This window comes from Podarcis gaigeae, assembly GCF_964106915.1.
Source record: "Podarcis gaigeae genome assembly, chromosome: 3".
Taxonomy (NCBI): domain Eukaryota; kingdom Metazoa; phylum Chordata; class Lepidosauria; order Squamata; family Lacertidae; genus Podarcis; species Podarcis gaigeae.
Genome location: NC_139680.1, coordinates 17,014,725 through 17,303,082, shown reverse-complemented (window position 1 = coordinate 17,303,082; position 288,358 = coordinate 17,014,725). Strand labels below are relative to the sequence as shown.

General features: G+C 43.5%; 3 protein-coding genes across 3 annotated transcripts; 1 reads left to right on the top strand and 2 right to left on the bottom strand.

Moving 5' to 3' along the window:
- Positions 1-19,721: 19,721 nt before the first annotated feature.
- LOC310840525 (prokineticin receptor 2-like) lies at positions 19,722-33,181 on the bottom strand. The gene is made up of 3 exons (XM_083730670.1): positions 32,790-33,181; positions 28,512-29,154; positions 19,722-20,617 (listed from the first exon to the last, which is right to left on the bottom strand). The coding sequence occupies exons 2-3, from the start codon at positions 29,003-29,005 to the stop codon at positions 19,924-19,926; spliced, it is 1,188 nt and encodes a 395-aa protein (XP_083586796.1). The 5' UTR covers positions 29,006-29,154; positions 32,790-33,181; the 3' UTR covers positions 19,722-19,923.
- A 59,914-nt stretch (positions 33,182-93,095) lies between these two features.
- Positions 93,096-117,453, top strand: BFSP1 (beaded filament structural protein 1). The gene is made up of 8 exons (XM_083730322.1): positions 93,096-93,615; positions 95,707-95,767; positions 104,989-105,084; positions 105,645-105,737; positions 107,908-108,015; positions 111,724-111,944; positions 113,386-113,471; positions 115,354-117,453. Exons 1-8 carry the CDS (start codon positions 93,245-93,247, stop codon positions 116,313-116,315), a joined length of 1,998 nt encoding a protein of 665 aa, XP_083586448.1. The 5' UTR covers positions 93,096-93,244; the 3' UTR covers positions 116,316-117,453.
- Positions 117,454-129,540: 12,087 nt separating this feature from the next.
- On the bottom strand, positions 129,541-249,278 carry PCSK2 (proprotein convertase subtilisin/kexin type 2). The gene is made up of 12 exons (XM_083730340.1): positions 248,794-249,278; positions 218,730-218,834; positions 180,001-180,114; positions 178,920-179,028; positions 176,554-176,591; positions 159,026-159,102; positions 154,309-154,397; positions 150,685-150,860; positions 138,841-139,056; positions 136,688-136,788; positions 134,548-134,775; positions 129,541-130,218 (listed from the first exon to the last, which is right to left on the bottom strand). The coding sequence occupies exons 1-12, from the start codon at positions 248,974-248,976 to the stop codon at positions 129,732-129,734; spliced, it is 1,923 nt and encodes a 640-aa protein (XP_083586466.1). The 5' UTR covers positions 248,977-249,278; the 3' UTR covers positions 129,541-129,731.
- Between the last annotated feature and the right edge of the window lie 39,080 nt (positions 249,279-288,358).

The window sequence follows — 288,358 nt, the reverse complement described above, 5'->3', positions numbered from 1 at the left end:
AATAAGATTGTTCAAAAATTCTTGATTTCCCCAAAAAGAAAGTTTTGAGAATTTACAAGGTAGATCAAAATTGATGAATTAAAATTAGGCACACTGAGAAGGGGATTGTAAGAAAAACACTGGGGCCTAATTTGAATAGTAGAGTGCTTGGTATCTGGTGGGCGGAGCTTGTGTGCTTGGTTCCGCAATCAGCCCCTCCCTTCAGTGTGTGTTTAGTTAAGAATGTGAGTTAAGAGGGAACCAACTCTCTCATTTTGTTTCTTGCCTCAGGCTTGCCTCCTATTGCTGTATTTAGTTTCTCTTGTTATGTCCTTTTGTTCAAGTGCAACCTGTGTTCATCTGTGGCACCAAAGGCTTGGCTGCAGAGGCTTCAGGATTAGAGCAAACCTGCCAAAGAAAGGTTTGGTGAGAGGAATGGAAATGAAACCTTGTAAAGTGGTAAAGTGACTTTTACAGAAGTGGAAATAGCCCAGATAGGGCTCACAAGCTTGTGAAGTAGGCGTGTGATGCCTCAGTTGGAATAGGCTCAGGTGAGGGTCATATGCCTCGTGAAGCCCAGAGAATATAACAGGAAGACCGTCCTGGCCAGGCCTGCACGTCCTGGCCTACAGTAAAATGTGGGGTTTGCACTGCCAAATGTTGCAGAGGACAATTTGTAGGTGTTTGGCATCGTTTCTGAGTGAATTGGATGACGCCAAGTTTTTGGCAAAACCATGACCTTGCGGGTTAGGGTGACGAGGGCTCTTTTAATGGCCTGTTCTGAAATGTGGTTGTGACACCACCAAACATTGTAGGGGGCCATTTCCAGGCTTTTGGCGCCGCTTTCAAGTGATGGCCCCCTGCAACATTTGGCAGTGAAAATAATAATAATAATAATAATAATAATAATAATAATAATAATAATTTATTATTTGTACCCAGCCACTCTGGACATCTTCCAACAAAGATTAAAAATACATTAAAATGTTACACATTAAAAACTTCCCTGAACAGAGCTGCCTTCAGATGTCTTCTAAAAGTCTGGTAGTTGTTGTTCTCTTTGACATCTGGTGGGAGGGCGTTCCACAGGGTGGGCGCCACTACCAAGAAGACCCTCTGCCTGGTTCCCTGTAGCTTTGCTTCTTGCAGTGAGGGAACCGCCACAAGGCCCTCAGTGCTGGACCTCAGCGTCCGGGCAGAATGATGGGGGTGTTTCGGTGCATTCCACAACATGAGCCGTGGGTCATGATTTTGCTGAAAACCAGATGTTATCCTGTTCACTTCAAAGCAGTGTCAAACACTGGCAAAACCACCCCTGCAACGTTTGGCAGTGAAAACCCCACGTTTCACAGTGCCCGTCAAAATGTGGCCTCGGCACCCTAACCCACCGTCATGGTTTTGCCTGCAAACTCTGGCAAAAGGCCGTCTGGAATGTGTGTCTCAGGAAAGGATGAATGAAGAGATAACCAATACAATGAACAGGCTTCAAAAGGAAGTTGACATAATCAAGACATAGATTACACCAGCAATTTTCAAAATAAATATGCCTAATAAAATTACGTGTCTGGGTAAGGTAAAGGTAAAGGGACCCCTGACTGTTAGGTCCAGTTGCAGACGACTCTGGGGTTGCGGCACTCATCTCGGTTTATTGGCTGAGGGAGCCGGCGTACAGCTTCTGGGTCATGTGGCCAGCATGACTAAGCCGCTTATGGTGAACCAGAGTAGCGCACGGAAACACCGTTTACCTATTTATCTACTTGCACTTTGACGTGCTTTCAAACTGCTAGGTTGGCAGGAGCAGGGACCAAGCAACGGGAGCTCACCCCGTTGCAGTGATTCAAACCACCGACCTTCTGATTGGCTTAACCCACAGTGCCACCCGCATCTGGTGGGTAGGCATGTCTGGATAGGCATAGCTAAACAAAAATATTATTAGCAGGTATTGAAAGCAGAAATTGTTACAGGGCTAGAGAGAATCTTTGCATAGGAAGAACCACGAAAGGCAATACAAAATAGCTTGTACCAACTGGTTCCTTAAAGCACCTAGCGTGCAAATTTTAAGGGCTTAGGCCAAGAGTTTTCAAACTTTGTGGCAGTGAGCCTCCTTAGCTCAAGGCTGATGTTGCCACTCATAGCAGCAGCCTCAAGGAGGCAGCAAAGTACTTCTTTGCTTGTTACTTTCCTCTGTTACTCAGATGGCGAAGCTCACAACAAGGAAAGTACAGTAAGGGATTGCAGCTGTATCCCAAGGCTGGTTGGTTCCTTCACCTTTCTCTCTCTCTCTCTCTCTCTCTCTCTCTCTCTCTCTCTCTCTCTCACACACACACACACACACACACGGTGCCAAGCTTCACTTTCCATTACTGAGTACATGACAAATACTTGCAGTCTCATCATAAACTCCTTTACAGCAGAACATGGTTGGCAGCTGTTGCAATATGCGACCTTACTCGAACGCAGCATAACTTATCCGAGGGGATAGGCAGTGACCTTGCGGAGAACCAACTTGGCCCAGTTAATCTGATGAGGCTAAATAGATTAATTTCCCCCTTCTCTATGGTCTGGTTCTGTGCACCCCACCCCACCCTCAGGTTAATGGGAAAGGAAAATACAGGTTTGGTGAAGCATTTTTGCTTTTAATAGAGATGACTAGAGCAAGTAAAATTGAGAGTGCAAACAATCTTTTAATAAATTCGCCAAAATGCCTTCTGTACTGCTGCCCTGGTTTTTGCATCTAATCCGGCAAGGGATGATATGAACAGATTATTAGGATTTCTGCTGACCTTTTGGGCACCCTGCGCCATGTATAGGCTGTAAACGGAGGAAGAGTTGATGTGCTTAGAGAGCAGATCTGTCTTTGTATAGAAGTATTGAGAAGGTATAGAAGTATTGAGAAGGAGGCACTCCAAAGTGTACCAAGAAAGTGCTGAGCAGGGCCTGAGGTGGCTGCTTCGGGCATCATATCTGAGGGGGGCAGAGTGCACAGAGCTATGTATGTTATGTGGCCTGGCCTGGACCTAGCCTCAGAAAGCATGCCAGTGCAAGTAGATAAATACAGGTGAAACTCGGAAAATTAGAATATCGTGGAAAAGTTCATTTATTTCAGTAATTCAACTTCAAAGGTGAAACTAATATATGAGATAGACTCATGACATGCAAAGCGAGATATGTCAAGCCTTTATTTGTTATAATTGTGAATGATCATGGCGTACAGCTGATGAAAACCCCAAATGATATATAATGAGTTGAAAAAGATGTTTAAATATACATTTGTAAAGAAACCAGAAGCTTTTTTGTTAGGAATTACAGGAAGAGAAATTAACAGAAGTGATTACAAACTTTTTCAATATGCAGTGACTGCGGCAAGAATTTTAATGGCCCAAAAATGGAAACAAGAGGAACTACCGACAGTGGAAGAGTGGAGAATGAAACTTATGGATTTTGCAGAATTAGATAAAATGACTGAGAAAATTAGATACCAGAAAGATCACAAGTTCAATGAGGACTGGAGAAAGTTTACGATTTATCTGGAAAATATCTGTGATGAACAGACAACGCTAGTCGGTTTTAAAGAAGGCTCTGTGATGAGAAAGGGTATTGTAAAAGAAAATGAGATGAAAGGATATTATTAACTGGCAATATATTATAAAGGAAATGCGTAATAAATATAAAACATGAGGATTGTGGGAGGAGCTGGTGGAAGTCAAAAATTTGTAAATTGGTGAATATGGTTATGTTTGAATAATTTGTAAAAGAGAAATTTGTAAAAAATCTAATAAAAAAAAAAGAAAACCCCAAATTATCAATCTCAGAAAACTAGAATATTAAATGAAATCAGAAAAACAAGGATTGCAAATAGAGCAATACTGGACCTCAGAAGCATGCATATGTACTCAGTACTTGGTTTGGGCCCCTTTTGCATCAATTACTGCCTCAATGCGGCGTGGCATGGATGCTATCAGCCTGTGGCACTGCTGAGGTGTTATGGAAGACCAGGATGCTTCAGTAGCAGCCTTCAGCTCTTCTGCATTGCTCGGTCTCTAGTCTCTCATCTTTCTCTTGGCAATGCCCCATAGATTCTTTATGGGGTTCAGGTCAGGCGAGTTTGCTGGCCAATCAAGCACAGTAATCCCATGGGCATTGAACCAGGTTTTGGTACTTTGGACAGTGTGGGCAGGTGCCAAAGTCCTGCTGGAAAATGAAGTCAGCATCCCCATAAAGCTTGTCTGCGGAAGGAAGCATGAAGTGCTCCAAAATCTCCTGGTAAACGGCTGCGTTGACCCTTGACTTAATGAAGCACAGTGGACCAACACCAGCTGATGACATGGTTCCCCAAATCTCTTTTCTGATGAGAGCAGCTGTTGCATCTCATTTGGAAACCAAGGACCTAGAGTCTGAGGACGAATGGGGAGGCACACAGTGCCAGATGCTTGAAGTCCAGTGTGAAGTTTCCACAGTCTGTGTTGATTTGCGGAGCCATGTCATCAGATGGATCCAATATCATCATTTGAACGAAGTATTTAAGGAAGATAGGATACAAGGGTTTGGGGAACAAACATCATGACTGGAGAGAGACCTGTTGGAATGTAAAGTAAAAATGTTGTTTAAAATGTAGAAGATATTATTGGAATGGGAGACAAAGGATGAACAAGTAAAATCCTCAATGATACATTGGGCAATAGATATTGGTCATAATATGGATATGGAAGCATGAGAATGATAGTGGAATATTGCCCAGAGATGGAAAGAAGATAAAGTCCCTACCAGAGAAGAATGGCAGATCAAGTTGATGGATTATGCCCAAATTGGCAAAAATGATCAGAGGAATCAGAAATCAGGAAGACCAAAATTTTAAAAAGGAATGGGGGAAATTCATAACCTCTCTTAAAAACTATTGTAAACAGTTAAAATTGTTAGTAGGATGGGAATATCACTTGTAACTTAATGGTGAATTTTGGACGCAATGGAGAAGTAAAAGATTTGGATTATCATAAAAGATGCAGGAGGAAATGATTAACAATAGGACCCACAAATGGGAGGAGGGAAGTCCAAGAGATTCATTGGAATCTTGTTTTTATGATTTATGCTAGACATGTGACTGTAAAATTTTAATCTGAAAAACCACACACATGCACAATTGTGTCCCCTGCAAGACCATCTTTAACTTTCATTTCTCTGAGATTGCACTCCACGACAAACACTTTTGGACAGGCTAATGTAGCAGATCTCAAGTTCAGGCTGTTAATCGACCATCACAATAACCCTGGAGCAAGCAGGCCTTTCTGAATTGCTCTTATGGCTTTTCATCCTACCTGGAGCTCTTAATTTAATTCTCCAGACACCTCTCTAAGGAAATCAATTAAGCTTGCAGAGTTGCCGTTTCGCTCTTGGCTCACAAAGGGCTGGAGCTGCCATCCTGATGCTTGTGTGCAACTTCCATGAACGACAAAACATAGTGGGCTTTCAGAGACCTTTGTTCCCTGTAAAGCCTTCACTTGGACACATGAAGGCATAAGTCACGCAGGGGGTGCGCTTGAATGTTCTTAGGAGATTTCTTGTGTTCAGGAATCCCGACAGCTCAAGGTTCCAAACAGCAGGGAGACGTGTTTAGTTTGTTAAGTTGAGCACTGAATTTGAAGCCTCCTTCAGACATTTCCACTCAATGTGGGAAGATTGTGGGTGGGGTGGATGGTTTGTGTCTTCTGTATAGATTGATTTTGGAGTTGCATACTAAGGATGCGTTAAATAGGTCATGATATATTGGGCGAGGGATTTGGGGCATAATATCTAACGTTCATCTTGGGAAAGGTTAAGGAAAACTGATTTGATATTTTCGGCATGCTGTACGTTGAAAGAATATATGAAAATGATGTAACGTTGGTATCTGACTCCTAGTAAGTTAGCAAAAATGTTTAAGATAGGTACAAATATCTGCTGGAAATGTAAAGAAAAAGAAGGCACCTTTTATCATATGTGGTGGTCTTGCAAGGTAATAAAAGCAAAAAAAATATATATGGGAAATTATATATAATGAATTAAAAAAGATGTTTAAAATAACTTTTATTTTTTAAAAAAACGAGAGGCTTTTTATTAGGAATTGTTGGTGCTGATATTTCATGGATGCAGGAAAGACTTTTTATGTATGTGACGATAGCTGCTCGGATGCTGTTGGCCCAGAGATGGAAAGAAGATAAAGTCCCTATCAGAGAAGAATGGCAAATTAAACTGATGGACGATGCTGAAATGGCAAAACTGACCGGAAAGCTCAGGAACCAAGAAGATAAGGAATGGAAAAATTTTACAATATATCTTGGAGACCACTGTAAACAGATGAAAACATTAGCAGGATTGCAATAACACTTGAATTGCAATGAGAACCATGGAGACAATAGAGTTATAAAAAATATGGATTACCGAAAAAGTTGCAGTGGAAAAGGTTTAATAATGGAACCCACGGAGGGGAAGGTGGGAAGTCCGGAGATTTGGAGGAATATTTTAATTGTGAATGTGTGTTGTGGCACTTCTGGTGCAACGGAACACCATGACGAAAGCCAGAGCGCACAGAAACACCGTTTACCTTCCCGCCATAGCAGTACCTATTTATCTACTTGCACTGGCATGTTTTCGAACTGCTAGGTTGGCAGGAGCTGGGACAGAGCAATGGGTGCTCACCCTGTTGCAGGGATTCGAACCGCTGACCTGTCAGGATTTAGTCTCCCTTTCACACCAAGAGACGGCAGGCTGACGGTTTTATGGCTTTTCAGATTTATTGCATTTACACAGAAGCTCAGTCGGAGCACACAATCCAATCGTCATCATTCAAACTTGCAGCTGAGCCAACTAAAGCGCGGGCCTTACGTAGGCAGGAAACATGCCGTAGACTCCTCCTCTTATAGTGGGCATCAGACCACTCCTGCAATCTGCTCAATCTGCACGAGCGAGGTGACACCAACACAGATTGTCCAGCCACTCCCTCTCCCTCTGAGATTGTGTCTGAGAGCTGTGCCTGTTCTTCCTGCCTTCTGTATCCCTGTGAATTAATGACAAGCATTCTAGGAGAGGAGGGGCTCAATTCCCCCTCTGCCTGCACAGAAAGCAAGCCTCCATCCCTTTCTGCCTCCCTCCTCCTAGAATCATAGAATCATAGAGTTGGAAGAGACCACAAGGGCCATCGAGTCCCAACCCCCTGCTCCTATCTCCTCGTCTTCTCCGCTTTCACTCTGGGAAGGAACATTCCTGACATGACCTTCTGATCAGCCAGCGCAAGAGGCTCAGTGGTTTAGACCACAGTGCCACCCACGTCCCATGCTAGCAGCAGTAGCAACATGTGGAGAACCCAAGTTTTCCCACACTTGTCTTAGAATTAAGTGGAAGCCATAGAGCCAGGTGTGATGGCCTGGGACTCGGGCTCGGACTCGGAACCGGAGGAGTCTCAGTCTGCACTGGATCCTTTGCCTCTTCTGAACCAAGTCTGGGGCCTGATCCTGAAGAGTTCCAGTCTGCACAGGTTCCCCTGCAACAAACACCAGCTGGGCTGAGTCAGGGGCCTGAGCCTGCCGTGGCTCCAGACGCGGGGATGACCTCGTTGCCTTCAGCTGGGCAATCACTTACAGCTGCTCCTCTACCGGTTTGGTCAGGGGAGGCTGAGGCGGCGCCTGGGTCTAGCAACCCACCAACGTCTCCCGAGCTGCAGAGACTAAGGTCTGAGAGAAGGAGAGACCTGAATACTCGCAGAAGGAGTGCTTGCCTTCAGGCAAAACAGGAAGGTGAGTCACCGGAGGATCAGGACCGGCCGCTACCCCGACAAATATAAAAGGCTGTCGGACCCCGGCCCAGGTTGCGGGAGCAACACTGCTATATGATAGATCCTGTACCTGTCCTTGCCTGGTTTCCTGCCTCATGTCCTGCCTTGGCCCTGTCGGACTGACTCCCAGTGGAACCTCTGGATCCTTGTCTGGTCCTGGACAGCGTTTCACAGGTTACTCCTGGGCCCAGCACACCAGGGTTGGCCCTGATAGATGGTCTGTCTATGATGGCACATTGTAGAATGCCACATTCGGTACTTGGCATTAGAACTCACACCTCTCAACACAAACAGCACCAACCAACGTGAAGGTAAGTGAGCCCAGTGAACCTCATACAACCTGGTCGGCAGAAGGTAGGCTGGGATCTGCTGGAAGATTTGATTTGAAGAGGATCAACTGGGGTTTCTGGCTTGCTGTTGTTTAGCAATGTGAGCAACAACAACAAAAGAGATGACACCACCAACAATATACTACTGAAAAAGAGAAAGCAGGAGGTCATCAGGTGTGCACTTTTGTACGGAAGAACTCAGTTTAGTTCTGGTTTTCATACACAAATTCCTGGGCTCAGAATGCTTTAATGCTAACGTCTATTGCATCCTGGCTTGTACACACACTCATGCACACACACTTCTAATGTGTATTAAATGATTTTGCATGCACCATGAGAATAACTATTTGGAGTGGAGCAGTAGTAGGCAAGGGCAGGGTTGTGTTTTTACTTCCTCCTGCCCCCTCTACATTCCCTGGAGCTCACTGAAGAATTTCTCCTGATCTAAATCAGAAGTACTTTTTTTTTGGGGGGGGGGAACAGGGGGCAGACGGGTGTGGGGTATTCCCTGGTCCTTAATGGGGTAACTGTGCCCCTGAAGGACTAGTTACGCAGCCTGCGAGTCATTTTGGACTCACAGCTGTCCATGGAGTCGCAGGTCAATTCTGTGTCCAGGGCAGCTGTCTACCAGCTCCATCTGGTATGTAGGCTGAGACCCTACCTGCCTGTGCACTGTTTTGCCAGAGTGGTACATGCTCTGGTTATCTCCCGCTTGGACTACTGCAATGCACCCTACATGGAGCTACCTTTGAAGGTGACCTGGAAACTACAACTAATCCAGAATGTGGCAGCTAGACTGGTGACTGGGAGGAGCCACCGAGAGCACATAACACCGGTCCTGAAAGACCTAGATCAGCTTCCGGTACTTTTCCAAGCACAATTCAAAGTGTTGGTGCTGACCTTTAAAGCCCTAAACGGTCTCGGCCCAGTATACCTGAAGGAGCGTCTCCACCCCCATTATTCAGCCCGGACACTGAGGTCCAGCTCTGAGGACCTTGTGGCAGTTCCCTCACTGTGAGAAATGAAGCTACAGGGAACCAGGAAGAGGACCTTCTCGGTAGTGGCGCCCTCCCTGTGGAACGCCCTCCCATCAGATGTCAAGGAAATAAGCAACTATCTGACTTTTAGAAGACATCTGAAGGCAGCTCTGTTTAGGGAAGTTTTTAAAGTTTGATGTTTGATCGTGTTTTTAATATTCTGTTGGGAGCTGCACGGAGTGGCTGGGGAGACCCAGCCAGATGGACAGGGTATAAATAATAAAATTATTATTATTATTATTATTATTATTAGGCAAGGGCAGGGTTGTGCTCTTATTGCTCCTGCCCCCTCTATATTCCCTGGAGCCCACTGAAGAGTTTCTCCTGATCTAAATTGGCCACTGAGATAGTGACCCAAGCGTTGATGTACAACATGGGATTTTGGCTTAACGTGAACAGAGAAGCAAGTGAGAGAGGCAAGTCACTTTGCCCCGTGTTCCTTGGAGAAGACAATGTTTCGTGCGTACTGTATGCCATGAGTAGGCAACCTAAGGCCCAGGGGCCAGATGTAGCCCAATCGCCTTCTCAATCCGGCCCATGGAGGATCCGGGAATCAGTGTGTTTTTATGAGTAGAATGTGTCCTTTTGTTTAAAACGCATCTCTGGGTTATTTGTGGGACATAGGAATTCGTTCACACACCCCCCCCCCAAAAAAATATAGTCTGCCTCCCCATATGGTCTGAGGGACATTGGACCGGCCTCCTGCTGAAAAAGTTTGCTGATTCCTGCTGTATGCTTTGCAGATACCTAGACATCTGGAGGAACCAAGGTCATATTTAGGACTCCTGTCTATATTCTGAGAAATTTAGCTGCAGGCAAAAACAGCACTGGCAGTTCTTTTCTCTGCAGCTGCCTCTTGTGAACCATTTCTTAGTGCAGAGCTCTAATTAAGGATCCACAAATGCCATCATGATATCTAACCAATTGGGTACTTATCAGATCCCATTTAACACAATTCCTGTTTTTTATTAAACAAAACAATCGCATAATGATGTATAATAGGGATGCGCTTCAGACTCAGGTGAATTTCAAATCCCAAGTCAAGGCAGGGAGCCTCAGAGGGATGGGAGCTTGCCAGAGGCAAATCAGAATCAGTGCAAGACAGCTTTCTCCCCCAAAATGAAAGTTATAGATTCCTTAAAACAAACAAAAACTACCAACCACCCAGCTTTAAAGGTGCCCAACAAAAAAAGCTTTTAAACCCATTTGCCTGTACTCTTTGGGCTGGCATTCTTCAGAGACGCTAGAAAGCCTGAAAGTATTGTCCACATCTGTCAAAATGGCTGGAAAGCTATAGTCATTTTTAACTGTCCGAATGCAGGGGAATGAAATGAGACAAACTCAGATTGACGCTGAGTCAAATTGGGTAGCCCACAAAGCACCTTGGGCTGAAGTGGGCTGTTTTCTGAAGTGCTTAATCAGGGTGAGAGAGAGAGAGAGAGAGAGAGAGAGAGAGAGAGAGAGAGAGAGAAATTTACTAAATTTTCTGTTTTACATTTAAAAATATTCATTTAAACAGCCTTAAAATATCAAGGACTTCCCTTCTTCTCTTTCCATGGTTCATTTTGCATAACATAAATCCCAGCATATTTTACATGAACTAAACCATTCAGTATTCCATTATTACATCTGTCAAAACTTATTTACACTGTTGAATTCATAATGAATGGGGGGGGAAGGATTTCATTACTTTTCAAAAAAACAACAACCCAGGTTTCTTTTTGCTGGGGATAATTCAGAAGGAAATTCCCAGGTATCAGAAAAGGTTATTTATGTATGCCACTACTGCAGCCCGTGTTTTGTTAGCCCCCAAATGGAAAATGATTGAGGTCCCAACTAAAGAAGAATGGCAACTTAAATTGATGGAATATGCGCAACTTGCGGACCTAACATATAGAATAAGAGAACAAGAAGAACGTATGTTTAAAGAAGATTGGAAAATGTTTGTTGAATATGTGGGGTGAAATTGTGTACACTTGAAAACATGGGCAGCATTAAGATGACTTCAACTGAATCAGGCTTCTTAACCAGGGCTGGAGTTTTTTGTTGTTTTTTTCAACAGTGCAATATGTATCTGGCATTATATGTAAACTGCCCCAAGCTCATCTCTGGTTACTTTCCAGCAGGTGGAAAAGCAAAGAGAGAAACATTATGTATTACAGAAAAATAAAGGGGAGAGGGAAAGAAAGCCCCAAGCTTTTAACTCTGAAATCCAATTTCTGAGCAATTTCCTTTCCTTACACATTGGGGTGCTCAAAAGATGCAGGCTTGCTCAGCCTTACCTCTTAAGCCCTTAGTATAGAGATGATAAATGATGATAAATGGCTTTTCATTCACTAAACACCAGTGATAGAAGATGCTACTCCCAATGATAGCACAGTGGTTTATCACGAAATCTCCCACAAACTTCGGATTGAACCTATGCAACTGAAAGAAGAAACTTGTCTTTCTGCCCCCACATGACACAGTCCTAGATGGGATTCCGAAATCACGCTGTCTCTAACAGAACTACAGTATAATTCTCCAGCAGAGACGGAAACCTATGCAGAGATAATTGTGCACGTAGCGACTTGGAGCAGGCGGGTATGATGCATTTGTGACTCACGATAATCCTAAGTATGGTCAAGAGACAAAACAAAAAGACCATGGAGTTTTTATTCGTCTTTATTAAATTTGTATACTGCCCTGTCCCTGCAGGTATTATTATGTCAAGAGACACAACTAGCATACTATCTGCGCTAACAGTATCATGAAAGCGACACAAATTATTTTGGGGGAGTGGATCCAGCCTCCAAGGAATGCATGGCCCGCTGCTGTGGTGGCGGTACTGCCGTGGCATGCTCCTTAGAGGCCAGATCTGCTGCCTCTATAGCAGCCTAAAGGAGACATGGAGGTTTCATTATATATCAGGCTTCCTCAACCTCAGCCCTCCAGATGTTTTTGGCCTACAACTCCCATGATCCCTAGCTAGGAGGACCAGTGGTCAGGCATGATGGGAATTGTAGTCTCAAAACATCTGGAGGGCCAAGGTTGAGGAAGCCTGTTATATATCATTTCCCAGAACGCTTTTGTTACTTTACACATCCACCACATATGATAAAAGGTGCCTTCTTTTATTTGTACCTGTCTTCTACATTTTTACTAGCTTACTAGGAATTAAATACCAATGGTACATCATTTTCACATAATTCTCTTTCAGCCTACAGCACTTGTTTCCTTCCACCCATAGGTGGGAAATGTCACCATGCCTTTACAGAACAATATGATTGATTGATTGATTGATTGATTGATTGATGCTGCCACATTGGGAATACTGGGTAGAGTGTAGGGTGGCGCTGTGGTCTAAACCACTGAGCCTCTTGGGCTTGTCAATCAGAAGGTTGGCGGTTCGAATCCATGCAATGGGGTTCGCTCCCGTTCTTCTGTCCCAGCTCCTGCCAACCTAGCAGTTTGAAAGCACGCCAGTGCAAGTAGATAAATAGGTACTGCTGTGGTGGGAAGGTAAATGATGTTTCTGTGCGCTCTGGTTTCCATCATGGTGTTCCGTTGCGCCACAAGTGGTTTAGTCATGCTGGCCACATGACCCGGAAATCTGTCTGTGGATAAACGCCGACTCCCTCGGCCTGAAAGCAAGATGAGCGCTGCAACCCCATAGTCACCTTTGACTGGACTTAACCATCCAGGGTCCTTTACTTTTACCTTACCTATATGGCTTCCACTTAATTCTAAGACAAGTGTGGGAAAACATGGGCTCTCCAGATGTTGCTGCTGCTACTATTCCTATTATCCCCAGGAAGCATGGCCAATGGGAACAATTCTTTTCACTGGTGCTAGAAATAAAAGGAAGTACCTGTTTTCCCCCACACTTCTAAACCAACCCCTAATATATTTTCCTCAGACAGATGGACCATCTAAATAACTAAGTTAAATTACATAGTTCTGACTGTTCAAAAGGGATGTTATTGGAGCTAAATACACACCTGCAATGAATTTTGTTTAAACCTGTCAAATCCCTCTCCGAATTTCATTGACACACCTAACATCTGAAGGAGGTGCTTCATCCTCTTCTGTAGTGTGATTGAATATTCATGATATGGCTTTGCGAAGAAGCAAGTCAAAAGTATTTCATGATGAATGACTGCTACAGTGTCCTGATTTCATTCAGCTGAAATTGACCATGAACTGCCCAATTCCATGCTGCCCATGTGCATTTCAGGCTGTGTCTGATGTGCGGGCAGCAACTAGGTGAGATGCCCACAATCAGGTGCCGAGGGAGTGTGGGTGACTCCTCTGAAAAGCCTTTTATGGGCCAGTCACACGGACTGAGTGTTACAATCCTTATTGCGTTGCTTTTGTTTGATACTATGTTACCGTATTGACCCGAATATAAGCCGTACCCAAATATAAGCTGCAGCTTTAAAATTGGAGGGGGAGGGAGAGAGAAAAAGAAAAAATACCCCCATACCAGCTGCTTCCTTCCTTGCTGCTCCTTGCTGCATACTGGGGGGGGGGGGGGAGCCACGCTGCCTTACCGGCAGCCTTTTCCCTTCCTCGCCCTCTGTCCCTTCCCATCCTTGGGGAAGAGAACGGGGAACTATGCGTGCAGCAGGCACAGTTTGCCCCGCGCTCCTGGCTGCAGCCGGTAAGGTGGCGAATATAAGCCGCATTTTAACTTTTCATTATCAGAATTTGGGGGGAAAGTGTGGTTTATATCCGGGCCAATACGGTATGTATTTTTGTGTTCTTATATTGTGAACCACCCAGTGAAGTGCGGTTTAGACATTATTATTATTATTATTATTATTATTATTATTATTATTACTACTACTACTACTACTATTACTATTATAGTGGTACCTCGGGTTATAGACGCTTCAGGTTACAGACTCCACCAACCCAGAAATAGTACCTTGGGTTAAGAAGCTTTACCTCAGGATGAGAACAGAAATCATGCGGCGGCAGTGCAGCAGCAGCGGGAGACCCCATTAGCTAAAGTGGTACCTCAGGTTATTAACAGTTTCAGGTTAAGAACGGACCAGCAGAACAAATTAAGTTCTTAACCCGAGGTACCACTGTATTATTATTATTATTATTATTATTATTATTATTATTATTATTATTGACAATGAGCAGCAATCTCTGAATCCTTACCTGTAGAAGTGCCTGCTGAGACCGACACTGCAAAATCTAGAACAAATTCAGAGGTAGGCAAAAGCTTCCTCCAGGTTTCCTGTTCACCAGTTCTGAGATGGGGAGAGTGTGGCAAGTATGTCCCATTGAGTCAAATTACTCTCAAATGACCCCCTACAAATGCTCCCACTCACAAATAATTCCTTTAAAATTGCCTGCTGCTTCTGCCAGCTTGTTATGTCACATCATTTTATTGAGCAATAAGAGCTTTCTCTCCCGCACAGATTCAGGAATAGACAAAACCATGTACAAAAGTTCCACTGACTTCAAAAGTAGATACTGTCACACATTTTACAAAAGGACAAATGTAGCAGTACAGTACAAAAGTCTTACCTTGTAACAAACAGAGCAAAACAATCCTGTTTAGGTTAATGTACTTTGTCGATCCGATATAGCTGTGTTAATTCATTTAAAAGCTGGTCATAGAGGAATATAATAATTGTAATGACAACAGACTTCCAGAAGGTTGTGCAGAGTTAATCAGACTCAGATTACTCAAACCTGTTATGGTCTGAACCTAAACTAAAACAGACAATTAACAATGCAATAATATGCATGTCTGCTAGGAAGTAAGCCCTAATGAGTGTGATAGGACTTTCTTCCAAGTGTGAATAGTCTGAAACTACACAGTCTGAATCCAAGTCCTAATAGATTCTGTGGCATCGTTCTGGGTAAACTTACACAGACGCCACAGCAAATGTTCAGAGATGATGGAAATCCAACAGCATCTTCCCCATCCTTGTCTTAGGAGCTCAAGGTCCAAATATGGCCCTATCTTTAAGCCACCTTGGAAAGTTAGACTAAACAGGGATCAAACCCAGATCTCTTCTGCCCCAGTGCGGAAACCCCTCTTTGGGTTGCTTGTGCATAATGCACATTAAAACATGCATCTTATAAAGCACAGCTTTAAAGGAAGTTTGAAGAACACAGTAAAGTAATGCCTACGTAGCCAGGGAAACATTTCGATCTGCCATATCATGAATTTCCTATTAAAAGAGTTACTTTAGATGTATGGATTTGAGTCTAAAATGTGAAGGCTCAGTGCAGCCACATTCTCATATAAATTCAGACCTCTGGATAAATCAATTTCACCAGCCCAAGGATTATTCTTACTAAAAGGAAAGCACTTTTCAACTGCAAGAAAGCACTATGTTTTCAGCAATTTTAGTTCAGAGAGATGCTGCAAAACCGAGCAAAAGGCAAAAGCTCGTTCAGAGCAAGGTCATTGTCCTCACTTTGCTATGTCAAGACATCTTGACATAATAAAAATATGATGGATTTATCACGACTTTGTGAAATCACATTCACTGCATAGTCCCTGATTTGTTAGACCACTTTTTCAAGAAGATGCAACGAAGCATTTGCCAATTGGCTAGCAAACAGCCCTCAAATCACATGGACAATGTTGGGGGGAATTATTTTTACTGCCTCTGAAAGCACTCTTTGTGGTTGTACATTTGCATAGCCCTGATCCTTTGAACGAAAACCAAAAATAATTATCTCTCTAGAGGTCCTCTGAAGATTAGATATTTTTTCTTTTAAGGATTGGGTACTGGCCAATACAAAGTACCACTATCATAGCTACGGTATTTTATACAAGAAGGTTTAGTTCTGGATCTCTGTCTTTCTTATTACAGTAGCCATTGGTCCTTGCAATCCTGTTGGATCTTAAGTTCCTAGGACAAGCTCCTGGCTGGCACCCTTGGTCCAGATTGAAAAAGTTAATGATAGGGGGTTTCAGACAACCTCCCCACCATACGTTAAAAGACCACATGAGAGGGGGTGTAAGCAGGAGCCACACAGCCCCACCATACACAGCAACCACATTGTCCGTGCCTTCTCGGTAGTGGCGTCCGCCCTGTGGAACACCCTCCCATCAGATGTCAAAGAGATAAACAACTGCCTGACATTAAGAAGACATCTGAAGGCAGCCCTATTCAGGGAAGTTTTTAATGTGTGGCATTTTAATGTATTCTTAATCTTTGTCGGAAGCCGCCCAGAAACCCAGCCAGATGGGTGGGGTACAAATAAATTATTATTATTATTATTATTATTATTATTATTATTATTAGACTGGCATTTGGGAGCTCCTTGTTAGTATATAGTTCTGTTCCACCGTTTACATCCTCCCCCTTTCCGTGTAACCTGTAGTACCTGTGGTTCAACCCAATTGCAACTTCTGTACATAAACCTTAAGTTGTTCTCTGTTAACAACCTTAGAGAACAACTTAAGGTTTATGTACAGAGGTTGCAATTGTGTTGAACCACAGCTACTACAGGTTACACGGAAAGGGGGAGGATATTAGAATATAGTTCTGTTCCACCTTAAACAGTGGAAGCAATCAGTCATGTTTTTCCTTTGTTCTGAACTACATTGAATAAAATGGTGGAACGGAACTATTTCCTAACACTCCTTTATGGGGTGTGTGTCTCCCCCCCCCCATAAAGAAGCTCTCCACAAATAGATCAAAGTGTGCATGAAGCCCCTTCACACACCAGCCAAATAAGTGAACGGCAAGGTGTTTATCCACTGCCTTCATAGGGAATAGGGCTAGCCCACAGTCCTAGTCACTCCATCAATCCTTCACTCCCCATGTATGTGTGGCATTGTGTAACCCCCCCACCTCCAACATCTGGTCCATTGCTGAATATTTGAAGCTGCCATATACCTTGGTTCTCAAACGGCTTAGTTGTCGAACAACTAAGTGTTCCGGTTTGTGAACGTTTTTCAGAAGCCAAATGTCAAACATGGCTTCCGCTTGAGGGCAGGAAGCCAATCAGAAGGTTTTCGAATAGTTTCAGGAGTCGAACAGACTCCCGGAATGGATTAAGTTTGAGAACCAAGGTACCACTGTACTGAGTCAGATCAGTGATACATCTTTTTCACTGTAGTCCATTTTGACTCGCAGTGTCTCCCCAAGCTATTAGCTCCCCAAGCTATTAGCTGAAGGTGTTAAGGGTTGAATCTTCTGAATGCAAGCATGACCTTTTTACACCACTGAACTCTGGCCCTCCCCTGTTCAGGAATAATTTTTTACACCCAGAACAATATGTGTGTGTGTATGCCTATTCTCCCCATGCCCAGGTCTGTGTACCCACAAGAATCACCCAGGGCTTGAAATATTGGCACGGTGTGTTTGTGTGTTGGTCAGAGGTAGAGATGGACAAACCTGTCCATTTGGGTTTCTCATTTTCCCCATCTTGAGTCCCGTTCTTCACAGTTCTGTGTCGGTGTGTGATGGCTTAGTGCTCATTTTCTCCTAAATTGAATGTTTTCATATGCAATGTTGCCTACAACATACATTTTTGCAAGCAATTTCCCCTAATATGCATTTCAACATGTTGCTTTCACTAATAAATGCACTTTTTGGTACTCTTACTTCCCCATCCCCAATTTGAGCACCACCTCAGCTAACTCTAAAACATCTTACCTAGTGCTTAAAAATAAATAAATAAATAGGGATACTCTCATTTTCCTACTCATATTGAAATAACTGCCTTTCAAGGAGGTCAAACCTAGATTCACAAAATGTTTAGGGGTATGCGTACCCCTGCGTACCCCCAAAGTCCATAACTCCCTAGTAAGAGCAGATGCACTGCAAGTTGGATCCTCCTAACAGAGGGTCCATGTTGTGCATGGCCCTGGAACTCTTCCCCAATCAGCTTGTGGGCAGGGCTTGCCCTGCTCCAGCAAGTGGTGCCCCAATTATGCCACTGGCCTTTAGCCAATCATCAATGTGGCAAGGTTGGGGGTTGGGCATATTTATTCAGCAGCGCGACGTGGGAACCCTCTCTTGCTTCGTGCTGCCGAACACCCACCCATCATCCGTTAGTTAGGTTGTGTCTGGCCTTGCTTTGGACTTCGGTTGGTCGCCTGTTTTGGAACAGGGGCCGAGTAGGATTTTTGTCCAATGTGGTAGATTGGCTGTGGCTACTTGGTTTTTGCCTACCTCTTAGCAATCGTCACAACTTTGTAAGGTTTGGCGGTTAGGCATTGGTTTAGGGGAGGGGAGGTGTGGCCATCACCTGGCCCTCCAATTAATAGGGTATTCTGTTAAAGGAATCCGGGAGTCTGGATCTCGTCCGAAGCCAAGGGAGGGGCTAGGGCAATGCCAGAACCCTCGGGAACCCCAGGGGTGAACACCAGTCAATATATATTGATGGCGCTCCCCCTGCTGGCTGTTTACCCTTCCAGGCTTCCTGCAGGGTGGGCAGGAGCCAGTTATAGTTTTGATACCAATGCCTAAGCCAATACCAGTCACACTTGTGTATTCAATAAAGCTGTGGCCAAAATTTGCCCTTTAACCTTTAAACTAAATTCTGTCTCCACTGTGTCTTTATTTCCATGGGGGACGGGATTGGGGGCTCAGAGCACAAATATAAGGTCCCAGGTGCCGTCTCCATCGAAAGGACGTAAGTTCATGTGAACCTGTTTCTGCTTAGATATCCTGTAATAACATAAGCCAAGCAGCCTGAAACAGCAGACAGACCCCACCGATTAAGTAATGACCACAAGCATGAAATAATACCACGGTACTGAAAACTTTTGAACATGTGATTTACAGATGTAGGGATCTAACTTCCCCCTCATTTGCACAGGTAAGTTAGCATTATATCCATCACTAAAAATCCGAAGAACTCAAGCAACATGTCACTGCTCCATTTATCAAGAACATGAAGATACAAGAAAAAATAGCATTCCACCCATGAGTCCGAACTGGGCCAAAGTACTGCAAAAAAATAAAAATAAAATAGTATTATTTTTTGTAATAAAAGAACATTACTCAAGTGGGGAACACTATTGCAGAAGAGATTATTTTTTGACAGAAAGCGAGCTTGGTTCCAGAAATGCTAGTGTCCATCAGGAAGAAACATATGAAGTTGCTTGGGCATGTTCAGAAAATACAGGAAGCATATGTGAAGCATAAATATTTGATCCATAAAGCATCTTGCTGATCTTAGACATTCGCCTGCCTTCTGTTTGTCTTAGATAAACCATGAGTTTTCTTGCAGTTATCCTAAGAAAAAACCAAAATCAGGAAATTCTGGCAAAAGTCAAGATGGAATCCTGTGTTTGCAAGAATAACATTTTATTTTATTAAGGACTTGGGGAGGGGGAGCTTTTAGAGTGCCAAGTGTAAATAGTATAGTCTCATAAAAGAGAAACTGGGATGTTGCAAAATCGGGTGGTTTGGGTGGCTACACAATTTCATTTCCCAGTGGTCTGTCCAAAGTCTGTTTTGGGGGCCTAATCTGGTCTGCCGGTTGGTTTAATCCAGCCCCTGTGGCAGTTCATTTCCTGGGGTAAAATCCTAAAAATACCTCAACTTCAATCCTAAAAGAAGCTCAACAACTCCAACCCTAAAAAAAGCTCAACAACAACTTTGGTTGGCCCTTTGGTTGGCCTCCATGGCCCTTCACTTCATCAAATCTGGCCCCCTTTGAAAAAAGCTTGAACACCACTAACCTAAGAGAACATGGAAAGTTCTTCTGCCCATGTGAAGAAAGAAAAGAAAGTCAGATGAAATCATGAGGCCACACACCAAAAAGGAATCTTTGCTGTGAGGTGATTTCTGCCCAAATTTCACTTTAGCCTAATGCAATCCACCTCTGTCACAGGCATGGTGCTAGTTCTGATGTCGGTATCTACGCTAGACTTGGCTCCATGGTAGGTGGACCTCCATCTGAGCAACATGATCTTCTTGAAGTACTTCATGGTGTTGTTCTTTACTGTTACGAAGCACATGGTGTTTATCATGCTGTTGCTCATGGCTATGCATTCCACTATGTAAAAGGCGGTAAGGTAATGCTTCTCTTTCACAAACACGGTGGGGAAAAAATCACGGACGATTGTGAATCCATAGAAAGGTGCCCAGCAGAGGACGTAGGCCGTCAGGATACACATCAGAACCAGCACCGTTTTCCTCCGGCAACGGAGCCTCTTCCGGATCTGTTCCGTCTGAAAACCCGGGACCGTTTTGAACCAAAGTTCCCGTGAGATCCTGGCATAGCAGAGGGTCATGGTGAGAACGGGTCCGACAAACTCGATGCCAAAGATGAAGAGGAAATAGGATTTGTAATACATCTGCTGGTCGACAGGCCAAATCTGGCCACAGAAAATTTTCTTTTGGTTTTTGATCATGAATAATACGGTTTCCGTCGCAAAATATGCGGATGGGATGGCAATGATTAGAGAGACGATCCAGACAACGGCAATCAGAAAGGTTGCTGTTTGGTAGTTCATCCTGGGTTTCAGTGGGTGAACGATGGCGAGGTACCTGCAAAAGACAGATGTTTCCAAATTCTTGTTAGGAAAGGCTTGCAATTAAATTATATTAAATTATATTTACTTGTGATTGGGTAGAAATAGCAAGTCTTTTTCTTAACTCCCACCACCACTATAATCAATATTGAGGAAATACCTTGGGCTGACAGGCAAAGGTAAAGATAAAGGACCCCTGGATGGTTAAGTCCAGTCAAAGGCAACTATGGGGTTGTGGCACTCATTTCGCTTTTAGGCCGAGGGAGCCGACATTTGCCCACAGACAGTTTTCCGAGTCATGTGGCCAGCATGACTAAATCGCTTCTGGCGCAACAGGACAGTGTGACAGAAACCAGAGCGCATAGAAATGCTGTTTACCTTCCCGCTGCAGTGGTACCTATTTATCTACATGCATTGGTGTGCTTTCGAACTGCTAGGTTGACAGGAGCTGGGACTAAGCAACGGGAGCTCACCCTGTCACAGGGATTTGAATTGCCGACCTTCCAATCGGCACAGCTCAAGTGGCTCAGTGGTTTGGACCACAGCATCACCCACATCCCTTCTTGGGCTGGCATAATATTGATGGTGGTGCATAGCCCTGCAATCGAAACCCAAACCTCTGATCCTGAGAGTGTCTCTGCTGATGGTGCAAAAGCAGCATATCAGACTGTAAGTCTTAAAGTATAATGACATGAGGTTTTAGAATTATTATTATTATTATTATTATTATTATTATTATTATTATTATTAAAAATCTAGATTGCTTCTGGGTGATTTTTTTAGCAATGATTTTATTTACTGCTGTTATTTTAATGTTACTTAATGTTGTCTGTAATCTTATCGTATTGTTGCTTTACTGATTACTTGAGAGGGTAAGCACCCTAAAAGGTAAAATAATATATATATTATAAATACAAACTATGTTTTTAAAAAATACAGGCCCTGTGACATCAGGAAAGTGACACGGTTATAGGGCTTACTCAGCCAATGCCCTGATTTTCTCTTGTATTAATCAGTGGGTCCCAAGGTCACCTGGGGCCGTCTCTTTAGATTTCAGAGTAGTGTTACAGTTGTGGCTCATGTTTTCCATACCATTTCTTTCAGCAACAAATGGCTGCAAAATACTTTCCTGCACTGAAAAAGGTTGTAGGCAAACTGCTAATTATACCTGATGCTTTCCTGCAACATGAATTGTTTTCAGCACTTCTTATGTGTAGCTGCCCAGCTACTCAGATGGGAAGTTGAAACACATCCTGTCTGCACGTATTGACAGTTTGTTCTTATTCAAGATTAATGTTTTTAATCAACCGAGAATGCAGTGTGTTCATATTTCCACATGAAGGCAAACGCAAGAGGTTTGCATTGATTCCTAACAGCATCTGTGAATTAAGGGCCTGATAGGAATGCGAGAATTCCTCTGAAAGAAAGATACTGGGAATTAAGATTGCATGCCCAGCTTTCCATAAGCACCAGTGCTTTGGTTGACAAGAGTGAAAGCTATTTTGCTTCTCTTATTCTCAGAGCCAGTGGGAGTGAGCATGAAACTTCCCCTCTTTTGATAACAGCTGGTGCAAGCCCAAGATAAATAAGCATTCGCCCTGATCTAGACAGGGAAATCTGTAGGAAGGAGTAACAGTATATCAGGATTCATGTTCCCAAAGTGGACCTCTATTGAAGTGGCTGGATGTGGCTTTAAATCAAGAGGGGCTAACCTGTGGCCTGCAGGCTGCGTACGGTCCCTTAAATGTTTTAATGTGGCCCCAAGGATCCACCCTCCAAATGTGCTTCTATTTTTTAAGCCTATTTGATGCTTGCTCTTCACACACACAACCCTTCCTAGATGTTTTGCGTATCCAGATCGGGAGCCACTTTTTACCTTTAAAGGGGGACTTGGGTGGCGCTGTGGGTTAAACCACAGAGCCTAGGGCTTGCCTATCAGAAGGTTGGCAGTTCAAATCCCCGCAACGGGGTGAGCTCCCATTGCTTGGTCCCTGCTCCTGCCAACCTAGCAGTTTGAAAGCACATCAAAGTGCAAGTAGATAAATAGGTACTGCTCTGGCGGGAAGGTAAACGGCATTTCCGTGTGCTGCTCTGGTTCGCCAGAAGCGGCTTAGTCATGCTGGCCACATGACCTGGAAGCTGTACACCGGCTCCCTCGGCTAATAAAGCGAGATGAGCGCCGCAACCCCAGAGTCATCTGCAACTGGACCTAACAGTAAGGGGTCACTTTACCTTTACCTTTTCCCGTCTTTGGGGCAGCACCATTGTAAGAAGGTCTTATAGCTGAAGAACCAAGAAGGAGAGATCATTCAAGACCATCTTGCAATGGCTCTTCCAGAGGTCATTTCATAGAATCATAGAATCATAGAGTTGGAAGAGACCACAAGGGCCATCGAGTCCAACCCCCTGCCAAGCAGGAAACACCATCAGAGGACTCCTGACATATGGTTGTCAAGCCTCTGCTTAAAGACCTCCAAAGAAGGAGACTCCACCACACTCCTTGGCAGCAAATTCCACTGTCGAACAGCTCTTACTGTCAGGAAGTTCTTCCTAATGTTTAGGTGGAATCTTTTTTCTTGTAGTTTGGAACCATTGCTCCGTGTCCGCTTCTCTGGAGCAGCAGAAAACAACCTTTCTCCCTCCTCTGTGACATCCTTTTATATATTTGAACATGGCTATCATATCACCCCTTAACCTCCTCTTCTCCAGGCTAAACATGCCCAGCTCCCTTAGCCGTTCTTCATAAGGCATCGTTTCCAGGCCTTTGACCATTTTGGTTGCCCTCCTCTGCCCTCCTTTGTTAAGGTAAAAAGAGGGCTTCGCTCCCCCTTGTTTCCTACCTCATTCAAGTGCAGCAGAATCTCTCCCTGCTCCTCAGCTGATTGGTAGAAGAGCAGGGATTGGGGCTGTGAAGTATATGTATGTTTCACTGTATCATTAGTAGTATCATTACTAATATTATTCATTTCCTTCCATATCTATATCTATATATTGTATTAAATGCCATCCCAATCTCCATGCAGTGATTCCAGGGGTTCCAGGTACCTACCTAGGGTTTGTGTTTCCTTCTGGAAATGAGGATCTGCAGAGACTATGGTGTCTTTGTGATATATGGTTTATTAAAAGGTTAAAAGGTAAAGAACCCCTGGATGGTTAAGTCCAATCAAAGGCGACTATGTGGTGAGGTGCTCATCTCATTTTTTCAGGCCGAGGGAGCTGGTGTTTGTCCACAGACAGCTTTCCGGGTCATGTGACCAGCATGACTAAACTGCTTCTGGCACAATGGAACACCGTGACGGAAGCCAGAGTGCACGGAAACACCGTTTACCTTCCCACCACGGCACTACCTATTTATCTACTTGCACTGGTATGCTTTCAAACTGCTGGGACAGAGCAATGGGAGATCACCCCGTCGCGAGGATTCGAACTGCCGACCTTCCAATCGGCAAGCACAAGAGAGCGTGTCCCATTCCCTTTGCCTTATTTACACATATATACAACCTGAGTCTAGATAGAGGAGCTCCCAGCATTACACTCTAAGGTGATCTCTTGCTTCTCCCATAGGCACAGCATGAGAAATCAGCCATGCTCTGTGTCTCTTTCTACAGCCCCCACTCATGCTTGTCACCTCTAACAGACTAAAATGATTCCTCTCTGTACACAAGGGATTGGATCACAGGTGTTGGACCATATGGGACTGCACAGTGCTTCATGTATTTGTTTATAGCTCAGTCAGAAAAGCATGAGACTCTTAATCTCAGGGTCATAAGTTTGAGCCCCACGTTGGGCAAAAGATTCCTACATTGCAGGGGGTTGGACTAGATGACCCTCGTGGTCTCTTCCAACTCTATGATGCTATGATTAACCTTTTTATATGCAATTTTCACTAACGCACACATTTTTGCAAGCAAAATTTCCCCTAACATAATGCATTTTTGTATGCTATTTTCTAGTATACACACTTTCCTCTAACGTTTTCTAAACATTGTTGGGTTGGAGAATTGCATTGCAAAATTCTGATGCGTCCAAATTTTGAAGGCTAGCTGTGCTCTGTTCTCATATTGTTTCAGAAAGTGCAAATTCGATAGCACAAATTTGGCTTTAAAGGAGTACCAAATTGAATTTCTCTTCCACCAGGACTCGAGTATTCACAGGTGTTGTTGAAGACAGAAGCTGAGTTTGGGTAACTGGAGAAGAGGGGAAGAGGGAGGAAGTTGGGGGGGGGGATAAAATCCACCGGTATAAGAAAATAGCATATTTTTAAACTTAAAAAAAATCAAGATGGAAAAATGCTTAAGATGGAATATTTCAACTTCATTGACTTTAGTTTCTTAAAAATTGCTCTGCAGGTGAACTGGTAATAGACAACAAGCGCTGCATGGAAGTGACAATGAGGATGGTGACAGTTTCATCAATGCTTGCAATCGACTTCTACTAGCTCTTGAAGGAGTATCAGAATGCACTGTGATCTTTAATTCCCTTTCTAGGTTACCATGGGCCTCTTATCAGAGAAGAGAATGCTACATAAAACCAATTTCAAAGCTACATTGGTGTTTTACAAAGCCAGACTGCCTGTTATGCTACCAGGTTTCCCCCTTCAACTTTCACTTCTACTGAATTCTCTTCCCGAAGCCTAATACAGTGGTACCTCGGGTTACAGACACTTCAGGTTACATACGCTTCAGGTTACAGACTCCGCTAACCCAGAAATATTACCTCTAGTTAAGAACTTTGCTTCAGGATGAGAACAGAAATCGTGCTCCGGCGGTGCAGCGGCAGCGGGAGGCCCCATTAGCTAAAGTGGTGCTTCAGGTTAAGAACAGTTTCAGGTTAAGAACGGACCTCCGGAACAAATTAAGTACTTAACCCGAGGTACCACTGTGCATTCTACTAGTCTCACTATTTGAGAAGCATGTTGTTACTCTTTATTTCTGCTTCCGAATTAAAATCTTGGACATTTCTCAGTGTAGTTCTTTTCCCCCCCTGATATGTGGCTGTATACTAAACACATTTCTTATATATTAATGTGTCCTATTACAATGGAGGAACATTAGCTGTAGATTTTCCATTGCTGTTACAAGCCCACATTTTTAAATAAAACATTCAGAAAATAAATTTCCTTGGCACAAAACATAATTGCAAAAATAATACTGGTCTCTCCAGAGCTGAGTCAGACTAAGAGAGAGAGAGAGAAGATTGCCGCTCTTCCAGATTATGATCCCATATTGCAAAGATACGGACATTATATGATCACTAAACAATAATAGTCTGTAGAAATGGATTCGTCAAAGGTCATTTATGTTTGTGTGCCAACAAGTCTGCTGTATTATTGGTAATTTCAAAAGACGCCGAAAACCCCGAAGATGCCGTTCTGACATGTCAAAATTAGGTTGTTATGCAAAGAGGAGGCAAAGTTTATTTGGCTTTGGGGCACTTTCAGACTGTTGAGTGGGATTCGACCACATGCCAGGAAATTCAGATTGCACAACCACAGTTGATTAGGAGGTCCTGTACAACAAATCTGCTTTCACTGCTTTGCACTGGAAAAAGTGCTTTGAGGCAACATTGTCTAGCCTACCCCCCCAAAAAATCAGGATAGATGCTCAATAAGCAAATTGTTTGGAAGTACTCTTCAGTACAAATACTAGTTATGTGACCCTCAAGCTCAGGATGTTTTAATGTTTGCCATTTTAAAAATGTTTTTATATGTGCTGGAAGCTGTCCAGAGTGGCTGGGGAAACCCAGCCAGATGGGCGACGTATAAATAATAAAATGATTATTGTTATTCTGGTTCTGCTTGGCAATTTTGTATACTAATGGCATACACTATCCCCACCAGCTACTTAATAATAATTATTGCTAGTTCCCAAGGTGTCTCTTTCAAATCATGCTCAGGTTTCGCCCTCAGAGAGGATATTGTTTTAAAACTTCAAGATGACTAGAAACTGGATAAGCCACATGCAGCAAAAGCTAGCTTTGATTGCAGACGTTTGACCCCAGGACTGAAATCCTTTGCAGTGATTATGAAGCAGTGCTTCAACCTAAATTTTCTCATAAATTGAAAAAGAAATATTTTTTGCTTCTGCTGAATCATGCTTTGAATTGGAAACAAAAGATAATCCACTGTAATGCATCCTTGCCTGCTCACAAGTTAACCTGCAGAGCGATTTTTAATATTAAATAGAAATGAAATGAAATCAATCCTAGGCATTTATTTATCTGGATTTTTGTTTAAATAAAAGATTAAGAGATGAGGTATTTCTTTCATGGCTTTTAAGCCTGCTTTTGGTACCCCTTCTCTCTCTTTCCCAACAACTGATGGCTAAAACAGCCTGGAAAGAGAGCACAGGGACCTGGAAGGTTAATTTGTGTCCAGATCAGAGGTGCAAAACAATGGGCTGTCTGAGAAGGTGTGCAAGGAAAAGGAAATCCTTCTATTGTATTACAGTATTGCAAGCCCCAGGGTTGAAACAGGTTGCCCTTCTGCCACAAGAATGCTGAAGGCCAAATGGTGGAAGGGAGATACAATACCAACTAAAATGGAGTGGCAAGCGAAATTATTTGATCATGCAGAATTGGCAAAAATGACAGGAAAAATTAGGAACCATACAAACCAAAAGTTCAGCGCTTTTTTTCTTTAAAAAATGTTTAGAGGTACTCTCTTTTTCCTACTCATATTGAAATATTGCCCCACAATGAGGCCAAACTTAGATTCACAAAATGTTAAGAGGTATACGTCCCCCCAGAAAAAAAGGTTTAATAAAGAATGGGATATATACCAATTATATTTAAAATAACATTGTCCATATATGAAATCTTTGACATGCTTTGATTAACTTCTGCAATGTTATATGGTAATTTATAGGTAATTTATGATAAGTTAAAGGTCACAATATGCAGACAACAAGGAAACAAAGCACCCATACTGAGGAAGACAGAAGTCTTAACATATGGAATGATTTTATTTTATATGTAACGTTTTCTTTGTATTTGATGGGCTTTGTTTTTTCTTTTGTTCTTTTTGTGGTGAATGGACTTAATATGTAAAATCAATAAAGATTAAACTGCAAATAAAATGAAAAAGAAGAATCAGATTGCCCTTTGCTGGGAAAACAGTCTGCACCATCCACTCTGCTAAGCCAAAATGTCACAAAGTCCTTTCACCTCAAGCCTCTGAAATGCTGTGAAGTGTGTACACTGTGAAGTGTGTTGCATTTTGGAGCACGATGTACACAGATTCTGAAGCGGAGAGAAGACTTGAGTACCTAATTAACTGTTCAGTATTTAAATTGCTAATGTGTATTTAAAGGGAAAATCTGTTTGGATAATGATGATCTTAAGCAGGAATATAGAATTCTTGGTCACTGGTAGGGATGAGGGAGAGACTGAATTCCATTCACATTTAACGGTGAATCTATCTTCACTTTCTGAAACAACCTAGAACCATAATGAGCATGCCGTAGAAGCTCACACAATTTTGCGATGCAGTTCTCCATTAGGGAACAGAGTGCATGAAATATATTCTAAAATATATTCTACAATATAGAACCAAAATACACATCCCTTAGAAGTTCACGCAATTTTGCGATATGGTTCTCCAAGGAATTGTTGTTGATAAAAATGCATATATTAGGGAATGGTGCACATAGAAATCAATACATTAGTGAAAATAACATCCAAGATTGCATTCTCTTAGGGAAATTTGCTTGCACAAATGTATACATCCGTCAAAATTGCATATAAAAATGAGTTTATTAGGAGGAATTTGCACCAAAATGCTGAGCCTTTTGAAGAAGAAAACCAAAACAAAAATTGGGTGGATAACTGAATTTAAGACGTGGGAAATGAGAAACTGGCAGATCCCACCCTCTCTAGCTACAGGCAAACCCAATTCCAATTACCCTCCTTACCTGTCCACAGCAATCGCCAAGAGCGCATTGGTGGAGACGTAGAGTGAGACAGTGCGCAAGTAGTTGACCGAGGCGCAGAGCACATGGCCATGCTCCCACGACAGCTGCCGGACCACATAGTAGTCCATCTCAAAAGGGCAGCAGACAATGGCCACAATGAAGTCAGAGATAGCCAAGTTTGCAATGAGAAGGTTGGTGAGATTGCGCAGCTTCTTATATCGGGCCAGAGCGGCGATGAAGACAAAGTTGCCAATGCCACAGACCAGCATGATACCAACCAGCGCCACACCGATGACGATCTTGGCGGCGAAGAAAGTGCGGGTCTTGGTCACGTCATCGCCGTCGTCCAGGGGTAGATCATAGTCGTTGTAGCTGAAGTTGAAGGGGAAAGTATAGTTTGGGTGGAAGGAAAAGTCTGTGCTGAAGTGGCTGTATATCGCAGCAAAGTTGGTGCTCGCGAGCGTGTCGTTGGTAGGCTGCCATTCATGCCTCATGATGTTGCTCTGGTCAGTCTCTTCTTATCTCACGAGGAAGCTGTTGTGAGCTTTTGCCTTCTCAGTACCTCCCAGGAAGGTCCAGCCAGGAAAGAGAGCTTACACTTCTGCAAATTGGGATCTTTGACAGCGACCCAGCCATTCCTCACCTTTTAAAATCAGAATAGAAAAGAGAATCAGAGGGAGCAGCAAATGTTTGGGAAGGCAGAGGCATTCCTGTGCTAAAGACTTCTGCTTGAGAGCCATAGATCGGGAAATGAATAAAGCTTTGGCACTCATGCATAAATATTTCCAACTGCTCTGCATTTATATCACTCGTATTGAATATTTGAGATGCAGTGCTTTACTGAACAGTAGCATTTTGAAATAACGTATCAGGCTAGGTGAGAGAGGTAAAAACAAATATTTTCCAGGTTAGGTTATGCTCCTTCTATTCTATCTATTTGTGTAGCAATTATATAGAGCTGGGTGAAGCTACCAGATCTTTGTGTTGTCACCAATACTGCCTTGTTAATGGCTGCCAACACAGTAACAAATTTACTCAGTTGCCTTTCTGGAAATTGCCACTAGACTGTGTCATCTCACTTCAGAGCACATGTCAAGGACTTTTCCTTCAATTCTTTTACAGTCTGCTAAGGGCTCAGAGAGAAAATACATCTTGTGCACTTTGGAGTGTTATAAGTAATTAAACTGAGTGGAAGCAATCTCACGCCAACAAGGCTTTTTATTATTATTTTGGAAATGGTTAAACAGATACACAGTGCCAGATTTCTAAACTGTGCAATGCCATAAGTTTTGGTTTGGGTCAATCAGCAGAACTGATTTGCAGCATGCATCTGAGGATAGGCTCAGGGATGCTAGGAAGTCTAGCTTGCAAGGGAGCGGAACAACAAATCTGAAACCACAAACCGCAGGGGATTGTTTGTTTTTTTGCAGGTTCACATTTGTGTGTTGAGGACCCCCAAGACACCCCCGAATAAAAACACAGTTCACACATAATTTTGGTTTTGGTTTTTGGCATAATTTTGGCCACAACTTTATTGAATTACTGTATGTGAGTGGTTGCTTAGGCATTGGTTAGTGACTACCTTTTCCCACTTGGAGGTAGGAACAGAACAAACAACCACACCCGTGCGGAAGTCAGTAAGGGTAAACCATTTTGGGGAGAGAATAAAGCTGGGCGCCAGGCTCTGACCTCTCCCCAAATGCTCCCTGGGGCTCTTGCGTGGCCCTAGCCCTTTGCCAGGGATTCGGACAAAGGCATGGCGAGCCCCTGGTTTCCTTTACTGGAATACCCTTCCAGCAGCAGCATTGGAGGGGCAAGCACAGCCAATCCATCCCCCCTCCACCAACCAAAAATTAACCAATGCCTAACCGCAACCTTGGGACGTGGGTGGCGCTGTGGGTTAAACCACAGAGCCTAGAACTTGCTGATCAGAAGTAGATAAATAGGTACCTCTCCGGTGGGATGGTAAATGGCGTTTCCGTGCGCTGCTCTGGTTCGCCAGAAGCGGCTTAGTCTTGCTGACCACATGACCCGGAAGCTGAACGCCGGCTCCCTTGGCCAATAAAGCGAGATGAGCACTGCAACCCCAGAGTTGGCCACGACTGGACCTAATGGTCCGGGGTCCCTTTACCTAACCGCAACCTTACATGTTGTGTCGATTTGCTATGACAAAACCCAAATGGCACCAGTCAATTAGTCAAATGGTAAAAATTCCTACCAGGCCCCTGCCCCAAAGCAGACAACCCCATGACAAGCATAGCGAGGTCAGCGCGAACAAACCCTAAATAAAGGGAGGGGGGTAATCCGATGTAGGCAGCGCAAAGAGGAAGCTCAACGCTGCACACAGGGAACATATATAGCACCCCCATCAATCAAATAAAATTGCAACAATAAATTTCCCCCAGCAACAACTGAAGGTGTCCAATCAAATTCATGGCCATCCAAACTAACCCGCCCAGCAACAGGGGATGTCATGGTTGCTCCCACCGCAACATGTGCTCTCCATGAGGGAGAACCCACTTTGGGAGGTAAAGGAGTTGTATCCATGTCTGCATATGTCGATGGGCTGTGGCTCAGCGATAGAGCATCTGGTTTGCATGCAGAAGGTTCCAGGTTCAATTCCCAGCCTCTCCAGGTGGGGCTGTGAGAGGCCCGTCTCTGAAACCCTGGAGAGCTGTTGCCGGTTGGTGCAGACAATATTGAGTTAGATGAACCTGTGGCCTGACAGTGTAAAGAAGCTTCCTACATTCCTCAATAAAATATAAATGCTCCAAAGTTTTGTGTATGGCTCTGATTCATTCACCGAGCCCTGCCTAGGGGAAGGTTTCCCCATTCCCAACAGTGATGATGGACATCTGCAGCACTGGATGGGCTCATAAATCCTGGAGCAGTTATTTGGCAGCAGTTGTGTGGATGCGCAATGCACAGAACTGACTGACTTGTGCAATTCAGGCTTTGTTTATAACCTGTGCGTTGCTAATTCACATGGTATGTATCATTTACTTCTGCGGATAGGTCAGAAATTTTTCTTGCATTCGCAAACGTATGAGATGCAAACTTCTGAGTCTGGTTTGGTCACATTGAAAGCAACACAATAAAGGGCCACTTTATTGACGATGCAGACTGGCAAAGTGCTGCCTTTTGTCAGCTTCTCCTGGTTGGAGACCATGCCAGCTTCACCAGGAAAAGGGGAAAAGGACAGAGGGGCATTTAAATGAGATTTATCTGCTTAATGATTGGAGGGTAAAGTATAATTAGAAATAATAATCATCAAGAGATCCCTTTCCTCTGGTTGCAAGGGTTATTTATTTACATGTAGCAAGCAACACAATTTCTTTTGGTCTCCGTACCCGCTTTGCCTCGAAGCACACCATCATACTTTCAAAGACTCTGAACCCATCTCTGGAAATGGACCTGCTTCTGGGTTCATAATATTAGGATGCCAAGCTGTGCACACAAAAATGCCAAAGAGCAACTGAGAAAAGCAGCTGTTGGCAGTAGCTGCGTAACAATGTCCACTAAACAGCATGACTTTTTTTTTAGACAGCAAAGGAAAGCCTGCACAACAGGGGAGATCAGCTCCCGCTTGCAACCATCGAACAGTGTTTTTGAAGAAGCACATCAGTGTTCACAAGGCAGCTGTGCTGATGGATTTTTTTTCCCCTTCCAGAGGAAACTTCTTCTGGCAAAGTTCAATTCTTTATCATGTTTCAGAGGAACAAATGCACGCTTACCATTTATGTTAGCAAACCTCACCAAAATCAGCCTGAAGATGCTAACAACGGTGATGATTGATGATAACGCAGGATAGAATCTTTGAGGATTTTTGGTGGTTCACGGAGACATCGGTTTTTGTGGGCAGCCCAATAAACTGATGTCTCTGAGGTCCCACAATGCTTATTGCCTTTTTGTTGCTGGAGACTAGCATAAATCTTGTAATTGAAAAGTCTTCAGAATGCTGGCTGAAGCAGCTTTATCTGGAAGTAAGTTTCACAAAAAACAATGAAACCTTCGCCATCCCCGCCAAGGAAATGTGTTAGGGTCAGGGTGTAAATCATTTCTAGAAATCAATCCAGGACAATGTTTAGGGAGGTGTGTGTGCCAAATTGCTGCAGAAGAACAGCAGAAAACGTCCAAGCTCAAAATCAGTGGATAGGTACAGCTATTTATTTATTTTAAAAAAGCAAATTAGGAGTTTATACATTTTCCAAATCAGCTTCCTGTACCTTGCAAAATAATTAACGCAGCATTATTTAAAAAGTACAAATCAGACTTTACCTGTTCCAAGGCTATGCTTCGTCTCTTTGATGCCGTGCAGAGATGCTGAGTTCTTAGTATGCTACACTCCACAGAATGCTTGCAGTCCTGTTGGAAGCACAGCACTGAAGGTTATCTAGTGATGCTGTGCAGGACTAAAGACGGAATCGCACATCTGCCTTGTAGCTGAGAGAAATCGGAAGCCTGCCTCCCTCTGTGGCTGCATCTAAATCCTTTTCTCTGTGGGAGGCATCTCTACGCTTCCTGTGCAGATCTAATTTTAAAGAGCCAGTCCGCAATAAGTCACACACCCCTTCCCTATGTGTGTCTGGGTATGTGCGTAGACATGCATAAGATTCTGTTTCTATATTCAGAATGATCTTCCAGAACACAAGCAGAGCTCTTTATCTCTGAATTCATTATACTAAAGCATATTGCAAAACCTGATCACCCGTGGGCTGCATAGATCATTTCATCGGACAAATACAAATGGACTGGATCACTAGGCTCAATGTTGTCAGCTGTGATACCCTTCTCCCTTCCCCCCCCCCCAAAAAAAAATTACCCTTCTCACAGCAGCTTTGACTGTGATATGATTTCCTCAACCACAATTCTCAGCGACTGAAACCATTTTAGAGAAGCACTGAGATTTCTAGGGTTTCTGTATGTTGGTAGTCACTTGGAATATGGGGTGACTGGGCATCCAGCATAAACTGTATTCTTGACCTGAAGCACCTAAATAAATAAATATTAGGGCACAGAATATGTATGTGAACTATGGGCACAATCCAGCTGAAAACAAGCATTTTAGAAAAACAAACAAACCTTGAGAGTTATGCATATTGGCCTCCACAGTCACTTATGGACCTACTGTTAAGACTATGTTCATCGAAGACAATCTTTCTCTCTTTTTTAATTCAATCTTTATTGATTTAAAATCAACATAGACACACACAAAAAACTTAGGGGAAAAAACAGAACAAAAAACACACACCACATCTCTTACAAATAAAAATAAAGAAGAAAATAGAATAGTACATCGTGAATACACAAAAGTATTTCAGCCATCAACTTCTGACTTTCTTGATATGGGTTCTTTGTTTCCTTAATTACTTGCCTCTATTTTTTAAATAAGGGATGCGGGTGGTGCTGTGGGTAAAACCTCAGCACCTAGGACTTGCCGATCGTATGGTCGGCGGTTTGAATCCCCGCGGCGGGATGAGCTCCCGTCGTTCGGTCCCAGCTCCTGCCCACCTAGCAGTTCGAAAGCACTCTTAAGTGCAAGTAGATAAATAGGTACCGCTTTATAGCGGGAAGGTAAACGGCGTTTCCGTGTGCTGCTCTGGTGCAGGCTTGCCAGAGCAGCTTCGGCACGCTGGCCACATGACCCGGAAGTGTCTGCGGACAGCGCTGGCCCCCGGCCTCTTAAGCGAGATGGGCGCACAACCCCAGAGTCGGACATGACTGGCCAGTACGGGCAGGGGTACCTTTACCTTTACCTTTATTTTTTAAATAAACTTAGTCTTTATTAAATCTTATTTGTGTTCTTTATACCTTATTCAATTCCAAGCATTCTAAAGTTTTAATATGGGGACACTGTTCTTTAAAATACTGTCTATAGATTTCCCATTCCCTTTTAAACTTTTGGGTTGATCGATCTCTGGTCTTTTCCGTCATATATGCTAGTTCCATACATTCAATCAGTTTTGCTTGCCACTCCTCTTTTTTATTTTTATTTTTATTTATGTTTAGAGGGGATTCTGATTTAGTCATAATCCAGTCATAATCCCACAAATGGTAGCTTCACCCCATTGGCTCCTCAGCCAAGCACATACACCAAAGGTCTGAACCTGCAGTTCCTCTCATACTCAGCAGGATTTTGATTGCAACAACACATCACCAGTAGGGTAAAACTAACCTGTCTCATGAAGGTCTAACTGCCACTCTTCTTTTGATGGAATTTTATCTCCTTTCCACAATCTTTCCACAATCTTACTCGGCTACGAGTTACAGTGGTAACCTTCACCTTACATACGATTCAGGTTACAGACTCAGCTAACACAGAAATAGTACCTTGGGTTAAGAACTTTGCTTCAGGATGAGAACAGAAATCATGCGGCAGTGGCACGGCAGCAGCGGGAGGCCTCATTAGCTAAAGTGGTGCTTCAGGTTAAGAACAGTTTCAGGTTAAGAATGGACCTCCAGAACGAATTAAGTACTTAACCCGAGGTACCACTGTATTGCCAAAGTAGAAGAAGAAATTGCAAATAACACAGAGGAAAGAGAGAAGCGTCAGTCACTTGAAAGGGCCATCCCTGTTTGGATGCATCAAGCAGTTTGGAGCAGTGTCCATGGGGGTAGGGAAATGGGGATGGTGCAATTGCCATTAGTTGCTAGGAAGCCAGTCTCAGTGACTTTATCTACAACAGCCTGTGCCAAATTGCTGTCCTCCAGATGTTTTGGACTCCCAGACTGGGGAAAGCTAATCTTCGGCAAAGCTGTTATTGCGAGCTCCATTCAAGAACAGAAATGAACAGCATCGTCCCAGTGGCTGAATGGGATTATGCTATAAAACACCTGCTGTGAATATTAGGAAAACAGTACATTTCCCCCTGGTTGTGTGTGTGTATGTGTGTGGGGGGGTGCTTTTAAAAAATACAGTCATACCTCAGGTTGAATGTGCTTCAGGTTGAGCATTTTCAAGTTACGCTCCGCAGCAACCCAGAAGTAACGGATGGCATTACTTCCGGGTTCCGCCACTTGCACATGCGCAGACACTCAAAATGATGTCACACACATGCGCAGAAGCGGCAAAATGCAGCACGCGCAGACACGCAGACGCATCCTACGTTATATTCAGGATGCGAACGGGGCTCGGGAAGGGACCCATTCGCATCCAGAGGTACCACTGTATTTGAAATTCCATCGACCTGCTATTTCATACCCATGGCTAGCTCAGTTCGTATGGAAAAGGGAGGAAGGTGCCTCTGATGACAGATACTGGACAGTGTTGATGAGCTACAGAGCCGTTGGTCTTTTCTGTGCTTTGTCCTGCCACCTCTCAGGCTTCAGGGAATCTGATTCCTCCCATGGTGGCAGCCAATAAGCAGATAAACAAGAGTTCTTACCAAGTAATTTATCTCACAATTTACATAGAGAGAAAATAACAACAACAACAACAACAATAACAACAATTTATTATTTGTACCCCGCCCATCTGGCTGGGTTTCCCCAGCCACTCTGGGCGGCTTCCAACAAAGATTAAAAATACATTAAAATGTCACACATTAAAAACTTCCCTGAACAGGACTGCCTTCAGATGTCTTCTAAATGTCAGGTAGTTGTTTATCTCTTTGACATCTGATGGGAGGGTGTTCCACAGGGCGGGCACCACTACTGAGTAGGCCCTCTGCCTGGTTCCCTGTAGCTTTGCTTCTCGCAGCAAGGGAACTGCCAGAAGGCCCTTGGCGCTGGACCTCAGCGTCCGGGCAGAACGATTGGGGTGGAGATGCTCCTTCAGGTATACTGCGCTGAGGCCATTTAGGGCTTTAAAGGTCAACACCAACACTTTGAAGAAATGCTGCCTCCCTAAGATAATGGCATTGCTCCGAGTAAAGTCCAGCCCCCTCCATCTCTCCTATTCTATGTCACTCTTGCATCGGCTAATCTGAGCCTTCTGCCTCTGAGCTTTCTGCTCTACTAACCTCAATGCCTGCCTAGTCCAAGGACACTGAGTCTGTCAGCTGTCTCTCCTCTGGTGTTTCTTCTTCCTGCTGTTCTTTGTGGGAATGTTAAGGATGGTAGGAAAGGATATATTGGATAAGTATTATCCTTCCTTCGCTCACGCTAGTAAATGATGTAGCAGAACAGATTCCCCTTCAATATAACTGGAAGCTAGTTTGTGGATTCGTTTGAATCTCTTACTAAATATTATTTCCTGGTGTCCCCTTTAATCCCCCTTAAAAAAATAAAGACACAAGAGTCTTTCTTAGTAAAGTAACAAAAAGTTTACTCACATTTCAGTTCACGATTTGATCCCTGAAAGGCAGACTTTTACTTGGCAGTTACACAATAAACTGTGAGTTCATCTCATATGGAGACTGAACTCATGTGCTGCTGGCTGAGAGCCAGCAGATGGCAAAATTACATTAAGACAACAAAACGGCTGCAAAAGAGCAGCATGGCAGCAAAAGAGCAACAAGAAAGTCAAAACAGACTGAGAAAATGGCTCGGGTGTTTTATAGCATAATCCCATTCAGCCATTGGGACGATGCTATTCATTCCTGTTCTTGAATGACTCGGCTCTTTTATGGAGTCAGCCAGGGCCACACCCATCTCCCAGATCACATGCAGGGGGAGGAAGCTCCAGACCAATGGAACAGGAAGTTACACTGACTGGATGTCCCCCTGCCTGTGCCCACTCTAGGGAAACAAGGAATGTTGCATTTGACTGCACCAATGGATTACATCCCACATTCCTCTCCCAATATTTTCCAGCTTCTCCCCTCTGCAGCCTCTGAACTATGACCTTCTGCAAACCACTGTTCTAAATCTATACTGTCTTCCTGTTCTCAGGAAGGTGGCCCCCACCATTCCTCCTCAGTCCAGCCCCTGACACCACCACTGTTTAAACAATAATCAACTTGCAGACCCTCCAGCTTGTGTGCACAGCACAGGAAGGGGCAATACTGTGTTCTTTTTTCTCGTTTGCCAATGTTTTGGGCCAGCACAAATCAGAGCCCCGGTGGCCCATCTAGTCCAACACACTGTTCTCATAGTGGCCAGTGTGATGACCGTGGGAGGCCTGCAGGCCAGAACTGTGCACAACAGCCTTCTCCCTTCCTGTGGTTTCCAACAACTGGTATCAAAAGCACATTGTTTTCATCAGCGAAGGTTAGGGGTGGGTATTGCAGTCATGCATCTGTTCATTTCCCCCCTCACTTAACGGTACTAATTGAGCTACACAATTAGAATCATTAAAAGCATTAAGATCTCCCTCCTTCCCTTCCACGATCACAGCAGGAGACAGGATTAGATACAAAACATTGAATGGCAATGGCTGCTGTCCTCACCTCAATTAAATGGAGTTCAAGGGAATGCACTTTCAGCAACACAACTGCACAGTTATAATTGGTCGGCTTTGATAAGTTGCCACTTGCTTCATTGTTTTTTCATAATGAAATAAATTTGTACGAGTAAACATTGCTTAGCACGTGCATGAAAGCTGATTGGCTCGCAGAGCTCCTGAACAACCATGAGTGGGGCTCCACACAATGACTGCAAAAATTTTCACCATCTCTAGTGGAGGTAGAACGTAGCTATCAGTTAGGAAAGCTGTCATGACAAAGGGACATGGGTGGCACTGTGCTCTAAACCACTGAGCCTCTTGGGCTTGCCAATTGGAAGGTCGGCGGTTCGAATCCATGTGATGGAGTGAGCTCCCATTGCTCTGTCTCAGCTGCTGCCAGCCTAGCAGTTCAAAAGCATGCCAGTGCAAGTAGATAAATAGATACCGCTGTGGCGAGAAGGTAGACAGTGTATCTGTGCGCTCTTGCTTCTGTCACAGTGTTCGGTGTCACCAGAAGTGGTTTAGTCATGCTGGCCACATGACCTGGAAAGCTGTCTGCGGACAAATGCCAGCTCCCTTGGCCTGAAAGTGAGATGAGCACCAAAGTCGCCTTGGATTTAACCATCCAGGGGTCCTTTACCTTAACCTTTTACCATGACAAAGGGGAAAGGGAGGCAATTGAATGAACCTGCTTCCTGCTTCCCCAAGGGGAAGCAGGCCGTTGGATTTTTTTAAATGTTCAATATGTGCAACCCCAGTTGTGTGACTGGAGAAGGGAGCCGAGCAGAGGGAGAGAAGGAGACAGGAAGACAGATGGATTGATGGAGGAGGAGAGAAGGCAGAGCAGAACAAACTTGACTCCAATGGCTGTGGAGGAAGAACCTGGTGGAGCACAAAAGGCAATGAAAAGCAAACTTTTTGAATTTCTGGTCCATGGTCTCTCCTGGTTTCGGAGTCACTGGTACATCTCCTTACCAAGGGTGCAAGGGAGCCATTGCCCAGACTGTCCCCCATCCTGCTAGGTATACACATGAGGAATAAAGAAGAAGAAGAGTTTGGATTTGATATCCCGCTTTATCACTACCCTAAGGAGTCTCAAAGCAGCTAACAATCTCCTTTCCCCCTTCCTCTCCCACAACAAACACTCTGTGAGGTGAGTGAGGCTGAGAGACTTCAGAGAAGTGTGACTAGCCCAAGGTCACCCAGCAGCTGTATGTGGAGCAGTAGGGAATCGAACCCAGTTCACCAGATTACGAGTCCACCACTCTTAAACACTACACCACACTGGCTCTCTGAGTTTACTCTCTCTATGAGTTTAGCCTCATATTATCAAGCATTTGTTGAATCTTCTCTCCATCAGAAAGAGCATTCATACTGTAAACATCAGTCCATTACAGCTGGATGCCCTTTGATATTAAAAATAGTAGGCTGAATAGATCTCTGTGTACTCACTTGAAAGGTCAATCTTTTAATTATTTTTCATGGTGCAACAATTTTTGACAGCTCATATGAATAAACAAGAAAATGGTTGATGGGACTGGGATTGAGGAGCTGTCAGAATCTAAAAAGAACTGTTTATTTCTTCTGCCACTGGGGATTCTAATATTATGTTACCTTAAGATGAATTCTTTAGCACACTGACGTCAGTGACAAAGGCTTCGTTCCTGCTCTCCCTGCCCTCTTTTCCCTTTAGACCAGCTCTGAGTTTGCCATGTTCAATAATTCCTGGTGACCAGTGAGATTGGATAGCTGTTTTCTGAAGGCTTAGCTGGAGATGTTTTGCAAAGGTTTGTAAAGGCAGCCCTCCAGGCAATTTTGGGCAGGTACCAAGATAACTTAGTGTTCTCCAAGTGAACTCTTGCATATTTGGACCATAGGTGTGCAAGGCACTGTGCCAACTAAAAAACACAGAGACTTTCCTCAGATGGCTTAGAACACTGATGGTCCCCCAGATATCATTGAACTCCTATTCCTGGCAGCCTGAGCCAGGAATAATGGGAGTTGTGTTCCAATAACATGGAGAAGGGACAAAAGTTGTGCATCCCTGGCTTAGATCAACCTTCTACCACTTGGTGCCCTCCAAGCTGTTGTTGAACTACAACCTCCATCAGCTCCAGCCAGCCTGCCCATTGAGAAGGGAAGGTGGGAGTTGTAGTCCAGCAACAGGAGCCGGTTGGCCCTGAAGGTACAAGTAATGATAATGGTAAGGCTAGTGTTATGATAGCTAGGAAGTGGAAGGGGCAAGCAGAATATAAAATGGAAGAATGGTATAAAGAGGTGTGGGATATACTGTAGCTATTAATGATAAATTGACATGTGCCATTAAGGTACTTATTATTGAGGGGAAGTGCGTGGAACAGGTCTCGGTGTTTCGATTTCTGGGAATGGAGTTGAGAGATGACCTAACTTGGGGAAAACAGCAAAGACCTGGTGAAGAGAGCACAGCAGAGGTTATATTTTCTGAGAATCCTCCAGAAAACCAATTTCTCAAAGGACCTGCTGATGGCATTTTACCATTGCACTGTGGAGAGTGTCTAACTTATGGTCTGTGTGTGTGGTTTGGGAGCTGCACGGCCAGGGAAAAAACAATGCTGTCCAGGGTTGTAAAGACTGCAGAGAGAATAATTGGGTGCACTCTTCCCACCTTAGATCAAATCTATGCTGTCAGGTGCCATAAGAAAGCGGCAGAGATAGCGCAGGATAGTACACACCCCGGAAATGATCTCTTTCAGTTTCTGCCATCTGGAAGAAGGTATAGGGTTATAAAGGCGAGGACTAGCCGCCTGAGAAACAGTTTCTATGAAAATACAATTGTGGTTCTAAATGAAGCATAAGAATAGTATATTGTATTTTAAAATGCGGTTTCAGAGTTTTTAGGGGTTTTTGAATGTTTTATGTAGTTTTTCAATTTCATTGTTCTGTATGGGACAATGACAATATCGTATATCGTTAAGACAGGGAATATGCAGGAGAAATGATTTTGAGGAGAGGTAGAGAGTGCTTGTAGAATTTGTACTGTTAAAATGGAAAGGTGTCAACCCATCACAAGAGGTGTTGAAATTTTGGGAGGTTGGATAGTTACAATGGAATGGTCTTGGTGGTAGGGTGCACATTTTTATTCTTATTTATTTATGATTATTACTTTGTCATTTTTTTAAAAAAAAGAATGTATAGAATGTAAATAAATGTATAGAATATAAATAAAAGAATGAACTTTTAAAAAATAAAAATATATGAATAACAACCAAGAAAATAATGCTAATAACAAAGATTTTTTTAAATTCATACCATCTCAAAATCCAATGATTTTTAATGAAATCCATCATGTATATCTGTGATTAGGGACCTGATTGGAGGGTATGGCTTCTAGGCAGACCTAGAATTATCGAATGGTAGAGTTGGAAAGGATTCTAAAGCTCATCTAATCCAACATCCCATAATGCAGGAATATGCAGGTGGCCCATAAGGAGATTGAACCTGTGATCTTGGTGTTATCAGCACCATGCTCTAACCAATGGAGCTAAACCCGAGCACCTCTTTCTTTAGAATTACCCCACAGTTTCTGACCCATTTGTTCATGCTAAATTAACTCTACAGCGTAACCCAGATTAAAAGAAAGAGGGACAGTCCATTCTTGTGGAAGAAATGGGTTGGTAATGGGGTTTAAATGTATATTAATTCAATTGACAGGATCAGATAGAGAATTTGTGTCATTTTCTATGTTGTGGGTTAGATTCCACCTAACTGTCAGTACTGTTTGACCATTACAGCACCTTTGGGTGTCTGTTTATGGATCATTAGATTTGAGTGCTTCAGTGTCTTTATGGAAAAGCAAACCCCTAAATGTTTATACAGGGGTACCTTTGTTCTCAGACTTAGTCCATTCTGGAAGTCCGTTCCAAAACCAAAGTGTTCCAAAACCAAGAGTGCTCCACACAGTCCAGTCAAAAGAAAGTTGCTTTAGAATCTATATGTGATGTTTCTTTATAGTTTAAACTGCAGCTGAACATCAATGAAAATTGATGTTTTGAGTGCATTGGGCTCCACCGTGTCCAATAGGAAGGAATTGGTCAGTACAGATAGATGCTGGCAATGTCATGCTGATGACACCTAACTGTATGTCCTGTGGTGTCTCCCTTTTGTTCAGGAACTGCAGCTTTGGAAAAATGTTCGATGGATGACAAAAGTGGGTCATTTGCTTCAACATGAGCCCTGATAGCTGCAAAGTAAGGCGAACAAACATCCCCCTCCCCACTACTCAGTGATCTCAAGGCTGTGTGTGTGTGTGTGTGTGTCCTCAGTTGGGGTCTTCAATGTGACTGAGAATCATGCAAGATCATTAGCAGACAGGATAGTAAATTGTTTTTATATGCAATAACACCAGCAAGAGTACTATTGGCACAGAAATGGAAACAAGAAAAATAACCGACGAAAGAAGAATGGCTAACGAAATTAATGGACTATGCAGAATTAGGTAAGATGACAGGAAGGATTCAAAACCTGCGGGACCAGAGATTCTCAGAGGACAAGGAATAAATATGTGAATTATTTGAAAAGCAATTGTAATAAACAGATTATGCTAGTAGGATTGCAAGAAATTTTGTAAGGAGGACTATGCGAAATATTGCAGAGAAGATTATGAAGAGAATTGTTAGTTATGGATAATTAAAAGCAACAAGGAAATTAAGAAATGTAGATTAAGTGATAAAGACTGAAAAAACTTCAGATGTGGTTGATGGACGTCCAAAACATTGTATAAGATAAGAAATTATGTTATATGATTGTTGGGAATGATATGCAAATAATAATAATAATAATAATAATAATAATAATAATAATAATAGAGAATCATGCAAGATCGGGGTTCCTGATCCCAGGGAGGACCTTGTTCAGATGAATGTGTTTCCAATGTGCATGATGTTTGCTGCTCCTCCAAAGATAAAGGCTGCATCTGCACCATAAACATAAGGCCCATTTGAAACACACCCACCCAGTAATCTTAGGAACTGTATCTTATTCCTGACAGAGCTACAATTTCAAGCACACTTAACAAAGAATCCCAGGACTCTTTGGCGGAAGTCATGTGCTCTAAATTACTTTAAACGTACGGTGTTTATGCAGCCACTGAGTAGGGTTATTGATATGACTGCATCTATCAGTGTATTTTAAAGAAACTGAGGTTTATTTAAAATGGCAGGCATACAAAGAAATGGCAAACGCAAACACAAATTCTTAGCTAACTGTTTTCAGGAAACAGAATGGATTATGCTTATTGAATGTTCTGTGAATTGCTGCATGTTTAGGGATAGCAAATTTTCTAACTAAATAACACCAGGCAATCTAGGGAAACTGTTGATCCTTTAAATTTCTCGAAGACCTGGAAGTGGTTGACCATCTTATTATCATGAAGAAATGACAAATCCCAGTGCACGCTAGTAATTGATATAAAATACAATTGCCATCATTTCAGTGGCATTGTTCTGAATTCTTAACATTTCAAAGCACAGGGAAGAATGCTGGTACAATATGCTGAATGCTCAATACAGGAGTGAATAAAATATATTGATTGTTCAGCAAATGTGAGGCAGTCAGGGAAATTAATGTGCAGCTGCATTATTTTGTGCTTATCCCATCAACCATAAATATCAAGTTGTCTTTCCTCCTGGTTTATTGTTCATCCACAATTCTTTCTTCTTTGTTTTTAATCCTCCTTTGTTATGCAAGAGTGAAGTGCTGGTGACTTTAAAGAATTCCATCAAGCACAACTCTGTAAACGAAATGAGATTATATTGTACACCAGGCATAGGCAAACTTGGCCCTCCAAATGTTTTGGGACTACAACTCCCATCATCCCTAGCTAACAGGACCAGTGGTTAGGGATGATGAGAGTTGTAGTCCCAAAAACATCTGGAGGGCCGAGTTTGCCTATGCCTGGTGTACACTAAATATCTCAAGGCAACACGTACTATGACTTTCCCATTTGCCACTGTTTCCTGCTGAATAGTTTGTTTGTTTTTTAAGAAGAAATACTGTACCTCCCTCCCATTCACCAACCCTTCCACCTACCTGATGCTTTGCCTTAAATGCCTCACTGGGGTTATGAGTTCAACATGCATGGCTTTCTGCCACACACACACCCCACCCCAGCCCCAAATGGACTTACTGCCTTTTGAGAGGAGAGGTGATAGCCCAGTTGGAAAACCCATGACTTACATGGTGACTCTAGGTGCAATCCCTAGCATCTCATGTTAAAAGCAATCTTTGAGCACAGAGAGAAAGATGCCTTTTGCTTCAGAACCTTGGACAGCTACTGCCAGTCATAGTAGAGAAGAGCTTCTCAAACAGCGAGCCAGGTCTACTTTCTGGTGTGCCTCATCAGTACAGCTTGCCCAGGAGCTCCTCACTCGCTTGCTTGCTCACTCACTCACTCCCTAGCCATGTGGTAGACTTTTTGTTGGACCATCAGTATGCGGATGATACCCAGCTCTACCTCTCTTTTAAATCAGAACCAATGAAAGCGGTGAAGATCCTGTGTGAGTGTCTGGAGGATGGATGGTGGCTAACAGATTGAGGCTGAATCCTGACAAGACAGAAGTGCTGTTTTGGGGAGACAAGGAGCGGGCAGCTGTAGAGGACTCCCTGTTCCTGAATGGGGTAACTGTGCCCCTGAAGGACCAGGTGTGCAGCTTGGAAGTCATTTTGGACTCACAGCTGTCCATGGAGGCGCAGGTTAATTCTGTGTCCAGGGCAGCTGTCTACCAGCTCCATCTAGTACACAGGCTGAGACCCTACCTGCCCACATATGGTCTCGCCAGAGTGGCGCATGCTCTGGTTATCTCCCGCTTGGACTACTGCAATGCACTCTACGTGGGGCTATCTTTGAAGGTGACCTGGAAACTACAACTTATCCAGAATGCGGCAGCTAGACTGGTGACTGGGAGTGGCTGCCAAGACCATATAACACTGGTCCTGAAAGATCTTCATTGTCTCCCAGTATGTTTCTGATCACAATTCAAAGTGTTGGTGCTGACCTTTAAAGCCCTAAACATCCTTGGCCCAGAGTCCCTGAAGGAGTGTCGCCACCCCCATCATTCAGCCTGGACACTGAGGTCCAGCTCTGAGGGCTTTCTGGCGGTTTCCTCCCTGCGAAAAGTGAGGTTACAGAGAACCAGGCAGAGGGCCTTCTTGGTAGTGGTGCCCGCCCTGCGGAACGCCCTCAAATCAGATGTCAAGGAAATAAGCAACTATCTGACTTTTAGAAGACATCTGAAGGCAGCCCTGTTTAGGGAAGTTTTTAATGTTTGATGTTTGATTGTGTTTTTAATATTCTGTTGGGAGCCACCCAGAGTGGCTGGGAAGCCTGGCCAGATGGGTGGGGTATAAGTAAACAATTATTATTATTATTATTATTATTATTATTATTATTATTATTAGACACAAGTAAAGTTGGCCTGGAAATAGAGAGGTTCACAGGTGGAGTTGGGGGGAGGGAGGGGAAGAAGGTCTCCCTTCTCTGAGGGGGAAGGGCCAGAGGAGATGAGAAAAAGAGATCCAATGTTAGTATTTATTATTATTATTATTAATAGTAAACAAAGTGGGAATAGGAAAAAAGGGATAAAGTGTGGAAAGCTGTCAGAGGAACAAAAAGTGGCTGTAAAAGGACTAGGGAGGGAGGATGAAAGAAATTGGCCTTTTGGGGTAGGCTAACAAACAAGGGATGTGGTTGGCACTGTGGTCTAAACCACTGAGCCTCTTGGGCTTGCAGATCAGAAGGTCAATGGTTTGAATCCCTGCAATGGAGTGAGCTCCCATTGCTCTGTCCCAGCTCTCACCAATCTAGCAGTTTGAAAGCATGCCAGTTCAAGTACATAAATAGGTATTGCTGCAGTGGGAAGGTAAACAGTGTTTCCGGGCACTCTGCCTTCCGTCACAGTGTCCCGTTGCACCAGAAATGGTTTAGTCATGCTGACCACATGCCCCGGAAAGCATTTATGGATTTGTCCTCATTCCACCCATTTTGTGCATATTTTATCTTGCAATAAGCAAAAGCTTTGAAGAAGAAGAGGAAGCAAATGGGACATTCTTGCATTTCATGTCACAAACATATCTACTGTTTGCCCTAGTTTTCAGAGATGGTAAGCATTTGCTGTTTATGCACGAATGAATCAAAGTGTAGCCTTCATTTTGGCCTCTGGATAAATGTTCAGAAGAAAAGTATCTGGAAGCAAATGTGCTTTCTCCAAACAGAGCCATAGATTTTATTAGTGGAAAAGTACCGCACTGCTCACTGTGAGCCCAAGTTCCCTTTTAACAAAGTCAAAGCTGTTGACACTTGTTTTTGTTTAGCTCTATTCCAATGCACAACTCTGGACCAGGTGGTTGACAAAGAATCCATTTACAACAAACAAGGACTCACACAATTGCTCCAAGTGGAATTCAAAGCCACACTATTACAAATGTAATATCTGTATATATCAACTTGATCCCCGCTCCCTCTGTGCACTCTTCTGGGGGATCCCCCGTCACCGCCAATTTCAGGAAAGGGACAAGGCAAGAGAAAAGTTCTCTTTTGCACAGCTTCAACTGATGGAGGTCCCTGCTCCTGCCAACCTAGCAGTTTGAAAGCACACCAGTGCAAGTAGATAAATAGGTACCGCTGCGGCAGGAAGGTAAATGGTCTTTCTGTGAGCTCTGGTTTCTGTCATGGTGTTCCATTTCACCAGAAGTGGTTTAGTCATGCTGGCTACATGACCCAGATAGTTGTCTGTGGACCAACGCTGGCTCCTTCAGCCTGAAAGCGAGATGAGAGCCGCAACCCCATAGTCACCTTGGACTGGACTTAACCATCCAAGGGTCCTTTACCTTTTTACCACCCACTGTATCATTTGTCATCTTTTAAAATATTTGTACCCTGAATCTCCTTCTGAAAGGAAGCCAGAAAACTACAAAATAAACTTTAAAAACTTGGGACACCCAGAATTTTTGCTGCCACACTTGCCAGCCTTTGCATCTTCTGAAAGCAAGCATAAATGCTTTCCTGGCAGAAGCGGTGCTGTAAGGAGCTGTGAATCAAGTTGTCACTTGGCTTCAACCTGTACCTAGCGGCTGCCATATTTTTTTCTCCCACAGCAAGATGCCCTCTCCCATTCCACAGAAAAATGTTGACCAGAACAATGGGAAATTAACTCCACCCAAGGTATGATGGGTTAAACCACAGAGCCTAGAACTTGCCAATCAGAAGGTCGGTGGTTCGAATCCCCACGATGGGGTGAGCTCCCGTTGCTCAGTCCCTGCTCCTGCCAACCTAGCAGTTCAAAAGCACATCAAAGTGCAAGTATATAAATAGGTACCGCTCCGGCTGGAAGGTAAATGGCTTTTCCGTGCGCTGCGCTGGTTTGCCAGAAGCGGCTTAGTCATTCTGGCCACATGACCCGGAAGCTGTAGGCTGGCTCCCTCGGCCAATAAAGTGAGATGAGCACCGCAACCCCAGAGTCGGCCACGACTGGACCTAATGGTCAGGGGTCCCTTTACCTTTGAGGTATGATGGAGAACAGCAACAAGTGGGAAAAGATACAAGGACAGGAAGAAACATCACGGGCAGAATAATTGCCACACACAGGAAGAACAAGGATATAGTTTGAGTTCCTCACTTGTAGTTTTACAAATTAAAAGGTGTCATAATGACACATTAAATGGTGTCATTATGTTTTTTTTAAATGATATTTTATTAAGTTTTACAAAAGAGAAACATTACACACAAAAAACAAAACATCAAAACACAAAAATACAAACCATCAACATACAATGAAAAAAGAAATCCAAAAATTAACAAACAAAAAGGAAAAAAAGACCCTCTTTTCAAATTATTAACATTCATGAACTTATTTTCCTGACTTCCTCACACCTCCCTTTCTTGTATTCCAATTTAAAATTGGTTAGCAAATTCATTCTTATTTAGTTTCATCCTTAATTACTTTCTCCTCATATAGTTTATTTCTCAAAATTTTCGTTTAGTATCTAACCCTTCTTTTATACTCTTATTTTGCTAAATGGTGTCATTATGAATGGAAGTCATTAATATTACAGTTGTTGTATAAGGGATTGTTATTTTGACTGGAGTGTAACTGAAATTAATCAGATTTTAAAAGATGACAAATGACACAACTACCTGGTTGCACTTTTATAAATCATTCTTTCTCTTTACATTTCCAGCAGGTATTTGCACTTGTTCTATACATTTTTGCTAACTTACTAGGAGTCAGATACCACCTGTACATCATTTTCATATAATTTTCATTCAGCGTACAACATGCTGTAAATTTCAAATCCATTTTCCATAACTTTTCCCAATCTGCAATGTTGTGCCCCAGATCCTTTGCCCAGTGAGAAACAGGGTTTTAATACATCTGTCTTGCTGGTGTGCAGAACAAATGAATTTACTCAGCTCAATTTAAATTTTATTGGAATATTTCAGTTGATTACAGATGGTTATCAGTTTGTTTTTAATTGTTTTTCCATAGACTCCCCTGCTCCAGATAGACACATAGCAGTGGAGATGTGTTTTCCGCTTCCAGCGCTCTCTGTCAGTTCTGGTGAGCTACAGCCTCTTCTTTGGACTCCAATTGTGCATTGACTGAGGGCAGCGAATGTCCCTGGGTATCATGTCCCAACAGTTTCAATATGACCCTGAGGTAGCGTCAAGAAACGTGTAGTGAACTTTTATGCAGAAAGCAAGTTTGCAGTAGCCGTTCTCGTGGGGATGGGGGGAAAGGAACTTGGCCTTATTTAGAAGAAATCTGCCCTCTTTTAAATAAGTTGAAAATTGCTAGGTTTTTTGTTTTGTTTTTTTAACAGAAGACCCTGTTTGATTTGTCAAAGACACATCTCTTATACAGACATTACGGGAGAATATATATCTGACTGCAGATAGATTTGTCCCCTCCCCCGCCTCTTGCTTCCTTGCCTTTATAAATAGGAACCCCAGACATTTGGTGGCCTGAAGAAGAGTCCTCTTGCTAGGGAAACTTCTCAAAAGTCCCACCAAACCATTTGGTTCCAGCCTGCCCCCTCAGTTCTGCCACCTGAAGCTAATACACAGCAGTGCCAACTTGAATAAAATATTGTGGGGGGACTAAATAAGCCCTGCCCTGCAAAATTGATCACATGTCACAGTACACACACACACCATTTTTTTAAAAAAAATATTTATGTTTTCCAATTTTATACATAATTTTGCAACCATTTTAACATTTCGAAACTCAACTTCTCCCCCCCTCGCATTTCCTTAAATTTATTTATTTTTATATTTTCTACCTATTCCAAATTAACTGTGCACACGCACCATTTGAAGAAGAACGAACGCCTATCAACTTTGTGGGGGCAAAAGCCCCCTCAAATATATATTTTGTAAATATATAATTTTAATTAATTTTTATGTTTTACAATTTAAAGTACTCATTTATACATCCTGGAGATATCAGTGACCTCCCTTCTTCTCTTTCCATGATTCAATTTACATATCATAAATCCCTGCATATTTTACAGAAACTATACCAGTCAGTATTCCATTATTACATCAATCATAATTTATTTACACTTTTGAGTTTATCTGAATGCTGCCAGTGTTTTCAGCTGTACACAGTTATTTCCCATATACTCAATAAACGCTTTCCCATCTTCTTTATACATATGCTCTTCTTGTTCTCTTATTCTATATGTTAAATCTGAGAGTTGTGCCTATTCCATCAAAATGGGACCTCACTCGTTTTCCATTTTGGGGCTAACTAAACATGGGCCAAAGTGACATGGGTGGCGCTGTGGGTTAAACCACAGAGCCTAGGACTTGCCGATCAGGAGGCCGGCGGTTAGAATCCCTGCGACGGGGTGAGCTCCCATTGCTCAGTCCCTGCTCCTGCCAACCTAGCAGTTCGAAAGCACGTCAAGGTGCAAGTAGATAAATAGGTACCGCTGCGGCGGGAAGGTAAACGGTGTTTCCGTGCACTGCTCTGGTTTGCCAGAAGTGGCTTAGTCATGCTGGCCACATGACCCGGAAGCTGTATGCCGGCTCCCTCGGCCAATAAAGTGAGGTGAGCACTGCAACCCCAGAGTCAGTCACAACTGGACCTAATGGTCAGGGGTCCCGGTCCCTTTACCTTTACCTAAACATGGTCCGCAGTTGATGTATACATAAATAACCCTTTTTGACACCTGGGAATCTCAGTCTGAATTATCCGCAACAGAAAAGACACTGGTTTTTTTTGGAAAGGTACTTTTAAACATCCCCCCCCCCCAATTCATTATGGATACTTTCCCAATACTCTTTTACCCTTTTACAAGTCCACTACATAGGAAATATTTTATTGGGGGGGGCAAAGCCCCCACAACCCCTAGGAGTTAACACCTATGGACTAAGCATTCTCATTGGGTGTGGAATATTTTCTGGCTGTGGAGAACGGAGTAGTAGAGGACAGAAAACCAGTGGGAAAGTGAAATGTCATGGCTGCAATCCTGAATTAAACCACTCTGTACTGGAACATTTTGTTGCAAGACCTACTGGCACTTCATACTTGCTTTTTTTGGCCATGACCTTGTTTATTTGCTAATCCATTTCCACAAGGCTAGTAACTGGTGACCCTGTTAAAAGTTTAATCTGTCATTTCTGTTGGCATAACTCACACCCTCCTGTGTATCTGCATATACGAGAATTACTGCTGAGCTCTAAAAACCTTTCTGGGATGGCATTTAACATATTGAGCTTTACAAAAAAAATCATAAATCCTTAAAAATGCTGTGTTTTGATAGATGTAATGTGTGGCTTAATTCAGGAATGTCTAATTCACTGAAATAGCACAGATGGGCTATTTTTGAATAGGCTTATTGAATTGTTGTTATTAGTATTATTGTTGTTGTTGTTGTTTTTATATTTATTTATACCCTGCCTTTCTCACCCACACAAATTAAAACAACAAAGATAAAATACAAAGAGCTAAAGACACATAAAAGACAACAGTTAAAAAGGTAATTTAACTCTAACAGAGTGAAAACAATGGAAAAACAAATGGATTAAACTACAGAGAATAAAAACAGTGCAGCACAGTTAAGAGCCCTTTCCTTTAAAAAAAAGTCAGTTCTCAAATGCTTTTCAGGATAAAACATGTTAAGTCTGCAGCATATTCTGTCAACTTAAGTTGCCACTCTTCTTTCGCCTGTTTTCCATTTTGGGGCTAACTAAACATAAAAAGGTAAAGGTACCCCTGCCCGTATGGGCCAGTTGTGTCCGACTCTAGGGTTGTGCGCCCATCTCACTTAAGAGGCCGGGGGCCAGTGCTGTCCGGAGACACTTCCGGGTCACATGGCCAGCGTGACAAGCTGCATCTGGCGAGCCAGCGCAGCACACGGAAACGCCGTTTACCTTCCCGCTAGTAAGAGGTCCCTATTTATCTACTTGCACCCGGGGGTGCTTTTGAACTGCTAGGTTGGCAGGCGCTGGGACCGAGCAACGGGAGCACACCCCGCCGCGGGGATTCGAACCGCCAACCATGCGATCGGCAACTCCTAGGCGCTGAGGTTTTACCCACAGCGCCACCCATATCCCATAACTAAACATAGCATACATAAATATTTTTTATTTTTTTTTTTACACCTGGGAATTTCAGTCTGAATTATCCCCAACAGAAAGGACTCTGGGTTTTGGGGGAAATTACTTTTAAACATTTTTTCCAATTCATTATGGATCATTTCCCAGTACTCTTTTACCCTTTTACAGGTCCACCACATATGAAAGAATGTTTCCTCAACCTCTGTGCATCTCCAGCACTTCTCTGATTCAATCTTATACATCCTAACACATGGGTACGCAAACTAAGGCCCATGAGTTGGATGTGGCCCAATTACCTTCCCGCAGATGGTCTGGGAATCAGCGTGTTTTTACATGAGTAGAATGTGCCCTTTTATTTAAAATGCACCTCTGGGTTATTTGTGGGGCCTGCCTGGTGTTTTTACATAAGTAGAATGTGGGCTTTTATTTAAAATGCATCTTTGGGTTATTTGTGGGGCATAGGAATTTGTTCATTACCGTATTTTTCACTCCATAGGGCGCACCGGACCATAGGGTGCACCTAGTTTTTAGGGGTGGGAATAAAGAAAAAAAAATTATTCCCCCACCCCCCGCCCCAAAGAGCAAAGAAGCCAAGACAGCGAGCGGGATCCATCCCACTGGCTGTCTTGGCTTCCTCTTTAGCCGCACATAAACCCTCCAGCCAGGAGAGGATGGATCCTGCTAGCTGTCTTGGCTTCGTTTTTAGCCGCGGGGCTGGGGCAGGGGAAGCCCGAGCTTCCCCCAACCCCAGCCCCCAGAATGGGTCCGGGAGTGGCAGTGAGGTTGTGCGCAACCTCGCCTTAGCTCCCGGAGCTTGCTGCTATCTGCAAGCCTTCAGAGCCCGGTGGGAACTCCCGCGGGCTCCGAAGGCTTGTGGATAGCTGCCTGAAGCCCGGGGTGTGCTGCGGGAGTTGGCACTGCGCTCCCCGGGCTTCAGGCTTCAGGCTGCTATCCTCAAGCCTTCGGAGCCCGGTGGCAACTCCTGCCGCGCTCCGAAGGCTTGCGGATAGCTGCCTGAAGCCTGGAGAGCAAGATGGTCGGTGAAAGCCTGCATTCGCTCCATAGGATGCACACACATTTCCCCTTCATTTTTGCAGGGGGAAAAGTGTGTCCTATAGAGCGAAAAATACGGTATTTTTTTCAAAATATAGTCTGGCTATATAACAAACTTTTTATAAAAGAATGGAAATGGTTTATTGAATATTTACAAATAAACTGTAAAGTTTTTAAAAACTTTAAGTAAGTTTTTAAGAGTATGTATTAAAAGTAGATGAATAAATGAGCAAATTAAGTTAATTTGGATATGCAAAAAATATTAAAAATAAATTAAAGGCACTGCAGAAAGATGGGAAAGGAAGTCAACTTTTGAAAAGGATTGTAAAAATACTGAAATGTAGAAAAATGAAAATCATAAATATAATAATAAAAAAGAATAAAACTGTCCGAATGAAAAATGTGCAAACATTTTTAATATTATAGACTACATCTTTAAAGTTATGTAAAGAAGGGATAGTCTGTTGTATTGCATTGTGGTACCATAAGTATGTATATGATTGCAACAGAGGAAAATATTTTTAAAAATCACAATAAAAGGGACTGCATGGTGGCATTATTTATAAAAAGTTTGTGCCAAGCATTGGTATATGCTGAGGAAACAGAAAATATCTCCTTTGAGTTGCCTTTTGCTGCTTTTTCTTGGCTATGAAAAGCTCTGCTGTATCTCAAAGACATTCTGCAAGATTACTGAATGGGTTACTCAGAGCAGAGATTTAGCATTTCTGTTCCAGATGTTTGCAGCAAGGGGGGGAGATCCCAGAGGGTCACTGAATGTGCTCAGCTTGAATAAGCTTGCCTCTAAGTGATTCCCCCCCCCCCCCCATTGATGAGCAAACAGCTCTCATGTGTCAGCATTTATTTTGCATTTGTTAGAGCCTTCGGGAACCAGAACAGGGCACTGACTTCCAGAAAACGGCCCCAGAAACTGTGTGTTCCTCTATGGCTGAAGAACCATGGGACAGAGGTTTTAGGTAGTGCAAATCAGGTTTTTCTTTTAGGTTTTCAATGGACTTAAAGCGACTTACAGTGACACAGCCCTGAAACCTTGGGTGAATGCCATGCACGCTGCTTACAGGCTAATTGCATTTCAAATGTAATGTTCAGGCAAATAAAACTGCCTGCCCTTTGACTGCTAATTTTAGCTCAAGGCCAGCTCTAAGGTCAAGTGCTGTGAAATATTGGCCGCCTCGTTGCTACATGCATTAGCGCCAGTGTGAAAAGGCACAATTTGGCCTCGTGCTACTGCCATTATCTGGGTCCCGGTTCTCCAAACTGGGGCAGTAAAACAGCGACTGGACTGCAGACGATGGTTGGAATCAGAATACTCCTCCTTACAATATACAGTGGTACCTTGGGTTACATACGCTTCAGGTTACAGACTCCACTAACCCGGAAATATTACCTCGGGTTAAGAACTTTGCTTCAGCATGAGAACAGAAATCGTGCTCCGGCGGCGCGGCGGCAGCTAAAGTGGTGCTTCAGGTTAAGAACAGTTTCAGGTTAAGAACAGACCTCCGGAACGAATTAAGTACTTAACCTGAGGTACCACTGTATAGGTAGAATCTGTGACTTTCCAAAAGCTAAAACTGCAAGGTTTTTTAGCGGGGGCAATTAGAATAAGATCTATTATTTGTTGATGTAAACCTCCAAAAAGTATTTTGTATAGTTTCTATCTTTAGTACATTTCATTTTATTGCCATGGCTAATGGCTGATGCAAATAAAGATTCTTCTGATTTTGTTTGTTTGTAAATTTATTTATTTGGTTTTTCAGATAAAATTTTTACAATCGCGTCTCATCATACAATATAAAAACAAGATTCCACAGAATCTCCTGGACTTCCCTCCTCCATTTTGTGGTTCCTATTATTAGTCCTATCCTCTTGCATCTATTATAATAATCCAAATCTTTTGCATCTTCATTATATCCAAAATTCACCATTAACACCACAAGTAATATTCCAATCCCACTAACAATTTTAGCTGCTTGCAATGGTTTTTAAGATAGATTCTAGATTTCCTCTGTTCCTTATTAAAATTTTGATCTTCCTGATCTCTAATTCTTCTGGTCATTTTTGCCATTTAAAGATTCTTCTTCTGATCCGATCTTTAATTTGTGTTTTCTCACAAAACATTATTCAAATGTATGTCATCTCTCAAGATACATATTTAATTTGTGCATGAATGCACGAATTTAAACGTGCATATTTTCTCAGGACCTGTATTTAAATGTGTGCTTTCTCTCGTATTTAAACATGCTTTCTAATATGTGCTGAGAATGGCATCAGAACATTTGGGGAAGGGCTAATCCTGTAGATACTTAAGTTCTTAAGCCTACATATTAGTCTGAGGCACAGGCCAGTTCATATAAGTCTTTGCGAAGACTAAGCTCCTCTGGCTTCTCTAGGTTCAAGATGATCAGAGTCTAAACCAGAGTTTTAAATAGAGGAGACAGAGAGGAATTGGATGTACTTGGGGACAGGGGGAGAGATCTGGCAGCATGTCTCCGCATTTTTATTTTTATTTTAAATGAAACTTATTCAAATGTGAAAGATAAGGCAGCCAATTCTTAACTGGTGATGAATCTCATTTTTATTTTTTGCCCTGATCCGCTGCAGATTTCAGGGTAGATATTTGTTTCTGCTTTCCCACATCTGAGTGACCTGATGCTAATCTTTTTATTGCTTCTGCTGCTTCCTTTTAAGGTGCTATTCTGCACTGGCTATTTTTTCCTTTTAAACTTTTGCAATGTGCTCTACGTGGGGCTACCTTTGAAGGTGACCTGGAAACTACAACTAATCCAGAATGCGGCAGCTAGACTGGTGACTGGGAGCAGTTGCCAAGACCACATAACACAGGTCTTGAAAGACCTACATTGGCTCCTAGTACATTTCCAAGCACAATTCAAAGTGTTGGTGCTGACCTTTAAAGCCCTAAATGGCCTCAGTCCAGTATATCTGAAAGAGCATCTCCACCCCCATCGTTCTACCCAGACACTGAGGTCCAGCTCCGAGGGCCTTCTGTCGGTTCTCTTGCTGTGAGAAGCCAAGTTACAGGGAACCAGGCAGAGGGCCTTCTCGGTAGTGGCACCCACCCTGTGGAACACCCTCCCATCAGATGTCAAGGAAATGAACAACTATCTGACTTTTGGAAGACATCTGAAGGCAGCCCTGTTTAGGGAAGCTTTTAATGTTTGATGCATTGCTGTGTTTTAATATTTTGTTGGAAGCCACCCAGAGTGGCTGGGGAAACCCAGCCAGATGGGTGAGGTATAAATAATAAATAAATGATGATGATGATGCTACACTTGCCAGAAATTATACAAACTTTAAAACCGTTCATGTATGAAAGTAATTTTTTTCATTGCTTTCTATGTTTTTGTGTGTCATTGCTCCAGAAGCAGCTTTGTCATGTTGGCCACATGACCCGGAAAGCTGTCTATAGACCAGTGTTTCCCAACCTTTTTTGGGCAAAGGCACACTTGTTTCATGAAAAAAATCTCGAGGCACACCACCATTAGAAAATGTTTAAAAAATTAACTCTGTGCCTATATTGACTATATATAAAGTAACTCTCTTTAATAGGAATCAAATAAACACAAAGAAAGTATTTTATAATTACTTTATTATGAAATAGTAAGTAAAGAGAAATATGAAAAATTATAAAATACTTTATTCAGTGCGCAACCTGGGCCTGTTTGGCTGAACACAAAGCTGATATTCTGGCTGGAATCGAAGAAAGACACACACGTAGCTCTTCGTCAACAGCTCTCAGTCTCTCTCTGTATTTAGTTTTTATAGCAATCATGCTTGAAAAGCTCAACTCACAGAGATATGTAGTGAAAAATGGGAGCAATGTCAAAATAGCTTTGTTTGCCAGAAGGGGGAACTCCTTGGCAGTTTCCAACCAAAAACTGTCCAAAGGTAGATCAGCAAATCTTAGCTTGAAACCACGATTTTGTCTCAGTTCAGTTAGTTCCTCCTGCTCCTGTAAAGTCATGTCCTTTCCACCAACTGATGCTGAGCTATAAGGGTCCCTAACCCAGTCAAGGCATTCAGTGGAGACTGAAGAGAAATAAAATGACAACTTCCCCTCGAGAGTTTTTAAATGTTTACCTATTATCTCGCTAGTCCTCATGGTGACAGGGTGGAAATTATTTAAAAGCAGAACCACCTTGAGGAAGGTGGAGCCATATCACATCCCGGCAGGAGGCCTAAATTGGTGGAACGCTCAGGCCCCGCCTATTCAAAGAGGACTATTAATTTGGAGAGCTGCTATCTTCCAAACTGTGAGACGACGAGGCAAAAGGGGAGCCCTGAATGGAACTTTGCGTTTTTGTCTCAACGCCGGTCTTGTGCTGCCGCTTCCCGCGCTCTCAAGGACCCGGGAGGAGGAAGGCGTGAAGGGAATCCCGAAGGCGCGAAAACCTCGCGCATGCGCAGGCCTTCCGCCTGCGACAGCCCAGTAGGCCGGCCGAAGCGAGCGGCGATGGGATGTGGGAGGGAGCTCGCTCGCCGCCCCGTGTGTGCTCGCCGCCGCCGCCCCGCCTCTCGCCGCCCGACTCGCCCGCCTCCCTCCCACGGCACACCAGGCAACGTCTCGCGGCACACTAGTGTGCTGCGGAACACCGGTTGGGAAACACTGCTATAGACAAACGCTGGCTCCATCGGCCTGAAAGGCGAGATGAGCACTGCAACCCCTTTGACTGGACTTAATCGTCTGGGGGGGGGGGTCCTTTACCTTTTTTTACCTTTATATGTTTAAAGCACTATTAAGCCACTTTAGCAGCAACAGAGAATTCTGGGAGCAGTAGTTTATTAATGAAATTGTTGTTTGCACTCTTGACAAACTGCAACTCCCAGCATTGGGGTTTAAGTGGTATAGTTGTGGTTTTCATGCATGGTGTGGATGTGACCTCAGATAATTCTGCCAGATAATTACTGACTTGTACTGGAATTATGAGGCATCAAACATTTCACCATTTGTAACGTCTCCTGAATGAACCATTTTTGCCTCATGATATACACTACACGAGACTGTCATTTGACGTGGTGTGCTGCTTCGTTGTTCTTCTGAAGAGGCCTGTGACGTTTCTATGTATAGATTAATGGCAAGTTTCATGTTCCACAGCAGTCTCCTCAGCTCTTTGCATGTCATTGCAACCTAGCAATTTTGTATGCCTGTCAGGCAAGGACTGTGCACTTCCTTAGACAGCCCTATCGAAGCTTCTCATGAAATCAACTTACATTATACAACCTTTCCTTTCCCAATCAGTTCTCTGAAATACTTCTTTGTACAAGAAGTAACAACCCACCTTTAAAAAATACCAGCAGACAAAGAATGCCCGAAAAGAGCAGGGCAATTTGCAGCCATCTTCAAGCAATCAGCCAACCGATTAATTACAACCTTTCATTTATTTCTAGCCAAACGCTCCATAGAACCGTAGATAATGTTTTCTTAGGTATGGTTTCCTGTGTGCGCACATAGCTAGTGGTTCCCACTAAACAATGATGAGGGAGTGTATCATGTTTAGGGCATACATAACTAAGATTCCAGCCACATTTTTTTTATTCAACCCCCCCCCCCCTATTTTTAATTCAATTTTCTGTTTTACATTTTAGAATTTTCATTTAAAATGTCAATGACTTCCCTTCTTCTCCTTCCCTGGTTCATTTTGCATAACATAAATCCCTGCATATTTTACATAAACTAAACCATTCAGTATTCCATTATGACATCCATCAAAACTTATTTACAGTGTTGAATTTATCTTAATGCTGCCAATGTTTTCAAGTGTAAACAATTTCCACCATATATTCAATTAATATTTTCCAATCTTCTTTAGACCTATGTTCTTCCTGTTCTCTTATTCTATGTTAGGTCCACAAGCTGCACATATTCCAATGATTCAGAACTTGGTAATGTAATAATTCCCCCTCCTCTCCTGACAAAATGGGAGTTGCTGGCCATTGGATGCTCCTACAGCCGAGATGTGGCCCCAGCGATGCTCCAAATGTTATTGGACTCCAACTCCCATCAGCCTCAGATGGCTTGGCCAATGAATGAGTATGATGGGAGTTGTGGTCCAACAACATCAGAGGACCACAGGTTGCCCATTAAACACAGGAAAAAATTAAATAAGCCTGCTGGATCAGACTAACAACAACAACAATTTATTTATACCCCACCCATCTGGCTGAGTTTCCCCAGCCACTCTGGGCAGCTCCCAACAGAATATTAAAAACACAATAAAACATCAAACATTAAAAACTTCCCTGAACAGGGCTGCCTTCAAATTTCTTCTAAACGTCAGTTAGTTGTTTATTTCCTTGACATCTGATGCAGGGCGGGGGGCATTCCACAGGGCAGGCTCCACTACCGAGAAGGCCCTCTGCCTGGTTCTCGCAGTGAGGGAACCAACAGAAGGCCCTCAGAGCTGGACCTCAGTGTCCCGGCTGAACAATGAAGGTGGAGATGCTCCTTCAGGTATACTGGGCGAGGCCGTTCAGGGCTTTAAAGGTCAGCACCAACACTTTGAATTGTGCTTGGAAACGTACCAAGAGCCGATGTAGGTATCTAGTTCAGCTTCCTCTTCTGACCAAGCAGAGGCTCATGGAAAACTTGCAAGTGGGACCCAAGCACAAGAGCCCTTTCGTCTCCTATGGTTTTAGCAACTAGTATTCAGAAGCATTGCTGTGGAGACAGAGCATAGCCTCATGGCTAGCAGCCATGGATAGCCTTATCCCCTGTGAAGAGAACATCCATTAGAATTAATCCATCTGAAAAGTAATCACTGGACTGGTTGCAAACCAAGCTTGAAAGAGCTTTTCTCTGTGAGCAAACATACCAGTTGCCATTGTAGCTACAATTTTAGTATTGATGAGGGGGCTGCTGAGGGAGGGGCATGCCCACACAATTCTGTCGTCCCCTTTTGCTTTTTTTCATTATATTAGTTTTGGCATTTTGGTTTTTGTCACACATCCGCGGCAGCCATTCTGCAATCGGCAACTTATTCACACTGTAAACATTCCAGATGCTGGCCACTTGGCCCTTTGCAGACCCAAGAACCTCACTAGGGAACGGTGGAGTCCAGAGACTTCTGCATCCCTCCTTCCAGAACACCCCCCCCCCCCGCAGCCTTTTGAAGCATGGAGGTACAGGATCCGCAGAGAGTACGCAGAGGCCTTGAGGATCCCAACACATGTCATCTTGCCAACTATCTAAACGCCCCCAGACCGATCTCTATCATTTGACAGTATCTAATGCAGTCCTTTCCAAACAATGGTGGGACGCAGGTGGCGCTGTGGGTTAAAGCCTCAGCGCCTAGGACTTGCCGATCGAAAGGTCGGCGGTTCGAATCTTGCGGCGGGGTGCACTCCCGCTGCTCAGTCCCAGCGCCTGCCAACCTAGCAGTTCGAAAGCACCTCCGGGTGCAAGTAGATAAATAGGGACCGCTTACCAGCGGGAAGGTAAACGGCGTTTCCGTGTGCAGCTCTGGCTCGCCAGAGCAGTTTCGTCAAGTTGGCTACGTGACCCGGAAGTGTCTCCGGACAGCACTGGCCCCTGGCCTCTTAAGTGAGATGGGTGCACAACCCCAGAGTCTGTCAAGACTGGCCCGTATGGGCAGGGGTACCTTTACCTTTACCTTTTCCAAACAATTCACAGTGCCATCACAGCAGTAGGGAACCTGGTGATGTGACTGAACAAAAGACGAACCCTGGCTTACTTGGCATGAAAAGCAAGATGGGCGTCACAACCCCATAGTCGCCTTTGACTGGACTTAATCATCCAGGGGTCCTTTACCTTTTTTACCTTGAGACCCACTGGCCTACCACCTGGTTTAGCTGGTCAGTCGAAATTGTTCCCGGGGTGTGGCCACTATTGCATGCTGACAGAGCATGTTCTCCTTCATGGAGAGCACGTGTTGCGGTGGGGTCTAACAAGACATCCCACTGTTGCTGGGCAGGTAAAGGTAGTTGGTCACCATTGCGATTGGGTTCCCTTTGTCTTTGGGGAGAATTTGATGTCCCCCAGGCCACCCCAATAACTCACACTTCACACATCAATTTTTGTTTAAGGTTTTTGGCATGATTTGGCCACAACTTTATTTAAATACACACACGTGAGTGGTTGCTTAGGCATTGGTTACGACTATCTGTCCTTGCCCCAGGGACAGAACTGACTTCCGGATTCCAGCGGAAGCCAGTCAGGGAAAACAATATTGGGGAGAAATGAAGCTGGACATCAGTCCCCCATCTCTCACCCTCATGCCCTCTGGGGCTTGCATGGCCCAAGTCCGATGCCAGGGACTAGGACAAAAGGGATGGCAAGCCCCTGGATTCCTTTAACGTAATTCCCTTTCAGCACCACCATTGGAGGGGTAGGCACTTACCCCTCCACCAGCCAATTTTAACCAATGCCTAACCGCCAACCTTACAAGTTGTGACAATTTGCTACGCAGTAGGCAAAAACCAAATGGCAACAGCCAATCAGCCAAATGGACAAAATTCCTACCAGGCCCCTGCCCCAACGGCAGACGACCCCATGACCCGCCCACCCTCCCTATATTTAGGGTTGTTCACATTGACCTTGCTATGCCTGTCATGGGGTCGTCTGCTTTTGGGGGAGGGGCCTGCTAGGAATTTTGTCCATTTGGCTGATTGGCTGGTGCCATTTGGTTTTTGCCTGCTGCACAGCAAATCGTCACAACTTGTAAGGTTGTGGTTAGGCATTGGTTTTATGAATTGGTTGGTGGAGGGGCATGGATTGGCTGTGCCTGCCCCTCCAATGCTGCTGCTGCAAGGGTATTCCGTTAAAGGAATCCAGGGGCTCGCCATTCTTTTGTCCAAACCTCTGTCAAGGGGTTAGGGCCATGCAAGAGCCCCTGGGAGCATTTGGGGAGAGGTGAGGCATGGTACCCAGCTCCATCTTTCTCTCCAAAATGTTTTCCCTTTTTGACTTTCGTGGACATGCGAATGCCAGTCTGTCCCTGGGCGGGGTCAGATAGTCGCAACCAATGCCTAAGCAACCACTCACATTTTTGTATTTTAATAAAGTTGTGGCCAAAATTATGCCAAAAACCTTAAACAAAAATTCTGTGTGAATTGTGTTTTATTGGGGTGGCTTGGGGACCTCGACACACAACTTCTAGGAGCCACAGAGGAGAGCGGACTCATGCAGGGGTGGGCAGCCAAGTTCACTTGCTCCAAGCCTTGGAGGACCTGCCAGACTTACGCTTGACATGTCAAGAATGCCCTCTGCCTCCCAGCCACACTGGGTCTCAGACAAGCTATGCACAGGCTTGGGTGAGAGCTTAGGGCAGGGTGGAAACAAAGGGTGAACAAACGACCCCAGAAGGAGCACGACATGTCCCCTTGAAGTATTTCTACATTTGACATTATGTTTATCTCCATGGATTTAATCATAGCTATTGAATCTCTAACCCTTCGAAAGCAATTGTTCAGATGAACGTTCACAACGAATCTGCAAGGCACACAGATCAACACAACGTGACATTGTAATAAAACCACTTCTGCAGGGATGAAGGGCAGAGGAAGACGTGCAATTAATTCAATAGGGAAACTTGAAGGGGACGTAATGGAAACAAAAGAAACCAGCTCTTAGGAAGGCAGACAAAATGTTTCAGTTCACAAAGCAGAAAAGTTGAGAGAGTTCATTCACCGTTACACTGCTTTTTCGGCCATGAAAAAAACATACTTTGGACTGAAATCCTGTAACACTTCCTTGGGAGTCAGGTCCATTGAACTTGGTGGGACTTACCTCTGAAAAGAAATGCATAGGGAGCTGTAACTAACCTGTGGTCCTCAATTTGTTGCTGGACTACATGTCTCATCATCCCTGATCTTTCCTCATTCTGACTATGGCAGTGTTTTCATGCTTTGCTGAACAAACCATGCTTTAAACATCCCATGCGTTGAGATACAGATATACCAAAGGAGCAAAGACGATTATTTATGTATGCAACAACAGCAGCGCGGATACTACTGGCCCAGAGATGGAAAGGAGATAAAGTCCCAACCAGAGACGAATGGATGATGAAGATGTTGGACTATGCCAAAATGGCAAAATTGACCGGGAAAATCAGAAAGAGAAGAATTTTAAGAAGGAATGGGAAAATGTTACAATGTATCTGAAAGAACACTGTAAACAACTAAAAACTTTGGCAGGATCTGAGTAACCCTTATAATGTACTAAAAATTAAGGTAAAAATTAAAGAAAAATAAAGAAAATAGGTGAAGCGGTTAAAATAAGATGGACAATGAGATCACACTAGACAAGAGTTTCAAAAAGCATGGGGGAAATGCAGAGAATACTTTACAAAACAGTGCCCTAAAATACATACCTGGACTTGTTTCAATTAATGTCTGCAGGAGACTTTGTGGATATTTAAGTTATAATTAGAAAAATCTTAATAATAAAGGAAACAGTTTATAAGAAGTAAATAAGGAGGCCAGATACAGGATAAAGGAAGTCTTTTATTTGGTTGTTTGTATTGTTGTATGTTATGCTCACTGTATGTTATGTTCAAGTTTAAGAAGGGTGGATTTGTGTTTTTTTGGGGGGGTTGTGATATGTTGTAAATAAAATTCCAATAAAAAGAAAGAAAGAAAGAAGATGGACAATAGTAACCATGGAAGGGCAGAGGGAATTTAGGGAATCCTAAATGAGGATGTTAGTGTTTAATGTTTGCATTTAAATTTGTAACGTAAAACTTAATAAAAAAGATTTAAAAATAAATAAACATCCCATGCATTGAGCATAGGTTTGGTTATTGATGGTGGTGGCAGAGAGCATGGCCTGCTGCTAAAGCCTTCAGCTATACAAGGATGCACAGATACAAACTCCAACTTACACTGCAGGGATTCAAGCATATCTCTGGTTTGTGGCAATCATAATTTAAATGGGGATAGATTTCTTATGATGTCGGCTGCTCATTTCCATCTGTAGAAATTCTTAATGTTTGGAAGCAATTTTTCGTGCAAGGCACGTACCCTGTGGAACAAAACACAATGATGCAAATGAATAAAGCTGTCTCAGATGCTCAGAGTGGCAAGAGAGAGAAGAGCCCAAAAAAACTACAAGTCAATATGAATCTTATAACTAGAGAAGCTTGTAACTCAAGAGGAAAGCCAGGCCGAGAATGTGCTAGTGGTTTATACTGGGAACGGTCAGAGAGTCCATATGACAGGAAGGAGACGAGAAAGGGAAAGAGACTCAAATGACATGTTTTATCACCAGTACAGTGGTATCTTGGTTCTCAAACTTAATCCGTTCCAGAAGTCCATTCCAAAGAGTTCCAAAACCAAGGCACGCTTTCCCATAGAAAGTAACGCAAACAGACTTTTAAAAACAACCCCTAAAACACCAATTTAATATGAATTTTGCTATCTAACAAGACCATTGATCCATAAAATGAAAGCAATAATCAATGTACTGTACTATAAAATAAATAAGACAGTATTGTAGATGATAAAAATGAAAATTATCTTTTTTTCTTACCTGCTCTGATGATAGTCACTGTTTGGATGGGGGGCTTTTATCCATTTCCGCAGTCACACAATCAATCAATCAGTAGCTGATCTGGGTTCCAAACAGTCACAAAAACAAATTAACCGAAAAAGCCTCAAAAACAAAAATGCAAAATAAATAGCAAAAACAAAAGCGCCAAACTTAATCCATTTCGGAAGTCCATTTGACTTCCAAAATTTTCAAAAACCAAGGCGCAGCTTCTGATTGGTGCAGGGTGCCCTGGAAACAATAGCCAACAGCCACATTGGACGTTCAGCTTCCAAAAAACGTTTGAAAACTGGAGCACTTACTTCAGGGTTTTCGGCATTTGAGAACCAAGGCACCACTGTATTCTTTTTCACTCACCAATGCATTACATGCCATTAAAACATTTTCTGGGAAGTGTATTGAAAGCATTGTTTTATACACCTTACATTCAACTTATGCATTTCTCCCCCCCCCCCCCTGTTATTATGAGCATCTGTATCTTCTTCTCTGCAGGGAGAAAATCATTTAGGGGAGAAAATCATTTGAGTGGGAAAAGTTTGAACATTAAAAATCTGCACTATTTGCATTCTATTTGTGTCCAATCTCATTGCTTTACGACTCATCCGCCCTTACAGTTATGTGTACATATATCCACAAATATTGCATAATATTTCATGCATCTGATAAAGTGGAGCCTAATCTGCAAAATTTATGACAAAATACATTTATTAGTCTTTTGTGCTACTAGACTCTTTGTTCTCTTTCCATAATTCACTGGAATTCAGAATGAAAAAGTATCAGTTTCAGAATAAGACATTATTATTATTAACTTTTCATTGCTATTCTTGAATCATTGATGGATGTTACAATAATGAGTTTCCTGGCATTTTAATCTACACTCTAATGCTCAGCTTGCTTCATTCTGTAATTAGGTTTAAATGATGCACAGCATTTCAATGTCTGTTTCCTATTCTGGCCTTTCTCATTAGCTTCAGGATAGAACTGACTACAGTTTTCTAAATCTGTCAGATGAAAACCTATCTGCATATCTCTACAACACTGGAAAGGGCAAAATGGGGCTAATTCAATTGGGTGTTTGTTGAAAATGAGCTTGTTGTTTTGTTATTATTCTCTTTTATTTATAACTCACCTTTTATCATGGAAACATGTGGTTTTCAGGCAGTTAATTACCTTTCCAGACACTGACCTAAATAGGTTTTACCAATATGGTGGCTTTTGACTTTCATGAGTCATAAATGCTCATGTTATGACTGCAGAATTCTTGGTCAATTCTGTGTCCAGGGCAGCTGTCTACCAGCTCCATCTGGTATGCTACCTGAGACCCTACCTGCCCGCAGACTCTCACCAGAGTGGTGCATGCTCTGCTTATTTCCCACGTGGACTACTGCAGTTCGCTTTACATGGGGCTACCTTTGAAGGTGACCTGGAAACTACAACTAATCCAAAATGTGGCCGCTGGACTAGTGACTGGGAGTGGCCAGAGAGACCATACAACACTTGTCCTGAAAGACCTACATTGGCTCCCAGTATGTTTCCGAGTACAATTAAAAAAGTGGTGCCCGCCCTGTGGAACGCCCTCCCATCAGATGTCAAGGAAATAAACAATGATCAGACTTCTAGAAGACAATTGAGGGCAGCTCTGTTTAGGGCAGTTTTCTATGTCTGATGCTTTATCATATTTTTAATATTTTGTTGGAAGCCGCCCAGAGTGGCTAGGGAAACCCAGCCAGATGGGCGGGGTATAAATAATAAATTATTATTATTATTATTAATATTATTGACTTGTGCTAATTTTGCTTGGGGTGATGGGTGGTTTTCAGGCACAGTCCCCTTGGAACTCATTACTGACACTACTTATGGGTATACAAAGAAAGATAAATTGTCCTATTAACGCAGAGTACAGTGGTACCTTGGTTTACAAACTTAATCCATTCCAGAAGTCCATTCTTAAACCAAAGAGTTCTTAAACCAAGATGTGCTTTCCCATAGCTGCGGGGGACTCAATTTACAAATGAAACACACTCAACAGGAAGCGAAACATGTTCTGCTTCCAAGGCAAAGTTCACAAACAAAAACACCTACTTCCGGGTTTGAAGCATTCTTAATCCAAGTTGTTCATAAACTAAGCTGGTCTTAAACCAAGGTACCACTGTACCTAAATATGCAGGTGTTGTGCCACACACACACACACACACACACACACCTGAACCACCTCCTCACTCTAAACAAGATGTACATTTCTGAGCTGGTGTTTTGATGGGTACTTCAACGATACCCCTTTGTCCCTGCTGCCACCACAGATAATATTTGTCTGAATACCTCACCCCTAGCATTGCTAAATAATAGGCATCTGGTATAATACAACTATTGCATTAAACGGAAACAACAAAGAAGTGGTTTATGATTACAGTGTACATAAGCGTAGGGTTTCAGTCTTTGTCGTTTTTGTTACTCTATTACCTATGCAACAATGGCTTCTATAATAATGCTCCTATGTATATTTAACTGAGACAAAGCCCACTGAAGGTGTGTGTGTGTTACTTTTGGCCTATGAGAGAATTGCTTCACGCATTGGTGACACGTGAACAAAACAAATAGAATGTCCCTGCAGATAGCTCCTCTCTCAAATTAAATGGTCCACCACCGTGCTTCTTTCAAGCAAAGTCTGTGGGTTGTGTTTATACTTTTTCAGCCAAACGCTCAGAGCAATTAGGAATGCAGGAAATGAGAGAAACACAACAAGAGTGCACCTAATGCTTTATCTCTCTTGTTTATCACCCTTATTATTCTGCACTTGTTATGAAACAGCAGCATGCATTTCTGGCTTCTGCAAGGGCTATGTAAACATTAGGTGCTCCGGCAAACACCCATTAACGGGACACCTTTGCTCTACTGCATTTCGATGACTCCTAATGTTATGCTCCCCATTTCTTATGTGCTAGCTTCACCCAGTAGCCTCATCGTAGTGCAGAGAGAATGAAGACTCGCAATGTTCTAAAAATATCCCAAAGAAGTCAATTAAGCCTCAAATCCAGGATCCAGGATGACATGTGAAACTGCTTTGTATCACCAAGTTTCTGACTGTTTTATTTAATCCTGCTACCTAGTGCAAAACCAACAATTTCCAGTTTGGTAAGCTGCTTAAGGAGCCGTTATGTGCTGCATGCATCATGGAAAACCCTGCGCAACAGTCTATATAAATGATTTTTTAAAATTAAGAGTTTAATATCCTCAGCCTTTTCTCCTTCTGTCACTTGAAGTCAAACTATTATTTTCACTCACAAATGCTTGAGCAAGTGACATTTTACTTCAATGATAATAATGATGATAATGATTATTATTATTATTTGTTATTTATACCCCACGCATCTGACTGGGTTTTCCCAGCTACTCTGGGTGGCTCCCAACAAATATTAAAAGTACGATAAGACATCAAACATTAAAAACTTCCCTAAACAGGACGGTCTTTACATGCTTTTATTTCTATGCTATTTCTGTGCATTTTTCTATGCATTTCTATGCATTTTTATTCTATGCTTTTATTTCGTAAATATATACTGGTTTCTCCACTCCCACACCCGAAAATTTTCATAGAAGCTTATATTTGGGTCTCAGATTCCCATCTCTAAAACCCTCCAACATTTCTCTGATGGAAATAGGGATGTTAGTAGTAGTGTAGCATCCTGCTTGTGGTTAACACTTAGCTGGAATGAAATATTCAAGACAGCAATAGAGAAATTAAAATAATAATTTATTTGTCAGACAAATAAATGATAGGCACAGTGGTATATGGTTACCAAAGCTCTGCCTGCTCTCCAGCCCTGATGGCCAGCACTTATATTTCCTCAACCCAGCCCCTCCTTTGGCTGCCTCTGTCCAATCAGCCTGGTTGAAATTCCTATTGGCTGTTTGCTAGAACCAATAATAAAAGATACACCCATTTCCTATTACCTTTTATGGGAGACAAAGAGCTATATTTCCTTCTATCCATAAATGGCAGACAAGTACCCATATATCTTACATTTGCCTCAACAAGGCACCTTAATTACCAGATCACCTTTTGCCCTGTTTCCCCTACATTCCAAAACAAATGGCTAAAACAGATGGCTCGTGGTATTAAGTTCTATCTAAACAGAGATCTTACTATTTACCAACTCTTAATTAGTGTTTTTGGAGCTTGATTATATTCTGTAATATGTAGGGTCAGTGTAACCTTTGCTCCCAGCCTGTATTTCCCTTTTACAACCTTGAGAAACCTGTCTCCTGCTACTACTATAAATCAGGGGGGCCTTGTCCAGGAGGATAAACAGCTGCCAAAGTCCTTAAAGGTAAAGGTAAAGGTACCCCTGCCCGTACGGGCCAGTCTTGCCAGACTCTGGGGTTGTGCGCCCATCTCACTCAAGAGGCCAGGGGCCAGCGCTGTCCGAAGACACTTCCGGGTCACGTGGCCAGCGTGACATCGCTGCTCTGGTGAGCCAGAGCTGCACACGGAAACGCCGTTTACCTTCCCGCTAGAAAGCAGTCCCTATTTATCTACTTGCACCCGAGGGTGCTTTCGAACTGCTAGGTTGGCAGGCGCTGGGACCGAGCAACGGGAGCGCACCCCGCCGCGGGGATTCGAACCGCCGACCTTTCGATCGGCAAGCCCTAGGCGCTGTGGCTTTTACCCACAGCGCCACCCGCGTCCCTTTTTGCCAAAGTCCTTAGCCAGCTGGTTTTCTGCCTGGCATGAAACATTTGCAAATATTTAAGCTCATTTTAAAATACAGGCCTTGATCAGATGCCTCAGTAGTTGTAATACCCTGCCAATCTGATTGCGTTGCCCCAGCCACTCTGGGTGGCTTCACACATATAAAAACATAATAACACATTAAACTTTTTTAAAAAACAAAACAACCCTCCACAGGGCTGTCTTCAAATGTCTTCTAAAGGTTATATAGTTACTTATCTCCTTGGCTTGGGGGTCACTTAAATCCAAACCCTCCAGCATTTCTCCATTGAAAATAAGGACATCCTAACATAGCCTTAACTTAACCAAGAACAAACCAGACTGGATTGCTTAATGAAAGGATTGTCACGAATCCTCAACTTGCTTCCAACAGGTTGCAAAGAGAATGTGATCTGCTGTTTACTCACTAGCATGAGTGAGGAGGGATAATATCAAAATAATATATCTTCTCCTACCTTCCTTAACATTTCCGCAAGGGCATTAGTTAGACAGTATTAGGCCCTAAAAATGTAGAAAATATATGTATACACAAAAACACACCCCTTTCATCCCCCTTCAAAATATTTGCCCTGTGAGGGTCAGAAACACATATTTGCTCTTCAGCATCTCCCATTAATTTCACCGAAGCTTCAGGGGAAGATGTTTGCAATCAGCTGTGCTCAGTATCACATTTGAGTAATATATTTTCTGGATAAATATATTTTCTACATAAAATGCCTGGCATTAAAAACCAGATGCTATATTATCAGCCACTCCATGGGGGGTGGGGGTGGAGAAAAAGAATGCTGCCTCCTTGTAACTGGAATTTAACTAGAGGAGCAATATATTTAATCCACAGGTGTTTTTCCCCCAACCACAAATGCAAATTTCTGTTATGGAATGAAGCCTTCCTCAGCTTCTAGTGGCTTTGCATCAGCAAAGGGAGCTAGTGTATAATCGGAATATTCAGGACTGGAACTGATCGGTATGATAACATTTTAGGGGATTGCTGCAAAAGAAAAAAAAAGATTCACTTAGTTTGTAGTTCTGAAATCAGGGTTTTTGTCTTGAGTTGCTTGGCTGAAGGCTGGTTTGCCTCTTGCTGCCACTGCGGGGTGTTAAAGAGGGAAGGTAAGAGCCAACCATTACAACATGGTGGGGGACACAGGTGTTCAGCACGGTCAGCTTGGGGCTCCCCCAGCCCCCTCAAATATTTTGGGGGGTCCAAAGGGGTCTGGACCGGCTGGGAGGGTTCCTCTGCCTGAAGCCCTGGAGAGCCACCGACAATATTGAACTGGATAGAGCAATGGTCTGACTCAGTATTAGGTAGCTTCTTGTAATGTAACCCTGCTGTCCTCAGATGACAAGCGAAGGAGGGTTTAATCCTGCTCGGTTTGGTTCCATGCACCTGTTCCTGGGATGGGTTCTGGGGAGCAGGAGCAGGGCCCCCAATGCCATACCTGCACCAGGCCCCATGAATCCTCCGGTTGACCCTGCAAAGCAAAAGTACTCCTCACCCAGGGCACTATGTCTCTGAGGATCGGTCCGGACAGCACCATTGGCACTTCAAAGCACCTTGCCGCTGACATCATTGCTATGTCAGGTGGTTGACAGGGGTGGGTGGGAGACCCTGCCCACCAATCACATTTGGTCTGTGAGGCAGATTCCCCTACAGAGCCAAAAAAGGTTCCCCACCAATGGTTTTAATTTTTATTTTATTTTATTTTATTTTATTTTATTTTATTTTATTTTATTTTATTTTATTTTATTTTATTTTATTTTATTTTATACTCACTGGCAGAGGAAGAAGAGTGAGGTGGGAGAGCACCGCCCCCGGCAGTGCGATCCCAGTGGGGTGCCATTGAGGTTGCCCCCCGCCTGTGCTGGGCGCCACACCCCTGCAGTGGCGTGTCATGCCCCCAGGATGCGCACCACACCCCCGGCATGCGTGCCAGCCCTGTGCCCACCTGCTCTCTGCCCCCCCCCCCGGTGTGGGAGCATGAAGCTCCGCCACTGTATATACTGCCCTATACCCGGGGGTCTCAGGGCGGTTCACAGAATAAAATCAAGATATAAAACCACAAAATTCCTAATAAAAATAAAAACAGCACCCCAATAACCCCCCCCAAAAAAAAATTTTAAAAGGGTATAGGACATAAATCGGATTAACCAAAGGAACATTTTTGCCTGGAGCCTAAAGGTGTACAATGAAGGCACCAGATGAACTTCCCTAGGGAGAGCATTCCACAGACAGGGAGCCACTGCAGAGAAGGCCCATTGTCCTGTTGCCACCCTCCAAACCTCTCAGTGATGAGGCACACAAAGAAGGGCCTCAGAAGATGATTTCAGGGTCTGGGTAGGTTCATATGGAAAGAGGTGGTCCTTGAGGTACAGAGGTACCTCAGGTTACATACACTTCAGGTTACAGACTCCACTAACCCAGAAATAGTGCTTCAGGTTAAGAACTTTGCTTCAGGATGAGAACAGAAATTGTGCTCCGGCAGCGTGGCGGCAGCAGGAGGCCCCATTAGCTAAAATGGTGCTTCAGGTTAAGAACAGTTTCAGGTTAAGTACGGACCTCCAGAATAAAATAAAGTACTTAACCTGAGGTACCACTGTATTGTGGTCCTGAGCTGTTTAAGTCTTTATAGGTCAAAACCAGCACTTTGACTTGGGCCTGGAAACTAATTGGTAGCTAGTGCAGTCAGACCAGGATCGGGGTAATATGCTCAAACCGTCTTGCTCCAGTGAGCAACCTGGCGGCTGAATTCTGCACTGGCTGAAGTTTCCGAACCGTCTTCAGAGGCAGTCCTATGTATAACGCATTGTAGTAATCTATCCTGGAGGTTACCAGAGCATAGACAACAGTAGTTAGGCTATCCTTGTCCAGATAGGGGTATAGCTGGGCCACCAGCCAAAGCTGATGGAAGGCACTCCAGGCTACTGAGGCTACCTGAACCTCGAGCGACCGCAAAGGATCCAGGAGGACCCCCAAGTTATGAACCTGCTCCTTCAGAGGAAGTGTAACCCCATCAAGAAGCTATAGGAAGCTAAATGTGAAGGTTGTTTGGTTAACACAATGGTAGTATGTATGTAAAAGTGCCGTCTAGCAAAATAAAATCCTTTTCTCACTTGATTTAGTGTTTCCACATGGGGTTTTTTCATCATTCGCTTCAGTCGGTTCTCTGTTAGGGCAGCTTACCAAGTCTTTAACCCATGGCAATGTGTTCATACACAGTCAACTCCTGGCAGGAACGGCATACAATCAAGTATATTCCTTATCTCGCTAATTTCTCTGGCTGCTTTGTTTTGACCCTCAGCCGATTGCTGTTGCCAGCGAAACATCTTGACATTTCTTCATATTTCAAGGAACTTGACTTCACTCAGTGTGATAAAAGGTGGGGAAAAAACCCAGATTGGCTCAGTATTCTTCCACAATATTTGTTAGCTGAAGCTTGTGGTAATAGGGTTTTTTTCCTACCTAAAATGCTCCTGCAATGTTTTGTGTTCTTTTCAATTAATATTTGAATCACCCATAACAGTAGTTTTTTCTGGTGATTTCTCATTTACATTTTAGAGATAAAGCATTCAGGATGTTTTTCTCATGAAACACTAGGAACAAGTTTTTCCCTTTGAAGCGCCTAAATGCTTAACACCTCCATGTCAATTGCACATCTTTCCCCAAAGCTTTCTTGCAATTTTCAATTTTCTGTACTATTCAGTCTGTAGTAATCAAGCACATTCTTTGAGCAAAAGTTACCAGATTTTCAGAGCTCTTCTTGTAACCAAGCAACAATCGGCAAAGAATAAAAGGGACACCTTTTCTCAAATAGGATGGTGTTCATGGCTTCAAGGGAAATTTTCGCCATTCCTCTGATAACGCCACTTCATTAAAGCATATTTAAACTAGATGTACAAAGTAAATGTTGGTTTCCTGGTTCAGCTAAGGATGCTGTTAACAACAAGAATAAGCAACAGCAAGAAATAAACCTGCAAAAATTGAAAAGAACGGAGGAAGACGATAAGGGGTTAAAATGAATGAAACAGCTTCAGGCTTGTGTTCTGCTCAGCTGGCTACTTAAGTCATAGATGTTTGACTGCAATTATCTACATCCTGTTTTGTAGGAATCTGTAATTGAATGAAATGAGAAGCCATGCCAGGGAAAGTTAAGAGAACATTCCTGTTGCCAAATCAAACAAGTTTTCTTTTCTCAGTCCAGTATTTGGTTGGGGGAAAATATGGATGGATGTATGAACTTCAGATGCTCCTTTGTATGAACATCCCCCTTTATATAAGGAAATGTATTGACACCCACATTCGGGCGCACATCCCCTTCCCCAATTCTCAAGTTCACAGATGTCAGGGACCTTGCTGGGGAGGGCTACACTGAGGAGGAATAGTGGGAGCCTCCACCACCCCTACTCCTGATCCGGATCCTGAATCTTCCCAGGAGCAGGAGGACAGTATAGATTGGAAACAGTGGTTTGCAGAGGGACATAGTTCAGAAGGCAGAAGCTGGGAAATACTGGATGGGGAACAGCTAGGAGAAGAAACACTGGAAGAGAGAGGGTTAACAGATTCCTTCTTCTTCTTTGGCAATCACTCGTAGCAGTGTAAGTTTGTCTTCCACAAACACAGTTTTAACAATGAATCCATAAGTGACTGTGGAGGCCAATTCTGGACCCACATGTCCTTCCACAGTGGAGACATTGGTTCCCAGGCAGGAGTTGATCACAGTGTAGATTTGCCAAGCGTGCCTTCCTCTTACCACATTTCTCCCTTGCGTTCTGAGTTTGAGTGTCTTCAAAACCCATGACACCTTTGGCAAAGGCTGCTCTCCAACTGGAGTGCTCGCAGGCCAGTGTTTCCCAGTTGTCGGTGTTTATACTACATTTTTTAAGATTTGCCTTGAGAGAGTCTTTAAACCTCTTTTGTTGACCACCAGCATTACGCTTTCCATTTTTAAGTTTGGAATAGAGTAGTTGCTTTGAAAGACGATCATCAGGCATCCGCACAACATGACCAGTCCAATGAAGCTGATGTTGAAGAATCATTGCTTCAACACTGGTGATCTTTGCTTTGCTGACAGTCTCTGGTCAGCAAGTCATAGAGAACTCAGAAAATGGCAGAACAGAAAGAACAGAAAGCACAGAGGGGACAGGCTCAGTTTACAAAACGTAGGAGTAACGTTGCTTAATAGGGACAAAAGGGAGTGGAATCCTTAATTGGAAGCATCGCCATTTCTAGTAGGTGTGTTCTTTGTTCTCTCACTGTGATTATTAAAGTTTCTAACTGGTAAGAAGACTCCATTTCCTTTGTTCTGCTTATCTAATGCCACGGGGAAGGAAGTTGATTCCCTGAAGCCTGACACACATTAGAAATCAGTAGTCTGCAGCATGGCAAGACAGATAGGATCAGCATCATTGCCTTGGCAATCGACCACATTCCCTGTTCCTTCCCATATTCCAACCCAAGAGCTTCTCCCCCCCGCTGCCCTGTTTTATAATCATGTAGTGAAATCCAACCGGCTACTCAGTGCCTTCTGCTCATCATGGCATCTAGGACTGCCTGGGATCACACAGTGAAGAAACCATTTCATGTAAAATAAATTGCCCCCAAAGCAAATCTAGGCAGCAATGGTCGAAAACAGCTGGGAACAGAAATGCACAAAAGAGTGAAAGTTAATGAGGTCCCCACTCGCCCCTTCCAAGCACCTCCCTGGAGTGGCAACTTTTGCACTGGACATTGTGAGCTTGTTGACAATTTGGCACACCACTAATTGCAACATTTTATATTTCCCCATAACAGGTTGCTAATGAAATTGACTTCTGGAAAGGCTCTTGTACGCCCTTTGGTGGTTGCCATGCATACTAGACTCGTCGTAATTTATCTAAAGAGCCTAATTGATCATAATTAAGGAGCCACACAGGGGAGGAAAAACAATGCAATTTAATCTGGGAGGGGGGGAATGTGCTTCTCCCCAATTTCACACTGTGATGGATAAGCAGTCAAGCACAAACTTAACAGGATCCTAATATAAAATGAAAATGTGAAGCAGAGAAGAATTGCTTTTAACAAATTACATGGTGTCTGTTTAAAATGACAGAAAATATAATTTCCCTCTGTTCCTCTTTGGCACATACAATATTGCTTCAAGTCATTTACCTGGGGCCAAGAGGAGAGGCTGCAATATACTATAGGTATATATTTCAGCTCAGAATTATTAACTTCCAAGTCTCTTGTTTTATTTTGAAATTCACTGGGCTGGAAAGGGATTAATGAGATGTGTTCTCCAAGGCTTAGTTTGATAAACAGTTTCTTGATTTGTTCACATGTCCTTCTCTCACAGTTTTTTTTTCTTCCTTTCTCTTGCTAAACACTTAGTACTTGAAGTCAACAATTTGTTAAACATTGAGAACTGCGCATTGAATACCTGTACTTGTCTGGACATCTGCAGCCCACTGGCATGCATTTGTATAGATTGTTGTCTCCTCTCAGCCCTACAAGCTGTGGAGAACCACTTTATGAACACAGAGATAGGTACCGTATTTTTCGCCCTATAGGACGCACTTTTTCCCCTCCAAAAATGAAGGGGAAATCTGGGTGCGTCCTATGGGGCGAATGCAGGCTTTCGCTGAAGCTTGGAGAGCGAGAGGGGTCGGTGCGCACCGACCCCTCTCGCTCTCCAGGCTTCAGGAAGACATCCGCAGCCTAGGCAGCCCTGTGGGAACTCCCACAGGACTGTCTAGGCTGCAGATAGTAGCCTGCTTCCCGGAGCGCTGGGCGCGCTGAAAGCAGAGCGCCTGGTGCTTCGGGAACACATCCACAGCCTAGGCAGCCCTGCGGGAGGTCCCGCAGGGATGTCTAGGCTGCAGATAGCAGCCTGCTTCCTGGAGCGCCGGGCGCGCTGAAAGCTGAGCGCCTGGCGCTTCGGGAACACATCCGCAGCGTGGGGAGCCCTGCAGGAGTTCCCTGCAGGGCTCCCCATGCTGCGGATAGCAGCCTGCCGCCCGGCAGGCGGAACACCCTGAAGCAGAGCGCCCTGTGCGTCGGACAGACATCGGCCAGCCCCACAAGCTCGGGGGACAGCAGGGAGGCACAGCGCCACCATCCCGCTGTTCCTTGACCTGGTTCGGTTTCCCCGACCTGCTTTTTGGGGAAAAATACTTTTTTGGGGGGGAGGGAATAAAGGAAAAGTTTTTTCCCTTTATTTCCCCCCCCCCAAAAAAAACTAGGTGCGTCCTATGGGGCGGAGCGTCCTATGGGACGAAAAATATGGTACTTTTCTGTGAGTCCAGCCCTCAAGCTATCTGTGGAAATGGTAAACTGAGGGATATAAGGTTGGGATGCCATAATCCATCTCTGAAAAATGAAGTAAACTGCTTGAAGTCAGCCCTTGCACTCCAAAGAGCTTCCAAGTCAGGCATGCCTTCTGGTTTTGAGTAGATAGGAGTGAAAATGTTTGGGACAAGTACCAAGAGCTCTCATATACTTAGTTCAGATAGAATGGAAAACCATGGTTTGCTGCTATGCTAATGAGCCACAAGGTGCATTGGGCTTGTGTGCAAATCTCTTCCTTCTCTTATCTTCCATGTGCCGCCAGAGATCAAATGTGTCTTATTTTGCTTTCAGATGAACCACAGATCCCTGTGGCATCCGAACTTACTGAAGTATGAAACAATGCTTTGACCCAGGTTTGTTTTCACTTCATAAATCTGAACTAACCACATTTAACCCAGTTTAGCTGCCACAAGGAACTATGGTCTGCTTAAAATTGGAGGCAGAGCTCTGTTTGTTGAGCTATCCGTGTGGGTTGCCCTGTGTGAGGCTTTCATGCATCTTAGACTTGACAAGATGAGCCATGATGTTCCAGTGGTGTATCATCATGGGAGCTAAGGAGGCGAGCTGTTGGTCAGAAGTGATGACCCAGCTGAATATCTCCCATGCTCTAGCCAGTGGAGGGGACAAGCTATGTAGAATAAAACGTTTGCAGATAAATAAACCCATTAGGTAAAGGTAAAGGGACCCCTGACCATTAGGTCCAGTCGTGGCCGACTCTGGGGTTGCGACGCTCATCTCGCTTTATTGGCCGAGGGAGCCGGCGTACAGCTTCCGGATCATGTGGTCAGAATGACTAAGTCGCTTCTGGCGAACCAGAGCAGCATACGGAAACGCTGTTTACCTTCCTGCCGGAGCGGTACCTATTTATCTACTTGCACTTTTTGGTGTGCTTTTGAACTGCTAGGTTGGCAGGAGCAAGGAACGAGCAACAGGAGCTCACCCCATCACGGGGATTCGAACTGCTGACCTTCTGATCAGCAAGCCCTAGGCTCTGTGGTTTAACCCACAGCGCCACCCACTTCCCCACAATAAACACATTAAATAACATTAAAGTGCCTGCAGGAGGCTCTGGATTTGATCAGAGCTGCAGCCCCAGGAGAGACACTTTTAGACTTCCCCCAGTGCTGTTTTCCCATTCAAATTGCCACCTCCCCTCAAAACTGGTTATGAGGTCCTCTAAAGAGAAATACTGTGGGAATGTTAAGGATAGTAGGAAAGGATATATTGAATAAATATTATCTTTCCTTCACTTATGCTAGTAAGTGATGTAGCAGAGCAGATTCTCCTCAATATAGCTGAAAGCTAGTTTGCAGATTCATTTGAATCTCTAAGTTAAAATTATTTCCTGGTGTCTCCTTTAATCCCTCTTAAAAGAATAAAGACACAAGTCTTTCTGAGTAAAGTAACAAAAAGTTTATTCACATTTCAGTTCATGATATGATCCCTGAAAGGCAGGCTTTAATTGGTAGTTACACAAAGAATCTTTGAGTTGATGTCATAGGGAGAATGAACTCATGTGCTGCTGGCTGAGAGCCAGCAGACAGCAAAATTACATTAACACAACAAATTGGCTGCAGGAGAGCAGCATGGCAGCAAAAGAACAGCAAGGCAATAGAAAGACAAAGCAGACAAACTGGAGACTGAGAAACTCAGCTCTTTTATGGAGTCAGCCAGAGCCATGCCCATCTCCCAGATCACATGCAGGGGGAGGATGCTCCAGACCAGTGGAAAAGGAAGTTACACTGACTGGATGTCCCCCTGCCTGTGCCCTCTCTAGGGAAACAATGAATGTTGCATTTGACTGTACTGATGGATTACATCCCAAAAATACAGGTGACAATAATTGCCCCATCCTGTCAGGATGCTGTCAGCGGCTCCTGGCTGGTTGCCCAGGAGAGTATAAAGACAAACGTCTTTTTATTTCAATCTTTACAGAGATAGGCTATAGAACCCAGTCTCTTGGATAATGGCATTGTCCCAAGTGGATCTCCACCCCTCCGTCTCTCCCACTTCCTCATTCGTCACTTCTACGGGTGCTGCTAGGTGCCCTCTGTCTTTTAGCTCTTTGCTCTCCTACTTTTAAGGCTCGCCGGGTTCTGGGATATGGAGGGTCTGGAATGCTTTCTAATGACAAGCTGCGACCTCCCTCAAACCCCTGTTGTAAATCTATACTGTCTTCCTCTTCCTCCTCCCTGGAAGGGTGAGGATGGAGAAGCAGTCTCCACTACTCCTCTTTCATCCAGTCCCTTACACATTCACACCCCAGTACAACTAACAGCAGCTTTGGGAATGAGGCAATTACAGCGCATTCAGAAGTACTGTAACTCCCACTATGTTCAGTGGGGCTTATTCCCTGCTAAACATGTCTAGGATTGCAGTCTTAGGCGCAGGAAACAGTGGAGAGAGGAGAGTTAAGCAGAGACCAGGTTGCAACCCAGACCAAAATTGCAGCCTATTACGGCTGATCACTCATCAGATAACACATTTTCTGTGTCACATCAGTTTTGACCCTGAGCCACCTTATTTTCAAGTCCTCAATATAGACTGTTGCTTGCTTTCTGTGGAGAAGTGGTGCATGGCTCCAGGAACAGACCTTTAGAAGGAGATTAATGAGGCAGTTTGTTTTTCTTTGTATGTAATTAGAAGCCACCTATTAGAGTCATTTGATAAATGTATCTGCAGAGAAGAAGTGATGCAAGGAAACAGAGCTAGAACACAGGAGAATAGGTGTTATGGAAGAGCTGATTATGTAAGCCAGGAGTGCTGTTTTTGGGATGGCCAGGATTTCTGCAGTGGTGAAGATTCTTTAGCACACATCCAATGTAGTCTTGGGCATTAAATTTACTGGGCCAAAGCCACAATAAACTTTTATTTTTTTATATAATATTTTTTATTTGGTTTTGCAAATATAAAATTATAACAATCCAAACTACATATCCTTATTTCCAGATTTCTCCAAATCTGTGGACTTCCCAAACCTTTCCTTCAGTGGGTCCTATTGTACACCCTGTTAACTGCATATTATTTCACAATCCATATTTTGTATCTTTCCATATTGTCCTTGATATTTGCTACGTAACAAGTGCTATTAAAATCCTGCTAATGTTTTCATCTGTTTACAATGGTCTCCTAGATAAATTATAAATTTCCCCCATTTTTATTGAAGTTTTTTCAGTTCATTATCTATCATTTTCCAAAATGCTTTCGTAATCTTGCATGTCCACCACATATGATGCAAGGTACCTTCTTTTTCTTTACATTTCCAGCAGGTACCTGTGCTTGTCTTATACATTTTTGCTAACTTACTAGTTGTCAAATTCCACCAGTACATCATTTTCATATAATTTTCTTTCAGCGTACAGCATGCCAAGAATTTCCCAATCTGAAAGTTGAATATTATGCCCCAAATCCCTCACCCAGTGTATCATTACAGATTTAACCTATTCATCTTTTATATACCATTCCAATAGGAGTCTATGCATTTTAGATAGTAATTTTGTATTATTTTCTAACAAGTCTTTTTCAAATCTTGAAGTCTCATAACCACAGTAAACTTTTAAACTCCCTCTCTCAAAACCACACTCTTTCAGTTTTCCTTCCATTTCTGGAGAGATCCCAGAGGAAAGATCATTCGATTTCTCATTATTTGGCCAATCATCTGTCTGCACTGCTTAGCCAATCCTAATCCAAAACTATTGCTATGGCCAGAGAGAAAACCCATGCAAAAATTTAGCATTTTACTGCTGCTGTCCCTAGTACTTTCACAACATCAACTTCATTGGATTGGTTGTGTTGTGTGGATGCCAGATTATTGTCTTCCAAAGCAACTACTCTAGTCCAAACTTAAAAATGGAAAGCGTAATGCTGGTGGTCCACAAAAGAGGTTCAAAGACTCCCTCAAGGCAAATCTTTAAAAATGTAGTATAAACACCGACAACTGGGAAACACTGGCCTGCGAGCGCTCCAGTTGGAGAACAGCCTTTCCCAAAGGTGCCATGGGCTTTGAAGACACTCGAACTCGGGACACAAGGGAGAAACGTGCTAAGAGGAAGGCACGCTTGGCAAACCCTCACCACGATCAACTCCCATCCGGAAACTTATGCCCCCACTGTGGAAGGGTGTGTGGATCCAGAATTGGCCTCCACAGTCACTTACGGACTCAGTTCTAAAACTGTGTTTACGGAAGACAGTCTTACTCGGCTAAAGACAAACAGCCAAAGACGAAGAAGACTTTCACAGGTTCCCACCCTCCCTTGTTGTGATGAGAGTGATCCAGGAAATCATCACAACCATAGCATGCACATAGAGCTATATTACAATATTAGTAGGCCTGCCTTTGGGTAGACCTAGCAGCCTGAGAACATGACAGTGTATTATGTTACCAGTGCTTCTTTGGATTAAATATGCTCCATTTCTCCTTCTCTTCCCCAGCCCATGTCACAATACTTTTAATTGTTAATCTCTGAGATGCTTTATAATTGTAAATGTTGAATCATGGCACTTTCACATTGGGTGGTATTCAAATGTGCTTCAATGTGCACTGGACTGCAGCCAGTCTGTCAGCCTTCATGGTTCGTATCTTTTAGAACTATGATATGAACAACTAGCGTTGCTAAAAACTTGTTTACCGAGCTTTCGGGTCAGGAAATATTTATGTATGTAAAGCTTCGGTGCATAATCTCCAGAGAAGTGCCTGGTTCCAGCTCGTTGGAAAGTCGTGACCATATTTTCTGTGAGGCTTTTTGCCTGTTTCAACATGTTTGCTATAAGGCTGTGCTTACTTGCTGGAAGCAGAAAAGCACATTTTCAGAGGAATTGTTTAGACGGTCCATTGAATCGTACTGAGAGCGGTGCCCTGTTTCCAATGCAGCCCTGGCATTTTGGGGAGCTCAGTGCAAAATATGAAACTTCCAGTTACCACCTCATTTGGAGCTAGAAATTGTATGCTTCTGAAAGACATGGTTCCAAACCACACCGATGAAGTCCCACTAAAGTCCATGGAGACTACTCATAACTAAAGTTCCATAGGATTGCATCTTTATGATGAAAGATTGCCAGACTTGGGATATTTCTAATTCAGCTGGACATTAAATGCCTTGGTCTTCTTTAAATTCAACTGAAGTTAATAGTAGGGCTACTATTATGAAAAACAAGATCTCCCCACCAGCCTCTAGCTTTCAACCCTGGTTGAGAAATTAATACAATCATCAATTCCAGTTCCTCTCCAGAACCTTGCATTTCCTATTTCTCAGTGTACCATGAACACAAGTCCCATGCTGAAAAATTGTGGGATTTGCTTTCTCAGGAGACTCAATGAAGTGAAATCATTTTCTAGGGAACCCTTGGCTCATCAGTTGAGGGTTCATCAATGAAAGGAAGTAGGTGAGACAGCTTGGGGACCAATAATATTAGTCCTGACCACTTTGAGGTCTTTTTCTACAAACAAGCAGTATATACTTTTCGTTAAATAAAATATATAATAATTTTCCTTGAAATGTTGGGTGTATTTGTCAACATATTCTCTGTTCACAATGGATTGTGACGAGGCGCAAAGCTAGCCTTTTAATCTCCTCGTGGCCTGCCTGAAGCAGAGAGGAGAAAGGGGAGCATCTGAGCCTAAGACTCACCTAGGTTTCCCCCCATCCTATCTGAATACAGCAATTTTATGGCAAACATAGAGTCAGATGTCAGTACAGAAGTTATGTTCTGGGGTAGATAGAAAATGTGAAAAGCTGGTGCAATAAGCCATTTCAAGTCAGCTTTCAACACTACCAAAAACCAAATAAGATTGCATCAAGAATCGCAAAGGGATTAACTATTGAATCTCAGACACTGGCATTAACTATTGTTGAGTGTCAAATATAGATGTTCAATATGCAATGAATATATGAGCTCTGATGGTATATCGGGAGAATACTTGGCATTCAAGGTTAGAAAGGAAGCTCTTTGGACCAATTTAGTTTCAGCTCAGATTTTTAAAGTTATGGCTGCGCTAAGTGTCCTGCAGGGTGTTTTATCACATGACACTTGCTGCTTCAGCTGCTGAAAGTATATATTGTTATCTGAAAAACTGGTGCGAGGTGCTCATCTTACATCACATAGTGGAGTGATTCATAGCCCCATGCCATGCATATCTTCATCAGCAGAGATAAAATACAACATATGGTGTGGTTATTATCAAAAACATTATCATGTTGACGGGACCAGCTGGCTATTCCATCACAGCAGCCAAATGCTTTCTTATTGGTTCATTGCAGATTGCCATTTAACACAGTGTGAAGGCTGCTCCAAATGAGAGAAATGGAAATCCACTTGAAGTCGGACAGCAAGCAGCATGGACTCTCTGTCCATAGATGACATGAGCCCGCCATGTAAACAGGAGTCACTGAACACATGCTAGCCAAATACATGTACACATCTAATCTGTGCATGTCTGCTCCCAGAAACTTACTATTAGGTAAGTGTGCTTAGAATTGTAGCCAAGATGCTTACAGCACTATGCAGAAAAAGCCAAAGATTGTATATTGATATGGTAGGGAGAGAAGTATGAGTTGTTGTTGTTGTTGATTGAATATATATACCGCCCTATACCCGGGGGTCGCAGGGCAGTTCACAGAATAAAATCAAGATAAAAAAACACAAAATACCTATAAAAAATAAGAAACCCCAATAGCCCCCACCCCACAAAAAACACATCTTAAAAGGGCATAGGGTGTAAATCGGATAAACCAAAGCCCTGTTTAAAAAGGAACATTTTTGCCTGGTGCCTAAATGTGTATAATGAAGGCGCCAGGCGAACTTCCCTGCAGATAGCATTCCACAGATGGGGAGCCACTGCAGAGAAGGCCCCTTCTCGTGTTGCCACCCTCCGGACCTCTCAAGGAGGAAGCACATGAAGGATGGCCTGAGAAGATGATCTCAGGGTCTGGGCAGGTTCATATGGAAAGAGTCAGTCTTTGAGGTACTGCAGTCTTGAGCCATTTAAGGCTTTATAGGTCAAAACCAGCATTTTGAATAGGGCCTGGAAACTAACTGGTAGCCAGTGCAGTCAGACCAAGATCAGTGTAATATGCTCAAACTGTCTTGAGCAACCTGACCGCTGAATTCTGCACCAGCTGAAGTTTCTGAACTGTCTTCAGAAATAGCCCTACATATAACGCATTGCAGTAATCTAACCTTGAGGTTACCAGAGCATAGACAACAATAGTTAGGTTATCCCTGTCCAAATAGGGGGGAGCTGGGCCACCAGCCGAAGCTGATGGAAGGCACTCCAGGCCACTAAGGCCACCTGAGCAACAGCAAAGGATCCATGTGGACCTCCAAGCTATGAACCTGCTCCTTCAGAGGAAGTGTAACCCCATCAAGAGCAGCGACCTCTTTGGAAGATGGACACAGATGGGCCAATTAGACAAGAAGGTTTTGAATCAGAGGTTACTGCCATGCTTAATTGTTTTGCCTTTCACTTTCCCCAGATGACTTTCCATTTTTATACGTTGAGTGATAATCACTCGCTTCAGGCTACCCAAAATACGACTCACCAGGACTGTGCAGTCGTTTGAACCTAGAACTCTCTCAGCCATTGTGGTATTGCTGATTCACAACATGAAGGAACGTGTCACAAGCCTGTTTGGTTCCATTCTTTCTGCAGGACAGATGCAGCTGTTTTTACGTTATCAAAAGGAAGCAGCACAAATGAGCCTTTCCAGGACAAGAAACACAGCAAGGCAAAATCCAGGGTGCCACTTTAATGAAAGAATAACCAGATAAATGCACCCGCTTATTTTATTTGAAAGCCAGCCCGTTTCTGCCACAATGCTGTCATCCATGCATAGCTGTTCTTTTGATCAACAACATTACCTTCTTTTCCTCAGGGCCTCAAATTATGAACCTTTCAAAAGCAATACCATCACTTTGGAATGTGACGCAAAGAAAGCTGATCATAGCAGACTGACCGTGATGTTGATGGTCCTATGCAGAAAACAATTATCTGCTTTTCCATTGCAGTCTCCTGCAGAAAGGTATTGATATGTGATATGGTCTGATTAGCGTCTGTGATGCTGCTCATATAAAACTCATTCCCAGAAAGGCCAGGAGTCCAATGGCACTGTTAGGGCACTTACATGACTAAATGGAAATTTTAAAAGGGAGCAGGCATGGTGTTTGTGTGTAAACTTACCATACTGGCCCGAATATAAGCCACACCTGAATATAACCCACCTTTAAAATTCAAGGCGGGGAGAGACAATAACCAAATGTAAGCCGCTCCCTTAAAATTCTGCAGGCACACACACCTGTTCTGTTTTATCGCATGTCTGTTTCAGCAGCAATTTCACAAAAGCCAATTTTTGTAAGGTCGCAAATTTTAGCCGTACTTTAACTTTTCAAGGTAGGAATTGGGGGGGGGGGGAGTGAGGCTTATATTCAGGCCAATACAGTAATTGGTTGCAGGGTTAGGGTCAGCAACTGGGCACCAGTCTAGCCCATATATCAGTATTACTTGCCCTCTCCAGTCATCAATTTAGAGCCTAACGGGGGTCATGCAGAGATGGTTGTCTGGGTCAACAGGGCTTGGTAAGTCCGGTCAACTTTCCTGGCATTGCGGCCGGGCAGCTGGGAACCAACTGTGATCTGACAGAGGGGGCAGAGTGTTGACATCCGTTTCCGAGTCATCCTGGCCACATCAGTTAGTTTTCTGAACCCAATCTGGAACATTTCTTTATTGTTGAAAAGTCATGTTGAGCTACAAATGTGGGACATATCTTCTCTTCCTAACCCGCCCCCCCCCCAAAAAAAATTGCACTTGGTTGTTACGCTGCAGCTGCCCAAAACATGCTTCAAAATCCCAGGAAATGTTTTTTGGAGCCTTCTGAAATTTGCTTTCAGCCTTTGATGCATAATGTACCATCACTGCAATTTTGGCACTGAAGTACATAAGAACAAGATCAGAACGAGGACTGTTTGTCGTAACGGGAAAATGAATGACGCTGCACCTGGCAAATCAATGCATCTTCTCTTCACATGCAAATCTGGCTCAAAGAATCCAGTATTTGCATGAGATTTTTGTTTGTTTGTTCAGTATTGGGATCTTCTTTTTTGCTAAATGCATTTTATACACAGCTGTAGTTGAACATTCAGAAGCATCTTTTTTGCATTGGAAGAGAAGCCTCCACAGCCCAAAGGAACACTTACCTCCTGTCGCAAATATTGACTCCAGATGGGACTGTTTTCACCAGGACCATAGCAGGAGAATAGGTGAACTTTCCCTTCCACCTTGAATTCCCTTGAATTCCTGCTATGACTCAGGCCCACCAGTGATTGATATTTCTTTTTTTTTTTTTAACGTTACAAACCTTGTGCCTAATTTGGCCCAGAATAACTAGTGTCATATACTGGAATTAGATTTTGCATTTGAAGGATAGTATCTGTGTTTCTCCTCTCCAGCTTAATTTCTTTTTGATGATATCGTTGCCATAATTTAGTCCTCTCAGCTTTAGATGGTTGATCTTGGCCTCAGAAGAGCAGTTTCAATACAAGAGGCAAGAAATTACACCCAATAAGCAAAGAGCCCTATGCGAGATTTCTGGATGGCATAAAAACATTAGTTGCAAGTTATTGACCAAGGCAATATTAAGTTTTTAAAAGAGAAAATGGAAAGTCCTATAACTAAAGTATCATGACCTATGGCAGCCACACACACTTTCCCTTTGTTCCACAGTCATATCTGACCAAAGAGATTTTTTTAGTTTTTTTAAAGGTTTTCAAGGCACTCCAAAAATCAACAGTGATGAAAGTACATACCATGATCAGAGATGACTCTTTTGACTTTTAGAACAGAAGAGCCCTGCTGGATCAGACCAAAGGCCCATCTATAATAATAAATTTATACCCCACCCATCTGGCTGGGTTTTCCCAGCCACTCTCGGCAGCTCCCAACAGAATATTAGAAACACGATAAAACATCAAACATTACAAACTTTCCTAAACAGGGCTGCCTTCAGATGTCTTCTAAAAGTTAGGTGATGGTTTATTTCCTTGATGTCTGATGGGAGGGCATTCCACAGAGCAGGTGCCACTACCTAGAAGGCCCTTTGCTTGGTTCCCTGTAACCTCACTTCTCACAGGGAGGGAACCACCAGAAGGCCCTCAGTGATTTAGACCATAGCACCACCCACTCCCCTTTGGCTGACTGTATGAGTGTATGAAAAATCACCTTACCTTCTCCCCACCCACAGAGAAAAAGATGTTGGGAAGATGAGAAAACCTTATCTTTTATCCTGCAGGTTAAAACAGTGTGGATTATTTGGAGTGGGGAAAGGAACCATGGAGAAAGGGGAAAGCAGGCTTTCTTGGTCTGTAGAGCCCACCAACCCAATTGGCAGCCTCCTCAGACTTCATGTTCAGGCAATCTAAAATGGTGCCACCAGCAGTAACGGCAAGAGTTATGGGGATTGTGGTGGGATCCACACTCTTCCACACTGGCTGCATGGCAAAGCTAGAAGAAGCTACAGAATGGTGAGCTTGCTTCATGGAATGACCACACCTTGGCACAGGTAATACTTGCAAAGATGCAAGTATTTCCACTGCAGATCAAGAAGATATTTACTGGTTTCTCTTGGGAATTATAGGGACAGAGCTACCTAAATTGTACAGAAGCTTATTCATGTATGCTACTACAGGGGCAATAATGTTACTTGCCCCAAAATGGAAAGAAGCAGAAGTCCCAGCAAAGGAAGAGTGAATACAAAAACTTACCAGAAGAATAAGAAATCAAGATAGCAAACTTTTTATAAAAGAGTAGAAATATTTAAAGTAGATAAATAAATGTTAAGTGAATTTGAATATGAGAAGATATTAAAAATAAATTTAAGTAACCGCGGAAAGAGGGGGAAGGAAGTCAAGTTTTAAAATGTCAAAATGATTGTAAAATCAATGAAATGTATATATCTGAAAAGTATAAATATTGTTTTAAAATAATAAGAAGAAGGCATTGCTGGTTTGTTTGTTCAGTTTATATTGCACCCTTCTTCTCAAAGGAGAAACTATATTCTCAGTGTCTACTTTTTTAAAAAAAAGATTAAACTTTGACAAGGAACGTAAGAAAATTAATGCTAATGAAAGTCAAAACTTAGACATTTAATCACATCTGGCTGTGTTTAATCTGCTCCAGGAGCATTTAAAAAAAAAAACCACAAACACCCATGGGTCCCAAAGGAGCCTAGCTGAAGGCATTTCAGAACAAATGGCTTTTATCTTTGAGAAGAACTTGAAGTCTCCTGATGTCCCAAGAAAGGGAATATCACCATGTCACATTTATAGGTCAAAGGGTGCTGCACATGTATACTTGTGATATGACTGCTGTGATTTTTCGAAAAGAAATCAGTTGAGGGAGTGAAATTTTAAGAAAACGTTTTCTTCAAATTTGCCTTCCAACTCAACATGGAAGAAGGTACATTTTGGATAAAATACAGAAGCTCTAAAGCAATTCATCTCAAGGCAACCAAGCGGTGATTAAAGCAGTATCCTCAAGCTGATAACATTCTCCAGAAATTGGGACTTTTACTAAGGAAATGGTACACAAAGGTTGGCTCTGTGGGGAACGGAACACATACCTGGAATCAAAAAGAGAATTGTACAAACTAATTTCTGAGAATAATCAGCAGCAGGCGCAACGGTGATGTGGTTTGCTGAACTTTGAAATCATGGAGATGAGTCATTTTATTTGTACACCAGTGGCACGGACCTCAGCTCCTTTTATTATTATTACTATGCTTTTCAACAGGCTCAAACGTTTCCATCAATAGTGCCCTAGAGGAGAATGAAGACTCTTAATTCCTGGAAGGATATTAAGGGTAGGGCATTTAATTTATTGCATTTGGCAGCTACTCTCACACAGAGGGAAAGAACTTTGTAGATTAGTCCCTTTGTATTTTGAAATCTTAAACTCCCAGGAAAGGTTCCAAAACATATTGCCTTGGGGGTGAAGGAGTACTTATATTTCTTTCTCCTATTCTTGGTTGATTGTCTGCATTTGCTAGACGAAACAACACAGCTCCACTCTTCCTGAAATCGAGCTTCAGCCCAATTTCTGATAAAAGCTGGGCCACAGGAGATAAGCCACTCTCTCAATAACTATGACTTCTTGCCGCTGCTTCAAAAGCTGGCCTATCAAGGCCCATTTCATTCAGCAGATGCATATTGGTGATGCTCTGTAGAAGTGAATGGCATTCAGGAGAAATGATTTTGAGGAGATATGGAGGGTGTTTGTAGAATTTGTACTGTTATGACAAAAAGAGGTCAAACCATTGAGAGAGGTGTTGAAATTTTGGGAGGTTGGATAGTTAGAATGGAATAAAAAATAGTGGGGTTTTTTTGGGGGGTTGCTATTGGGTTGTTGTTTTTATTTTTATTATGTACTTTGTGGTTTTATATCTTGATTTTATTCTGTGACCCGCCCTGAGACCCCCAGGTATAGGGTGGTATATAAATTCAATTTTAAAAAAGAAAGAAAAAATAGAATAAAAATGGTCTCGGGGTGGAATGCACATTTTAGTCTTATTTATTTTTTATTATTACTTTACCAGGGACACGGTTGGTGCTGTGGGTTAAACCACAGAGCCTAGGACTTGCCGATCAGAAGGTCAGCAGTTCGAATCCCTGCGACGGGTGAGCTCCCATTGCTCTGTCCCTGCTCCTGCCAACCTAGCAGTTATTTACTTATTTAGATTATTGTACCTGGACCACTCACAAGAATGCAAATTGGTTTCTCACGAAAACAGTGGCTCAAAAGGCAACGAAATCTCAGCAAAACCGACCCATTTTAGCAAAATGACTGCTTTTCTTCACAGCAAAAGCAACAAACAAAAAACCAATTATCTTAAAATGCAAGCAATCGTTTCATGTGACACAGAGTGGTTTGCTTTGGGAAGTTGCTTGCCGGGGAACCATGCGAAAGGCACATTTCCCTTGCTTGGCCTCAGGAAATTGCCACAACTCATGCATTTTCATTCCTTTGACACGTTTCAGTCATTTTTCTTCATTTTCAGATATTTAATTGATTCCAGATGGAGTTTCCTACAAATATCCTCTCTGTCCAATTTTATCTCCCGGGCCTGACAAGCTCTCCATGCCTTCCTTTTCTTTTTAATGGAGGTATGCTGAAAGAGGGGAGGCGCGCTACCATTTGATTACCAAACAATTCAATACAGTGGTACCTCGGGTTAAGTACTTAATTCGTTCCGGAGGTCCGTTCTTAACCTGAAGCACCACTTTAGCTAATGGGGCCTCCCGCTGCTGCCGCACCACCGAAGCACAATTTCTGTTCTCATCCTGAAGCAAAGTTCTTAACCTGAAGCACTATTTCTGGGTTAGTGGAGTCTGTAACCTGAAGCGCCTGTAACCTGAAGCGTATGTAACCTGAGGTACCACTGTATTACCAAACATTTGCTTAGTTTGGTTGCTCAAAATGGTGTTCTAGCTGCCTGTGGACTGTGGCTGAATACGCACCATACATTTAAACACCCCCCCCCCCCAAGAAAAGAATATCACAACTGGAGAGAGATCTGATGGAATGGAAAGTAAAAGTGTCACCTAAAATGTATATTGTTTCAATGGGAGACAAAGGATGACCAAGTAAAATCCTCAGTTATACATTGGGCAATAGATCTTGGTCATAATATAGATATGGAAGCATGGGAATGATTGTGGGATATGGATCTAAAATTTACAGCATGTTATGGTCTAAGAAAATTATATGAAAATGTTATCTCAATGGGACCTAACACCGAGTAAATTGGCAAAAATGTATAAATCCAAGTCAAATAAGTGTTGGAACTGTAAAGAGAAAGAAGGTTCTTTTGCTCATATGTGGTGGTCTTGTAGTAAGGTTAAAGCTTACTGGGAAATGATATATAATGAATTGAAAAAAAATATGTTTAAAATAACATTTGTAACAAACAAACAAACAAACAAACCAGAAGCCTTCCTTTTGGAAATTATAGGGACAGAACTACCCAAACTGTATAAAAAATTATTCATGTATGTGACTACAGCGGCAAGAATGTTACGTGTTCAAAAATGGAAAGAAGAAGAATTCCTGGAGAAAGAAGAATGGATACAAAAAGTTATGGAATATGCAAAAATACAAGTCTGTTTTACTTTTGTGGGGGTCTTCATGGAAGTAATATTGCAGAGTTAATGAGTGCTGGGTTGTACTTTTTCTGCATTTTCATTATTTATATTTTTCTCTCAGACCCTCAGGGGTAAGATGAACATATCTCAATTAGACCACAGCTCTTTTCTGAGAGCTCTCGGGCTACACCCATGAAGCTTCTGCTATCACAGTGTTACAGTGACAACAGAAATTGCAACTGGCAGACATTGACCTGCTGCGGTTCTCTGGTGGAATTCCAAAAATCTTGTCTAAAAGGTAGTTTTTAGAAGAAGGCAGGGAAGACAGGCTTTCCTGCGAGGCATCATTTGGGTTGGGATGAGGAATGGGATGGGATCCAGTCAGGCGATTGGTTCCTATATATATATATATATATATATATATATATATATATATATTGCAAATTTTATTAAATTTTCTGTTTTACAATTTCAAATAAACATTTTACATACTTAAAATATCAATGACTTCCCTTCTTCTCTTTCCGTGGTTCATTTTGCATATCTTATATCCCTGCATATTTTACACAAACTATACCAATCCGTTTTCCATTATTACATCCGTCAAAATTATTTACACTGTTGAATTTATCTTAATGCTGCCAGGGTTTTCAGCTGTGCACAATTATTTTCCATATACTCAACAAATGTTTTCCAATCTTCTTTAGACGTATGTTCTTCTTGTTCTATGTGTTAAGTCTGCAAGTTGTACATATTCCGTCAACTTAAGTTGCCAATCATCTTTTGTTGGGACCTCGGTCATTTTCCATTTGGGGGCTAACAAAACACAGGCCACAGTTGTTGTATACATAAATAACCTTTTCTGACACCTGGGAATTTCATTCTGATTTATCCCCAACAGAAAAGACTCTGGTTTGGGGTTGGGGAGGGGCTGTTTCCTTATCTTCCCCCATGCCACAAGTTTGATCTCCCAATGATGTCTGGGGACCTATTTTCGCACAGTGTGTAGGCATCTGTGATCCTTGGCCGGTGTAAAGTTTGTGAAAATTAAGCTCTCTCTGGTGTTTCTCTTACTTTGCCTCTCCCTCACTTTCAACCACAATGTTAGTGTAGAAATTATTGCTGTAGCCTTACAGCCCTCTGGTGGTGCTCAACAGGCATGATTTTTCATTTAGATACTAGATATATATCTCAATCCGACCAATCAACTCTTTAGTCAGTGCAGTCTGCCCCATCTTGAGGACAAGTCCAAAGGACATCTGAAATGGAAATTGTACAACACAACCACAAATTGCGATTGAATCTGCATGGGAAAAGATGGAAGATGCCATCACTGCACACACACACACCCTTCATTGACACCAGTTCATCTCTTCCTCTCTTGTTACCTTCCTTTGTTGTTGTTGTTGTTGTTGTTCAGTCGTTTAGTCATGTCCGACTCTTTGTGACCCCATGGACCAGAGCACGCCAGGCACTTCTGTCTTCCACTGCCTCCCACAGTTTAGTCGAACTCATGCTGGTAGCTTCGAGAACACTGTCCAGCTATCTCGTCCTCTGTCGTCCCCTTCTCCTTGTGCCCTCCATCTTTCCCAACATCAGGGTCTTTTCCAGGGAGTCTTTTCTTCTCATGAGGTGGCCAAAGTATTGGAGCCTCAGCTTCAGGATCTGTCCTTCCAGTGAGCACTCTGGGCTGATTTCCTTCAGAATGGATAGGTTTGATCTTCTTGCAGTCCATGGATTCTCAAGAGTCTCCTCCAGCACCATAATTCAAAAGCATCAATTCTTCGACCTTCCTAGTCCCTGGTAAATATACTGAATTGAATCCAGACCAGACCTTCAGTGAATAGAAGTTCTACACATGGGAAGGACTAGTTCCAAAGGTGGCTCCTGCTGGACAAAGGAGGACAGAGGAAATTTTAGCCGAACGCCCTGTATTTTATTTTTGTGTAAAAATGTCTATCCTGCCAATGTTAGTTGGTGGTGGTGGGGAGGATAGGGGCCTCCCAATGACTCGCAGCACCCTTAACAAATGACAGTTCCCAGGATTCTTTGGAGGAAGCTATGACTGTTTGAAGTGGCGTCCTAGTGCTTTAAATGTCTGGTGTGGTTGCTGCCATGTTATAAGGCAGTCCTTAGGATGAAACAGGGCCACGGGTGGCAATGTGGTCTAAACCACTGAGCCTCTTGGGCTTGCCAATCAGTTCAAATCTGTGTGATGGGATGATCTCCCATTGCTCTGTCCCAGCTCCTGCCAACTTAGCTGTTCGAAAGCATGCCAGTGCAAGTAGATAAATAGGTACCACTGCGACGGGAAGGTAAACGGCATTTCTGTGTGCTCTGGTTTATGTCATGGTGTCCCGTTGCTCCAGTAGTGGTTTAGTCATGCTGGCCACAGGACCCAGAAAGCTGTCTGTGGACAAACACTGGCTCCCTCAGCCTGAAAGCGAGATGAGCGCCACAACCTCATAGTTACCTTTGACTGGACTTAACTGTCCAGGGGTTCTTTACCTTTACCTTATAGTGAAAATATTCCTCATCCCTGCACCTTTAAGCAAAAAATGAAGGCAGCATCCCACTAGGCATCGATGAAATGTGACATCCTCATGCAAAAATCCCTGACTGAGATGGACAAAAAAAGAGAAAAAAGCAGTGGAATGTTTGGACGCATCCTGTAAAGCCACACAGCTTTTGTTTTCTGCCTCTCCAGCAAAATCAGGACATCTCCCTCCCTTTGCTTTGAATTGGGTCTCACACAATTGAAACAGACGGAGAGAAAGAAAGCCCCAAAATGCTGACAGGATGGAAACACTGAGGTCGAGAAGGTGGGGCCGTTGGATTTTATTTAGTCTACTGCATGTAGCTAGGGTTTTAGAATCCTAAACTACAGAGAGGCAGGTCAGTCCTCGAATGTTGTGGCGGGAGAGCTGAGCTCATCCCCTTCCTTTCCATTCCCAGTCCAAGAAACATCGCGCCGTCAAACTGGAGAGAGAAAGGGACTGGCAAAGGGTATCTCTGGGCCCGCACACATCCCCCCAGGCTGCCATGTACAGGAGCAGCTACCTGCGCGAAGTTCGCAAGGAGAAGTATGAGAGGTCAGATGCTTTCGAAGAGCTGCCCCAGTCACCCGAGTTTGGCAGCTTCGCCCAAGCTCAGGGCCTGGAGAACCTGCAAGAACTCAACGAGCGCTTTGCCAACTACATCAACCGGGCCCGGGTCCTCGAGCAGCGCAACGCCATCTTCCGCAAGCAGCTTGAGACCTTTCAGCGCATGGATGAGCTGGCTGGGCTGGAAGAGGCTTTTGCAGCTCAGATCGACCTCAACCGCCAGCGGGTTCGCGAACTGGCCTCTGACAGAGCTAAGTTGGAGCGGGAGGAGAAAGATGCTCAGCGTATGCTGGATGAGTTCCGTAACAAGTAAGTTGGCTGTGGGCGAGAACACCGTGACGGAAACCAGAGTGCATGGAAACGGACGCGGGTGGCGCTGTGGTCTAAACCACTGAGCCTCTTGGGCTTGCCAATCAGAAGGTTGGCGGTTCGAATCCCCACCACAGGATGAGCTCCCGTTGCTTTGTCCTAGCTTCTGCCAACCTAGCAGTTCAAAAGCACACCAGTCCAAGTAGATAAATAGTTACCACTGCGGGGGGAAGGTAAACAGCATTTCCGTATGCTCTGGTGTTCCGTTGTGCCAGAAGCGGTTTAGTCATGCTGGCCACATGACCTGGAACTCTCTCTGTGGACAAACACTGGCTCCCTCGGCCTGAAAGCAAGATAAGTGCCGCAACCCCATAGTCGCCTTTGACTGGACCTAACTGTCCAGGGGTCCTCTACCTTTACCTTTATAGAATAATGTGGTTGGAACCGGTTGCAATGCAGCCATCACAGCTAAAGAATCCCTGACAGATGGCCATCCAACCTTTGCTTTAAAAACTTTAATGAGGGTTATTCTTAACGTTTAGTTGGAATTTCCTTGCTTGCTATTTGAATACATTGATTCAAATGCTACCCTCTGTATTGGAGGCATAGATAAGGCTGCCTGTAGTTTTTGAAGAGAAGTAAACACACACACACACACACACACACAGTAATCACTAGGTGGTGCCTGTGCATGTATTCATTTGGTGCTTGGCTACAGTCTTGGCTACAGAACCAATAGAGCCTCAGTTAGCATGTGGCTTAGTTTAGTTAGCATGTGGCTTAGATTATGAGGATAGAAATGGAGATGAGGTGGACCATGTTCACCACCTTGAGCTCGTTGGAGCAAAGGTGGCTTAGAAATGCAATGAACAAACAAATGAATAATAAACCCACTAGATGAATTGTTGGGGACCTGGTTCTGCAGGTTTAGAAGCCCCACTCAGCACTTGACATTGATCAGTGGGTAGCAGAACCCCAAGGACTGTCGCATCGAGAGTGCACGCCGTACGACAGTGTATCATTATTTTCAAGAAATAAATACCTTTCACAACTTAGCGATCTTTAGGATGCCTTTATGGCAGGACTGGCAACACTTTTTCAGCAGTGCAACAGATGTGCCCCCCCCCCCCACTGCTCATGGTGTCGCATTCCAGCCAGGCAAAAGCCAATGTTTTCTAACCCCCACCCCCGGCCAGATTGAGAAGTCGGAGGGCCACATTCAGTCCTTGATCCTGAGGTTCCCTATCCCTATTTTATGAAGTATTTTGTTTCCAACATGGGGGCGGGCAGCAATTTGAGAATGAGTTATTGACAGTTAATGGCCTTTTAGGCTTCCCCCACGTGAATAGGAGTTCATTTTTTGAATAATAAGAATTATATGTCACCGGGGGAGGGGGGGATCAGGATTTTAGAGATCCTTAGGTGGGGCATGAACAAAAGCAGCTTGGGAACCACTGGTCTACAGCAACAGTTGCCAGTTGATAATCTCAATCTTGCCTCCTGACACACATAAAATTGCCCTTCTTTCTTTTATGTTCTTTCATCCTGTTCCCCCCCCCCCTCTTATCAGTGGCGTAGCGTGGGGGGTGCAGGGGGGGCCGGCCGCACCGGGCACAACATCTTGGGGTTAGGGGGCGCAAATCCACGGGTTAGGGAGCGCAAATCCACGGGTTAGGGGGCGCAAATTACTTGCCCTGCCCCGGGTGCTGACAACTCACGCTACGCCACTGCCTCTTATGTACCTCACTGAAAACAAAGACTGGATTTTCAATTGATCCACAGAAGTCCATGACAACGGACTAAATAACTGATAAAAAGATAACAAACTAATAGCAGGGGTATAACAATTATTAGAAACACTGCCCCCCACTATAATATTATACCTGGTTTTCAAAACGTTTTTGTTCTATCTTGTAATTTCTGTTATCAATTTTTTTTCATCGTTATAAATGACGAATTATGACAAATTGTTTGTTTCTGCCATTATTCACTTTTACCTGGAAACAAAAAAACAGCACATTGAGCCACTTACCCATTTGTTTTATTATCTTTATTATTTACATTTTCCTTTTTGCTTCTCTTTTCCCGTAGATATAAAAATGAATGTGAGTATCAGCAGATGTTGAAAACTACTCTTGAACGACTTAATAAGGTAAGTTCACAATATCAAAGGCTATCTGCTTCCCCTCAGCCAATGTTTCTTTCATCTGGTGTTCCTTGTTAGCAACCATGTCATGGGCACTGTTCAATAGCTGCCAGCAAAAACCAGGCAGTCACATGGCACAGGTATCACCATTCTGAAGTTACTTGAGGTGTAACAAACTGCATTTTTCTAACAATATAGTGGTACCTCGGGTTGCATACGCTTCAGGTTACATACGCTGCATGTTACAGACTCCGCTAACCCAGAAATATTACCTCGGGTTAAGAACTTTGCTTCAGGATGGGAACAGAAATCGTGCAGCGGCGGCGCAGTGGCAGCAGGAGGCCCCACTAGCTAAAGTGGTGCTTCAGGTTAAGAACAGTTTCAGGTTAAGAACAGACCTCCAGAACGAATTAAGTTCTTAACCCGAGTTACCACTGTATTTAGTTTATTTATTTGAAAAATGCATAAACTGTCCTTTTTCCAAAAAAGGATTCTAGGGCAATGTGCATAATAATAATAATAATACAGAAACAAACTACCAACCAACAATACAGTACAACAAAAATAAGAGGAATAAACTCATTCAGTAACCTAATCTGAAAATATCATCCTTTAAAATGCTTCATCAAATCAAAAACTTCTAACCTGGTGCTGAAAAGAATACAAATCTGACCCTAGGTGCACCTCTCTCAAGAGGCTATTCCATATTTGGAGCCACCACAAAGACCCACCTAACTTTTGTACATACATTATGTACTTCTGTTCTGAATATGAAGCAGAATGACCTTATGGTCATAGTGCACCGTATGCTTGTTCAGAAGGAGGCGTTCCTTCAGTTACTGGGGCCTCAAGCCATTTTAAGCTTTAAAGGTAAGTGCCACACCTTGAATTGGGCTGGGTCATGAACAGAAAGCTAATGTAGTTCATCTGGAACTCATGTTTCAGCCCATCGTTCAGCCCGGACACTGAGGTCCAGCTTCAAGGGCCTTCTGGCAGTTCCCTCACTGCCAGAAGGGAGGTTACAGTGAACCAGGCAGAGGGCTTTCTCCGTAGTGGCACCCGCCGTGTGGAATGCCCTCCCATCAGATGTCAAGGAAATAAACAACAACATGACTCTTAGAAAACATCTGAAGGCAACCCTGTATTGGGAAGCTTTTTAATGTTTAATGTTTTATCGTTTTTTTAATATTCTGTTGGGAGCCACCCATATTATTATTATTATTATTATTATTATTATTATTATTATTATTCATGGCTCCATCTAGCTAAAGAAGCCAGAACTTTGGCAGCCAAATTCTGCACTAGTTGGAGTTTCCAGATGCTTTTCGGCCCCACATACAACACAATATAGGAATCCAACCTGGATTACTGTAGCCAGGTGGACTATTTCTACACAGGAAAGCATGCAGCTGATAAACCAATTAAAGCTGGCAGAAGATGCTCCAAGCCAAGATGCATCTTGGGTCCCTAGTGATAATGCCGAGTCTTAAATGCATTACCCGCAAGCTGGGCACCTCCTCCTTCAGAGGGAGCATCGGAAACCACTAACTCACAGGTTCCATCTTGTCGGGACAGTTTATGGGTCTTCGTCTATCCCATTGCCCAGATACTAAACTAAGGTCAATCGAAGAAGGACTTGTGGATCCCTCAAAAACAACCATGTAAGAACTGTGCAGGTATTATGAGGGCATGTTCATGTACACAGATAAGCAAACACACGCGCCTCCTTTAGAAAAGCATTGAATGAGCGCCTTCTGGGTATCTGGGTATCTGAAGGTTCAGAAGAAAGGAAAAACTCTGTAGCAGATTACATCACAGTCAAATCTGTACATCAGCCAGGGCCTGTAAAATACTTTATCAGGATTGTCTGTTTAAGGAAAGGACCCACTCTATATCTGTATAACACTAGGCTCTTGCACAAACCTAGTTTCCATGGCAAACACATAAAACCTCCTGAGAACAGATTCTTTTCAAATGAAATCTGAAATATGATTTTTTGGACAGGGGCGATAAGGTCTTGATACAGCAATGGACATAGCTGTAAAACATTGTTCTCCTTTGAGAAGAAATTCTAATATTAAAATAGCTGCTTTATCCTACTGGGCTATTTTCTTACTTATGGGCTGAAAAAAATGGACCCTATTCCCTATTTCGGATGGCTAATTTTTTGCTTTTCATGTTTATCTTCCGATTGATGCTTTAGAGTGCCTTTCCTACCTCTTTGGTAGATAGATGCTTCTTCAGTTTAATTGAAATAATTACCAGCATTCTGTCAATTATATTCTGATGTGTCACTCCCCTGATGTGTTGCCGCGTTCATAACCCGAAGGTTACGTATCCAGAGTGGTACGTAACTAGAGAGTCCACTGTATATATTATTATATTTTTAGCTTTTATGATACAAGTGCCTCTTTAAAAGAGGTGGCCCACAGCATGATTACCAACCACCTTCCTCTCTTGACAAACTGTTTCCATCTTAAAGAAAGTTTTCCACAGTCCAATCCCTCCTCCCCTTTGGCAATTTATGTGCACATAAAACTCTCTTGACTCATCAGCACTCCTCTGAACCCCGTCACCCAAATAGCTGCTATGAGCAGTGCTGCTGTCAGACGCAGAGGTGCGACGGGGTTGTTGCGCTGCGCAGGTGCCAACAGAGGGTAAAAGAAACATAACAATTAAATTGTGTATTGGACATGTGGCTGTGGCGACCAAGGGCTCATTTGCTTGCAGATGTAATTCAATCGAGGAAGTAAACACTTTCCTCTGACATAGGCTGACCTGTCACAAATTGTAAATATCAAATGGTTAATGCAATTCCCACGATGGCAGCTCGCAAGCAAGCCATTAGATGAAATTTGCTGCTAGAGAACATTTGTAGATCAGCCTGAATAAATATCAAAATTGCCCAAATGCATTTGTTCCCGGTGCATCTGCAAACACAAAAAGGAGTTGCACGGTTCAAATTAAAAATCAGTGGTACCAGCTCTTAGAAAGGGCAAAGCAATGAGCATATACGGTCACCTTTTTGAGAGGATGATCACAAACACCTGGCTTCATTCGTGCACACAAATAGGATGGAAGCCAGCCTTCCAGGTTTTTTCCCCTACCTGCGCATCATACGAAACAGGTGCAGAATAGGCACTAGAAGGACAGGATATAAATCTCTCTCTAGCTGAAATAAGCTGTTTATGTTTTTGCTTGCAAATGTTCAGCTCTTCTTAAGCTGTTTTTTTTCTTTTGAGAAAAAAATATACATTTTTACAAAGCAATTTGCCCTAAAGCAGCACAGTTTCCCCTAAAACAGTATGTTATTTTCACTAATATTTGGATTCCTCAATATGTGTGCATTTTTCTACTTGGCTGGATAACTGCATTGCAAAATAATTGTAAAGGCTAGCTGACTGGGTGTGTGAGTTTTGCTTGGTTTTGTTGTGCAATTTATCCTTTTGCTATATTTGAAGTACAACATCAAATTAATGGCCTTCTGTTAGCCAATATACTATTGAAATATGATTGATTGATTGATTGATTGATTGATTGATTGATTGATTGATTTAATTTATATACTGCCCTCTACCTGGAGGTCTCAGTATCTGGGCAATGGGATGGACAAAGACTCAAACTGTCCTGACAAGATGGAAGCACTGTGAGTTTGTGGTTTCCGATGCCCCCTCTGAAGGAGGAGGTGCCCAGCTTGGGGATGCTTTAAGACTTGGCGTTATCACTAGAGACCCAAGAGGCCTCAGTGGCTTCTACCAGCTTCACTTGGTGTTTTGTACTCAACGATTTTTAAATACAACGAACTTAATTTTGCTGAAGGTCGAAATTCAGACATTTGTTGCATTTTACCATATTTTTCGCTCTATAACACGCACCTGACCATAACACGCACATTGTTTTTAGAGGAGGAAAACAAGGGGAAAAACATTCTGAATGAAACAGTGGATGTATCATTTTTGGGCTTCATGCTGTGGCCACAGACATGTGATCTGATGGTGAATTTGGGGTGACCCAATGCAAAAATCCTGAGAATTCCTGTGGATCCATGCTTTGTAACCACGTTTTTGCACCATTGCAGCCCCAGGCAACAGTGGGTGCGTGATTTTTTTGGTGCAGGCTGTAGCCATGGACATGCTATGTGATTTGATGGTGAATTTGGGGTGACCCAATGCAAAGATCCTGAGAATCCCTGTGGATCCATGCTTTTTAACCACATTTTTGCACCATTGAAGCCCCAGACAACAGTGGGTGTGTGATTTTTTTGGTGCAGGCTGTAGCCATGGACATGCTATGTGATCTGATGGTGAATTTGGGGTGACCCAATGCAAAGATCCTGAGGATCCATGTGGATCCATGCTTTTTAACCACGTTTTTGCACCATTAGAGCCCCAGGCAACAGTGGGTGCGTGATTTTGGGGGGGCAGGCTGTAGCCATGGACATGCTATGTGATCTGATGGTGAATTTGGGGTGACCCAATGCAAAGATGAGGGACGCAGGTGGCGCTGTGGGTTAAAGCCTCAGCGCCTAGGACTTGCCGATCGAAAGGTCGGCGGTTCGAATCCCTGCGGTGGGGTGCGCTCCCGCTGCTCGGTCCCAGCGCCTGCCAACCTAGCAGTTCGAAAGCACCTCCGGGTGCAAGTAGATAAATAGGGACCGCTTACCAGCGGGAAGGTAAACGGCGTTTCCGTGTGCGGCTCTGGCTCGCCAGATGCAGCTTTGTCACGCTGGCCACGTTACCCGGAAGTGTCTTCGGACAGCGCTGGCCCCTGGCCTCTTGAGTGAGATGGGCGCACAACCCCAGAGTCTGTCAAGACTGGCCCGTACGGGCAGGGGTACCTTTACCTTTTAATGCAAAGATCCTGAGGATCCATGTGGATCTATGCTTTGTAACCACATTTTAAGTTGGGAGCGAAGGAAAAACAAAGAAGGGACATGAGAGGGGTGTGCAGAGAAGCAGGTGGCTAAGAATGCAGGAGAGGGATTTAACGGAGGGAGGAAAGAAAGGCAAAAGTTTCCCCCCACCCAAGCCAGCCATATCTCTCTCTCCCTCTCCCTCCCCCTCCCCCCTCTCTCTCCCCCAGCAGCACCAGAGCACAGAGAGGAATTCCCCTCTGCTTGCCTGGAGGGGAGGGGCTTTCCCTGCTCTTTGTTCCGTTTGAGCAAACACAGCAACGAAACAGAGGAGGGTGGGCAGTAAGACCCTGAGGCAGAATGCAGGAAAGCAGCCACTTCCTCTTTTCAAGTTTCCCTTCTAGGAGACGCGCGATTTGATTTTTGCCTGCTTTTTCGGCTCCAGGGACCACACATTCGCTCTATAACACGCACAGACATTTCCCCTTCCTTTTTAGGAGAAAAAATCTGCGGGTTATAGAGGGAAAAATACGGTAATTGGCTACACCGCATGCAATGAGACACCATTTAATCACATCCATCACCTTTAGACTGGTGTATTAAGACTTTGAAGACCAGAGGTTGCAGCGGATTGTCCACAGAAGAGCTGAAAGTGTTTTGCTTGGCTAGTTTTTTTCTGAGAATGTGGACTGGAACCAGTATCCCGAGGGATGTACCTGAGTAGATTCAGAAATCAGGACTTGCCAATGAAACCAAGCATTAATCAACAGCTCTGCAAACCTGTCAGGTTCCTGTCTTGTATCTACCACTTATGGGAAAGAATGCTGATTAATCACTTGCTGAAATCACCTTCTAGGACTAGGAGTCTGGGGAAAGTATTGCACAGAAACAATAATGCAAAGGGTTGGGGGAGGGGGAGAGACTCATGGGCCAATCTACTCTAGTCATGCTCAACTTCTCACAGGTCTGTGCACTCCTGCACAGCAAGGATCAATGTATGGGGTGGCACAGCTGGCTACAGTGACAAGGGAGACCCAGACTCCCCCTGAATCTTGCAAGACCTTGCTTGCTCTTGTTTTCGCCTTGTAGGATCTTGGGGAGAAGATGGAGCATCAGCCTTAAAAGGGTCTTGATGTTCACCAAACTAGGCCTTTGTTTCCCTCGATGAGCTTGCAGGACCAGGCGTTTGGCTCCCCATATCTCAACTCATGCAAATAACAGACCAATAAGACTGGTTTTGGGATCAAAACAGGCCACAGCTTTATTGAATACAGACGAAAGAGGTTTGGCTTGGGCATGGGGCAATCTAAACACTTCTGGCCTGCCAGCCAGAAGTGACGCGTGGTCAATCCAGTTCTGAAGTCTTACATCAAATAGGGTGACCCCCGCAGGGACTGCTGTCTAGGGGAGTGCCTTTGGTCCTGGCCCCGCCAGGGCATGTGGACTTGGCCACTCCCCCTGAATCCCTTTAAGGGGATACCCCAGTGTTAGGAGGGGCAGGCAGAGACTACAACCTTCTCTCCATCCAAAACAAAGCAGTGCCCCAATGCCCAACCAGTTGTGACGATTGCCATGAGGTAGGCAAAACCACTGGGTCGGTGCCAGTTCGCCTGGTGGGCAAATTCCTATCCGGCCCCATAGAGAGTGGTGACCGACAGCAAAGTCATTGACTATCAGCTTAAACTGAAGGTGGGTGGGTGGGGAAACCCGGCGAAGGAACGAACAGGTAGTTCCCCAGGTGTGGGCAGCTTAAATGGGGCAAGAGGCGGATCTGAGGGAAGCCCCCTGGGCACAGCCCACATCCCCAGACTGCATCCCCATTTGCCAAAGCAGGGTGCAGGCTTTGATAGGTGGAGGGGGCTTAAGCCCTCACCGCCTATCAGGGAGGGCACTGCTGTTCCAGTTCTCTCGTTGGGGCCCCAGTGAAGCCTCTGATGCCCTGCAATGCTGCCACACTAAGAGGGGTGAGCAGACTTCCCCAGCAACCCTCACTTGGTTTAAAGTCTTTCCCTGAAGCTTTACGTGGTCTCTGGTTTCTCATGGCCGGAGTACACTTTGACTCTTCTTGATTGGCTCTTGGTTGTGAGGTGAGGTTGAGTAGTGTGAGATTCAAACATCCGGCAGGCTTCCCTATGCCTCTGGACTTTTCCCAGCTTCAAGCAGAGTATCGCAAACAGCGGTGTGTGCCTTGTGTGGGTGTAGAAATAACAGTCCATACACAGCTTCTTTCTAATCTAAGAAGCGGTTTATTTACAGCAGAGAAATAAATCACCCAGGAGGCATGATTGACTCCCTCGGAGCACAAAACAAAAGTGTTCTGTCTCACATAACAAAGAACAATCCTCGTATGTGAGACTACCCCCCAGTGGGCAGGATGCACTCTGAGCTATTAACACTGTAAGCTCTGGTTCTCCTCACAAGTAGGATACCCTTATGGGGTTCTGAGCTAATGCACCAGCACTTGGCCACAGCTTGGGCAGGTGGGGCCGAGCCTGCTGTCGTATATCTCAGGTTGCCAGCACATGGCCCTCACCACACTGGGTCCTCTCTGCTGGTCAACTCTCAAAGTCATTCCTCTGTAGGTGTGCTTGGATGCGTCCCCCCCCCCCAAACAGAACACCTAGGTTCGAAACAGAAAACAGACCTATGCTCTAATGCAATGCCAAGCCTACTTACCTCACTGCAACCAATGAAATTATGGCCTCTTTTATCTCAAGCATCTGTTTTGGTCTGATGGTTACCCAGCCCTTGTTTTGGGATCACCTTGATGCGCCTGCACCACAAATCACAAGCACTGAATCCAAATATATGTGAGTGCTTGCATTCTGATCCACATCACAAGATGCATGCGGCTAGATCGGTGGGTCTAGAATGAGTTTCGCTATGTGGCTACAGCTGAAGCTACTATCAGAGATGCTGTTGCTCTGTATGTGGCTTTATTTTGCTGTAAAGGGTGTTGGTTCATGAGAAGAAACAGGGAGGGAACCGCCCAAAGGCCCTCAAAGCTGGACCTCAAAGCTGAATGATGGGGGTGGAGACGCTCCTTCAGGTATACAGGACCGAGGCCATTTAGGGCTTTAAAGGTCAGCACCAACACTTTGAATTGTGCTTGGAAATGTACTGGGAGCCAATGTAGGTCTTTCAGGACCAGTGTTATATGGTCTCGGCGGACACTCCCAACCACCAGTCTAGCTGCCGCATTCTGGATTAATGGCAGTTTCTGGGTCACCTTCAAAGGTAGCCCCACATAGAGCACATTGCAGTAGTCCAAGCGGGAGATAAGCAAAGCATGCACCACTCTGACGAGACAGTCTGTGGGCAGGTAGGGTCTCAGCCTGCATACCAGATGGAGCTGGTAGACAGCTGCCCTGGACACAGAATTGACCTGTGCCTCCATGGACAGCTGTGAGTCCAAAATGACTCCTAGGTTGCACACCTGGTCCTACAGGGGCAGTTACCCCATTCAGGACCAGGGAGTCCTCTACACCTGTCTGCTCCCTGTTTTCAAAAACAGTACTTCTGTCTTGTCAGGATTCAACCTTAATGTGTTAGCCACCATCCATCCTCCAACCGCCTCCAGACAGGACCTTCACCACCTTCACTGGTTCTGATTTAAAATAAAGGTAGAGCTGGGTATCATCCACATACTGATGAACACCCAGCCCAAACCCCCTGATGATCTCTCCCAGCAGCTTCATATAGATGTTCATATAGTGCCAGTGGGCTGATGAGCTCAGTGTTTTGCTGCTGATTCATATCTCAAAAAGTCATAGAAAAGAATGCAGAAGTGTTGAGCAAATGGCTGGTCGCTGGCTTAGAATGTTCTGGTTGTGGTCTGTATTAATCTCATTTGCTCACAGTGCAGATAACAAGGCCCAGAGCAAAAGCCCATGCTAAGTTTTTATCTTTATCATTCCTGGCACATCAGCAGACCTGGCCAGTTCTGCATTCCATGATATAATGGAAAGAGCAAGCATCTACACATTTTTGAACAGCACAGCAGACGCTTTGGATTAGTTTATTGGGCCATGTCACAAAAGCAGTTCTCTTTGAATGGCTCCCCATCACATGTCCTTGCCAGGAATGTCACTGTTTTTCAACCCCTAAATATGGTGGTTCTGTCTGACCACTGGCAGCTGAGCATTTGAGGCAGATAGCACATCTTGGGCCAATGTTTGCTGTATGTGATTGGCTGTGCATGTGTAAAACTGGAACAGTCATTGATGGGTTGATTTTACTTACACACAACTGTGCCCAAAGCGGTTCACAGCAAACATTCAAAACATTAAAACAGGGAACACGGGAAATATAAATATACAAAATACAGAACGTGTCGGTAAAGTCAAAATAACAAAAAGAAATGCTTTTATTACAGGAAGCCGATGAAGCTTTGTTGTGTAATCTGGAACTACAGATTGAATCACAGTTCTTGCAGGATGATGTTAATGCTGCAAAGGACAGATACAAAAAGGTAATTTCTGTGAACCAACAGGGGAGCTTTGATTTCTTCTTAGTTTTCTTTGCTTGCCTAGAAGTGTAGACAACAGAGAGTAGGCTCTTGACCTCTGGCTCACAAGGGACCTTCAGCCAATGAACAAAGTTCCATCTCCCATTTTCTTCCCCCTTTGGCACCTTCATAGCAGATTAAAAGCCATAGTGGGATGATATAGTGGAAGTTGATCTACCTTCTGGTGCTACAGAGCTGTGGCTATGAACAGAAAATCTTGGGGAAGAAATCCTAGTGGGGGGACCCCAAAACAAGCCAATGGGGACTATGAATGGTCAGTGGCCAAAGAAAGCAAGATGACTGTTGAAGGAGGGGAGTAGAAAACCAGAAGGATGGATCTCTGAACAGGAGGTATTCCACAGTGCAATGTTTTGTTGCAGGTCTCACTTGTCTAGAACAATTCCTTATTTACCTAGGATGGATCTACACACGGGGGGGGGGGGGATTGAGTTGAGAGGGGAGTCCCTCGAATGGAGATCCTGCCTTTGATTCTTTCAAACGTAAATCATTTTGCTCTGCCACAGAACCTCATGGAAATACAGACCTACGTCAGTATTTTACAGCAAATCATGCAAACGACTCCTCGCGTATCCACCATCACAGCTGGAGCCAGCGAGGTAAGTGTTTTATTTCATCTACAATGTTTGTGGTGAAGGATCCAATTTTCAAATAGTAGTAAAAGGGTAAAAGCAAAATGGAGTGATTGAGGATTGGTGAAGCAACGTGGTGAAGAATACATGGGTATTCTTGGCAGGCAACCATTGCACAGCAGTATATTGCTGTTCTTTTTAAAATAAATTTTATTTTTGCATTTTCTGTTTTACATAAAATAATGAATTAAATACATCAACATATAATCCCTTTTGACTCCCCCACCCCCAGTTGTGGATCTTAATGTAATGATTTTCCCTTCTGCATCTCTTTCATAACTCTGTTTTTATAAATCCTTTGTCAACCCAGAGCTCAAATTTTCACTACAAGTTTTCCGTCAACCCTAACAATGTATGCAATTGTTTACAATAGCATTTTCAAACAAATTATAGACTTTCCCCATTCTTTATTAACGACCTCCTCTTCCTGGTTTCTCATCCTGTACATTTTGCCATCTCGGCATAATTCATCAATTCTGTCTGCCATTCTTCTTTAGTCGGAGTTGTACCATCTTTCCATTTCTGCGCTAAGAGAGTCCATGTAGCCGTGGTCGCGTACATAAATAGTTTTGTCTGCTCCTTCAGGATCTCTGGTCCTACAATACCTAAAAGAAAAGCTTCTGGTTTGTTAAAATATTGTATATGTATATTGCTGTGCTTTGATCTCAGCGTTATCGTCTCTCCCTGCCCTCATCTCCCCTCTGAGTTGAGCTTGCAAACGGACAGCTTCCACCCAGTGGCGGAGAAAGGGTGTGTGGTGGGGGCGGTCCACCACAGGTGTCATCCCTGGGGGGGTGACATTGCTGCCCCACCCCCCTGGGACACTTGTCATGGGCGGCACCCCCGGGACACTAGCCCCACCCCACAGGGTGGCTAGCCACGCCCCCAGGTGCCAGAGCAGCTAGCTCCACTTCTCCTTCCACCATTTTGAGGAAGTGACACACAACCAATGTCTCCCAAACCACACCCACCAGCTTTTCCATACAAAAATCAGGTTGATGCAATCCACATGCCACACCTATGAACATATTGGGGATCCGTCTGGATCATTTACAAAAGTTGGATTTTTTTGTGGTAGAAGAAGAAGAAGTGGTGCGTGTGTACACTATTCTGAAACACGAGCTGCATAATGGCAACGTTGTGTGGCGGCATGCAAAAAAATCAAATTCAAATTCAAAAGAACGACAAGACGGAAATGGCAAATGGCAAGCTTGGAAAGGCCAAAAGCTTGCATTACTTGGCTTCATCTACTGTTGGCCTCTCTGCCTTCCACCTTATGAGTCTGAAGGGACGTTCGCCACCCCTGACGTTCGCCATGACAGAATGTTGGAGATCATAGCCAAACAACTTCTTGTAGGGATGGATCAATTATCTGAAGCAAGGGTTCTCAGATATGTGAACGCCCTTGCTCAAATTATGAGGCCTCTCTTATGCTGAGTGACCCATCTGCCACAGGGAAGGAATTTTTGGCTTATTTATTTGTATTCCCCCTTTTCTCCAAGGAGTTCAAGATGGTGCATGTGGTTCTCCCTCTTTCTGCTTCATCCTCACAGCAACCTTGTGAGGTAGGTTAGGCTGAGAGACAGTGACTGGTCCAGGCCACCCTGTGAGTTTCATGGCTGTGTGGGGACCAGAACCCCTGTCTCCCAGGTCAGTCTGTCCAGCACTCAAATCACTGCAAGTGAGTAGCAGCGAAGGAGGAGTTGTGGCATTTTCTTTTTTCTTTTTCTTTTTTCCCCAAGACATTGTCAATCAGTCAAATATCCCTCCTAGGTTTCCCAAGGGATGGATACAAATGACTGGAAATAATGCAGTTCCGTGCATCTAAATATGTATTTCCGTGAAATCAACCTAGTTCTGTTTCACTTTCCAAGAGCTGCCCTTTGAAATCCTGTCAATATTTCTTGCTTGTACATTAATGGTCTTTTGCTATTCATCATTTCACCACAATGTGTATCCCTTCAAATCAAGTGCAATTTCTGAAAACTGCATGACTTTGATAGCATTCCTGCTGGAAGCACTTGGCCTAGTTGTGCTTTTTTCATGTCCCTTTCCATGCATAATCAGATTTTCGGTGCTACTTGCACACAATCTGATTCCCCCCGCGCAACCCTCCCTCTTTCTGCTTTCATCTTAGGAGAAGCTGATAACTGAGAGGAGGATACCGATTCTTCAAAGCCAGTTAGAAGAATACAAGAGCATCCTATGCCAGCTCCAGGCTCAGAAAATGAAACTGCAGACTGAGGTACTTCCCCCGAAAAATACAGTTGTTTTAGGCCTGTGTACACACTCCTGTTTAAACCACTGAGCCTCTTGGGCTTGCAGATCAGAAGGTCGGCGGTTCAAATCCCCACAATGGGGTGAGCTCCCTTTGCTCTGTCCCAGCTTCTGCCAACCTAGCAGTTCGAAAGCATACCAGTGCAAGTAGATAAATAGGTACCACTATGGCAGGAAGGAAAATGCCGTTTTAGTGCACTCTGGCTTCCATTACGGTGTTCTGTTGTGCCAGAAGCAGTTTAGTGATGCTGGCCACATGACCTGGAAAGCTGTTTGTGGACAAACGCCGGATCCCTCGGCCTGAAAGCAAGATGAGCGCCGCACCCCATAGTCGCTTTCTACTGGACTTAACTGTCCAGGAGTCCTTTACCTTTTTACCTACACACTCCTGTTTACTCTGCATCCAATATGCTCCAAAACTGTTTTGGGAACCTGTGTACACATGCTGTTAGCCACAACAAACCATGTCTATCCTGTGGTTTCTTATGAAATACTGTGTTTTCATGCATTCCCCCGCCCCCAAGCTAGCTTTGATTCAAGCCAATAATTTGCACACCATCTAGGATAATTCTGCATCAGTTTGCAAGCTGACAGTTTGGTTGTGTTTGACATTTTAACACAGTTGCCATCACAGGCAAGAGTTAAAGAGCTAAATTCACAGGATTTTTCCAGGAAGATTTTTTGACCCAAAGCCCGGTGACATTCTCATCAAAGAGAGATGGGAGGTATAATAAAATTTTAACTTCTCCAGCCTCTGTCAGGAGTGCGCTTGTTCAGAACTGTACTTGGTCCACAGTGTGGATGAATGAGTTCAGTATCTTTAGTCAAGGCCCCAGTGGAACAATCTACCAAAGTCAATAGCTAATACGGGGTCAGGGGAAAATTATCATGTCAAGTGATACATTATTCCTTTCATCCTCCTCCCCACTTTCTCAGCAGATAAATGATCCTGCAAAATGGGGGGGGGGGGCGTATTCAGCCCAGCTTTAATGTGAAATGCTTTCAACACTTTGAAGCACTACACTAGTGGCCAAAATTGTGGAAACCTTCTGGGAAAAGTGTGTTTCTGAGGTTTGATGGCTCACAACACCACTTCTTTTTGGAGTAATACCATAAAATTATATATCAATGGAAACATAATTTAATGAAGAACGTAATGCAACTAAGTTTGTTCAGTTATCTTTATCCTATAAAAAGGAAACACAACTTGCATAGGTTGATATGCAGTAGCTTTTATTCAATCGAATGTAGCCAGTGAGTGTGAGTGTTTAGAGAGTACAGTGGTACCTCGGGTTGCATACGCTTCAGGTTACAGACTCCGTTAACCCAGAAATATTGCTTCAGGTTAAGAACTTTGCTTCAGGATGAGAACAGAAATTGTGCTCTGGCGGCGCAGCGGCAGCAGGAGGCCCCATTAGCTAAAGTGGTGCTTCAGGTTAAGAACAGTTTCAGGTTAAGTATGAACCTCCGGAACGAATTAAGTACTTAACCCGAGGTACCACTGTATATTAAAAAGTTAACTCATTTAGTTAGCTCATGCATTCATATCCAGTCAAACATATGCATTTGTTGCCACACATACATATATGTGCAAGGAAGGAAAACCTACAAGTGGTTCACTATCAGGGCAACTGGATTTAACCCAGTTCTCCCACTGGAGGGATGTAAAAACTGGAGTCCCCCAAGTATCTGTCCTGAGACCCTTGCTTCTTAACTTGCTCATAAATGATCTAGGGTTAGCAATGAGCAGTGAGGCAGCCAGGTTTGCTGATGATACCAAATTGTTCGTGACATTCAAAACAAAGAGGTACTGAATTGCAAGGAGCTCCAAATTGTTCTCTCCAAACTTGGTGAGCAGGTAATAAAATGCAAAAGACAATTCAATGTAAGCAAGTGTAAAGTGATGCAAAAAAACCCCAGACACCCCTCATTTCACACCCCACACCCCCTCATTTCACACATACATACAGTCACAGAGTCTGAATTGGTGGGGACTGACCAGCATAGCTGTCAACGTTTCCCTTTTTTAAAGGGGAAGTCCCTTATTCCAAATAGGATTCCTCACAAGAAAAGGGAAAAGTTGACAGCTATGCTGACCAGCAGTGAGTCTCGAGGGTCATATTGTATAGTCCGATGAATATACTTCCTCAGGGTGCAGCAGCTGCGAAAAAGGCAAATGCCATGCTAGGGATTGTTGGGAAATACCATATTTTTCACTCTATAAGACGCACTCCCCCCTCCTAAAAAGTGAGGGGAAATGTGTGTGTGTGTTATGGAGTGAATGCAGGCGGGAAGCTCTTCTCAGTACTCCCTTTCACAAGCCGCGTGGAGCGTGTGTGTGGCGCTTGTGGGCTTTTCCCTGAGGAGGGACTGACGGGCCATGTCAGTCCCTTCCCCCACCTCCCGAAAAAGCCCCCAAGAGCCGCACTCCCTTTAAAGAGCTGCGTGGAGCGTGTGTGCGGCTCTTGGGGGCTTTTCCCCGAGGAGGAAGAAGGGCAGCCCTTTAAAGAGCTGCACAGAGCTCCACGCGACTCATGAAATGGAGCACTGAGCAGAGCCTGGGATGCGTACAGGCTCTGCTCAGCGCTCCCTTTAAAGAATATTTTTTTTCTTGCATTCCCCCTCTAAAAACTAGGTGTGTCTTATGGTCAGGTGTGACTTATGGAGCGAAAAATACGGTAGATCAAAAATAAATGATGGCCACTAACTTGAATGGCTTGAAAAGAGGTTAAACAAATTGATAGGGCTATCAGTGGCTTTTTGCTAAGATGGCTGTGCTCTGCCTCCATCATGCTTTTCGTACACCAGTTTTGGGGGAATCACATGTGATTGTGCTCCCACTTGTGGTCTCCTCATTGGCATCCGGTTGACAACTATGAAAACCAAAAGTCAGGCTAGGTGGGCCACTGGCCTGATTTGGCAAGACTGTTCTTATGTTCTTATGAGCTATGAGGGTCCTTTGTTTTTCGTTTGTGGAGGGTGTTTTTTTTGGGGGGGTACCCAGCCTCATCCAGCTCTCCAAGTCTGGTGTTTGAAAACATATTCCAAGGTTTTAAGGAGGTACACCTTAAAGTGAAATTAAAGGTGATTTCATCTATAATGTACTCTTCAAGGCTACCTGAGTGGTGCCCATAGAACCTTTTTAAATAATAATAATAATAATAATAATAATAATAATAATAATAATAATAATAATAATGTGTTCTTGGAGCAATAAGAAAGGAATAAAATGTGTTCACATCAGGCAAAGTCTTTGCTTTTCAAGTGATTGATCGCCACCTGGTGGCAAATTTATATTCCACAAAAACGCTTTTTGGCGAAGGATTTTTGCTTCACCAGATTGTCACGTAACCTAATCTGCAAAATGCTTGCTTCCTCACCTGTCCGGGTCTCTGAAATTAACTTTAGTTTTTGCAGTCAGGTCAAATCACTGTGTTCTAGAGTTTGCTTTGTTAGCCGTGTTTTCATCAGAACGACAAGTGGCAAAGTTTTGCAACGAAACTCAAACATAACCTGTCTAGTGTAAATAGGCAAAGCACAGCCCCTGGCTTAAAGTCAGTGAACTTATGACTGAAACAGGCCGACAGTGACCAGCTGAGAGGGTACCAGTGCAAAGTTTTCCAGGGGATAAATGCTCAAAGTCCTCTCTTTCATTTCGATATTTTTTTTAAAACAGACAACAATGCTGGAACAGGCTATTAAAAATACCCAGGAAAGCTATGACGATGAGATTCAGTTGTACAATGAGCAGATCGACACTCTGAGAAAGGGCATTGAAGATGCTGAGAGGACCTTGGAAAAATACACCAGCGACTGCCGCCAGCTCTCCATTTATAAGCAGTCTCTGGAGAGTGAACTTGAGCGCTACAAACGTATTATTGAAAATGAAGAAAGCAGGTGAGAGATTTGGGGGGGGGGGGGGCGCTGGAGATGTTCATGGGTTCAGTGTATTGCTGTGTCTTTAAGAAGCCTCTTTCAAACCAACCAACAAACCAAAAACGACATTTGAAGTTTCCTATGAAATTGGTGGTACCTGGGTTAATATTAACACCAAAGCAGAACCGGTCCTGCTATTAGGCAGTGTTAGGCGGCTGCCTCATAGAGATGATGCAAAGAGCAATGGGCAGAGCTACATGTAGCATGTGCTTAAAAGGTAGAGGGACCCCTGACTGTCCAGTTGTGGACGACTCTGGAGTTTCAGCGCTCATCTCACTTTACTGGCTGAGGGAGCCGGCATACAGCTTCCGGGTCATGTGGCCAGCATGACTAAGCTGCTTCTGGCGAACTAGAGTAGCGCACGGAAACACCATTTACCTTCCCACTGGAGTGGTACCTATTTATCTACTTGCACTTTGACATGCTTTCGAACTGCTAGGTTGGCAGGCGCTGGGTAAAAGGTAAAGGACCCCTGGATGGTTAAGTCCAGTCAAAGACAACTATTGTGGTACTTATCTCCCTTTCAGGCCGAGGGATCTGGCATTTGTCCACAGACAGCTTTCTGGGTCATGTGGCCAGCATGACTAAACCGCTTCTGGCGCAATGGAACACAGTGACAGAGACCAGAGTGCACAGAAACGCCATTTACCTTACCTATATATCTACTTGCACTGGCGTGCTTTTGAACTGCTAGGTTGGCAGGAGCTGGGACCGAGCAACGGGAGCTCACCCCGTCGTGGGGATTCAAACCGCAAACCTTCTGATCGGCAAGCCCAAGAGGCTCAGTGATTTAGACCACAGCGCCACCCGCATCCCATGTGCTTTACCATTAACACATCCACAGACTCAAGTGAGTCTGCTTCCCTCAGGTGTGCAGTCAACTTCTGTGTGCAGGATGGTAATCCATGAGATCTATTCAAAATAAGTGAGGGTTGCCATATTTTGAAGAGAAAAAAAGAGGACACATTTGCGGATTTCTACTTTCAACTTTGGATTGCTATGCCGAAACTCTAATTTTACATACCCATGAAAAAGAGGATGTGTCTGGGGAAAAGAGGACATGGTGGCAACCCTAAAATAAGCAGGACTGCTTCTGTAACTCGTGAAATATTGCTGTGATGAAAGCATCCGCCTCTGTTTCTAATAATTCTAGCCAGCAAGGTGCTCAGGGAAGTGGGCATTGGAGAATGTGATGTCATAATACTCTCCATGTATTCAGCTTGAGGCAACACAAAAGAATAAAAATATCTTATTTGGAAGATGCCCATACATTATGCAGAGAAATAAAGATCCATAATTATGCAGATGTTGTACTTGTTTTGTTTGATTTGCATAGCCTTCATTCTTTTTCAATGCATTATTTCACAAGGCATTTATTGTAACTCGTTTCCCTCTGTTCCAGGTTGAATTCTGCCATTGTTGGAACCCCCGTGACACTATTTACACAAAGCTACAAAACCACACAGACCACAGCTCTTGGAAGGAAAGGTAATGACCTAAGGCTAGGATGGGGAAGGAATTAGATTCAGGTGCCTTTCAGGGCAAGCCTATTATTATTATTTAAGATTTATTTAAGATTTTCAGTTTTATACATTTCAATAATTTTAAAATCATTTTAACATTTCAAAACTCAACTTCCTTTCCCCTCTTTCTGCGGTTTTTAAAATTTGTTTTTAATATCTTCAACATATCCAGATTAACGTAATTTACTCATTTATTCATCTACTTTAAATATATACTCTTATATAAAGACTCTCCTCCCTGGAAGAGAGGGGAGTGGTTGTGGGTGGGAGCCTGAGCACCGCCCCTAGCAGGAGGCGTTAGCCCCCTGCCTCCACCTCACCTGGCTGGCACCCACGCCCCTCGGAAGGCATCCAACCAGGTGCCAAAGAGGGGGCATGTTCAGCAGCCTTTTGCTGCGGCGCCAGCCTCTCCCTGGCCTCATTCTTCATCGTCTTGCCGCGAGTCACCCACCCTCCACTCCCTTTGAGTTAGGGCTTAGGTTATTGGCCTTGCTATGGACCTTAGGTTGGTCGCCCTGGTTGCCCAGGGGGCCTGGTAGGAGTTTTTCCATTTGGCATTAGGCTTTTTGGTTTTTTCGCCTACCTCATAGCAATCGTCACAACTTTCGTGGTATTGGTGGGTAGGTTAGGCATTGGAATAATGTGTTGTGGTGTGTCGAAGTGCTAGGTGTGGCCATCGCCTATGCCTTCAATTTTTGGGTATTCCGTTAAAGGAATCTGGCGGTCGTGTATTCTGTCCGATGCCTGCTTGGCAGGAGGCCATGGCACGACCCTCGGTGACATCAGGGGAGAGCCTATAGTTGGATTAGCATCAACAGGCTCCACCTACTGGTGAATAAACCCACTTGTTTTAGAGATCCAATGCCTAAGCCAATACCTTTTCACTGCTGTAAAGTTGCGGCCCTTCCTTGCCCATTTATTCATCTACTTTAAATATATACTCTTATATAACTGCAGGCTATCACAATAATCCTGCCAATGTTCCTATCTGTTCACAGTTTATTTGTAAATATTCCATAAAACCACTTCCATTTTTTTATATAAAAAGTGTGTTATCTTGATTTCTTATTTTTTTTGGTAAGTTTCATCATTTCTGCATATTTTGTGTCCACTCTTCTTTTTTCTGGGACTTCTTCTTCTTTCCATTTTTGGGCAAGTAACATTCCTGCCGCTGTAGTCACATACATGACTAAATTTCTATACAGTTTGGGTGGTTCTGTTCCTATAATTTCCAAAGTCAGGGCAAACCTATTTAATGGAGTTACCCTCTCACAGTTCCCCAAATCTCTACCCCCTCACTGCACATTCATTAAACAAACTGCTGAGCATGACAATTGCCTTGGATTTTTATGTAAGTAGGAAGATGCATATTTATGTATAGTGCAATGAATGCTTTTGCTATTTGAAATGACGACTGAAAATTATTACGGCCTCAGGCCAGTATATCTGAAGGAGCGTCTCCACCCCCATTGTTCAGCCCAGACACTGAAGTCCAGCTCCGAGGGCCTTCTGGCGGTTCCCTCAATGCGCGTAATGAGGTTACAGGGAACCAAGCAGAGGACCTTTTCAGTAGTAGTAGCCTGTCTTGTGGAACACCCTCCCATCAGATGTCAAGGAAATAAACAACTATCTGACTTTTAGAAGACATCTGAAAGCAGCCCTGTTTAGGGAAGTTTTTCATGTCTGATGTTTTATCGTGTTTTTAATATTCTGTTGGGAGCCATCCAGAGTGGCTAGGGAAACCCAGCCAGATGGGCAGGGTATAAATAATAAATTATTATTATTATCTTCTGTTGGATCTCACACAATGGCTAAGTCCGTTTCCCCTCCTTTCCCCTTCTCCACAGACATTACGTTGGTTGCTCAAGACATCACCAGTGCAAAGACCAGACAAAGAAGTCTGCCGAAGAAGATCTCAAGGAGGAAGGAGATCACTGCTAAAGACCTTGCCAATGGTGCTCCATCGGAAAAAATGTATGACCGGCCTTTGGAAGGCCTTGATCATGATCAGCTGGATTTCAAGCATGAGGGATTAATGATCACACGTGAACACAGACAGGATGAAGTTGAAGACGTGGAGCAAGAGAGGGCTGCAGAGGATGTGCCTGATGGAGCACAGATAAGCAAAGCTTTTGATAAACTGTGCAACATAGTGAGAGAGAGGATCAGATGCTACCAGAGACCAGAACCCAAAAGCGACTTCTATACTAAAGGGCGGTATGTACTTGTCACCGGAGAGGGGAGTTATGATGACCCCTGCTTCTACTCTTCACCCATCCCTTCTGGAGGTGGAATCACTGTCTCTGACAGCGAAGGTACGATGCCCAGTGGAGGTGTTGCAGAACCAATATCAGAGCTACCAGAACCTCTTGAGAGCGATAAAGGTGAACTCAAAGCCCAAGAAACACAAGAGGGGCCCAAGATGCCGGAAGACCCGAAATATGAGTATAAACCAGAAGAAGACAAAGCAAAGGAAGATGTCTTTGAACAGTGGGGGAAGCCTGAAGGGAAACACGAAGAGCCAGCAAAACAGCCGGGGATCGAGGAACATGGGCCAATGACCCCAATGGGTCCGAGTGACCGAACTGAAGCTGGCGTATACATAGGCAAGGAGTATGGCAGGGCAGGTAGCCTCTCTTTCAAGGAGCTGAGCCCACCAAGCACCGTGAGTTACGAGAAAGTGGAAGTGGTGGAATCCATCGAGAAATTCTCGGACGACAAAATTCAGACGTACGAAGAAACCGCCATGATTGTGGAGACCATGATTGAGAAGACTAACAAGAAGAAGCAGGGAGACAAAAGCTCTTAATGAGCATCTCCGAAGCAGCCAGATTATCCAGCTGCCAGTCATTAATGTGGTGTGCTCCTCAAGGCTTCTTGCTCCATAAAGTTATCACTAATAAGGTCAATGGAACTATTCCAGAGTGAGTGGTTTTGAGGACTGTAGCCTAAAGGCTATATTTTGCTTGAGTTCTTCCCAACCTCTTTCCATCTTTGGATGGAACGATAAAAATAGTGGGTTTTGTTGCTTGGAATGAAGCTGGCTTGTCCGTTAACAGCAAAATATTGAATTACATTGCTACACTTCTGAGATCTTAAACCTGATTCATGAATTACCTGCTCTGGTGCCATCTGCTTAGAACAGACCCAATTATTAGCCATGGTGGTGAAACATGTACACTGCCAGTTGCACAATGACTTCTCATGCTAACCCTCAACAACAAGAATGGCTCTAACCACAGGAGAAGACAGACACACCACTGAATGCAAGGTGTGAACCCCAAACAACTGGGTCTATTTAACTACCACTGCCACCCAGGTCCTAAACAGTCATTTTGAATTTAGGTCTAGTACTTTTAATTTCAAGCCAAGTTGCCCCCAATTCAGTAAGGGAGAACTAACTATATCAAGATGGTTATAATCAAAATGTATAATCAAGGTGTCCACCTAGACTCCAGTGAAGTGGATAAATGCAAGGGATGCAGTGAGTCAAGCACAGCCTCTTCTATGGATGCCACCAGACTTCTGCAACTGATCTGCCCTGGGGCCAGTGTCCTCGGTGTCATGGCATCTGTGTGATTGTGTCAAATGTCATTATTGGAATCAATTAACTTCCCTACTGAAGTGTTTCTTGCGCCATACTGATATCTGTCTTTCTAATTATATGGTACTCCAGCTACGGACGATAGATGGGGACATGTAGCTGAGTTTCATTTAATAAATATTTTGCCTTCCATAGACAGTGTTTTTCAGAGGATGGGTGTTGACATTTAACCACAAAAGGCAGATATTTTTTTTTTTTGGGGGGGGGGGTTCATTGAAACTTATTAAAGCCACAACTAGGCTTCAAACGGCCTTTGTAAATGTTGTTAAGAGACACCTAAAATGTAATCACTGGATGTGGATAGAGATGTAATACATTCAGAGGAAGGGGACCAGGCTCCTCTTTTTTCTAGGAGAGGGGACCAGGCTCCTCTTTTTTCTAGGAGAGGGGCACTCAAATATTTTCATCTTTAACTAGATTTGGGGTATGTTTGTGTGTCATACAAACAAGACTAACTAGTATGTACATCAAAATAGACTCAGATAGACTCACAGCCCTGGTCCAGAGGTGTTCTCACACAATATTGACGATGATGCTCCCTCACTGAACAAAGAATTGATGCTATGAGCTGTGAAGGGAGAAGGGAACTTGGATTCAGTTCTTCTTCCTACCTCTTACGTGCCGAACACTTAGCATCAATGGACTGTTCAGCAGCAATGATGCAGGAACATCTCTTGCCTACAGGTGGGTACTAAATGTAGGATTCTTACCAGTGCAAGCATCATGAGTCAGTGCTTTAGGGAAGCTGCTGAGGTCCCAGTTCACCAAGAGGGGCCACTCCTGATCCAACATAACACAGCTGTAACAACTGGATTGCGCCGTGTAGCAGTGCAAGGATTAGGTTCCTATTTCTCTGTGTAATGGTGAAAGGATTGGGTCCTCCTGGCAGCTCAAGCAAACCTTGGGGGTCCACTCTGGCGTGGACACCGTGCCATGCTGCCACTTACAGCAGTGACTGCTTTTGAGTTTGAGTTGAGTTGAGTAGTTCAAAACAGCTTGTGTGTCCTCCGGATGTGTGAGGTGAAAGCTGAAGAGTCCTGTGCCTTGAGATAAGTTCTCACTAGAGGCAAAGTGCTGTGCACACCATTTGGGGTGAATTATGGGGCACAAGGGGCAAAATGGGGCAATAGCTTCACATGGCAGTTCTCAAACAGTGGATCCAATTTCACCAGGGAATATGTAAGCAAGTTGCTGGCAATAAATTTAGAAAACTAGATCAGCCTTGTTTACACAATGACTGGCCGTGGCTCTCCATGGTTTCAAACAGGGAATCTTTCCCAGCCCTTTCTGGAGATGTCAGGGATTGGGACCATCTGTATGCAAAACAAGTTCTCTATCACTGAGCAATCACCCTTCCCATAGAGCTAAGGAGCCTTCTGTCAGCAAGTAAAATCGACAGATGGACCCTGGCTCCTGAGCAGACAAAACGGCTGTGATGATTTCCCTAGAAAAGATTGCAGAATTCTTACAATTGTCAGGTTGCATTCCACAGGATTGGACTTGCCCCAAAGTTGCACCCCACAGAGTACAATAGCTGGAAGACTGCTCCCATCTTACCCAATGGTCTAATCCAAGGCTTATTAGTGGACAGGGAAGCTCTGGTGGCATTTCCTGCCTGCGAAAACCTTCTCCATTTCCAAGGAAGCAGTTCATTTGAACATGTTTATGAAAAGGGCTGTCCACACATGCAAGAACACTGTGCATGTATCTGATCAAATACAGCCCACGCACACAGCCCAAGGAAGTCAATGGGAAAACTCGACTCAATATGAATGCATGGAGATTTTGCCCATGTCTTGCCCTTCCAGGTGCTCATATACGAATGAATGATTGAGAAATTCTGAAAACCTGGTCATAGCATTTGCAAGATCACCCCATCCGTATTTTGGGTTACCTAGTTACAGTGCTTGGTTTGCCCTTTGGATGTTGTTCTCAATCACTCATTAACCAGTTTTCTAATCCTTCCAAAATCTTACAAGAACTTTGCAGCTGAGGATTGCTAGGATTGCTCCCTGTGTTATTTCCTGATCCATAGGTGCCCTCCATTAGGCAATGATGTACTAATAGGGACCTCAATGAAGCTGCCTATTGTGTTTTCTTCTACTACTGCTTAGACAGAGTTGTCTGTCTGATTTACATTGAAATATATGTCAACAGTGTCTTCAGTGGAAATTAAAAGACTGCATAAAGAACCTGCCAGTTTTCATTTACATTTTTCAGATTCTTTTCCTACATACATGAAACTTTGCTCCGAAATAGAGCCAGTTCAAAGCTGGTTCAAACACAACACAGTAGTAAACTTGGGTTTGTGACCATATAGTCTTGACCGGGGGTTATAGCCAGTCAAAAGAACATAGGAGAGAAATCTTCTGGATCTGACCTAGACCAGCATCCTGTTTCACAAAATGGTCCACCAGATGAGGACAATAGCCTTCTTCCACTGTTGGAATTCAGAAGCATGCTTTTTCAGATCCTAACAGTATCATACAGTCATCATGACTAGTAGCCATTGGTAGCCTTGAATTTGTATGCCTTTCAAGTTGCTGGCTATCGCCACATTTTATAGAAGGAAACTCCATAGACTAACCATGTGCAGACTCTCCTGACTCCCTGGCAAGTCCACATGTGTTTGGTGCAGTCACACCGCAGGTGGACTACACATTACACAAGGCAATCCCAACATAGCCCTTAGTGGTATAGCTGGTCTAAAAATAAATTGCTTTTGCACTAAAACTTCTAATGCAAAATATATAACGGTTCCACCACAGAGATACCAAGACAGATGCTGCTCTATATACCTAGACAACAGTGACCAATGATGGATTTTGATGATCCACAGAGGCTTCATATGGATATTTTTAAAAACCATAAAGGATGAAATTGAGCCCTCTAGAAATGCATAGGCAAGTGCCATGAGCAAAAGCAGAAACATAGCGGTCAACTTACAGATTTGAAAATAAGGGACCAGCAGCCTTGAAAATAAGGGATCAGCAGCCAAAATAAGGGATTTTCTGGGCACAGGTATGTTCAACTTCTGAGCCCCTCCAAGCCAAAGGCAGAAAGCCCAGTCAGCAGCCAAACAAAGCCTCAAGGGGTGGTTCCCACAGTGCAGCAACCCGACAAAGGGGATGCAGCAAGGAAAACCACCGTCACCTCTCCGCTGGGAAGCCCTGAGCAAAGGCGAGTCCCCAGGCAACGCGGCCGATTTGAACAGCACAAGGCATGCAAGCTCCACCCCCCAGTCATTCTTAGACTCCTTATTGGGTGAGCAACGCAGCCAAGCAACACAGTTGGAGCCTCCCTGATCCCTGGCCGGCAGGGAGGGAGGGAGAGGAGCTGCTTCCTTTGAATCCCGGGAAATTTAAGGGACATCATCAATAAGGGACAGAAGTGGGACACGGCGCTGGGGTAAGGGAGTTTCCTGCCAAATAAGGGATGGTTGAGAGCTATGAGCAGAAACTTCATTGCACCCTCTGGAACCAACCCTGGAGATAGGAGTGACATCAATGTATCACTGTGCCTCCTGAATCTTTCCCACCGAGTTTGTCCAGCAGGTGATCATGGCTGATGGTAGTAAATGCTGCTGAGAGATCAAGAAGAATCAACAGAGCAACATGCCTCCCAGCTCTCTCCCAGCAGAGGCCACCCTACTGCAGGGATCATCAACTTAGTGATCTCCAGATATTGTTGGACTACAACTCCCTTCACCCTTGATCATTGGCCATGCTGGCTGGGAATCATGGGAACTGTAGCCCAATAACATTGTGGGGGGCACCACATTGCCTACGTACGTCTGTGTTAGGGTGATCAAGGTTGTTTCAGTTTGGACTCCAACCGAAATGGATCCACATAAAAATTTCTGTTTAAGTGCCTGGAGTGGGACCCACCATAATGTCTCTCCAGGGGCAGTATTTGGCGAACTTTTGTAATAAGGCAATGTGTGAGCCCAAAATTTGGCTCCCCAAAATGGATCTTCTCCACTATGGATCTTCTCAATTTTGCACCCCCTCAGCTCAGCACCCTGCTCTCTCTCATACCTTGCCACAAAAGGGAATAGTTGTTGTTATGCACTCAAGTTCTCACCCTGGGCCAGCAGGGGGATACTGTAGATAGTTTTGCTTATGAAGGATCGAAAGTGACGTTCAGTGATTGGATAGTTTGTATGCAAATGAAGGATCGAAAGTGACGTTCAGTGATTGGATAGTTTTAGAAAGTTGCTACAGTTACATTGTTCTGGAGCTATATATAAGCAGGCTGACTGAGCTCTTCAGTTCAGTTCTGTTCTGGCCTCTGAATAAACAAGAGCTGTTTGAAGAATCGCTGTATCGTCTGATATGTTCACCCACAACTTAACAGTTGTAAAAGAAGAGGAGGAGGAGGAGGGAAAAAAGGGAATAGTTGTACTTGAATGTTATTATAATACTTTGGGTGCAAATAAGTGTTTCTTAAGGAGTGAGGATCACTCCCTGTTTCAAGGAGTCATTAATCATTGGCTAAGACCCCCTGGCTTGCTGGGCAAGGACTGAAAATCCAGGTGGCTGACCAGACCACCTTTTATATCAGATCTACAATCCCAAGCCAGATCAACAGCATCTGATCCCAGACCACACAATTAGGCTCCGGAATGTCAGTTTTAGATATTGTTTGTTAAAGGACAATGTTTGCTCTGTGCAAAAAAAGCTTGATAGACTTGAAGAGATTGTCTCTGAGCACAGGGAAAGTTTGATAAAGTTTGACTTCCAAACAACCAAAACCAGTACTCATGCATCTGGGCTTCCACACAGCAATTTTCATTCTACAAAGTTGACAAGTGTGATACCACATAATTGGTGATGAGCAATGATGATGGGATATGCTGCTGTACAACATCTTTTTTTTTATTTTACTCATATTATAAAACGTTTGCACGAGGCTTTAGAAGTTAACAATGTTCACTGCCTGTAAACAAGCCTAGGACACCCACTTTAAAATAAATAAATTAGAATAAATCATTATTCTTTTGCATCAGCAATACAACAAAAGGTACGCAATTTATTCTCGGTTTCTACTCTGATGCAAATAATAAAACAAAAACCGTCAAATTAAGTCTGTCATATATACCATTGTTAGTAATAATATCAAAATGTGCTGTCACTCCTCAGAATTATCGTTCAGTTCAGGTTATGAAAATATGTACACCCATTTAGTAATTTTGCTGCTATATAGGATATTTAATGTTCAAACAGAAAAGGGGAAAGTTACATCAAAGCAATGGCATCTATACATTTTCTTAAATGAAGATCTGCTTCATTTAACATTTTGAAGACCATCTAAGATGTGAATGTGATCTTTGCCTTTATCATAAGTACATGTATTTTAGAAATACATATATATATATGCAATATATTCTTACTCTTATATACAATTGGGTGTGTATATATAAATATATAACATACGATGGGTTGATGTGATATTACACATTCCATATATACTATAGCTATTGTTGGTTACTTTAGTTTATATATTTAAATATATATGGCCTCGACCAGCAAGGGAGATCAGAACAACTGATGTATCACAATGCCGATCTGGAGGTCCGCCCCACTAAACTTGATGGAGATGCATGAATCTGATGGGGATCTGTGTGGGGTCTCTGCTTTCGTGCGAGAAAGTGGCACTAGAAGCTGGTCAAAGGCCATAAGAGCAGAAGCAGAAGCAAATTCTGCTCTCAGATATGCATGTCCATATGCTCATTTAGGTTTGCTTTGTTTTTCACCCCAGATTCAGATCAAAATAGGCTGAACTCTTTCATTTTCTGGCTCTAGATTCAGCCTATAACCATTTAACTCAATGAACCCCCTATCTACACAAAGGCTTTGTCTTGTTTTCCATCAGGGCTTTGAGCATGGGATTAGAAATAGTCATATATGAATGGCTGGTGAAGATGATGGACTATGCCAAAATGGCTAAATTGACCGGGAAAATCAGAAACCAGGAAGAGAAGAACTTTAAAAAGGAATGGGGGAAAATTATAATGTACCTAAGAGAACACTGTAAACAACTAAAAACTTTGGCAGGATTCGAGTAATGTTTGTAATGTACTAAAAAAACTAAGGTAAAATTGGATTATATAAGAAAAATAGAGAAAATAAGTGAAGCCGTGGGAAAAGATTGAAAATGGTAACCATGGAAGGGTGGAGTGGCGTCAAAGTATTCAGGGAATCCTGAATGAGGGTGAAGATGTTTGTTGTTTGAATTTAAATTTGCAATGTAAAACTCAATTAAAAAAATTTATTTTTTTTAAAAAAAGAAATAGTCATTTATATGAAATGCAAATCGGCTCATAGAAGGGATCAGCAGCCTTTTTATTCAAGGTGTTCTGGGTTGTTGATAAGAAGAGTTTTCCTACGGTCCGTCATGGGATATAGAGTGCAGTTATTAAAACTCGAATGTCCATGCATATATCTGAGGTTAGAATTAGCCCCGTATTATCCTTTGGTTTGTTTTAAGCTTACTAGCTTAAAAGGTTTATACATATCTATCTATATATATCTATGCTTTCCCCTCTGTAAACGAACAAGCAAAAAACCCAGAAGCACTCAAGCAAACACAGCTCCTGTTGGTCATTATACATTTCTGAAACTTAATGTGTTCCTCGCTTGTGAAACTCTTTATTGCATTCCATGTATCTCCAGTGGCTCCAAGACTTGCACAGAGCTCCTTTCATTTCAGAAGCATGGGAGAATTTTCAGTGTAGAATGTTCAATGCACACAATGGGCATTGTTACGCATCACACAAAAAAGAATGAGAAGCTTCTGTGCACAGATTATGTGCGATTTCTTCAGCACAAATAACTTATATGTCTCTTATATTATCTTCCTGACTTGGTTTAAGCTGCACATTTTTACATATCCCCTAAAGAAACAGCAGAACTGCCACTGCCCAGATCCGAGTAATTCCAAATTTTCTGGTGTACGTATTCCTTGCTTACATGTCTCCACTTATCCTAACCTGGGATCCACAGCCTTCCTAATTTATTCAGACGTATATTTAGAGACACCTTTTTAGATATCCAATATTGTGCTTTGATAAATTAGACTGTACTAGAACACATTCCGGAGACTTGAAAGAGAAGAAAAGGAGCCAGGGTTAACAGCAGTGCTATTTTTCTGGGGAAATCGGTGCCAGAACTCACCACAAACACCTCCCTTTGAGTTCTGGTGAGTTCTAGCTGAAAAAAAAGCCCTGGTTAACAGTTAGGAGAAAACTTCATTTGCAAACTAAGAAGCAAAACATGCTTAAACTCATGCGATGAGAAATATGCACACAAGTCCTTTTGAGACTGGGATATGCCTCCGCATCACACCTAGAGCAGCAAGAAACAGCTGTAGGTTTCGCTGGAGTCAAGGCAAATCTCAATTAAGCAACGAGACAACTGGTTTGTTGTCAAGATTGCTCCCCCCTTTATGACACACTGGGCAATAGATATAGGACATAATATAGATTTGAATCTCTGTGGAAAACTTTGGAATGGTGATCTGAAGTTCACAGCATCTTATTCTTCAAAGAAGAACTACCTGAAAATGATTTACAGATGGTATTTAAGTCCAAGCAGACTTGCTAAAATGTATAAGTCCGAATCAGATAAGCACTGGAGATGTAACAAGGTTGAGGGTACGTTTTATCATATGTGATGGAGTTGTAAAAGGGTAAAAGAGTATTGGGAAATGATATGTAATGAACTGAAAAAAATGTTTTAAAGTACCTTTCCAAAAAAAACAGAGTCCTTTTCGTTGAGGATAATTCAGTGGGAAATTCCCAGGTGTCAAAAAAGACTATTTAAGTATGCTACTACAGCAGCCTGTTTTTTGTTAGCCCCCAAATTGAAAACGAGCGAGGTCCCAACCAAAGAAGAATGGCAACTTAAACTGATGGAATATGTGCAGCTTGCAGATTTAACATATGGAATAAGAGCACAAGAACAACATACATTTAAAGAAGACTGGGAAATGTTTACTGACTATATGGAGGAAAATTGTGTTCATTTAAAAATGCTGGTAGCGTTAAGATAAATTCAACAGTGTAAATAAGTTTTGATGGATGTAACAATGGATCACTGAATGGTTTAGTTTATGTAAAATATGCAGGGATATACGGTATGCAAAATGAACCACAGAAAGAGAAGAGAAGCCATTGATTTAAGATTGTCTAAATGAAAATTTTGAAATGTAATTTAGAAAATTTAATTAAAATTATAGAAAGATTGCTCCCCACACCCACCCAAAAGGAAGGCTCCAGTTACTACCACATTTTCGGTAAAATACTTTCTGCTGAATCACATCTCTTTGCAGGAGTCTGTTAAAGAGCTAAACTCGAATCTTGCAAGAGGAGAGCAGGGATGTGCTTACAGGCCCCACTTCTTCCAACATGTCTCTGTCACCCTCCAAAGACTGAAGGAGAAAAGCTGCAGTGGGGAGCTGGTGAAGTTCTGGCTTTCCGGAGGATTTAGAGAAGGAGGGGAAATTCCATTGTCCAAGCGGAAGTCTTTGCATGAATTGGATGATTTTGCTGGATGCAACCAAACGAGCATAGGCTCAGGATGAAAAAAGCAGAGATTTGCCACCTGGTAATGTACAGATTTGAAATTTCAGCTGATTCAGAGCAGCTCTTACAAGTTGCTCTTTGCTGGAGTCAGGGCCGTCTTACCCATAGATAAGTGTGGGGTGCCGGGGCGCCAAGTTCTGGAGGGCACCAGAGAAGAGGCACAGGCTGGACGCGGCGCCTCCTGGCATCAGCTTGCCATCCTCACCTGCCTCCGCCATGCGGCGCCAAAGCAGCGCCGCGCACGGAGCCTCCGTCTGCCATGGCCACTGTAGCACAAAGCAGCCAGCTGAGCTGGGAGGTGCCGCGTCCAGCCTCCGCCTCTTCCCCACCGGATGAGCTGCCCTCCAGCCACTGCCCGCCACCTCCAGCCCCGCCGGCAGTGCCGTCCTCCCTAAAAGAAGGTAGACAACTCTGGGAAATGGGGGGGGGGGCGCCAGAGGCAGCTTCGCATCACAGCCCCGGATATGCTTAAGACGGCCCTGGCTGGAGTCTCCCACCACCGTGGCAACATCTGTGTTTAACTTGCTTTTCTAGAAAGGCCAGAGACTTTAGATGATTCGAGTCAGGCTCTTATAAACCACAAAACTAATGTAAGTGGCTGCATGATTTTAATTCCAATGTCATGTCGCAGCCAGAACTATATGAACTTTTAAGTCTGCTTTGTCTCCACGGGAGACATTTAAGCACACGTGTCACTTGTCCCATTTAAATTAATAAGACCCAAAAGAGCTTAAATTGGGTTGAAGGGTGCCACAATTATCCCCATAGGTTATAAATGAGTTTCCTAATATATATCCCAATCAAAAAGTAGCATTATGAGATGCACCATGATCATGAAATAATGACAACCACCCATCCTTTTCATCGGTGATGTGTGTCTGTCTTTCTCATTATTAACATTCAGGTGGGATTTAAACACCTTCCTGTCCCTTGATGACTGAAATATACAGTTTCAGTGGCAACCTTGGCATTTTCAGCTCTGAGGATATTTGATTTCAACGTTTTGTATTGTTTTGCTGCTTTATTGGATTATTCCTTCAGCAGCAAAGACATTTATTGACTGTACGGATAACCAAATATGTTATAATTTTAACATTGCTTTGTTGTACTGGAGCATCTTTGACAATGCTTTTGGAATTGGGTGGCTCCAATTCATTCTTCAGTTCCAAAAAATTCAGATGAAGTTGTGACTTCATGATAATTTCTAGAATGCAGCACACAAGGGATTGTGAGGCTGCTAAAGACCCACAACCCAATACAAAACCAGGAGGGAGTGTTTTAAAGGCCTCTCTGCACTGGTATCCCAAGAGCCATTGGGATGGGGGGAAGGGTATGGCACAGACCACCAAGCTTTGCTAGGATCTCTCCCCCCCCACTGCCCCCACCTATGATGGTACGGTCTGGCATGGTCTGGCAGCGAGGGACTGTGCTTAACCTGTTCCTATGCTGAAGCTGCCCTGCAATACCTAGCAAGGCCCAGGGGCTGGGATAAGAAGAAGAAAACGGTAAAGGACCCCTGGATGGTTAAGTCCAGTCAAAGGCCACTATGGGGTTGTGGTGCTCAGGCCAAAGGAGCTGGCACTTGTCCACAGATAGCTTTCTGGGTCATGTAACCAGCATGACTAAACCGTTTCTGGTGCAATGGAACACCATGACGGAAACCAGAGTGCACGGAACCACTGTTTCCCTTCCTGCCACAGCAGTACCTATTTATCTACTTGCACTGGTGTGCTTTCGAACTGCTGGTTGGCAGGAGCTGGGACAGAGCTCCTGCTGACCTTACTGGCAAGCCCAAGAGGCTCAGTGGTTTAGTCCACAATGCCATGTAGCTCCATAGCCCCATACAGATGTAGAACAGGAGTAGCTCAACACCACCCTCTCTGCACCATTCTGGAGCTTTTGTGGAGTGGGCAATGGCGGACCTGCATTTTTGGGCTCTGAAGCTTGAACTGTTATGAGGCCCTCCTTGCAACCAGCAATGAGGTCTGGGTAACCATGGTTATCTTCTTCAATGGGGTTGTTCCTTGGCAGGTCACCAAACCTTTACAACATCTGTGCTACTGAGGCTCAAACTTTGGGATTGTTGAAATATATACCCCCTCCCCCCAAAAGAATTAAGTTGTGTGACTTAAATTGGGCCTACTAGACCCAAAGTTTTTAATTAACGTGGACTAAACTTGCTTCTGAGGCCCCTCCAGGATTAGGGGACTTGAAGCTTAAGTTTAATCAGTTTCATAGTAGATCTGCTCCTAGGATTCGGATGGCTTCATAGTTACTTAGCAGTTTAAATCTGATAGCAATTTTGCTTCAAAACACCCTACTTTGCTCCAATCAATGTGATTATTCTAGAGGCAGTTGCTTAAGGATTGCGGCTTCTTTTTATTGCACATGCCTTCCTCCCCTCTTCCTAGGAAACTATTCAAAATGCTAGTCTTAAAGGCATTGAATTGTATTGATACTGGCGATCATTTGCACAACCTGATCTACCCAAGAGAGCTACGATGAAGCAAGAGAAGACATTTATTCTTTACCAGCCCTGCCCCTCAAATGCAGATGGATGGATGGATTTCTCCAGCTGACAGTTCCACTAAAATACATACAAGGATCTGGGAGGAGAACCAGGATTGGGAAACGTTAGAACTCTTTGAGGACGCTTTGCCTTCAGGTTCCAAACTTTTTTCCCCAGTGAATACATGTCTATTCAAAAGTAAGTCCCATGGAGCGCAATGGGACTTAGTCTTGGGAAATCAAGTAATCCTACCTTGGATCCCTAACACCTTGGTACTCAGACGTTTTGGCTCCTGAATGCCACAAACTCGAAAGTGAATGTTCTGGTTTGTGAACGTTCTTTGGAACCGAACATTCAACGGGGATTCCGCTGCTTCCGATGGAGCTTCCTGCAGCCAACCAGAAGCAGTGCCTTGGTTTCCAACATTTTGGAAATCAAACGGACTTCCAGAACGGATTCCGTTCGACTTCCAAGGTACGACTGTACAGTCATACCTCGGGTCAAGTATGCTTCAGGCTGAGCGCATTCAGGTTGCGCTCCGCGGTGACCCGGAAGTAATGGAGCGTGTTACTTCTGGGTTTCGTCGCTCGCGCATGCGCAGGCGGTCAAAATGACATCACGCGCATGCGCGGAAGCGGCAAAACGCAATCCGCGCATGCGCAGACGCGCTGTCATGTCTTACGTTATGTTCAGGATGCGAACATGGCTCCGGAACGGATCCCATTCACATCCCGAGGTACCACTGTACTAGAGTCTTAAGTGCAAAATAGCATAAGGCAGGGCCTGCACTCTGTAATCTCCTTCAGCTTATGAATCTGGTTTTTTGAACATGTATTTGAACATAAATTGGGCCCAACTACACTATTCACACTTTTTTTAAAAAAGCATGCTTAAATTACCCACTTTTGGGGGGAAGGAAACAAAGCCTTTGAGGGCAAATGTTCCTCAGCAGAACATTGCTATGGGTCCCCATTCTGGATCAGAACCCCACTGTTGCTATTCCTTCCAGTCAAAAGTGGTGAATTAAAGCATGCTATTATTTTTTAAAAAGCACAAACGATATTGCAGGTGATTTGGTCCTGTGACAACTGGTTTTGCTTTGCCACGATTACAGCTGCCATAGCAGTATTTCAGCAAGTCAGAACTGCCAGTTTTAAACATTCAGCTATCTAAGCAGATAGATAAAATGCCAAGTGATGTGTTTTCTGCAAAAACAGTAAGAGGAAAAGGATCACAGCTGGTTGGTTGGATACTTTTCACATGACATTAAAAAAAAAGAACACCCCAACCCTAAATCAAAGATAGTTTAGCTACAGTCATTCACACTTACAAAGTAGTTGGTAGATAATAATAATAATATATTTGTGGCTCAGAATTCAAAAGTTTTCACTGTAATTAAGTTAGACAATGCAGATAATTGGGGGGAAACCAGGGAGTTAGGATCATGTTCTAAAGACAATAACTGGAATATGCCTAATGTTTAGGAAAGGAAATGGGGAAAGGATGCTGTCTGACATGCAAAGCAGAGCTAGTTCTTGTTCAATATACTCTTCAAGCTTCTCTCTACAGCTTCATCTAATTCTTCTTCCAACTCTTCCTTCTTGGACATGGCCAATTTAGACTGGTAATCTTTTACTATTTGGTCTATGTAGGGTGCACTTTGAGTTCCATGTAGCATTAATGTCCACTCCTTGAGGACTCCCTTCTGAGGCAGGAGACCAACAAACCCAACTTCCAGAACCCAAGTACCCCTGGGGTCTTCTCCCCAAGAATGTGTTGTCATGAAAGGCCATTTGTCAAAGCCCACCTTGGAATCATCATCTCTGGGACGCCGACTCAGCAAAATGGATTTCGTCCCCATCGGGGATGTCATGTTGACATTCAAGTCCCCTCTTCTGGTAGAGTTCACTGTTATGACAGCCTGGACGTGTTCAAGGTAACGGACAAAGTTCTCCTTCCCCTCGCAAGCATCAGTCGTAAGAGTCAGAACCAACTTGCCACTGGATGGTATTTTCCTGGGATGAACAAATAAATGAAATGGTTTGGAATGCCACGTTTTTCATAGCACGTCTGTTTACCAGAGCATATTCACTACGGCTTTGTGCATGAATACAGAAAGTATTGCAACAGGATCATTATTAACCAGAGAGTGCCACATTTCCATATAGCTAATCAGGCATAGGCAAACTCGGCCTTCCAGATGTTTGGGGACTACAACTCCCATCATCCCTAGCTAATAGGACCAGTGGTCAGGGATGATGGGAATTGTAGTCTAAAACATCTGGAGGGCCGAGTTTGCCTATGCCTGGGTTAAATGTTGGTTTTTGAAGACTTCAAAACAGATGAGGTTATGTAATGAAAGAGAATATAATTCCTCCTCCCATACTACCTGCCCGTTGACTGTCTCACCAGAATGGTGCAGGGTCTAGTTATCTCTCGCTTGGACTACTGCAATGTGCTCTATGTGGGGCTACCTTTGAAGGTGACCCAGAAACTACAACTAATCCAGAATGCAGCAGCTAGACTGGTGATTGGGAGCAGCCGCCGAGGCCTACACTGGCTCCCAGTACATTTCCAAGCAGAATTCAAAGTGTTGGTGCTGACCTTTAAAGCCCTAAACGGCCTTGGTCCAGTATACCTGGAGGAGCGTCTCCACCCCCATCGTTCTACCCGGACACTGAGTCCAGTGCCAAGGACCTTCTGGCGGTTCCCTCGCTGTGAGAAGCCAAGTTACAGGGAACCAGGCAGAGGGCCTTCTCGGTAGTGGCACCCCGCCACCCACCCTATGCACACACATACTGTGGATGTGGGTGGGTGTCATCTCTGGAACAAGTTTTAACCCCATAGCCTAGCCTAGCACCATGGACCAAGTCTGGGTGGGTACAGTTGTGGGATTGTGTCAGTGGCCTGACTGGTTGTCAAAATGTTTGGGGGGGGGGTGTTTTGTAGGATAATTAATTTTGCCATTTGCTTTCTCAAGACTTACTTAATTAGTTTTCTTTTTTCTAGACATAGCATCCAAGGTGGCTAATCCAAAAAAGCAAGAAAACAGATATAGATGACTGATAGATGTGGGCCAATAAGATAAAAAAAACTTATTCAAATCAAACAGCAATAAAATACCAGAGAGAGAGAGAGAGAGAGAGAGAGCACATCAAAATATTTGAAGATGAGCCATAAATATATCAAGTCAGCTTGACAAGACTGAGGCATGATGGCAAAAGATGAGAGGCTATTTAATTCACCCTTAGTGCCTGGTGAGCACTGAAACCACCACGGTAGCCTATTAAGACAAGCCTAGTTGCCTGTGCAATAGCTTTCCTTCTTCCCACTTAGGGAAAAACATTGCTTGTATGTTTTGTTGTCAATGATGTAATCACACAATCAAATTTGGTTTGAGACCTGGATCCATCATGTAACCATGCTTAATATATGATCCCTGACTGGTTGAGATCGGGATTCCCTGGTCCTGAATGGGGTAACTGTGCCCCTGAAGGACCAGGTGCACAGCCTGGGAGTCATTTTGGACTCACAGCTGTCCATGGAGGTGCAGGTTAATTTTGTGTCCAGGGCAGCTGACTGGAAGTAGCCACCAAGACAATATAACACTGGTCCTACATTGGCTCCCAGTACGATTCCAAGGACAATTCAAAGTGTTAGTGCTGACCTTTAAAGTCCTAAACAGCATCAGCTCAGTGTACCTGAAGAAGCGTCTCCACCCCCTTCGTTCAGCCTGGACACTGAGGTCCTGTGCTGAGGGTCTTCTGGCGGTTCCCTCCCTGTGAGAAGTGAGGTTACAGGGAACCAGGCAGAGGGCCTTCTCGGTAGTGGCACCCACCTTGTGGAACACTCTCCCATCAGATGTCAAGGAAATAAACAACTATCTGACTTTTAGAAGACATCAGAAGGCCGCCCTGTTTAGCAAAGTTTTAAATGCTTGATGTTTTATTGCTTATTATTATTATTATTATTATTATTATTATTAATAATAATAATAATAATATTCTGTTGGGAGCTGCCCAGAGTGATTGGGGAAACCCAGCCAGATGCGTGGAGTATAAATAATAAATGATGATGATGATGATGATGATGATGCAGCAATGAAGTGGGAGGGAGGGGAGATACAGAGCAGCATCAGATCACAAAAAATAGCTGAGAACAGATGTGGGAAAATGAATGTAAAAGGGGAATATAAGCTTTCCCTCCCCCATGGGGGATATTTTCATCCTCTCTCCAATTTCACAAAATGGCACTCTTCACATCAGAAACAGAACCTCATGAAAACTCAGCACAACTCTAATTCTTACTGTCGTAAACTTAAGGGCACATCTTTAACAGTTCTTACTTTCACAATATACATGGAAACCTCTAATGAATTCTATATAGATAAAATAAAGTAGCATGCTAATCAAACTTTTGCTAACCATTAACCTCTTCATTCTAGAGCTAGATCTCTTTTATTTCCTATAAAGCACAACCACTTTGGAAAATAACACTGAAAAGGTGAATTGCAGCTGTTAGAGGCATAAATTGTCCATCATTAGGTTAGTATTTCAAATAACTCAATTGAACTTTAGCTGTTGCAGTCAATTAGCATTAATTGATTTGCTTGTTGACTCATTCTGTTTACTGCATGAGGATAATCAGAAAATAATTGGACTGCCTGGCCCTTAATTGGAGATTTAGCGAACACTGAGCGAACAAAATATTTAGTGCTGCGATGGTACAGCATTCAAACACCTTGTACGGCGTTCTTTGAAGTGTTTTGGTGTTATCACCAAATGGCATAATAAATCAATGAAGGATCTAATAAGGTAGGCTCTGTGATCCCCTGGCCCCTGTAAATGAGTTCCAGGGGCCCTAGGATACATCAGATCTCCCCCTCTGATGTAAAGAGAGACCCCTCAGAGTGGGAGATCAACAGGTCCTCCCCCCACAACTGCAGAAACATCTGCAGCCGTGGCATTTGAGCCTGTCATGGGCCCCAAACCAGCACTAGTCCCAGGCAACTATTAGTTTATCACCACTGCTTAGCCACCCTGAGTGGTACATGCACACCAGGTCAGGACTCAGATCTTTATATAAATGATGTCGCCAACATTTTGATTTACTGGGCTGGAAACACATACTGTTCCAGCTTGAAATTTTCAACTGTTTTATGGATTGGGTTAGCTCAGTATGTTCTTGTCCAGCTCAGAAAGCAAACTGAGCTTCTGGGCATGTACTGTGAGCAATGAGCTCTGAGTCATGTAGTTTTCCATGTTGCCTCAGCACTCCATAGGGAGATCAGGTTCTTGACAAAATCTTCAGGCATAAGAAACAAATGGGCATGTTGTTTCCAAGGCACCTGTTGCTTTTACTGAGTGCTAAGGTGTCCTGGAAAACTACATGTCCTTGGGGCACTGCAGTTTCAGTGCAAAGAGGAGAGGAGGCTCCACAGAAAGGCTTCACAGTAGTTGCTTCTGCTGCTACAGCCACTGTCACCATCAATTTAAAAGCTGCCCTTTGAAACTGATATGGCAGAAAGTATTAAAGACATAAAAGTATGAGGTGCATAAAATGTAATATTTGTATGCATTGTGTTTCAAAACACTTTGCAAAGAGAGGTTTGTGTTAGGCACGGGAGGTTTCACTCTGGCGAATGCGGAAGAAAAGGTTGGATGTTTCTGTTTCAACACAGAAGCCTGAACTGCAAATCTGCAGAACAAGCAAGTTACTTAGGTACCAGAGAGAGGAAAGTTTTTGAACTGCATTAAGGACTAAAAAGAAGACTACGCTACTACTTTGTTTAAGAACAATGTGTTACTTTGTATATTTCAAATGTTGATATGTAACTATTTTAAAACTGTTTCCAGTAAAGCTTTGGAACTCATTCTTGTGGTGGAGAGCATTCATTTCTACTCGCATAAGGTCCAAATCAGGACTTCCAATGCAGCAACTCCAACAGACGGCAAGGAAGCCAGCAGTAGGTGGAGTCAGAGCCAACAACAGGAGAAACTAATTAATTCTAGTGTTGCCCAGATTTGTTGCTGCTATTGCAAAGGCAAGTTCCTTCACTAAAATGCAACACACAACTCTTCTTCAAGAAGGAAACTGTCTTAAGTTTTGTGTACCACCTGACAACCCTAGTTTCATACCCGAAGAAAACTGTTATGTAACTCAAAACCTCGCTGCAATATCCACTCCCTTCAGAACAGCTAAAGGTGTCTTCTGAACCACTTTGGACAATATTTTCTTTCTCTGAGACAATATGGCTGGTAATCTTATACCTGTAAGTGACACAATCCGGCTGATTATAATGAGACTACCCCTGAACTGAACCCCTTATGTTTGTTATCACTTACTGAGGCTCTTGTATCGACCCACCGACACAGTGAAATCTTTCTGGAACCGTCTTCCAGTCTTTAGCCATCTTAACCATTGCCCCAGCATCAAGGACGCCATAGCCAAACAGGTGGTTGAATTCTAGGCCGACACCGTTTCTTCGCCACTGGTGAACCTCGTCATGAAGTTGATTCCTTTTGGAGGTGAGCACTGTCAAATGCTGCATGTCTCTCCATGTCAGATCCAGGCTGCAAGAGAGCAATATGGTAAGAGATGATATCTCTAGGCAGCGGCTTAGGAAGGGTGTGGGGGTGGGGGGAGGTCCGCCCCAGGTACCATCATGGAGGGGGGTGACAAATTATCAAGGAACAATTACTGCCCTACTAGGGCGGTTCATAAAAAATGCCTGCTCCGAAGGTCTTATCTTACTACACTAGGGATTATATAGCTATATATGAAATTGCATGCATATCAGTTAATATCTTGACCCTCCTCCACGAAAATAGCTGTTTACTTGGCCGTTTTCCTATGTCGTGAAGGCTGAAATTTCAATTCAGTGGAGCACTTACTGTTCCCAACCCTAAGCCTGCGGAAAGCCATCTAATTAGACTTTAATTTTATTTTGACATGTTTTTAGGAGGTAATTTAATTATTGTTTGATTTTATACCAATGTTATGTATCTGATGTTGGCCACCCTGAGCCTGACTTCAACCGGTGGGGGGGGGGGCGGGATATAACTAAAAGTTTATTTATTATTATTATTATTATTATTATTATTATTATTATTCCTGTGTAAGAAAATATGAAATAACGTAAAACAATTTTTGCAGGCAAAAAATAAGAATCAATGGGGAGGGGGCAAGAAATTTTCCACACTGGGTACCACCTGACCTTCCTACACCTCTGTCTCTAGGAAGGGCTTTTTAGCTCTCTTAACCACTGAAAAACTTCCAGAGAGCTGCCTGGAGAAATCCAAAAGTAATATGTTATGTTTATGAGAATCACAGGTGTAATATGTTATATGTTTATGAGCATCACAGAGAGGTGAACAAGCTTTGGAGATCATCAGATCTGCCTCTGAATATCTGCTGGCTCTCATATTTCCAGAAGGACAGCAGCCATTTGCTTTTGCATCCCAGAATACCTTGCTGCAACCTAAGGTCCTTTTTGCACCAAGCATAGCACTGTTCCATTATTACCAGCCATGACATGAGCAGTGGGGCAGAGCTGATGAGTCACCCTCCCAACATGGACATGGCTGAGCTTTACTTAGATGTGACTAGGGTCAAGCAGGGGCTAGGTCAGGCCCCTGAGGTTGTACCAAGAGCAATGAGTTGGTGATGAGAAAGGGATGCTCATTCCATCTGGAAAGCTGAATTTCATGCCTTGACGGAACAACTGACATTGTGCGACATTGAATTCAACATCATGCTATGATTTATTGTTTAAAAAAAATGGTAAAGGACCCCTGGACGGTTAAGTCCAGTCAAAGGTGACTATGGGGTTGCGGCGCTCATCTTGCTTTCAGGCTGAGGGAGCTGGTGTTTGTCTATAGACAGGTCATGTGGCCAACATGACTAAACTGCTTCTGGTGCAACGGGACACCATGATGGAAACCAGAGTGCACGGAAATCCTGTTTCCCTTCCTGCCACAGCAGTACCTATTTATCTACTTGCACTGGTGTTCTTTCGAATTGCTAGGTTGGCAGGAGCTGGGACAGAGCAACAGGAGCTGTGCAAATTTGAACTGCTGACCTTCCGATCGGAAAGCCCAAGAGGCTCAACGGTTTAGACCGCAGTATCATCCGCATCCCTGCACATTATGCTATGATAAACATTCCATCAGGACAAGCATTTCAGCTTTCCTAATGGAAATTTGCATTTCTTTATATGCATCATCAACATATGCAAATTTCATGCAAATCTGTGTTGTCTGGTTTCATGATGCATAAATGGCCAGGGGAAAAAGAGCAACAGAAGATGGTTACGGAGATGCTGAGCGCATTTACATTAGTAAAATTACCTATTCAAGAATAAATCATTTAATGTAACATGGAATTTTGCGTTTTGGCTCATGCAAGCTTAAGAGGTTTGTTTATAGCCATAAATAGGAGTAATTTAAATTTGTAACAGTTTAATTGATGGCTGTTTTCACTCACTTTGCCTCCAGTGCCAGTGCAAACACTCCGGCAGCCTCTGGTGCAGCTGCAGATGTTCCAGAGTGGCGCAGTGTACAGTTGCCATATAAATCTGTTGTAGCCTGCAACAAGAATATAGAAAAATTAACCTGGGGGAGGGAGAACATTCCATTCTCCTACAAGCTGGATAAGCAGCTGAAAATGGTATGAAATATTTTTGCTTAAAAGGGGGATTATTTTAATATACTTCAGTTCTTTTCATTTACTGAACAGCAGCAGACAGTTAAAGTATTTAAAAAATAATAATAGGAAAATGTAATTAACCAGTAAATACTAACTTTGTTTCAGATTCATTCACCAGTTATTCAAAATTCAGTTAGATTATTTGTTTAATAACAGAGACACAGAGGCTCCCACTAGGAGACTAGAAAGAGGGGAGGCCATGTTTGCTCATTTCCCTTTTCCCCTGAAGACAGTTCCAGAGGGTCCCCCAACGCAATATGAACTCTGGATCCAACCCATCAGGAGCCAACCTAGGGCTATCAATTTCCTTCTACCGTCGTAGAAGGCTGAGAAGCTTTGTATAACACAGTCACTAAAGGTTGACTGTAAGCCACAATCAACAACAACAATAATTTATTACGTATACCCTGCCCATCTGGCTGGGTTTCCCTAACCACTCTGGGCAGCTCCCAACAAAATATGACACAGAATAAAACTTCAAACATTAAAAACTTCCCTAAACAGGGCTGCCTTCAGATCACTTCTAAAAGTCAGATAATTGTTTATTTCCTTGACATCTGATGGGAGGGCATACTGGGAGCCAATGTAGGTCTTTCAGGACTGGTGTTATGTGGTCCCAGCAGCCACTTCCAGTCACCAATCTAGCTGCTGCATTCTGGATTAGTTGCAGTTTCCAGGTCACCTTCAAAGGTAGCCCCACATAGAGCGCATTGCAGTAGTCCAAGCAAGAGATAACTACAGCATGCACCACTCTAGCAAGACAGTCTGCAGGCAGGTAGGGTCTCAGCCTGCGTACCTGATGGAGCTGGTAGACAGCTGCCCTGGACATAGAATGGACCTGCGCCTCCATGTATAGCTGTGAGTCCAAAATGACTCCCAGGCTGCACACCTGGTCCTTCAGGGGCACAGTGACCCCATTTAGGACCAGGGAGTCCTCCACACCAGCCCACCACTTGTCCCCCCAAAACAGTATTTCTGTCTTGTCAGGATTCAACCTCAATCTGTTAGCCACCATCCATCCTCCAACCGCCAATTTGATGGTCTGGATGCCACCTCAAGCCGTATTTCAGGAATAATGGAAGAGAAACATTTCAAACTCCTCCTTGCAGCTGCACAAGAAGTCAGGAGGCATGCTGCAGCTTCTTCATGGCATGCTAAGCTATGATTTCTATGATTTTAATTATTGATTGATTGATTGATTGATTGATTGGATTTCTATACCACCCTTCATCCAAGGATTACAGGGTGGTTTTCATATAAAACACAAAAATACATACCATAGTAACAAGCCAAAAACAATAACTCCCTGTGCTCCCACAGTTTAAAAGGCTAAACGTGGCCAAAGCATACCTTTCCTGGCCAGTTTTCCTATAATGAGTCAGTTTTGCAATGATCATAAAAGCAACATAGGCCCAGTCTTCTTAGGACCATGTCAATGAAAACATTTTTAGGTACACCAGTTACCATGGGATTATCACTGAAGGCTGATCCCAATGAAGATTTTTTTGGTGGCTGGGCAAAAAGATTGAAAGTTGGTTTCACCGGATAATAAACTCGAACTCATCGTGTTTTCTGTTTTGTTTTTAAGGTGCTTCCAAATCAGAATTCACTGGGTCCTTTTGAAAATATGGTTTGCTGCTACATGGTGAAGTCTGAACAATGGTAAACTGAACAAGACCAGGGTATAACTTGAGACAAAATATACCAAGAAGTTTGTCTATCTTAGGGCAGACCTACACAGCTGTTTCAAAACCACTTTTCTCTCCAGTTCCTCCAAGCATTAAATATCTGCTCTAGTCATTAGATGCTTGCTGGGAAGATTTAGCAAGGCTCAGCCGGTCAAAAGATGTAGAGGCGTGTTTCTTCTTAGAAAGGAAGACCCCTTAATGTTGTGAAAAGACAACACTACAATTTGGGATTTCTCTACTCACCACGCCAGCTTCGGGATTTCTCTTCCTCCCATTGCTAAAAGTAGAAGCCAAGGTTGAGGAGCAGCTTTCATCATACAAAGCCGTCCGGCCGTCGTTAATAGCCGAATTGATGGAGATGGTCCACATGCTTGATGCATAACCGTCACAGTTGCAGTCATCGTAGCTTCCTCCATCTCCAGAGGCCCACACATAGATGCTTCCCTTGCCGCCCCGGCCCTGTGGGAAAGGGGAAGTCAGACTTGTCAGGTTTACGCTATATACATAGGCTCATGTTATTGTGGAGCAATATTGTGGACACAGGTGGCGCTGTGGTCTAAACTACTGAGCCTCTTGGGCTTGCAGATCAGAAGGTTGGCAGTTTGAAACCCCACAATGAGCTTCCATTGCTCTGCCCCAGCTCCTATCACTTTCAGTTCAGCAGTGCATTAACATTCCCGATGGGTCTCTCTTGCTCAGCCCATTTCAGTTGCGTGGCAAGTTCCCGCCTCCCCCCCAATGGAAATAAAGACACGTGACAACATTGGATTACCGTATTTTTCGCTCTATAACACGCACCTGACCATAACACGCACATCGTTTTTAGAGGAGGAAAACAAGGGAAAAAACATTCTGAATGAAACAGTGGATGTATCATTTTTGTGCTTCATGCTGTGGCCACAGACATGTGATCTGATGGTGAATTTGGGGTGACCCAATGCAAAAATCCTGAGAATCCCTGTGGGTCCATGCTTTGTAACCACGTTTTTGCACCATTGCAGCCCCAGGCAACAGTGGGTGCGTGATTTTTTTGGTGCAGGCTGTAGCCATGGACATGCTATGTGATCTGATGGTGAATTTGGGGTGACCCAATGCAAAGATCCTGAGAATCCCTGTGGATCCATGCTTTGTAACCACATTTTTGCAACATTGCAGCCCCAGGCAACAGTGGGTGCGTGATTTTGGGGGGGGGCAGGCTGTAGCCATGGACATGCTATGTGATCTGATGGTGAATTTGGGGTGACCCAATGCAAAGATCCTGAGGATCCATGTGGATCTATGCTTTGTAACCACATTTTAAGTGGGGAGCGAAGGAAAAACAAAGAAGGGACATGAGAGGGGTGTGCAGAGAAGCAGCTCTCTGTCTCTCTCTCTCTCTCTCTGTCTCTCTCTCTCTCCCTCCGTCCCTCCGTCCCTCCCTCCCTCCCTCCCCCTCTCTCTCTCCCTCCCGCCTCTCTCTCCCTCTCCCCCAGCAGCACCGGAGCTGCTTGCCTGGAGGGGAGGGGCTTTCCCTGCTCTTTGTTCCGTTTCAGCAAACACAGCAACGAAACAGAGGAGGGTGGGCAGTAAGACCCTGAGGCAGAATGCAGGAAAGCAGCCGCTTCCTCTTTTCAGTTTTCCCTTCTCCGTGAAGCTCCGCGATTTGATTTTTGCATGATTTTTCGGCTCCAGGGACCACACATTCGCTCTATAACACGCCCAGACATTTCCCCTTCCTTTTTAGGAGAAAAAATCTGTGTGTTATAGAGGGAAAAATACGGTAGGTTAATGGGCTAAAATTGGCCACAACTTTATTGGTTACAGGTAAGAGCGGTATTGGCTTAGGTATTGGTCCTATCCAACTATCCCGCTTCAACCTGTTTGCATGAAGACCGGGAAGGGTTAACACCAGCAGGGGGAGCCCTGCTGTTGCACATCAACTAGGTACTCCCCCGGAGTGACCGCTCGGGGGCATGCTTTGTGACCTGACCTCCATAGGCTTCAGATGAGGCAACACCCCCCGGAATCCTTTACCGGACTACCCTTCAGTAAATGGGGGAGGTGATAGTGCTCCCCACCACCACCACATCTGCATAACAATACCCCTACCAATGCCTAACCACCAAAACCAAAGGAGTTGTGACGATTTGCTATGAGGTAGGCGAAAAACCAAATGGTTGGTGCAAATTTGCCAAGTGGAAAAAATTCCTACCAGGCCCCTTAAAGCGACTAATTGAGGTCCATAGCAAGGTCAAAGAGAAACCTTAAAGGGTGGGTGGGTGGGAAACAACAGCAGCTGCGCAGGCAAAAGAGGGAGACCCCCGGGGCTGCGCTTGCCTTAAGTGAGGCCAGCCACACACCCCTAGCCAGCCGATTGGCTGACTCAGGGGATGACGCAGCCCGAGGATTCCCCTGATCACGCGGGGGCTGGAAACAGCCTCCGCGTGCGAGATTGGGGGCGTGAAGCCCGCAACCCCACCTCCTCCTTATGTCGGAAGTGGCTTTCTCATTATTAACATGGGGAACTGCAGATAAATTCACAGCTACCCAAAGTGACACATGTATTGAGTCCTACACACCTTTCTTTGGGGCAATTATTTTGTGCTCAGGATGTTCCCCTTTAAATCTCTATTTTCTCAGTACACAAAAGAATTTCCCAGCAGTTAGTAAGACATGAGAGAGAATCGATTCCAGGGATAATAAGAACAGAGCCAGTGTTTAGTTGTGACGGACACAAGTCCACTTAACCTGCTCTGCCCTTTGGTTATCTGGCAGTCAGGTGCAATTGGAGAGTTTATGCTCGAAAGCGTCCCTGGTTTGTTAAGAAGGCTGAGTAGCTTTGACACAAATATGTCTGTTTGACAAAGAAAAGAGATATGATAAAGCAACTCTACAATAGACCAGGAGTGGGGAACTGGATCTGGCTGCCCACCTATCAGCAATCTGACATCACGCTGATGTTTGATGGCCCATTTTCATCCGCACCTTGAAATTCAACCATGTTGGGTGAGTGACGCTTTGAAGCCGTGACAATCAGCTGATCATCAAGGCTTCACAGCCCAACTGACAGCTCTCTGCAAGCACTGATGATCAGCTGTAACTAAGCCTGCAGCCAGAAGTTCCCCAGGGTTGCAATAGACAAAAATGATGGGGCTCTTTAAACAGTGAAGGGTGGGACAGAGAGAGCTAAGAAGAGCGGTAGGATCACCTAGCCAGAAAGAATTTCTGTGTCCTATCAAAGGCTGCTTTGGGCAGATCACCATCATGGACTGAGGGTCTAATGAGACAAGATGCCCATTCACACAATCAGCAATTGTTACGACCCAAATAAACCATCAAATATTTCAGACTATTTAAATTTAAATTTAATAATAATAATAAAATAATAGATTCCGGTTCAATACCACAGCCTGGAGGATGATGGAAGCATTCAAATTGATCAAATATACATTCCCATGTACCACCAACTTCTCCCGAAGTGGCCTGACTTGATGTATGTCTGAACATATATCGAATGAAAAAGCACATACTCATTTTTTAAAAATCTTAGATCAGGTATGGTCAAAAACTCTGGAAAAATAAGAAAAGTTTATCGACATACAATCATGCCTGGAATGTATACGTGTGTGTGTGCGTGCGTGCGTGTGTGTGTGTGTTTCTCAACTTCATAGGTTTTTGGTGGGTGGGCAATAAGCCAATATTATAATAGGCCCCTTGCAAGAGCTCCTCTGGATTCTAACTAAGAAGCTGTGCAAAAGGGAATCAAAACCTAATTCTGATTTGAAATTGCAAATGGAAGATAAAAAGCTCCTGCTGTTTTTTTCTTTATAATGGCAACATAAAGCATCTGGATCATTTTTATACAATTGTAGGGATGTGATCTGAGTGTGTGAAGAAATAGAGCACACTGCTTATACAATGGTAAGAGCTTCTAATTTGTCGAGGCTCCTCTGAATAAAGCATATATATATATATATATATTACTAAGTTCATATATATATGAAACTACGTACTCCTCATTCTTGGTCCCTCTTGTTGGACCCAGAAACATTCCATCTTATGTATCAAAACCAACTGATACAGATTCATTGGGTCAGATTTAAGAGCTGGATGGCAGAAACAATAGCAATTGGTGGCCCAGACTTGCCAACATTTGATCTGTATTACCACTTGCCAATAGTGAAAGTAAGGTGAAAGTGGAGAGGAGAAATGCAAAATAACCTAATTTAACAGATCTTCTGGAACAGGAACTGTATGTAAAGATGCAAGGTGAAAACTTCCAAATTGAGAGGTATGCTAGTTCGGGAGTGGCCAACTCCCAAAAGACTGTGATCTACTCATAGAGTTAAAAACTGGAGGGTTCAGGTCAAAGTTGTAGCTTCTTTGGGGGGAGTCAGTGATCTACCAGTGATCTATCACAGACGTCCAGTGATCTACAGGTAGATCACGATCTACCTTTTGGACATGCCTGTGCTAGTCCATAAGAGCATAAACTTTGCAAAGGCAGGGGTTCTAAGACCTGTTGCCATCCAATCAATAATGGCCAACATTGACAAAGAAGCTGCCTTTCACTCACTGAAGACACTGAGGTAACACTTATAAGAAGGTCTGATCAAAGAGTAAAGATATAGATATGTGAGATATAAATGGCAATGCAATCACAATTCCAGCTGTAACAGCACACCTGGGATGTCAACAATCACCAATAAGGTAAATGAAGGATCCTAAAATGGGAGAGAAATACAAGGTGTGTCTGGAAAGCTCGGTGAATGGTCACAGAAATCGGACAGCAAGAATTATTTGAACATACCATCAGCATCGGAAACCAACAAAATGCTCACAATTGGGGAAGGAGATGAAGCTGTAATTCGGAAGACAGTGTATGAGTGGTTTAAGCATTTCTGTGAGGGACGGCAAACCATCGAAGATGACTCTGGGTTTGGCAGAGCAGACCATCAACGAGCAGAACGGCGGCAAATGTCGACAAGGTTCATGAGTTATTGATGCGGAAGAATTGCATATTCTGCGTGAAATCGTCACTGAGGTTACTAAGTTGTCCCACCCTCCACATTCTCCCGATTTGGCCCGATTTCTTTCTTTTTCCAAAACTGAAATCTGCACTGAAAGGGCATGACTTTTCCAACATTTCACACGTCCAAGCTGCTGTGATGAGGGAACCAAAAGCAGTACAAAAAGAGGACTTCTCCAGAAGTTTCCAACAGTTCTACAAACGTTGTCAACCATGCATTGTATCAGAGGGGGCCTACTTTGAAGGCATGTAAAGCATGGGTACGCAAACTAAGGCCCAGGGGCTGGATCTGGCCCAATCGCCTTCTAAATCCAGCCCGCGGACAGTCTGGGAATCTGCGTGTTTTTACATGAGTAGAATGTGTGCTTTTATTTAAAATGCATCTCTGGGTTATTTGTGGGGCATAAGAATTCGTTCATTTCCCCCCCTTCAAAATATAGTCCAGCCCCCCACAAGGTCTGAGGGACAGTGGACCGGCCCCCTGCTGAAAAAGTTTTCTGACCCCTGCTGTAAAGCATGTATGTTCAAATATTTATCGCTGTCCGATTTCTGTGACCATTCACCAGACTTTCTGGTCACACCTTGCATTAGGCTGCCGCTGGACTTGAAACATATATGAATAATCTGGGGTTGACATGCAGAGAAGCTGCATTGAGTTCAATGACACTTACTCCCAGGTGAGTGGGTTTAGAACTGTTGTCTGAATTCATTTTAATCTTAGCTTCTCGGTGACTTATTCAGTGACTTGCATAGTTCTATGACATTGCTACTCGTATTTTCCAACTGCATTTTTGTTCACCTTTAACAATGACAAATCCAGTTGCTCATAACTGCAGCTAAAGGAAAATGAGAACAGCCATTTATTTTTTAACACCTGGGTTTTTCCTTCCACTGGAGAACCCAATTACAATGCCTTGATTAGAACATAAATTCTTAATACTTCCCCTCCAGGCAATTTCCACCTTTGCAGAATTTTTTGTGCCTTAGGCACAGCCATCTGACTGAGGCAATATAACATTCACTGGCAATGCAGGAAGGTAGGTACAGATGACATAATGCAAATTGTGATGAAGTTCAGACCATAGCCTTAGTAAAAAAAAAAGTTTGATCTTTTTCCAAGAGTGACTTCTTTTTGAAAAACCTGCTGATATAAAAAGCCAACCACACACACACAGCAATTGGCTGGTTGAGAACTTTTCTCCTTTAAACAAGGATAAGTTGAAACTGGATAAACACTGTTCATGAAGCCACAAATATATAAACCAAGACAATATAAGCAAGTTCAAAGATCTTGGGTGTAGCGTTAAAATGGAAACAAAGTTGAAAAATCATCATGTTTACAAGGCATGATTATCTTCATTCTTACAGAGCATCCTCCTCTATCTTGGTGTCCTATAGATGTTTTAGATCAGGCATAGGCAAACTCGGCCCTCCAGATGTTTTAGGACTACAACTCTAGCTAACAGGACCAGTGGTCAGGGATGATGGGAATTGTAGTTTCAAAACATCTGGAGGGCTGGGTTTGCCTATGTCTGTTTTAGATCACAACACCCAGGAATGATGGGAGCTGTCCAAAATATCTGGAGCACAACTTGGCTGAACCTTGGCTTCTTCTGTGCCCCTTCTCGAATACTGAGAAGTATCATTTTCAATTTAGAAGTGCATTAACATTCCCGATGTGCCTCTCTTGCTCAGCCAACATTTCAGTTCTCATTATCTATTCATGAGTAATCAAATTTGTATATTAAATTCAAGCTCTGGTTGGCAAAGGAAGAGTCCCCAATGTTTATTCACCTTGGAGTTATGTTAAAGATCCATGACATTTCTGTAGAATAATTACTTTCCTATTCTGAAAATAGTCCTAATTGGATTTATATTATGCATGTAACAGAGATCTCAACTATGCAGAGAGGGAGAAAGAAAGAGGGGGGGATCACATAAAATTAGAATGTGAAGGGATACAGTTCTTAAAATAATAATAAACTTCATAAAAAATACACTACTTCTAAAGTGTGCAAAAAAGACTTGTTTTCAATTATTTTTCTTCTCCAAGGATGCCAAATGAACTCACCAAAGCTAGGATGCTACTTGAATCCACCAAAGCTAGATTAAAAAAAAAAGGACTATTTTTTTATCCTATGCAGACAAAAATATTCAGCATCAAACATAGATGGTAAGGTATAGATCTAAGAAGTGGTGGAATTATTAACTATTCTGAAGGGGTAGAAAACTTCAAAACTAATATCTGAACACCCCTTCCTCAGCCAACATTTCTTTCTTTTCTTTTTGTAAACTTTTCATTTATACTTTTCATATTTATACATTTCATTGATTTTACAATCATTTTGACATTTCAAAACTTGACCTCCTTCCCCCTCTTTCTGCGGTTTCTTAAATTTATTTTCAATATCTTCTGCATATTCAAATTAACTTAATTTGCTCATTTATCCATCTTTAAATATATACTCATATGAAACTGCAGGTTATTACAATAATCCTGCCAATGTTCTTATATGTTTACAATTTATCTGTAAATATTCAATAAGCCATTTCCATTCTTTTATAAAAAGTTTGTTATCTAGATTTCTTATTTTTCCGGTAAGTTTTGCCATTTCTGCATATTCCATAAGTTTTTTTATCCATTCTTCCTTTACTGAGACTTCTGCTTCTTTCCACTTTGGGGCAAGTAGCATTCTTGGTTCTGTAGTAGCTAGCTTATGTAAATAAATTTCTATACAAGTTAGGTAGTTCTGTCCCTATAATTCCCCAAAGAAAAGCTTCTGTTGTTTTTTAAATAGAAGTTATTTTGAACATCCTTTTCAATTGATTGTATATCATTTCCCAGTAAGCTTTAACCTTACTACAAGACCACCACATCTCAGCCAACATTTAAAACCTGACAGGTAACTGCAGGTATTATTGAGATGTGATTAACTTGATAGCTGACTTTTCCAGATACATGATTATTTTGAGATAAAGGATTATGATCTCCATCTATGAGACTGCTACAAAACTGAGAATATTTTGCAGGTTGTGCTTTCTGTCTTTAATATCCCCCTTTTTTGCCAGGTTAGTACTGCTGAAGCTTTGAAATGGAACATCGTAGCAGGGGTGCTAATTATCTGACTTTAGCAGCAACCACTGAGAGCTTTCCAAAGAAAAGAAAGGCTTGGATGTTTCTGTGCATAAACGAAAGGCAGAAAATACAACAAAACAGAAGAGAAGAGCATCCGGGGGGGGGGGGAATATATATAGTCATAGTTCCCTTTTTTAAGAAGAAAATGCTTAGGAGCAAATCCTACACAAATCCAGAGGGGAGTCCTTAAGACAGTTGGATGTGTTGGCTATTTGCAGTTTAGTAGCACTGCAGAGAGCTTGCTGGGGAGACCATGCATAAGAAGGAACTCAAAAATAACTTTAACAAGGTTTTAATAACAAAACAAAAACTCCTTTTACACTAAAGATAACAACAACAAACATGACCCATGACCCAACCACCAGCCCATCCCCCAGGGTAAAGGGAGGGCTAGGTGCTGCTCTTTGCGTGGCGAGTTCCCGCCCCCCACCAGGATAAATGAAGACACGAGACACCATAATTAAGGTTAATTGGGTGAATTAGGCCACAACTTTATTGAATTCAGGAATGAGAGGCATTGGCTTAGGCATTGGTCCTATCGACTATCCGGCTCCAGCCCATTTGCTGGAGACATGGGGAAGGGTTAACACTTTATCGGGGGAGTCTCCTGCCGAGGCACGTCGACTAGGAGCTCCCCAGGTCACCGCTCGGGGGCGTGCCTTTGGCCCACACCTCCATAGGCTTCGGACAGGGCCACGCCCCCCGGAGTCCTTTAACGGACCACCCTTCGTTCTCTGGGGGGAGGTGATGGCGTTCCCCCCCCACATCCTCTTAACCCCTTCTTACCAATGCCTACCGCCAATGCCGAAAAGTTGTGACGAGTTGCTACGAGGTAGGCGAAAAATCAAAAGGCTACAAATTGCCAATTGGGAAAAATTCCTACCATGCCCCTTGTGGCGACAGACCGAAGTCCATAGCAAAGTCAAAGACCTACCTAAGCCTACCTAAAGGGAGGGAGGGTGGGAAAAACGTGAGGGCTAGCCGGCGAAAAGAGGGCGAGCCCCCTCTGTGCCGGCCCTAAATAGGGCAGGCCATGCCCCCCCCAGCCAGCCGATTGGCTGGCTGGCTGGGGGAGGGCAGACCCGGCCGGGATTCCCCTGTTCTTGCAGGGGCTGAAACCAGCCCCCGCTCACGTGGGGGTGGGCGTGAAGCCCGCAACCCCACCTCCTGGGCAGGCCGGAAGTGGCTTTATATACTATATCCAATTGCTGACACAGCTTAATTAACACAACCTAGCAGCACCTGCTATGTTTCGCAGCTGTAAGACTGGGTCTCGTTATTTGCCCTGGCCCTTAAAGACATACACAACTTGTGAAACAATAATGAACCTTCCCATTTTAAAGTGACCATTCATCAGGATGCTCTCATTTAAACCTCCTTCCAGAAACTTCTGAATCTCAGTGTTGCCAAATGCATCGCTCTGCCTTCCTTTGGACCACATCCGTGAGGCTGAGGGTGGGGGTCTTGTCATCTGGCAGCCGAGGACCTCCATACACACTGCCTAGGCCAGCACCCCAGAGAGGTCACTTTGGTGCTGCGAATGCAGCAAAGGAACAACACTGGAGGAAACCGTTACGGGTTACTGGTCTCTACAGCCATGGCAAGTGCTGTGATTCTCCAGCGGTGTGACTTCGCCCCGGAAGTGAACTCCATTTTCTCAAGAGACAGACTGACACCAACAACAATAGTTTAAAGAAGTCCCACATTTGTCATTCATAAGACTCATAACCAGAGGTGTCGTTCCCACCCTGGGGTTAAGCTGGGCACATCGCAGCCCCACCTTTCTGGCTGTTCATGAACAGAATATAGTTGTACCTTGGTTCTCAAACTTAACTCATTCCGGAAGTCTGTTCGACTCCCGATACCGTTCAAAAACCAAGGCACGGCTTTTGATTAGCTGCAGGACCTTCCTGCATTCAATTGGAAGCCACGTCGGACGTTCGGCTTCCAAAAAGCGTTCAAAAACCGGAACACTTACTTTTGGGGTTTTGGCGTTTGGGAGCCAAAACGTTCAAGTACCAAGGCATTCAAGAACCAAGGTATAACTGTAATGGAAGCAGGGGCGCCGACTTATAAAAAATATTGGGGGGGCGGGGGCCCATACCGACTTATAAAAAATATTGGGGGGGCCCAAGACCTCCAAACCGCTGCTGCTGGGGGAACGACCTTAACTGAACCTGTGAGGGCCCGCCGATTGGGCGGTGAATATTAATGAGCTAGGGGGAATCCCCGCTTCTCGCGGGGCTGACGCCAGCCCCGCGAGATTGTTGATGGGTCGAGAGCCCGCAACCCCACCCCCTCTCTAGATGTTTTTTAATACTGAATGTATTTTAAAAGGTAACTATCGTCAAACAAGGAAAATAAAAAATACCAACATAATTTTGTGATTTTACAAAGCATAATATAACTAATAATTTTCTTAAATTATTGGGGGGCAGAGCCCCCCCAAACAAATTTTTGAGGGGGCTCGGGCCCCCTCAGGCCCCATGGAGTCGGCACCTATGAATGGAAGACCTTCTCATGTTTGATTTGGCTGCCAGAACAGGTCACAAGAATCATAACGGATTTCAGTTGACTAGTTTGTATTCCAGACAATGTCAAGCCCTACTCAAACAGTTGCCTGTATGCTCCACAAAATGGGAGGACAAGACGAGAGGATTGAAATAGTCATTTCTATGGAATCCTGCCCACAATCTTTGTAATCCAAAAGTTGCTGAGTAAAACTCTTTCAGAATGGACTGGAATCCAGAAAGGTTTAGATTAGCTTGCCTTTTAATACAATTTGCAACAAATTGGGGAAGTTCACACTGTGGAAGTTCCCCATGTTTCATCCCTGACACCTCCTTTGTCCTCTTCATGCCCTTGTGGGCTGTGTCAGTACAAAGCACCACACGAGATCAGCAAGGAACATGGAAAGGGCTAAGATTTATGACTCATTAGGGCCGAGCTATGAAATATATTTCTGCCATGCTTGGATATTATTAGCAGGTTAAGTTCACCGGAAAAGATGTGAAAAGGTTTTTAGTGAGAAATCATCACAGACAATAGAAAGAAATTATTTGGGTGGAAAATGAGCAATTGTACAACAGTTCTGCTAGATCTCCCTAGATTTACTGTGCAGCCTAAATAAGTTGATATACTATCACTGTGACGATTGCAGGGAGAGAAGCTACTCTTAACAGCATCCTAAGGACCAAACCAGAATACCATGATTAGCAACCATATCTCATAATAATAATAATAATAATAATAATAATAATAATGCCAGGCACAGTCCCTGCCCCACCCAGTTTTCATTAGGAGCACATAAAGCAAGCAAAGATCCTCTTGTGTGGAAATTAGAATTACAAAAAAGTTCCTATTTGCACCTATGGGAGCTTTCCCCCTCATATGTGACCATGGGAGCTTTCCTCCCAGTGCTGTCATTCATGGTGGTGGTATGAAGGGTTAAACTTCCCCTCCCTGTGTGTTGCAATCTTAATACAAATTAGGGGTCCTGTTCCTGGTATTTTAATATTTTGATGTAAAACAGATGTAATTGCTAACTGTTAATCAATCTAACGTGATTTTGGCCTTGTGATGGCAATTGCAATGAAGAGGGATGGGTGAAAGGGAAAATAGAAAAATCACTAACCAAATTAGTGGAGCAAAAATTCTCAGTAATTCTGAGAGTTGGGTTTATTTGGAGGGGCAACGGCAATCTCTCTCCCTCTCCCAATGGCATAGACTTAAATGGAATAAAGAATTAAGTAGGGAAGATCCTTCAGCCAATTTAGTGATATATAAGATCAAACACAGAGAAGTTCTAGGTTTGATCTTCTTCATTAGTGAATAGGTTAAAGGACCTTCCCTGCTGATGCTTTATCCCATTTGAGCTCTTTTGATCACAAAAGGTTAAACATCACAGGGACATGATAAAACTGTTTTAAACCAGACACATTACCTTATTCACACCATCTGCCATGGCTTGTAAGGTGAGCTCTCTTGGTCCATCCACAGTCTTACCATTATCGGTCGGGCCCCAGCTGGCACTGTAAATATCTATTATTTGAGGCATGTGGCTGATCGAGGAAGCTTCTATGATGTCTGTCATGAACGGCTGATCCAGCATTCGGATGCCTGTGGATTTAAGCAACGTAAATGTGGACAGTGAGCGGAGGAAACAGGTCTCAAGGTCACTAAGGTCTCTTGACAGGTGTAAACCCTGCAACACCAAACTTGGATCTGCATTGTCTTTCACAAAACATGATCTCATACACAACATTGGCAGAGGCAGGATTTTCTGAATGCAAAGCTTTGCAGTTAAAAAAAAGGTAATCCAAAAGCCTGGCTGGGTCTTAATGGAAGGTAAGGTAAAGGTAAAGGATCCCTGCACAGTTAAGTCCAGCCAAAGGCAACTATGGGGTGCAGTGCTCATCTCACTTGCTAAGGGAGCCAGTGTTTGTCCACAGACAGCTTTCTGGGTTATGTGGCCAGCATGACTAAAGTGCTTCTGGCGCAATGGAACACTGGACGGAAACCAGAGTGCACAGAAACACTGTTTACCTTCCTGCCACAGCATTACCTATTTATCTACTTGCACTGGCATGCTTTTGAACTGCTAGGTGGGGAAGAGCTGGGACAGAGCAAAGGGAATTCACCCTGTTGTGGGATTCAAACCACCAACCTTCTGATCAGCAAGCCCAAGAGACTCAGTGGTTTAGGCCACAGCACCACCCACGTCCTTAACGGAGCAGCATAGCCATGGCTCCATCCACAGGCCCATCACTGCACTATTTAGGCAGTTGGTGTGGGGTGCAATGTGAGGAGGGGGAAATGCTTTTTTGCTATGGTAGAACCTAGGCTGGTGCAGGAAAGAGGATCAGATTGGGCTTATTGCTGTCAAATGTCTAAAGCAGAGTTAGCTCAAGATCCATTGGATCTTTGTGTTAGTCTCTCTCTCACACACAGGGAGGGAGGGAGCAAGGTGGGAGAGAGAGAGAGAGAGAGAGAGAGAGAGAGAGAGAGAGAGAGAGAGAGACCGCACACACCCATTTGTTTCCCATTGGCTACTCTGGCTGCTGGTACTGATATTGCTGGAGGTAGCTTCTGCCTGCCCTTGGGTGGGCAAATTGGGGAGTTCCAGACAGGGAGGGCTCCCTTGCTGGTCCCCTGCTGGCAGAGGCTGGCAGATCCAGGCACCTCATCAATCCCCTAGCATGGCAGATGGGATGTTTGGATTGCTCTGCCCAAAATGTTCTGTATTTTTAAAAAAACTATTTTGATGCACATATTTTACTTCAGATCGATTACAGCAGTAACAGTAGATCAGCATCATGTAGAAATGTGTAAAGTTGGAAAGGAAATGGTCTCTGTTGAAATTGTTAGACTGAGCATATGATCTGAAATGCAGGGAAGCCCATGCAACTTGAGAAGAAGAAGAAGAAGAAGAAGAAGAAGAAGAAGAAGAAGAAGAAGAAGAAGAAGAAGAAGGAGGAGGAGGAGAAGTTTGGATTTGATATCCCGTCTTTCACTCCCTTTAAGGAGTCTCAAAGCGGCTAACATTCTCCTTTCCCTCCTTTCCCCACAACAAACACTCTGTGAGGTGAGTGGGGCTGAGAGACTTCAAAGAAGTGTGACTGGCCCAAGGTCACCCGGCAGCTGCATGTGGAGGAGCGGAGACGCGAACCCGGTTCCCCAGATTACGAGACTACCGCTCTTAACCACTACACCACACTGGCTTTCCAGTGAGGATGGAATTGGAAAGAGCCCAGCTTCCTAGCTATCTACTGCCATGCTTTTAACTCATTGAACTGATCTATGTAGAAGCAGTCAATGGACCAAGGTGACAGGATTCTGGGCTATACCATTTCAGACTCAATAAGTGGAGGTTCTCTTATCTAGAAACCTACCCGCATGCAGCAGAACATCAGAAAGAAGTTTCCACTCAAACTGTCCCTCTGGTGTGCTCATTTCCTAAAGGGGTTCCAGCTCTTTTGGTGCCCTCTTCCCTTTGAAATGAGCTTTTCCAGCTTCCTTCAAGAGCTCACTGCAAGCTTTTACCATTACTGGTACAGGTCTGACTGGAAAGAGAGTGAATCATTTGCTACCATCCCGAAACTGACTTGGAAAAATCTTTCTTTGTCAGATTTTAGCTGGCCACTTGATGGTGCTGTAGTCCTCAACAATAACCTGGTTTGCTAAATGGTGAGCTTGTATGTGGCTGCAGTCATTTCCGCCTGACACATTATCGCTCCATCAAAGGGGCAAATGGAGCTGTACTTTATAAATAAAATAGGAAACAGCTGCCTGCATTTACTGGCAGCAGTTTTCCAGGGTTACAGCCAAGGGCCCTACCTGGAGATGCCAGGGTTCAAAGCAAATTCTCTACCACTGAGCTACTATCTCCATTCTTGGTGAAAGATGCCTGCCAATAATTGAATCCCAAAGCTATTTGTTTTGGATACATTTTAAAGCAGTGAGGGCCTACGTTTGAGGTAGGTGTGCCACGCAACTCGACTCCACAGTGAGAGACAATTCCACCACTTGGTTCCACAAACTGCTACTGGCGAGATGGAGAAACCTGGTTTACAGAAGAGAAACTTGCAACCTCCCAGAAATTGTTGGACAATAACTCCCATCATCCCTTACTATGGTCCTAGCTGCCTGGGGCAGGCAAGGTGAGGCTTCTAGAGAAACTCTGCAAGGTATTAATCAGGCTGCATCTTTCAAGTAACAATGAGAGACGTCGGTCACTTTGAGCAATTATGTGCAATAAGAGAGCAAGACATATGGTTTTCATGTATTCAGGCCTGTTTTAAGCATATGCGGCGCTTGGGTGCAAAGATCCGCCCGGCATGTTCCCCCCCACCAGGTTGCCCAGTCCCAGGCGCGCAGGAGGGCAGGCCTGGCCAGCCTGCCATGGCGCTCCGACCGACAGGCGGGCTCTTCCCCGGACTCAACTCTCGGGCCCCGGACTCTCAGCCTGGCGCCCCTGAGAGCCCAGCGCCCAGCACCCCTATCACCTATGGGTAAGACGGCCCTGCATGTATCTTGGGAGGAAGGAAGTGCAGGATGGAAAAACTGGCATGAAGACTGAAACAACTAGCTATGTTGTGTACACACACACACACACACCCCTGCTCCATTCACCAACCCTCCGCGAATCCCCCTGGCATGAACACCCTAGTTTCCCTTTCCCAAACCACACCTCGTTTTTCACCTTCCCAACTACGTTTCTGAAAACAGTTGTCTTTTCTATTGTTTAGTTCTGCTTTGCAGCCGTTTTCACTTTCACATCCATGCCCCCCTCCCACTCCTTTTTTTACACACAAGCCGCCCCCAATGGTACCCTCTTGCACCTTCCTCCTCCTCCTCTCACATATTGTGAGTGCTAAGCACTTTTCTCACTTTCCACCCAATTCTGAAGACACCATCACCTCCCATCCTGTAGTTCCTTTCATGCCCTTGGTTTGATCTCCACACCTCAGAAGAGTCACATATCTGCTCCTTGCCCCGTTTTTAGATAAAATGGCAGTTTTGCCTCTGAGAGCAACCTCAATTGTGTGTTCCCTGATTTATCCCATACCTGCCACTTTTGAATTATATGCCACTCCAACACCACAGATATTGTTGTTTGCTGCAGCAGATACTTCCCCAGCACATCTGGTTCCATGACTGTGGAGAAAGACAGAGATTCCTGTCAAGGCTTCGTATTAGCATCAGAATCCACAAAAGCTTGCAAAGGCACTGGGTAAAGATTTTTAAATCAAACAACAATCAAGAAAATGACTTTTTTGTTGTGTTTCCTGGAGCCCAGAGATCATGATGCACATTTGGACTGAGCACAGTGAGGGCACTTGCAAACTGACCCCACTGCATCTCACCCATTCTATAATGAAAACTTTGCTACAGTAATGAAACAAGTACACTTGTCTGTTTCTGGCTGCTTGCTTTGTTTTACTCTGCTTTGGTTTCTAGAAAATGTATGTGCTTTTTCACCTTCCAACGAAGCAATGGGGCAAGGGCCAAACCAGCTTTTCCCTATTTTGTTTTGCAGGAGAAATTTCCCCTGACAGCACCGGGCTTTATTGGAACTCTATTAAAGAACTGTTGGAGAGGCTTCTATGTTGCTAGGCATCTGCGGTCTAGCATCTGTGGACTGCCTGTTATGCATTACACAGGTTATACTATTGCCTATCATCTTCTATAGATCCTAGGGCAGGAAGGCTGCTGACCTCTCAGATGATCTTCATCTCCCCCAGACGAGCCATCTATTCAGTATGCACAAAATTTACGGCAAGGTTAGGCTACATCCAGTCTTAATCAAACATTAATTCTGATAGGTTTACAGGGCAGTTGTATGACAATGAGAGTCCATGCTGATTTTCTTGTGGGGTGTTTGCATGTCTTCTTGTTAATAATTCCTTTGTCCCACATTTTTCAGTACACTTCCCCATTACTTTCCTAAATAATAAGTCTTACCTATTTCATTTTTCACTTTTTTGTCTTTATGGGTAATACTTCTGTATGCTTTTATTTCTTGTTTTGTTTAAACGAAGCATTAATGTGTGTGTGTGTGTGTGTGTGTGTGTGTGTGTAATATCATGTGCTGGATCAGTCTAGGGCTAATCCAGATTTGTCCTTGCCCACTGTTTTCCTTGGGAAAACCTGATTTTTACTAATTGGAGCAAATGACAATCAGGGTTTTTTGCAGATTGACGTTTGCTCTGATTTATCACTAAAGAGCAGGTTTTCCTGGGGGAAACCACTCACACCCGTGCCTAGAAAGTGTGGAACAAGGAAAAAAACTACTTGGACCCATGCTTTCTACGCAAGGGACAAGTGCAAGTCTTGATGAGCCCCTACTCAGCAGTGGCATGCAGAAATCTAGTCCAAGCCGAAATCTGTCTCATTGCTAGATGAATATGAGCTTCTGAACTAGAATGGTAAACAGTAACTAAACGTAATTCTTACATGTGCTGTTGCAGACTTCTCTCCTAGACATCTAATTTATGGAATTAGGGCATATAATAGAAATGCAGAAGCCCAATGATCTTTGAAGTCCCAGAGTTGTGCAACTCTTCACTAATTAATTACAGCACATTAGCTAAATGTCAGGTGTCATCTCATCTGCAAATATATGAAAACTTCCATGTTATCCTATGCTTCTGGCAGAAATGGCACAAGTACTAACGAGAATGTGCCGACACATCAGTCATTTTCAAGAGCAACTGCAGAAGGTGTGAATGTACATATGTACATGGAATTGCAACGTGTCACCCTGGGAAGGAACTGTGTTGGGAAATCTGTCACAAACATCTCCCTAAGATCACAAAATTCGGAGAAGTGGCGATTCTGAAGGATAGAGTTGGAGGATGGATGGCAGCTAACAGATTGAGGTTGAATCCTGACAAGACAGAAGTACTGTTTTGGGGGGACAGGAGGCGGGCGGGTGTGGAAGTTTCCCTGGTCCAGAATGGGGTAACTGTGCCCCTGAAGGACCAGGTGTGCAGTCTGGGAGTCATTTTGGACTCACAGCTGTCCATGGAGGCACTGTTACCATAAAGCAGCAATGCTGCAGCAAGCAAAGGCTCTAGCAGCTCAGTCAGCTGTAGGTGGCTGCAAAGCCAAACAGGATGTGTGTGACTGTTGCCATGGAAACAAAGGGCAGTCCATTCTCCTTATTGAGCACCGGATGTGAGCTCAGTGTGTGTCATATGACCTGTACAGGATGTACATGGGTGGAGTGAGATTCTCTCTGTTGTTCAAAGAGTGCAGACATCTTTATCTGTATGGCTGCGAAAGACAGAAATAAAGACATGTAAATACGTTTCTGTCTGAGTCTGATTCCCCTCCCTGGGGAGCAGGGAGGAGGAGAAGCAGTGGTGTGTTTTTCTCACAGTCTGGGAAAAATCGCCGAAACGGACCTCATCTGTTTTCCTGCCGGGAGTCGCAGGAGGGAGGTCAGAAAGGAATTCAGCCGGTGCCTGGAAGACTGGCACATCCCTCTGACCGAGGCAGAATTCCAACAAATGATAGCAGAGGATGGTTTCTTCGATCCATGGGAGTCTGCATCAAGAGTAGCAGAGCTACTGTATTCATCGCTCCATGGAAGCCTGAAGTGAGAGGCTGATCCTCTGCAGCCAGAAGCTGACCAGACGAAGCTGACAGCCAAGCCACGGAGCCCAAGGTATGAGATTTTCGGGCTTAAAAGTGTGAATGCAGATTGATTCATTCTCTGCTTCACGGGGAGCAGTGTTTGGGAAAACAGCTCCAAGTGAGAAGAGGCCTGCATTCCAGACATTCTTGTGGTTTCCTGTCCAAGGAAAGGAATGCACTGTTGCCAAGCAACGCCCGTCACTGAAGTGGAAAGTTACTCGAGAGGGCTGGACAGTCAGGCTGTGCCTCAGAGAGGCAAAAACAACCTATGTTTTGACTAGGCTCTAACGAACTGTTGGAAGGGGCTTTCCAATGCAGCCAGTGTCAGAGCTGCCAGGTGCACAAGAGTGTAAACAAACCAGCTTTTGGATTTTAGAGGCTTGTGTTTGAGAGTTAATGAAAGGACTCAAAATGGATGCAAAGAAGGGAGGTTTGTCTTCTCCAACCCTCCTGACCAATGAGTCTGATTCCCCTCCCTGGGGAGCAGGGAGGAGGAGAAGCAGTGGTGTGTTTTTCTCACAGTCTGGGAAAAATCGCCAAAACGGACCTCGTCTGTTTTCCTGCCGGGAGTCGCAGGAGGGAGGTCAGAAAGGAATTCAGCCGGTGCCTGGAAGACTGGCACATCCCTCTGACCGAGGCAGAATTCCAACAGGCACAGGTCAAATCTGTGTCCAGGGCAGCTGTTTACCAGCTCCATCTGGTACGTAGGCTGAGACCCTACCTGCCTGCAGACTGCCTTGCCAGAGTGGTGCATGCTCTGGTTATCTCCCGCTTGGACTACTGCAATGTGCTCTACGTGGGGCTACCTTTGAAGGTGACCCGGAAACTACAACTAATCCAGAATGCGGCAGCTAGACTGGTGACAGGGAGCGGCCGCCAAGACCATATAACATTGGTCTTGAAAGACCTACATTGGCTCCCAGTATGTTTCCGAGCACAATTCAAAGTGTTGGTGCTGACCTTTAAAGTCCTAAACGGCCTCGGTCCAGTATATCTGAAGGAGCGTCTCCACCCCCATCGTTCTACCTGGACACTGAGGTCCAGCACCAAAGGCCTTCTGGAGGTTCCCTCACTGCAAGAAGCCAAATTACAAGGAACCAGGCAGAGGGCCTTCTCGGTAGTGGCGCCCTCCCTGTGGAATGCCCTCCCACCAGATGTCAAAGAGAACAACAACTACCAGACTTTTAGAAGACATCTGAAGACAGCCCTGTTTAGGGAAGCTTTTAATGTTTGATGTATTACAGTATTTTAATATTTTTTTGGAAGCTGCCCAGAGTGGCTGGGGAAGCCCAGCCAGATGGGCGGGGTATAAATAATAAATTATTATTATTATTATTATTATTATTATTATTATTATTGCATTTCAGTTTATGAACGAGGTTCATTCGCATCAAAATGTGAGCAGAACCACAATTTCCCTTTCCTTACTTTGGACACAATCCAGCCAAAGTGAAGCATTAAAAAATAATTCCACTGAGAGAGTTGAGCATTTGCACAAACCTTTTGGCCAGAAATTAATGTGCCTGTGTGCCTGAACAGTGCTTAACTTTGGCTGAGAGAAGCCTGGTTCTTCACTCCTTCTCTAAGACAGCAAAGGTCATTGTGCAGAAGAAATTTCGTCATGCCAATAATGTCACATTAGACATGCGCTCTCCACATGGGTGCCCAATTGTGCAACCATTTCATGCACTTGATCTTCCGCCTCCTCCTTTTCTTTTTGGAAGGGAAGAATCGTGAGAACTGGGAGTTTGCTTGGAGCACCTTCATCACCATTTTGAAACTGCACTCGTTTAAGTCCAGTTGCCACAGCAACTGCAATCTTGAAAGAAAGAAATTGCTCCAAAAGTGCAATATTTTAAAATAATGAAAAAATAATTTTCCATAAAATACGTACGCTATCCAAAATACATACTTTTAGATACATTTTTTAAAAAATTAAAAACACAAGAATGATACGGCAAAATTTGGTGACTTGCACAAACCAAAGAATTCTGATCAGCTTATTAGAATAGGGAGTGAAAATCAGGTTGTTTCATTTGAAGATGTGGACCAAGCAAACTGGCAAAAGATTGAATTGGATCAGAGATGCTATGAGCAAAGTTTGTAAATTCCCAACAAGGAAAAGGATTGGATGTGCTTCTCACCTGTTAAACCAATCATCTGTATAGCGGGGATACGGATAGGGGTCGTTGCTGCTGAAATCATAGCTGGCTTGAGCATTCTGAAAAACACAAAAAGTAGGACAAATAAGCATTAATAGATATATAGAGAAATTAATGCGCATCAGCCATGTTTATTCATTTATTATCTATTGCTTTAAATTTATATCCCACACTTCCTTCAGACAAAAAGGGCCAGAGTGCCAAACACATATGTCAGGGGAAAATACAATCAATGTGTTTTTTAAATAAAAAAAAATAAAAACATATTTGAAACAGAAATTTCTGGAACAGCAATGGGATATCAGCTATGTGCAAGGCATGATGGATAATACCAACAACTGGGAGAAAGAAAGAATAATATCTTACAAGGACAGGAAGAAACACCACAGACAGAATAATTGCTACACACAGGAAGAACAAAGATATAGTTTGAGTTCCTCACTTGTAGCTTTAATGTGTCAACATGAATAGAAGTTATTAATAGTGCATGTGTTGTATAAAGGATTATTGTTATGACTGGATGTACCTTTGAAGGTGACCCGAAAACTACAACTAATCCCGACTGCGGAAGCTAGACTGGTGACAGGGAGTGGCCGCCAAGACCATATAACACCAGTCCTGAAAGACCTACATTGGCTCCCAGTATGTTTCCGAGCACAATTTCAAGTGTTGGTGCTGATCTTTAAAGCACTAAACAGCCTCAGCCCAGAAGGAGCGTTTCTACCCCCATCGTTCAGCCCAGACACTGAGGTCCAGCTCCGAGGGCCTTCTGGTGGTTCCCTCACTGCGAGAAGTGAGGTTACAGGGAACCAGGCAGAGGGCCTTCTCAGTGGTGGTGCCCGCCCTGTGGAACACCCTCCCGTCGGATGCCAAGGAAATAAACAACTATCTGACTTTTAGAAGACATCTGAAGGCAGCCCTGTTTAGGGAAGTTTTTAATGTTTGATGTTTTATCGTGTTTTTAATATTCTGTTGGGAGCTGCCCAGAGTGGCTGGGGAAACCTAGCCAGATGGGCAGGGTATAAATAAATTAGTAGTAGTAGTAGTAGTAGTAGTAGTAGTAGGTCCAGGGATCAATCTCCGCCATCTCTTTCTGAGATCCTGGACGGTTGCTGCTAGTCTAAGCAGTCAATACTAATCTCAACGGACAAGCAGTCTGATCTTCTTTAAGGCAGCTTCCAATTAGACAGAAAATATTAGACAGAAAGAATATCCTTCTGCTGTTTAAATATGTCTGAAGTGAAGACCAGAGAAGCTGTCTTTCAGACCTGCTGCCTTCTTTTGCCTGGGGCAGGGAAGGATCCACGTGTTGTGGGCCACCCCTCTGTTACCAGGCAGGGTCTCTAAAGATGGCCTGGGGCAGCGATTGGTTCCCTGGGTTGCTGGGGTAAAAGTTATGTTGCAATTTTGGTGGGAGGGGTAAAATGTTTAAATACTCTGCACGCAGCCTGGAGCTTTCTCTTTGCTGTGTGCAACGGATCACCCGCCCACCCGCCCTTGAGTAAGGGGTTGTTGCATTGACCTTGCTATGCCTGTCATGGGGTCGTCTGCTGTTGGGGCAGGGGCCTGGTAGGAATTTTGTCCATCTGGCTGATTGGCTGGGCCATTTGGTTTTTGCCTACTGCATAGCAAATCGTCACAACTTGTAAGGTTGCGGTTAGGCATTGGTTATAAATTGGTGGAGGAGGGGTTAGGATAGGCTGGGCCTGCCCCTCCGTGGTTGCTGCGGAAAGGGCATTCCGTTAAAGGAATCCTGGGGCTTGCCATCTTTTCGTCCAATCCCTGGAATGGGACTAGGGCCGGCAAGCCTTCGGGGAGCATGCGGATGAGAAAGACTCTCCTCCCTGAAAGAGAGGGGAGTGGTTGTGGACGGGAGCCCGAGCACCGCTCCTAGCAGGGGGCGTTGCCCCCTGCCTCCAGCTCACCTGGCTGGCACTCACGCCCCCCCCCAGTGGCCGTCCAACCAGGTGCCATGGGGGGGCGTGTCCAGCAGCCTTTATGCTGCAGTGCCAGCCTCCCCCCCGGCCTCATTTCTTTTTGTCGTCGTAAATCGGGCGGTAGCCCGTTGGGTGCGCTTTATGTATGGCCGAGTCATTTATCATGACCGTATCCGGATCGGCAACCAAGCTTTATACCGGAATGACGGCGTCCACTTATCGGATCTGGGGAACGACATTTGGTTAGCTAGTGTCAGCAGAAGCATCTGGGATTGGTTGCAGCGTTGAAGGTATTGGCGGCGAGCCTTTAGCTCGGGTGGCGGTTAGGCATTGGAATAATGTGTTGTGGTGTGTCGAAGTGCTAGGTGTGGCCATCGCCTATGCCTTCAATTTCTAGGGGTATTCCGTTAATGGAATCTGGCGGTTGTGTATTCCGTCCGAAGCCTGCTTGGCGGGAAGCCATGGCACGACCCTTGGTGACATCAGGGGTGAGCCTATAGTTGGATTAGCATCAACAGGTGATGAACCCCTGGTGAATAAACCCACTTGTTTCGCGATCCAATGCCCAAGCCAATACCTTTTCATTGCTGTAATCAATAAAGTTGTGGCCTTTTCTAGCCCATTAACCTTATATCACATGTCCCTGTGTCTTCATTTTACTTCACGGGGGTCGGGTCCTCGAACCACAAAGATTCTCCTCCCTGAAAGAGAGGGGAGTGGTTGTGGCCGGGAGCCCGAGCACCGCTCCTAGCAGGGGGCGTTGCCCCCTGCCTCCAGCTCACCTGGCTGGCACTCACGCCCCCCCCAGTGGCCGTCCAACCAGGTGCCATGGGGGGGCGTGTCCAGCAGCCTTTATGCTGCAGTGCCAGCCTCCCCCCCGGCCTCATTTCTCTTTGTCGTCCTGGGCGAGTCACCCACCCTCCACTCCCTTTGAGTTAGGGCTTAGGTCATTGGCCTTGCTATGGACCTTAGGTTGGTCGCCCCGGTTGCCCGGGGGGCCTGGTAGGAGTTTTTCCATTTGGCATTAGGCTTTTTGGTTTTTTCGCCTACCTCGTAGCAATCGTCACAACTTTTTGGTGGTATTGGTGGGTAGGTTAGGCATTGGAATAATGTGTTGTGGTGTCGAAGTGCTAGGTGTGGCCATCGCCTATGCCTTCAATTTCTAGGGGTATTCCGTTAATGGAATCTGGCGGTCGTGTATTCCGTCCGAAGCCTGCTTGGCGGGAGGCCATGGCACGACCCTCGGTGACATCAGGGGTGAGCCTATAGTTGGATTAGCATCAACAGGTGATGAACCCCTGGTGAATAAACCCACTTGTTTCGCGATCCAATGCCTAAGCCAATACCTTTTCATTGCTGTAATCAATAAAGTTGTGGCCTTTTCTAGCCCATTAACCTTATATCACGTGTCCCTGTGTCTTCATTTTACTTCGCGGGGGTCGGGTCCTCGAACCACAATTGAGGGTCTGTGACTCAGCTCCATTTCTCCCCGACTTGATTTCCCCCGCACTGTCTTTCGGTGGTGCCCGGAAGTCAGTTCTGTCCCCAGGCGGGGGGACAGATAGTCTTAACCAATGCCTAAAAAACCACTCACAGTTTTGTATTTAAATAAAGTTGTGGCCAAAATTATGCCAAAAACCTTAAACAAAAATTAAGTGTGCGTTGTGAGTTATTTGGGGGGTGGCTTGGGGATCTCGACACACAAGCAACCTTGCCAAAAGAAGATCAGAGCTTCCCCTACCCTTTTATGAAAATATTGTGCCATAGTGTGACCAGTAAGCCCAGCTGTTTCTCCACTGTGGCAGTAATGACACAGACAAAACAAATGACCAAATGTGGATAATTAAATTTATACATTTGCTTTCTCCAGCGGGAGAAGTGTTTCTGAATAAAGAATTAAAAGAAACCCATGTATTATTCATAGGAAGGATTTGAGCAGATTTGAGAGGAAATTAAATCCAGCCTCTAATTCACCAAAATCTCTTTCTCTTAACAAATAACAGATTTTCACCAAATGCCAGACTCCTTGCCTAACACATCACCTTCAGCTGTACCTCTTCCAAGATGTACCATTATTTCTGTCGATTATAAGAGCTCCCTTTGCATCACCCTCCACATTTGATGAGACCTATTGCAGTGGTGGGCTACCCCAGATGTTGCTGGACCTCAACTCCCATCACTCCCAGCCAGCATGTCCAATGGTCTGAGATGATGGGGCAACATCTGGAGGATCTGGAATGGGGCAAGGGTAGGGTGGAACAGCAGCAAGGGGAGGGTTATGTGATTACACTGGCAGGAATATCAGACTGGCTTCACGAGTGTGCCTTCACAAGGGACCGCCCCCTTCCACCATATACCGTATTTTTTGCTCTATAAGACTCATTTTTTCCCTCCTAAAAAGTAAGGGGAAATGTGTGTGCGTCTTATGGAGCGAATGCAAGCTGCACAGCTATCACAGAAGCCAGAACAGCAAGAGGGATTGCTGCTTTCACTGTGCAGTGATCCCTCTTGCTGTTCTGGCTTCTGGGATTCAGAATATTTTTTTTCTTGTTTTCCTCCTCCAAAAACTAGGTGCGCCTTGTGGTCTGGTGCGTCTTATAGAGCGAAAAATATGGTAGGTAAAGCCCAGTGACCCCAATGTCAAGAGGACAATGTTTTGGCATTTCCACCACACCAGTCACTGATATGGAGGGCCACAGGTTCCCTACCCATACTCTATGTTAAGCCTTTGAGATTTGCTTAAAACTGCACGCTCAACTTGGGACTTCTGTGTGTAAATAAACCTTCCAAGGAGTTCCCTGCATTTGATTGTGAACCCAGTGAAACAACAAGAAGAAATGGATATATGCAGGCCACACAAACAAACAAACACATTCTCCATGCCCACAGCAGTTCCTCCACACTCTCTGACCTCTTCACAAAATTTAGACACAACCCCTACACCTGTGATAGGATGCTTAATTCTAGGTGGAGAAAAGGAGACAATGAGCTGGAATGGATGTGCTTATGAGGAATAGAAAGGTGGGGAAAGGAGATGTGTGAAAGTGGCAGTGGAGACTGAGGAGGCCTTTTGGGGGCACAAGGGAGGGCAGTGCCACCATAACACAAAAACATGGGTCCAAGGTGTGGATCCTCATCATGTTTGACAAGGCATGACTCCCAAGCCACCATTATATTAAAGCTGAGATTAGCTTCCATGGATTGCAAAGTAGAGACTGCCTATTCCTCACTTGCCATGGTCACCATGGCACTTGGATTCATTCCAAAGAGTTCATATTTTGTGTCACTGGCAATAATGGATTTGTAATTTTTACAGGCCACTCCACGGAGGCAGATGTGATCTGCAATTTGATGGCAGCTTGGGAGAATGACGTGTAAAAATCATGCAAATGGTACAAGAAGATACATATTCTATTTTATTTTTAGTTTTAATGTATTTACAGTGGTAACTTGGTTCTCAAATGCCTTGGTACTCAAACAATTTGGAACCCAAACACTGCAAACCTGGAAGTAAATGTTCCAGTTTGTGAACATTTTTCAGCAGTTGAATGTGTTCCATTTGGGTGTTACACTTCCGTTTTGAGTGCTTCACCGAGGTCTGTCAGTTTTTGCCATTTATTTTGCATTTTTGTTTCTGCTGCTCTTTTTTTTGTGTGACTGTGTGGAACCCAGTTCAGCTAGTGAGTGAGTGAGTGAGTGAGTGAGTGAGTGAGTGAGTGACTGCAGTACATTGTTGATTGCTTTCATTTTATGGAGCAATGGTCTCGTTAGATAGTAAAAAATATGTTAAATTGCTCTTTTAGGGGTTGTTTGTAAAAGTCTGGAATGGATTAATCCATTTTGCATTACTTTCTATGGGAAAGTGTGCCATGGCTTTGAATGCTTTGGTTTTGGAAAGGACTTCCAGAATGGATTAAGTTTGAGAACCAAGGTACCACTGTACTTAGTTTACATTGCATACCTCAAACAAAACAGTTAACAATAACAATTCCAAAACAACTGAGGTGCTGAGTGGGTTGCATGGATTATTTTAGGGGATGTAAATATAAATATAGTTACAAATCATGATTTTGAAATTTCCTTTTGTGGTTCAAATAGTCTTGTTTCCATGTATAAGGTATGACGTACCACTGTGTGGCATCATAGTGACTTCTCCTCTGATTTCTGCATTCTTCCTTTTCCATGCCCTGTGGTAGCCAGTGACTGGCTCCCACACCACTTTTTTAGAATTCCACATGTGCCCACCAGCCTCAAAAGTTAATTGATTCAAATTGGCATTTTGTGTTAAACACCAACAGTATAATAATATTGGAGCAGCAGCTGTGGGAGGTGAGGGGGAAATCCTGGAGTTGGAAAGGCATCATCAACAACAACTGCTTGAGAACTTAATGGCGTACTCATTCATCCCCAACATTTTCAGAATCTTCCTGAAGTTAACAAGATTTGCAACCCTCGTTGCTTGTTTTTCACAAAACTCAAAATAAACTAAAAGACAAAAGCCGACTGCTAAGCTTTGATTTTTAATGTGACCCTGACTAATCTGGAAACATGACTTTTCAGAATAGAAAGGAGAACTGAGGGTAAAAATGAAGGGGTTTATTGTTAAGTACTCGCTGTGAGATCTGCACTTATTCATTCTAATTGCAGAATGTTCTCCATGCCAATTTCTTTGCAAGCTGGTTCAGTTATGCAGGTTCCTTTCATGCCCCTCTAATCACCCTTGGGTTGTCCAAGCACAGGGCTGCCAATACTCTATGCATTTACTTAGGCTGTTACAGTGCATACCTGCTGTTTCCTGAAAGCTCAGAGCAGATCACTCCAGTTTTTCAACTGCCCTTACAAAAAAACAAAACCCTGTGTCCTTATCCGTCCCTGGACACCCCGCCCCCGCCAAAGCCACCTCCCCACAAAAGGTATGACCTGAAGGTACATGAGGCCACTGCTTTGCTAGCTGTTGTTGTTATTTAGTCGTTTAGTCGTGTCCGACTCTTATTGACCCCATGGACCAGAGCACGCCAGGCACTCCTGTCTTCCACTGCCTCCCGCAGTTTGGTCAAACTCATGCTGGTAGCTTCAAGAACACTGTCCACCCATCTCGTCCTCTGCCGTCCCCTTCTCCTTGTGCCCTCCATCTTTCCCAACATCAGGGTCTTCTCCAGGGAGTCTCATGAGGTGGCCAAAGTATTGGAATCTCAGCTTCAGGATCTGTCCTTCCAGTGAGCACTCAGGGCTGATTTCCTTAAGAATGGATAGGTTTGATCTTCTTGCAGTCCATGGGACTCTCAGGAGTCTCCTCCAGCACCATAATTCAGAAGCATCAATTCTTCGGCCATCAACCTTCTTTATGGTCCAGCTTTCACTTCCATACATCACTACTGGGAAAACCATAGCTTTAACTATACGGACCTTTGTTGGTAGCTGTAGGTCTGGTCAGTTCCTTGGATGAGTGACTGCCTGAAAATCATGTGCTCACTGCTTAAGATAGATTCAGTGATGGAATAAAGGCAGGATATAAATCAGGCGTGGGAAACATTGGGCCCTACAGATGTTGGTAAACTCTGACTCCCATCATTTCTGGCCACTGGCCATCCTTGGTAGGGCAAATGGGACTTGTATTTCAGCAACATCCAGACCAAATGTTCCCCACATCTGATACAGATGTGAGAACAAAGTAAGAAATTCAAAGGAGAGCAGCAGCATGGTCCAGACAGACATTCATTTAGCATTGTTTCCTTGCTACCGAGAGCACATTATCATTTCTATTTCTTCGACGAGATGCTGTCGGCAAGACTGCGGCCAACATTTTACCAGCAATTTACTGAATGTGTAAACTGATGGAATCCCTGCTATCATTAGCTGACTCAATAAGAGCTCCAGAATAACGTTAATCAGATACAGTGGTTTCTGCAACTGATTCGAGCATCGTTCAGCTCCTCTTCTGGGGAAACGTTAAGAAAACTCATCCATCATATGGATAAAAAATGTGCAGATACTGCAGCGGCAGCAAAAACCCTATCAAAGTGGCACATGTTGGCTGAAGCCAGACTGTATGGTACCCACTGTTGATTGTTCCTTTTATTTTAGCATATGCTGCGTCTATTTTGTATTGATGTGCACAGATGTGTGTGTTTTTCTGTCTGCCAACAGAAAATCCCCATCATTGAGCCCAGACACTGAGGTCCAGCTCCCTCACTGTGAGAAGTGAAGTTACAGGGAACCAGGCAGAGGGCCTTCTCAATAATGGCGCCTGCCCTGTGGAACACCCTCCCATCAGATGTCAAAGAAATAAACAACTATCTGATTTTTAGAAGACATCTGAAGGCAGTCCTGTTTAGGGAAGTTTTTAATGTTTGATGTTTTATTGTGTTTTTAATATTCTGTTGAGAGCCGCCCAGAGTAGCTGGGAAATCTCAGCCAGATGGGCGGGGTATTAATATATTATTATTATTATTATTATTATTATTATTATTATTATTATTATTATTACTATTATTACTATTATTACTATTATTATTACTATTATTATATAAAGATTGCCAAAGGCTGGTTATTTGCTTCACAGCTATATGCTGCAGTGTATTTAGATTTCCTCAAATATAAATGTGGCTATCACAACACCTCCGTCAAATGCTGGAAAGGAATGAGCATTTTCATGTCTGCAGCTGACAAATTAAGACCTGCTTGAGGAGGAGTGATGAAGCCCTAAGTAACATTTCTATACAGTACTGGTAATTGAAAAGGAACTATTAAAAGCCCTCGACCTTGAGACCTTTGTGAATCGTTTTGCAAAAGAGTGGTGCATTCAGCTTCTTCAGATCTAAAAATTTCTCCATTCCCTCTCAGCAAGTGACAATCTGTTCTGCCAGAGATGGCTATTCAGATACAAAACATGCACAGGCCCCAGGTATCTCAGGTTGCTCTTACCATATTTTTCCATGTATAAGATGCCCCCATGTATAAGACGCCTCCTATTTTGGGGGACTCCAAATTAAGAAAACACCCCTTAGCACTACCCATGTATAAGATATGCCCCAATTTTAAACCACTATTTTTGGTTTTTTTTTAAAAAAACCTAGTCTTATACATGAAAAAATACGGTACTTTCCTTTTGCTGAGAGTCTACATTCCTGGTCCTGCCTGTGCTGCTTCCTGAATCACTTGTTTTGATTGTCTGATTTGTATGTCAAAGAAATGTTTGTAACTCTACAGTGTTACCTTGGTTCTCAAACGCCTTGGTTCCCAAACACCGAAAACCCAGAAGTAAGTGTTTTCTAATGTTTTTCGGAAGCCAAATGTCTGATCTGGTTGTCGGCTATTATTTCTGCGGTGCCTGCACGAATCAGAAGCTGCACCTTGGTTGTCGAACATTTCAGAAGCCAAACAGACTTCCGGAACAGAGTAACTTTGGCGCTTTTGTTTTTGCTATTTATTTTGCATTTTTGTTTTTGAGGCTTTTTCGGTTAATTTGTTTTTGAGACTGTGTGGAACCCAGTTCAGCTACTGATTGATTGATTGATTGATTGATTGATTGACTGTGTGACTGCAGCAATAGATACAAGGCCCCATCCAAACAATGACTATCATCAGTGCAGGTAAGGAAATTTGTTATTTTATTTTTATCATCTACAATATTGTCTTATTTATTTTATAGTACAGTACATTGTTGATTGCTTTCATTTTATGGCTCAGTGGTCTCGTTAGATAGTAAAATTCATGTTAAATTGCTGTTTTAGGGGTTGTTTTTTAAAGTCTGGAGGGTTCTGGAAGCATCTCTGTGTGAAAGAAACAAGCAGAAGGTTCATGATATTTGGGTTATTCCTTCAGAGAAGCTGAATACAGCTGGCTTAAACTGGTTCTCTTATCTCTTCTGTCAAGGTCATGCAGACTATAAAAATAGGCCAGAAGGAGCCTATTTTCACTTCCACTTTCTATCTCTTTTCCTACTGGTGTGGTGTTCTGTACATAGTATGCTATAGTGTTATAAGTTATTGTAAGTTTAAGTTAAGTCTGCTACAACTGGATTTCTTATGGACAGTGCCAATCCTGAATGTATTGGTTTTGTCACCATTATGCCTTCAGTAGCAGTAAAGTTCTGTAGGATGAAATATTAATTGCCTTTGGTCTATTTTGGGGGGAATCCTGCAACGTGTTTAAGTTTTTACTCTGCTAACTATATGTAGGAATCTGCTCTGGATCAATATTGAGTAGAATTTCAATGACAGTAAAATGGCAGCCAGACTATGAAATATCTCTTTGGAATATGCTAAAACATGCAAAACAAAACAAGAACCCCACTCAGGGTAGAGTATACTCTGGCTAAACTCTGGACTTACGTTATTCAATTACTAGTTTAATTTACTGGTTGAAGGTTCCTGGTCCAGTCTCTATGTGAAGTAGAACTATGGGGATAAAAACGAATCAGCATGATTCCATTCATTGTCCTCTCCCATATACTTCTCCCTCTCTCTTTGTAAACACGAAATCCACAGCTGTTCTCCTCATATTCATCTTTTCAATAAACATCTCTCTCACATTGTGGTATAGCTTTATTATTCCTTCCAGAAGGTCTTTTATCCTGGAGAAGTTTTGCCTGGCAAAATTACCGGCTTTGTGTGTGTAGTCTGAGCTGTGTAGCAAACTGTGGAATACATTATGCTTCGTATTTTAATTATCAGCTCAGAATGAACGATCCTCTTGATGGAGAAAAATAATAATAATTCCTTGAAAGTCAAAGCTCCATGGAGTTTTAGTCTCAGAGATGAACATTACTTCTTATGTCAAACAAAGCCATCCCTCTGCTCCATCTTGGAGGAAATGTAGGATATAAATCTATCCAATCAATCAATAGATCTCTACTCTTACTTTGTAGAAAGGAGAACTTTAGATCTTTGAGCAAATTAAGGTGGTGCGTACTTTTCAGCATGCCCAGCAACCTTGCAAGTGAAGCTTTAAAAAACATAGTAAGGAGGAGAAGGGGCAGAAGTTCTGGGGCCCAGTACAAACATCTTGGGGACTTACCCTCTAACCATGGTCCTGGGAATCCCTATTAGAAAACAAGAGTTATAACTCAAAACCATGAGGCTTTCTTTATGAACATGAATACAGTGGTACCTCAGGTTAAGTACTTAATTCATTCCGGAGGTCCGTTCTTAACCTGCAACTGTTCTTAACCTGAAGCACCACTTTAGCTAATGGGGCCTCCCATTGCTGCCGTGCCGCTGGAGCATGATTTCTGTTCTCATCCTGAAACAAAATTCTTAACCTGAGGTAATATTTCTGGGTTAGCGATGTCTGTAACCTGAAGCGTATGTAACCTGAAGCATATGTAACCCGAGGTACCACTGTACTACAAGGAGAGTAACTATTATGATGATGCTAACATAAGCATACCAGACCTTAAAAACCACCCATACAGGGGCAGCAGTATTCCTTTACAGCAGAAAATGGACACTGGCATTTAAACCTAACAGCCAAGTGACAAGTTAATGGCTTGATTTAAATATTAATGATCCAGATGCCACTGCAAAAGATCAATTTCTTTACCAACCTCTGAGGCATTGTGCTGGTCATTTTGTTACGTTCTTCAAAAACATAAGAGGACAGAACAGAAGCCATCTGTCTAAGGCAGCAGGTTACAACTCTATAAGTCACAACGAGGTTTCAATGAAGTTATTATACAGGTTTGGATTCCGGTTTTATACATTTCCACCCCCACCCATACATACTTGGGGGAAAGTATGTAAGTTGGATAGACATGAACAGATGGTTGGCTTAGTATAATTGCACTAATGGAGGGTACAATATCTGCTTCAGAAATGAAACTTATGTGATAGCCAGAGTATCCTCAGCATCAGGGAACCAGCAGATTCATCTCTAAGAGTCCTTATTCACTGGGTAGGATGCATGGAGACTTGCTATTTAGGGTAACCTAAATTCAGTCAGCTGCTATTCTGGTTCTGAATTGCCTCTTAGTTCATTCTCAGGCACAGTGAAATGGTTCCCATGGAATATGGAGGTGGCATCAAAGACCTTCAGGTTTCAGAGGTTCCTGACTCTGAGCTGAGCAAGAAACTTTGAGCACTTCAGAAGTTTGAATGGTTATTACACATTCACCCTGGGGTCATCAGGCACTGAGAGTCAGTGGAAAAGTTCCTGAGATCTTCAACCACTGATGATTTCTTAGTTTCCTTTGCTATCTAGGAGCTGTATGCTGAGAACCTTGGGAGAAAGCTTCCTTGTTTGAATAAAATAGTATCGTGTAAATAACACCCCAGCTTGCAGCTTGTCTACAACAGACTAAACAGCCTGTTAAAATGTGTAAAGGTAAAGGGACCTCTGACCTTTAGGTCCAGTTTTGGACTCTGGGGTTGCAGCGCTCATCTCGCTTTACTGGCTGAGGGAGCCGGTGTACAGCTTCCAGGTCATGTGGCCAGCATGACTAAGCCACTTCTGGTGAACCAGAACAGCACACAAAAACGCTGTTTACCTTCCCGCCGGAGTGGTACCTATTTATCTACTTGCACTTTGACGTGCTTTCGAACTGCTAGGTTGGCAGGCGCAGGGACCGAGCACCTAGACTTTGTCACACTTTCTGTGATTTCATATCCCTGGACTTCAGACACCTCTTCCTCTCCTTTCCTCCCAATCCGTCCATCCTCCCTGGACTATCTCCACTTTATACAAGCAACAGTGATAAGCCCTTTGACATCCGAGTTGAGATGCATCTATTGCCACCCAATAAATGGGAAGCCAAAAGTCTTTCCCAACAGCTAGGCGTCTCTCCTTGCTGGACGAAAAATGCCAAAGAAAGAGAACAAAAGAACTTCTGCTCTCCTTCAGCTCTGGAATGGTGGTTGCGCAACAGCAGCTGCATCCATGTGTGGTTGTTGTTGCCGTATGTGAAGGGTAGCCAACTGTCATGGAAGAAAGCTAAGAGTTAGGGGATTGGTGGTGGGATAACTATGAGTGGTCAGAGGGAGGAGAAGAAGAAGCCAACTGGGAGGAGCAGGTGTCAGAAGCTGAAGAGCTAACAGGGTTTAGTCTGAGGCAGAGGAAGTCCAGAATTAGAGGCAGAAATGGAGGTTTGGGGGTGGGGGCAAGAGGCAGAGATGAGGCAGGCTGCTGAAGAAGCCAGGGGGTCTCGCTGTCCTACTGTGACCAGCTTCTTTCCTCCGCCGCCGTCTCCCAGAAACTGCAGAGGTATGGAGAGGGCAGAGCAAATGCAGGCAAGATGAAGGAGCCTCATATTGCTTGGAAAGGAACTGGGGAAGGAGAAGTCTTACAGAACTGTGGGAAGGCGGAGGATCTCAGTCCTCACAACTGTCTCATTGGGGCAAGATCTACTGGGAAGAGTTGATGTGCTAGGCCTAAGCTGTTTGGTTTCTTTGAACAGAGTCGATTTCACTGACACCTTGCGAGTTCATGCTGATCTGCTCTTGATATGCTCTCCATGTGTTGTTAAATTCCTGGCCATATGTCATGCTGACTGGGGCTGGCAGGAGGCCACCACTCCATAGAGCAATCCCTGCCTTACACCACATTGTAGATCACCACACTGGCAACACCTGCCTTCACCAAGCCAGGCTAGGTCCATCTAGCTCCCTAATGTCTAATTTCATAATAGGGGTCCTTCCCAACTGTCTGAGATATTTTGACCAGTCATCTCAGGGACCTGAGCCAGAACTTTCAACATGGGAAACATGCCTTTGACCACTGAGTTATGCTTTTCTAGAGTTAGAATATATCCCAGTGGCTAGTGAATGCTCTCAGCCACTGGTGCCTGTTGTAAGAACTTCATTCTATGCATCTCCCGAGTATAATTAAAAGCCATCTTTACGTTACTACATTCTCCTGTCATCTTTATTTAGAACAACCTATTCTACATCTCGTCACACCTCCGGTGTTGCTAGAGGGAATTCAAAAGGGCAATTCTAAATGTCACCCATCCTGCACAATATTTCACCAGCTCTATTTCCAATTTTCTTCTCTTGGCTGTGTGTGCCTTTTCTTCCCACTCAACAGAAGGTTTCTCATGGGGCGACTTCGGAGCTGTGTTAAATCATGGCAAGCATGACTCCATCTATCCTCAGCCTGACTCATTGCAGCAGAGAGCCCTACTGTGCAGCTGACATCAAGTTTGGGAGGCTTATATATGGGAATTCATAAACTTTGCAAACTGCTGGACCTATCTATCATAGATGAGAGGGTAAGCTAATCATGACAGACCATCTCCCTTTTCTAGGTACTTTTCTTATCTATTCTATATATTTTGATCCCTTGCCGATTAGGTTGGCAAGGTTGGCAATCAGGAGGTTGGAGGTTCGAATCCCTGCAATGGAGCAAGCTCCTGTTGCTCTGTCCCAGCTCCTGCCAACCTAACAGTTCAAAAGCACACCAGTGCATGTAGAGAAATAGGTACCACTATGGTGGGAAGGTAAACGGTGTTTCCGTGCGCCCTGGCTTCCATCACAGTGTCCCATTGCACCAGAAGTGGTTTAAACATGCTGGCCACAAGACCCAGAAAGCTTTCTGTGGACAAACACTGGCTCCCTCAGCCTGAAAGTGAAATGAGTGGCATAACCCCATAGTCGCCTTTGACTGGACTTAACTGTCCAGGGGTCCTTTACCTTTTTACCTATCCCGTTTACTCTTGGCTTACATTTTACTTCTTCAGATAAAGTTAGACACAACCTCCAGTCTCCTCAAGCCCAGCCCACAGTATAATCTTTTCTTCCCTAACATGAAAACATCTTGAAATTGCTCCTATGCAACAGGCACTTATTCTGCAAGTATGCATGCAATGAACTGTTGCAAGTTGGCATAGTTCTCTGCTGTATTCCAGTCCACATATGACTCCACATCTAAAATCAAAACAATCACACTCTTCAAAGCCTATATACTACTCTGCTCCTCCAATTTCTTCCCTGGCATCAATCTAAAGCAATCAGACTTTGCTCGGTATACCTCTGCTCTTGCCTGCAATTACTCAGACTCCCACACTGTTTTGAAGGACTCCTTTGTGATGTCCGTATGCCTTAATTTCCTGAAGTAAACAAAAGCCCTGCATCCCTTTAGGATGAATCCATCTCCAGATGCCTCGTTCATTGTGTGCTTGGTCTGATGCAAGCAGAATGACTCTTTTTTGCTTTGCTCCCCCCTCCCTTTTAGCTCAAAAGGCTTTGGAACGGGTTGTTATGTGCCTCAGTTTTGTTACCAATGTTATCAGGGCATTCACACTGTAAAACCTATCGAGCCAAGAAGGTCTTGCTTGATATTTTATGCAAGAAGAAATGGTCCTGTTGCATCTCAGCTAACGATTTAGGAGAATGAAAAATGGACCGTCCTGTATCATAAGTGCATTTGAATTCCTCCCCCCCACCCCCCCGTAAATATCTACATGCCATTTAAATATTTATTTATTTATTTATTTATTTATTGCCAGAAGATTGCCATCAGACAAGAAGGTGTTGGTCTGGGGTGCTCTTGTGTTTTTAAGAGAAGCTTAATTTGAGGAAATCAACTTTTCGTGTATGAGAGCATGATGACTTGTAACACCTGTAGACTTAGCATCTGTTGGCAACCCTACCCATATTCCTTTTTTGATGCATAATTTCATTCACTTTCTGAGATTATATCTGCAGCTATTTTGCGCCAAATCATGCCGTGGATTCATTAATACCTTCTTCCACCAAAAAGGCTTCCAGAGCAGATGGGAAAAGGCTTGTGGCTACGCAAATGTTGTTGGACTACAGCTCCCATCATTCCTCATGATAGTCCAGGCTGGCTGAGACTGATGGGAACTGGAGTCCTAAAAAATATCTGGAGATCATAGAGCATAGAATTGCAAAGCTAGAAGGGGCAATACAGAAATAACCACATCCAAAATAAGCTGTTTACCTAATTCCACCCCTCTTTTTCTCAGCTCTTTTTATGGAAATGAGTGCCTTATGTCGCCTTGAAAATGGAGGACAATAATTTTCAAAATGCTTTTTTTTTTACTGGTTTCTTTTGTTTCTTTTGAGGGGGGGGGAGCTGCTTCTCATAAAGTGGCAAAACCAACAAGATGCTGAATTCCTTACAGTTCAGCAGCTTGAGGCTCCATTTATAACAAAAGCTATTAAAAAGTGAATTCAGTATGGTGACAAATATGAGCCCCAGTTAAGAGAACAGGAAAAGACCCACCAATTATGGGAATAGAGTAAAATAGGTAAAGAACCTCTGGACGGTTAAGTCCAGTCAAAGGTGACTATGGGGTTGCGGTGCTCATCTCACTTTCAGGCCAAGGGAGCCAGCATTTGTCCACAGACATCTTTCCAGGTCATGTGGCCAGCATGACTAAACTGCTTCTGGTGCAACAGGACACCGTGATGGAAACAAGAGCGCAAGGAAACACCATATACCTTTCCGCTGCAGATGAACCTATTTATCTACTTGCACTGGTATGCTTTCGAACTGCTAGGTTGGCAGGAGCTGGGAGAGAGCAACAGGGAGCTCACCCTGTCATGGGGATTCAAACCACCGACCTTCTGATAGGCAAGCCCAAGAGGCTCAGTGGTTTAGACCACAGCATGAGCCACAATAGGAGGAAGCCTCCTAGGCAAAGAAGGCTCTGAATCCTGCCTCCTTCTCTTGTAACAATGGCAGTGTTCTCTAGAGGCATAAATGCATCTTGTTCTTGCATAGAGAGTTGTAATGTCAGTGTACCACTCAGGACTTGCTTGTCCTCATATCCAGAAGTGGTCAGGATCTTATGCTGTAAGTCATCTCGGCCCTCCAGATGTTTTTGAGACTACAATTCCCATCATCCCTGAGCACGGGTCTTGCTAGCTAGGGATCATGGGAGTTGTAGTCTGAAAACATCTGCAGGGCCAAGGTTGAGGAAGCCTGCTGTAAGTCATTATGCTAATATATTCATTCACCCAAAGTGATTTTTAAAACTGCTTTGAGGTTTGGTTATAGCCAAGTGGTATATAAATATCGAGGAATAAATAAATAATAATAAACCCATGTAACAGGAAGACTATTATATATTATTTTCCAAATTGGGACATGATCAATTATTTCCATGTTCTTTATTTTCATGATCTTTTACCATCACTGCAGGTCCATTGAGGACACGTGTCTTTGGCTCCCCAGGACCCTCATCAATTTTCCAGGTTTCTTTCAGATTCCTCACATTTTGAAATTATTCTTCTACCATAGCTTTCCAGTCTTCCTCCACTCTCCTTATTTCTTCCCATTCATATCACACATTTTGGGGGACTATCACACTTGCAACCACATCATGAAAGCTGAATTAGGAAATAGTTGTGGATGACACAATTTCTAATGTCGAGAATGAAAGCTTGTTTAGAGCTTGGCAACAATGTAATTTCCCCTGCCTACATATGTCACTGTTTTGTTCCATTCACAGAGGTGAATTTATCCATACCCACCATGGACTTTTACTTGCTTTATGTCCCAGTCTTATTCTTCATCTACATCAACAGCATATTTAGGTGGCAAACACGCCCAGTGGGTAAATATCTCCTCTAAAAAGAATGCCCAGAACAACATAGAACATTGTGTACTCACGTAGTTTGAAGCCAGATCTGGATGAAGGTAATCAATGCCTGCCAAATAGATAAATAAAGGATGGCAGATAAAACACTATCAGCACATTGACAAATGAAAATAGCAAAAAAAAGTTTTGGATAGCCACAGAATTAAATTGCTCTGCATATAAGCATGCTGCAAGGAATAAAATAAGTGCATACTTTGTATCCTTTGTTATTTAGACTACTGTTAAATGTTATACGTGCGGTTGCAAGAATTCAGGCATACCTTTGGGATCTGAGACAGAGGTTAGGGCTGTAAGAGCTATGGATTAGATTTACCCGTGGCCGTAACAACCTCTCAAAGGGACATGTTGACAAGCCATATTAATGTTTCTGGGTGAGCATTTTACGTTGCATTGTTCACTGCCCCCCCCCCCCCCGGTTTTATATTTTTAGTATGCGTTGCATTTTACCTTCTCAAGTCGCTTTGAAACTCTATTGTATAAAGCAAGTGCTTATTACAATGAATAATAATAATAATTCCCCACATTTCTGCATCAGTTGATGAATTTATAAAGAATAATTGGTCAGCATTTTCACGCATATTTCTACCAATAAGCATATATTTGCAAGTTGTTCGGTTCTTTTGCTGCAAATATATGTATTTTTATGCAAACTTTCACTTAATATTCTCATTTTTGTGCACACTATTTGGCTGCAGAAGAGCATCCAAAAATAATAATAATCAGAGAAGCGTGAATTTTGAAGGATAGCTATGTTTTGCTTCCTATATTGCTTTGGTAAACATGAATTAAGATAGTTTCTCATTACAATGTAAACCAAACTAAAAAAAATTCTGCCATGCACCCCTCAGCAGTAACAGATGGCATGGTAGGGTAGAAAAACTCACCCTACCTCCCAACAGCTGACTTACTGCTGCCTACCAGAAGGGAGAGGGACGAGGTGTCATAGTGTAAATGCACCAGCAGACCCAATCCTGTGTTCTTGCCAGTGTGTTTGCACTGCACAGAACTCCCTACCACCTCACCCCTTCCCCATCCTTCCTGGTACACAGCAGTAATCCAGTGATCAGGAGGTAAGCTGTGCACTGCCGCCACACCATATAGGAATTCACCAAAATTGAATTCCTCAAGTGTTCCTACTTTTAAAGCCCTAAATGACCTCGGCCCAATATACCTGAAGGAGAGTCTCCACCCCCATCATTCAGCCTGGATACTGAGGTCCGGCTCCAAGGGCCTTCTGGCGGTTCCCTCACTGTGAGAAGTGAAGTTACAGGGAACCAGGCAGAGGGCCTTCTCGGTAGTGGTGTCCGCCTTGTGGAATGCCCTCCCATCAGATGTCAAGGAAATAAACAACTATCTGACTTTTAGAAGACATCTGAAGGCTGCCTTCTTTAGCAAAATTTTTAATGTTTGATGTTTTTATCGTGTTTTTAATATTCTGTTGGGAGCTGCCCAGGATGGCTGGGAAAACCCAGCGAGATGAGCAAGGCATAAATAATATGTTGTTCTTGTTGTTTTTTGGGGGGAGGGGGACTTTCTATCAGCAATGTACTACAGAAATCATGTTTCATATCTGAAGCAAACAGAATTTAAAAGCTTGCTAGAGCCATGCCCAGGATTTTCTTGCATCAGTGAAATTGGTTTAAATCTATGGTTTGATTATTAGATTGCATGAAATACTACTCCTATTTCAGATTCTGCTTGCTCCCTCCAGTTAGCCAGGTCACATACATACCACTTCTGTGCTCAGTCACTGTGAAACGTGACAAGTCACTCTGTGGGCCCAAGTAAAATAAGCCAGGGAGCTACAAGGCATGTGCAAATGGATGGGGTGATGGGCAGACAAAAGGAGCTTCATTTCCCCTGTGGTGTATCTCTATTAACAATGATAGGTCCCTGTGGATCTGTTCCAGCACAGTTACATGGCTACTTATTTTTAGCAGAACGATAGAACACTTACAGCACAAATTTGAAATGCCCTGTAATGTACAGTGAGGCAGGCATTGATATATCTCACATGTTGCAATATAAATGGTAGCATGTGTGTTTGTGTGTGTAATTCTTCTAAGTTGCCCTAAAACTGCAGAGCCGATTTAATGACACAATTTCCTCTTTGAAACTCAGTTCTGCTGGGCAAAACAAAATAAGCTGACAGCTGTTGTACCTGAACTAAAATAGCGCTACCCATGGCACATTTTTGAGAATCATAATTATCCATGAAATGTAACCCAGGGGAGCTTTCTGTAGATGTTCCCTTGGCTGAAGTGAATCTCTTACAAAGTTCTCATTAAAATATCCATGTTTGGAAGTTATGCCTTATTTTAAAATCAGATTTCCCATGTGATACAGACTGAGAGTCATGATATTTTAGTTCACTTACCATCATCCATAATTCCTATAGTTACACCTTTCCCTGTGTAACCCAGCTCCCACGCTTCAGCTACATTCAGATCGAGTCCAGGAGTCCCATCTGCTTGCCCAGTGTTGATCTAATGCATAAAAAAATTAGAAAAACAAAACACACGAGAATTATTTGCTTGGCACAAAACAGACTGTTTACATCCACAGAGAGTCTACTTGATCCATCTGCCACAGGCTAGCCTTCGTTTGCTTGGGAAGGAGGCACTAAGTCCAGGAATGCTGGCAATAAAATAAGAGAAGGTTTTTTAAAAGATTTGGATGCAATGGGACTGATGCATTTCATTGCTCAGTCAGAACCAGAGGTTTGCTTTAAAATCTGGCTTGAGTGACAGATCACAGCCTGTGATCATGCAATAATAAAAATGATTATGCCTCTGAATATGTCGAAGGTTAATTTGTATCAAGCCAGACCATTGGCCTATTTAACTCAGTAAGGGACCCCTAGATGGTTAAGTCCAGTCAAAGGTGACTATGGGGTTGTGGCACTCATCTCTGCTTTCAGGCCAAGGGAGCTAGCGTTTGTCTACAGACAGCTTTCCAGGTCATGTGGCCAGCATGACTAAACTACTTCTGGCACAACAAAGCACCATGATGAAGGCCAGAGTGCACGGAAACACCATTTACCTTCCTGCTGGAGCGGTACTTATTTATCTACTTGCACTGATGTACTTTCGAACTGCTAGGTTGGCAGGAACTGGGACAGAGCAACAGGAGCTCACCCCATCACAGGGATCTGAACCACTAACCTTCCAATCAGCAATCCCAAGAGGATCAGTGGTTTAGACCACAGCACCACCCACATCTCAGTATTGTCTACATTAACTGACAGCAGCTCTGCAGGGCTATCTCTGTCTAGGCAGGGCTGTCGTTGGCAAATCGTCCTTTCAAAAGAGCTTAACTTTAGCTTCATCGTGTCAAAAAATAATTGGAAGTAATAGGGTGTGTTTGCTATATTCTTCCATACCAAGACATGCTTGAGGACTGCAGAAATCTGAAATTGCTTTCCTGATGGAGAGGGATGGAAGTTCAATGTTGCTTACCAAGTACCACTGCTTTGTAAATAAAGGATCATTCATGTTGATGTCTATTTCATTGATATCTCTGTAGCCTCTCTTCCTCCTCCCAAAGCCTTCTTGCTGCACAGCCTTCTTCACCTGCAACAGTAATTGTATTAAAAGGTTATTACCATATGTGGTGTTTGCCCTCCTATGCTGGGTCATAAGGAAAGGGTTAAATGAGTGTGAAGTGATTGGCAAGTGGGAACCCAAGGGGAGGAGTTAGAGTTAGAGTTAGAGTTAGAGTTAGAGTTAGAGTTAGAGTTAGAGTTAGAGTTAGAGTTAGAGTTAGTTAGAGTTAGAGTTAGAGTTGTGAAGAAGTCAGTCGGCTGTTAGAGAAGAGAGAGGGAGGATAAATCTGTGGGTTGGGATAGTTTGATGTGAGACAGTGAGAGAATCTGTTAAGAGGAGTCAGATAGACAATTGGGATAATCAGTTAGGAGTTATTAGGAAGGTATTGGCCGGTAAAGAAACTAAGATTAAGAAACTGACAAGAAAAATTATCTGAAACCATAAACTTGTTAAAGCTTATAAAATAAACTTGTTTATTTGGTTTAATGTTAAGAACTGTCTGGACTCCGTGTGTACCCAAGAGAAATGGGTTGGTGGCAGTGGGGAAGCAATCACAGCGGTGGCACAGGGATCAATAGACCGTCAAACGTCTGGGGACCCTGTGTGATCGCCACACCATATCATTGGTATTTGTGAAACAAGGGTATTGCCTTGTAGTTTACCATCTTGTACTTTTTTTTAGTATGGGGAGGAATCTAAACACAGGAGCAGAGATAGAGAAGGAGCACCTCTCTTCCCCGGGTCTACGCTGCACCTGGGAGATGTGTGGAAGGTAGCTTCCTCAGCACTGACCCAATTCTACCAGGGCGCAGCTCCATTCATGGATCAGGCCTGACCTGGGGGCAGAAGCGGCAGAGGGGAGGAACTGTGGCAGCAGCATTGCCGCACCTCTCCTCTGCTGGGCTCCAGCATGCAAGGGAGGTGATGACAGCCCCTGCGGGGAGATCGTCCTCACACTACTGACTATGCCAGTGGCTCCTGCAAATGGTGGACCAGAGTTGCTGGCTTGGGCACATCACTGGGGCTGCACTGCAGCAGTGGCAGCCTCTCTTCTCCTGCCCGCTGTCCAGCAGCCACTACAAGCTGCAAAAGGGTGGAGGCCAGCAGTGGCGGCCATGGAGAGGCTCGGCCAGCTCATCGTCCTCCCAAAGCTCAGCAGCGGTTCTGGAGAGCGGAAGCAGGACAATCCCAGATCCAAACAGAAGCCAGGAATGCTTCTGTGAATCCAAGATGTCCCCAGTAAAATCAGGGCAGTCAGGGATCTGGTCTTTCCATTTTCTGTTCTGGAGTTATCTCAATGAGTATTGGTGTCCAGTTCCATTCTGCTACTGATCAACATCCATCCATTCCCAATACAGTGGTACCTCAGGTTACATACGCTTCAGGTTACATACGCTTCAGGTTACAGACTCCGCTAACCCAGAAATAGTGCTTCAGGTTAAGAACATTGCTTCAGGATGACAACAGAAATCGGGCTCCGGCGGTGCGGCAGCAGCAGGAGGCCCCATTAGCTAAAGTGGTGCTTCATGTTAAGAACAGTTTCGGGTTAAGTACGGACCTCTGGAACGAATTAAGTACTTAACCTGAGGTACCACTGTACCCCCTTCAGGAAGTCAGATTCACACATGTTATACCAGTTACACCGTTACATACTTAGCTTCTGCACGCACACTCTTTTGCCCTTCCTCTGTGTTTGAAGCAGAGGTGGGCTACCATCAGCTCATCAATCCTTGTGTTCAAACACAGGGAGCAAGTGGGAGCAATTCTGGGAAGAAAGGAAGCAGTTCCATAGAACAGCAACGGCCATCCTTGTTGTGCTTTGGGATTTCCATATTAAGTGCTCTCAAGCTTCGTGCGTTAATAGGCAGCAGAAGTGGGATCGCATACGTAAATGGAGCACCGAATCATTAAGAGGTGATTCATCTACAAGCCCCTGTTTGTGCTCTTTGAAAAAGGGGTACCCAATTGAATTAAAACTGGAAAACCTACAGCTGGCGAAAGAGAACACGGTATTTTCAGAGCACCTAATTAACCAGCGGAACATTACTATGTCACAAGGCTTTATTGAGGTGGAGCGCTAAGAAGGATTCAGAAAAAGGATTAAAGCTTAACGTGAATGAGGATTTTATGACTATGGTGAACAAGGTATAGAGAGAATGAAAGTGCAGCTGCCAGGTTGGGCAGAAGCCAACTGTGGATGGTTTTAAAACTGTATCAGCTTCCTAAGGTAAGTGATGAGGTTAATGCTAATGACTTTTGTGTCCATAGTGTATTTATTCTGATTTCTTTCTCACCCTGACCCCATGGAGTTAATGCACAAAAAAGGGAACATCTTTAACAGTGCATAAGCCATGGCAATGTACAGTTTTGTTGTTTTGTTTTGTTTTGTTTTGGTTTGGTTTGGTTTGGTTTGTTGTTTTGTGTTTTGTTTTGTTTTGTTTTGTTTAGAAGAAGAGTTTGGATTTGATATCCCACTTTATCACTACCCTAAGGAGTCTCAAAGCGGCTAACATTCTCCTTTCCCTTCCTCCCCCACAACAAACACTCTGTGAGGTGAGTGGGGCTGAGAGACTTCAGAGAAGTGTGAATAGCCCAAGGTCACCCAGCAGCTGCATGTGGAGGAGCGGAGACGCGAACCCGGTTCCCCAGATTACGAGTCTATAGCTCTTAACCACCACTACACCACACTGGCTCTCATGGCAATGTACAGTTGACAAAACTCGAGTTGAGCTTTATCTCTGATGGTTCAGAATTGTTTCCCCTTCCCCACACACAATGGAATGTCCAGTGGGCCACAAATTCCCAATAAGATTTGTGTCTGCTGGCATCTATCCATTTATCTGATGCCCTCCGGATTTTTGAGCAGTACAACTCCCATCAGCCCTGACTAGCCACATTGGGTGAGGTTGATGGGAGTTGTAGTACTTGGGGAAGGCTACCATCCTATTAAGTGGGAAATCTTTGAAACAACAAGGCCATCCAATTCCCTGGCAGGCTTTCAAGGATAGCAGCAGAGCTGGTTTAATATCTGGGAATTGGTTTTATTGTTTTTCACACACTTGCCTTACCGCTTGCATTTTTGCTCTTCTTTTCCAATTATGTTCTATTATTGTTGCTGCTGCTGCTGCTTTAAATATTGTTAGCCAGATGGCAGGATGCATTCATAAATAAATAAATTAAAATTATGCAATGAGATTGGCTCTGTAATTTGAGTTGAATCCTTACAGTGTCGGGGGCGGGGGAAGTCATATACTGTACATATGGCTGCTGGGCTAGTGAGGAGAAAAATGCCTTAGGGATGGAGCCAGTGGAAGGATCTCTTAAGGTATTGGCTTCCACTAGGAACTAGCTCTGTCTCTGTGGACTCAGCTATACAGCTGCAAATAAAACATTTTAAATGTGTTGTAAAGTGCAATATACAAATGTGACACTAGATGGCAATGGTGAGCTATGGGAAATTCAATATATATTTTTCAAAACGTTTTTTGAAAAAGCATTTTCACAGCATTTTTATATGTGTGTAGATTCCACCTGTATGTATTGTTTCATATTTACAAGGCATGAATTACTGTGAACAAATAAATCAACAGAACAGAACTCAAAAGCATACTTCAAAGGAATTATGGGATTGTGTTGAACTTCAAGTGGTTGTACACTTGCAAAATCCCACTGACAGTGGAGAGCTTAGGGCAAGATTTGCATAGATGTTAATATTTTTTCTGCTTTGGTTGTCTTGCTAACCCTATACTTTATTTGATGTTTATGGTTTGCAGATCAGAAAAATGAAACTGGGAATACATTAGTGAGAGCCGTCTATCACCGAAAACACATGCCTCTAGCCTTGGGGAATTCTCAACAAAGCATTGATTGCATTAATCATTAAGTACTGCTATAGCTCCTGGGACTCCATGGACTTCTTGCAGTCCATTGGACTCTCAAGAGTCTCCTATGGTGCTGGAGGAGACTCTTGAGAGTCCCATGGACTGCAAGAAGATCAAACCTCTCCATTCTGAAGGAAATCAGCTCACTGGAAGGACAGATCCTGAAGCTGAGGCTCCAATATTTTGGCCACCTTGTGAGAAGAGAAGACTCCCTGGAAAAGACCCTGATGTTGGGAAAGATTGAGGACACAAGAAGGGGATGACAGAGGACGAGATGGTTGGACAGTGTACTCGAAGCTACCAGCATAAGTTTGACCAAGCTGCAGGAGGCAGTGGAAGACAGGAGTGCCTGGTGTGCTCTGGTCTATGGGGTCACAAAGAGTCGGACATGACTAAACGACTAAACAACAACAACAACATAGTTCCTGGGAGAATATCCTTCATTAGAGCCGGCATTTTCTGATATTCCAGAGTGATATATGTATGTTCATCAAAAGACAAGAGAGGTTTTCTTGATAGCTGGGAATCTCCCTCTAGCTTTTGGGCTGTGAAACCCGCTATAATCCTGGAGAAACTGACAATTGGTAGGAGAAGGCTGAGAAACAGCACGGGTCCAGTTTGCAATATGAATTTAAAGAGAACCAAACAGGGGAAATCAAGAATTGTGGGTTGGTTAAAGCATCTCCGGATTTACTTGTTCTCTTTGGGACACAATTCAGGATTGTTTGTTTGTTTGTTTTATTTAAATTTATATACTTCCCAAGGAACCAGGAAGACCAAAACTTCAACAAAGAATGGGGAAATTTTATAATTTATTTTGGAGACCATTTTAAGCAAGATGAAAACACTAGCAGGATTGTGATAACACTTGTAACGTAGCAGGAACTATGGAGACAATAGAGTTATATAAAACATGGACTATTGAAAAAGATGCAGCAGGAAAGGTGTGATTTGTATGGTTGTATTGTTATAATTTTGTATAGGTAAAGGTAAAGGGACCTCTGACCATTAAGTCCAGTCGTAACCGACTCTGGGGTTGCAGCGCTCATCTCACTTTATTGGCTGAGGGAGCCGGCGTACAGCTTCCGGGTCATGTGGCCAGCATGACTAAGCCGCTTCTGGCGAACCAGAGCAGCATATGGAAACGCTGTTTACCTTCCCACCAGAGTGGTACCTATTTATCTACTTGTACTTTTGATGTGCTTTCGAACTGCTAGGTTGGCAGGAGCAGGGACCAAGCAACGGGAGCTCACCCCGTCACGGGGATTCGAACCACCAACCTTCTGATTGGCAAATCCTAGGCTCTGTGGTTTAACCCACAGCGCCACCCACGTCCCGTATAATTTTGTATATGTAAAAGCAAATAAAAAATAATTATCTCCCTCTCTCCCTTCATCCAAAGATCAAAGGGAAAGGTTTATGGCATAAAAATGCAAAATGAAAACAATACAAAATACAAAACAAAACAAGCAAACAAATAGAAAAACTAATAGCCTTAGCAAACACCTTGATGGTTAAGAGCAGTTCCACAATAGAACCAGATTCTTAGAGAGGTGATGGGCTCTCACTTACGGGAGATCTCCAAGCAAAGAATGCACAAGGGATGGATTTCCAGCATCAAACAGGGGGTTGGAGTAGAGGAATGTTTGTTAAGCAGGAGAATGGACTCTAGTGTGCTTATTAACTCTTTATTCTCACATCAACCCTGTCAGGTAAGTTGTTTTACAACATAGCAGCTGACTTCAGATTAGCCGAGTTTGAATGTGAGCTCTGATCAAAGCCAGTACACTTCCTAGCTAATTGAGATAGCTTCATTAAGAAGAGTACACTTGTATGGTACACAGACAATGAGAAATAGCAAAGTGATTTGCAAGAATGGGGGGGGGGGATCCTTAAGGCAATAGCAAACATACTACTTTTTAAACACAGTCGTAAAATTCAAGATGTTTAACAATGGACATTACATACTTGTGTTTCAGGTCTACACTTAAAATATCATAGATGTATGCCTATTGCTATGCCATTTCTGTTTAATAATGTAATCTAATTCCCAATTGCAGTCCCCCTATTTAGAGCTCTCCCTCTCACCCATGCCTAGATCATTAACAAACGCCTTGCTGTGACTCCATTAGAGAAAAGGCTCCACATACTTCGGAAGATAGCCTCGTGATTATAAAATACCAACAAGGAAAAAAATGACACCTAAGTATTGAGTTTTAATATACTTCCACTTAGGCATGGTGCATAAAATAACTGGGATGCTAATAAACCAGCAGGACAGTGAGGCAGAACAAATTAACAAATTCATCTATCGACTTCATGACTACTCCGGGGGGAGCGCAAGCATCCTAACATCGTAAACTGAAAGCATGCTGTGCGCTCCAAGGAATGGCAAGAAAATAGCCTCTGCATCTTAATGCAGCAACGTGAGCAGGGCTGATGAGCAGGATTGGCTAAGAGCATCATCCTTGCTGCCTTCAATGTGCTGCACTAGGAAGGATGAGTCCTTCCCCATCCCCCTGCCCCCACCCCAGCATTATTCCCATGGCTATCTTCACCCAAGCTCCAAATCCAAATCCTACCCTTTTTAACAGCGCATGACAAAAAGATACAGAGAGATCCCCATTGGAACTGTTGCCTGAGATATGTGTGTGAGCTCGCTTATACAACATATTTGCATTTGCAGACTTTTTTTTTTTTTGGCCATAACAGAGACAAATTTGTTTGTTTGTTTGTTTGTTGAATTTATATACTGCCTTATACCCAGAGGTCTCAGGGTGGGTCACAGAATAAAATCAAGATATAAAACCACAAAATATATAATGAAAATAAAAACAACAACACAGTAACACCCCCCTAAAAAAAAGAGACACGTTTTAAAAGGGCGTAGGATGTCAATCAGATCAACCAAAGACCTGGTTAAAAAGGAATGTTTTTGCCTGGTGCCTAAAGGTGAACTTCCCTGGGGAAAGTATTCCACAGACAGGGAGCCACTGCAGAGAAGGGCTGTTAAAATGTGAGAAATGGGACTGACAGTACTCTCCTGATCTACATCCCTAAACTGGTTCGGGCATTCACAACTCAAAGCTCAAGATGAATTCACTTTCCTAGGCATATCATTATGGGTATCCTGTGAAGAGAGTGCTTGAATACTGTAGCCAGAATAGCACCCTCTGGATATTATAAGACAATTCTCATCATCTCATTGAAAGAGATAGGTTTGCTTAGTGTGGGGAAGGGATGTTTAAAAGGGAAACATCAAATACCACATACTAATAATGCTATAGAAGAAACATCAGCATGCTGAAGGGTTTTGTACCTTGGCTGTCCTTTGAAAGATGGGCCCTGGGAGGCAGGAAGGGGAGGAAGATATATTACCCTCTCCAGAGGGCATGCTTAATGCTCCCATGGCAAGTTATCAAGTGACTCTTGTGTCACTAACCCAAAAAGAACACCCTTTTCCAATGCATGACATCTTATTAGTTTTCCTTTTCCTAAAATGTAAGCAGAATCCACAGTCACTTCCCTTCACTGCTACAAAACAGTGGGTGGAGTCATAAAGATGCCCAGAAGGGCTGGCTGAAGCATTTAAATTATTCCTGATCTTAATCTTTTAAATGTTCCCTAAGACTCCCATGGAGCATTATCAGCACAGAATGTAGATGCTGCTGGGAAAGTCTACTTACATCTCCGTCCACTTTCTCTCTCACTCGCTGAATGATCAAACTAAAGGAAATGGCTATGCCTCTAGAGCCCTAGTGACCAAGGAGCCAGCAGAGGGAGGTGTCACAATGAAGGGTGTGTCACAAGGACCTCCGCAACCTAGCAACCACCAGCCCTCAACTGACACTACTCTCAACTGACACTACTAGCTTTCCTTAAAGTAAAGGTAAAGGTACCCCTGCCCGTACGGGCCAGTCGTGTCCGACTCTAGGGTTGTGCGCTCATCTCACTCTATAGGCCGGGAGCCAGCGCTGTCCGCAGACACTTCCGGGTCACATGACCAGCGTAACAAGCTGCATCTGGCGAGCCAGCGCAGCACACGGAACGCCGTTTACCTTCCCGCTAGTAAGCGGTCCCTATTTATCTACTTGCACCCGGGGGTGCTTTCGAACTGCTAGGTTGGCAGGCGCTGGGACCGAACGATGGGAGCACACCCCGCCGCGGAGATTCAAACCGCCGACCTTGCGATCAGCAAGTCCTAGGCGCTGAGGCTTTTACCCACAGCGCCACCCGCGTCCCTAATATATTAATTTTAATCCATGTTAATATATTAATTTTAATCCATGGCTTTTAATCCATGTTCAGCCCCAACACATTTTAAAAGGGAATAGGATGTCAATCAGATCACCCAAAGGCCTGGTTAAAAACGAACATTTTTGCCTGGCTCCTAAAGGTATATAATGAAGGCACCAGGTGAACTTCCCTGGGGAGAGCATTCCACAGATAGGGAGCCACTGCAGAAAAGGCCTGCTCTCATGTTGCCACCCTAAGGACCTCACAAGGAGGAAGCACATGAAGAAGGGCCTCAGAAGATGATCTCAGGCTCTGGGTAGGTTCATATGGAAAGAGGCGGTCCTTGAGGTATTGCGGTCCTGAGCCATTTAAGGCTTTATAGGTCAAAACCAGCACTTTGAATTGGGCCCAGAAACTAATTGGTAGCCAGTGCAGTCAGACCAGGATTGGTGTGATGTGCTCAAACCCTCCTGCTCCAATGAGCAGCCTGGCCACTGAATTCTACAGCACCTGAAGTTTCTGAACCATCTTCAGAGGCAGCCCTACATATAACACATTGCAGTAATCTAACCTTGAAGTTACCAGAGCAACAGCAGTTAGGCTGTCCCCGTCCAGATAGGGTTGTAGCTGGACCACCAGCCAAAGCTGACGGAAGGCACTTCATGCCACTGAGACCACCTGAGCCTTGAGAGACAGCAAAGGATCCAGAAATATCCCCAAGCTATTCATTAAACTTATTAGTTGATTGCTACCCAAAATGTCTCTGAGCAACTTACATTTAATGCATAAACATAAGCGGATTTTTTTATATAACGGGGAAAATAGCTCCAGGGAATAGCTGTTTCACAACACCTCAGGAGACTAGGTGAGCAAAGCAGAAAGTCTGGAATGGAAGAAGTAGACACCAAGCTATCTAAGAAAAAAGATAGGGTTGGCTCAATAATGAAATCTCGCTGGCTTAAAACTTGGCTAATATTCCTGTCCCTCCATTTCCATTTGCTTCTTCCACTGTTCCCCATTCCCTCTAAACAATGCCCAGGGTCCAGGGGAATGCTGCTCCCCTCCATCTTTGAAGTCTCTCTGTGCTGTAATAGCCTGGCCTAAACATGCAGCAGATGGTGTAGCAGAATGGATTGTGACTCTATGGGTGGAAGAGGCCACTTTTCAGTGCTCCTCATGGAAACAGAAAACTAAAACATAAAAGAGAGAACAGTGTTTTTCCAGCCCTTTCCCTGCTGTCTCTGCACTCAAAAAGACAAAAATAAAATCGCCCATGCATTCTATCCTCCCACTGCAAGATTCTTATCCCTCATTTCTGCTGCATGGGAAGACTGGGTGATTCTCTGGGCTCAACATCACCACCAATCCATTTCTGAGAAGGGAAAAAAGCTCCTCAATACCACAAGCATATACACAGACTTTAAAGGAGTATTAAAGAACTAATCGCTTTTATAAACCCATCCTCTTCCCTGATCAATTTTTACTTTCTTAAAAGCCTTGTTAGACCCTCAATCTTAATTTTCTGCAGTTTATTGGTTCAATCGGTTGCGGTGCTCTTTGAAAGGCTGTGCAGCCAGCGAGTCTGCAAAAATCAATACATATCACAGACGGGAATACATTGGAGGAGCAAAAGGTAAGGTAGCAGGCAGTCACAGTTAAGCTGCTGTATTTGACACCCAGAAAAAGGATGTGTTCACAAACATCCCCCCCCCCCACACACACACAACCACACTGCATGCAACCTGAACCAGACTATGGTGAACCATAAATATAGACAATTTAGTGTCCAGGGGGCTGGGGGAGTTTAGTGATGTGACAAAAAAAAGGATGCCATATTGCTTTGCAAGCACAATATCAGCGTTCAAAAGTCTGACCAAAAAAGCTGATGATTTGCTTCTATTCTTCTAAAGCAGACCTGCAGAAAGTGTGACCCACCAAAGGTTTAAAGAAAAAAGAAAAAAAGGTAAAGAACCCCTGGATGATTAAGTCCAGTCAAAGGTGACTATGGGGTTCTCACTTTCAGGCCAAGGGAGCCAGCATTTGTCCATAGACAGCTTTCCGAGTCATGTGGCCAGCATGACTAAACCGCTTCTAGCACAATGGAACACAGTGACAGAAACCAGAGCACATGGAAACGCCATTTATCTTCCCACCGCAGTGATACCTATTTATCTACTTGCACTGGAGTGCTTTCAAACTGCTAGGTTAGCAGGAGCTGCGACAGAGCAATAGGAGCTCACCCTGTCGCGAGGATTCGAACCGCCAAACTTATGATCGGCAAGCCCAAGAGGCTCAGTGGTTTAGACCACAGTGCCACCCATGTCCCACCAAGGGAAACACAGCTCACCTTCAGCAATATAAGGCAGCCCTCCAGAAAGCTCAATAGACTTCCTCTTTTGACCACTTACTTGTGGGTCAGAAATAGATTTATTCAATTTACGTATCCTTCCACGAAAAATGACTCCCAAGGCAATTTACAGCGAAAATATACAATGTACAATACAACAAAATAAATGTACAAAAAGTGCTCATCCACACACACACACACACACAACCACACACAACATAATTAACATCCCAACCGCAGAGGCTGGCTATCAAGAACTGGGAATGCTAGAAGAACATGAAAATATAACCACATGGCTAGTGATCACCTGTGACCTTTTAGGGCACAACATTTGAAAGCCTGGCAAAAATAAAAAGGTAAAGGTAAAGGTAAAGGGAACCCTGACCATTAGGTCCAGTCATGGCCGGCTCTGGGGTTGCGGCGCTCATCTTGCTTTATTGGCCAAGGGAGCTGGCGTACAGCTTCTGGATCATGTGGCCAGCATAACTAAGCCGCTTCTGGCAAACCAGATCAGCGCACGGAAACGCCGTTTACCTTCCTGCCGGAGTGGTACCTATTTATCTACTTGCACTTTGAGGTGCTTTCGAACTGCTAGGTTGGCAGGAGCAGGGACCGAGCAACGGGAGCTCACCCCGTGGAGGGGATTCGAACCGCCAACCTTCTGATCAGCAAGTCCTAGGCTCTGTGGTTTAACCCACAGCGCCACACAAAATCCCATCTCCAACTGTGGGCATCTTTCTGGTTTAGAGGAATAAAGTGGGAGAGGGGGACATAACATGTTTGCAGGATTGGAAACCCTATTCATTCTGACCTAAAATACACCAATGAGACATGCAATAAAAATATAACCCATAAACAGGGTTTCTGCTTTGGCATATCATAAGAAGAAAAGAGGCCGGCCAGTCAGGCAGAGACCTACCTATCTGTCTCCTTGACATAGCTACTGCTGGGAATTGTGAGTTCTTTTGTGACTCAAATTAAAAACTCAGCCAGAGAATAATAGAGGCCAAGGTAGGTGCCACAATTCTCACTTTCATATTGAAGGAGTGCATCAGGAGTTGCTGAAGTTTGGAATCAGAGCCAAGATGTTACAAAATTCCATGACATCATTAAAAACACTGTAGATAGTGCTCATCAATTAGACAGTAGGGGGAAAAACGCTCCATAATAGAAATGCAATTATTATTATTTTAATCAGCTAATGGAAACTAACTAGAGAGAAGGCCAGAATGATTTTTGTGTGAAGGAACGACACTTTCCCCATTATTTTACATGCAGTTCCTTGTTATGAAAAGGTTGCTTCTCTCGCTCCCTCTCTGCTTTTTTCTTCTTAGAGGCTGTTCTGACAGTCTAAGGCTGCTCTAGGGGAGAAAAGTTGCACAAGAGGAAGTCTGTTGCACAAGTGGAATGGCAGTGTTGGATACAATTGACTGTCATGTCCCAGAAAAAAGGCCTATGGGCTACAAATCCTGGAGCTCTTTGGGATAATAATAATAATAATAATAATAATAATAATAATAATACCCCAACCCATCTGGCTGGGTTTCCCCAGTCACTCTGGGTTACTCCACGATAAAACATCAAATATTAAAAACTTCCCTAAACAGGGTTGCCTTCAAATGTCTTCTAAAAATCAGATAGTTGCTTATTTCCTTGGCATCTGATGGGAGGGCGTTCCACAGGGTGGACACCACTACCGAGAAGGCCCTCTGCCTGGTTCCCTGTAACCTCACTTCTCGCAGTAAGGGAACCGCCAGAAAGCCCTCAGAGCTGGACCTCAGTGTCTGGGCTGAATGATGGAGGTGGAGACGCTCCTTCAGATATACTGGCCATCATCTACCTCCATCTGCTGAAGAACCAAACTGGGAGAATGGTGGCAATTTTGCCTATTGCGCTTCAGGGCCTCCCTTCCATTTCTTCTGTCTGCAGGTCAGTGCTATAACACCTGAACCTCACTTTTACAACATGCCTCTGGATGTGAACCTACATGCAGTATAATTTTATGATTACACTGTTCATTCAAGAGAAGTGCACTTTATCGGTTTCTAAAGGATTTTTCCTCATGCCTTTCTCAGCAATGTCAATCATATAAACTGAGGTAGTTTAACATGTAACCAGTTCATATTTAAACAGTGTTGCCTCCTAACCCTTTCTGTAACCTCTCCTTGTGACTTCCCCGAGACTTTATTGCTGCCTGGTAAATTAGAGGAGCTTTCTTAGAAAAAGAAAACAAAAGCTAGGGGAAGAAATCGATATTTTTCTCCATTTAGTTAGCCTCTCACTGTGTTGAGCATAGATACAAGGAATCAATGTGAACTATGCTGCTGAGAGGAGTTTTCATTCTGTTCAACTAAACATCAATAGCATGAACCAAATCATATCTTTCAAATTCAAAAGAACTGGTTATGCTGGAACCTGAAAAAGTGCCTGAAAAAGAGTGGTTTTCCCCACTAGGCCCTCACATTCCTGATGCACACAAAAAATGTGTTTTCTCTTTCATATGCTCAAGAAAGTAGACAATTTCATTAAAACAAGGGCCCAGAAAACAAGTGGCTTGTCCAATAACTGCATTGTCCAATAACTCCTCCCAAAGATTTATTCTACTTTATTTATAAAAGTACTTCCATGTCGCCATATGCACAACACCAGACAGGGAAGGGGGAAAAACCAATAAAACATAAAACACCATTAAAAACAATACAAGGAATCAGCTTCAAAGGCCTAGGGCATAAAAAAAAGTCTCCAAGAGAATCTGAAAGCCAAAAGTAAGGATTCCTTTCTTGGTTCTGTGGAGGAGCCCACAGAGCAAGACAGCTGCAAGGCAGGTCAGTTGTCAACAGCACCATGGAGAGCTCCAAAGAAGAAACTTGCTAGGACCAAGGGATGGAAATGAACATAGCCTTTTTGAGCATCTGTCTCCAGCACACCTCTGCTAAGCTTGGCCCCTTTTGCAGTTCTGGAGTCTTTTAAGGGACCATCCCTTTGCCTGAAGACATCAACTTTCCAGCATTTCATGGTCTCTCACCAGATGTGATTCTTGGGGACGTTGAACATGAGAGATGCAGTGGGAGGCAGTCAGTTGCTCAGGCCCAGTTCTACGGGCCTTTGTGCTGTTGCATTTGGTTCAGTGGACCCCTGTTTACCAGCATCAGGCTCAGGAGTCAGGATCCTGGCCTGCTTCTTTAGTCAATGATAGTACAGTGGTACCTCGGGTTAAGTACTTAATTCGTTCCGGAGGCCCGTTCTTAACCTGAAACTGTTCTTAACCTGAGGTACCACTTTAGCTAATGGGAACACCTGCTGCCGCCGCACGATTTCTGTTCTCATCCTGAAGCAAAGTTCTTAGCCCGAGGTACTATTTCTGGGTTAGAGGAGTCTGTAACCTGAAGAGTCTGTAACCTGACGCATCTTTAACCCGAGGTACCACTGTAATGTCTCAGACTCTGTGTCCTGGTCTTTGCTAGACTCTGGGGTCATAACAGCTGGAAGTCAGAGATAGGGGGAACCTCTTCCAAAAGCGAAAGGCAATCTTGAATAGTGGCAAGGTCTGAGTTTGTTATTGAGTTGTGACTTTCAATATTTTTGGAAATTAATATGAAAATGTCAGGCTTTCTCGAGTTCTGAACTTTGTTTCCAGCACTGATATTTCCAAATAAATTGTCAGAGAATTGGCATTTTGGTTGATTTCTGTGGTAGAATCTGAGCAGCAGCACACATTTGAAATTGCTCAGAGACTGGGTGATTGGTGTGCCTTTTTTTACATCTGCAAAATCCTGGGTAAAACCCAATTTCTAAGTACCTCAGAAATTGATAGAATTCATAAGCCTATCAATTCTCCCATCACATTCCTACCCCATGCTGCTCTCAAAATCAATCTGAAAGCAGCAGGAGGCTGCAAGAGTGCCAAAAAACAGAAAGAAACAAGTGGGAGGCATAGCATTTGGTTGATTAGCCTGAATTTCTACATTAGATCTGCAGAAATGATCCATATATATATATATATATATATATATATATATATATATATGGTGAAGAGAATAGGGAGACGCTCCTTTCCTTTCAAACTCAAAGCATGGCTTTTGATCTATTTTATTCTAATGTGTAACTGCATTCTCATCAGGCCATTAGGAAACCCAAATTTAGCAGAATGCAGCAATGAATCGGACTGTCCAGACCACAGTATTGCATGATCCCAGACTAGCTACTTAGTGAAGATTACAAGAATCAGATTTTTGCATAACTAGATGTCAAGCCTACCCAGAACTCTACACTGTATTGTTTTGTTATTGTACCATTGATTCTTCTTTTATGTGAACATCGATTATTTTTTATTGTGATTTATTGTAATCTGCCCTGAGATTACTTGGTGAAGGACTGCCGATAAGTACACATAAATAATAAACAAATAAACCCTATGGAAAGATGAATGCAAAGGTATTTTGTATTTGACACAGACCCTTCCTCCCAAACTTCTGTCAGCCTTTGTGTTTTTGTTTCATTTCAGTTTGTCTCTTTGGTGTTATGGTTGATTTTGTGAATCTATCAATTAAAAACAAAATGTAGTAGAAATATTAAGTAAAAAAACCCAACAATAACAACCCTACAAGGAGAAAGCAAACCAATCAGGGAGAAAGGTTCTGGCTCAGTCTTTATTACAGTATGTGCAAGTTTTCTTCCTGCGTTTTGTGGTGTGTGTATACATTTTTTAAAAATAGAGAGAGCAGCATGCAAAATGATGAACCTGCAGATCTTAAAACTGGTGGCATTATTATTAAGAGTAAGTGACAAAAAAATATTGGAGTATAGTATTCCAGAGTCACAATCAAATGATAAAAATCTATCTCTTTTTGGAACCTTTTTCCATGTTCTATATTTTCTGTTCGGGTTCCATGTCTCGTAAGAAATTTCTCCAACTCAACCATCACTATCATTTTCTGATCCTAATTTTTTAAAATATCCCCCCCCCCCGCCTTCCGCCCCCATTTAACCATGCAAATCTATTATAATGGGGAAACAATGGCTCATCTGTAGAAACTGCAACAGGGGCTGGTGACAGTTGATGTGTTTCAGGGAGGAGTGTTGAAGGTGGAATGAGAAAAGTATCCCACAATAACATTCAGCCAAAAGGCCTAGATGGTGCCTGTGTGTTGGGCAAGAGAGGCAGAGTGGGGAAATCCTTGGCACCGATTGGTATATTCCTATATATATATAATTAAATTTTCTGTTTTACAATTTAAAATACTCATTTAAACATCCTTAAAATGTCAAGGACTTCCCTTCTTCTCTTTCCATGGTTCATTTTGCATATCATAAATCCCTGCATATTTTACAAAAACTAAACCATTCAGTATTCCATTACCGCATCCTTCAAAAATTATTTACACTGTTGAATTTATCTTAATGATGCCAACGTTTTCAGGTGTACACAATTTTTTTCCATATATTCAATAAACGATTGGTGCATTCCTAAGGCAGTTTGAGGAAAGGGGCAGAGCTTGATCCCTGTTTAAGGAACAAGCTGACTTCCCTCCAGCCCAGCCTTTCTCAACCTGTGGGTCCCCAACTCCCATCACCCCTAGCTAGCAAGGCCAGAGCCCAGGGACGATGGGAGTTGTAGTCCAACAACATCTGGGGACCCACGGGTTGAGAACCACTGCTCTAGCCTCTCTGTTTGCAGCAGCACCCACTGTCCCTCTCTGTCATCCCAGTCGGGGTCACCACTAGGGGCCCATGTAGGAATTTTTTCCAATCCGCATTTTGGATCGCAGATTGGTTGTTGTTTTTTTGCCTACTTCACAATGAATAGCGGGAAGAGTGCTAGATGGACTGCAGTGTTGTTTAAACAGGCTAATCTTCTGGATTTAGTCACTTTGGGCAGTTTAGGTGCGGGAAAAGAAATAGTTTGGTTTAGCCTGGTGACGACCTTTAGGTATGTCGGGGTCGGCCCTGAGGCTCACTTTTCGGATTCCATGATTCAGAGGATGAAATAGGGGCCTCCTTTGAGGCCAAACTCCTTCATTCACCTGGGATTCTGCAATCCTGGGGGGGGGGGGTTTGACAAGGTAAGTCCTCCCTTCTCACCTTCAGTATATGACCTGGGATTTGGGGCAGGCTAGGAAGCCACTGGAAGGACAGATCGTGAAGCTGAAGCTCCAATACTTTGGCCACCTCGTGAGAAGAGAAGACTCCCTGGAAAAGACCCTGATGTTGGAAAAGATGGAGGGCACAAGGAGAAGGGGATGACAGAGGACGAGATGGTTGGATAGTGTTCTCGAAGCTACCAGCATGAGTTTGACCAAACTGCGGGAGGCAGTGGAAGACAGAAGTGCCTGGTGTGCTCTGGTCCATGGGGTCATGAAGAGTCGGACACATCTAAACGACCAAACAACAACAACAACAAAGGAAGCCATCCCCTAATTCCTTAGGCAACGGTGGGTCACCCAATGCCTATAGTTATACAGTGAAGTTAGTTCCCACCCCATAGTCATCACCCTCTGCTGATTTTAATTTGAGGTTTAAATAAAAGTGGCCCAGATCTATGTGTTTGCCTCTTTATTTACCTATTGGGACACAATCACCACTGCCAAGGAAGCTGTTGCAGTTTTGGTTTCCTTTAGTTTATGGTGTTTGTTTTGGAAAGCCTGTCAAATCAGCTTGACCAGAGATGACAGAGCGCCAAAGAAGCAACACTGCAGGATAAAATATTAGGCAAAACATTTATGTCATGAATTTCAGCTCTGTCTGCCAACTCCAACCAGAAACAGGTATTCCTCACATACACACAAAAAAATCAGGATGTTGGTGTGACTCATTTTCCTGACAGATTTTTGCGTGCACAAAGGATATCAATCAGTTGGCCATGTCAATCTCAGTGAGGCTCCCATAGTTCAAAACAAAGGTTTTTGTTGCGTTTGTGGCTTTGGTCAGAGTTAGTTCTCTGTTTCAGAAGAACCAAAGGTAGAGGCCAAATAAGCTTTTGCTTATGCTCTTCAGAAGACCCTCCTGCTGCTACTGGTAAGGGCCGTTTGCCAAAAGCTACTCTCTCACACACAGATGCACAACACTTCAAAAGCACACCAAGCACCACCAAACATCATTCAATCCTCTCTCAGTCTCATCGGAATGACTCTTGTTTGTTTTCCTGTCTGACTCATAACCGCCCCCTTCTTTGTTTGTAGTCCATCCCGCACCATCCAAGAGCCATCTGTCACTCAAAGAGGGCAAACCTTGGTGTGCTACTCAGGCAGGCAATAACTCAAAGAGCATCCCTGTTTTACTCACGCCTTGGATTTCTCTTTCTGGATCTCTGCTACTGCATTGGGCAGGGAAGGGAAACTGAGGCATGGCAGTCCTAAAAATGGACCATAAAGCAAAACAAATATCTCAAGCACCCTACCCTTGGCTTCCAGTCCATTGTGCTGCTCTCATTCTTCCCATTTCACTCTGTACATAATTCTTCTCCACTTCGCTTTAATAGACCATAATTCCTCTTGAAACATACTCTGAATAATAGCATGGTGCCCACTGAACATCAGTATGAAATGCCTCTGGACCCTCCAGCACTATCTCTTTCATTAGGAATCTACAGACAATAGCACTTTCCTGAGGTTTTTCTGGTTCTGCTATAATTGACTGAAACATAATGGGTGTTTTAAAATGTGCATACCTTTTGGAAACGGTTCCTCATAAAAAGCAAAAAATGCTTCCATGCAGCTAACATAAAACACCACAATAGAAGTAAATTGTTGCGGTGGAGCTCATTTCCAATTCATCCTGATTGTTTTAGGCTTAAAAGCCCACACTTCATTTCCCAGCAGCCTGGTTGGCTTCTGTACTACTGAAAGGAATCTACCCATAAATAGAGTTGGACTCCATTTGCCCTTGGATTTTAGTAGACTCAAAATTCTTTGTCTTCCAATTGCCTTCATTTAGCTGGGACAGACTTGATTTTCAGAAGTCTGTCCAGGAGAAAGATTATTCTCCTTCCTTCCTTCCTTCCTTCCTTCCTTCCTTCCTTCCTTCCTTCCTTCTCCAAACCTTTATTAAGGTAAAGGGACCCCTGACCATTAGGTCCAGTTGTGACTGACTCTGGGGTTGTGCGCTCATCTCGCTCTATAGGCCGAGGGAGCCGGCGTTTGTCCACAGACAGCTTCCGGGTCATGTGGCCAGCATGACTAAGCCGTCTCTGGCGAACCAGAGCAGCACACGAAAACGCTGTTTACCTTCCCACTGGAGCGGTACCTATTTATCTACTTGCACTTTGACGTGCTTTCGAACTGCTAGGTGGGCAGGAGCAGGGACCGAGCAACGGGAGCTCACCCCGTCGCAGGGATTCGAACCACCGACCTTCTGATCGGTGAGTCCTAGGCTCTGTGGTTTAACCCACAGCACCACCCGCGTCCCTAAAAACCTTTATTAGGCCATCTTAAAACATCCATATACAATATTTTTCAAATATATTCAAAGAAACAGTCATATAAGATATATAGTAACAGAAATTTTCATTTGAGTGTCTTCACACTAAATAGTGCCATTCACCACTCTAAGAGGTACTACTGACAGAAACTCAGACACCCATGCAGTTATCTCCAGGTTAATATCAGACAGGTAGAATCTGATATTTTCATTGTGCCATGATCTTAAACAACCCAAAAAGGGGGATAACCCACATTTATGTACCTGGTTGTACAGAGGACAGTAGAAAAGAATATGCTCTACAGCATCCAACACGTTCAAATAACATCCTCAATGTCTATCATTTCTAGGTATGTTTCGATATCTGCCCTTAACAAAAGCTGAGGGGAAAACTTTCAGTCGAACTAGCATAAAGGCCCCAGCACGCAGAAAGCTGAATTATTTGCAGTAATGAGGATAATGTGTGCAAACAAATCATATTTCTACTTCCCCTGAGAATTTTGGTAAAAAGAAGAAGTAAATATTGTGTGCAACAGGTGACAAACGAATGGCAGTAATTAGTAATAATGGTTAAACTATCGGATCTGAATCTGTTCTTTTATTTTGGGTATGTCAAAAGATTGCTGTCTTAATTAGAGCTTCACAGTGGCACAAAGGCAAAATAAGACAAGTCTTGCAGATAAGCTGTTTGCTAGGATCTACTTACACAACTCCTACCAGAGAGAAGCCTATTATCAGCACTTCCACTAACTTATTTATATTTTATTTGTTTGTATCCCAACTGTTCTCCAAGGAGCTAAAGACAGTTTACATAGAATTGTGGTTCCCTGCCCTCACATTTTTCCCCCACAAAACACGGAGGTAGGTTAGGTTATGAGATAGTGTCAGGCCCAAGGTCACCCAGTGAGTTTCATGGCTGAGTAGCGATTTGAACCTGAGTCTCCCATCCATCGACTAAGACTCTAAGCCTTAGCTCTCATTACACTGCCTTCTCCTCTGGAGCAATGTGACTGGGTAACAGGAAGGGATTACGGAACCTGTCAATGTCAGGTTCTGTCTCACTTTTCTAATTTTAAATTCAGTTCAGCACATTTCAGTATCAGTTTGTGAATTGTCTTTTGGAAAAAGAGTCACCATGAAAAATTCTCATCATGGTGGTCTGCATTTCTTTCAAATATACACACAGTTTCGTATGCAATGTGTATCTGAAGAAGTGTGCATGCACACGAAAGCTCATACCAAGAACTGACTTAGTTGGTCTTTAAGGTGCTACTGGAAGGAATTTTTTTTGTTTTGCCTACAGAAATTACCTCCAGTATAATGCAAGTCTGTATTTTCACCAATATAGGCAATTTTATACATGCTTTCCCCTAATATATACATTTTGCTCACATATTTGGAGAACAGCACTGCAAAAATTGGAGAAGTGCAAAATTGAAAAGATAGTTGCCTTTTGTTTTGTGCATTGTATTGGGAAATCTGAATTAGGTAAGTACGTGTTAGAATGTGAACCAAACCAAATTTCTTTTCTGTTCCTACTGCAAGACTGAATGTGATTCCAGAACAAAATCTAAGGTAGTGTTCCAAAGAATGAAGACCACATTCCATATCTGATTCCTCCTCATACTTCTTTATTGGATGATACTATAGATTCTGTAAGGAATAAAAAAACCTTAATCTTTAATTAATTAATTAATACTTAAATAAACACTTAAATAAAAAAGACTTCTGACAAAATGAGTCTTCCAATCATTCTCATTGTACTGTTTATACCGTCGTGTTTTTTCCACACAGTTTTATATTCTTTAATATTGTTCCCGTCTACTCCACAAACAGTATTTGTTGTGTGATTAAGTTTTTTTATGCACGTAAATCTGCTTTTCCTTCTGTACTTTCTTCTTTTCTGTATTCTTCTGTATTTTCTTCTTTTTTCTTTTTTCTTAATTGTTTTTTCTTTAATTTTCTTTTTGTAGTATGAGATTGTAAATTCTTTGTAAATTCTTTGCATATGTGTAAAATTTAAATTAAAAAAGGTTATTTTTCAAAAAAAGATTCTGTAAGGAATACAGAACTTTGCCCAAATGTATCATGAAACCTTGCCTTGCCTTCTTTTTTATTTTGCTTCAGTAGTTTTATGAGTCATAGACAAAGAGAAAGAGAGAGAGAGTACTTTAGGAGAATCCATGTAATGAAAAATTCAAGTTCAAGCAGAAAGAAATAGTGGTTGCTGCCAGAAGGCAGATCCCACGGAGAGGGTTAGTGGTCTGAGATTAAACAGTTGTGTTCAATCATGTCACTGCTTACAAGTTCAATTTCTCCAAACCCACTCAGATTGTAACTGTTCGTTGCCTGTAGTATTAAGTGCAATATATATTGTTATGAATTGTGGGGGCAGGCTCCCAGTAATCTCTACATTCAGCGAAGTGTCAGAGTCTGAGAAAACTCAGGGATTCCTGAACTTAGCAAGGGCTAACTTCCTCATGAGGGCAGCCTGGTGATGGCGGGTTGTTGAAGAAACAGTGGTGCCCACTGCCATCCATGAACCCCTCCATGGAAGTCATCTACCAGGCAGAAGGCTCTGTCAGGCACAGAGGGAGGTTGCCAGGGTAACAGGGGGGACGTGTTGTCACTGCAGGAAAAGAAGGTGTCCTTTTTACAACAGGTGTTTTAGGAGCAGGGGTTTCTGGGAAGAAGGGGCAGAAAGTGGGCAGAACTCCATGAAGATGTAGCCTTATTGGAGTTCACCGATTGGGTTTGCGTTGCTCCCGGACAGGAGGAAGGAAGTCAAATGACACCGAGGGTTGGTTCAGAGAAAGAGTTCTTTATTTCTGCTCTCTGGAACCGCAGAAAGGCACCTGCGTGGTGTGTCCACAGCAAGTCCAAAGAAATGAGAAATTTCGTGCAGTATATATATATCCTCCAGGCACCCTCTCCCCCTTCCCCAAGAATCCAGCCACGTCAGCTTGTACACGCAGGTTGACATCACAGATGTTCCTGCTCCGGCACTCTTAACCATAAAAAGGTATTCCTTCCTATACTTCTGACCATAAAACGATATTCCTTCCTGTACTTCTGACCATAAAAGGATCTTCCTGTTCCTACTCTTATCTTGGAGCAGGAGGTCACCATCTCCAAGAACACCCTCTGGCGCTGTTCCCAGAGTAGGTCTGTGCGCCTTTGTGGTCAGGATATAAGACAAGGCACAGATGTGTCTTCCCTGTTCTACTGGTACAGTCAAGGTCTTCCTTGCCGTCACAAACTGATAAAGGAGAGGGCTCTGAGCACTTGTTTATACAGCTGGGTTTTTGGCTCAAGAGCTCAAGTTAAAGCATTTTAGCTAAGGAGAAATTGGGATTTTGGTGCAGTTTCAAACTGCCTGCACAGTCAGTTTTGGGTTTGGGAAACCCGTTCCTTCAAAGAGACTGAAGGGGGCAGCAGACAAGAGGGTGGAACTTAGGTTACCTCTGAAATCACTGCTAAGAAACCCCTCTTGGGCTGTAAATGCTTTGAACTCTCTCTCTCCCCATCAACTCAGCTGTAATTGTGTATGGATAAAACATTTCTAAAACACCAAAGTCTCCATTGTGCCTCATTATTATAATAATTTAAAAAAACTTTTCAAGTTTATACATTTCACTAATTTTATACATTTCACTAATTTTACAACCATTCTGACATTTCAAAACTTGACTTCCTTCCCCCTCTTTCTGCAGTTCCTTAAATTTGTTTTTAATATCTTTTGCATATCCAAATTAACCCAATTTGCTCATTTATTCATCAACTTTAAATATATACTCTTATGAAACTGCAAGTTATTGCAATAATCCTTCCAATGTTTTTATCTGTTTGTAATTTATCTGTAAATATTCAATAAACCATTTCCATTCTTTTATTAAAAATAATAATTGTTATCTTGATTTCTTATTCTTCCGGTATGTTTTGCCATTTCTGCATATTCCATGTTATATTATGGAATATGCCTCATTTTCCCCAAAGAAACACAAACCCTTGTTAAGTGCCAAGACCTCTGGTATCTCTTGTTAACTGCTTGGCAGAGATTGCAGTGGTCCATTCCTTCCTTCCTTCCTTCCTTCCTTCCATCCTTCCTTCCTTCCTTTCTTCTTTTCTTCCTCCCTCCCTCCCTTCCTTTCTACATATCTACATATCTACAGTACATCTCTATGTGTTGTTTGCATCTGCTCAAGAGACAAAGGAGTGTGCCTCTGGGGGTGAAGCCAAACCACTGTGTTAGCAGCACCGAAGTGACCTCCCTGGGACACAAGCCTGGGTAGCATCTGTGGCAGTGCAGGGTTGCCCAGACGACAGGACCCCACTTCAGCCTCACTGATGTGGTCCCAAGGAAAGCGGAACAATATGTTTGGCACCAGCTTGACTGCAGGAGCTGCCAAAAGGAGGCGTACAAGGTGCTATCCAATCATCTAAGGGACTCCACTATGGATTTGTATAGAGTTTACTCCTGAGTTTTTTCATTATATATACAGTGGTACCTCAGGTTACATATGCTTCAGGTTACATACGCTCCAGCTTACAGATTCCACTAACCCAGAAATAGTGCTTCAGCTTAAGAACTTTGCTTCAGGATGAGAACAGAAATCGTGCTCTGGCGGCGCGGCGCGGCAGCAGCAGGAGGCCCCATTAGCTAAAGTGGTGCTTCAGGTTAAGAACCGTTTCAGGTTAAGAACGGACCTCCGGAACGAATTAAGTACTTAACCCGAGGTACCACTGTGTGTGTGTGTGTGTGTGTGTGTGTGTGTGTGTGGCTACAAAGCAATCAATCGGAAACAACAATATTGACCAGTTGTGGTTGTGTTTTATTTTGTTTTAACTGCTTCAAATGCTTCAAAGAAACCCAAACTTTAGTTAAAGAAATACTTGCAGATTCTCCCTCAGAGCAAATCACGCATTCTGTTACAACTGAGAATCAACAGACTCCCATAGGGAACATTGCTTTGCTCCAATAGCTTTTAATAGTGTGTGTGGGTGTGTGGCTGTGTGTACAAATTAAAGCCCCAACGGGACACAAAAATGGAGATACTGACAGCTATGCTCATTCATGGTTCTTAACCCACAAACTCTCTTTTCCCAAAAGTGAGCTCAGCCAGGAGAGAAATGCCCGGCTTTGAACTTGCATGACAAGGCAGCAGGTGGAAGGACAATTCAGAAGCACTGGCTGCACCTCTGCTGCCCACTTTGATCCGATTAGGGAAGATCCCCATCGTTCTCATTGTCCACTGCAATTTGGCCCCTAGAAACTCCCCCCTTGGATTATTTCATCCTTCCAAAATAATAGTAATAATAATAATAATAATAATTTATTATTTATACCCTACCCATCTGGCTGGGTTTCCCCAGCCACTCTGGGCGGCCTTCAACAAAATATAAAAATACAATAGTCTGTTAAACATTAAAAGCTTCCCTAAACATATACAGTGGACCCTCGGGTTGCGAACGTAATCCGTGCGGGAGGCATGTTCACAACCCGCAGCATTCGCAACCCACAGCACCGCATCTGCGCACGCATGGGTCGCGATTCAGTGCTTCTGTGCATGCACAAAGCACAATGTAGCGTTTCTGCGTATGTGCGAGCGCCAAAACTAAATTAGCTTTAGTTCCAGAACACTTACACACACACACAGAGGACTAGAGCTGAGCTGAAGTTGCATTGTGCTTTGTTTATTCGAAGATTAGGGGAGGGGTGCTGGGTGAAGCAGAAGTAGAATCTCATTTGTATGTGGAGGTGGGAGGCATTCTATATAATTTCAGAGGTCAGGCACTAACCTGGGCAAAGAACAAGAACCGTTTGCAAAGCACTTCCCAGTGTTAAAAAGATAGGAAGAACAGGGTCAAATGTATGTTGGAAATGTAAGGAAAAAGAAGGCACCTTTTATCACATGTGATGGAAATGTAAAGTAGTAAAAGAATTTTGGGAAATGATTTATACAGTGGTACCTCGGGTTACATACGCTTCAGGTTACATATACTTCCAGTTACAGACCCCGCTAACCCAGAAATAGTGCTTCAGGTTAAGAACTTTGCTTCAGGATGAGAACAGAAATCGGGCTCCAGCGGTGCAGCAGCAGCAGCAGGAGGCCCCGTTAGCTAAAGTGGTGCTTCAGATTAAGAACAGTTTCAGGTTAAGAACATACCTCCAGAATGAATTAAGTACTTAACCTGAGGTAGCACTGTAATGAGTTGAAAACAATGTCTAAAATAACTTTTTTCTAAAACCACCAAAGCTTTTCTTTTAGGAATTCTAGGTGCCGAAATCCTAAGGGAGCAGGGAAGACAATCTATGTATGTGACCACAGCTTCACTGACATTATTGGTCCAGAGATGGAAAGAAGATAAAGTCCCTACCAGAGGAGAATGGCAGATTAAGTTGATGGACTATGCCAAATTGGCAAAAATGACCGAAAGGATCAGAAATCAGGAAGACCAGAATTTTAATAAGGAATGGGATTTTTTAAAAAATTTTCTTATAAAACACTGTAAACAATTAAAACTGTTAGTAGGACTGGAATAACACTTGTAGGCTAATGGTAAATTTTGGACATAAGGGAGATGTAAAAGATTTGGATTATCATAAAAGATGCAGGAGGAAATGATTAACAAAAGGACCCACAAAGGGGAGGAGGGAAGTCCAGGAGATTCTGTGGAATCTTGTTTTTCTGTTGTATATTGGATATATGATTGATCTCAAAACCAAACAAACAAATTAAAAGAAGAAGAAGATAGGAAACTGCCTTCTCCCAAGTCAGGCAACCATTGGGTCCTTCTATGCCAGTATTGTCTACCCTGGCTGGCAGGGTTTTAGGAAGGCCTCCCTGGATACGTCGGGGATCGAACCTGCTTCAATTTCCTCTGTAAGAAATGTCTGGTGTATATCGGTCCTTTTCTTAAAAAAAAAAAAAAATCAAAGTAAAATGAATAAGTGATAACTGGGGCAGGAACCAGGAATGAAAATATGCAGAAAGTAAAATACATATTTTTAAGGCATTCATTTCATAATAGTAATATTTCTATTTTTATGTTTAGGTAGTGTTTTTTAAATAATATTTCTTTTCATACTTACGTCCCTCTCTGGACTATGGGACCTTCTGCCTGCAAGCCAGATGCTCAGCCATGGAGCTACAGCTTTCCCCCATAACTGCTACATAGAACATTTTCTTAGCAATCCTAACCACAGTATATCCTCCCTCCCCATAATATAGGTGTGGATAGACTTGAAAGAATCATGGTTTCCCTAAGGCTCCCTAATGAATCATGGCATAAGTTATGGCTTTAAGCTAGAGGGCTTGCTGGCTCATAGCTCTGCTCTGTCGCTTACCCTCTTCAGATACTTCATCTCCTAGGCAGAGAGTCCCTGTTTCATCTCCTGTAAATTTTTAATCAAAGCATGTGGAAATCTATGAAAACAGTCCCCAATGCCACAATTATTAACACTTGTCTTGGTACATCTGCCTGCAATGAGTTTTTTTCCTTTTAAAAAAATTCCTGCAAAAACACAGCAGAATCATCATTGTGAGTTTTGTCTGTCACAGCATTACGTATGTTACATCCAGACCAGAGCCCTTATTTTCTGGTAGGGCAAATCACCGGGTCACGCTGTTCACTCATGTTGGTTGTAGAAGAACAAGGGAGGAAATAAAGAGTTATCCCTCTGCTCAAAAGCGACTCTTCGGCAGAACACTGCAGTGTTATATAACACCCCAGCCAAATACTCATCAGCTGCCTTATTTTGCGACAAGACCTGTAGCATCCAGATATAATTATACCTGGGGATACTCAATCCCCAAGCGATTTCAGGTTTGATATCGTCTGCACATCCCTTTCTTGTCATTGCAGAAAAGTAGTGTGATTAAAATGCACAGAGACTGAGTATTTAGGTCAAGTCCGCAACATTTCAAATTCAGATTGTGGCTGCAGTTTGAGGAGTTTTGTTTCTCTCTCTTGTTCTCCCATCAGCTTCATGACAATGCTAATCAGAAATAAGTCACACGCTGACTAATGCGCTCCCCGTTCCATGCAAAAGGAAGGTACACGTTAAATATTGAGATTCGGAGCAGCACAAACAAAAACACTTTGCATGCTGATTGTATAGTGTGAAGTTAAGACTGTGCTGTCAAGCTTTCCCACACTAGTCAGTGCACCTGACAACAAAATAATCTCTATGATGCTTACTAGCAATAATTAGGGACAAGGGTGGCGCTGTGGGTTAAACCACAGGGCCTTGGACTTGCCGATCAGAAGGTCGGCGGTTCGAATCCCTGCAGCGGGGTGAGCTCCCATTGCTCAGTCCCTGCTCCTGCCAACCTAGCAGTTCGAAAGCACGTCAAAGTGCAAGTAGATAAATAGGTACCACTCTGGTGGGAAGGTAAACAGTGTTTCTGTGCACTGCTCTGGTTCTCCAGAAGTGGCTTAGTCATGCTGGCCACATGACCTGGAAGCCTCAGCCAATAAAACGAGATGAGCGCCGCAACCCCAGAGTCGGCCACGACTGGAACTAATGGTCAGGGGTCCCTAGCAATAATTACTCAATCCAGGGCTTAATTGTGGTTTAGTTTGAATTTCTGTTTTAGGGTCTGGGCTTGAAGGGAAATCAGGGCATATGTACAGCAACTGTAACCATATACTAAATGTATTCTTTCCCCTTAACCATGCCGGCTCTCAGATATGATCAAATGTGAAATACTTATCACCACATATTGTCAAAAGCTGCTTGAGGCCTGCAGGGGCAGCACAGAGTCTGTTGAGCCAAACCTAGCTCTTCTATACTAGTGAAAGCTTTGAAGCAATCCCAGATCACTACTAGCAATGGTGTCAGAGCTCACCCTCCCAGACCTTGAACCTGATGTTTCTTCAGTCAAGGAACTGGTGAAGCAAGACCTTCCAGCAGATCTCCCTCCTGCCAATTATCCTGAGAAGCCACCAGACTTGGGTGGAATATATACACATATAAAATATGTTCTGAAAATGTTTTTGTGTTTTTTTTTTAAAAAAGTGTTTTTAAAAATTCATTGAATTTTCCTTAAGGCTCACAATCGCCATCTAGTGTCACATCGTAAGGTAAAGGGACCCTTGACCATTAGGTCCAGTCGTGACTGACTCTGGGGTTGCGGCGCTCATCTCGCTTTATTGGCCGAGGGAGCCGGCATACAGCTTCCGGGTCATGTGGCCAGCATGACTAAGCCGCTTCTGGCTAACCAGAGCAGCACACGGAAACGCCGTTTACCTTCCCCCCGGAGTGGTACCTATTTATCTACTTGCACTGGCGTGCTTTCAAACTGCTAGGTTGGCAGGAGCAGGGACCGAGCAACGGGAGCTTACCCCGCCGCAGGGATTCGAACCGCCGACCTTTCGATCGGCAAGTCCTAGGTGCTGAGGCTTTAACCCACAGCGCCACCTGCGTCCCAAAGTGTCACATCATACATTGCACTTAAAACATACAATGTTTGGTTTGCAGCTGTATAGCTGAATCCTAGACAAACCTAGACAGCATCTTAAAAAGCAGAGGAAGATTGAGGGCACAAGGAGAATGGGACAACAAGTGTTCTCGAAGCTACCAGCATGAGTTTGACCAAACTGCGGGAGGCAGTGGAAGACAGGAATGCCTGGCATGCTCTGGTCCATGGGGTCACGAAGAGTCGGACATGGCTAAATGACTAAATGACAACAACAAGCTGAGTCTTTGGCCTCTCCTGGTCTGGGACTGGGGGGGGGGGGTCCCCACACAAACTGTCTGGGTTCCTGGCCAGCTTTCAGACACCCCTCGCCTCCTTCAGGGCCGCAGGAGCAGAGGAGATGATGAACCAGGCAGGAACTTTAGAACAACTGCCCAAATGCCCAGCTAGCTGCTTGTGGGACTATTCAGGAAAAAAAAAAGCACCTGGTAACAGCTGCTCAGATAGGGTCTAATTGAGAGCCAGGAAGGGGTGGAGCCTCCAGCTGAAGCAACAGCTCTTATGCAAGCTCTAGGGCAGGGGTCAGCAAACTTTTTCAGCAGGGGCCCGGTCCACTGTCCCTCAGACCTTGTGGGGGGCCGGACTATATTTTGAAAAAAAAAAGAAAAAAGAATGGATTCCTATGCCTCACAAATAACCCAGGGGTGCATTTTAAATAAAAGCACGCATTCTACTCTTGTAAAAACACCAGGAAAACTCCACAAATAACCCAGAGATGCGTTTTAAATAAAAGGACACTTTATACTCATGTAAAAACATGCTGATTTCCGGGCTGTCCGCAGGACAGATTTAGAAGGCAATTGGGTCGGATCCGGCCCCCGGACCTTAGTTTGCCCACCCATGCTATAGAGCAACGTTTCTCAAGTTGTGGGTCCCCAGATGTTGTTGGACTACAACTCCCATCATTACTAGCCAGCATGACCAGTGGTCAGGGATGATGAGAGTTGTAGTCCAACAATATCTGGGGACCCACAGCTTGAGAACTGCTGCTCTAGAGGATGGACCTTGCCAGAACCTCACATCTCCTTCCCAAAGCCCATGCCTCTCTTACCCAGCTTGGGGGGGGCGGCACCTCACGGGCTGGGGGGGTGTCAAATTTTGGCTTTGCACAGGGCACTATATTACCAAGGTGTGCCCCTGGAGCTCATTTCCCTTTCCTTTCTGACAAGTACATTTCATAACAGACCCAATGCATTGCAACTGTAGAGGAATCTCCACTTTCTACACATCAAGAACCCGACTTTCCAAAAACATCACAGGCAGGCCACCATCTCCATGAGCTCTGTGGGGAAAATAAATGCTAATTGCAGAGGGAAATTGGGTGATAAGGGCTCGAACCACAGTTCTTTAAGACTACAAATGGAACATGTTGCTAACAGAAAAGGTACCGAAGAGAAAAGGGGGAAATAAGCAAAACACCACAGAAATGGAGGCTCAGATACACTGCACTCCAGTGGCAGCAAAGTGACACACCTTTCCCACTGAACACATTGTGCACTGTCGACATAAACAAATATGACAATGAAACAAGTTTTGATTTGATCAGTGGGCTAGCAGTAAACATTATACCACAGCACAAGGCTTGGCTTTCTGATCTATAGGCAAGCAAGACTGTTCTGCACATAACTTGGCTCCCACACCCTTATTCAATATTGATTTCAATTACTTTACTGCTTAATACTCTCTTTTTAGGTTAGCCCCAGTGTACAGTTTGTGCCGCTATTCAGCACTAGGTAGAAATGAGCTCCAAGTCACGCTTGCCTGTGATCGCTGTGAGTTGAGCCATCCTAGCGAGATCTGTCTTTGGTTATAGTTCAGACCTGATTCCCAAAATGTACCATTTAAAATACAAAAATGAAACAAGACTTTGACATGGGGCGGGGGGGGGGGGGTAAATAAAACTAATGCTCCAGGGAAGCACCAATTGTTTGCTAAGTATGACTGTATTTTCATCAGAAGCCACCAATATGTATGTACAAACCTGTGCATTTTAGGATAAAATGGGTAGAAAACTTTCATGGTAAAATTCATGCATAAATGCATATTTTGTATTTTAAAAGCATTAAATATAGCGTGAATTTTCATCTGTGTTTTTTGGGGGGGAGATGTGGGTGGCGCTGTGGTCTAAACCACTAAGTCTCTTGGGCTTGCCAATCAGAAGGTTGGCGATTCAAATCCCCATGACTGAGTGAGCTCCTGTTGCTCTGTCCCAGCTCCTGCCAACCTAGCAGTTTGAAAGCACACCAGTACAAGCAGATAAATAGGTACCACTGCTACGGGAAGGTAAACGGTGTTTCCACGCGCTCTGGTTTCTGTTACGGTCTCCCATTGCACCAGAAGCGGTTTAATAATGCTGGCTACGTGACACAGAAAGCTGTCTGTGGACAAACGCAAGCTCTCTCAGGCTGAAAGCAAGATGAGCACCGCAACCCTGTAGTCGCCTTTGACTGGACTTAAATGTCTAAGGGTCCTTTACCTTTTACCTTTGCAGATTGATGCACATAAGTTGTCAGTAGATTGATCAGTCCATGCCGGAACTAGACATATACCTCCCAAAATGCACACAGATTCATGTGAACTGAAAAGCGGAAAAGTCAATGTTGCAGATTGCATGTACTGAGCCAATGCATATTCAGCATAAAGGTAAAGGGGACCCTGACCATTAGGTCCAGTCGTGGCCGACTCTGGGGTTGCGGCACTCATCTCGCTTTATTGGCCGAGGAAGCCGGCGTACAGCTTCCAGGTCATGTGGCCAGCATGACTAAGCCGCTTCTGGCAAACCAGAGCAGTGCATGGAAACGCCGTTTACCTTCCCGCCGGAGCGGTACCTATTTATCTACTTGCACTTTGACATGCTTTCGAACTGCTAGGTTGGCAGGAGCAGGGACCGAGCAATGGGAGCTCACCCCGTCACGGGGATTCGAACCGCCAACCTTCTGATTGGCAAGTCCTAGGTTTAACCCACAGCGCCACCTGCGTCCCAATACTGGGCATAGCTGTCAACTTTCCCCCTTTTTTAAGGGAAATTCCCTTATTCTGACTAGGATTCCTCACAAGAAAATGGAAAAGTTGACAGCTATGGTATTGGGATGTTTTGCATGGATCATCTCCTGAACTGGTGAATTTCCAATGTGGAAGTCGACAGACACAATCCCAACACATGCGCACAAATGCAGGCTTTCATCTGCACACACATGCGGAATGTTGGCATAAGGCTCTTTCTTTACCTGTGGCTAGGAGGAATGGGAAAGCTGTTTATGAAAAAACTGACTTCAGCTTACTAAAAAGAGAATGACCTTCTGTGAGGCACAAAGAAGGACCATAGTTTAGTGGCAGAACGTCTGCTTTGCATGCAGAAGATCTCTGGTTCAGTCCTCAGCATCTCCAGATAGGTTCTGAAGCCCTGAAAAACCACTGCCAGCCATTGTGTCGATAATGAATGGTCTGAACTTGGCACAAGGCAGACTCCTAGGTTCCGAAGGTCTTTCAAATTGATATTCACTTCTCAGCTATTTCCGGGGAAATTGTGTTTTCCATCCACACACACCACAACATCATAAAAAAGCAATTTTAAACACATTTGCACATTGTTAACTTTTGTGTACGCACTGCAATCATGTAACAATACAAAACAGAGCGTGCCTCAGCAGGAGACTGTATCCGAGCTGTCCTAGCTCAAAGAGTGTGTATTAAAAAACAGGGTTTTTTTCCATTTTACACTTAAGTATGAGTGGAGGGTTATTTGGGCAAAAGCATTTCTATGCAATCAAATTCTAGCTCCTTTCCTATTGGAGGGAGTTTATGCTGAGTCACTTTAAACATCTCAAAGCACTGAAAAATAAGAAAATGACAAGAAGGGTTCTTGCCTTCTTGTCAATTTGACAAGAAGGCAATTCTTTAGCTTAATAATCCAAACTTCCTTGGCTATTTGTATATCCTGGTTATTCCCCTATGGATGTTTCATACACATGCAAGATCAGCTTGCTAACTATTGTTTCTACAACTATTTGAATTATGTCCCAATTCATTTAGCAGAAGACAGATTCTGAATTCACACACACACACAAATGTCACTCTTACTGGTCCTCCTAACATGTTACTCACAAGGAAAACCGAAGCATGGAATTCAGTGTAGTCCTAAATGGAGTAAGTGCCTAAGAATAAGATCTATTTGCATAACAGAACTTTCCCTCCTCTGTTGTGGGGTTTCCCTCAACCATCCTGAGAAGATTTAGGGGGTGTGGAATGGGGGGAGATGCCCCATTGTGCAAGCAGACCTTGTGCCATGCATGAAACAACGTTAAGTGGATGGTTGCTATATTTTTAACACAGAGACCGCCAGGGGCTTAGGCTGGAATAGCTCAGTTGGTAGAACACGGGACTCTTAATCTTAAGGTCCTGAGTTCAAGCCCCATGTTGGGCAAAAAATTGTGGCCCCTTCCAACTCTGCAATTGTTCAAATTATGCAATTCAAAGGAGAGAACTAATCTGTGAGGACATATGCAGACGAAGCTGCAGGCGTCGGAATCTATGCAATAAAAATCAACTCGGGGTCTTGAATGACCTAACATAACTGCAGAAATTTTGCTTTAGAATTCTACTAATCTAAGCATCATGTTCTTCACAGGGATATGCTTCATGAACATCCATTGCCCTGGACTCCTTTAGGATGCAGAGCGGGATATCAATTCAATAAATAAGCAAATAAATATAGAATAATTTTGGAGCACAATAGGCAGAAGCAAAATGAAATCTACTGTGTGTTTAGCTGTTGACCTCTAGTTAAACTGTGACAATGTGTTAGCTCCAACAGATTGCTAGCACCCAAAAGATTGCTAAATTTGACTATCTTTTGCCTTGACTCAGGGATAGCACAATCCTATACAGGACCACTACAAAATGAGTTCTACTGAATTCAGTGAAACTTTTCCCCAGGTAAGGATGCATACATGATTGATGCCTTAACCCACACCAGTTTTAAAACCCAGTTTTAAAAACAGATTGAGGGCTCTGGGGAAGCAGCTAATGAGAGGGAAACTCTCCTTAGGGAAGAGAATCTATGGGCAGGTCACTCCAAATCCTCCTTCTGCTGGGGCGTGAGTGGTTATGGCAGGGGTGTCCCATCACCAGCCCTCCACCAGCTGCCAGCAGCTGCCTGCTGAACAGGTGAGCCAAAGTGCCACAGGTGGAATCTTTAATGGCAGCAGAAATCTCAGAAACATGGGACTTTGAGGGTGGGGGGAGGATGAGCTGGACCCATGGCCATCACATGCCAGCATCACTGTGCAAGATACAGACAAATACAGGGATCTGCCTGTTCTGTGCTAGCAGTAGTGTACAGCAAGTAGCAATGGGTGAACCTGTCAATTTTGCTTTATTTCAGTTACTCGTCCTTTCAGTCTTAAATTCAGTTCTCCGCATTCCCACCTTAGTTGGAAATTTGTTTTTGTCTTGTTTTGTTTAAAAAAAAAGTTCCCGTGAATATTCACCAGCATTTTACTGCAAATTTCCCCTAATATAAACATCTGTATGCAACTTTGGCCTAATACACACATTTTGACAACTTCCCCTACTATTCATCTTTCTTTGTAATTTTCATGAGTGCATGCATTTTTTTTTAATGCACAGCTTCAGCAGCGGACTTTGGTAAACCTTTGACATATGGTGCCCTGTGCAAGGCCAAATTGGGCACCCCCAAATGGATCTTCTCAAGTGTGGATCTTCTAAATTTTGCACTCACACTGCCCTAAATCCAGTGCTGCACCTCGCCCCAGTTTCTGTGGTTTCAGACACACAACCTGGCTGGAGAACTGCATTGCAAAATTCGTTCGAAGTCCTAATTTCAAAGGATTGACTTTGTTTCAGTTTTTGCATTGTTTCCGAATGTGAGAGCGTGGTAGGTTCACCTCCCAATGCAATCTGCCTCTCCTGGTATGTCCCACAGAGGAACTTACGGTCTTCAAACAGAAACATCTTGGAGGTCCCAGGCCACAGAGAGGTTAGGCTGGTCTCAACCAGAGCCAGGGCTTTTTCGGCTGTGGCTCCGATCTGGTGGAACGCTCTGTCGCAAGAGACTAGGGCCCTGCGGGACTTGACATCTTTCCACAGGGCCTGCAAGACAGAGCTGTTCCACCAGGCCTTTGGCCAGGGCACAGCCTGACTCCCTCCTTTGGCAATCCTCACAGAACTCTAGCCCAGTGGTTGCCATTAATCTGATTTGAATTAATTTTAAAATGAAATGATTTTATAATGTTTTATCATTTTACTGTTGTTAGCCACTCTGAGCCCGGCTTTGGCTGGGGAGGGCGGGGTATAAATAAAATTTATTATTATTATTATTTCTCCCCCAGCCCTAGAGACATTAGATGCACTCTGGGCCCACAGGTCCATCAAGTTCCATTGGGCAAGGGGAGGTCTTTGGAACTGTAGCTTTTTAGTTATGTTACATTATCAGGCAGAGCAGCCAGGTCTTTGTGGGTTTCCTGGAAAAGAAATTTGGAGAAAAGGCGCAGGAGGAGGCACACCAGTAATGGACAAGCCCAGGAAGAAAATGAACAATTGATCTTGTAGCATACAGGATCAAATGGCCTGGAGCAAGAGAAAACCACTCTTGTTAAGAATCCTCCATAGAAGCTGGTGGTTCTTTGTGTATTTTGTTGTATTTTCATTTTCTCTAACTCCTCACAGGAATAGAAACGCCAGGTGATATTTAGCTCTTCTCCTCCAATAATGGCTTTTGGTTATTGTAAAAGGAATAGAATTATCTTCTCCTGTCTAGTCCAATATTAAAGCTGTATAAATCAGTGCTATGCAGGCTATGCATTGTGCCTCGCTGCTGAAGAAGTGCAGTAGTGTAACTTTCTAGCCTTCATTTATTCCCTGTTTCAGCTTCGGCACTGATTATTCGTTTCTTTTTCTTTTTCTTCCCATGGAGGTACCATGTGTAAATTATGAATCCAGTTCCATCATGGCCCTACGGACCTTTTCTCTGTACGCATCATTTATTTTATGCTTTCTTCTTCTCCACGTAATTGTGTTGGAAGAAATGCAAGAGAAAAATTTCTAAGTCTCAAACTCACAGAGATACGACAAAGTCACTATTCCAGCTATTATATCCCTGACCTCCTCAGAGATATTTCAGTCTGTCTCTGAAGAGGGGTAGAAAAAACAACCTGGTACAATTTTATATTTATTTTTCAATCTTGAAATTGCATATGTTCTTGGGAAAGGATGCAGGCTTCATTAAAACATACCCTGTTGCTATCAAGCATACCTGCATTTAAGCCAATTTATCTGTGGCTTTCCTTTTTCTGGAATTAATGAATTTAATTGACTGCCAGGGGCTTAGGCTGGTAGAGCAGTTGGTTAGAGGAGATTAAAAATCTCCTGGTTGTGGATTCAAGCTCCCTGTTGGGCAAAAGATTCTGCCATTGCAGGGGGCTGATTAGATGATCCTTGTGGTCCCTTCGAACTCTACAATTTTATGATTGTTCAAATTATACAATTCAAAGGAGCTAACTAATCTGTGCGAATATATGCAGACCAATCTGCAGACATCAGAACCTATCTAATAAAGATCAGCTCTAGATCTTGAATGACCTAACATAAATAACCATATGTGAGAATATTTTGTTTTACTAGTGGCTCTCCTTTTTCTGGAATTAATTAATTGAATTGTGCTCCAATCAAATCTTTAAATAGATGACCAAGTGATAATGAAATAGTAAATTGTTACGAAAGAAAAACGGGTATGTGAAAATAGAATCAGTGACTCCTGTTTGGGAGATTCTTTAAGGGACAAATGCTATGCTGAGCTACCCTTCACAATTCACTCTCAATTCTTTTACACATGTTCATTCCCAGGGAGGGAGAGAAGTGAGTCTTCAGATCTACAGTGGTACCTTGGGTTAAGAACTTAATTCATTCTGGAGGTCTGTTCTTAATCTGAAACTGTTCTTAACCCGAGGTACCACTTTAGCTAATGGGGCCTCCCGCTGCCACCACGAGATTTCTGTTCTCATCCTGAAGCAAAGTTCTTAACCTGAGTTACTATTTCTGGGTTAGCGGAGTCTGTAACCTGAAGCGTCTGTAACCTGAAGCGTCTGTAACCCAAGGTATCACTGTACTCTATGGAAGCTATTTTAGTATAAACCCAGTTCTCTTGACAATAGTGACCGCTCCCCACATAAAACGTGGGGCGGCCTTTGTGTGGACGCGCGCAGCCCCTGGATCTGGAGCGGCTCCATCAACACAGGCTTGGCTTCGCCTTCCCTCAGGTGGGATACCTGGAGGTCTCCGCCTACCTCAGTCAGTTGTCCAATCCCGCCTGGGGGAAGTGTTGCCAAGGAGACCAGGCCAGGTAGGAGAGGGACTACCTGCCCACACAATCTTACCTGGGAATCCTCACTTGGCTCCAGAGCTTCTCCCACCCTACCCACCCTCAGTTAAGTCTTATTTACAGGTTAACTTTTCTTCACAGGTATGCGGACACTCAAGGTCACTGTTAAAGGGCCAGAAAGGAATTCCCCTGCATTGGCAGGTTTTGCCTTTCCCGTAGCAAAATGTCACAACTTTGGCGGTATCAGGCCTTGGGCGGAATCCTTTAGTTTATCTTCCTCTTTGCAGCGGCGATACCAGGGGTCCCCGTTAAAGGGGTTTCTGAAGGGAGGCTTTGACCGTACACCAAGAGGTTGTCATTGCTCTCCCCTGCGGCGGCGTAACGGGGGCGACCATCTCTGCTTGAACATATTTTCTCCAGAGCCGCCCCCCACACACACACACACTGGATAACCCTGATGCTCCCTAGGTCCCTGGCTGGGGACTGGGGAGGGAGAACGCCCAATGCCTGAGCCAAGGTCTACCCACATCTGAAATATAATAAAGTTGTGGCCAATTTAATCCCATAGCATGTTGTCTTGAGTTGTTATTCCACATGACGAGGGGGGCAGCCCGGGACCTGGGGGACTCCGCCTGTCCACGCAATGATCTTCCACACTCATGAGCATTCTGCCACGAATCACATTTTGAATCCATGAGGTGGACTCATGGAACAATTCATACACAGGAAAGTGTTTAATTGGAGTAGCAATTGGCTTACCGATGACCCTCTGAACTATCCTATTAATGATTTCAAACCCATTAATGACCATTCTGTCTATGAGTGACCCATTCTGACAATGGACATACCAGGGAGTATCATCTTGTTATTGCGTAGCATTAGGCAGCTTGAACCTTTGTAGAAATAATTACTTAAGACTGTCAAGATAACCACAATTAAAGAGCAGCTTTCTTAGACCAAGACAATCTGAGCCAATGTGGTGCAGTGGTTGCAGTGTTAGGCTGGAGAGATGCAAGTTCAATACCCCACTCAGCCATGAAGCTCATTGGATGACGCCTGGACATCTCTCAACAGAACCATCCTCGCAAGCTTCTCGTGAGGTTAAAATGGAGGAAAAGATAACCGTGAAAGTTCCCTTGAGCTCCTTGGAGGGCAAGGAAGGATATCAATGTCATAAACGAAAGAGGATATTTACATAGATGAAGTTGTTGTGGATCATGGAGCAGATTTCCTGACTTATTATTTTTTAGTTTGTTATTTATACTTTTCAAATTTACACATTTCATTAGTTTTATAATCAATTTGACATTCCAAAATTTGACTTCCTTCCCTCTTTCTGCCATTTTTTATATTTATTTTTTAATGTCTTCTACATATCCAACTTCATTTAATTTGCTCGTTTAATTATCTAATCTAAATATGTACTCTTATAAATTGCAGGTTATTGTACTAATCCTGCTAATGTTCTTATCTGTTTACAATTTATCTGTAAATATTCATTAAACCATTCCCATTCTTTTATAAAAAGATCGCTATCTTGATTTCTTATTCTTCTGGTAAGTTTCACCATTTCTGCATATTGCATAAGTTTTTGTATCCATTCTTCCTTTACTGGGACTTCTGCTTCTTTCCACTTTGGGGCAAGGAACATTCTTGCTGCTGCAGTAGCATACATAAATAAATTTCTATACAATTTAGGTAGTTCTGTCCCTATAATTCATAAATTTGACATGTAGGGTGATATTCCACGTGGAAGTGATGCCAGATTTTTCATGTAAAGCTGCCTTATATTGATGGGCCAATTGCCTAACTCTAACCCATCCATTCAAATTGGCAGTGGTTTGTCAAGGCTTTGGGCAGTCTTTCACTGCCTTATAGCACATGTCAAACATTTGATTTCAAATTGTAGTTATAAGATGGAAAACCATTAAGAGACAACTTACCCTTGGGTCTTTTTCTAAGCGAAGCTGGTGCTGAAGGCTGCGCCGCCTTCGACCCTTGGACATCCCGTAGTGGAAAAAGTGGTACCCATCCTCTACAAAGGGTAGCTGGGGAAGATTTTGAACAGTTAAGTATTAGATAACATGCTCATACTGACCATCATGATAATCTACAATACAATCTTTATAAACAATGGGTTGAATGGGGCTGGGCAACTTTAGACCTGTGGGATCTGTTCTTGGAGATGCTCCTCACACTTCCCCATAGGCCATGACCCTCAACAACCCTGCTTTGAACCCTCCTTGGGTGTTTTTGCCTGGCTGGAACATTGACCTTGAATTCTGATCAAGCCTCTTGCCCAGTTGTCTGGGTGGAGGAGAATAAAGGGGAATTTATGAGTACAGTGGTACCTTGGTTCCTGAATGTAATCCATTCTGGGAGTTCATTCGACTCCCAAAACTGTTCAAAAACCAAGGAACCACTTCCGATTGGCTGCAGGAGCTTCCTGCACTCAAGCAGAAGCTGCGTCAGACGTTCGGCTTCTGAAAAACATTTGCAAACCAGAACATAGCGGTCAACTTTCAGATTTGAAAATAAGGTATCAGCAGCCTTGAAAATAAGGGATCAGCAGCCTCACCTGTCCCGGGGACAGTCTACGGGATATCTAACAATCCGGGATAGCAGTGGGAAGCAGCGGGAAACAGCGCTGGAATAAGGGAATTTCCCACACAAAAACGGAAGGTTGACAGCTATAAACCAGAACACTTACTTCCGGGTTTGCAGCATTCAGGAGCCAATTTGCTTGGCAACTTAGCTATTCGAGAGCCAAGGTACCACTGTACGTGCAGAAGCTAGCCTAATGCACAAAGGCAAAGCTAAAATTTGTTGTTCTACCACTTTTGTCTCTGGCCCCACCCACAAATGGCATGCGGTTGAACAGCACCAGATTTAGGACGGTATTGGAGCTTCCAGGGCACACAGGGCACTGTGCCAAGGGGGTAGAAAATTGAGATGACCCATAATTGAGAAGATCCATTTGGGGGCACCAATTTTTTGCCTTGCACAGGGTCCACAATAAAAAAGTCTGCCCCTGGGTTCTTTAGGGGCTGCACCAAAGGGAATAAAGCTTTTTGGTTGAGAAGCATTCTCTACCTCCGTAGCAGAGCATTCAATCCCTCAAAGAGTCCTGCATATTATAACCCAGAGGGGGAAGCAATAAAACTAATATCATTAAGACCAAATTGAGTCTTCAGCCAAGAATATCACACTTGTGCATGTGTAGCTGTGGCAACATAAACAGCAGCCTGCTTCTACATCTCCACAGCAAATTATGGTTATGGATATAGTACCATCCATGTACATTTTGCTTCACAAATGCAGAAGAAAATGTTAAGCCCCTGCCTTGAGGAGCTTACAATCTAAAATTTAAAATTAAAGAAATCTCATAAAGTCTAAATCAGTTAGAATTTTGCTTTTATACGAATGCCTAGTTCCTGACTATGCTAGAAATATGGCGACATATACTGTATTTTCTCATGTATAAGGCTAGGTTTTCTTCCTAAATAATAATGTCAAAAATTAGGGGGCCACCTACCCCCATTTTCTTAAATCTGAGTCTCCAAAAATAGGGGGCATCTTATACATGGGGGTGTCTTATAGACGGAAAAATATAGTAAATCTTGCATGGCATGGGCTGTTTTGATTTTCTACCAAAGGAAATGAAATCCTCCTCTATCCCGCTCTGTTTGTCATAAAAAAAAAATTAGTACATGGATCCCACAGGACACCTTGAATGTTACAGATCATTGGGAGCCAGGTCTGCTCAGCACTGAACATAAATCTGAAAACTTTTTCGTTCCGCTCACAAAACACAGCTAGATGCCTGTGAAAACTGGACATTCAGCGTGGCTCTCAAAAATTTCCTCAGATGGAAAGAAGTGTTGACAAGGCTTTTACCTTTTCATAATGAGAGACTGGGAAAATGCCTCACCACCCCATTGCAATTTTTAAAGCCCAAGTTGGGACTGATGGAGGTGATAAGGTCATGCATTCTCCCTGCTTCTGTGCAAGACTAGCATGCAGGAATGAGAACATTCGTTTGACCGAGGAAAAAGTCCACACAAAAGGTGGCTGTTGCTTACATGCGCTGTCCAATTTTCGCGCGAAAGATGTGGAATTAAATCTGCTGTTCCGTGTGCCCCCTTCAGAGCTTGGAGTTCCTCTGTAGTCACATGGCAAAATATGCCAGCTATATCTATTGTTAGGGGAATTACAGGAAATTATTATAGAGGATCTAGGAAATCCACTCAGAGTAGTTGGATTACCATCTCTCCCACCCACTCGCTGCCCACAATTAAATACGATGCAATGACAGTCTGTGTTTGTGGAAAGGAATGACAAAAAATAAATAGTTTGAGATAATAATAATAATATTTTTAAAAATAATTTTATTATTTGTACCCTCCCCATCTGGCTGGGTTCCCCAGCCACTCTGGGCAACTTACAACACGTAAAAAATGGCAAAACATTAGACATAAAAAATTTCCCGATACAGGCTTGCCTTCAGCTGGGAAGAGGCACATACAGAGTTGAGTTTTGAGTTATGTGAACTCAAAAAAAGGCATCTAGGAATGCTGAATCTCTCAATCTCTCTGTCTCTCTGAGGTGAGGAAGCGATTAAGCTGTGTGCTTCCACCTATGCTCAGTGTCCATATTTGTAAACAAAGTCAGATGTCATAAGCATCCAGTCAAATGTCATAAGAAATGCAATAAATCTTTACTATCTTCTTCTTAGTGAACAGGGCAAGCCCAATATATTTTACAGCCTGAGGCAAGGGGCAAGATGTCATTCTCCCCATTGCATGTACAGAAATTAGCCAGCCTGGCAGGTGAAACTTACTTCAACACTGATGACCTGACAGCTGTGTACTGCCTTTGGGTTTTTATGATTATGTAGTAGTAGTAGTAGTAATAATAATAATTTATATCCTGCCCATCTGGTTTCCCCAGCCACTCTGGGCAGCTCCCAACAGAATTAAAAGCACAATTTACAACACAACGCCTTGGGAGGGCATTTCACAGGGCAGGCACCACTACCAAGAATCAGGGGGTTCCCCAACTGTCGTCTGAAGACTACCAGCTGCCCATGTGCTTCATACAAGTGGTCCACAGTGCGTCTACACTAAATATTAATATTGACCGTTAATTATATTTTCATTCCTTCTTTTACTTCTTATATTGTATTTTGGTTTTGTTTTGTTTTAATTTATTTAATCATTTTTTTCAATACAAACAACAACCGCAAAAGACATCTACAACAAAAACCATAGTAACAATAATATTTTTGTTTTAATTCTATGGGATTCAAAGTGTGATACAATCAGATACAGCGTAAGAAACAAAAGAAGCAATCGAAAACCAAACAGCACATCACAACTGTTGCAACAGGCAGTAAAATCGTTAAGCGGTCTGCCAAGACCCTCAGTGACTTTTAAGTGGTCCATGGCAGTGGAGATTGGCACTAAACAATGTAACTGGGGAAATAGTAGCCTATTAGTACCCCCACCCCACCCCACAAACAAAGAAACTAGCTATCTGTAAAAAGAGAGGTTCTTTTGCTCTATGACAGCCTTCCCCAACCTTGTGACCTCCAGATGTTTTGGGCTTCGGTTCCCATCAGTCCCAGAAAGCCTGGACTAATCTTCAGGGATGATGGGAAGAAGAAGGAGAGAAGAAGAGTTTGGAATTTGATATCCCGCTTTATCACTACCCTAAGGAGTCTCAAAGCAGCTAACACGCTCCTTTCCCTTCCTCCCCCACAACAAACACTCTGTGAGGTGAGTGGGGCTGAGAGACTTCAGAGAAGTGTGACTGGCCCAAGGTCACCCAGCAGCTGCATGTGGAGGAGCAGGGACGCGAACCCGGTTCCCCAGATTACGAGACTACCACTCTTAACCACTACAACACACTGGCTCCCAAAACATCTGGATGGCATCAGGTTGAGGAATGCTGCTCTGCATTTACAGGATCTATCTTTCTCAACTTGTACTAGGAAAAACAGTTGCACGAACCCACTCTAAGCCAGTCTCTCTTGGCTTTTCAGCCATTTAGATGGCTGCTGAAAAAATACCCTGTCTCCCGAAGGGACCCTGCAATTCAGCCAGACTGCTAAGACTGAGATAAATGGCACATATATTCATCCGCACTGAGGCTGCTCTTATGGAACATTTTCAATTGCACCGCACGTCTCCATGCTATTTCTTGCTCAGAATAATTCATAACCGTCTGGTTAGCGACTCATCTGCATTTTCAACCCCATTTTTATCGGTGTTATCGTGCTACCCTCTTTCAAATTACAACAATAAAAAAGGACTGTGACCTATTTGGCTGGTTCCTAACAGAACACTTCTGATCTTTTCTGCACAATGAGAAAAGTGGGAGACAAGGTGTAACATGATTGCCTGTGATTGTACAAAACGATTAACCTTGAACGATGCATTGTCACACCTTTCTGGCATGTCTGAAAAGCCACAGAAGCCATTTTAGTAAGCATTTCTGTCTATTTCACTTCACTTCTAATTTCTTTTGAAAACAGAAATCCTCCTCTTTAAAGGTCTTGTTCTTCTAGGTATAATCCTAAAATAAATGCTATTGCAACTTACAAATTCCTCTTTGGCCTTATGTAATATTAGACATGAGTGTCTGGGGTGCTCTGGTCCATGGGGTCAAGAAGAGTCAGACACGACTAAATGACTAAACAACAACAACAATATTTCTAAAGACAAGTTTCAGTTAGTAATTCACGCATGCTTGATTTCAATAAACCTGTTGAATAATCAAAAAGTAGCAACTTGCTATACTCAGAAAGGGATAGGCAATGGTACTAATGAGTTAATTGGTACTAATTAATCATTTCTGTATTAGTACTCTATACAAAGGCCCGTATAGTTAAAGCTATGGTTTCCCAGTAGTGATGTATGGAAGAGAAGAGAAGACTCCCTGAGAAGAGAGGACTCCCTGGAAAAGACCCTGATGCTGGGAAAGATGGAGGGCACAAGGAAAAGGGGACGACAGAGGATGAGATGATTGGACAGTGTTCGCGAAACTACCATCATGACTTAGACCAAATTGCGGGAGGCAGTGGAAGACAGGAGTGCCTGGCATGCTCTGGTCCATGGGGTCACAAAGAGTTGGACACGACTAAACAACTAAACAACAACAACATATTTGTATATTTTCTTAAAAACAAATGGCCTTACAGCAGGTGTGGGGGAACTTTAGGCCTCCAGATGTGACTAAACTACAATTCACATCATCCCTGGCCATTGTCCATGCTTGATGGGGCTGATCAAGTTGTAGTTCAGCAACATCTGGAAGGCCAAAGGTCCCACAAGAGCTAAGGCCCAACACAATGAGAAATTCTTAAAAATAACACGACACAGAAGTCTTGATTCAACTTTATCACACATTACATCTTTGGCCACTTTAACAGTCATGGCATCCTGGGAACTGCAGTTTGCCAAGGGTGCTGGGAACTGTAACTTTGCAGCAAACTATAGCTCCCAGGATTCCTTAGAGGAAGCCGTGTCTGTTAAATTGGTATAATGCATGGTGTGAATGGGACTTTTTTGCAGCTGCCAGGAAGGCATTCGTATAGCCTCTGTCGGACCGTCAGTGATGTCACAAATCAGCTTCTCAGTGGGTGATGGAAGCAGAGAAAACAAAACTCAGCACCCTCTGCTAAACAGCTGATCAGCTTACATGGCTTCAAAAGGCCTCTTGCCAACAGACAAAAGTATGGATTTTTTAAATTATTATTAACCATAATCACTAAGTTTCAGAGGCAAAATGTCACTCAAAGTCAATCATTTCGGTAGCAGCAGCAGGAAAGCTGACTGAAAGTATTTGCCTGTCCACTGTGGGTGATGGGAAGCTGGATTCAATGGATCTTTTGTCTGATCCAACAGATCTGGTCTGATCCAAATCTTTGTAGACTTTTATTTGTACCCTTGTCAGTTTCTTGACTGGTGGCAACCCTGGCAGCTAGATTGTTGGAGAGATGCATGCCCAGCCTTCATTTCTCATCCACCTCCCTCAGCTTCTGCATGCTTATACCTCCTTGCCTGATTGCTGTAAGGATATTTTGTACTTCTTTGAACTAAACGCAAATAATTCCTAGGTTGAAAAGCTTCCTTCGGTGCCTCAAACCAGAAGACTGAAGATTCATACACATTGTCTGAGAGTGACTCCCCCAGTTTCAGCTGCATTGATTACTCTTTCCTAAGGATGGCAACAATTAAGCTCTAATTGAAATCCACACTTTTTATGATCAGTGGTTAATGGCTTAATTAATCCTGCCAATCAAACGAATAGCATTTGCTTCATATGTTAGGTTTTAAGGGCTAACTGCCAGGCTATTTATCCCTCAGAACATTGGGAAGCAAGTTAAAGCTCATGCTGAACAAAGCTTTGTGGGTTCTGTTATTCGCCCACGAAAGAAAGGTCACAGCATCTAAAGCACGTCAAGGATTTTGCAGAAGAAGAGAAATATTTTTAGGCACAAACAATGTGGACTTGAAAATGCTTTACATTTCATCATCCTTGTGTACCGCAGATGTTTTTCATGGACGGAACAAGTTGCTCACCCCTGTGAAGAAAGATTTGTGCCTGGCACTCGGCTAGCACTATGAAAAATGTTAGGCAGTGGTGGCAACAAGAACAGATGGCTGCTGGTGCTTTGCAAAAGTCATACATTCTGATATTATCAACATCATCCATTATACAAGCAAAAATTGGTAATGGCAGAGGAAGAATAACATATTTAGGGTTATTAGGTATGTTGTTTTGGGGGACATTTAACAAAGCCAGGCTGTTGTAAGGTAAAGGTAAAGGTACCCTGACCATTAGGTCTAGTCGCGGACGACCCTGGGGTTGCGGCGCTCATCTCGCTTTACTGGCCGAGGGAGCCAGAGTTTGTCCGCAGACAGCTTCCGGGTCATGTGGCCAGCATGACTAAGCCGCTTCTGGTGAACCAGAGCAGCACACAGAAATGCCGTTTGCCTTCCCGCTGGAGTGGTACCTATTTATCTACTTGCACTTTGACATGCTTTTGACCTGCTAGGTGGGCAGGAGCTGGAACCAAACAACGGGAGCTCACCCCATCGCAGGAATTCGAACCGCCGACCTTCTGATGGGCAAACCCCAGGCTCTGTAGTTTAGACCACAGTGCTTACCTAGTCACATTTCTCCAGAAGAGAAACCGTTGCAGTGAGAGACAGGACAGTGTTTTGGTTAGAGTGTTGGACTAGCACTAGAGAGACCCAGGTTCAAATTCCCATTCAGACCTGACATTCACTCGACCTTGGTCACCTTACTGCATCTTAGCCTAAACTCACAGGATTTTTATAAGCATAACAGCTTGGGGGGGGGGGAGAGAAGAAAAGGATCTTGTATGCCACCCTGAGTTCCTCCCAGAAATGGTCCTGAATTTTCTAGAGATATATGGAATACTGCAGTCTGGGTGAAAATCAATGAAAATGTCTGCGGAAATCCAGATGCCCATGTCAGTAGTGTCGTTTTTGCCGATTTCCCATAAAAATAGCTCCAAAATGGCAATTTTGCGCCAAACTAGAAACTTCACTCCCCCCCCCAAAAAAAAGAACTCAGCAACTTTGCCAACTTTCTGCCTGTATTTCCACTGTTTGAAATATGGCAACCCTGGCTACTGTACAAAGATAACAGCCACCACCATTGCTCCAGCCACAACGTCATCTGGTCCAACCAAGTTTTCGCCTCTCATTCACATCGTGACCCTGCAGCCCCCTGAAATTTGCACACAAAGGATTATTACCCTCGAGCTGCAAAACATCCCCTAGCCCGTTTTAGAGATTTGTGTGACGCATGCCTGAGAGCGAAAGTAACCAGCCATAAGAAGAGGAAAGATGTGTGAGCATATGAAGGAGCCATTTTTAGCACCAGCAGCATATGGTTACTGAGAAAAACGAAATGCCACCCGTCACATTCCCTCTGCCGAGTGGCTCCCTACCAACAGTGCTGCTGCACAAGGAACATGCTTAATTATTTAGATAACTAAAGTAAATATAATTCCAGCAGCAGATGACATCCTCACTGTTCCCCCAAATGAGACTGATATTTTTTATTGGTCTTATGCATCCTCCTTCCAAAGCACCCAGCAGTGAGATAAGAAAGGCTCTGGATGACTTCACGCATGATGTTTCTCACTCAGGGATGAGCTGATGGCTTCTGCATATAGGAAAAAAACATCATACAGCACAAATGCCGCATGGCATACACACTTTTCCAGCCTGATCCTCAATAGAAGTAGCTTGTGTCAACTCCAGGTTTTGGAGGACTCTTGGACAAGACAGAAACCCACCCATTTTCCCCAGCTACTCCTTGCCTTCCTTGTCACTGCTCCCACTTGTGAGGCAGATAGCCAACCAGCTGTCAGGGACCATGATGAGGAAGCCTGCACTGAGGAAGAATGGTGGAAGCCACCCCCTCCCCCTGATCCTGATCCTGTTCCTGAATCTTCCCAAGAGCAGGAGGACAGTATAGATTTGGAACAGTGGTTTGCAGAGGGGCATAGTTCAGAAGGCAGAAGCTGGGAAATACTGGATGGGGAACAGCTAGGATAAGAAACACTGGAAGAGAGAGGGTTAACAGATTCACAGTCTTGGGAAAGCATTCTTCCAGTGCCCTCCCCAAGATTGAGAAGAGCTCGGAACAGAAAGCGCAGAGGCTTCAAACTCAGATTACAAGACATAGGAGTGACATAGATTAATAGGGACAGGGGGGTGTAAGCCTTAATTGGGAGCACTGTCATTCTAGGTAGATGGGTTCTATGTCTCTCACTATGATTATTAAAGAATCTAACTGGTAAGACGTTCCTTTCATTTGGTCTCTTCTTATTTACTGCCATGGGGGAGGAAGCCGATTCCCCAAAGCCTGACACGAGCAAGCAAGCAACATCCACTCCTACTATCTGTACTCCCCACCACCGCAGTTACCTAAGCCAGAGCAAGAGGCAAGAGAGTAAGCAAACACGGGCAATGGGAAGAGAAGGAGCATGGTCCCGGAGGCTGCTGCCAGCGGCTCTCCTGCTCACATGTGGGCCCTCAGCAGACACATGATCATGTGACACCAGCCCTTAAAGTTGTTTGTTATTTATTTATTTATTTATTTATTTATTTATTTATTTATTTATTGAATTTATATACCATCCTATACCTAGAGGTCTCAGGACGGTTCACAGAATAAAATCAAAATCTATAAAATCAAAATCAGAACAATAATAACACACACACACACCCCAAAAAACAGTCACATTTTAAAAGGGTTTAGGATATCCATCAGGTCAACCAAAGCCCTGGTTAAAAAGGAATGTTTTTGCCTGCCGCCTAAAGGTGTCCAATGAAGGCGCCAGACAAACTTCCCTGGGGAGAGCATCCCACAGACGGGGAGTCACTGCAGAGAAGGCCTGTTAAAATATGAGAAATGGGACTCACAGTACTCTCCTGATCTACATCTCTAAACTGATTTGGGCATTCACAACTCAAAGCTCAAGATGAATTCACTTTCCTAGGCATATCATAATGGGTATCCTGTGAAGAGAGTGCTTGAATACTGTAGCCAGAATAGCACCCTCTGGAAATTATAAGACAATTCTCATCATTTCATTGAAAGAGATGGGTTTGCTTAGTGCGGAGAAGGGATGTTTAAAAGAGAAACATCAAATACCAAATACTAAAATTACTATAGAAGAAACATCAGCATGCTGAAGGGTTTCGTACCTTGGCTGTCCTTTGAAAGATGGGCCCTGGGAGGCAGGAAGGGGAGGAAGACAATGCAATATATTACCCTCTCCAGAGGACATGCTTAATGCTCCCATGGTGAGAACCTACAGTCACTTCCCTTCACTGCTACAAAACAGTGGGTGGAGTCATAAAGATGCCCAGAAGGGCTGGCTGAAGCATTTAAATTATTCCCAGTCTTAATCTTTTAAATGTTCCCTAAGAATGCCATGGAGCATTACCAGCACAGAATGCAGATGCTGATGAGAAAGTCTACTTACACCTCCACCCACTTTCTCTCTCACTCACTGAATGATCAAACCAAAGGAGATGGCTATGCCTCTAGAGCCCTAGTGACCAAGGAGCCAGCAGAGGGCGGTGTCACAATGAAGGGCGTGTCACAAGGACCTCCCCAACCTAGCAAACACCAGCACTTAACTGACACTCCTCTCAACTGACACTACCAAGTTTGCTTATATGGCTTTTAATCCATGTTCCATTTTTTACAAGTATGTAAAATGAAATTTATTCCTTTATATTCAAGCTTCCATTGTTCCTGTACCTACTGTGCATTAGCTATCTAATCTACCTCTCTGCCTCTTTGGTTCAAATGCCACACACCAAAAGGCTATGCAAAGGGCCATGTGTCTTCGAAAATTCACAAAGTGATTCATTGCAGCTCAACAGTAGACCTCTCCTTCTTTTCAGTGCCATCCTATATTGCTGAACAGTGGAAAACCAGAAATCACCCCTTGATTGTTTATTAATTTTATTACCCTCCTTCACTAGCAGGTCCCAGGGCAAGTTACAACCATCAAAAATTATTATTGTTGTTGTCATTTATTAAATTTGTATACCGCCCTATACCCACAGGTTTCCGGGCAGTTCACAGGATAAGATCAAAATATAAAAATACAAAATACATAATAAAAACAAAAACAACCCAATAACCCCCCCAACACATTTTAAAAGAGCATTGGATGTCAATCAGACTGACCAAAGGTCTGGTTAAAAAGGAACGTTTTTCCCGGTGCCTAAAGGTGTACAGTGGTACCTCAGGTTACATATGCTTCAGGTTACAGACTCCACTAACCCAGAAATAGTGCTTCAGGTTAAGAACTTTGCTTCAGGGTGAGAACAGAAATTGTGCTCTGGCGGCGCGGCGGCAGCAGGAGGCCCCATTAGCCAAAGTGGTGCTTCAGGTTAAGAACAGTTTCAGGTTAAGAACGGACCTCTGGAATGAATTAAGTATTTAACCCGAGGTACCACTGTACAATGAAGGCGCCAGGAGAACTTTCCTGGGGAGAGCATTCCACAGATGGGGAGCCACTGCAGAGAAGGCCTGTTCTCGTGTTGCCACCCTCCGGACCTCTCAAGGAGGAGGCACATGAAGGATGGCCTCAGAAGATGATCTCAGGGTCTGGGCAGGTTCATATGGAAAGAGGCAGTCTTTGAGGTATTGTGATCCTGAGCCGTTTAAGGCTTTATAGGTCAAAACCAGCACTTTGAATTGGGCCTGGGAACTAAGTGGTAGCCAGTGCAGTCGGACCAGAATTGGTGTAATATGCTTAAACCGTCTTGCACTGGTGAGCAACCTGGCGGCTGAATTCTGCACTAGCTGAAGTTTCTGAACCATCAGAGGCAGCCCTACATATAAGACATTTAGTTACAAGTCACTGTGTGATGAATGTGCATGCATGATCCAAACTTAAGATGAAAGAAAGAAAGGAAGTTCAAGTAAGTTGTGGTTTCTTTGTAGTTCTGAAGGAATAACCAAGACAGGGAAAGCAAAGCACTGCACAACAGCAATACTTCAAATGTACACCGTTAATATTTTATTCCTGTGGAGTCTTAAGGCCTGCTCTTGATCCTCACAAAGATGGCATCGGCATCAGATTTAGAGAAAACATATTTCACGCAGGTCAAGACTTCTGTTCATTTAATGGTTCTGAAGCAGGAGAATATATTATTAGTATTTCCATCCTTCCATCACTGTGATAGAAGGGTTGCCATAATGATTATTATCCATGCTACTATTGAAGGAACTAAAATCTTGTCTTTCTTAAAATGTGGCAATCCTTCTCTTAAGATTGGGTGCCTGTCCAATAGCATGAATCCTACACTATCAGAATCTTGCTGCTGTTACACCCCCAATTTCTCCATTAAGGAAAGACCCTCACTCAACTGAACTGTGATAGCTCTACTTTACAGTGTATTTTTAACACCTCCAAGTAGTTTATCCAGTCCTCTGCATAGACTTCATTATCGTGTTTATCATCATACCTATTCTTCAAAGGAAACATGCTTTCCTCCTTCACAGAAATAAAATTGTGTTTGCAAAGGGTGGGGGTGAGCAAAACAAAGGCACACAATTCTCTGCTGAATACAGTACAATAAAATGATGTTGGTGGGTGAGGATCCCAGCTCCTTTGATGGCCACACAATTGTTCTGGTACCAGAGATGCTATGTAACTTATTCAAGCAAGACCCCAGCCCCCAGTCTCCAATGCAACACAGAAGACAATTGCTCGGGCTGGTTAGATGTCCTCATGCCACCCTATTCTGTGATTGTTCCATACGCCGGCTCTGACTCACCATCTACTTTGTTTGCCTCCCTGTACATCTTGGAGATTTCCTATAATTAATTTCAGAATGGCTACATGTACAGCTTGCTGCCATTTCCAATTTGCGTCTTCCCCCCTTCAGACAGATGAGCAAAAGTGCATACACATATTGCATCAGGCAATTCCTACTTGCTCTGACTTTGATTCAATCAATACAGCTCATGCATGTCTTGTCACTGATTTGATCACAATGCAAAGGGAATCTTGCTGCTCTTGTGTGATCGCACGATGATTCCTTTGGGCTCCAGTGTGACTATGCCTTGTAAAGATTACTTGACCACAAGATCAGTCAGGAAAGAAAGTCAAGTCAGGATTTTTAATTTTTTTGTCAGCATCCTTAATGATTTCTCTTTGCATGTGTTGGTTAATCCATTAACACTCTTGTTTTGAAACTAAAGCATATGCAATGGAGCAAAGGCCAAATGCAACAAATGGATCGTTATTCATTATTCTTCACAGAGTAGCACCCAAGCAGCTTTCCTACCAGTGAGCACTCAATAAATAATTGAAACAGGCTTGAATAATACATTGGAGGCTTCCCATCTCCTTTGTTTCAGCCACATCAGTCTCAATGGAAATCCGGCAAGTTTAGCATTATGGATCTTAATGTGGATGACTAGCGTACATAACAAAACAACAGCACATTCTCAAAGCAAAACACCTTAAATATTTGCTCAGAAAAGAGAGCTAAATCTGGAGCATATCACTTAGGCTCAGAGGTTGCTGCACCTTGCAGGTCTTCAGCTAACCGTCTTTTAAAATAAAGTAAGGGCCAGACATCGACACATCTGCACAAGCCATTTAAAAACATGCCTTCCTGTGCCTTCGGCTGCTGATCCACTGAGAGACAACTGCTCTGGGCTCTTTGTCAACTCTTACCAAGCTGAAGCCATTCCATCTGGCTGCAAAGAAGAGGGAAAGGGGAGAAGCAGATTGTTCCGCTGACTTTGCTGACAGACCATTGACCTTTGCCTCCACCTCAGAAGTCAGAAGCCACTCCAGCAAGCTATCTGAATTGTCTCAGTCCCAGCTGTTTGCTATAAGAGCTGTAGCTTTAATAACTGCTGGCCAAGCACACTTTCCCCCCCCCTCCTTCCTCCTTCCTTTTGTGTCCTGTCTTTAAAAATCTAAGCCTACTTTTTATTAAGCAGCCACACCGGGTGCTGTTTTGGCTAAAAAGCAAAAAACATCTTGGGAGATTGAAGCTCAATCCAGAGGTTGTGTGGAGTTAAGCACAGTGCTTGCCTCTTTGTACTACAACCATGCACAGTTCTCTTTAAATCTACCAAAGTTATTGAGGGGGGGGAAGCATTTGCATCACCTCATCCATGACGTGGGTGGCACTGTGGGTTAAACCACAGAGCCTAGGACTTGCCGATCAGAAGGTCGGCGGTTCAAATCCCCACAATGGGGTTAGCTCCCGTTGCTCGGTCCCTGCTCCTGCCAACCTGGCAGTTCGAAAGCACGTCAAAGTGCAAGTAGATAAATAGGTACCACTCCAGCGGGAAGGCAAATGGCGTTTCCATGCACTGCTCTGGTTCACCAGAAGCGGCTTAGTCATGCTGGCCACATGACCCGGAAGCTGTACGCTGGCTCCCTCGGCCAGTAAAGTGAGATGAGCGCCACAACCCCAGAGTCGGCCACGACTGGACCTAACGGTCAGGAGCCCCTTTACCTTTTATCCATGATATTTCTATGCTATAACTTTTCGGAGGGGGACGATATTTGAGAAAATAGTCTCAAGACTCCAAACAAGCAAGGTTGCTGTAGTAAAATCTTCTGAGGGGCAGATGGGACTTGTCAACCTGGGAAGGTAGCCTATGTAGAAGAAGGAAATACAGTCTTAGCTTGGTTCTCAAATTTAATCCATTCCAGGAGTCCGTTCGACTCCCAGAACAGTTTGAGAACCAAGGCGTGGCTTCTGATTGGCTGCAGGAAGCTCCTGCAGCCAATCAGAAGCCTTGGGAGCCTTGGAAGCCACACAGGATGTGCGGCTTACAAAAATCATTCAAAAACCTGAATGCTCACTTCTGGTTTTCGATCGTTTGGGAGCCAAATGAGTTTCAAGGCATTTGGCTTCAGAAATTCCACTGTAAAGCAAAGCCAAAAAAAAAAAGCAGGCAAAAAGAAATAGGCAATTCCACAACAACACAAAGCCAAAAAGTTTTATATTGTCAGTTAAAACGGCACACTTTTGGTTTGTTTTTTTAATCTGCATAAGGAAAGCCAGATGAATAGAGGCTGAGAGAAAAAAATAAGCCAGCATTCTGCTGTGAAGCACAGTGCTTCAAGGGATGTATTGTGCTTCTCCTTGTAACACAGTTCCTTATTCAGCAGCAGCAGAAAGTGCCTTTGGTTTTTTAAAGAAGATTTGAGAATATTTTGCCTCTATTTCAGAGCAAAAGAGCTGCAGCGAAGTATGAGTGAGCAGACTAATCATTTGGAGCCTCCACTTCCTGCAACAAATATTTTTGGAGACACATTTCAAGCTATTATGGGGAATTTGTAGCTGTGGTCATTGGCTAGGGCTGAAGGGAGCCAGAGCCCAACAGGAAATGGAGGGTCACACGTTTGTGGAGAGGTCAGAGTTCATCGTGGATGGAGCTCATACTTGCATTGAGCATTCATGCCTTTGCCAAATAAAGGCCTTTGTTTGTAGTTAATGCCAATCAATGAATGGCAGCTGCTTCTTGGCTAGCTATATTAGAATTAATCTTTAGTGTGCTGATAAATCGTTGTACCTTTATTACATCAGTCAAGTAAAATAAACACATCATTTTAATGAGTTTCCTAAGTACTAGTTTTTGCATAGTGCTTTGTCTACTGAGATGCTGTGCAATTCATTTGGGAACAATCATGTCAAAAATTGGAATATTCACTTCAGAGGAACGGTAATATTAAAGAAAGAGATAAATAGGTAGAGGAAATGAAAAGATTCTTTACTCATTTCTAACCTCTTTACGTCCATGTAACTACCAAACCATAGTCTATCAGTACATCTGAATGTAGCCAAAGTCTATGCAGAGATAACAAAAGCCTATTCACAGATTTAGGACACACAAAATGAAACCATTTCTTCACACAACCAATAGCTAACTTCTGGAACTAACTGCTGCAAAGCGTGCTGATGGCTGGTGACTTTACATGCCTTGAAGGCAGCCCTGTTTAGGGAAGTTTTGAATGTTTGATGTTTTACCGTGTTTTAATATTCTGTGGGAAGCCACCCAGAGTGGCTGGGGAAACCCAGCCAGATGGGTGGGGTATAAATAATAAAATTATTACTATTATGAAAGTGGGGTTAGGTAAAGGCTTTTGACAGCTCTTAGCTGCCTGCCCCTCCTCGATAAGGGTATCCTGTTAAAGGAATCTGGGGGTGTGGATCCTGCTCCTATTTGATGTAGGGCTCCCCCTGTTGGTGGTTTACCCTTAGTTCGACTCCATGCAGATGAGCTATATCTTGACTCCACCCAATGCCTAAGCCAAACCGTTCACATCTGTAACCAATAAAGTTGTGGCCTGTTTTAGCCCATGAAGCTAAATACTCATGTCTGTGTGTTCATTAATCAATAGGAAACTGCAGGGCTCAGGGGCTTGGCTCATAAAGGCTTTTGACAGCTCTTAGCCCTCCTGGCTAAATGGAAGTTCCATGATCAGAGGTTTGGTACTTCTGAATACCAGTTTGAGTAGCAAACAATGGCTGAGGTTTGACACTTTCACTCTGTTAATGGGCTCCCCAGAAGCATCTGACTGGATATTCCTGGAAAGAGAAAGCTGGACTAGAAGAATTTTCCACCTGATCCTGAATCATAGGCATGCATATGTGCCCAAGCACACCCCAATGTTTAAAAAAACCCAGGGATTGTGGCAAGGAGGATAGAGTGAGGTTAAAAAAAAGAAAGAAAAAGGTAAAGGACCCCTGGATGGTTAAGTCCAGTCAAAGGTTACTATTGGGTTGTGGCACTCATCTTGCTTTTCAGGCCAAGGGAACCAGCGTTTGTCCACAGACAGCTTTCTGAGTCATGTGGCCAGCATGACTAAACTACTTCTGGCTCAAAAGAACACCATGATGGAAACCAGAGTGCATGGAAATGCTGTTTACCTTCCTGCTGCAGCGGTTGCTATTTATCTACTTGCACTGGCGTGCTTTCAAGCTGCTAGGTTTGCAGGAGCTAGGACAGAGCAATGGGAGCTCACCCCATTGCACAGATTCGAACCACTAACCTTCTGATCGGCATGCCCAAGAGGCTCAGTGGTTTAGACCGCAGCACCACCCGCATCTCTAGGAGAGAGTACAGAGCAGCAACCCAGCTCCCTCAGCTTCCACGACTCTTGGAGAAGCAGCAGTGGGAGAGAGACAAAGGCAGAGGGAAGCGTACAAAAGGCTGGAGTGGAACTGCAGCTTCTGCCTGTGTTGGGCTCCGTCTCACGGCTATGTATTCATCTGAGTTCCACTTGCCACCTTTGGCTATGCTGGCCAGGGATGGCGGGAGTTCTGGTTCATGTTCAACAGCATCTGGCAAGCCAAAGGTTATGTACTTCTACCATAGCATCCAGGAGAGGGGTGGGGAAACTCAGGCCTGGGATGGGAAAAATGCCTCCCTGTGGCCATAAGGGACCAGCAGCCTCGAAAATAAGGGATCAGCAGCCAAAATAAGGGATTTTCCGAACACAGGTATGTTCAACTACTGAGCCCCTCCGAGCCAAAGGCAGAAAGCCCAGCCAGCAGCCAAACGAAGCCTCAAGCGGTGGTTCCCACAGCGCAGCAACCCAGCAAAGGGGATGCAGCAAGGAAAACCACCGTCACCTCTCTGCTGGGAAGTGCTGAGCAAAGGCGAGTCCCCAGGTAATGCGGCCGATTTGATCGGCACAAGGCATGCAAGCTCCACCCCCCCAGTCGTTCTTAGACTTCTTATTGGGTGAGCAACCCAGCCAAGCAACACTGTTGGAGCCTCCCTCCTCCCTGGCCGGCAGGGAGGGAGGGAGAGGAGCTGCTTCCTTTGAAACCTGGGAAATTTAAGGGACATCATCAATAAGGGACAGTAGCGGGACACGGCACTGGGATAAGGGACTTTCCCACCAAATAAGGGACAGTTGACAGCTATGGCATACACAAGCCACACACCTTCACCAGGCCTGCTCTACTCCCTCAAGTGCACAACATAGGCAGTGTCTTTTGCTTGCCCAGATGAAAAGCAGTGTGGACTGTGTATGTATAGAAACTTCAGATATTCGCATGGCTGAAATGCCTCTTGTACATAGATAAGTGTTCTATCCATTGCTCCGCCCCCTTTTGCCTCTGGCCCCGCCTACTCAGAAGGTTTCCCATGAGGGCACAGCTGCTTGATTGGCACTCAGAAAGCTCCACATTAAAGAGATTTATATTACTATTATTTGTCACAGCTAAGGAGACACACAAAGAAACGCCAGTTATTGGCAGCTCTATAGGGGTAGAAGGAAAGCATATGCATATTAACACATCGCAATCTGTTTTAACAACTGAGATTCTTTTAGCAATTAGCAAAGCATTATTTTGCAGTTAGGATGTACACAAGTGGTTTCCCCCGCTCCCTCCTGAAGAGTGATATTTTTCTCTCTCTTTTTTAATTAGAATGGAGTGAATCATGCAAAATAATTTGCTTCTTATATTATTGGCTTTGTGTTTGTGAGTAAGCTCCAATTATCTCAAATGTGTTATTTTTTCTTCTTTTTGACATTAAGAAGCCAAAATATTTTTCCCCAAAACCAAATTAGTTGAGTGGTGCCTGTACCAGTGTGAAAATGGGTTCGAATGAGAGAGAGAGAGAGAGAGAGAGAGAGTGAGAGAGAGAGAGAATGCAACTTGATAAATTTCTACCATTGGTAGTTGTGAAATACATGTTTTAAGAACTGAACAAAAGAAGACTGGGTTTAATGGCTTGTTGTGGATGGAATGAAACAGGTCACTTTCCTCCAGGTTAATGGGGATCCGGTGGCTCCCACAGAGAAATCCCATATTTGTCTTCTCAAAAGTAAACCCCTTTGAGTACAATGGGGCTTACACCCAGGAAGCTGGGTACAGCATTACAGTTGGGAAGGGCCATAGCTCAGTGGCAGAGCATCTGTCTTGCAAGCAGAAGGACCCAGGTTTAATAATAATAATAATAATAATAATAATAATAATAATAATAATATACTTATATCCCACCCATTGGACTGGGTTTTCCCAGCCACTCTGGGCGGCTCCCAACAGAATACTAAAAACACAATAAAACATCAAACATTGTGTGTGTGTGGATGGTGTAAATATTGTTTAATATAAACAATTAATATATTTAAGGGTAAGCACTCCTAAACATAATGAGACCTACTCCTGAATAAGTATACACTGAATCAGGTTTCCAGGCTAAGATCCATACAACAGGATTGCAACTCCGTGTGCACTGACCTGAGATGAAGCCCTGCTCAGGTCAAAATGCAGGACAAGCCTTACTTGTGCGTAAAGGTAAAGGTAAAGGACCCCTGGTAAAGGGGTAAAGGTAAAGGTCCAGTCACAAACGACTCTGGGTTGTGGCACTCATCTTGCTTTATTGGCTGAGGGAGCCGACATTTGTCCGCAGACAGTTTTTCCAGATCATTTGGCCAGCATGACTAAGCCGCTTCTGGCAAACCAGAGCAGCGCACGGAAATGCCGTTTACCTTCCCGCCGGAGCGGTACCTATTTATCTACTTGCACTTTGAGGTGCTTTTGAACTGCTAGGTTGGCAGGAGCAGGGACTGAGCAACGGGAGCTCACCCCGTCACGGGGATTCGAACCACAACCTTCCGATCGGCAAGCCCCAGGCTCAGTGGTTTAGACCACAGCGCCATCGGAGGTATCCAGTTGTCCAATATCACTGTGGGGAAAATACCTCTTTTGCATTGACACATTATTATTGCTTTCATTATTCTGTTGTTGCTTATATATACACAGAGCAGCTCTGGGTCAGGTTAGAGGAAGAGAAGAGGGAGAGCTGGGCCGTTTCACCTCACAGGGTCCGAGGAAGACACAAGTGGCCTTTCCTGTTTGTTTTCATGTATGCCTCACAGCAACAACAAAAAGCTGGCTACTCAAGCTGCTTTAAGAAGTCCTGAATGTTGTCGAGGGCCACCAAAAATGGCCACAAGGGCTGAATGTGCCCCCCCAGCCTACATGTTGGAGCATTTTGTTATAGAGGTTACCGGGCAGCAAGTTCCATCACCCCTGACCATTGGTCATTGGTCTGATGCAACCTGCAGTCCAGAAACACCTGGAGGGGCACAGATTCCCCACCCCAGTCCTACACAATCGCATCCTGGGTAGGTCTAACCACACTCAGCTGGAAATAAATTGCATCGCTTTGGGTGGAATTGATTTGCACATAATGATATGCTGAGAATCACAGCCTTTGATTCCCCCAAACAAAAGACGTCTTGTGAAAAATACCTCTTTTGTTCCGTATACCAACTGACAAAAGCCCAAAGAATGGGCTTTAGAAACATGTCTCTTTTCTCTGAGGATGTAGGTTAGAAGGATATGTTCTGATGCTTGCAAGCGACTTACGCATCTCACATTGGTTCTAGCACATTTCCCAGACCAGCTATGTGCTTGGAATATTTGCGGTGGTACATATGAAAGGAAAGGGCCTGAAAGAGAAGCAGTGTAGAGCAGTTCCATTGTGTTTATAGTAGTCACCAACAGGGGTGGCTGTGCCTAAGGGCAAGGGCCTCTCCAAGTGGGGCTCAGAGGGACTCCTGTCTGAAAATTGGAAAACCAGTGCCAGTCAGACAGCCTTCAGCTAGAGGGACCAATAGTTTGACTGCGCACATATCACCAAAAGAAGGGAGGGAGGAAAGGGAGGGGGGAATGAAGGTACGGATTTGCATAAATAATAATAAAATAATAATAATTTATTATTTATACCCCGCCCATCTGGCTGGGTTTCCCCAGCCACCCTGGGTGGCTCCCAACAGACTATAAAAAATATGATAAAACATCAAACATTTAAAACTTCCCTAAACAGGGTTGCCTTCAGATGTCTTCTAAAAGTCGGATAGTTGTTCATTTCCTTGACATCTGATGGAACAGCATTCCACAGGGCAGGTGCCACTACCAAGAAGGCCCTCTGCCTGGTTCCCTGTAACCTCACTTCTCGCAAGGAGGGAGCTGACAGAAGGCCCTCAAAGCTGGACCTCAGTGTCAGGGTTGAACTATGGGGGTGGAGACAGGTGTACTGAGCCGAGGCTGTTTAAGCCTTTATGGTCAGCACCAACAATTTGAATTGTGCTCAGAAACGTACTGGGAGCCAATGTAGGTCTTTCAGGACCGGTGTTTTATGGTCTCGGTGGCCGCTCCCAGTCACCAGTCTCGCTGCCGCATTCTGGATTAGTTGTAGTTTCTGGGTCACCTTCAAAGGTAGCCCCACGTAGAGCACATTGCAGTAGTCCAAGCGAGAGATAACTAGAGCATGAACAACTCTGGGGAGACAGTCTGCAGGCAGGTAGAATTTCAACACTTGATTATTCAAATTTATGTGGAAAATAAAACTCCGAGGTGGCTTTCACCCCTGGAAGCTAAGGCCCGAAAAAGACCCAATATGGAGGCCAAATGGCCAAAATATTGGGAAATATTAGAAAAAGATGGTGACAATTGGAAATTGCAGAGTTTGGAGAAAATGAAGGATAAAGTGCGAGACTGGTTACATTATGCTCAGATTAAAGAAGTCTTTAAAAACGATAAAAAGTTAGGGTTCCAGGTGGAGAAATCGAAGTTGGAAACAGAACTGTTAGAACCTAAGACTAAGGTACTCTCAAGAATGTATAACTTGCTGTTGAAATGGAACACACAAGACGAAATGGTTAAATCGGCTATGATAAAGTGGGCACAGGACATTGGGCATAACATTATGTTTGAGGACTGGGAAAGGTTGTGGACCACTGGGCTGAACTTCACTGCATGTAATGCTCTGAAGGAAAATGTAATGAAAATGATATATAGATGGTACATGACCCCAGTTAAACTTGCCAAAATATACCATTCGTCTGATAACAAATGTTGGAAATGTAAAGAAAATGAAGGAACATTCTTTCACCTCTGGTGGACTTGCCCTAAAGTGAAGGCCTTCTGAGAAATGATATATAATGAGTTGAAAAAGGTATTTAAGTATACCTTCACTAAGAAACCAGAGGCCTTCCTTCTGGGTATTGTCGGCCAGAAGGTGCTAAAGAAGGACCAAACATTTTTTATGTATGCAACAACGGCAGCAAGGATACTTATTGCTAAGAACTGGAAAACTCAAGATCTACCCACACTGGAAGAGTGGCAGATGCAGCTGATGGACTACATGGAATTGGCCAAGATGACTGGCAGAATCCGAGACCTGGGGGAAGAGAGGGTTGAAGAAGACTGGAAGAAATTCAAGATTTATTTACAAAAACATTGTAATCTGGTTGAATGTTAAGAAGGATGCTTGATCATAAATAACTGCCTACCACGGAATTAGATTGGAATTTGATGATAAGTGAGATTAACGAAAATATGAATTTTTTGGAGAACTGCTAGACTATTTAAATGAGCGGATATAAGGTTGTAAACAAGATGATAATTTGCTTGAAAAACTTTATAACGATATAAGTGGGAGCGGGAGACGTGAGGGAGTTCAAAGAAGTGATGAAATTATGTCATGATATAAGTAATTCTGTTTATTATTTATGCATTGTATTCAAAAAATCTCAATAAATATTTATATTAAAAAAAACAAATTTATGTGCATAGCTGCAAATTAAGAACAAGTAATTGTAATCTAAATAGAAACCGAAGACATCTGCCCATGGTGGAGAAGTCTGTGGACCACTCTGGTGCCCTTCATTTCCATTTTTTAGAGTTAGAGTTGTATAAAGGTTAGAGTTGCATCCCTGGCTCTGTCCACGTTTGCATCGGGCCCCTCCCATCGCTGATATGCGGCTCTCTGAAAGTTGACTTTGAGGCAATGTGGCCCCTGGGCTGCAAAAGGTCCCCCACCCCACCCCTGATGTACAGGAAGTGATAGGCTCACCTATCCATTCTTAAGGAAATCAGCCCTGAGTGATCACTGGAAGGACAGATCGTGAAGCTGAGACTCCAATACTTTGGCCACCTCATGAGAAGAGAAGATTCCCTGGAAAAGACCCTGATGTTGGGAAAGATGGAGGGCAGAAGGAGAAGGGGACGACAGAGGACGAGATGGTTGGACAGTGTTCTTGAAGCTACCAGCATGAGTTTGACCAAACTGCGGGAGGCAGTGGAAGACAGGAGTGCCTGGCGTGCTCTGGTCCATGGGGTCACGACTAAACGACTAAACAACAACAACAAAAGCTTTATATTCTGGAGTGGCTAAAGATAGGGAGCTTTGCACCAAACTTTCTCCCTCTATTTCCTTAACAATTCAGGTGGGGGGGGCACAGCTGAGCAGTAGGGGACATCCTTTGCCTTTAGGAGGCCTCAGCCTTGGTCCCTGACACCTCCAGTTAGAAGGAGGAGGAGGAATGAGAGAGCCTCTGCTACTGCTAGAGCACACAGTACAGAGCAAATAGTCTGACCAGCCCCAAGGCAGCTGTTTCTATTCACCAAGACAACATCCACGAAGCTGAATAGGAATAAAGGTCATAAAGTATAACGACAAATGAAACTGATACAGAGATTAAAAACACCATTGCCAATTACATTAGTGCTCGGCCTATTGTTCTCAAAACGTGACGTCTGTCTCCCTAGGGATGTGAATGGACATTAATAATTGGCGAAGGGAATAGAGAGGCTCTTGCTGGAACCACTGGACCCTTTCCGCATCTGTTTGTGTTTGCAATGTGATAACTGTGTTGAACATTGCGATAGCAGAAGGAAAGTTGGGGCACAAGTGCTCTACTTTGAAAAGCCAGCTTAGCATTCACATCCATCTGGGAGAGGTGTACAGTGGTACCTCGGGTTAAGTACTTAATTCGTTCTGGAGGTCCGTTCTTAACCTGAAACTGTTCTTAACCTGAAGCACCACTTTAGCTAATGGGGCCTCCTGCTGCCGCCGCGCCACTGAAACATGATTTCTGTTCTCATCCTGAAGCAAAGTTCTTAACCTGAAGCACTATTTCTGGGTTAGTGGAGTCTGTAACCTAAAGCGTCTGTAACCTGAAGTAACCTGAGGTACCACTGTATAGAGAAAAATATAAAGAGCCTTTCTTTCTTTCTTTCTTTCTTTCTTTCTTTCTTTCTTTCTCTCTCTCTCGCTCTGGAAGATGGAGACATTGCATGTGAACATCACATTAGCCCGAAGTACCTCCACCCAATTTGAGAGTACTGCAGATATTTTAGGCTACAAGTCCCTTCATCCTTGGTCAGCATGGCCAATGGATGGTGGGAGTGGTCAGCCAAAATGTTTGAAGGACTCCAGGTTAGGAAGGATTGGCATAACTGGCTATGCGGATGTCATTGGCCTAAAGATAAAGTCCCTACCAGAGAAGAATGGCAGATCAAGTCGATGGATTATGCCAAAATGGCTAAAATGATTGGAAGAATCAGAAATCAGGAAAACCAAAATGTTAATAAGGAATGGGGAAAATCTACAACCTATCTTAAAATCCATTGTAAACAGTTAAAATCATTAATAGGATTGGAACAATACTTGTAGCTTAATGGTGAATTTTGGGACACAGTGGAGAGGTAAAAGATTTGGATTATCATAAAAGATGCCGGAGGAAATAATTGACAATAGGACCCACAAAGGGGAGGAGGGAAGTCCAGGAGATTCTCTGCTATGTGACTGTAAAATTTAAATCTGAAAATCACACACACACACACACACCCAATCCCAAAAGAAAAAGAAAAAAGGAAGGATTGGTATAACTATTAATGGCATCTTCAGGTGTTTAGTTATGGTAGCTCTATAGCTGAAATGGGTCTAATGAGAATAAAGAGGGAGATATCAGCATGCTGGCATGAAAGCCAAGTTTGCATAAGTAGGTTGGGGACTTAGGGGGAAGAAAGTAAGGCCCGCAGAGATTTAAAAAATAATAATTCTGAAATGTCCCAAGGGCAGAATGAAGCAGACTCAGTGGCCATGGGATTCTAGCTGAACGTTAGAGGGGGGAATGGAAAACCAGGAGGGGATAGAAATGGAACAGAAGAATGGACTACTGGCTTACTAGAACACCAAAAAAAAGAAGAACCTTGCCGGAACAGACAAGTGACCTATCTAGTCCAGCATTCTGTTCTCACAGTGGCCAAGCTAATGCCTATTGGGAGCCGACAAGCAGCACATGAGTGCAACGAGATCACTCTACGCTGCAACATTTTGTTGCAGCAGGTTCCACTTGTCCATGCTAACTGTCTGCAGAGGCACCCGCCCTTATCCTTTCCAGCTCCACTCACATGGTTGTGTTGAGAACCATCACCCAAGTGGGAGGCTGCCAACATGAAGCATGTATCGCATCTGAGGAATGATGGGAAATTGTTTCTTTGGCTGAAAGTGCATCATTAGAAAGTGCTGTTCTTCCCTGTGAAACTGCTGCAATGACTCTCAAGGCTTAGGTATACAATATACAAAGTAACTAATTAGTTGTATGCAGCCCAACCATTCATGAAGGCCCTGGCAAAATTAAGAGAGCATGTAATCTTCCATTTAAGCAAAATAAAATTAATGCACTGTAAGATATATTTAGGACACGGGTGCCGCTGTGGTGTAAACCACTGAGCCTCTGGGCTTGCCAATCAGGAGGTTACCAGTTCGAATCCCCACGACGGGGTGAGCTCCCATTATTCGGTCCCAGCCTAGCAGTTTGAAAGCACATCAAAGTGCAAGTAGATAAATAGGAACCGCTCCAGCGGGAAGGTAAATGGCATTTCCGTGCGCTGCTCTGGTTCGCCAGAAGCAGCTTAGTCATGCTGGCCACATGACCCGGAAAAACTGTCTGCCGACAAATGTCGGCTCCCTCGGCCAGTAAAGCAAGATGAGCGCCTCAACCCCAGAGTCATTTGTGACTGGACTTAACTGTCAGGGGTACTTTACCTTTAAGATATATTTTGATATGATATGATTTGTTATTTTTACCCCAGGTTTTTTGTCCATGGACTCATAATGCAGCTTGTGAGAATAAAAACAACAAAACATAAATAGCAATCATGAAAACAAAGAGGCTAAAATGGCAGCAGATCAAAAGCGATAGACTCTTCCCCACCAAAGCTGCTGTTGTTCATGGTCCAGCTCGGCCTTGGATGAGAACTTGCTTTTAGAACTGATGCTGAGTTGAAAGACTTGACAAGACCACCTCCCAGCAAACCACTATTCTAGGAGCAGTCAGTGTGGTGCCCTACAGGTATTTTGGACTACAACAGCCCCATCATAACATGGCCAGTGGTCAAGAATGATGGCGGCTGTAATCCACAATGTCTGAAGGCTACCTTTGGCTACCTTTGAGAAGCATCTTAAGTTATCAAGCTTGCTAGGTTGCCTAAAGCCATTGGATGACTGTGAAACCATCTATGTCCAATGACACCCTTCATATTTGAGAAGCAACAGCAACTTTTTGTGTTTCCACTGGAAAGGCATAATTGAGAGGTGCTTTTTTTTAAGGTGTCCTCCTTCTTCCACCAAGCCCTTCTTCCTTATCTAGCTGTTCAAAGGAGTCTCTTTCAAAATGGAGGAAATTAAGCAGTGAGATCCCCAAGGATCTGTATTGGAGATGTGCGATTTAACGTACGGTGCAATCCCCTACATGTTTATTCAGAAGTATCATTGTGTGCTTAGGATTGCAACCTTATTCATACATTATCTGGAGTTACAGGAACAAACAGAATGGTAGCCGAAGTTGCTCAAGAAGGATCTCTCCAAACCGGATGAACGGGCAACAAATCAGCAAATGAGATGCAATGTGATCAGAAAGTCAAGTATATTGCACCAGGAAACATCTCCACACATACACTCATTTGTACGTGTGCCTCTATAATGTTTGTCCCTGTGAAAAGTTGTGCATTGGGTAGCTACAGCTATATTTAACATGGTCTACACACTATAAGGAAGCTCATGTCCTTGGAAAAGGTGAGGACAGTTGGATAGATTGTTCAGAAATTATAGGATGAGCTATTTGGGAAGGAGTACTTGGCATTGATTTAAATATAAACAGCATTTATATAGCTGCACTATGACAGGAGTTATCTGGGTACCTCTCAAAGCAAAACATACAGCAGTTGGGATTTTACAGATACTTTATTATATAGAATCCAGATAGTGTCTTGATAAGTCAGGAAATGATTTTTCCCTCTTTTAATATGGACAAGGTTTGTGAATAATTCCTGCCATCCACCTTAAGTCCTTGAGATGAGTTGGTCCAAAATTCAGACAGAGAGACCACACACCATTAATTATGAAGTATACTGTGGGCCTACTTATGCTCAGGTGATAAAGTTTGCACACAGTGGCACACTTCTAAGGAAGCATTTCTCTGAAACAATCCCCAAGAGAAAACTGCCAATATTACTGTGGGATGGGGGGGAAATGCTAGCTGAAGTGTTTTATAAACTTCGGGAATGTTCATGCGGTAGTAAAGTCCCAGAGTATAGACTTTAGGATGTCAAAAATAAATGGATGTACAGCTTGGTCCTTTATTTGTGTAAAACAAAGTGCCCAAAGCTTTACAGTATAAGCCCACACATTAACCTTAAAAAGGTGCTTTATTATTAAGCATAAATTTCACAGAAACGAAATAAAATCTGAAAATTACTGAGCTTGCCCAACTGCAGCTGAAGTTAAATATATACTTAAATGTAGGCAAAACAGTTCCCTTTTCCAGTGGAAGGTTTGTTTGTTTTTATCTCACATACAGTATATCTTTTCTCAGTTTAATCCTATTAAAATCAGCTCAACATACAATGGCAAAACAGCATTTATGAATCACAGAGAAAAGGGCTTTTAGATGGTCTCCTTCCCTTCTGGGGTGCATCCCAGCCCACCATTGGCAATTCTGAGAATGTGAAGGCAGTGGACAACTTAAGCTTTCAAATCTCCAAGCCATACTTGTGGGGGAAACAACTGAGCCTGCTGGGAGATCCTTGCAGAAACATGTTTCTCAATCAGAACTAGAAGATAAAGGAGTAGGAATTTCCATAGGCAGTGAAGCCAACCCTGCAAAACCATCTAAGCTCCTTATTCCCCACAGAGAGGAGAAACCAAGGACTTACTGCTGAATTTATTCTCCTACAGTAGAAAGCAAATGCACATCTTTTAAATAATGCATGGCGATTTCCTTTTTGTCCTTCAAACAGGGCGTGTGGGGATGGGAAGAAAGGATGCATAAGGAAGAGATGCGCTGCTTCCTAGCAATTGCTTTGTAGTTGTGTCTCATATTTGGGGGGGCAATCTTCAATTCTAAACTCACTGACTGGGGAGAAAGTGCCACTAAGCTTGATGGGACCAAGGGCAATAAGCTTTACAGAGCATGCCACACATATCTCTGTTGATGGTTGCTTTTAACTCAAGAAGGTCACCAGCAAAACCCTATACACATCCACATCAAAAATAAGCCCATTGGCTTCAGTGGAGCTCATTCCCAGGGAAGTGGGCACAAAGTTTCTGCTCAACCCTTAAAGAAAAAGAAACTAATTCCATGGCCACCGTTCGTTCTGCAAAGAGGAAATGGTGCTCTGATAAGATATTGCTGCTCACAATGGAAGGAAATGAATTTGCACTCCCAGCTCCTTGTGCGAAGGCAAACGGGGAAAAGCTGACATTCACTTGGAGTTACACCCTTCCAATGGGCAGAATAACTTTGTGGATCCAGGTACACATCTGGAGGATAAACTATTATATTTTTTATTTTTTATTTTTTTTATACCCCTTCCCAGAGTATTCTCAACATCTAGCTTGCCTCTGCTTATTTCGCCTAATAGTTTAGAAATCTCCTGCATCTGGTGTCCATTTCGTTTACTGGGGACTTCCATGAAGAAAAAGAGTCTCACAAACTAGCTGTGCAAGGAGCTGCATCCCTGAAACAGGATGTGAAATGAAAGTAAGGGAAGGGCAATCTGGAAAGAATCCGAAATATGCATTTGGCAGAGAAGCATATCTATGGAGTCTGACCCAAAGAAACTTGGCTTTTTAAAAACAGGGGCTTATGCAGAGGCTCTCTTCCCCCAAAGCTCTAGCAACTGAACCACATCACTATTTAATAGAAGAGAAACTTTGGCAATGCTAAATACCACCTTATCTATCGGACGGCAATGGAAATAAGTTGAGGTCCCCATGCATTTTGCCTTCCTTCTCCTAATGATTCCTCTGTTGAGCTGAGGCACCTCTGGTCTGCGTGCCACAAGTTAGGCTGACTTATTATGCTACTTTGATGTGATTTCCCTCTCAACCTCCCCCTGCTCGATGCACACACTTTCAAGAGCCTGATACAATTCCCAGGGGACAGGGGAACACCCATTAACCACAATGGAAGTTAGATCAGGTCTTTTTTGCATAACTGCCAGCAGGGTGGTGGAGGGGAAAGCAGCAATGGACTGCCTGCTTCTATGCACATATTTATTGCTCTATTTTTCTAGGGACTTCACAGGAGCTGCTCTGACCAGGAATGTTTCATAAGACCAAATGCTGGGTGTTTAGCAGTCTAGATTAATCAAACGCACAGCAGTCTCCTGGTTTACATAAAGAGAGTGAGAGCTTGGTTTCAACTTCAGGAGAAGCAGAAAGGAGATGTTTGAAAGGCTCTTTGAAGCCATAAATTAGTAGCATGCATATATTCATCAAGAAGGTTTTCTTGCCTTAAGGTCCCTTGCTCCTCTTCTTAGACACCACATTTCTAACCTTAGCTTTCAGCTTGTTTGTCACAGCCTAGCATTTCATTTTATCACATTCACACTGCAATTGCATGAAATTTAAATTTTAATCCCAGGTGCAAACTCTTTGTGTCCAGCTGTTCTTGACAGAAATGTTTTTAAAGCAGGTCCAACGGCTAAAGGCAGCTTCTTCTCCGGATTTGCATGCACAAGTGAGTTCCTCAGTTATGATTAGCATTCTGGTTACCCAGAAAAAAATGCCTCCTGCAGGCATTTCAGCAGGAGAGTGAAACCAGAGGGCGGCTGTGTTTTGCCAGCAATTATAACAGGTTACCAAACTCACCAGGTGAAGCAAGCACCAATTGGCACTGGTCTTAAACCCTACAGTGCCATGCTTAGCTGGCAGTGGGGTCTTTGAACAATCACTGTCTGAACCTGCTGCATCTAAGAAACTGAAGAAGCAGAAAAATGAGCCATGAGGATTTCCTCCGCCTCCCCTTCTAACTTGGAGAACACAATCACAGAAGTGCGTGTATTTGGCTGCTAGTGGCTACAAGAACATAATGTGCATCCATCATTCAAAAGTCTGCAAAAAATGAAAAATGAAAATCTAGGTAGAGTATCTGGTTTCAAAGCAGCCATCCACCGATAAGAGTTTCAAAGAACTCTGTCTAAAAAATAATACCCCTTTTGCTCCTGTAAAATGCATGTACAGATCTCTCCAACTTTGCAAGGTGATTCTATCAGCATCATGCACAATTGTGTTTTTTTAAGAGGGTGGGTGTATTTTGCAATAAATAAATAAACAAACAAATAAGCACGAGAGAGAGGACCTTACCTTTCTGACCCCATTAAAGCCATATTCTGCAGCAAGTTGCTTGGCTTCTGCTTCTCCCGCTTTGTGAAACTCAACCCAGAAATGATTCGTGTAGATGGGTCTTTCGGAGGCAGAGGCAAAACGAAGCAGCCCTATGAAAAAGAGGCCGGCTGTCTTCCAGTGTGGAGCAGCGTCTGCCTTCATGGCTCTTTCGGACAGGGAGTGCAAGGGAATGGTGGCTGAGTATGAGAACTGAAAATAACGGTAAGCAAAAGGAAGAGGATATAAATAATATAATGTCGACTGGGGTGGGGGAGGCTGATCAAGGGGCGAGCTGAAGGCAGCAGATCAACCGGTGCTGTGGCTTAGCATGTCTGTGCCTGGAGAAGAGGGGAAATCCGATGGGCTGGCAGCTCGTGAAATTATGCTGATGTGTGGTGTGTGTGTGTGTGTGTATGTATGTGTGCGCGCGATGCCAGATCTGCATTTTTCAGCTCCTCCTCATCTCTAACACAGCGAGGCGGCTAAAAGAAAGCACCAACCCGAGCGAGGTGGGGCTGCGGGGCTGCCAATCGCGGCCAGGCAAGAGGGTGTGCGCTCCTCCCTCCTCTGCCTCCCAGCTGAACGCGCTGGCTGGAGGGCTGGCACCCAGGACAGGCAAACCTTCCTAGCGGCGGCGACTTGCCTGATTCAGCACCTTGGAGAATTCCTCCATTTCTCCATAGCCCTGCGCGCGAGGAAGGAAAAGCCTAAGCAGGGGAAGGAGAAGACCAAGGAAAGGGAGATAGATAAGCCCTCCAATTAGCATCCGTGCTGTCACTGTTTTGCCTCTGAGGGAGGCGATGCTGAAACAACAGCCCCCTTCCCATCCAGAACCTCTCTGACCTGATCCCAGGCTAACGTTACATTCCTGCGCGATGAGGGACTCCTCCCTTCCCGTTGCAAGAAGGGAAGCTCTCTCTCTCTCCAAAGGGCTTCCCCCGACTAAATGGCCTTTGCCCGTTCTTCCATTGCAGGGTTGCTGAGCTTTGATTCGGAGGGACAGGGACGTTTCCAGAATCCTCAGCTGATCTTGGCTGGGGTAGGAGATCTCTCTGACAGCTGGTGGATCGGGGGTGTGGGGCGCTTTCCCACATCACCAGCCAGATGAAAGTGTTGCAGCTCAAAACACTCGTCGATTGATTCGTCGCCTATGTAATTTGAAGATCCCGTTATCTGGCCAAAGGGTGAAACTGATAGGCAGATCAAGGGAAAGCATTTATAAATCAATACCCTGCTTTCAGATTTTGAATGGAGTGCATGTGGGAGGCCAGAGGCTTCCTGTTAGTCAAGAGGAATAATGTGGAGGAACATGACAAGAACCTGCTGGATCAAGCCAAGAGGCAATCTTTCAAATAATAATAAAACTATTTTTAAAAATTTGATTCTACAAGTGTAGAGTTATAACAGTACCAAATACATATCCATATTTAGAGTTTTCTCTGAATCTCCAGACTTCCCACCCTCCCCTCCATGGGTCCTATTGTCAACATTTTCAACTGCATTTTATTTCATAATCCATATTTTATATCTCTCCATACTGTCCATAATATTTGTTACAAGTGTTATTAGAATCCTGCTAATGTTTTCATCTGCTTACAGTGGTCTCCTCCTAAATACATTATATTTTTTTCCCATACTTTATTGAAGTTTTTGTCTTCTTGGTTCCTGAGCTTTCCAGTCAGTTTTGCCATTTCGGTGTAATCCAACAGCTTGGTTTGCCATTCCTCTCTGGTAAGGACTTTGTCTTCTTTCCATCTCTGGGCTGGCCAAGAGGCAACCTAGTCCAGCAACCTCTTCTCACAGCAGTCGACCAGATGCCCATGAGTAGAACTTTAGTACAACAGCATTCTCCCTACTTCACACCCAACAAACTGATATTTAGAGGGAGAACACTGCTATATCTACAGCACCTTCAAAACGTTTAACATTGTTTCATCATGCTCTTACTAAATCTCAAAATGTGAACATGGGCAGGAGATGGTATCAGAGGTCAAAGAAGATGCAGTATTTCTTCCCTTGTATTTGTGGCTTGACTCACTTGGTTGAGCAATCTCAATTCATTTGCTCTGCGAGGACCGTTGTGAGTGCAGTTGATTCCTTCTTGTGGCAGAGCCCATCATGGAGTAGTTAATAAACTGATGATATGGCAGCTGCAGCATCAATCAGACTGGCTTTTCTGAAAGATGGTCCCTCCCATCGCTATAACTCTAGGCAAGTTACCGTTATTCACATTTTATATGTGTATAACTGAAGCTGAGAGAGTTTGCTGGATGGTGTGCCATTTCCAACAACATAGATATGGATCCCAATGAGGAGTAGGAGCACAGGACTTTAAAAAATATCTTGTCTTGCCACAGAGAAGACACTTCAGTAGATCACTGCTGACATTGACTGATTTGTTTTAATACTTCAGCCAAGTGAACAACTGAATGAATTTATTTGGCCATTTTCCAGCCGTGGGAACTGGTTCAATTAATTAGACACTCTCTTCTTTCCTTAATTCTCCAAAGCATCCAACAAGGTACGATATGCAGTAGTACAAAAATCAAACTTAAGACTCATGGGTGCAAGTAGATTATTGTTGAAATATCCCCAGCCTAAAAATATTTAAAATCATAATCAAAACAAAAAAAATTCCTTCCAGTAGCACCTTAAAGACCAACTAAGTTAGTTCTTGGTATGAGCTTTCGTGTGCATGCACACTTCTTCAGATACACTGAAACAGAAGTTTCCAGACCCTTCTATATAGTGAGAAGGTGGGGAGGGGTATTACTCAGAAGGGTGGTGGGAATGGGTGATTGGCAGATAGCTGTGATGAGCCTGTTGACGACTCTTAACGACTGCAATAGGTCTTACAGGAAAAAGCAAGGGGTGAGAAGGTGAAAAATGGCTTTGTCATGTATAATGAGATAAGAATCCAATGTCTTTGTTCAGACCAGGTCTCTCCATGGTTTTAAGTTTGGTGATAAGTTGCAATTCAGCAGCTTCTCTTTCCAGTCTATTTCTGAAATTCCTTTGTAGTAAAACAGCTACTTTGAGATCTTGTATAGAATGTCCTGGGAGATTGAAGTGTTCTCCTACTGGTTTCTCTGTCTTGTGATTCCTGATGTCCAATTTATGTCCGTTTATTCTTTGGCGTAAGGTCTGGCCTGTTTGTCCAATATAGAGAGCTAAAGGACACTGTTGGCATTTGATGGCATACACAATGTTAGACGATGAGCAATTAAATAGTCCCGAGATGGTATGTGTGATGTTGTTGGGGCCAGTAATGGTGTTGTCCGGGTGTATGTGGCAGCAAAGTTGGCATCTGGGTTTATTGCAGGCTCTGGTGCCAGTGTCCGTGTTAGGTCTGGTTGTTGTAGTATTATTGTGGGTTAGGAGTTGTTTAAGATTGGGTGGCTGTCTGTAGGCAATGAAAGGTCTTCCTCCCAGAGCTTGAGAAAGAGAACTGTCATTGTCCAGGAGAGGTTGTAGATCTCTGATGATGCGTTGTACTGTTTTAACTTGGGAGCTGTATGTGATGACTAGAGGTGTTCTGTTATTTTCTTTTTTGGGTCTGTCTTGCAGCAAGTTCTCTCTGGGTATCAGTCTGGCTCTGTTGATCTGTTGTCTAACTTCATCTGCTGGGTATTTTAGTACTAAAAAGGTTTGCTGTAGATCTCTTAGGTGAGAGTCTCTGTCTGTAGAATTGGAACAGATGCGGCTGTAACGTAGTGCCTGGCTATATACAATGGACTGTTTGGTATGTTTGGGATGGTAGCTAGAGGCATGTAGATATGTTTGTCGGTCAGTTGGTTTACGGTATAAGGTGGTGTCTATGTGCCCATCCTGTATTTTTATAGTAGTGTCCAAAAAATGTATTTCTTGCATAGATTGATTCATTGTTAGGTTGATTGTGGGGTGAAAATCATTGAATTTCTGGTGGAAGGTGTCCAGGGTCTGTTGACCATGTGTCCAGATGATAAAAATATCGTCAATGTATCGCAGGTACAAGAGAGGTTTGAGTGGGTAGGAGTTTAGGAAATGTTGTTCTAAATCTGCCATGAAGATGTTGGCATACTGTGGGGCCATGCTGTGCCGCTGATCTGAAGGAACAGGTCATCACCGAATTTGAAGTTGTTGTGGGTAAGGACAAATTGGCAGAGTTTGGTGGCAAAGTCCACTGTGGTTTTATCTGAAATGGTGTTCCTATAAGGCTATAAGGAACACCATTTCAGATAAGGCTATAAGGCATTTCCTATAAGGCTATAAGGAACACCAGCTATAAGGAAATGGTGTCCTTACAAATTGATTTATTTTGGTTTACGTCTCTTAGGTGAGTGCAAAAGAAGTTTTATAACAGAGAATAACTGTTTAAAGTTATATAACCTTTGTTGTCCTGTTAATGAAAATGTAACACTCAAGAGGAATTGAGAAATATATCTTCCTTCTGAGATCGCTTTGGAGTAGACAGACAGGACTCTGTTGCAAGTGAGTTACATAATCAGGAACATACTGGCTATGAGGAAATCAATGTATTCAAACACACAGGTTACTTCAAGTCATTGTTGTTGTTGTTCACAATATGCACGCAAGGAAAAGACAATTTTGAATTCAGATGGGATTATACAGAGGTTAAATGAGGAAGTTAAGAATATATGCCAGTGCAGCACACCAAACATCAATCCAATCCATTGGGTCCCTATGTCCAAGTTGGGATTTGAGTAATACATTTCAAGCAAAACTGAGCTTTAGCTTTAGCAGACATTTAGAGCAGATTGGATCGTTGCAAAAGATGGGAGTGGAAACCACTGGGGAAAACATCAGCTATTTTAAAAAAATTGGCTTCCTCAAAACCCCTACAGATATTTTGCATGAACAATACTCCAAATTCACCTTCAATAGGATTAATTAAACATTATCTCTAAAGCACCAATGTTTGCAGCATAACTGGGTTCTCAAGGGAAAGACTGACTTGAAATTTTCCTCACGTGCAAGTTACTAGCCTACAAAGCCCAAGGGCATTATCCAAACCTATTGGAGGAGGCAAAGAAGCAAGAGCTAGTTACTATTGAACATTTCTTTGTTTCTCTGGCTCAGCACCATCTCCAGCCGTAAAAGAAATGGCAAGATAGATCTTATAGCAAGAATAGCCAAAGAGGTTGCCATCAAGATATTACTGGACTACAGCTTCCATCATCCCTACCAGCATGGCCAATGGCTGACAAGATAGTCTTGGAAGTCCAGGAATGGGAAGGCGTTTCAGGAGTCCTCTCTGACCATGTATTAGGAACACATAATATCCAGATGTTGACTAGAACCTGGAGCCATCTTGAGGCAATGCATGGCCTTGGGAACAGTTGTTTTTAGGACAATCTCCCAGAAGGAAAGGAGTAGGGGACATGTAGATTGAACTGTCGCTTGGAGAGAGAAGCCTAGGGGCTTGTAAGAATGTGGCGAGGAGCAAAATCAGTTCCAGGATAGAAAAACCAGAGACTGCTATGCACTCAGTGTTCCTGCGAAGTGGTATTGAAAAGGCTGCTATGCAGCTTCTCTTCGAATAGCAGAATTTTACAACAACCCAGAGAACAACAAAGGCAAGTGATAGTATTATTTTTAAGTCAAGCAAATCCAGGGGCAATATAGTGGCAGTTAAAAGCTTGTATGGATTGTAGTTTAATAAAAAGAAGCATGAACATGATCCAGCAAAAAATTAGCCATGGTTAAAGGCCACATTCACCACCTCCACTTATTTGCCTGGGGAGAAGCCACACTGAACACGTTGGTTTGGTTTTTTTCTGCGTTAAAAAAAGAAGAAGATTGGGTTGCATGTCCTGCTGAAAATTGGAAATTGGAATTGAAACAATTCCATTTGCTTACCCAAGACTAGGGATGTGGGAGAAATTTGATTCAGTTCACATTTAAAGGCAAATCTACCCAATTTGCACTTTCTAAAATAATATGTGGACCAAAACACAACCAATCTTGAAATTCACACTTCTCCAAATTTTGCAGTGCCATTCTCCAGCCAAGTAATGTGTCCAAAAATGCATGTAAAGGAGCAAAGTTTGCATTAAAATGCATATATTCATGAAAATAGTATAGATTATATTTGGCGAGATTGCAGAACTTTGCGTGGATGGATTTTCATTGGGACTTAAAAAAAATAATTCACAAACTGATGGGGTAATGAACTTAAGATTGGAAAAATGAAAAACTGAGAGTAAAGAAAACTGACAGATTTGCTCACCCCATGCAGAAGTAAGTCCCACTGATTACAATGGTTGTTACTCAGAAATAAATATGCATCCGAGTGAGGCCTAATTCCAATACCATGACAATCAGTCATGAAATTTTTTGCTGGTTTGTGCATCTTATATTTTCCCGATAAAGTCCCTCAGCATTCTCAAATCACCCAAACAGAATCAAATGCACTGAGGAATCTACCCAGTCATCCCATAATTGTTTTGCTGAATTCCTACCTCTCTGAATAATGATGCCTACTAAGGCAGGAGAGGCTTTCTCAACATATCTGCTTACTTTTTGATAGAAATGGACTTATTTAGGTTTTATAGAGTACATTTTGTACTATTTCCCAACAAACATTTTAAAATCTGGGGAAAAAACAGCTGCAAAGTACAAAGCAAAAACAAAACAAAAAACCCTGCCAGATTTTCCATAATCCATTTTTAAAATGGGGTAGAGGTTTTAATCCACTCTGCAGAAAGCCAAGCGAAAGCAATGTGGATTAAAGGAAGAGTGAGCTGCTTAATTTACCTACAACGCTTGATACAGAAACAAAACAAAAGCAACAGAGAGAAAACAAAAACTGTGGAATGAAGCAAAGCACTGGCTGATTTATTCCAATACTTCATGGTCATTTTTGTTTACCACTTGAAAAGAGTTCATGGCTATCAAATGTCTTGTTTGAAAGAATGCAATCACATCATCACATGTCTGGCCCTGAATCAACCCTATATGAACCATGTTGCTCTGGTTTTCAAAATGCTTTTTGACTGCTAAAGTGGCATCATAGTGCTTTAAATGCCTAGTGTAGATGTAGCCTTCCTCAACTTTTTTCTAAAGTAACACATCCCAAATTTTGTGACCTTTTCTCATAGGGTAGTTGCTCCAGCCCCTTGATAATTTTGTCTGCCTTTTTATAAACCTTTTCCAGCTCTGGCATGCTGTAATCCAAGTTTATAAACCTCTAAAATGGCTCCCCTTACTGTACTTGTACAATGTAGTACAGCAAAACCCGGACGGCTACAGGTTCCCCATACATGCCCCAGAGCTTAATTTTTCTGTTGTGATTCAGTGAAACTTTCTTTTTTTATCATTTCTTTGGAGCTGGGTATTTCAAGTCACACGTTGACTTTTTCCTTGCTAATGGTACAATGACTAGAATACGGGAACTGGGCTGAGGAAAAGAAATTACAGCGGTACCTTGGTTAGCATACGTCTTGGTTTGCATACACTTTGGTTTACAAACACATCAAACCCAGAAGTGTGTGTCCCGGTTTGCAACCTTTTTTTGGATTACAACCTTTTTGGGGGGAGGGGTTTATGAACAAAAAAAAATTTGGAAGCCCCATTGGCGAAAGCGTGCCTTGGGTTACAACCTGTTTTGGTTTACAAACGGACCTCCAGAACGGATTGTGGTTGTAAACCAAGGTACCACTGTACACCCATTCCCAGGACCAGCCTAAGACATTTTGGTCACTGAGGCAAACCACAAAATGGTGTCTCTCCCATCCCACTAGGTAAGAAAGGGTGACTGAATATTTACACCAGGAACAAGAGGGAAGTGTAGGTATACAGCGGGAACAAGCAAGGAATAAAGATATACATTGGGAACAAGGGGGTGGAATCGACCTTATTTGATGCTTGAAGGGGGAATCACAGGCCATCATGGTGTGGGGGGAGGGGTCCACTGAATTACACCAGGCAGGTGCAGACCCCAAGATACTCCAGAAGACAGCCCCCACCTTTTCTTCTCTAAGGATGAGAAGAGACCAGCAACGACTTTTATTTGCTGAGATGAAGCTACAGAGGTTCCATCGATGGGGACCTGCTGAGGAGGCAGCAGATCTGGTCTCCAAAGGATCATGTGGTGGTGGTGGTGGCAGCAACAGAGGGTGATGCATTCCTTGGAGGCCAGATTTGCTGCCCCTCTGGATGCTGCCACCTTAGGCAGTCTTCTCACCTTGTCTCATGGGTGGGCTGGCTCTGCCCATTCCCCTCTGTGGTGAACTGTGGCAATCTTCCTCTTCTTCTTCTTCTTCTTCTTCTTCTTCTTCTTCTTCTTCAGTGATCACTTGTAGCTGAGTAAGATTGTCTTCCATGAACAGGGTCTTAACAGTGAGTTCGTAAGTGACTGTGGAGGCCAATTCTGGATCCACACGTCCTTCCACATTGGGGACATAGGTTTCCAGGTGGGAATTGATCACAGTGCTATGATGAAGGTGGGGATGGGGTGGGTGAGGAATGAGCTTGTGACTGATGATACAAGAAGGGTGGGGGTGAGGTATGGCCGAAGATGGAGGAAAGCATCAGCAAGACATGCTCTGGTTCCTCCTTCAACACCATGTCAATCTCTTGTGAAATCAACTCAGTAGGACATTCAGAGAAGGGGGAAGGGTAGCTGGGCCAAGAAGAAGTCATCCTTGCTTCAAAGGATGGCTTTATTCACTTTTCATAGGCACAAAATTGGATTATTTCAACATCCCTGTCCCCGGCTTTTCAGAACTCACCTTCTCCCATGCTTACCAGTGCTATTAAGTGCTTAAGCAATTTAAATCTCTTCCTCTGAGAGCTCTGAGAGAAAAGAACGCAATGCATGAGAGCTTCTTGATGACAGTTTGGGCTTTCCTTGGAACGGTGCCCACCCACTTTTACTCTTCTGTGAGTGACTCATGCAAAACTGATTTAAATTTCAGCCCTCTCTTTAGTAATGCCATGTTGATGCTCATCAGAAACAAAGCTGCACAGATTCTGGCTTTGTGGCAGTGGAGGCATTGGCAAACTTGAGAAAAGTCTAACATTATACATTGTTCTAGAGGCCAGAGATTTGCTGTTCCTCAAATTTCAAGCAGTCCGCCAAGCCCGTTTGCAGGCTCATAATGCAAGGCACCAGCCTCTTCCATCTATGGCAAAGCATCTGTCTTTAGTGTTCGCAAATTATATGAGTATATGTGTCATCTGTTTGTGGAGTCAGTGGTTGTTTGTCCTGTTTTCTTTGCATAGCAACTAATTCCCCCATTACTATGCAGCCTATCTGAGAAGCATTGCAATTATGCAATCAATATTAATAATTATGTTAATATTCATCCATCCTGTCCAGGAAAATGACAGATGGATTTCCCAAAGTGCAAAGAATATCCTATATTCAGCAAGCCTATTTCAGATTAATTGGTTTGAGTGTGTAATGAAACCACAGGAAGCTGGGGAGGAAAAAGCAAAGCAAACTCAAGAACTCTTAAGAAAGACTAAAGTCACAGACCTTTGTAGGTCTATATCATTAGCAGCTTAAGAAACTAGCATCTTTGCCCCTTCAGAGGACAGATGCCACCCTCCTGCTCAAACCTCCATACAGCTTTGGAATAATTTATCGGAGCCATGTTATTTGCAAGGGTCTTCGTTAGTAATAATGGGGCATATTGCCTTTCATGTTGTGAGATAGTAGTTTCCACAGAGGCAGTGAAAAAACCTGCCATGACCTGTGAGAGGGAAGAAAACAAAGGTTTCTGGTCATTTGTTCATATTTTGTGCTACATAAAAAGAGAGAGAGAGAGAGAGAGAGCCATGAATAAAACAGCACAGATAAAACTATGGGATATTATATACCACAGTGTTGTAGAACCAGCTTCCTGGTACTCTGATTTATTTATTTATCACTAAATATTCCACTCTTCCTCCAAAGACCTCAGGATGACATGCATAGAATTCTTCCATTTCGCCATCACAACTATCCTTAAAACCTTGGATAGGGACATAGATTGCTGCCTTGTAACAAATCTCACCATTTGGTCCATCTAGCTCAACGGCTGCCTACAGCTTCTGGCAGCAGTTCTCCAAGGATTCAAGTAGTGAACGTTCCCTGTCGCACCTGGAGATATCTGGGATTGGAGCTGGGAGCTCCTGCCTGCAAAACTGATGTTCTTCCACTGAATTTTGGCCCTTCCTCTCAGGTAAGTTGGATGATGCCAAGGTTGCAGGTTCAATTCCCCTGTGGGACAGCTGCCTATTCCTGCATTGCAGGGGGTTGGACTAGATGATCCACAGGGTCCCTTCCAACTCTATGATTCTATGCCTCCTTGTCCAACATTGTCACGGTCCAGGTTACAGGCTGACTGAGTCCTGGCTTGGTACGTTGGGACCGGGGTAGAGGACAGGACGCAGGAATCAGCAGTCCAGGGGTCAGGAAGCCAAGAGTCCACAAATCAGGAAACCAGGAGTCAGGAAGCCAAGAGTCCAACAGTCAAGAAACCAGGAGTCAGGAAGCTAAAGCACAGCTAGGTGGGTAGCGTGTTGCTGTGGCAAAGAGCCAGAGGGAAATGCTGGTCTTATACAATGGTACCTCGGGTTACATACGCTTCAGGTTACATACACTTCAGGTTACACACTCTGCTAACCCAGAAATAGTGCTTCAGGTTAAGAACATTGCTTCAGGATAAGAACAGAAATTGTGCTCTGGCGGTGCGGCGGCAGCGGGAGGCCCCATTAGCTAAAGTGGTGCTTCAAGTTAAGAACAGTTTTAGGTTAAGAACGGACCTCCAGAACGAATTAAGTACTTAACCCAAGGTACCACTGTATACCCCTCCTGGACCTTGCCACCAGGTGCTACGAGTCTTCTGTCAAGCCTCACCTGTGCGGCCACACCTTGTCCTTCCAGTCCAAACTCAGGAAGGCCCCAGTCCTGCGAGGCCCTACCAGTCACAGGGCCTGGCTCCTGCACGCACTCCTGACAGACAGCAGAGATGGGAAACCTGTGAGCAGACTACAATTCCCATCAACCATGCCCACTGGCCATGCTGGCCGGAGCTGATGGGAGTTGTAGTCCATCAACATCTGGGAGCCTAGTTGGGAAAGATTGCTTTATATCTTACGGCATCGCTAATGCCTCACCAATGGATACAAACAGGTCTTTTTTCAGCCAGAGCTCACTGGCGCTCACCTCTGGCACCTCTTTTTCTAGAAAAATAGCACTGCATACAGGGCAATGCAAGAATATTGTGCATTGCTGATGGTTTGAAAAAGCAAACTTTTCTTACACGGGGTATAAGCCTTTGCATAATTATTTCTAAACTGTAACTTAAAGTGCTGGCCCGCTGATTTTAGTGGGCTCCAAAACACTCTGAATCAAAAGGTGTCTTAAAATAAGGGGAAGATTTTTGCCTTCTTCATGCAGCTCTGCCATCCATCTTGCGGTACACTAAAAGCAGTAATTCAGATATAAATTTCACTCTATTATAAAGCAAGGGGAACTGTGTTTTATCTGTTAGCATTGCCTGTTCTATTTTTGAGTCTGCAGTCTACCCACAGCTATAATTTGGTTGCGAGCACATTTGTACCTGTCACTCTTGCCTATACAGCTAGTCGCTAGGGTGAGGTTAAGGTTTTCGCAGGGAAGAACGTAGACATGAGCCTAAGACATACGAGATTTGAAGTCTTGGTCCTACTAGTTATGAAATCATCATATAAATTCAACATATATCGGTCAGGGTGGATATAGAAATGCCGTTGTCTCAAAAGCATTGGGAGATTGTGTCTGGTCACGGACAGTTGTGCTGTGGGCAGGGCCGTCTTACCCATAAGCGCTAGGGCTGTGGGGTACCTGGGCACTGGGCTCTCGGGGGCGCCAGGCCGAGAGACCGGGGCCTGAGATTTTAGTCTGTGGAAGAACCCGTCCGTCAGTCAGAGCACCACAGTGGGCTCTTCAGCTGTGGGCGGCTCTGCGCCGTGAGTTCGTGGGCAACCGAGCCAGCGAGACACTGAGGTGGCTGGCTGGCTCCGCCCTCCTGTGTGCCTGGGCCTGGGCAACCTGGGGGGGAGCGCCAGGTGGATCTTTGCACCCCAGTGCCGCATATGCTTAAGACAGCCCTGGCTGTGGGGCACTGTTTTACCCTCAAAGCTATTTAACATCTATACAGAGCCAGTGGGAACAGTCATTAAGATATTTGGGATACGATGTAATCAATAATAATAATAATAATAATAATAATAATAATAATAATAATTAATTTATTCATTTATACATACATACCCCTTTCCCTAGCCACTCTTGGCAGCTCCCAACAGAAATAATAATAATAATAATAATAATAATAATAATAATAATAATAATAATAATAATAGATAAAACATTAAAAACTTCCCTAAACAGGGCTGCTTTCAGATGTCTTCTAAAAGTCAAATAGTTGTTCATTTTCTTGACATCTTTGCATTCCACAGGGCGGGTGCCACTACTGAGAAGGCCCTCTGCCTGGTTCCCTGTAGCTTTACTTCTCGCAGTGAGGGAACAGCCAGAAGGCCCTCGGAGCTGGACCTCAGTGTCCAGGCTGAACAATGGGGGTGGAGATGCTCCTTCAAGTATTTAAAGCTTGATACCAAGTGTTGCTTATTTGGCACTGGCACATGACAGGGCCTTCTTGGTGGTGGTTCTGCATTGATAGAATACCCTCCCTCATGGGAGGCACATGTCTCCCTCATGATTAACATCAGGGGGGGCTTCTCAACCTTCCTGTTCACCCAGGGATTTGTTAGTTTCTTCTCTAGCACGGTGAATCGTCAATTCTTTTGCTACCCCCGATGGTGACTTCATTTCCTTTCCCGGTGTTTTCTGAGTTTCAGATGGAAGCAAGCGTTTAATGTGTGAAGCAGTGTGGAATGTATATGTGTGGTGTTTTACTGGTGAAAGTTTGGCCTCATTGAGGGGCAGTATTTCAACATGAGTAGGAAAATTGTTGCAGACACCAACAGCAAGCAGAGGATTTGGGAAGATGTTAGTGTCCCCAACCTCATGCCAATGTGGAACTTACTGTGAGCTGTCAGCTGTGTAATATGAGGCAATGCATGGTTTTTGTGCTTTTGTCCATTTACTGTACAGTGGTACCTTGGGCTACATACGCTTCAGGTTACATACGCTTCAGGTTACAGACTCCCCTAACCCAGAAATATTGCCTCGGGTTAAGAACTTTGCTTCAGGATGAGAACAGAAATCGTGCTCTGGCGGCATGGTGGCAGCAGGAGGCCCCATTAGTTAAAGTGGTGCTTCAGGTTAAGAACAGTTTCAGGTTAAGAATGGACCTCCAGAACAAATTAAGTACTTAACCAGAGGTACAACTGTATTTGTAAGAATGGATTCCACATTTTTCCCAATTTGAACTATAAAATGGTAATTTTCTTGAGTCAAAATGAGAGTACTCCTAAACATTTTTTTTTTAAGGAAAAAAGCACTGATTACAGATACCAGGTCAAAAAGTGAATGTAGGAGTTGGGCCTGCTTAACACCCCGGTGCTGTGGTCTAAACAAATTTCCAGTACTCTGAGAAAAGTGACTTAACTTCAAAAAAGGATTCCCAGAGATTAGTACATAGCTAGTGGTGAATGTCACTGAGGAATTTGACCTATGTATTTAAAAAGATGAAGAATCCCAATACAGTATTGACAGCAGCCAAGGCATATTATAGATTTGGGATGATTGCGGCTCAGACATAATGAGCTATAAAAGATTCAGCTCATCATGAATATGAATTGTAGCTACACAGACTGCTAATTTTTTTTGCCTCCAGTTTTAATCATCCTTGTTGTAAAAGTTGTCATACTGAGATGTATCAAATGTATAATACCCATGGTCTTTGGGTTGCTAACTTATCTAAAGCACCCTTCACTGCTAGGCTTGATGGTGTTCTGCAAAATCCACAAATAATGAATTAATTCCAAACCATTCAAAATATTTTTAAAAATCCAATCTGGCTACAGTTGCCTCCACCAACTTAAAGAGAGCGTGTTAGAAAAAATGGTTTAAAATTATGATTTATGTAATCTGCTAAAGATGAGTTAAAATGACAATCAGATGGGGGGCTTGGGGAAACTCACCCAACAATGTTTAGAAAAAAATAAGGATAATACAAGAATTTGTTGGTATTGTTTGTTTTTTCTGTTTTTGTTGTTCATTTGTATTACAAAATGAATAATTTGGGGGGGGGGATAAAGAGAGCATGTTAGAGAGGTGACAGACAGTGAAAGCGATATAATTTCAACCGTAGGGAAGGAAGATTCATTCAGCTGATAAACCCATCTCAGCTGGCAGAGAGTAAAAGATGTGTTATTTAGGGGGGTTTTCCTGACCCATATCCTGTTGAAGGCTTTACATGCTCCAGTGGTTGACAATTTGAATTACAGTAGATAGAAGGCAGGTGACTGCACTGCAAGAAACTACTGCCCAGTAAATGGACTTCTGTCTTCAGTCATTTGCCACTGTCAGGGACTGGACAGAGGAGGAGAAGTGGTGGAGACAGCCTCCCCATCCTGACCCTTCCAGGGAGGAAGAGGAAGACAGTATAGATTTGCAATAGGGGTTTGAGGGAGGTCACAACTCAGAGGCAGATGAGGGGGAAAGTTGGAAAATCATGGGAAAGCTGGCTGACACGTTGTCACTAGAAAGCATTCCAGACCCTCCATCTCCCAGAACTCAATGAGCCTTAAAAGTAGGACAGCAAAGAGCTCAAAGACAGAGGGTACCTAGAAGCACCCATGGAGGAGATGATGATGATGATGAATGAGGAAGTGGGAGAGGCGGGGAGTGGAGATTCACTCGGGACAATACTATTATCCATGAGGCTGGGTTCTATATCCCCTCTCTGTAAAGTCTGAAATAAAAAAGGACTGTGGGAAACATTTTCCTTGTCTTTATACTTTCCTGGGCAACCAGCCGGGAGACGCTGACAGCATCATGACAGCCACTGAATTTCTCTTAAGAGAAGCTTGCCTAGAAAGAATGACAGTAATCTGACTGGAAATTGATCCATAAATGACAGGGGAAAGATAGTCAATGTGTCCTCATATCCATGTGAGTACTTTACTCTCTGTGCTGTAAGGTTGTCTCCACGACTTGCTTACCTCAGAGTAACCCCATTTAAATTAATTGACCCAGAGAGTCATCTCTATCAGTTGCAATGCATCTACCCTGAGCAGCACTAACATTGATTGCAACCCTCTGTGATCAGTTCTGGTTCCAGATTTGGGAGCGGGGCTTGTGGAAGTTGCCCTCAGTGGGGTCTCCTCTCTTAGGGGACCCACTTCCTCCTTACCACTGTCACTACAACCCACTCACCTGCCTTCTCCCACTGGGTGCACAACTGGAGAACACAACACAACACAACACAAGTGTAATGTGTTCAACACAAGTGTAATAATGCCGTTCCAGTCTCCTGTTTTCGTCACTGCTTTTTTGCTCAGGGAGGACAGGAGATAATGGTCATCAAATAGATCTTCTTTGGAGGCTTAGGCCTACCTGGTCATCTGCCTTTTCTGAGCACATAAGCAGTGACAACAACAGGAGTCGGTCACGATGCTCTATGGTGAGCAGTAGGCCCTTGCAGGATTCTGGGCCTTAACTCAGGGATGCTGACTTCTGGTGCCTGCCATGCCCCATCAAGGTTTCTGCTACTCTCCATGGCATATTAGAAGAACTGCACCATCTTTTACTTTGGCCACAAGTGTTATTAAAAGGGACTCAGGTGGCGCTGCAGTCTAAACCACTGAGCCTCTTGGGCTTGCCGATTGGAAGGTTGGCAGTTCAAATCCGTGCAACAGGGTGAGCTCCTGTTGCTCTGTCCCAGCTTCTGCCAACCTAGCAAATCAAAAGCACGCCAGTGCAAGTAGATAAATAAGTACCACTGCGGCAGGAAGAAAAACAGCGTTTCCATGCTCTCTGGCTTCCGTCACGGTGTTCCGTTGTGCCAGAAGCGGTTTAGTTATGCTGGCCACGTGACCCGGAAAGCTGTCTGTGGACAAACACTGGCTCCCTTGATCTGAAGCGAGATTAGCACCACACCATATAGTCGCCTTTGACTGGACTTAACCTTCCAGGGATCCTTTACTTTTACCTTAGAAGTGTCATTGATTTTTAATAGATTTCTAGACCACCTTTTAGGCAAAATTGCCTCCTATATTTATTTGTTTGTTTGTTTGTTTATTTCACAAAAGCCATTTACAGTACACCATATAAATCCAACAAAACATTAAGTAAACATTTAAAATATGAGTTTCTCTAGAAATATCCATGTCTACTGTTGTGCATAAGCATTAACAACCAAGGAAATGTTACACATGTGCCTACTTCTCTCCACACTGGAATAGTGGAGGCATCATATCCAAATTTTCCTTGATTTACACTTACTCTGGAGAAGCTGAATTTGCTAGGGTTTTTTGCCCCTGCTGTCCCCTATTAAAAGCGCATAAGAGCTTCTCACAACCAAATTCATGATGCCTTTCTCATGTTGGGTTCGATGGTGGATAACTTACCGGCTGTTTGTGGCTACCAATAACTCAGCTCAGTGTGATGCTTCTCTCATTTGGAAATGTGGGGTCCTAGGCGGTGGTTTTTGTTGTTTTTTGTTGTTTGGGGGGGGTAAAATATAAGGTTCTGGTACTCATATCTTGATAAAAGTGTCATGAATACCAGCAGAAAATTGCTCCCATCGGTATCCAATTAAAAAGAGGCGAGAGTACTCAGTACTGGTGAGTACCATCACAAAAAAACCACTGGTTCCAGGACAACTACTTCCATCTGTGGTATGGCAAATTTCCCATGGGAAATATAAATTAAGCCATTTTCCCTTTGAAAAATTATGCCCAAGGTAATATACCAGCTGTGGTCTATGTACAGTGGTACCTTGGTTTGCATACATTTTGAATTACAAACACATCAAACCCGGAAGTGCGTGTCCTGGTTTGCAACCTTTTTTTGGATTACAACCCATTTTTTTGGATTATGAACAAATGTTTTTTGGAGGCCCCATTGGCAAAAGCGCGCCTTGGGTTACAACCTGTTTTGGATTACAAACGAACCTCCAGAACGGATTATAGTTGTAAACCAAGGTACCACTGTATTGTTATTTTCCCCAATAAATTGAGGACAGCCCAGCCTCATCCATCTTTCAACAGTTTGTTTAAAAGCAACATTTTTGTTTTATTGCTGTGAAAATGTTTCACCACAAGTAAGCGGTGGAATAAAAGTACGATTTTTCTTAACAGGAAGGACATGACAGCAATAGTATAAATTAGGATGCCTCAGCTTCTGTTAAGGCAATCGGTTCCGTAGGCTAAGTAAATCCCAGAGTTGGCAGCCAATATTTTAAAAGACACAATCCTTCAAAATGGAAGGGCTTCTGCCGAGATCTCATGCATTATCCCTTCCTTATATTGGTAGCTGTCTGTGGCCTGCAGCTGTCAAACAGCCGACTGCCAGCTGTGTTTGCCGAAAGATTTACATGCCTGTTCTGATAAAATTAAGGTGAAGAAGTCTTAGAGGAATAAAACTCTTACCAATGTTTTTCTCTTAAAAGGCAGAGGGGGGGTGTTATCAGGCCCATGAAACAGACTTTCTGATTTACCATTGTTGTGTTAATTTATTTTGAAAGATTTTTTTATAGAATATTTATTAAAATTTTCAATAATAGTACAATGAAAATCAAAAATAAAAAAATAAAAAATAAAAATGATTAAAAACACACAAAGTTTCCATTACTTATTTTCCATTAACTTATTTCCCGGACCTCCTCATACCTCCCTTTTTTGTATTCCAATTCAAATTGTTAGTTCAGCAAATCCTTATCAATAAATTGTTACCTATTTCTAAACCTTTTTTCCATATTCTCTTAAAGCAGTACAGCTGGAAACCACTTAGTTTCTTATTTTGAAAGATTTACTTCACCGATGCCAATACCAGGAGTTAATAAAAAAGAGCATTTAAACAAATATATATATATATTTGAGCATTTAAATATATATATATATATATATATATATATATATATATATATATTACCAGCAAATAAAGACAGCTAAAAGCAGATGAGCAGCAGAGAAGGCTAAACCACTCACTCAAACAAAAAACAACAACCCCTGAGAAAAAATGCAAAGAGATTCTCAGCACACCCCTAGGAGAAAGCAAGGAAGGCAAAGCCTTCACAACAGCTTCTGGTTTTGGTGGTGTTCAGTTCCAGCACATGATGGGAGCTTTAGGAAGCTTTCATTTCCAGGGATTAGCACATGTGGGTGTTGATTTTAAACCAGGGCTTAGACCACGGCCGACACTTTTATTAAAATTTCAATAAAAGAGATTAGCATCCCATATATAATCAACAGCAAGCTGCTCTCATTTTGAATCTGATGCCTGGGCATCAGTAGTTATTAAAAACACACTGTGGTCAAGTAATGAACCGAGTTTATCAAGGATTACTGAAAAAAGGACACATGAGGTGGGAACCTTTTGGAAAGTAGCTATTTCAAGCCACTGCCTGTAATGTTTTCATGGACATTTTGCTTTATATTTTATAGAAGAATGTCGCTGTTGATTTAATTTTTTTAAAATGTTGTTTTTAATGCTGTGACCTGCCCTGGGACCTTGGGATGAAGTGCAGGAAATAAACAAAAAACAAATAAATAAATAGCGCTTTTATTGCTTTTGGACTCTAGAAAGCATGGGCTTGCTATCGCAAGGTAATGGCTGCAGCCATTTGTCTGCAATTCCCACCTTAAGTTGCCAAAAGGCAGGAAGGAGAGGTGGAAGCTGGGATAAAGCGTGTTCTCCCTCATGAAGAGCATGTGTTGCGGTGGGCGCTGGCAAGACACCTCACTGTTGCTGGGTGAAAAAGAGTTTGGCCATCTTTAACCAGGGGCTGGCTGTTACTGGGTAGATTTATATGTTACCATTTATTGATTGACAGCCTTAGTTGTTAAATACTCTGCACGCAGCGACGAGCTTCCTCTTTCGCTGCCTGCATCGGATCACCTGCCCTCCCTTCCCTAATTTTAGGCTGTTTGCTTGACCTTGCTATGCCTGTCATGGGGTCGTCTGCTTCTGGGGCAGGGGCCCAGTAGGAATTTTGTCCATTTGGCTGTTTGGCTGGTGCCATTTTTCTTTTTGCCTACTGCATAGCAAATCATCACGACTTGTAAGGTTAGGCATTGGTTTGGGAATTGGTTGGTTGAGGGGTATGGAATTGGCTGTGCCTGCCCCTCCAAAATGCTGCTGCTGCAAGGGTTTTCCGTTAAAGGAACCCAGGGGCTTGCCATGCTTTTGTCCGAACACCTGGTAAGGAGCTAGGGCCACGCAAGAGCCTCTGGGAGCATTTGGGGAGAGGTGAGGCATGGTTCCCAGTCCCGTCTCTCGCCCCGGGTGACTTACCCTTTCTGACTTCGCAGTGGGTGCAAATGTCAGAGCTGTCCCCATGCGGGGTCAGTTAGTCGCAACCAATGCCTAAGCAACCACTCACATTGCTGTAATTTTAATAAAGTTGTGGCCAAAATTATGCCAAAAACCTTAAACAAAAATTAAGCGTCATTGTGTTTTATTTGGGGGGTGTCTTGGGGACCTCAACGCCCAACAAGCAACAAAAATGTACAGTCGTGAATTTGAGCATAGGGTGTGTAAATTTGGGGTACAAGTTGCCACTGATTACGTACACCCAGCCCATAAGTATTGACTCCAATCATAGCTACAAAACTATTCCCCTTTGTTCCCTTTCACATATTCATTTGTTTTTGTTACTAATTCAAAGCAGGATTATGGAGCCAATTTCCATAAGGAGCCAGGCACACAGAGATCAGCTGCAAGAAAGGGGGTTGTATCCAACAGAGTCAATGTGCTCATGGGGGGAAAATTGGTCTGATCCAGCCGGGTTATTTTTATGTTCTTTTTTAAAAAAAAATCCAACAGAAAATTCTATCATTTTCTGCCTGCTCACCTTCAAAGTAAAGCATAATAAATACTACCAAAGCACCTGTGTGTTGACTTTCTGTTGGAGCATGCACTTATCAAATGCAAAGTGTCAAAGGTCCATGTATCTGTCTGAAATGGATTAGAAGAAGCAGGAATTATGTTCATATTAGGGAAACTGCCCTTTCCCGGCGCAGGTTAACCTGAAGTGATACAGTTGCTGTTAGCCTTTTCCAGGGAACATTATCTCACAATAGGGTTTGTTTTCCAATTTGTGACATGGAAGAGCTTAAATAAAACACAGAGCAGTATCTCTCAGAAGGGATTAGAAATCTTGACACTATCTACAATGTTTGCAGAAATAATGGGAAACATGTTATTTCTGATTTACAGTACTTTGTCAAAATTGCTGCCATGAGACACAGTTGTGTTTTTATATTTTCACTTATCTCTCCAGGTCCACGGAAAGGGAGGCAGGGATTGTTGGTGGTGAATTTGTAGAAAAAGCAATACAGAGATGTTCCGAGAAAAGTGACACGGTTTTCATTTTAGAAAGAGAATTCTACATGAATATGAAATTCAAAGAGGAATCAGCTGATGGTTCTGTATCTGTGATAGGTATTCAGCAATAGTAAATGTTACTTGAAACAGGAGAGCATTTTCAATGGCTAAGCTCCACGCATCACTGCCAACACTTATGGAAGGTTGATTTAGCCAGGCTGGCTGGGCACTTGAAAGTTGTTGCAAATGTAGCTCAGTTAAGACACATAATTTCTTTATATAGGGATATACAATATCCCAATATGTTCTCCCCAAGACTTTCTCTATGTGAGAGGAATTATATGTTTCAATTTTAATGGCAGACTCCAATGCTAAGATTACAGAAAAGTGTTTCATTTCTTTTCATTTAAAACATAATCCGTAATACAAATCCTCACTGTAGTCATTAAAGCATGTTATACACTCATTTTAAAAGGCCCAGTTTGTGTGCAGGTAGATTGTAGTGGTTGTTTTCCTTTGCTATAGTTCTCTTGATAACCCTGTAATGTATTTCACCTTTATTGTATATAGACCAAATAAACTGAAACTGACATTAACAAATGTGTGTGGGGGGGATTACTGATAATGATGGATATGTTTTTTTACGTCAAGCAGTATGGATTTATACACTCCAGTCGTGTATAAATTGTACAAAATAAAATAATACCCTGTTTAGACAAGCCTACCCAGGTGCTTAGAATGCTGAGGAATTTTTTTAATCAGTTTTAGTATTCTAACGTTTGTATGTTTTAAAGTAGTGTTACAGTTTTTTCTTCATTTTACTGTTTTATCTTTTGTAAACCACTTGGAGGTTTTGTTTTGTTTTTTACAATCAAGCGGTATATGAAACAAGTAAATAATATTTCTTTGAATAAGTTCCAGGTGTAACCATGTTCAAGCATTCACTTGAATACACTAGAACACAATGTGGGTGGGAGGCAGGGGTGAACACACAGCCCCTGCCCCCCAATGTCCCTAGCTGCTCAACTTCCTTTTTAAACCTTTGTGCACTTAGAGGGCATGCTCAGAACCTCTCAGCGAGGGAACCCTGGTAAGGCAGAGTTTCCACTAATACAGCGGTACCTCAGGTTACAGATGCTTCAGGTTACAGACGCTTCATGTTACAGACTCCGCTAACCCAGAAATAGTACCTCGGGTTAAGAACTTTGCTTCAGGATGAGAACAGAAATCGCATGGTGGCAGCGGGAGGCCCCATTAGCTAAAGTGGTACCTCAGGTTAAGAACAGTTTCAGGTTAAGAATGGACCTCCAGAACGAATTAAGTTCTTAACCCGAGGTACCACTGTGGAAACCTTCACTCAAAGGTCTAAAGGTCTCTACCCTAAGGACATTGGAGGCAGGGCCTATGTGCTTATTCACAACCACATGCTATGTTCCTGCGTTTTCAAACATCTCATTTCGGCGAAATTCACATTCGACAAACCCAACAAAGTGGCCAGGAGATGTTTGCGAGTGCCCTGTCTTTCCTTCTACAAATCCCCAGTGGTCTGCACTCCGCAGCCTCCCTGGGTGTCTGTGTATCAGCTGAAACCCATGGGAAGACATCATGAGGTAACTCCTCTTATGGAGCTGAGGTTTGAAAGAGCTTGCAGAGAAATTCTGAAGTGCCCTGAAGGAGGCAGAAAAATGGAAGCCTCTTTTGCAGAGAAAGAAAACTTGAGAAACCAAAGGGCTAATTTCAGCACAACACATCTTGTAAGCTCTTAACCATGCAGCAAGAATATGTCTGCTTCTCCTCGGGTGCACAGAACAGCTTTGAGACAATGTGCCACCGTGACAGGAAAGCTGTACATGAAATATTAATTTGTTGTGCTATCTAAACTACAACTCATACCTGGGTGATTCACTAAAGGTCAGCTGAAGCAAAAGCAGCATTGTGTTTGGCTTTGTTTTTCCAGTGAACTTAATGGCCAATCTGATTTTCTTTCAGATGCCTAGAAATATTTCCCACCTCAGTGAGACATCAACTATTCGATTTGGCTCTCGGCAGCTGGTAGAAGGGAAACATGAAAGAGCGTGGGCTTTGTCTAGCTGCCAGTTTTTTGTTTTTAAAAAGGCTATCTCGGAAAAGAACCACCAGCACCTGAACAGTGAGAAGTGAACTGCGCAAGGATCAGAGATGAAAAATCTGAAAATATGAAAGCTGTTGGGAGTTGGGGAAAATGCATCTATTGTGTTTGTATTATTGCATTTAGGGACGCGGGTGGTGCTGTAGGTTAAGCCACAGTGCCTAGGGCTTGCCAATCGGAAGGTCAGCAGTTCGAATCCCCACGACGGGGTGAGCGCCCATTGCTCAGTCCCTGCTCATGCCAACCTGGCAGTTCGAAAGTACGTCAAACTGCAAGTAGATAAATAGGTACCACTCCGGCGGGAAGGTAAACGGCATTTCCGTGCACTGCTCTGGTTCGCCAGAAGTGGCTTAGTCATGCTGGCCGCGTGACCCGGAAGCTGTACACCGGCTCCCTCAGCCAATAAAGCGAGATGAGCGTCACAACCCCAGAGTCGGACACGACTGGATCTAATAGTCAGGGGTCCCTTTACCTTTACTATTATTGCATTTAAAAACTGAGAGTAATATCCAACCTTAGACATACTCATGAAAGGCCCATGGAAATCAACAAGCCTCTTCTGAATATGGCAGTGTTAGATATCACCCGTTGTGGGTTAAAACAACAGCCCTGATGTGGAAATCCTCTAACGTAGCTGACGGCTGTGCACCAGCCTTCTCCAATCTACTGCTCTCCTGTGTCAAACATCAGAGTATCCAACCCCTCACGGTAGATTGCCAGGAATGAATAAGACAGGGAAAGTTATTGCCAATGCTTTTTATGCAATATTCACAGAGAGAGGCTTAGAAATGCAGCCTCTTGGAGTAATGCTGTTGCTCTGAGTGAGTCTCCACCTCTCTCCCATTATACATCATCACTATGGGTGCTGAGAAGTGCCCTCTGCCTCTGAGCTCTCTGCTCTCCTACTTTCAATGCCTGTCGGGTTCTGGGAGAGAGGGGTCTTGAATGCTTTCTGAAGACACTGTGTCCATCAGCTGTTCCCCCTCTGGGGCTTCTTCCTCCTCCTCTCCCATTATTTCCCAGCCTTTCCCCTCATCTGCCTCTGAGCTGTGATGTCCCTCAAACCCCTGTTGTAATTCTGAACTGTCTTCTTCTTCTCTGGAAGGGTCAGGCTGGGGACGCAGTCTCCACCATTCCTCCTCTGCCCAGTCCCTGACATCCTGAGGTTATGTACTCCACCTGCCATCAGCCCCAGCGAGCATGTAAATATATCCAGTCATTCAACTTTTGTTTATTACAATTGAACCACCTTTCTTCCCAGAGCTTACAGTAGGATACTGTGTGTGCATCGCCAAATGATAAAGACACTCAATGCATCTGATGATGTAAGTACAATAACATTGTGAGTCTTTGAGGTTCCACAAGACTGGCAATTTTTTTTTAATATTAATTTTATTTTTGCTGTAACAGACTAACATGACAACCTTCTCGTATCAAACAGAAACTCAGTGAACACGAGGACATAAGAAGAGCCCTGCTGGATCAGGCCCAAAGACCCATGTAGTCCAGCATCCTGAGCTCACATTAGCCAACCAGATGCCTTAGGGAAGCCTACATGCAGAACTTGAGAGCAACAGCCCTCTCCCCGTTTGTGATTCCCATGAAATGTGATTCAGAAGCACACTGCATTCAACAGTGGAGGTAAAATGTAACTATTGTGGCAAATAGCCATGGAAAGCAGTATCCTCCTTGTATTTGTCTAATCCTCTTTTAAAGCTATCCAGGCTGGTAACCATTGCTATTTTCTAAATCCCCCTCAATCAGCCATGCCTTCCTTTGCTTTCTCAAAGGTCCTCTATTAATGGTTAAGTCCACAGAGCCCAGAATCCTTGAGGGGACCAGAAGCTTCACAAGGCCTCTTGTCAAACAGTAACAAGGTCTAAAGGGAGCAATGGAAGACCCTTGTTTCTGTGGCAGCCCCATGCCTATGGACCTCTGTCCTGAGTAAAAACCTGTTAGTCCCATCGTTGCAGGCCAAATTACACTGTACTCCAAATGCCTGGATGCCAACATTTTTTTAAAAAAAAAACCGCTTACAGGTTTTATTCCAATCAAGCAGTGTTGTTAAATAAGTAAGTAAACCTACAATAGTTTCATGTAAGTGTTAAGTAGCTTGGGAGACAGAATAAGTAAAGGTAAAGGGACCCCTGACCGTTAGGTCCAGCCGTGACCGACTCTGGGGTTGTGGCGCTCATCTCGCTTTATTGGCCGAGGGAGCTGGCGTACAGCTTCCGGGTCATGTGGCCAGCATGACTAAGCCACTTCTGGCGAACCAGAGCAGCGTACAGAAATGCTGTTTACCTTCCCGCCGGAGCGGTACCTATTTATCTACTTGCACTTCGTGCTTTCAAACTGCTAGGTTGGCAGGAGCAGGGACCGAGCAGCGAGAGCTCATCCCGTTGCAGGGATTCAAACTGCCAACCTTCTGATCGGCAAGTCCTGGGCTCTGTGGTTTAACCCACAGCGCCACCTGCGTCCCTTGGGGGACAGAATAGAACTCTACAAAACAGAGCCCTAAAGCTGTGGTGCTACTGTCCCTTAGTTCTATTTTCTGATAGCGACCCTGCAGGTAGAAGCGGGGTCACTCTGTAATGCACTGCATCCAACTCCCATCTGCACCCCCAGAGTTGTTCCAAAAAGACGACACCATCAATGGTGGTAAAAGCCATAGAGAGATCTGGGAACACCAGGCCTCTGGGAACTCCACACCTCTGCCTCCAGGGCAGAGGGGGAGGGAGGAATGGATAGAAATTGCCTGCTTTGTCTGGTGGGAACATTCAGAGTCTTACTCATGAGAAGGTTGCACCTAGCTCCATGTTTGAGTGAAGAGACAGAGCAATAGCCCCACCTCCAGCTGAATGCTATCTTCTTCCACAGAGTTGTTTTTCATTCCACAGAAAATAGGCACATTGAGTTTATTACTTTCATAGTGTTCCCATAGTAATAATGTGTTCTCCAACTGATAATACCTCAGTGACCCTCCCAAAAAAATTGTCTGATATGCACATTGTTGACAAAACTCACACAGAAACCAAATGTTCCATAAGAAGGTGTTTGAGTAGATGGCATTCTTCATAATATTGGCATCCCTGAAAGTAACACAGTTCAGAAATTCAATTACTGAAAGTACTGAAAGTCCTATGTGCTGAAGTAGCTAGGGCACAGCTAGAGAAAAACAAAACCGGTCTTTACCATGCTAAGGAAGAGAAACAGGGATGCTGCTCACTGCACTATAAATGCAGTCCAGTTTGAAGTATAATATAATAATAATGCAGCATAATTTTCAATTTCAGAAAGTTTTAATGTTTGATGTCTTACTGTGTTTTAATTTGTTGGTAGCCACCCAGAGTGGCTAGGGCAACCCAGTAAAGCACACCAATGCAAGTAGATAAATAGGTACCACTGTGGTGGAAAGGTAAACAGCGTTTCTGTGCACTCTGGTTTCCGTCACGGTGTCCTGTTATTCCTGTTATGCCAGAAGCAGTTTAGTCATGCTGGCCACATGACCCGGAAAGCTGTCTGTGGACAAACGCCAGCTCCCTCGGCCTGCAAAGTGAAATGAGTGTGACACCCTATAGTCGCCTTTGACCGAACTGTCCAGGGGTCCTTTATGTTCACCTTTTTAAAATTATTATTATTATTATTATTATTATTATTATTATTATTCCACCACCACTATCAAACATATATATATTAATAAAATCAAATAACAGGATAAACCATTTGGGCTGGGAGCCAGGTTAGCCGTGCCTTACAAACATCCACTAAATGTGATACTGCAGTGTACAGGATTAGCCTCATCTCCACACTAAAAAAGCAGCGGTGAGAGACCTATTTTAGACTGAGGGCCACATTCCTTTCTGAAGGCTACATGCCAATGGTACGCAGTGCCAGAGAAAGAAGTGTGCAGAGCAGCAAATGCCAGGTTTGCCTTTGTGCAGTAGGCAACTTTCTACAGACAAACCCATCCCACCCTAGCCTCTCTCCAGACAAGCAAGAAGCATGATTGGAATTAAAGGCACATTGCAGCCAGGCAAAAATATTCAAGTGGCAACAGAAGGCCAGGCTGTGTGCGGCCCGGGAAGACTCCTGAAGGTGAGATACAGAAGCCTGAAGAGCGACTTTTGACCCCCATGTCTGAGGTTCACCTCCCCTGCTATAAACAAACTGTGATAGGATTTATTAAAAAAAACTGTAAAAGACTTCAAAAACCAGATGAGAAGAGCATATTCTAATCAGTCAAATGCCAACCTAGGTGGAATGGGTGAGATCAATGGTGGCCGTGAGACAGTTCACTAGACAACATGGACTGTCATGATGGTGAGGCAATAGACAGGGAAGGGCCTTCTTATTGTTACCGCACAGTGGGAGGGGGTGGAAGTGGGGACTTGAGTGAGTAGTTGCCCCAGTGCAGGCATAGACTACTGAAATCAACTCATCCATCAACTTGATTCATCCACTGTGCCCTTGCATGGCATTGGCTGCAGCACAGACTCCTCCGAGCCCCTCAACAGGGGGATGTGGGCTCTTTCTTCCTCTATCACCACAACATGGCAATGGGTGGTAGCCTTCTAGCAAACTACCCCGCTAACTCATGCCACAGGCAGTACACCAGAAGCTCAAAATCCTGTAATGGGTGGGGGGGGTAATATTAACACGTATGAGGGACTTTAAGATAAACACTTGGAAAGGGGCATAGTTTGTAGAATATGGTCGAATATGGAAAATATGGTTTGAGGGGAGAAGGAGACATGCAATAGACAGTCTCGGAATCCCAAGATGTTTCTTCCTAACTGCAAAGCGCCTTTAACATATACATTGCTCTCCGTAGGCTTGAGGCCAAACTATGCTATAATATTAACAGGGTACAAACTGCTCTCCCAGACCAGCATGTTAAAAACTGCTAGTGTAGGTGCAGGCTGATGTGCAAGCACAATGACTGAAGATCAAGTTAGGAATGAGGGACTTACGACCCTACAACTCCCATCATCCCAGACCATGGGCCACGCTGTGTGGGACTGATGGGATTCGCAGTCTAATAACTTCTGGAGGGCCACAGTATAGCCATTTTCGATACAAGTCCTACCATTGCTATTAAGTATTGCATCTCTAAAAATGAACCCCTGGCTGGTAAAGCCCTGGCTGATGGGGTGGGGAAGAGACCATTCCTCCACAAATAGTATCCAAAATTATGGGATAGCACTTTCAAGCTTATGTTAATGATGGCTTCCCAATACGACCATTATTTTACAAACATGAGTTCCTTCTGGGCAATGAAATGAAAATGCAGTCAATGTGACCAGAAGCATTTTTATTTAAAAAGAAAAGAAAAGAAAGAAACATAGACAAGTCTTGTTTTAACATCAACAAGATTAAATGTCAAAGAAAGAAAAATGAGTGCTATTCCCGTTGATCTGGAATACTGCTTTAAGCTATTTCTGCAGCATGCTTCAATTTCTGCAATATTTGTAGTATGCATATATGGAGGCATGCAGGGAGGAATTTTGTGTTTATCAAGAATTACATTCCTCCCCTTGTAATATATATCACCCATGTCTTCCGTCACTTTTAGCACATTTGTCGCAGAGGTTGGGCAACCTTACTGTAATTATTTCTTATCCATTGTGCATCCATTGTGTCCTAGGAATTTTCCCTTGTGAACTTAAGAGAAACTAGTGCTGAAAATGTTCGAATTAATAGTGCTTCCCTCATGCTTTATTATAAAAAGGTTTTGCTTAGCTGTTGGGTGGCTACATACAGCATTTTGTTTCTTAATCTTAGCTATGGACCTGTGTACCTCTTTGATGACTCAATAGTCCTAGAGCCTGAGTCCTCTAGAAATAGTTTGCTAGGACAGCTAGGTCTCTGTTTGCCATTCAGTTATGATTGGTTTCATTGAGGCTCTATCCTTATATTTTATGTTATTGGTTGACTGATTGGCCATAATAAACATCACAACTTCTGTGTGGTTCCTGATTGATGGGATTAGTCCCTCAGGAAGCCCATTCAAAAAAAAAAAAATTAAAAAATGAATGCATGAAATCAGGGGAACAATTACTACAAATGGACAACGGGGGTGCCTGATTTTTACCCCCGAACCTTTTTGTCCCCTCTCCCCAATAATGGCCTTTTTTACAACAAAAAAATAAACCTTGCAAAAATTCAGTTGCAAAACTGTCAGGAACATGATACCAGTCTTTTGTAACAGTTGGAGAAGAGTTACAAGTTCACTTTTTAGTCTTGGGTAGAAAGCAAAGCCTCTTCTTGACCCCAGCCATCAAGAACACAGCATGGAATTGATAGACCTGGTTTCTTATTCTCAGCCGAAACGAAAACTGACTATCTTCTAGGGACCAGCAGTTCTGAGATCCAGCTTCACAGTCAATTGCTACCCAGCAAATTGAGCTGACTGAGATAATGAACCCCTTGCGACTTAGAGCCAATCACCCCATACTTTCCCTGGAGTCCACACTGGCACTATGCAAGATGTTTGTTTTGTTCCTACTGGAAAATTAAAATAACTGTTAATTACACAGGTGTTTGATTAGACTTAATAGCTCATTGCTCACCCAGGAAATAGTGCATTAAGTTTGACCAGAAGATGAAACAGATTACTGGGCCAGTGAAGCTTGGGTGAAAGAAGTTAAATCGAAGAACTTTAGGATTTGCTATAGCTAAAAAGAAGCATAAATATTATTACCAACATGAATACATTTTGTCACGGAAGTTCGCAAGAAGAGAGCTTTTGTGCGTGGGTAGATAGAAGATTTTGAACCTGAGAAATCCTAGTACTGTTTGCATCCACACTATGCAAAGAGTCCTGTGAGCTGTAGTTTATTAAGAGTGATGTGAGGGATGAACTACAGTATCCAAAATTCTTTGGGGGAAGCCAAGTTCTTTAACTATATGGTGTGGCCCCAGTTAGTAAGTGTAAGGTTACCAGACGTCCCCGTTTCCCAGGGACAGTCCCCAGATTTACACATCAGTCCCCCACAAAATCCATTGAAGTTGAAAAGTGTCCCTGAGATCTATCCCTGAGATCTACTGGAATGTGTCTTGGAGGTAGAATAGTAAAATGTCCCAAAAGGCATTTGTGTACATACATATTCTTTTCTTTTCCCCAGACATCTTTATTGAAAGTTTAAAAGTACATACTGTATTTTTCGTCCCATAGGATGCTCCATCCCATAGGACGCACCTAGTTTTTTGGGGGGGAAATAAAGGGGGAAAAAATTCCCCTTTATTTCCCCCCAAATACCAGGTCGGGGAAACCGAACCAGGTCGAGGAACAGCGGTATGGCAGCGCTGCACCTCCCTGCTGTCCCCCGAGCTTGTGGGGCTGGCCGATGTCTGCCCGGCGTGCGGGGTGCTCTGCTTCAGCGTGCCCTGCCCGCCGGGTGGCAGACTGCTATCCGCAGGGTGGGGAGCCCTGCGGGGAACTCCTGCAGGGCTCCCCAAGCTGCGGATGTCTGCCCGGCGCGAGGGGCGCTCTGCTTCAGGGTGCTCCTCGCGCCGGGCGGCAGGCTGCTATCCGCAGCCTAGACAGCCCTGCGGGAACTCCTGCAGGGCTGCCTAGGCTGCGGATGTGTTCCTGAAGCGCCAGGTGCTCTGTTTTCAGCGCGCCCGGCGTTCCGGGAAGCAGGCTGCTATCCACAGCCTAGACAGCCCTGCGGGAACTCCCGAAGGGCTGCCTAGGCTGCGGATGTCTTCCTGAAGCCTGGAGAGCGAGAGGGGTCGGTGCGCACCTCTCCAAGCTTCAGCGAAAGCCTGCATTCACCCCATAGGACGCACCCAGATTTCCCCTTCATTTTTGGAGGGGGAAAAGTACGTCCTATAGGGCGAAAAATACGGTAATTATATGTGCACCAAACATGGTGCAATGTAAATAAAAGGGAGAAAAGGAAAAAGAGAAACAGCACCTGTGTAGGAGGGAAACTAAAGTGGGGAGGGGAAAAACAAAACTCTATCCTTTACAAAGTTGTTATTGTACTTCACCATATCTTAACCTTTAACAGTACAGTAGTACCTCGGGTTACATACACTTCAGGTTACATTAGCTTCAGGTTACAGACTCCGCTAAGTACTTAACCAGAGGTACCACTGTATTTGTAAGAATGGATTCCACATATCATTGAATTTGCCCATGGCAAGTCTGCATTTATATGCAAGTTGTTCATCTTTTGCAAGTCTTCAATCCAATCATAGAAGGGAGACGCATTTTTATTTTTCCAGTTCAACTAACCCCTATCCAAGCATTACCCTATCCAGTGTGATTAAACCAAGTAGCAACTTCCCCCTGGCTTGTTTTCAGAAGACAACCAGAAGAGAAGAGAATCAAGGCTACTCTTATGGCTTCTAAGAAATGATTAAGAACCACGGGACATAAGCAACTGCAACAAGCAAGATGTTGCTAGTACCTCCATGCCTTCCACGTGTCCCTACAGTGGTACCTCAGGTTAAGTACTTAATTCGTTCTGGAGGTCCGTTCTTAACCTGAAACTGTTCCAAGGAGACCACAATTAAAAAGAAAAAAAAAGTTATAGATCACAGTTTTTGGCTTAACAGCTTCAAGATTCCCTCTCCAGTCTAACACAGCCTGGGGTATGAATGCATTAACAATAGCAAAGAGCCAGCATAGGTAGCAAATGCCATGTTAACTGTGAAATGCGCCACCCAAAGATGTGCCAATGCAGCACCCAATTAAGAAGGTTTTAAAGGGGAACTAGACAAATTCATGTTCGTCTTGATGACAATATATTGGCTTTAGTATCAGGAGCAGTATGAATGCCAGTCGCTTGGAGATTATAATGGGAGAGAGTGCTGCTGTGCTCAGTTCCTTATTGAGGGCTTCTCAAAGGCATCGGACTGTCCATTGTGAGAGCAGGTGTTGGACCAGGTCTGATGTACGCCCCCCCCCCGTACAACAACACCCCCCCAAAACCACATTCTAAAAGGGCATAGGATGTCAATCAAATCAATACAGGTCCATTCTTAACCTGAAACTGTTCTTAACTTGAAGCACCACTTTAGCTAATGGGGCCTCCCACTGCCGCCATGCCGCCGGAGCACAATTTCTGTTCACATCCTGAAGCAAAGTTCTTAACCCGAGGTACTATTTCTGGGTTAGTGGAGTCTGTAACCTGAAGCATCTGTAACCTAAAGTGTACGTAACCCGAGATACCGCTGTATTTTCCAGGGACAGCCCCGGAATGCCAAAAGCCATCCTGACTTCTGATTTGATCCCAGAATGTCCCTATTCTCCCCATTCGTGCAGCCACTGCCAAGCATAGGGAGAAGGAGCCAGCACTGCTCCAGAGCAGCAAAGACAGTGATGGTTGTGAAGGAGCATCCCGCTGCCTCTCCATCCCCTCTCCAGCTTGTAGCAGATGCTGGAGAATGGGCAAGGACTGCCGCTGCCAAGACCCAGTCTCTCATGATGTGCCAGTTCTGAGATGCAAGCAGAGGGCAGAGTTGTTGCTCTGGGTGGGAAGGAAGGAGGAGGAGCTGTATAAATCTAAATCAAATAAGTGTTGGAAATGTAAAGAGAAAGAAGGTTCTTTTTATCATGTGTGGTAGTCTTGTAGCAAGGTTAAAGCTTACTGGGAAATGATATATAATGAATTGAAAAGGATGTTTAAAATAATGTTTGTAAAACAACAACAACAACAACAGCAACAGCAACCCAGAAGCTTTCCTTTTAGGAATTAGAGGGACAGAACTACCCAAACTGTACAGAAATTTATTCATGTATGCTACTACAGTGGCAAGAATGTTACTTGCCCCAAAATGGAAAGAAGCAGAAGTCCCAGCAAAGGAAGAATGGATACAAAAACTTATGGGATATGCAGAAACGGCGAGACTTACCAGAAAAGCAAGTCTTTTTATAAAAGAATAGAAATGATTTATGGAATATTTACAGATAAAATGTAAACAGATAAGAACATTGGCAGGATTATTGTAATAACCTGCAGTTTCATAAGAGTATATATTTAAAGTAGATGAATAAATGAGTAAATTAAGTTAATTTGGACATGCAGAAAATATTAAAAATAAATTTAAGAAACCGCAGAAAGAAGGGGAAGGAAGTCAAGTTTTGAAATGTTAAAATGATTGTAAAATTAGTGAAATGTAGAAATATGAAAGGCATAAATAAAATGTAAAAAGAAAAGAAAAGAAAAGAAAAGAAAAGAAAAGAAAAGAAAAGAAAAGAAAAGAAAAGATAGCAGAGTGGAGTGCAAGGGGTCTTGATTTTTTCAATAAATGCTTTGAGTGTCTGTGTCTACCTTGCCCCTTTCTAAAATGTATTTAGTGGTGTGTGTTTTCCTTTTTGTAAGTCTACCAAAAAATCAAATAAAATCGGGATTAAAGAGTTTTCTCAGCACAGCAGAGGGCGTGTGTGTGGTGTCCCATTGGTGCACTGGTGGCGGCACTCATCCTTTTTCTGAAAGAAAATGCTCTGCAGGGGGATGACAAAAATTGGGGGGTTCGAGGAGGGTCAGTTGTGGGGGTGATAAATGTACCTATTTTCATCAGATGCTGGTTTCTGTAGTTTAGTGGTTATCATACGAAGGGTCCCTGGTAGAGGATTGGACTGGACCAGGAATAGGCAAACTCTGGCTGTACAGATGTTTGGGACTACAATTCCCATCATCCCTGACCACTGGTCCTGTTAGCTAGGGATAATGGGAATTGTAGTCCCAAACATCTGGAGGGCCAGAGTTTGCCTATGCCTCGACTAGATGACCCATGAGGTCTCAATTCTATGAAACAGCTACAGTCATTATTTACCACTGAATTAATGTAGAGCAGCCTATTTTACATTTATTAGTTACATGTCTATATCACTTTGTTTGCTCTCTGGGCAGTGAAAAATGCTTTCCTCAGCCACCACCTAAAACTGCTGGCTATTTTAAACGCAAACATACTAGGGATCCAAAAATAATATGCACATTGAAATTCAGTATAAGATAGTGTGACAGGGTAAAACTTGCTTTCCATTTTGTCTAGGTTTATCAGCATAGGGCGATTCTGTGACAGACCAATCAGGATGAATTAAAGCGCTTACAAATTGGTGCTATAGAAAAGCATCTCATTAAGAAGAAGAAAAATAACCAGAGTTCAAGTAAAATAGATTCATCTCTGCCTCATGAGCTTCAGGAAGACTATTATCCCAGCCTAATTCAAAAAGCAGCTAATTAGAAGTCGTCATTTTAGCTGGAAGGAAATATGTGAAAAATAATCAGCTATTTAGGCGACACAGTCATAATCTCCGATGAATACCCCAAATATGATACACTGGAAGGAGTTTCTGTTGCCACAGGATGGTTAAAATTGTTTGGTTCCCATTACTTAAATGACAACTTTTACATTAGAGTTACTGGGGACAATATTTCCCAAAATCTATAAATGCTTCCACAGTCCACAAACTTTTTACAGTTGTACCTTGGTTGCCGAATGCCTTGGAGCTCATACGTTTTGGCTCCCGAATGATCAAAAACCAGAAATGAGTGTTCCAGTTTTCGAATGATTTTTGGAAGCTGAATGTCCGGTGCAGCTTCCGCAGCTTCCAATTGACTTCCAAGCCGCACCTTGGGTTTTGAATGGTTCCGAGAGTCGAACAGACTCCCAGAATGCATTCTGTTCAGGAACCAAGTTACTACAGTGGTACCTCGGGTTAAGAACTTAATTCATTCTGGAGGTCCGTTCTTAACCTGAAACTGTTCTTAACCTGAGGTACCACTTAAACTAATGGGGCCTCCCGCTGCTGCTGCTGCCGCACCACCCCACGCAATTTCTGTTCTCATCCTGAAGCAAAGTTCTTAACCCGAGGTACTATTTCTGGGTTAGCGGAGTCTGTAACCTGAAGTGTCTGTAACCTGAAGCATCTGTAACCTGAAGCGTATGTAACCCTAGGTACTACTGTACTGTATACAAATAATTTCAAATAATACAGACAATTTCAAATAATACTTTGGTACCTCAGGTTACATACGCTTCAGGTTACAGACTCCACTAACCCAGAAATAGTACCTCGGGTTAAGAACTTTGCTTCAGGATGAGAACAGAAATCATGCTCCGGCGGCACGACAGCAGCAGGAGGCCCCATTAGCTTAAGTGGTGCTTCAAGTTAAGAACAGTTTCAGGTTAAGAATGGACCTGTATTGATTTGATTGACATCCTATGCCCTTTTAGAATGTGGTTTTGGGGGGGTGTTGTTGTACGGGGGGGGGGCGTACATCAGACCTGGTCCAACACCTGCTCTCACAATGGACAGTCCGATGCCTTTGAGAAGCCCTCAATAAGGAACTGAGCACAGCAGCACTCTCTCCCATTATAATCTCCAAGCGACTGGCATTCATACTGCTCCTGATACTAAAGCCAATATATTGTCATCAAGACGAACATGAATTTGTCTAGTTCCCCTTTAAAACCTTCTTAATTGGGTGCTGCATTGGCACATCTTTGGGTGGCGCATTTCACAGTTAACATGGCATTTGCTACCTATGCTGGCTCTCTGCTATTGTTAATGTATTCATACCCCAGGCTGTGTTAGACTGGAGAGGGAATCTTGAAGCTGTTAAGCCAAAAACTGTGATTCCCCCCCCCCTTTTTTTTTTTTTTTAATTGTTGTCTCCTTGGAGGCAGAGAGGGTAACTATAATGATTAGAAACTACAATGTGCAAATCAATGGATCCGTCAGATTAGTTAATGGAATAGCTGAAACCCTGAACAGGAGCACTCTCTGTTCATCATCTTGCACTGCAATTTGAAATGAATTTGAATGTTCCTTAGTTTTCTGAGGATGCGGGTGGCTCTGTGGGTTAAACCACAGAGCCTAGGACTTGCTGATCAGAAGGTCGGCGGTTCGAATCCCCACCACGGGGTGAGCTCCCATTGCTCGGTCCCTGCTCCTGCCAACCTAGCAGTTCAAAAGCACATCAAAATGCAAATAGATAAATAGGTACCACTCCAGCGGGAAGGTAAACGGCATTTCCGTGTGTTGCTCTGCTTCGCCAGAAGCGGCTTAGTCATGCTGGCCACATGACTTGGAAGCCGTACGCCGGCTTCCTCGGCCAATAAAGCAAGATGAGCGCCGCAACCCGAGTCAGCCACGACTGGACCTAATGGTCAGGGGTCCCTTTACCTTTACCTAGTTTACTGAAAGTGCTGTTTCCAAAGGTTCAGCACAACTTTCAGGGTATCTAGCATCATACTCTAAGATGCAAACCGTTCCACCCTGAAGAAGCTTTACTTTATTGGTGCAATTCATCTTAATCTCTTTTTGCATTGTGTCCACGAGGCACTCGTAAACATCTGCTAGGCATTAATCCTTTGCCAATTTAGATGTGCCCTTTGACTATCTCATGGAGTTTACTATGGGGAAATGTGCGGTGCTACAGCTTTCAGTGTAATCCCACATACCTTTTACTTGTCACTGTTACTTTAACAACCTAAGCTGCCTGTATGGTTTTAGCCTGAGGTGCAACTCTGCTCCTTTGGCCCATGGCCTTTCGTTCTAGCAATTAAGAAGGTGATTAGGGTCCTGTAACCAAGGCAACAATCCAAAATACTACGGAGCTTGAAAAGCAATGTAAACTCCAGCTATACACCACAGTGATGAAAGAACGGTTAGCACAGATAATTCTTTCAAGGAAGCTTTGCAGACAAATCATCTAAACTTATCTGCAGACACACACACACACACACTGATAAATGTGTGCAGGTCCCAGGTAGAAATTCTAGCATCTCAAGATAGGGTTGGGAGGGAACCCACTCTGAAATCCTGAACAATCACTGCCAATCAGTGGAGACAATACTGAACTTGAAGGCCCAATAGCCCAACTCGATCTATATAAAATGCTTTCCTATGTGCATTGAAAGTATCCAAGAAATGTTCACCTAGCTGGTGTGCCCCACAAGAAGACTATGTGCAATTTCCGAAGGAGTGTTTATGCTATTGTCAGGATGCTGTCAGTGGCTGCCGGCTGGTTGCCCAGGAAAGTATAAAGACAAGGAAATGTTTCTTGCCGTCCTTTTTTATTTCAATCTTTACAGAGGGAGGCTATAGAGAACCCAGCCTCTTGGATAATGGCGTTGGGACGAGTGAATCTCCACCACCACCACTTTGTCTCTCCCACTTCCTCATTCATCACTTCTACGGGTGCTGCTACATGCCCTCTATCTTTGAGCTCTTTGCTCTCCTACTTTCAAGGCTCGCCGGTTTCTGGGAGATGGAGGGTCTGGAATGCTTTCTAGTGACAACGTGTCAGCCAGCTGTTGCTCCGGCTCTGTCTGATCCTCCTCTCCCATGATTTCCCAACTTTCCCCCTCATCTGCCTCTGAGCTGTGACCTTAAGAGCGGTAGATTCATAATCTGGGGAACCGGGTTCGCGTCTCCGCTCCTCCACATGCAGCTGCTGGGTGACCTTGGGCTAGTCACACTTCTCTGAAGTCTCTCAGCCTTACTCACCTCACAGAGTGTTTGTTGTGGGGGAGGAAGGGAAAGGAGAATGTTAGCCGCTTTGAGACTCCTTTGGGTAGTGATAAAGCAGGATATCAAATTCAAACTCTTCTTCTTCTTCTCCCGCAACCCCCTGTTGTAAATCTATACTGTCTTCCTCTTCCTCCTCCCTGGAAGGGTCAGAATGGGAAGGCAGTCTCCACCATTCCTCATCTATCCAGTCCCTGACAGCTATGTAGAGATGAAAGTTCCCTCAGTGCTGTTAAGTTTACATCAGGACACCTTTAACCAGACAAAGTAAAACACATCATACTTCTTGCTTCCATGATTCTTCAACTCATGGGCAATTGAACTTCCACATTCAGCACTCAAAATGTGAGGGGGTGGGTTGGTGTTTGCAAGGATGATATTTGTAGAACGTGGTTGTGCAAACCAGATTCCCGGGGGGTCTCAATAAATGTGGTAGGAGTCCACTTCTCAACACCTCAGCAGAAGGATCTTGAGCTGAATCACTCAACTAGATTAATAAAAGTCATTATGTTATTCATTATTGTTGGGCTAGTAAATCAATGGCACAAGTTGAGGGGAGTTTGGGGGCCCCACTAATGATCCCCAACAACTGGTATCTGTTTCTGATAATAGAGATGAAAGTCCCATGGACTGCAAGAAGATCAAACCTATCCATTCTTAAGGAAATCAGCCCTGAGTGCTCACTGGAAGGACAGATTGTGAAGCTGAGGCTGCAATACTTTGGACACCTCATGAGAAGAAAAGACTCCCTGGAAAACACCCTGATGTTGGGAAAGATGGAGGGCACAAGGAGAAGGGGACGACAGAGGACGAGAGATGGTTGGACAGTGTTCTCAAAGCTACCAGCATGAGTTTCACCAAACTGTGGGAGGCAGTGGAAGACAGGAGTGCCTGGCGTGCTCTGGTGCATGGGGTCATGAAGAGTCGGACACGACTAAACAACTAAACAACAATAATAGCCATCGAAAGCTTCATTTCTTAATAAAACAATGCCATATAATTTTAAACAACGAATATAGAAATATGGAAATATGAGCTCACTACTTCACAGAAGATGCAATTTCATGACTATGATTATGCTTCCTCCACCTGTCTGCTATATAAATAAATGGCTATATAAAAACAAGTCATAATACTAGATTGCCAACCTATTCTCTCTCTCTCTCTCTCTCTCTCTCTCTCTCTCTCCACATACTGTGAAAAGAAGCATATATTCTTCTGTCTGGGCAGTTTACCCAAGGCATTTCACTTGCTGAAGCAGAGTTCAACACTTCAAAAAGCATTGCTGCATAGGGATGGGGTTGGTGGGAATTAGTTCAGTTCACACTTTAACTGAAATATACCTAATTTGAACTTCCCAAACTAGTGAATTCCCACTCCTCCAAATGTTGTGATGCAGTTCTCCAACCCAACAATGTTTACCAACCAAAAGGAAAAAGAAAGAAGCATATACAGTGGTACCTCGGGTTAAGAACTTAATTCGTTCTAGAGGTCCGTTCTTAACCTGAAACTGTTCTTAACCTGAATCACCATTTTAGCTAATGGGTCCTCCCACTGCCACTGCGCCGCGCCTGCATGATTTCTGTTCTCATCCTGAAGCAACTTTCTTAACCTGAGGTACTATTTCTGGGTTAGCAGAGTCTGTAACCTTGAAGCGTCTGTAACCTGAAGCGTCTGTAGCCCGAGGTACCACTGTATAAGGATATGTGCAAGAATTACAAATAGCAGCAAGACTAGCATACGCAAATGTGTTGCAAGAAATTGCTTGCAAAACCTGGTACATTGATTTTTTTTATTTTTTTTATTTTTTTACTTTTTTTATTTAAAAAAAATATTTATTTATACAAGAAAAAACAAGAAAACACACACACACACAAAAACACAAGTACCAAATTACACACAAATTACAAAAATAACCATAGACACATAATTTTCTTGGCAAACAATAAAACATCTATTGGTCTTAACACTAAAGACCCAACTTCCCGTCTATTCCATATTTCAAGTTCAAATTACTTATTGCCAATACACATTTTTTTCATAATTAAACTTATTCTCAATAAATCTAATTTCTTCTCTCTACCTAGCAACTATTACTGAAGTTCCTCGAATGCTGCAACAGAATTTAAACTACTATATTTATTTTTCAAATATTCTTTGAAAACCTCCCATTTAGGAACAAATTCCTGTTTGGATTTATTCTTTATTTTTTCTGATAAACCATCTAATTCAGCATATTCTGTCAGCTTTTGGATCCAATCTTGTATAGAGGGGATTTCATTACTCTTCCATTTTGCTGCGATCAAAACTCTTGCTGCCGCCGTCGCATATAAAAAGATACCCTTCCTCTTTTGTGGAATATCCAAATCTGTTATTCCCAGGAGGTAGGCCTCTGGTTTTTTATTGAATGAGATCTTTAGCATTTTTTGCAGTTCTGCGTGTATACTCTCCCAGAATACCTGTATTTTCCTACATGTCCACCACATATGGTAGAATG

What these genes read in the sequence shown, in the direction of transcription:
- PCSK2 (XM_083730340.1), bottom strand. Translation starts at nt 248,976, where the DNA reads ATGAAGGCAGACGCTGCTCCACACTGGAAGACAGCCGGCCTCTTTTTC. An exon ending in CAGATCTGGCTTCAAACTAC is followed by an intron (nt 159,103 to 176,553) that starts GTGAGTACACAA and finishes TGTGTTTTTCAG; the next exon opens with AATGCTCAAGCCAGCTATGA. An exon ending in ATATAATTCAAAAGTGGCAG is followed by an intron (nt 150,861 to 154,308) that starts GTATGGGATAAA and finishes TTAAATCCACAG; the next exon opens with GCATCCGAATGCTGGATCAG.
- BFSP1 (XM_083730322.1), top strand. Translation starts at nt 93,245, where the DNA reads ATGTACAGGAGCAGCTACCTGCGCGAAGTTCGCAAGGAGAAGTATGAG. An exon ending in CTCTTGAACGACTTAATAAG is followed by an intron (nt 95,768 to 104,988) that starts GTAAGTTCACAA and finishes CTTTTATTACAG; the next exon opens with GAAGCCGATGAAGCTTTGTT. An exon ending in TCACAGCTGGAGCCAGCGAG is followed by an intron (nt 105,738 to 107,907) that starts GTAAGTGTTTTA and finishes CTTTCATCTTAG; the next exon opens with GAGAAGCTGATAACTGAGAG.
- LOC310840525 (XM_083730670.1), bottom strand. Translation starts at nt 29,005, where the DNA reads ATGAGGCATGAATGGCAGCCTACCAACGACACGCTCGCGAGCACCAAC. An exon ending in TTGGCGATTGCTGTGGACAG is followed by an intron (nt 20,618 to 28,511) that starts GTAAGGAGGGTA and finishes TGTCTTTTGCAG; the next exon opens with GTACCTCGCCATCGTTCACC.